We start from the raw sequence: 288,358 nt of genomic DNA on the forward strand, positions 1-288,358 counted from the left end.
TTATGAATTGACTTCAGAATCCACCTAGTATCACTTCCTCCATACTCTATTGGCCAAAACAGCCACAAGCTCATCCAGATTCGAGGGGAAGGGGACCCCACCATCAATGGGAAAAATAACAAAGGATGTGGGGGCCAAGTTTAAAACACACATCTTAAAAGACCTTTTCACACAGCCAACACAGTATACCACATACAAACACACATCTACATTCAGATACATTTTTAAAACAAAAGTAGAACCACATTGTGTATTAAATATAACTTTATGTAAAAAGGAAATGAAAATTTTATTGAGACGATTATTGATTGTCAAGAACTTTTAAATTCCAAGTTCTATACAAAGATCTTAAAATGATCACAAAAGTACATTTTAGAGTTTCTTAAAAGTTAATCCAGTCAGGGAGTGCTTGATGGCGTAGTCAGTTAAGTGACTGATTCTTGGTTTTGACTCAGGTTGTGATCCCAGGGTCATGATCTCAGGGTCCTAAGATCAAGCTCCATCTGGCCTTGGTCTCCACACTCAGCATGGAGTTGGCTTAGGTTTCTCTTTCCCTCTGCCCCTACCCCCCATCGGGCACGTGTGCTCTCTCTTTCTCTGTCTCTCAAATACATAAATAAACCTTTTTTTAAAAAAAAGGTTAATTCAGTCAGAAAAATAAAATTTTAGAAAAACAATATCCATCAAGAGTTTAAAATATATAGGTCTAAATAGTGATAGTATTTCTAGTTTCAAAGCTATTATTTAGGGTCACCTCGGTGGCTCAGTCAGTTGGGCATCTGCCTTTGGCTCAGGTCATGATCTCAGGGTCCTGGAATCGAGCCCCGCTTCAGGCTCCCTGCTCAGTGGGAAGCCTGCTTCTCCCTCTCTGACTTCCCCTGCTTGTGTTCACTCTCTCGCTGTCTCTTTCTCTGTCAAAAAATAAATAAAATTTTTTTTTAAAAAGCTATTATTTGGTTTATTTTTTTAAGATTATTTATTTATTTATTTAGAGAGAGTGAGAGCACAAGCAGGGGGAGGGGCAGAGGGAGAAGGAGAGAGACTCCCAAGGAGACTCCGTGCTGCACGAGGAGCCCAATGTGGGCCTGATCCCACGAACCCCAGATCAGGACTCCAGCCGAAATCAAGAGTCAGCTGCTCAACTGACTGAGCACCCAGGTGCCCTCAACATTTTATTTAAAGACAAATATAGGACTCTAAACCGAGCTTGTTTTTTTTTTTTTTAAAGCACTAAATAAGGTGTATTTCATCTCATAATTTTTAAAATAATGTGAATTCCATGTAAATCATGGTTTGACTCTTGTGATCACGGGGCTATGGAGAACATTCCTCCAGTGTTGCTATGCTTCAAACAATCGGGGCCCTAGTCACCAGTTGACTCTGATTAGGAGGTCTGGGCTGGGTCCTAAATTCTACATTTCTAACCAGCTCCTAGGAAAAGCTGCAGTTCCTCGGCAGGCCATTTTTTGAGCAGCAAAGGTTAGAATTGAAATACACTTTGCATAGACCCAAATTGAAATACACTTTGCATAGCTCCTATTCTTTAACTTTTTTTAATTATGAAAGAAATACATGTTCATGATATAAAATTTCTGTATTGCAGACGCACATAATCACCTTAATGACTACTATCCTTAAGAGAATGGAAAATAATAAAAACTAACATTTATTTGTTTGCTTATTTATGTGTTTGCTTATTGAGCTCTAAGTGATTTACATGCATTTTCAGGCATAACACTCAGACAATCATATGAGGGAAATGCTATTACTCTCCCCATTTTACGGATAAAGGAATGGAAGTACAGAAGGGTTAGCCTACTCACCATCACAGCTAGAAGATGCCAGAGGTAGGATTCAAACTAACCACCTTGACTCCAGAGCCTTCAATTTGAACCACAGGGCAAATCTGACTAGTCTGTTAATTTTCTTCTATGTGCACACTAACATTAATGAATTCTAATCATAATTTTAAAACAAATGTGAAATTTTTCCATGCATTTTATTTATTTATTTATTTATTTATTTATTTTGCATGAGAGTAGTTTATTTGGGGAAGAATTCCAGGAAACTGGAGTCAGGGGTTCGTCTAAGAATGAGATAAGGAAGGAGACAAAACCAATTCAATGGTGAGTTAGTGAGCTGGTTCCCACTCTGGGCACCTGGGGCTCAATCCCACTGGAGGCCCTCCACAGAATTGGAGTACATGCCAGAGAGGCCCCAGGCAACAGGAGGGGAAGAATCAGTGGGGCCAAGTGGAGGCACTCTCTGGCTGCACCTGCACATAGCTGGTGGTGGATAGTAAATTTTAAATTTTAAAATTTTTTTAATTAACATTTTTTTAATTTAAATTAAAAAAAAATTTTAAATTTATATTTTAAATTTTCAGGCATATAATTAAGATTTAAATTGAAATTAGTCTATGGATTAAAAAAGTAAGCCTCTGACTTCTTGGTCACCCAGTCCTCCTCCCCAGGGGCAATTTTCGTGTGTACTTTCGTGTGTATCCTTTCAGAGGTATGCCATGTATATGCAAACAAATACTTAGTTCTCCCCCTCTCTTGAAGTTCTATTGGACTGTGCTTTTAAGAATTTCTATCTAACCATCTTGATAATTATTTATGTATATGTTTAGAACTCTGTCTTCTGGGCGCCTGGGTGGCTCAATCATTAAGCATCTGCCTTTGGCTCAGGTCATGATCCCAGGGTCCTGGGATCGAGTCCTACATCAGGCTCCCTGCTCAGCAGGAAGCCTGCTTCTCCCTCTCCCACTCCCCCTGCTTGTGTTCCTGCTCTCGCTATCTCTCTCTCTGTCAAACAAATAAATAAAATCTTAAAAAAAAAAGAACTCTGTCTTCTTTGAAAGGACCACAGTATTTTATTTATGTCTGTACCATAATTCACTCAACCCCTCATTGATGATATTGGTATTTCCAGTATTTTTTTTAAAGTCAAGATGATTGAGGTTAACACATGCAATAGATTTCACCTTTCTATGTGTACAACACTATGAATTTTGGTAGATGCATAAAGTTCCGTCACTCCAGAAGCCTGAGTGTGCCTTTGTAGACAGTCCCCAGCATTCATCCCCAGCCCCTGGCAACCACTGATCTGTATTTTCCTTTTCCAAAATGTCATATAAATGGAATCAGATAGGATGTAGCCTTTTGGGTCTGGTTTCTTTCACTGAGCACAACACAGTTGAGATTTATCTTGTGTATATCAACAGCTGGTTCCTCTTATTACTGAGTTATATTCCGTTGTATGGATATACCACAGATTTTTATTCATTCACTGGTCATAAGACATTGGGTTGTTTCCAGTTTGGGGCAATTATGGATAAATCTGCTATTATTGCATGCCAGATTTTATGTAGACATAAGTTTTTATTTCTCTTCAGTAAACACCTGAAAGTGGGATTCCTGGGTTCTATGGTAACTTTACGTTCGACTTAATGAACGATTGCCAACCTGTTTTCCAAAGTGACTATACCACTTTGTTTCCTCACCAGCAATCATGCATGCTCGCCAGTATTTTGTATTTTCAGCTGTTTTTATCTTAGCCATTTTGATAGGCATGTATAGTTTGTCTACTATAAATAGTGCTGCAATGAATATCCTTATACACATAGCCTTTGTCATTAGTTTAAGTATATCTGTAAGATACATTCTTAAAACCAGAACTGTTGGGCCAAAGGGCGAGAAAGATGGATCCGAAAGTATCGTGCAGCCTTCTGGGAAAGTGGGGCCAACTAGGCATGGCGGTGCGTTTCCCCCCACCCTCATCAACACAGTGTCAATCTCGGTACATGTTTTTAAGTGGAATTTTACTTTAGACGATTGCTGTGCAAGTATCTACCTCATCAGTCGTCGGTGGGGACTTAATGTAAAGCTTTTAGGGTGGTGCTTCCTGCACGGAGGGTGGCAGAGGAGGTTAATTATTGGATGATCGTCATTGCCAATCAAACACATTATTATTTGCCTTGCTGAGTTCTTTGTATATTCTGGGGTGCTTTTCTGTGAAGATCTCAAATGTTCTATTTATGCTGGCCAGGAATTCAGGTACTGTGTTGTTGTTGTTTTTTTTTTCATTAGTAAACTTTATTTTTTAGAGCAGTTTTAGGTTCATCGCAAAATTGAGTGAAAAGTACAGACAGTTCCCGTGTAACCCCCACCCCCCATAATCTCCCCCACTATCAACATCCCCCACTGGAGTGGTACATTTCTTATGATTGATGAACCTACACTGATACATCATTATCACCCAGAGTTACATTAGGGTTCACTCTTGATGTTGTACATTCTATAGATTTTGACAAATGTGTAATGACATGTATGCCATTGTAGTGTTATATGGAATAGTTTCATTACCCTAAAGAATTCTCTATGTTCTGCTTATTTATCCCTCCCTTCCCCTTAACCCCTGTCAACCACTGATCTTTTTACTTTCTCCATAGTTTTGCCTTTTCCAGAATGTCATAGAGTTGGAATCATACAGCATGTAGGCTTTTCAGATTGGCTTCTTTCACTTAGTAATACGCATTTAAGTTTCCTCCGTGTCTTTTCATAGCTTGATAGCTCATTTCTTTTTAGCACTGAATAATATTCCATTGTCTGTATGTACCAGTTTATTGATCCACTCACCTGTTAAAGAACATCTCAGTTGCTTCCAACTTTCAGCAGTTACGAATAAAGCTGCTCTAAACATCCATGTGCAGATTTTTGTGTGGACATGTTTTCAGTTCATTTGGGTAAATACCAAGGAATGTGATTGCTGGATCTTATGGCAAGAGTATGTTTAGTTTTCTAAGAAACTGCCAAACTGTCTCCTAAAGTAGCTGTACTGTTTTTTTCATTCCCACGGGTTTTCTGTTCCTGTTGCTCCACATCCTTGCCAGCATTTGGTGCTGTCAGGGTTTTGGATTTTGGCCATCCTAATAGGTGTGTAGTTGTGAGATAATAGAAAAGATATATATTGGTCTCAGCCCCTGGTTCCGGGCACAGAGCTTTGAAAACTCTTGTGATTTCCTAAGTGATAAGAGCATAGGAGCATCTTTTGTTCTAATATTTGGTCTTTTACCCCCATTCCTGATACAAGCCTTCCAAATGCCTTGGCGTTTCCTGGGTGATAGGAGTGTCTTCTGTTTTAATGAGGCAACTCTTGGTGGGCTTCTGGAAGGGGGCTGGCCACCAGAAAGACCAAGCCATTATTAGAAGCTTGTGATTTTCTGCCCCACCCCCATTCTCCAGGGAGGAGAGAAGGGCTGGAAATGGAGTTAATGATCAATCATGCCTAGACGAGGAAGCCTCCATAAAAATCCCAGAAGTATGTGGTTCAAAGAGCTTCCAGGTTGGAGCACCCACATGGAGGTGTGGGGAGAGCAGTGCCCAGAGAGGACACGGACATTGCACTCCCCTTCCCACATACCTTGCCCTACGTATCTCTTCCGCCTGGATGCTCATCTGTATCCTTTATCATATCCTCTTACAACAAACTGGTAAGCAGTAAGTAAACTGTTTTCCTGAGTTCTGTGAGCTGCTCTAACAACCTAATTGAACCCAAAGAAGGAGTGGTGAGAGCCACCTGGGTGGCGCAGTCGGTTAAGTGTCTGGCTCTTGGTTTTGGCTCAGGTCCTGATCTCAGGGTCGTGAGATCGAGCCCCGGGTCAGGCTCCGTGCTCAGCAGGGAGTCTGCTTGAGTTTCTCTCTCCCTCTGCTCCTCCCTGCCCGCTCTCTCTCGTTCTCTCTCTTAAATAAATAAATAAATAGCAAAGAGGGAGTGGTGAGAACCTTCAATTTGTAGCCAATGGGTCAGAAGCATGGGTGATAACCTGGAGTTGTGATTGGCATCTGAAGTGGAGGGGACGGCAGTCTGTGGCATCTGATGCTGTCTCCAGGGACATAATGTCAGAACTGAGTTAAGTTGTAGGACTTCCAGCTGGACTATCACGGAGAATTGCTTGGTTGGGGAACCCCCCCCCCAACACACACATGGCTTCAGTGTTGTGAGTGTGGCCATAGTATGAGAGTAAAACAGACACATGGGAAGAGAGTTGTTTTTCCTACAGAGGAGTGATATCTCATTGTTTTAATTTACATTTCTCTGATGACATGATGTGGAGCATCTTTTCATAGACTTACTTCCATTAGTAGATCTTTGGTAGGGTGTCTGTTAAGGTCTTTGGCTCATTTTTATATTTTTTACTTTTTTTTTTAAGATTTTTATTTATTTTAGAGAGAGAGAGCATACATGTGTGAGTGGGGGGAGGGGCGGAGGGAGAGGGAGAGACAGAGAATCTTAAGCCAACTCCCCGATGAGCGCAGAGCCCAACGCCAGGCTTGATCCCACAACCCTGAGATCATGACCTGAGCCAAAACCAAGAGTCAGATACTTAACCAACTGAGCCACCCAGGAGCCCCTGGCCCATTTTTTAAAATCAGGCTGTTTGTTTTCATATTGTTGAGTTTTAAGAATTTTTTTGTATATTTTAGATAATAGCACTTCATCAGATGTGTCTTTTGCAAATATTTTCTCCCGGTCTATGGCTAGTCTTCTTATTTTCTTGACTCTTTTATTTTCTTTCTTTCTTTTTTTAATGTTTTATTTATTTATTTGTCAGAGAGAGAGCACAAGCAGAGAGAGCTGCAGGCAGAGGCAGAGGGAGAAGCAGGCTCCCCACTGAGCAGGGAGCCTGATGCGGGGCTCAATCCCAGGACCCTGGGATCATGACCTGAACCGAAGGCAGACGCTTAACGACTGAGCCACCCAGGCACCCCTACTTGATTATTTTTCATATAAGGCTCTATTCTGAGAGGGCTGCTTGCTTGGCACATACACTCTGGGCATAGGCTGGCCCTCTTGGGTTCAGATTACTCTCTTTAATAATACTTGTGGACATTTTTTACTTAGGGCTGGGAAAGATAAGAGGAAGATTAGTTGAGATAATTGAATCCATATTATGGAATAACCTATGTACAGATGTAGCTTAGGTATAATTATTCAGTATGTATAGAGTTATAATAATTTATAGATAAAACTAAATGTGACTCTGATTTTTCTATTTTCTACCTAGCACTTATATCCTGCTCAAACATGTATTTGCTCATTTATATAGCTCCCAATAATCTCAGCTTTTCCAATGAAATGTAAGTGCTAAGACTATAGGGAGCTGTTTTGTTCACCACCGTGAGCCTAAAGCAGCATCTGACACATAGGAGACTGTGTTCATATTTGATAAATAAATTTATGAATAAATTACGCTGGGGTCCTGTATCCTTCAGATATTGGTGAGACCTTAAAGCAGCTGTGGCTAAGGGAGATGTGTCTGCCTTGGTTCTGAGCCATTCTCTTGTCTGTCTTCAGATCTGCCTGTACCTGTCTTCAGATCTATCCTGCAACCAGTGATGATCACATTACTTCCTATTGTGAGAGCAGAAGCCCTCACTGCAGGGAAAATCCTTTGTTCCCATGTCTGAAATTGCTCAGAGTGCAGATTTAAAGTACACAGTATCAAAGAATGGATTTTTAAGGCTCTTGTTATAACATATGTGACTCTCTGCAAAATTCTTGCTACAGCTGCCAGGAAATGCCCTTGAATGTTGGCAACCGTCAATTGCCTTCTGCAAGGGCTGTGACAACTGAAAGAGTTTCAGCAGGAAGAGAACAACTTTCCGTCTTGGGCTGCCTGGAAAATTCCCCATCTGACTCCCTCCACACAAGAGACTTCCTTTCTGTTATCACCTTGGCTATCTCAATCATTACTGGCTGAATGAAGAATAAAACACAGTACCTTACTGGGGTTGTTATATATCTAGGCCAGGCATGCATATGGTGTATTAGGCATAGGAGAAGATACTCATGACATGCTAACAAATTAAGTCTCATTAATATTTAGGGTTAATAATTAGGAAGTGTGTATCTAAAAAATTACATTACACCAAAGAAGATATACAAATGGCCAATACGCACATGAAAAGATGGTCAACATCAGTAATCATTAGGAAAATGCAATCAAAATTACAAGGAGATGGGTGCCTGGGTGGCTCAGTCCACTGAGTGTCTGGCTTTTGGCTTCGGCTCAGGTCATGATCTCAGGGTCATGAGATCGAGCCCTGCGTTGAGCTCCGTGCTCAGTGGGGAGTCTGCTTGGAGTTCTCTCTCTCCCTCTGCCCCTCTCCGCCCTCTCTCTAAAATAAGTAAATGAATCTTAAAAAAAAACAAAACAACTACAAGGAGATACCACTTCACACTCATTAGGATGGCTGTTATAAATTTATTTTTAAATTTTTTTTAGGGAGGGGAATGGGGGCAGAAGGAGAGAGAGAGAGAATCTTAAGCAAGCTCCACTGTGCAGAGCCTAATGCAAGGCTCAATCTCATGACCCTAAGATCATGACTTGAGCTGAAATCAAGAGTTGGATACTTAACCAACTGAGCTACCTTGGCTCCCCTAAAATTTTTTTTGAGGAAGAAAATAATAAGTGCTAGCAAGGATGGTGAGAAATTGGAACACATATGCATTGTTGGTGGGAATGTAAAATTGTATGGCTGCTGTGGAAACCGGCATGGCAGCTCCTCAAAAAATGAAAAATACAATTACCATATAACCCAGGAACTACAATTCCGGGTATGTACCCCAGACAAGGGAAAGCAGGTACTCAAACGGATACTTGTACATCGATGTTTATAAAAGTACTATTCACAATAGCCAAAAGGTGGAATTAATTGACCCAAATGTCCATCAAGGGATGAATGGATAAACAAAATGTGGTATATATATACAATGGAATATTATTCAGCCGTAAAGAGGAAGGAAATTCTGACACATGTCCCCACATGGAAGACATTAGGCTAAGTGAAATAAGCCCGTCACAAAAGGAAAATACCATGTGATTCCACTTACAGTTTGTACCTAGAGTAGTCCAATTCATGGAGACAAAAAGTAGAGTCGTGGTTTCCAGGGGCTGGGAGAAGGGAAGAATGGGGAGTTGCTGCTTAGTGGGTGTAGTTTCAGTGGGATGATGAAGAAGTTTCAGAGTAAGATAGTGGTGAGGGCGCACAGCAACATCAATGTAGTTAATGTCGCTGAAGTGCACATTTAAAAATGCTTAAGATAGTCAATTTTATGTTAGGTACAGCTTACTACCAAAAAAACCCCCAAAATTTATATTATACACAGCTGAGTCTATCTCCAAATTAAAAATGTAAATGAGGAGTGCCTGGCTGGCTCAGCCGGGAAGGCATGCGACTCTTGGTCTTGAGTTTGAGCCCCACCTTGGATGCAGAGATTACTAAAGATAAATAAATAAATCAACTTTAAAAAACACCCATGACTATTTGGGGTGCCTGGCTGGCTCAGTCAGTAAAGCTTGCGACTCTTAATTTCAGGGTTGTGAGTTCAAACCCCACATTGGGTGCAGAGATTACTTAAAAATAAAATCTTCAAAAAATGTAGATGAGAAACAAGTAACAATGGTAGTAAACACCTCTAATATGCTTACCGTTTGTCAGGCACTTTGCTAAGTGCTTTGCAGATGGTCTTTTGCTGTCGCCAACAGCCAATAATGAGATGGGTTCCATTATCGTCTCTAATTTACAGCTAAGTAAATAGAAGTAGAGAGAGGTCGAAGAGCTAGCAAAGCATCATACGGCTAGTAAGCGGTGAAGCCAAATCCATCCCAGGCCCACCAGAGAGACTCCTCCTTAATGACTGTGGCACGCTGCCTCTCTACTCCTGTCATACCCTAATATGCGTGCTAAGCTAACACAAGGGGCCTCAGTGAGAAAACAGAGCCCTGCCCCATAAGGCAAGTGAAAACAGCTAGCTGAATGCGATGCAGCTTTTTCATTTCCTCATTTGACAAGCTATGACTTTTGAGAGGGCTTGGGGTCTTTGAGCAGTGAGGAAGATTATTCTAAACCATTCCTGTGATGGGACTCGCAGATTGTTAAATACTGATGTGCACCCCTCCTGGGGATCCTCTGGGATATGCTTCATTTTTAAATTACAACATGAGCATTTCATTTTGTATTGGCTGGTACACAGGAAATGGAGCAAGCAGAAGCCAGCTGATTTCCAGAGAGGCAGAAAGCTCAAAAATCACAACTGAAAGTCATTTTGTCCTTGGATTCTAGGGCATTCTTTCATGGAAGTACACAAAATCAGCACTGCTAGGCCATTCCAGTGCGTGCAGCTCTGGAGGACATGAGCTCCAGAAAGGAGAGCAGTAGGTGCTGGGAAATGTGCTGGAAACTGACCGTGAGGATCGCGGTCCTTGCTGTGCTTTGCTGTGATTTCAGAATCTCTCAACTTAGAGTAGCAAAATTGAGCCCAACTCTCATATTCGAAATTATCTTACCTTATAGAAACCATCACCTGTGAAACTCGTTGGGGTTTCATTGCAATAATAGCACTAATAGAAACTTACTAAGTGCCAGGCACTCTGCTAAGCACTTGAAATATCTTATCTCGTTGTCACCTCACCACCTTCTACGAGAGGTATTCTCACCTGCATTTTATGGGCCAGGAGGCCCAGAAAGGCGAGGCCTGCCCAAGTCCACACATCCACGAAGAGACAGCTCCAGGATGCAAACCAAGTCTCCTGAGTCTGTTGCTTGCCCTCTTACCTGCTTAGTTACGCTTTTTGTTTTACGATAAAATGCATTTCCATTGATTCTCTGATAGATGAAGAAAATAAGAAGTAGGATTTTTATTAAGTTGAAAGGGCTGTTTTGGCAGGTGAAAATAGTGAAATATTGGCAATTTCATGAATTCAGTCTAACAATTCATAACTGGTCAACTGATGAATTTTCTTTTTCGTATCTTAAAATGCTAATGGACAAATACACACAAAGCTATGAATTGCTGTTAAGTTTTGAAAACACAGGTGTCCCTTAATAGTTGCGTTGGAACCCGGGGACCAGCCTCCTCTGTATAGACCTTGTTACAAAAAAGGAAGTGTCCAGGGAAAGCAGGGCTACCAAGTAGACCTCCATTCTTTGTTGGCCACAGGTGGGCAGATAAAATATAGCCCTTTTGGGGAGGGGATGGGACCTGTCTTTGATGGGATGCTTCACGTTTTTAGTGTCTCTCCACTCCACATAGTAAATCCCTGCATGATTTAAAGTATTAAAGGTTGCTTCTGAATATCTCTTGATTTCATTATCCTATAGTGGTCATTATAAGGTAAATACACACACTGTGTGTGTGTATATGTACATATACATAGTTCACTTAATGTTGATTAAGAAAACCACTATTTCAAAACAGTATATTTCTCTTTTTTCCTTCTCACTGATACCAAAGTAGCCTAAAACAGGCCTTTACAATAATACAATAGGAGACCGAAGTTTTTTTAAAAGGAAAGAAATCCCGACACACGCTGTAACATGGATGAGACTTAGGGACATTATGCTAAAGTGAACCAGTCACAAAATAGTAAATAATGTATGATTTTACTGCTATGAGGTATCTAGAATAGTCGCACGCATAGAAAGCAGAATGGTGGTTGCCAGGGTCTTGGGGGAAGGGGAAATGGGTATTTATTGTTTATTGTTCAATTAGTGTAGAGTTTCAGTTTTGCAAGACACAGAAGTTCTGGAGATTGGTCACACGACAACATGAACATACTTAACACTATTAGACTGCACACTTAAAAATGGTTAAGATGGAAATTCTATGTTATGTGTATTTTACCACAGTGTTCAAAAAAGATCAAAGTTGTTTTGTTTTTTTTTTAAAGATTTTATTTATTTATTTGACAGAGAGAGAGACACAGTGAGAGAGGGAACATAAGCAGGGGGAGAGGGAGAGGGAGAAGCAGGCTTCCCGCTGAGCAGAGAGCCTGATGCGGGGCTCGATCCCAGAACCCTGGGATCATGACCTGAGCCGAAGGCAGACGCCTGACAACTGAGCCACCCAGGCGCCCCAAGATCAAAGTTTTTTAAAAAGTCCAGCTTTACCAAGATTTCTTATTAGTGTACGGGAAGGAGTGTGACTCGTCTAGGAAAATTATTTTATTTTTTTATTTTAATTTTGTTAGATAACACAGTGCAATATTGGCTTCTGAAAATTATTTTAGAGTAAAGGGGTGCCTGGATGGCTCCGTCAGTTAAGCGTCTGCCTTCAGCTCAGGTCATGATCTCAGGGTCCTGGGATGGAGCCCCACATCCAGCTCCCTGCTCAGTGGGGAGTCTACTTCTCCCTCTCCCTCTGCCCCTGCTCTTGTTCTCTCTGTCTCTCTAATAAATAAATAAAAAAAAAAGAATGCAAAAGTAAAGACAGCCATTAATTCCTCTTTTAAAAGTAGTCCTTGAAGGCTACAGGGCTCTCTGAATAGAAAAAGCTAGCTGACAACTTTTCATTTAATGCCAGATTGACTACATTTGACCTGCAAGCATCTACAGTTTGAATGCAGTAGTTGTATGTTCTTTCCAGAACAAACAAACATGAAGCTGTAAAAACATATTGACAGTGGTTTACTTTTATCAGTTTAATGGCCTAAGGCAGAGTTTCATGCTGTTAGATGGTTTTTAAAAGCACAGCAACTCTGAATGCAAGACTTTTTATCCTTCCCTGTATGCCCCCAAACCTTAATGAGTAGTTTCATGCAAATACAGACCAAATCTATATCTTACATTAGCTTTAATGCTGCTAACTGAAAGTGCACCAGAGATATTTGCTTTTTGTTTTGTTTTGTTTTGCTGTTGTTGAGGTGACAGGAAGTTACGGCTTTGTTCTTAAAATGGAGAAGAATCGAGAATTTTTCATGCAACTATTTGGCAACACTTAAGTCTCATTGCGAATACTGTGTAAATGGATGCTCAGTGAACAAAGGTGCAGGTGGGAAGGGTGAAAGCTTAAGGAAAGTCACAGGTATTTTACAAGAATAAGGTAATTATTATGTGTCAAAATTAAGGAGCTCAGAAAGTCAAATGCAATGGAAAAAAAAAAGCACAAACCTGGTATCCATAATTAAGAAGCTTCAAGATCAAAGAGTCTAAATAAGGTCTTAAAAGCCTTCAAGGTAAACTCCTTAGGTCAGGACTATGGAATACATACTTTGTTTGTTTGTTTTTTTTTTTTTTTCATTTATTTACTTGAGAGAGAGAGAGAGAGAGAGCATGAGATGGAGGGTCAGAGGGAGAAGCAGACTCCCCGCCGAGCAGGGAGCCCGATGCGGGACTCGATCCCGGGACTCCAGGATCATGACCTGAGCCGAAGGCAGTCGCTTAACCAACTGAGCCACCCAGGCGCCCTACATACTTTGTTTTTAATTGTTCTGTGTTTAATACCATGTATTTAATGTAAATACTGCATATTTATTATGGAGATGTCGCCTTAGAGGCAGGCAGACTGTCCGTGAAAATCATGAGGCAAATTTTCTACAGTTACCCTTTCGTGCCTTTGAAAGATTTCTATTTGTCCAGTTCTTTCCTTCTGTAAAATGTATTTAACATGGTTGTGACCTTGTCATTTTATTACTTCATTTTATTACTAGTCAATAACCATGAGTCATTAAAACTGTCGTCTCAATTGATCAGTTTTAAATAATGCTTCAGCCATGACTACTCATTATTGAGTTAGCTCCTAAATCATTTGAAGTTGTGATCAGCTCCTTATTTGAGGAGTCAAACAAACAGAGGTTATTTTTTCTCCTTGTAAGAAATCCAGAAGATTATGGCGACTGACATTGGCTGAGCAGCGTGAACTGTTGTCAGACTACTGTCTGGGTCTGTGGACCTCAGATTTTTGGTTCCACAACCTCTTCACTCTCTTAAAAATCGAGGGTCCCCAAAGAGCTTTTGTTTATGGGGGTTGTATCTACTGATATTTACCATGGAAAAGAACATATATTTAAAAAAATTATTTATTAACTCATTTGAAAATAGTGATAAGCCCATTACATGTTGATATGTTTTTATGAAAAATAACTATACTTTCAAAACAAAAAGAAAATCAGTGAGAAGATTAGCGTTTTGCAAATCTCTTCAATCTCTGGCTTAATGAAGAACAAGCCTCCAGTCTTCTTCTGCAGTCAATCTGTTGGGACATGGTCATTTGGTTGGAGTATACAGGGAAATCTGGTCTCCCACAGATAGGTGGTTGGGAAGGAGATGACCTTGAGAACTCCCTGAAAGGGCCTGAGGGACCTCGAGGTCCCTGGGCCACACTGGATTGGATAATTCTTTTTCTTCATGTTTGTTGACTCCTACTGAAAAGATGACTATGATACCTCTGATTGCTGCTTTCTTTTTTTTTTTTTAAGATTTTATTTATTTATTTGAGAGAGAGACAATGAGAGACAGAGAGCATGAGAGGGAGGAGGGTCAGAGGGAGAAGCAGACTCCCCGCCAAGCAGGGAGCCCGATGCGGGACTCGATCCCGGGACTCCAGGATCATGACCTGAGCCGAAGGCAGTCGCTTAACCGACTGAGCCACCCAGGCCCTGATTGCTGCTTTCAAAGCAGACCGAAGAGGGTAAAGTATAGGGCTTTCTCGTAAGGCATTTCTTTTCAGTAGATTTCCCCTCATCTCGCTAATCCTACCTGGGTAACAAACCATGAGACCAGTCATTAACCAAGGGGAGTGAAAAGATCATGAGTGATTTAGAACTTGGGCCACCCTAAGGCTGGGGTAGGATTTACCATTCCTGGGATTAAGAGATCTGCCTGTGTTTAGGGTTACCAGGTTTAGCAAATAAAAATACAGGTGGTCCAACTAAACTTGAATTTCAGAAGTCAGGGTGGCAGTTGGCTTCAGGAGAGCTGTGTCTATGAGGTGGGACTGGTGCTCGGGATGGCACGGGGGATGCAGAGAGCGGGAACCTGCTTGAGGAAGGAGCTCTTTTCTGGGCTCACACCACCCAGCCATGCAGAGAGAGCCGCTGTACGGAGGAAGACAGCAGCATGGTGAGGGCAGGGCAACTGAGCAGAAGCCAAGCGGAGACGCTGGTTTGGGCTGTACAGAATGTTTGAGGAGCCCTACAGGACCCCATTGCGAGGCTTGCCCCCAGTTTCTAAGTGCTGAAGAAGTCTTAGACGGAAGAAGGGAGGAAAAATAATGTCTCCCTGTCCACATACCTCCTTTCCAATCACTCTCCTTTCTAGCTCAGAAACATCTGTATTTGCATTATCTAATGTTGAATTTACATTCACAGTTCTGCAGACTTCAGAAACTGTCCTTTTTTTTTTAAATTGAAATTCGCAGTACTAATTCCTGTCTCAATAAGATTGTAAGTAAGCAACAAAACCAAATGAACTACAACACTTTTGGGGTTTTGTTTTCTTTTAAAGCAAACCCTTTCCCTAGGCAACAACCAAGTGACAAAATAAATTCTTTTAATACTATTTACTGATCAGCTTGCATAAATCATTACCAACTTAAAGAAACAGGGCAGGAAGCTATTGTAAGAAAGCTTTGATAGGAAAAGGAAAACAAAAATTATTCACCAGAGATTGCATTTTTCTGTGGAAATAAGATACCATCCATGACAAAGCATTAAATCTTTTTTTTTTCTTTTTTTACTAACTGCTCTGAGAGCCCAAAGACTCATTCATTTATTCACTCAATATTTACTGTGTCCTTCTCTATGCCAGGCCCTGTGCTGGTGGTGATACAAATGTGAATTAGACATGGTCTGATAGATAAAGAAATAACTAACAGCCACAAAAAGAAATAATTCTAAAAGATTAATAGATAAATAAATGAACGGAAGAAAACATTCATTTTTAGGCACCATATGAATGAAATGCTCTCTATCGAGGATCACATTTGATGGAAGGCATATGAGGTCGGCACTATCCTTATCTTCATTTGGTAGATGAGAACACTGAGCTCAGGGAAGCTGAAAGATTTGCCCAAGTTAAGTAAGTAGAGGAACTGGGATTCAAACCGGTGACCGTTAGCAGGTGAGGAAAGTGAGTAGATGATCCTCGAAAAGCAATTAGGTGTTTCCTGGTAGGAAAGATGGAGGGGATGGAGTGAGGATGGGACAGAACTGGAAAGAGAGAAGAATGGGCGAGGGGATGGGAGTGGGGAAACAGGGAGCAATTCCGAGGGAGCAGAGCCTGGCTGGGCATTTGGTGTGGGGAGTGGGAGAGAAGGTTACAGCAAAAGGCGCAGGGTTGGGACATGGGGGAGGGGAGGGGCTTGAATGTCTCACTGAGGAACGGCCGGTTTGTTTCCATCAAATGGCCTTAGGCAGGGGAGTGACAGACGCAGATTTGCATTTCAGAAAAATGACTCTGGCAACAGTTAGATTACAGAGAGGCAGGAAACGATTTGTCTCCCTGGCTCAGGAGAGCGGGAAAGTAATACCACTCCTGAGAATATAGCCTAGAGAGCCTCTCCAACATCTGCTCAGAGAGAACAGCGCTGCACTGTTTGCAGCAGAAAATTCCTAAACGTCCTTCAACAGAGAATAAATAAATAAATTGTGGGATAGTCACAGAATGTGTACCATATGGTAGTTAAAGTGAATGAATTAGGGCAACACGTGTCAACAGGAAGAAAACATAAAATTGAGTGTAAAAAGCGAGTTGCAGAGGGAATATATAGCAGGAGGTCCTTTTCGTAAAGTTTAAAAACCTACAAAGCAATGCGCTAAATTCTTTATCGATTCATAAAGATCTAGAGAAAGCACAAGATGCATTTGATAATAGCAAATTCATGACAGTGTGCTGGGGAAGGAGGGACTTGGGGATGGGGCAGGCTAATCAGGGTGGGCTTAAATATCTGTATCTATAGCCATATTTATAGCTGTATCTGTAGCTGGATATCTTCATTTCTTTAAACAAAATGGCAAATAGGACAGTGTTAAGATTTTGATAAAACTGGTAGAACACAGTTGTTTGTTCTCTGTACTCAGCTGCATATTTGACATATAACATTAAACAATTTAAGCTTGGATCCAAAAGAATACACCTTCTCCCACAAAGAGAAAGAAGAGAAATAGAAAGCAACAGGGTAGCCCAGGGAGAAGGAGCTGGGAGACCACTGCAATGTCCAGGCAAGAGGTGATGGGTCATGCAGTGACACAGTGGCAGTGAGAATGGAGAGGCCACCAGATGGAGGTGATTATTGGTTGTGGCCAGTGGGAGAGAGAGTCGAATCCAAGTGACTCCTAGCTTCTGGCTTGCATTACTGAGTGGGTGGTGGGGCCGATTGCCAAGGAAATGTAGAAGAAGCAACAGGTTTGTTTGGGGTGTGGTGTGTGGACATCTGTTTCAGGCAAGATCAATCAGAGCCTCTTCTTCCGGGAAGAAACGTCCAATATGCCATTTGATATTCAGGTCAGGAGTTCAAGGAAGGGTCTGTGATAGAAATATAAAATTGGTTATCATCAGCATTTGGGGGAAACCATGAGAATAAATAATGTGATTATAAGTTTTATCAGAGGACTAAATACAGATGTATAATATGGATAACACTGAAAATAAATTTTAAATGAAGATGAGTTCAGATATGAGAAGTATGATATATAAGTAAAATATGAATCCTGACTTTTACTCATAGTATTTCAAACTTTTTAAAAGAGTGTAGTAATCACGGGGCACCTGAGTGGCTCAGTCGGTTAAGTGTCTGCCTTCGGCTCAGGTCATGATCCCAGGATCCTGGGATCGAGCCCCGTGTGTCGGGCTCCCTGCTCAGTAGGGAGTCTGCTTCCCCCTCTCCCTCTCCTGCTACCCCTGCTTGTGCTCTCTCTCTGTCAAATAATTTTTTTTTAATTTTTTAAAAAAGAAAGTAGTAATCTGTCTTTGACAAATTACATGTCTAAGATCTGGAATATGTGTTGTCTTAACCCCTCATCACCGTGACGAGGAACTTAATAATGATCCTTGAAAAGTCTATGATCTCTTTGCTGGGTGGTTTGGAACCAGCAAAAAGGCATTGCTAAATTACCAATGGGAAACCGACCTGATGTTGGTAACCCAGCTAATGCTCAGAATCACCCAGAGAACCCGCAAAAGCAGCGCAGATTCCAGACCAATTGAACTAGAACCCCGGGGCTGAGGCCTGGGAATCAGCATTTCAAAAAACCCTACAGGTCAGGCTGGTCCTCAGCCAGGTTCAGGAGACAGAGTAACAGCTCCTGGACAGCTGTCATCGGATGTAGTGGGGATTGTCCACCTCCATTTGACTACTAATCCTCCCCTGGGACCTTGGGCAAGTGATTTAACCTCTTTATGTCTCAGTGGCCTCATCCCTATAATGGGGATCAAGAGAGCACCTACTCTTAGGGTAGTTGTAAGTAAATAAATTAATGTATGCCATGTACTTACAATACTGTCTGGAGTAATAGTGTAAACATGTAATAAAAGATAGTTTCTGTAATTATTATTTTTATTAACATATGTGACGAGGATACTGGGACACCATTTCTACTACTACTTTTGCTAACTAAATATTCTAATAATTTTTTTAAAAGGGAATAAAATTTTACACTTGAGTCCTTTGTACTGTCTTCACTTCCCCTATCTTCCCAGCCTCTTGAAGTAGTTACCTTGTCTCTTTTATTTCTCTGGCACAGGAAATTTATCCTGAAGCTATTGGAAACATGAAGGTGTATTTTATACATGAACTAGTCTGTGAGAGTTTTGGCATTCGAGAGAGGATTGATTTGTATTCAAATGGCTCTTATTATTATCCAGGTCCCTCAACAGACCCTGATGATATTTGGAGTTTCAGACAGTTTCAGAGGAAGTTTTTCCATGGTTAAGAAATTTACTGTAAAGCAAACTTAGTTTGTTAGACTTCACATCCATGCATGCCCTGAAGACCTAATTATAAGGACTCCCTAAGGTAGATGTATCATATTACACCCACTTTTTCAAAGGGAACACTCCTGAATTCTTGCAGTGTATATAGATTCCTAATGCAAACATGGTCATAAAGATGAAGAAAACCCCACATGTGTATTATAGACATACTCTTTACCAATCATCTTGCTAATCACCTCATACTAACCATGCAACTTGGGTGTATTTTATGAATATTGCATTGACTCATTTTTTTAAAAATTATATTTTTCAGTTGTACAACATTATAATTCAACATTTGTATATACTACAAAATGGTCACCCCCAAAAATCTACCTACCCTCCATCACCCTATAATTGACCCCTGTATCCCTTTGTCCAACCACCAATCTGTTCTCTGTATCAATGTGTTTGTTTTTGTTTTGTTTTGTTCATTCATTTTCGTTGTTTTTTAGATTCCACATGTGAATGAAATCATACAGTATTTGTGTTTCTCCTTCTGACGTTTTTCACTTAGCATACTACTCTCAAGCTCCACCCATGTTGTTGCAAATGGCAAGATCTCATTCTTTTTTATGCCCGAGTAGTATTTAGTATTCCACTGTGTGTGTGTGTGTGTGTGTTTAGTTTCCATATCTTGGCTATTGTAAATGATGTTGCAATGAACACAGGGGTGTATTTATCTTTTTGAATTCGTGTTTTCATATTCTTTGGATAAATCCTCAGTAGTGGAATAGCTGGATCATATAGTTCTGTTTTTAATTTTTTGAAGAATCTCCACACTGTTTTCCACAGTGACTGTACCAATTTACAATCCCACCAATAGTCTGCAAGTGTTTCTTTTTCTCTAAATCTTCTCCAACACTAGTTATTTCTTATCACCTTGATAAGAACCATTCTAATAGGTAAGAGGTGATATTTCATTGTGTTTTTTTTTTTTTTAGATTTTATTATTTTATTTGACAGAGAGAGAGAGAGTACAAGTAGGCAGAGAGGCAAGCAGAGAGGGAGAGGGAGAAGCAGGCTCCCCGCTGAGCAGGGAACCTAATGGGAGGCTCCATCCCAGCACCCTGGGATCATGACCTGAGCCGAAGTCAGATGCTTAACTGTCTGAGCCACCCAGGTGCCCCCTTCATTGTGGTTTTGATTTGCATTTCCTTAATCATCAGTGATGTTGAACATCTCTTCACATGCCTACTGGCCATCTGTATGTCTTCTTTTCTCCTTTTCTTTTTTGTTTTCTTTTGATTTGTTTTTGTCTTGTTTTGTTTTTCCCCATGCTCACCTGCAGCTTACTCACTGCTCTTATATGTCTTCTTTGGAAAAATATCTATTCAGATCTTCTGTCCATTTTTTAGTCAGTTGTTCGGTTTGGGTTGCTGTATTGATTCATTTTGATAGTATTCCTCTACATTGAAAGTTACTCAGTAGTTTTAATTTCCTGAGAAGTTAATAATTCTAATATTTTTGCCTATTAAGTGGTTAATTATTTCTAAGTCACTACTAAAGCATATTTAGAGAGCTAAGTAAAAATATAGCCAACTGAGAGAGGGCATGAAATGGTGCAACATTAAAATTTCAACACATGAAAAAAATGCTCACCATCACTGTCATTAGGGAAGTACAAATTAAAGCCATAAGGAAATACCACTAAACACCTGCTAGAATGACTAAAATCAGGAACACTGATAATACCAAGTGTTGACAAGGATGTGGAGAAACTGGAATTCATATACCATGGGAATGTGAAATGGTATAGCCACTTTGGAAGCAGCTTGACCATTTCTTTTTTTTTCTTTTTCTTCTTCTTTTTTTAGAGGGGTGGGGCAGAGAGGCAGAGGGAGAGGGAGAGAGAGAATCTTAAGCAGGGCTCAATCTCACAACCCGGAGGTCATAACCTGAGCCGATATCAGGAGTTGGACATTTATTTTTTTTAAAGATTTTATTTATTTATTTATTTATTTATTTATTTATTTATTTTATTTGTCAGAATGTGAGAGAGAGAGCACGCAAGCAGGGGGAGCGGCAGGCAGAGGGAGAAGCAGGCTCCTCGCTGAGGAAGGAGCCAGATGCGGGACTCAATCCCAGAACCCTGGGATCATGACCTGAGCTGAAGGGAGATGCTTAACCGACTGAGCCACCCAGGTGTCTCAAAAGTTGAACACTTAACTAAGCCACCCAGGCACCCTGCAGTTTGATCACTTCTTACAAACTTGAACATACACTACTATTTGACTCAGCAATCCCACTTTTAGGTATTTACCCAAGAGAAATGAAAATCTATGTTCCCACAAAAACTTTAATGCAAGTATTTATAGCAGCTTTATTCATAATTGTCCCAAGCTGGAAATGACTCAAATGTCCTCCAAAGGGTAGCTGGATAAGTACTTTGTGGCATATCCATATGTGGGAGGCTGAATAATGGCATGCCTGAGGATACCCATGTCCTAAAACCTGGAACCTCTGAATGTTACCTCATACACAAAAAGAGACCTGCAGATAGGATTAAGTGTCTTGAGATGGGGGATTCACGTGTGTCCTCACAAGAGAGAGGCAAAGGGAGATTCGACTCCAGATCGACATAAGAGGAAGCCCTGCAACCCTAAGGCTGGAGACTGGAGTGATGTGGCCATAGACCGAGCTTTGCTGGCAGCCACCTGGGCTGAAAGAGGCCAGGAAAGGCTTCTCCCCTGAAGCTTCCAAAGGCCATGTCACCCCCTTGATTTAGGCCCAGTGATACTGATTTTAGGCTACTGGCCTCCAGAGCTATGAGAGAGTACATTGTTTCAAGCCACCAAGTCTGTGGTAATTTGTTATAGCAGCCGTAAGAAACTGATACCCCATGCAATGGAATACTACTTAGTGATAACAAGGAATGAACTATTAATATACACAACAACGTGAATAAGTTTCAAATGCATTATGCTCAGTGGAAGAAACCACTCAGAAGGCTATATGATGTCATTTATATAATGTTTTCAAAAAGGCAACACTATAGGGGCACCTGGGTGGCTCAGTCCTTAAGCGTCTGCCTTCAGCTCAGGTCCTGACCCCAGGGTCCTGGGATCGAGCCCCGCATCAGGCACCCTGCTCGGCGGGAAGCCTGCTTCTCCCTCTCCCACTCCCCCTGCTTGTGTTCCCTCTCTCGCTGTGTCTCTCACTGTCAAATAAATAAATAAAATCTTAAAAAAAAAAAAAGGCAACACTATAGGGACTGAGCAAAGCTCAGTAGTTGTCAGGGGTGGGGAAGGGTTGGTTGTAAAGGGGCAGCATAAAGGAGTTTTTTGGGATTATGGAACTGCTCTGAATCTTGACTGTGGTGGTGGTTATGTACTCTATTTGTCAAAACTCCTAGAACTGTACACTAAAGAGAGTAAATTTTACTGTGTGTGAATTCTAAAATAAAATTTAAAAAAGAATTCAAGCTTTAGCAGCTGGGGAAAATGTCAAAGTGCTAATTTTAAAGATCACATAACACAAGTCCCTGCCCTAAGAGGCACTGGTTTTCAGTTCAGACCTCAATCAGAAAATTTCTCTTTCCACTAAAGGAGACGTTAACCCTTTGGTAGCTGGGAGTCTGAGAACACAGAAGAGCAGAACTGAGATCATCTTCTTCAGGTGACTGACGAGAGAATGCAGGGAATTCATTCTAGAGGGAAGAGAAAGCTCCTCACCTGGAGAATAGAGGGAAGCAGCATTCCTAGGTAATAGAGGTCTGCATTTGTGTGGCGTATTGGAGGGAACAAACTTCTTCAAGAGCTGTCCTTAAGGTGAATTTTAAATAACCACATAAAAGAAAGACTGAGTCTTTCTGCAAAAGGCCCAAGATATGAGAAAGTGACACCATACTGGTGGTCTGAGTGGGTCAAGACAGAAGAGGCACAGTAGAACTGGGGCAGCCCTGGGGTGCCTGGCGGGCTCAGTCAGTTAAGCGTCTGCCTTCAGCTCAGGTCATGATGCCAGGGTCCTGGGATCGAGTCCCGCATCAAGCTCCTTCCCCATCAGAGAGTCTGCTTCTCCCTCTGCCTCTGCTGCTCCCCCTGCTTGTGCTCTCTCTTTCTCTCTGTCTCTCTGACAAATAAGTAAAATCTTTAAAAAAATAAATGAATCTGAAGCTCCCTTTTAGGTATTGTTACCATACAGAGTTATTAATGAGAAGCAAGAAAATGTGGGAAGATGTTTACTAAAAATAATAATGTGAGTTTTGAAACATTGTAAATACTCCCTCTCTGTGGGGTCCAAAAACTTAAGCTGTATAAAATGCAGAATCTTGTTATTCAGTCATTGAAATGACTGTGGGCAAGCAATGCAGACAGAACAGGGCAGCAGAGAGGTCTAGGAGCACAACTGTGCCATTTCATTCTAACCTGGTTCCTGTTGAAGCTTGATATCACCTGGTGGCAGTTTATTGACATTGCTGGAAATAATTCTGGGGCCTGTGGCTGGCTGAGTCTTCTGGGACAGCAGCAAAGATTCCAGGAATCTCTGTTAGTTGGCAGTTATCTTGATGGCCTACTCTAGAGAGACCGAGCCAAGAATATACTGTACACCCAGGGACTCCTTTCAACCTCTGTATTTCTTAAGGCTGGAATTGTCTGCCATTTCCCTGCCTGACCTAGTCCTCATTTTTATATTTCTCTGCAGAAGATAAGAATTTTAACTGGCCCCAGTTTGAGAAACAAGGTTTGAAGGATTGTGGAAGCCAATTGACAATTGCATTATGTTTGAATTCATCTCGTTGCAGGATGTGTTATCACTGTTCTGTTTTGTTTTGTTTTACAGTAAATGGGATTAATTCATTATATTTGATAGCAACTAGAAAGCTGGCCAATTATCTGTTAAGCAAGTCCTAGTTGGTGAAGAAAAAAATGTTGTTATCTTAAAATGTGGTGAACGAAGCCTGCTTGCTTGCTTTCAGATCTGTTCCTCATACTTTTGCTCTACAGGCCTATTTCCTACGCCCTTGTATCAGTTAGAGTCTAGCTGAGTTTGGCCAGTGGGAGGCAGTATAATGATCCTCCAAAGATGTCCATTCCTTAATCCCCAGAGCCTGTGAAAATGTTAAAATGTGACATGGCAAAAGGGGCTTTGTAGATGTGATTAAGGTTATGGATCTGAGATGGGGAGATTGTCCTGGATTACCCAAGTGGACTCACTCTAATCATATGAGCCCTCAAAAAGAGAACCTTTTCTTACTGGGGATGGGAGAAATGAGTCAGAAGGGGAAGCCTGAGAGATTGAAGCATGAGAAAGACCTGATCTGCCATTGCTGGCTTCGAAGATAGAGGAAGAGGGCCACGACAAGGAATGTAGGCAGCCTCTAGAGGTTAAGAATCACCCCCGTTTGACACCCAGCAAGAAAACAGGGACATCAATCCTACACCTGCATGGAGTTGAATTTTGCCAACAATGTGAACGAGCATGGAAACAGATTCTTCTTCAAAACCTCCACAATCAACTGCAGCCCTGCGGACCCCTTGACTTCAGCCTTGTGAGACTAAACAGAAGACCCAGCTGAACCACACTTCCTTGGACTTCTGACCTACAGAACTGGGGCCCCTGGGTTCTGAAATATCAGTTCTTGATATTAGAGAACTAATGAAAAATGTCAACCTAATGAAAAATATCAAAGAAGAACTAAATAAATGGAGATATTTCATGTTTGTGGATAGGAAAACTCAATATTGTCAAGAGGTCAATTCTTCCCAACTTGATCCACAGATTCAATGCAATTCCAATAAAAATCCCAGCAAGTTATTCATGGATATAGACAAGCTAATCGTAAAGTTTATATGCAGAGACAAAAGGCCCGGAATAGACAACACAATATTGGAAGAGAACAAAGATGAAGGACTGAAACTGCCCAACTTCGAGATTTATGATAAAGCTATAGTAATCAAGACAGTATGTTGGTAAAAGAATAGACAGGTGAATGGAACAGAAGAGAGAGCCCAGTAATAGGACCATGTAAATATAATCAATTGACCTTTGCCAAAGGAACAAAGATAGTCTTTTCAACAAATGATGCTAGAACAGCTAGACATATACATGCAAAATAAAAAAAAGATCCTAGACAGAGACCTTATATCCTTTACAAAAATTAACACAAAATGGATCAGACCTATATGTAAAATGCAAAGCTCTGAAATTCCTGCAAGATAATATAGGAGGAAACCTAGATGATCTTAGGTCATGATACTTTTTAGATACAACACCAAAGTCATGATCCATGAAGGAAATAACAGATAAGCTGTACTTCATTAAAATTAGAAACTTCTGGGGCGCCTGGGTGGCTCAGTCGTTAAGCGTCTGCCTTCGGCTCAGGTCATGATCCCAGGGTCCTGGGATCGAGCCCCGCGTCGGGCTCCCTGCTCCGCGGGAAGCCTGCTTCTCCCTCTCCCACTCCCCCTGCTTGTGTTCCCTCTCTCGCTGTGTCTCTCTCTCTGTCAAATAAAAAAAAAAAATCTTTAAAAAAAAATTAAAAACTTCTGTTCAGTGAAAGACACTGTCAAAAGAATGAGAAAACAAGCCACAAACTAGGAGAAAATATTTTCAAAAGATACATGGACAAAGGACTGTTACTCGCAATATACGAAGAACTCTTAAAACTCAACAAGAAAACAAGCAATCCAATTTAAAAATGGGCAAAAGGTCTTAACAGACACCTCACCAAAGAAGATAGGCAGATGGTAACTAAGCACAAGAAAAGATGTTCAACATTGTATGTCATTAGAGAATTGGAAATTGAAATGAAATATGAATACATACCTATGACAATGGCCCAAATTCAAAACACTGACAACACTAAATGCTGGTGAGGATGTGGAGCGAAGGGAATTCCCATCCATTACTGGTAGGAATGCAAAATAATATAGACACTTTGGGAGACAGGTTGGCAGTTTCTTACAAAACTAAACATACTCTTTTACGATCCAACAATCTCACTCTTTGGTATTCACCCAAATGATTCGAACACATGTCTACACAAAAACCTGCACATGGGTGTTTATAGCAGTTTTATTCATAATTGCCCAAACTTGGAAGCCACCAAGGTAGACAAATAAACTGGTACACACAGACAATTGGATATTATTCAGCGTTGAAAAGAAATGAGTTGTCAAGCCATGAAGAGTGATGGAGGAAAATTGAATGCATATTACTAAGTGAAAGAAGACACTCTGAAAAGGCTACATCGTGTGTGATTCCAACTACATGACATTCTGGAGAAGACAAAACTATGGAGACGGTAAAATGATTAATGGTCACCAGGGATTAGGGGAGAGGGTGGGATAAATAGGCCAAGCACAGAGGATTTTTAGGGCAGTGAAACTATTTTGTATGATATCACAATGGTAGATACATGTCATCATACATTTGTCAAAACCCATAAAATGCACAACATCAAGAGTGAATGTAATGTAAACTAATATAATGTAAACTATAAACTTTGAGTGAAAATAATTTGTCAGTGTAGGTTCATCACTTGTAAAAAATGTACCACTGTGGTGAGGGTTTTTGAGAATGGGGGAGTTTGTGCATATGTGGGGGGGGCCGGAGGTTTATGGGAATTCTCTGTACTTTTGCTCAATTTTGTTGTGAACCTAAATAAAACTGCTCTAAAAAATAAAGTTTATTAATTTAAAAGATCCTCTATGCTATTTTAGTGAAGAATCAGAGTAGGTGCTCTCTTTGACAATTAGCTTTCTTGGCCAGTCTACCTGACACTCAGAGAAATTCATTCTGGAACCACACTGGTGTTTGACCTTATTTGACTGGATACCAGATCAAATGTCTTAAGTGGCATCTTTTTCATGCATTCTTGAGAAACGCATAAACTGAAAAATGATTTTTTTTGCCAAATCAAATAGATAATGTATCCAACACATACCCTTATCAATTTAACACAGGACGATTAATCCAACAATTCAACTTGTAATAATTTATTCTGAGAAAATAATCATTTAAAGAAATTCAACACAGGGCAACCCTCTTGGGTCCCCTCCCTCCTCGGGAGCTTTGTACTATCACTTTGCTATCGCTCAATAAACCTTGCTTTGCTGCCCACCACTCTGTCTGGTCTACTTCTTCATTCTTCGAAGCGGGGTGACCAAGAACGGCGGGCACCGACAGAGAGAAAATCCTGTAACACCCGTGCTTTAATAAAACTACCATTTTGCACCTAAATAAATAAATAATAAAGAAGTCCAACACAGCATTGTTTAGAATAGTAAAAATAAGATACAATTTAAATGCTTACCACCAGGCAATCGGTTATAAAAAACAAAGTGCACATATACTATCTAATAATGAAAAATGTTGATATTTATTGACAGGGAAAGAGGCCCACAGCATTTATTGTAAGAAAATAGCAGGTTATAAAACCATATGCATATCTGTGTGTGTTCCCACACAGTACCCCTAGGTGGTAGGTTTTGGAGTGTATCAATTTATTGCTTTTCAGCTTTGAATTCATACTTCATTCCCCATTCTGCAAAAATGGAGATGGGCCCCTATATATTTTTCCTTTGCCGGCTGATACATATGTTAAACTTTACCGCTACAGGGAGCTTTCATTGTAGAAGGAAGGGTTTCCTCCCTCCGTCCAGTGTACTGCTTTGAAAGGTTCCTGTCTCCAGAAACTTCCCCCAACAGACATACCAAACCTCTCCAGTGGTTTTGCAATAGAATGCTTCCAGGGAGACAACTCCCTGTGATTAGCTCTCCCCAGAGAGCAGATTTTGAGCAAGTTTGGACCACACAGCACACAGTAACTTCCCTGCTGACCTGTGGTCACACCCTGCCCAACAAACCCTCTCCTCAGCTCTTGGTGGGGAGGGTCCTTGGACCCTCTATCTCAGACCTCGAGGTTGTGGTTGCCCCTCATAACTGCTCTTCTTATATTCTTTAGAGCTCTCTTTGTTTCCTACCAGCTGACTCCTCATTACTCCAATCCCCTGCCGTAGTTAGTAATTCTTTATATTAAAACTTATCCTGCTCAAAAAACAAAACAAAACACAAAAAGCAAACCCTAGATAAAATTACCTATAACCGTACTCTTTCTGTGATAACTACCATTTACACCTTGATGTATATACTCTAAACCTTTTCTCTTGTATGAATGTGTATGCATGTATTACATGTGCATGTATATACATATAAAATACATATCTGTGTCTATATATAGTTTTTAAAACAAAAGGTAAAGCACATTATACAGGTTATTTTGTTATTTTCTGTGTCAGTATTGACAATGGCTCCATTGAGGTATATATATATACTTTAAATTGTTAAAATTTCCCCCTCGTCTGGGACATTTAGCCTCCTTTCCATCTTAAGTTATTATGAACAGTGCTGCAATGAACATCTTTGTGTCAGATATCTCTTGTTTATTCTACCAGATCCACTTTCTACTCTTCTCCATCCTTTTCTCAGCTCTGCTCTCCTTTAGGGAGAACATTAACTGGTTCCTCTGCCCTCTGGTTTCCAGTGAGGTCCCGCCAACATGAGCTCCTGTAGGAGATTGGAGACAAGGACAAGAGTGAGGTCAGGGTATTAATTCCTTGTTCCCTACTGTGAGGTCTCCTAGAGCTGGCTGAAGGTCACTGTTCTCAAGGTGGCCAATCCTCTCTTCCCAGTTCTCAGAACCAGTCCTTCCCTTGTCCTTTTTCCTCTGAACCTAGGGATGGTGACAGCTCTTCGCCTCCACAAGCCCTAGGTACCTGCACCATCCCCTGTTGTTTTCCTACAACTCCTCCATTTCTTTGTAAATGAACCCCACGTGAATTATCCTAGTTTGAGTGTGCCAGTTGTTCTCTTACTAATACAACCTTTAAACCTAAATCTTTGTGTATATCTTTAATTATATTCTTCAAGTAAATTTCTAGATGGAGAATTTGCGAGGACATTGAGTGTACCTGTTTGTTTTTTGTGTTTTGTTTTTTTTTTTAAGATTTTATTTATTTATTTGAGACAGAGAGCATGAGAGGGAGGAGGGTCAGAGGGAGAAGCAGACTCCCTGCCGAGCAGGGAACCCGATGCGGGACTCGATCCCGGGACTCCAGGATCATGACCTGAGCCGAAGGCAGTCGCCCAACCAACTGAGCCACCCAGGCGCCCCTGGTTGTTTTTTTTTTTTTTTCCTGCAAAAAACTTTATTGTTTCCATTTGGTGCATGGCTTGGGAGAGGGCTCCGGGGTGGTTAAAAAGCTGCCTCGTGGCTGCAGGGAGAGACTCAGGCAGAAGCCCTGGTGCCAGGGTTTGCCAGAGGGGCCCCTCAAAGGCTGCTGGGCTTCAGGGTTGTGCTTGAGGGTGAATCTTCGGATGAGATCCTCACCCAGCCCAGCCTGGGGGCAGCTAGTCTGAGGAGGTGAATCAGGTGGTCCCCATCTTCTTGATGTGCTTCACCGCCTCATCTAGGAAGTGGTTCTCCAGGAAGTCGCAGAGATGGAGGTCTGCGAGGGCAGAACCCAGGGCATGCAGATCCAGAAGGGCCTGGTTCTGGTTCTTCTCCAGAACCAGGGTGGCTTCTATGGCATCCAGGGCTTTACTCCACTCATCTTGGGAAGGTTTCTGGACAAGGACGAGGCTGCTGCACTGGTTTGGCATCTTCAAGAGATGTTCAGCACCCTCAAGCTTCTCCTCAGCCAGCTCGAGGAAGAAGGAGCCCACGTCTTCCAGAGCCACATTTTCACCATCAAAACAGGAGACCAGAGAGAGGTAGGTGTAGGAGGCCTGCAGATGCATGTTGACCAGGTGGTTGACGGCAGCCTCCACCTGGGTGGAATCATTCTGATGAATCTGGGAGCTCAGGGCTGATCCATAATAAGGAGCTAAGCTCAAAATAGGGTGTTGGCTGGTCCCAGAGGCAGAGGTTGGCCAAGAAGATGGCTCCCAAGGTTGTGACTGGAGGAAAAGTCGGAGGTTGGTCAGAGGTTGGTAGAGGAGGCATCCCTGGGTTGTTCCATCCAAACACTGTTGAAGCAAAAGACAGATCCATGGAACCTCCCGGCACACTGCCTGAGTAAACCTGTTTTTAAAATGTGTGAAACATGTTTTAGTGTTCAGTTTAGATGGAAGGTTTCTAATCTTGGTGATACAGGGGGTCACCCTCTAAAAAATATGTAATCTTAACTCTGGGTCCAACCAGATGAGAATATACATAAAGATTTAATAAGGATGAAGAAGTTGGTAGGGAATACAGCCCACCATTTAACCTGGTCCCTGAGAAGTTCTAGAGACCCCAAATCTTCCTGAGCTTTTTAATAAGCCCATTTTGTGAAGGAGTATTACTAGGATCCAGCTAGAAAGTGAACTAAAGAAAGAAATCCAATCAGTTGATATTGGTTTATTGAGTAGAATAAATAAGACTTCCACATGTCATTTGTTATCTTGGCTTCTGTGAGTTCATTCATCAAATTTCCAACACGGGTGACCAAAATTTGTCTTCATGTTTCAATGTGAGGCCCAATTCTCATGATGATGATTTCTTATACCTGAGCGTTTCTAAGATAATTTAAAACACATGTGGCAGATATGACTTATATAAACTCAGGAAGCACAAGAAATGTTGCACCTTTTCCAGGGTGAACCATATGAAACTGATGTTTCATAAGTTAAAAATTGTCAAATATCAGCAATTTCATATGCTTTACCGTAGTACTTTTCTCTAAATCCATTTAATTCTATTTTGCACCTTCATCTTGCCATATCGGCTAGAAAGATAACCTTAGCTGTTTGTAGGACTCCTCTACACCTACTCTTCATCTACCCCTGTCCTCTCTCCAACCTCCTCCCCTGCTTGAGAATATGTCAGAGTTTCTGGGTGAATAGGGAGTTGAGGGGGGAGGAGGAGAGCATCTGTTCAAGTCAGTGCTGTGTCTTCCATGTTCTCTGTCTGCCTCTGTTCTTCCTAGGCTATTCTGGGAGCATGGGAATCGAGAAGCTGCCTAAGAATCTGTCTGCCGAGGCAAACCGGTCAGCAGTTTCTTCTCTGAGGTCTTATTGTTCCCATAGTTGCACAGCTGTGAGTGCAAAGGGGTTTCCAGATGATCACACTGAGGCTTACCACAAAGGAAATGGATCACTGTCCCCAGTACCTGGAACATCATAGGTACTCAGTAAATATTTTTTTTTGTTTTTTTTTTAAAGATTTTATTTATTTATTTTGACAGAGAGAGACACAGCGAGAGAGGGAACACAAGCAGGGGGAATGGGAGAGGGAGAAGCAGGCTTCCCGCGGAGCAGGGAGCCCGATGCGGGGCTTGATCCTGGGACCCTGGGATCATGACCTGAGCCGAAGGCAGACGCTTAACGACTGAGCCACCCAGGCGCCCCGGTACTCAGTAAATATTGATTGAAGGAATAAATAAACGATCTGAAGTTGTCAGACTAAGCAGAGTGAGCAGAAAAATAGCAATAGCCAACACTTACAGGATTCTTAATGTGACAGGCGTTGTTCTAATCGCTTTACATAAATTGACTGTTCTTGCAATGACCCCAAGACTAAGGTAACTAAGCAGAACTAAAGGACCTGCTCAAGTTTGTGGCCCACCTCCGTAGTGTGACTCAAAAGCCTATCTGCTTAAGTTCTAGTGCATACTGCAGCCCATTCTAACTTTGGAGAGAAGGAGGTAGGCCTTCGATGTCCTTGGGTGTTCCAGTTGCTTCAACGCAGATTTTGCTAGGGACATTGCTCTCTGATGCTTAAGATCACTAACAAATCCCAGGCAACATCCGGCTGGCAGCAGCCCACTGGCATTCCCATCTGGCCCGCTCCGCAGGACTGGTCCTGTGAAAGCATCAGCTAACAGCAACAACCGCTGCGTGATGAATGGCTAGAAGTAGGGCAGCTAGAAGCGTGACGGGGACGAGGAATGCAATCAGGAAATGCTGACCTGGAACTTGGAGTGGGGTAAGTCGCGCCGTGATGGATGGAGGGCGGCAACTGCACGTACAGCTTGCTGGCACACATCGTCCAAGAAGCGCTGCTTAATTTGAATCGAAACAGGCAGCTTGAGAGGCAAGCAGTGACCAAAGCCACAAATCAAAATACAAACCTCTCATTAATCTTTCCAACCACACTCACACTTTTGGGTAGTATTGTTGTTCAGCATCACTCTTCAGTATGATAAAAACAACAACAACAACAACAAAAACCATGATGCAGGGCGATGCACCCAGGGCCATGCTCTGTGAGACTTCTGAGGCAGGAACAGGCAGAAGAGCCTTCGAGCTGAGAGCTAAAGGGCACGTCTGAGCCGATCTCCAAACAAAGGCTTCTGTTTAATTTTTGGCATGGCAGTTCTAGAATGTACTGAGGTGCTTGTGCACAAGAGCAAAGTATGGTCGGTTCCCTTTTTTTCACACATCAGTCAAGGGCTCCCTCTGTTATTTTTCCCCTTCCCCATTGTGGTCCTACCTCTTGTATCTCAGCCCAGGTCAGAGATCTGGGTGCCCCGGGTAGTGGGAGACTCCACCCAGCAGGAACATGATCACCCTGAGCAGTCAGTGTAATGTTGGGTCCATGCTGTGTGGGCTCCATGTTGTTCTGGAGACTTGCACCACTTATAAGGAAAAGACACTTCATGTGTCTGTGACTTTTCATTAAGTCCTCAAATGAGACTTAAAATGGGTGTTTAAAAATTAACCCCCTTTCGGGATGCCTGGGTGGCTCAGTTAAGCATCTGCCTTCAGCTCAGGTCATGATCCCGGGGTCTTGGGATCGAGCTCTGCATCGGGCTCCCTGCTCAGCAGGAAGTCTGCTTTTCCCTCTGCCTGCCACTCCTCCATGCTCGTGCTCTTGCTCTCTCTCTTTCAAATAAATAAAATCTTAAAAAAAAAAAAACCCTTTCAGATATATGGTTTGCAAATATTTTCTCCCATTCTGTAGGTTGCCTTTTTAGTCTATTGACTGCTTCCTTTGCTGTGCTGAAACTTTTCAGTTTGATGTAGTCCCACTTATCTATTTCTGCTTTTGTTGCCTATGCTTTTGGTATGATATCCAAGAAGTCCATTACCAAGACCAACATCAAGGAGCTTTTCCCCTTTGCTTTTTTCTAGAAGTTTTCTAGAAGTTCTCAAGTCTTAAATTTAAGTCTTTAACCCCCCCTTTTTGGGGGGAGAGTCTGTGGGGGTGGGGAAGAGGGGCAGAGGGAAAAGGGAGAATCTCAAGCAGAATCCACGCCCAGTGTGGAGCCCAACATGGAGCTTGATCTCGTGACCCTGAGATCATGACCTGAGCCAAAATCAAGAGTTGGACGCTTAACTGACCAAGACACCCAGGTGCCCCAAGTCTTTAACCCATTTTGAGTTGATTTTGTGTATGCTGTAAAGTAGGGATCCGATTTCATTTTTTTGCGTATGGATGTCCAATTTTCTCAGAACCATTTATTGAAAAGGTTGTCTTTTCTCTCTTGTGTATTCTCAGCATTGTTGTCAAAGATTATCTGATCATATGTGTGTGGGTTTGTTTTTGGGCTTTCTATTCCACTCCATTGGTCTATATGTCTGTCTTTATGCTAGTACTATACTGTTTTAATTACTGTAGCCTTGTAATATGTTTTGAAATCAGGAAGGGTTTTTTTTTTTTTAAAGATTTTATTTATTTATTTGGGAGACAGAGAGAGAGACCGCGCACAAGCAGGGGGAGGAGCAGAGAGAGAGGGATAAGCAGGCTTCCTGCTCAGCAGGGAGCCTGACGAGGGGCTCCATCCCAGGACCCTTGAGATCATGATCTGAGCTGAAGATAGCTGCTTAATTGACTGAGCCACCCAGGCACCCTGAAATCAGGACGTATTAATAACTTCATCTTTGTTCTTCTTTCTCAAGATTGCTTTGGCTATTTGGGGTCTTTTGTGGTTCCCTATGAATTTTAGGATTATTTTCTCTATTTCAGTAAAAAATGTCATTGAATTTTGATTGGGATAGCATTGACTCTGTAGATCTCTTAGGGTAGTACAAACTTTTTTTTTTTTTTTTAGTACAAACATGTTTAAAATATTAAGGCTTCTGACCATAGAACTCAAAAGTAAAAAAACATGAATAAACTACATTAAAAATGGGCAAAGACCTTAAACAGACATTTCTCCAAAGAAGATATCCAAATGGCCAACAGGTATATAAAGAGGTGCCCAGGGCTCCTGGCTGGCTCTGTGGGTAAAGTATGCAACTCTTGATCTCAGGGTCATGAGTTCAAACCCCAAGTTGGGTGTAGAGCTTACTTAAAGAAAAAAAAAAGATGCTTAACATCAGTAATTATTAGGGAAGTGCAAATCAAAACTAAAAGGAGATACCACTTCACATCCATCAATAGCTATAATAAAATAGATGTCTGTCTTTTTCTCTTAGAGTTGTAGGGATTCTTTACCTATTCCAGATACCAGTACTTCATTGGATATATGTATTGCAAATTTTTCTCCCAGTTCTACCCTGCATTTCATTCTTTTAATGGTGTTTTTTTGACTAAGAGAAGGTCTTAATTTTAATTAAGTATAATTTTTATTCTTTTGTTTTGTACTTTTTTCTTATATTTTATACCTCAAGTTTATGAAGATATTCTCCTACGTTTTCCTCTAAAAGCATTATTTTACTTTTCATATTTAGGGCTACAATCCATTTCAAATTAATTTTTGTGTGTCTAATGTGAAAGAGGCATCACATTCTCCTTGTCCAATTGATCCACTACTATTTACTGAAAGGACAGAATGCACAAAATTTAAACTATGGATATTATGTGAGGAATGGAAGGCAGCAATGTTCCTACACGAGAGAATGGAAGGCAGTGCTACAAGGAACAATATATTTAGGAATGAGTAAATAGGTCTGTTTGAGGTGGATATTGAACTTTAACATCCATAGTATTACCTATTAAAAATACTGATTCCCAGATATGCAACTCCCCCCCCACCTCCATTCAGATCAGGTCTGATGTGGATCACAAGTAATTTGTGGACTACACTTTGAGAAATGCTGGTAAAAGCATGCAGGTGCTGTATGTCTGTCTTTTTCAGATCATGCTGATATAATTTAAAAACCTTGTGGAGTTCCTGAGTGTCAATTTATAATCCATTCCATCATATAGACGTCAGACTCACAATTCTCTTTGGAATAAGCTTTCCTCTGTGTTGGACTCCCTGTAAAACTGCTGTGGGATAATGGCCTTAGATTCTTCTTAGAAGCCCCGTTGCTGAAACAGAGAAAGTCTGCAAGAATACTCTTAAAATCCTTAGAAGCCTTTCTGTCTGTCTGCAGGATCTATGAGGCACTGCCCTAAGTCTTCCTGACTTCTAAATAAAGGATCTTACAGCTCTATCCTAGATTTGGTCTCTGCTCTGGAGCCCTTGAGCATTGTTTGCCACTCACAGTACCCTCCTACAGCTTGATGAGACCAGATTAACTACAGGATTTATGAGAAGAAACCAGGAAAGAGTTGACAGATCATTCAAACCAGAAGCTGTTGTGTAAGGCTTCAGCTGCTGATTTGAACTCCTTTTATTTTTTTATTTTTTATTTTTATTTTTATTTTTAAAGATTTTATTTATTTATTTTGACAGAGAGAGACACAGCGAGAGAGGGAACACAAGCAGGGGGAGTGGGAGAGGGAGAAGCAGGCTCCCCGCCGAGCAGGGAGCCCGACGTGGGGCTCGATCCCAGGACCCTGGGATCATGACCTGAGCCGAAGGCAGACGCTTAACAACTGAGCCACCCAGGCGCCCCTTGAACTCCTTTTAATCAAAACTTTCTTTTCTTTTTTTTAAAAGATATTATTTATTTACTTAAGAGAGAGAAAGTGAGTGAGTGAGAGAGAGAGCATGCACATGAGTGGGGAGAGGGGCAGAGGGAGAAGCAGACTCCCCCCTGAGCAGAGAGCCTGATGCAGGACTTGATCCCAGGACCCTGGGATCATGACCTGAGCCGAAGGCAGACACTTAACCCACTGAGCCATCCAAGTACCCAAAACGTTTTTTTTTTTCTTTCAGAGATATCCATGATTTCTCTTTTCCCAATATTAAATAACTTTTGACAAAAGTATTTATAGAACTTCTTAGTGGGGCATTCTTAATGCTTGGATCTGGGCTTTTTACTAATCTTGACATTGTATCCTCTACTGTCAGGCTAGGAGCTGAAAGGAATTTGGTGTTGTTGACCCTCCTACTCCTGTCATCTTGGTTTTTTTCAATTTCCCACACCAGCGGGAATTCAGATCTCCCATAACAGTCCCAATGCACTCAAAGTGAGGAAATAAAGTAATAAAATAATGAATTTTAAAGTCAAAGAAGGAAAAATATGGTTTAAAAAAATCCTATTCTGTGGCTTTTAGCTGACAGTCGGAATCTCCTTTCTGGGTAATATCATAGCAAGTGGACTCTGATAAACCCTTGCATGAGTTTCAAAGCATGATGAATATTTCTTGGTCATTGTTTAAATTCAGTTTGTCGTTCCTGCAAATTCTGCTCTTCTTTATTGTTGTCATTGGAATATTAGAACTGATTCATAAGAACATAACACAAAACTAATGATCTATTTACCCCATTATTTGGTGGAGAGTAGCACCAATGGAGGTTTTGTGGGAGGGTATTGTTTTACCTTAGTTATTGCTGACCTGAATGAAATCCATCTTTTTTATTTATTTATTTTTTATTTATTTATTTGAGAGAGAGAGAATGAGAGAGAGCACATGAGAGGGGTTAGGGTCAGAGGGAGAAGCAGACTCCCTGCCGAGCAGGGAGCCCGATGTGGGACTCGATCCAGGGACTCCAGGATCATGACCTGAGCCGAAGGCAGTCGCTTAACGAACTGAGCCACCCAGGCGCCCTGAAATCCATCTTAATCTTGAGTTCTACTCTGTGATTGGTGCTATAAGCCAAGTCCATCTGCAAACAGATCTTTTGACAATCACTGATGTCATTACCCAGACACAATAGAAAATGAGGCCGATGTGCAGTCCTTAGAAGACCAGGGTCCCTTGTCAACAAACCCTCACTGAGTAGTGATTTTTGATGAGATGCTAAAGAACACTGAGCTTTTTCTAGGTTTTGAAAGTCAGAGCTCACAATCATTTTACATGCAAAAAAATAAATTACTCACTGGATTAAATGTACAAGTATAATTTTTGGTCACTTAAGGAAATGAATGCTTTGTGAACATGACAAATCATAAACTAAAACAAAAATAAGTTTAAATAACAGCGTTGTAAATGAACATGAAATACTGGGTTTGGATGAGATGATTTCTATGGTTTCTTCCATATCTAACATAAATTTTCCCTAGTGCTGAAAAAATTGGATTTATGAGAATTCACCAAAAAAGATAACATCCATGCCCTAGAAAACATGGGAAAATATGAGTGAAGATCATAACTGAGCTGAAGCATGTGACTTCCAAGGCTTTCTCTTCAACTTGCCAAGAAAACATATCTCTGTCCTCAAAGGCATGTAAGCCACTGAAGATAATTGTGAGAAGTGAGCGAAAGAAGGGGCAAGCCAATGTTACCATCAAACATTTCTCCCTAGGATGCAAAATAAGTTTGGGTGTCATTAAAGATATATTTTGGGGGCACCTGGCTGACTCAGTTAAGTGTCCAACTCTTGATCTCAGCTCAGGTCTTGATCTCAGGGCCATGAGTTCAAGCCCCACATTTGGCTCCATGCTGGGTACAGAGTCTATTTAAAAAAAAAAAAAAAAAAAGGGCGCCTGGGTGGCTCAGTCGGTTAGGCGACTGCCTTCGGCTCAGGTCATGATCCTGGAGTCCCATGTCGGGCTCCCTGCTCGGCAGGGAGTCTGCCTCTCTCTCTGACCCTCCCCCCTCTCATGTGCTCTCTCTCTCATTCTCTCTCTCAAATAAATAAATAAAATCTTTAAAAAAAAAAAGATCTATTTTGGGAGGGTAGTGATGGATTTAGCCTGATATAAACAAGATCCACCCTAAAGCAATTTTACTGAATGCCTACAATGTCTCAAGCAAGTTATTTGGGTAACCAACTGCCCCAGTTTGTCTAGGACTGCAGAGCTTTCTGGAATGGGAGAATTTGATAAAGTTGAGAAAACCTCAGGCTATTTTGTACAAGCTGGTTACAGTAGTTGTAAGAGAACTAAGCAGAGGCCAGATACCCTTGGTACAGATCCATCACACAGTCAGTAGAATATATCCCTCCTCTTGTTCAGGGGTTTGAGAAAACACAAAATGGCCCGATGGAAACCTCAATTTTCAGTTCAAACTGAACCATGTTATGTCTCCTGGGAGAAACCTTCCCCCTTTGGGAACTAAGACCTCTAAACCTGACGAGAGCAGAAGCAAAACTGTAAGTAGATGATGAGGTCTAATAACAAGAAAGGCTACTCTCCTGTCTTCCCCTTGGTTTCTGCACCTATATAATCTGTGGGGTAAAAAAAAAAAAAGGAGCCATACATCTTGGCAGCTGATTTGGAGCATATACTGCACTTTGTAGAAGAGCACCCTCATGTTGCAAGGCACTGTCTTTGTCTCTCATTTGTCACCAAAACAGGGTCTTTGACAGCCATTCCAACGATTCTATAATGTTAGCCACTTCTAGCAAATCCCTTGGGTCTTAGCCCATTGCCTCACTCTTTTTGCTGTGAAATGAGTTCTTTTGTCAGTACAATATTGTGTGGGATTCTGTGACAGTGAATAGGCATTCAGTAAATACACAGATGGTGGTGATGGCAGAAGCATTGCCTGCAGGGGAGGTAAATCCCCATCTAGAATGAGTGTCTATTCCAGTGAGGCCCTATCACTGCTCCCTTCATGGAAGGTGCTTAATAAAAATCAACCTGCTATCTGACGGCTGCTGTTCCATCCATGGTGTGGTGCTATGTACCAGGGTTCAGTGTAGTTTTCTGCTGGGTGGTAGGCTGGGCACTTAGCAGTGGTGGTAGCTAGATTAGTCTTGGTGAGAAGTCCACATGCTTGAACCCTTGCATAACCTCCATCCCTGCTTACTATGGCTGTTTTATTCACGAGCTCATTTAATAAATTGCAGGGTGACCAAGGGAAGAGGTTGGCATACCCATACTGGCTCTTCTTGCTCCCCTGATTATAGAGAATGGCAATCTTATACCCTAGATGAGCATTCACATGGAAAAGAAATGTCCTTACATTCTATGTCGATTATTAAGTGGACATATCCACATGCTTCTTTCCCAAAACTCCTTGTTATCAGTTCTTCAATCTTGCACCTTCTAGGTCACTAACCTCCAGCCCATGAATCTGTGTAGACCTAAATATATAAGCATCTCTCCTTTCAGGCAAAGTGCACACCAAATGGATGGCTTGACTTTCTGCCCACTGGGAAGATTTATCCTCCCTATTGTCCTTCAGGGCCACCCTTGAATGGGATTATGATTCTGCAGCAGTTGACTTTCAGCTGGTGCCCACATATTGTGTAGTTGCATCTCTAAACCAGGCTCAAATTTTTGCTTCCTTGATCAAGTGGAATGTCGTATGAGACCATAGGTGTGAGTGAAGGAGAAGTGGCTCCGGCGTAGATAGCATGTTTGTGTAACTCATTTGTGCTTTCAGAACCTGCTCAAGCTAGATCTTACATAAGCCATATCTTTTTGATGATGAACATCCTTTCCTACACCCAAAATGGGTTGATGGGTTGGATTACATCATTTATAATGGGCAGCTCAGGTCACCTGGTCACTTGGTGTAGTTTCATGGTCGGGTACTTGAACTCGATTAGGGCACAGTAGCATTCAGTATATCCCAAAACCTAGATGTCTGCACTCTGATTCTTCTACTGAGACTTGCTGGACGCCATATACAGTTTTCTCATCTCCTGTGGATACCTCCAGCATTATTGAATCTGCTGAGTCATAAGTTTCAAATTATGATAGGACACAAAAGCCCTGGACAGAGTTCTTTCTTGTTCTGGGCCCCACTCGAAGTTAGCAAACTAAATCACTCAGTAAATTAGTTAGAGTAGCAGACCCAAATGTGCTATCTATTGCCCTCAGAGTCCAAAGATACCCACGATGGTTACTTTTGGGTATCAACTTGACTAAGCCACAGTATCCAAATATTTGGTCAAATATTATTCTAGATGATTCTATGAAAATAGTTTTTAGATGGAATTAACATACAAATCAGGAGATTTAGGGTAAAGCTGATTATCCTTCCTAATGTGGCGAGCCTCACCTAATCAGTTGAAGGTTTTACTAGCGAAAGCCTGACCTCCCTGGAAGAAAAGAAATTCTGCCAGTAGACTGCCTTGGGACTTGAACTGCAACATTGGCTCTTCTCTGAGTCTCCATCCTGCCTGCCCACCTGTAAGATTTTGGACTTGCCAGTTTCCAGAATCACATGAGTTAAGGAATCACCAATTCCTTAAAACTCTCTCTCTTTCTCTCTCAATATATATTATAACCTATTGGTTCTATTTCTCTGGAGAATGTGGACTAATACAGTTGCCTTTTCCTTAGTGGTAGGGGTTGCAAAAATGCACCAACTTGGCCCTCGCTTGGGAACACAGATTATAATATAAGACAAGGGAGGAACTGCAAAGTGAGAGAATAAAGGGACAAGGCTGGGACCCTGAGGGACACCAACACAAAAGTGACAGAGAAGAGAAACTCAATAGGAGACTGAGAAGGAGCTTCAGGCTACAGAGAAGGAGAAGAGAAGACAGAAGAGCCATGGAGTTATGGTCCCTCTAGTCAAGGAAAGAGAAGCATTTCCAGAAGTAATCAGTGGTGTCAAGTGACAAAGAGGGGTTAGCAGTGGAGAGATCATTGATGACAAGTGTTTCAGAATCCAGCTGTGGTTGCAGGAGGAGTTTACGGTAGTACGAGGAATAAGTGAATGGGTAGTGAGAATACAGTCAAGTAAGTTGCCTCTTAATCAAGTAATCAACCAACCAATCAAAAACCTGGCTTTACAAGGGATGGGGTAGATGGGGTGGTCTAGAGTTTGAAGGACCTCCTCTTCTCACTCCATTTGAGTGAAGGGAGCCCTGAATGCATGAATGGCTGACAAGGGGGAAAGAGTGAAGATACAGACAGAAAGGGTATTGCTGATTAAGTGAGATCCCCGAGGAGGCTAGGAGGGCTGACATCCAGAGTTCTGTGTTATGAGAGTACATATCCAGAGGAATTATTTACAGCCGTCACAGAATGATGATTTGTAATGGAGTTTACAATATGTTTTCTTTGTCTCATAAATTTCCAAAACAAGGGTACCCGAGTGGCTCAGTCGGTTAAGCGTCTGCCTTCGGCTCAGGTCATGATCCCGGGGTCCTGGGATTGAGTCCCGCATTTTGCTTCCTGCTCAGTGAGGAGTCTGCTTCCCCCTTTCCCTCTGCCTCTCCCCCCTGAGCACAGGACACTTGGACACTTAACTGACTGTGCCACCCAGGTGCCCCTGGAGGACACAATTTTTTAGATGCACATTTTATATTTAAAAATCTAATGTGATGCTGATTTGGTTTGATTTGATCTGCCCTCCCCAGGTCACACTCTTAAGAATTATTTGGGCAGTAGTGGTGATGGTTTATGCTGAAATATCCATGTTCTCTTGCCTGACTCCTTAGGCCATGGTTCATCCCTGCAGCATGGCTGGTTAGGATGAAGCTTGTAGGCAATAGTGTGAAAGAGAGTTTTATTTTGTTTTGTTTTTATGTGACACTAAGCAGCCTGCATGTTGACCACATTTTTTTCTTTAGGCCTTATTGGATAGCTAATACTAATGAACAGATCTAACCTACTAAACAAATGACACCTGTCCTGTGAAGACTCAAGAATGAAGAACTAATCTTCTTCGACCCTGAGCATTATTTAGGTCTCTGATTAATAAAAGTGTAGCATCCACTATTAAAGAGTGCCATGAAAATGTTAAGAGAGGACCCCCAAACTGAGGCAAGAACTGGAAAGTAAGACCATGTAGTAGCTGGATTAGAGAAAGGAGAACATCATGAGGGTGATTTTCTTAAACTCCTCAAGTACTTATAAAGAAATGAGACCATCACAGAAGGTACAAGAAAAGGTTTAAAACCACACTGATTTTTGTCCTTACATTTTTCTGTTCTCTGCAAATTTTCTGTAACAACCATATGTTTCTTTTGGATTTTTTTCTTCAGCATTTTATTGAGGAAACATTGCAAACACACAGAAAAGTTGAAAAACAGTGTAGCATACACCTGCATGCCTACCTCTTAGACTCAACAGTTGTTGACATTTTCTCATATTTCCTTCATCCATATATAGTTTTGGGGAATCATTTGCAAGTATGTTATAGACATCATGATTTTTCACCTAAATACTTCAACAGGTGTTTCTGGAAAGGGATCAGACATAGTGACTTATTGCAACCCCATATATTGTTACACACGAGAAAATTAACAATAGTCCTCTAATATTATCCAATACTCAGTCCATATTCAGATAACCCCAAATTGTACCCCAAATGTCTTTCAATAATATTTTTTGCATGATGATCCAATCAAGGATAACTTATCACATTTCTTTGTTCTGTCTCTTTAATATGTAGCAGTCCTGCCAACTTCCTGAGTTAAAGTCAGAAAAAATAGATGATAAAAAACAGGACATTACCTAAAATTTTTGCATGTTACTTCATTTGGCATTTACAATCACACTTATGATAAAAATGTGCACAGATTTTTAAAAACGGAAGAAATTTAAAAATGTTACCTCTTCAGGTAGGTCTATAGGTAATAAATTTTTTTTATTTCTTTCTATTTATTTTTCTTTGCCAAGTGTATTTTAACAATGAACGTGTAATTAAAAAGGTGTCCAAGATGGAGGTTAGACTAACAGAAAGATTACACAGTGGCGGGGCGGGTGGGGGGGGGGGGCGGGCAGGGGACACTAAACATTTTAACACTGAAGTAGCTGTTTGAGGAAGGATGTTGAATCTTAGGTAATGTTTTTAGATATACGAATGATTTCTACCTATCTGGTAGGGGTAGGAGTGGTTTGGCCTGAGGTGACAGGAGAGATGTCAGCTCTCTCTTTTTTATGCTGTACAAGCAAAAGCAATTTATCCACTAGCCTGTTGGCATGTCAAGGGTAGAGTGGAAGAAGCTTGGATTTGGGAGTTTCAGATTCAGCTTTGCCACTAACTAGCCATTTGGCCTAGGCAGGTTACTTGACTTTCTGAGCCTACTTTCTCAACCATAAAATGGGCATAATTACATCTCACTCAACTGTTGTTAGAATTAGCAATTATAAGCAGTATATAAAAAGTACATGATATCATAGTTATAATTCAGATATAATTTAAACAATACCTTATTTAATATTTATATTGAGTAAGAACCTGTCATAAGGTGGTTAGTCTATAATAATAGTTATATTATTATTGCGTTTCAAAATATTTAAAAATACATGATCTCAGTGCACCTGGCTGGCTTGGTCAGTAGAGCATGTGACTCTTGATCTTGGGGTCGTGAGTTTAAGACCCAAGTTGGGTGTAGAGTTTACTTAAAAAAAAACCAACCCACATGATCTCATTTAATTCTCACACTAACTCTTAGAGCTAAGTACTCTTATCCTCTGTAATCAGGGAGGAAACGAAAACTCTGAGAGGTGAAGTGACTTGTCCTAAGTCACACAGTTAGAGAGCAAAACCAGGTTCTGTGACTGCAAATTCAATATTTAACAAAAATTCTTATAAGGAAGTATATAAAAACATGGAATCAACAATTAAAGAGGTTGGGGTGCCTGGGTGGCTCAGTCGTCAAGCGTCTGCCTTAGGCTCAGGTCAGGATCCCAGGGTCCTGGGATTGAGCCCCGCATCGGGCTCCCTGCTCGGTGGGAAGCCTGCTTCTCCCTCTCTCACTCCCCCTGTTTGTGTTCCCTCTCTCGCTCTCTCTCTCTCTGTCAAATAAATAAATAAAATCTTCAAAAAAAAAGAATTAAAGAGGCTTTAAATTTAAAGGTTGTTTCTTCCAGTTACTACATATACTTGGACACAGTGTACATTTTTCAATACTGAATTCTTTTTTCTTTCTTTTTTTAAAATTTAAATTCAATTAGCCAACACATGGTACATCACTGGTTTCAGATGTAGTGTTCAACAATTCATCAGTTGTGTATAACATCCAGTGCTCATATCATGTGTTGTCCTTAATGCCCATTACCCAATTATCCCATTTCCCCACCCAACTCCTCTTCAGCAACCCTCAGTTTGTTTCCCATAGTTAAGAGTCTCATGGTTTGTCTCCCTCTCTGATTTCTTCCCATTCAGTTTTCCCTCCCTTTCCTTATGGTCCTCTGCACTGTTTCTTATATTCCACATATGAGTGAAACCATATGATAATTGTCTTTCTCCAACTGACTTATTTTGCTTAGCATAATACCCTCCAGTTCTACCCATGTCGATGTAAATGTTAAATATTCATCTTTTCTGATGGCTGAGTAATATTCCATTGTATATATATCCCACATCTTCTTTATCCATTCTTCTGTCCATGGACATATCGTCTCCTTCCATAGTTTGGCTATTGTGGACACTGCTGTTATATACATTGGGGTGCAGGTGCCCCTTCGTTTCACTACATCCGTATCTTTGGGGTAAATACCCAGTAGTGCAATTGCTAGGTTGTAGGGTAGCTCTATTTTTAACTTCTTGAGGAACCTCTATACTGTTTTCCAGAGTGGCTGTACCAGCTTGCATTCCCACCAACAGTGTAAGAGGGCTCCCCTTTCGTCACATCCTTGCCAACATTTGTTGTTTCCTGTCTTGTTAATTTTAGCCGTTCTGACTGGTGTGAGGTGGTATCTCATTGTGGTTTTGATTTGAATTTCCCCGATGACAAGTGATGTTGAGCATTTTTCATGTGTCTGTTGGCCATTTGTATGTCTTCTTTGGAGAAATGTCTGTGTCTTCTGCCCATTTTTTGACTGGATTATTTTTTTTTTTTGGGTGTTGAGTTGGATAAGTTCTTTGTAGATCTTGAATACTAGCCCTTTACCTGATAATGTCATTTGCAAATATCTTCTCCCATTCTGTATGTTGCCTTTTAGTTTTGTTGACTATTTTGTGGTGCAGAAGATTTTATCTTGATGAAGTCCCAATAGTTCATTTTTGCTTTTGTTTCCTTTGCCTTTGGAGACGTGTCTAGCAAGAAGTTGCTGTGGCTGAGGCCGAAGAGGTTGCTGCCTGTGTTCTCCTCTAAGATTTTGATGGATTCCTGTCTCACATTTAGGTCGTTGATCCATTTTGAGTTTGTCTTTGTGCATGGTGTAAGAGAATGGTCCAGTTTCATTCTTCGGCATGTGGCTGTCCAATTTTCCCAGCACGATTTATTGAAGAGACTTTTCTTTTTCCATTTCAATATTGAATTCTGTTAGAGTTTACAGGATGGTGGCTGGTAGCGATTTTCATATTGCTGATTTAGTTGAATGTTATATGTGTGCTCATTATTTATGCTAATGACAGAAAAGATATCATGAGTAAGTGAAACCTATATATAAATGAAAACTTATGTTTTAAACGTTTGTGTATCTAAGGGTTTATACCTTGGGAGTTAATATAGTGCAGTGGGACATGCATGAGAATTGGAGTCTGGGTTTAGGTGCTGGTTTTTGAGTTCTGTGTCCTTGAGCTAGTTACTCAGTGTAAGCCTTGTACTATATTATAGGGTGGTTTTGGTAATTGTGTGAACTAGTATGCATTAAATACCTTCATAGTGATAGGCACAATCAATACTGGTTTGTCTTTCCTCATTTAATCCACCAGTTTTCAATCACTGGACAAGCCTTTGAAGATGCGAGACATGAAAGTGGTTTTAACATTAAATAACGCTACAAAGTAGATTTATGTCACTACCCATTCCTGCCCAAGTTTCCCTCAAAGTCCCCAGTGAAGTCTTGGGGTTATATGGGTAAAGTCGGAACTCCCTTCTGCTTATATGAGACTCTAATATTTCCTGCAGCTATTTAGAAGTGGAAGGAAGATTGTTCTGCTTATCTATTATTGATTAACAAACCACTTAAAAATCATAAAAATTATATGGGGTCAGAAATTCAATTGGGCCTTGGCTGGGTGGATTCTTCTCCTTCATGTGGTATTAAGTAGGGCCACTCGGTGCTATCTGGGGTTCTAGAAGCCTTCATTCATATATTTGGCACAGTGGTAGGTACAGTTAGAAAGCTAGGTCCAGGTGGGTCTCTATTCCTTCCCATGTAGTCTCAGGACCTCCCCACATGGTCTCTCCAGCAAGATAGTTGGACTTCTCACATAGTAGCTCAAGGCTCTAAGATCAATTGTTCCAAGGGACAGGAAGTGGAGCAGCCTGTCTCTTAGAGCCTGGGCCCAGAACTTGGGATATTTACTTCTAACATATCCTATTGGTCACAGCAGTCACAGATCCTGCCCAGGTCCAAGAGTAGGGGACACAGACCCTACCTCTCCATGCAAAGAGTGGCAATAATTTGTCACGAAAGCACTTGAATACCATATGCTTGAAGCGACTACATGTCAAAGAGGTACAATGCAGATTTCAAATAAGCACAGTTATGTGCCAGATACTTCATTGGAATAGCTGATTACTTGTAGATCTGCAGCTGCGGATGTTCCTATGTACTTAACACTTTTCATTACTTGGGAGGAGAAGGTATACCTGGAATCTGCCCTTTAGTTTTAGTTGTGTAAATTGCTTCATTATACTTTCATCTCTGCCATCCCTGATCTGGTGGAGTAGGAGATGTAATCTGTTATTCACATATTACTCAGATCTCTACATAACTCACCACTTCTGGGAAATCTTCCCTAGCCAAAACAGGAATAGCCAGCTTTCTCTCTCTGTGCTGGAGAGATGTGTACTGTCTTTAAAACTTTTCCAAAATTCAGAACAGAGAGAATTATTACTGGAAGGCACGCTCCAGTAAGTTGCACTTTGTTAAATTAAAAAAAAGATGAGTACTCTTTAAGTAATAGTGTTACACTTAACAATTTTCAATCAAATTTAATTTCTTAGTTGTTACAGTTAGAGATACCTCAGATGCTAATCCTTTTTAGCAGGTTAGTTGCTGTCTCAGTAGCTTTGGAAGGTAGTAAGCAGCAACCAAGATTAATTATATTTTAGGTTAATGTGTTAGTTATAGTTAATTATACCATACTATATTTCAAAACTTAGAGGATAGGTCTTAATTCCTAATAGGGCTTACCATGCATAACAATTCTAGTTAGTCTTTTCGTTAAGATGTGAATAAATAGGAAGCTTATAAAAATGAAGCAACTAACCACTTTCCTTTTAAAAAGTCAAAGTTCAATCACCCAGAAAAATCGAAATAGCTGATACATTTATGCTTCTTTGTTTCAAACTGTAGAACACAAAAATTAGCATGCTCTGACTGTAAAACTTAGTATATTTAGGGTAAACATGTCCCCAAACTCCACTGTCTTATGTACAAATGTACTTAAATACTACTCTCTCTAAAATGACACTGAAGTTTTACTGAAGTCAGGAAAATTATAGAAATTTTTATTCTAGCCTAAAACGTGCTTTAGTACTAACCAGAGGGAATTAGGTGGCTATTTGTAACCTAATCAAGAGTCCTTAAACTCCATTATACAAATGATGCACTTCCCCCTTTGTATTGGGTCTAATGGCTTCACTCTTCAATAAAGCTGGATCCTTTGGCACACACTCAGGAGACAGCCAGTGGTTTAGAGATCGATTGCTTTGGGGGCATTGGAGCAGCTGAGAGACTGAGTTACCCTACTGAAAAAGGAAAAAGAGGACACTTCTGGAGTTAAAATAAGACAGAATGCATCTTTGGAGGATATAGTGGCTGGAGACTGGCAGAATTCTCAACATCTCAGGCTAACACATACTTGTTCATTTTTCATTTGTATTTTGGAGGTGCTCTAGAAAGCTTAGGCAAAAATAACTAGAATTCAAATGTACAGTGCGTTTTTTAGCCAGCCCATATACAGGAAATTCTCTGTTGGTGTAGGAACTGTTCTGATGTTCATTCTTTAAAGATTGCTCCTATTCCCTCTTGGTCAGGATGTAGGGGGAGGAGTTAGTGAAGAGTCCCTTATTTTATTTATCTCGGTCCACACTCTAAAAGCATTTAAATCATTTTGAGTTCCCATAACGTTTCAAGAGAGATTGGGGTGTTTGTGTGTGTTCTGGGCAGTGCCTGGAATTTTGCAAGAGACTGATGAGCAGTAAGTAATGATAATCAGCACATCTCCTTTGCCAGAAGACCAGGGAAGATCGCTGCTATCCTCTCAGCAAAGAGCAAACTAATAAGCAGGGATTCGGGCCAACCTCTCCTTTCCGCTGCAGCTTCTTGTTATTTACTCCGGCTTAATGAATGGCCACCAGCTGTCAGACACAACAGCTTCATAATATTTGCACACAACTTGTTTGGGTCGGTTTTTAATTTCTCTCTCCGCTTGAAGCTGGGGTTACCCGAAGGAGAATTCAGAGAAACTCTGGAGACAGAGGAGCGGAAGATTTCGTTTTCCAGTGTTTTCTGGGAAGAAATTTGGGACAGACAGGGTGAAATCGGGTACCATTTGGTTAAGGTTTAAAAAAAAAAATCATCCAGTGTGGGGGGCCAGGTGGTTCTTCAGTGGGAGGGCCACGCAAGACGAAACCAGCTTTGGGGAAAGAAGGGAGAGGGAGAGAGAACGAGAGCAGGGCTAATGAATGAAGGGAATTCCGCTGAGCCGCCAAACCCTGTGCTCCCACCTCCCACCTCCCACCTAGCTGCGGGACGTTGCCTCGAGAGGAAAGCCTCGGAATCCCGAGCCAGCCCCACGCTGGGGCTTACGGGAGCCCGAGGACCCGCCCGCGGGGGAGCCGAGGCGGCGGGCGCCTGTCCCTTTAAGGGGCCGGTCCCCGGGCACCGCCGGCCCAGACGCCGGGACGTGCCGGGGGCCGCCCCGCCCCGAAGCCGCCCGTTTCCTGCCGGGCGGCGCGACGGCACCTGAGCAACTGCGGCGGCGGCGGCGGCGGCGGCGCCTCGGAGCGGGCGGCCCGGGCTGTAGTGCCCGTGCCGCCGCGTCTTCCCGGTCTCCTTCCCCGGCTGCGCTGGATAAGGGTGAGCAGCCTGCGCCGGGCCGGCCGCGGCGACCGCGGGGGGGGAGGACTGTGCCAGCCGCGGTGTCCCAGGGCGGGCGGGAGGGCCGCGCCGGACGGGGGGCGCGGCCCCGGGGCCCGGACACCGCCCGCTGCTTGTCGCCGCCCGCCGGCTAGGCCTCGGGCGCCGGGTCGCCACGGCAGGTCTCCCGCCTGAGCCGGGCCGCCACGCCGGGCGGGCTCCGAGGGGCGGCTTGGCCTCGCCGCGCCGCCCAGGGCCCGACCCGGGCTTCGCCGCGACGCCTGCGAGCGCGGCCGGGGAGTACCCTGGGGACGTCTCCCGGTGCGAGGTTGGCCGGAGAGGGCCCTGGGGTGACCGAGGCGCCTATTTTTAGCTGGGCCTGAGGGCCCCCAGGAGGAAGGCGGATTACCGCCTCCTCGGCCGATGGACAGAGGGAGCCCGTCTCCGGCGGCGTCCCTGGGCCGGAGCTGGGCCATGCTTACGCCATGCTGGAATTTCAGTTCTCGCTGTCCCTCCGGATACTTAGGGAACCGGCGCTGGCCCCCTTCCCAGTGCCCCCTCCTACCGCCGTGTGCGTGTTCCCGGGTCGCGGTGGGGGGCGGTTGGGGCTGGGAAAGCGGCGTGAGGGGAGTTTGGAAAAATGTGTGGACCGCCCTCGAGACGGGGGAAGTTATCCCTTCCTCTCCCCGAGGGGTGTGTCTTCCTTAGTGATTCCCCCTCCCCCCTTCGGTTCCCAACAATGAGATTTTTGGCGTTGGGGAGCTCGGCCGAAAACCAAACCGGCAGCCTAGAAAAGTCGTTCGGTAATCAGACACCTGGTGTGGGATGTGCAGCCCCGCACGTTTGTCGTGAGGGAGCATGTGTGCACGGGAGACGGGCAGCTCCCCACGCGGGGAGCGGCATCCTAACCTCGTCCAGCTGCAGCTTGATGAGGTGAAAGAGCGGGCTGTTTAATTTTAGCCATTCCTTCTCCCGGGAGGAAGGAGGAATCGAAATTCGTATTTGGGCCTGTATCAGAGGATTCCTTAACAGACATGTGAATATGCACTGCCCAAAGAGCTATCTGTTTAAAGTTGTGAGGTTTTTTGAGATGCTTTGTGGAAAGTCCTGAAAATTTTAGACACCCGTACCCTGCTATAGATAAATACCTTGGTGTGTACGAGACACTTTGAATTGCGTAGGAATTGATTTAAAGTTCGAGTTCTTGCTAAATTAGGTTGCACTTGTTCTCTCTACCTCGCCTAGCCAGCAACTGGCAACACTGTCTCCAGCTTGGCTAAAACGGTTGCTAACAAGACTGGGATGATCTTCCCAAGAACAACATTGAGTACTCTGGAGTTGATTTGTATTTGGGGTGGACGGGCATTGCTATATAGACTTTCATATTTACTGTGTTCTCTGATAAACAAGCTGCCCCCCTCTACCTTTAGCTTAGGATCTAACAAGAAATAGCTGGGCTTATTGTTTGTAGGTTCTAAGAAAAATTCATTCTCCTCTGTAACATTGAATTAGAAATGACTTTTCTAATTTTGCAGCATGAGCAGTCATAACAGTTACCTGTCAGGTATGCTTGGAGAATGAGGTGTTCTGTTTACCTTTCTGAGACTCATACTAAAACTTAAAATATAAGAAAGCCTAATGAAAAATTTTCTTAAATGTATTGCACTTTAAAGTTATAAAGGATATCGAGTATTACTTAACCTTGATGACTCAGGGTCAACATTTTTTTGTGGAGAACCATGAATTTATGATTTTGTTCCCAGTTTAGTTTTTTCTATATCATCCCTTAGCATCAGTGTCTCTTCTGCTTGATGATGCAAGTGTTTTCTTGGGTCTCACCCCAAGTCTCCTTCCAGTTTGTAGGCCTTAATCTACATTCAGTAGGGAAAATATTTTAATAATTAGATGTTAAATAGAAGTCAATATGGCTTTTCTAAAGGGCCTAAGAAGTGAAGGTTTTTTTGAGGCTTAACTTCTAAATGACTCATGTTAGATTGTTACTGTTATTGAAGTAAAAATTGAATTTTACTTGAAAAGATATGGAAGATGTATTTTTAATTGAATGTTTATTATAATTTTTGTATAGCAAAGAAAATTTTAATCTAAAAGATCTCATAATACTTTGTAAAAATTTAAATTGTTAGTAAATTTAATGTTTCCAGGGAAGATTTTGGGTTTTTTAGGGATCTGACCTCTAATATGTAATAAAGAAATGTAGAGAGATCATGCTTTGCAGGAACATTCAAATATTTGAGGATAACATCTTATAAGCTGCTTGTTCTTGTACTGTTTATGTTTTTAATTATTTTGAAGGTAAATCCAGAGTATACTTAGAGGTTAGAAGCAAGTAACTGGTTCTTTATAAATAACATTGATTACTCTTATGCATAAATAGAGTTGGGTTTTATTGCTTTCTCTTTCAGTTTTTGTGAACATGATTTTGGATGTTCTGATCTTAAAAATGTAGTTTATGTGCAAATCAAAGGGAAAACATTGGTTTAGATAAGAGTATAAGCTACTTTTTCTATAAACAGAATTAAACGGGAAAAATCTTAAGTACTATGAACTGAGGAGTTTGATTAACTTAACCTGCTGTATCTGAGCTCTAGAAAAAGAAAAGTAATGACAATTTATAATTGTTTGCATGCTAGGCTGTTCCCCACTTGCTGTTTAAATATTTTTTGGTGTTTGAAAGAGCAGTGCAAACCATTTAGGTCCCCCCCCCCTCCGCCCCTGCCCATAGTTTAGGTTTTAATGTTCAAAAGATAAAATAGGCAAAATGACTAGTTTTAGTAGAGACTCCAGTGGGAGAGTATTCCTAGGAATTTAAGAACTGTTCCACTCCTTTTGAAAAAGTTGTGATTTAGTATTTTACGTATCACTTTAACTACTACAAGTGGATTAAGAACTTTCAACTTAAATCTGGTTTCAGCAAAGTGATTTGTATACTAAGTAGAATTTAAATTAATTTGTTTATACTCCCCCCTCCTTCCAGGACATTGCTTTTTGGGTTTCACTCCTCACTAATTGCTTTGCTCTTTCTGTCTTATGATTCATCCTCTACTCTTGAAGTAGAAATGCTCAGTTCTTGGTTCACTTTTCTTTTTATACTCCCCTGGTGATCTCATCCAATGTCATAAATACCTATATGCTGATGGCTTCCATATTTATATCTCCAGCCCAGGCTTTCCTTCTGTACTCTATACAACCTGTTCTGCATTTCCACTTGTAGGTGAAGTAGTCATAGTGAACTTCCATTTTTCTCTTTAAAACTGCCTCAGGTGCAGTCTGCTCCATCTCATTTGATGGCAGCTCCATCCAACATTCAGGCAAAAGAAAAGTTGGAGTCATTCCTGACTTCTCTCTTTTTCTTTAACACTTGGCATTCTTGGCTCTATCTTATCTTGGAAATATATCCAGAATCAAGTCACTTCTTACCACCTGGATTGCTCGCTAGGTGGGCCCAAGCCATCTTATCTTTAGCATAGATTTCTGCAGTCAGCCTCCTGATTGGCCTTCCTGCTTCTTCCCTAGCTCCCTGTGGTCTTTTTCAACTCAGCAGACAGATCCTATCACTTCTCAAAACACTGTAATGACTTCTCTTGTGCAGAGTAAAGGCCAAAGTCCCTATGGCCTGCAGTGCCTTACAGAATCTGCTCTTCCCATTCTCCTTTAACTTGCAAGTTAGCTACTACTCTGCTCCCTGCTTATTACTCTCCAGCCCCACTTGCTGTCTGAAGGCCTTTAAATGACTGTTGTCCCTCCTTGGATCACATTTTCCCTAAGATATCAGCATGGCCAACTCTCTAGTCTCCTTCAAATCTTTGTCCTTCAAATGTTTTTCAAAAGGTCTGTCTTACTGCTTTATTTAAAGCTGCATTCCCTTGGGGCGCCTGGGTGGCTCAGTCGGTTAAGCGGCTGCCTTCCGCTCAGGTCATGATCTTGGGTCCTGGGATCAAGCCCCGCATCGGGCTCCCTGCTCAGCGGAGAGCCTGCTTCTCCCTTTCCCTCTGCCTGCTGCTCGGCCTACTTGTGCTCTCTCTCTCTCTCTCTCTGTCAAATAAATAAAATCTTTAAAAAAAAGTCCAACTCTTGGTTTTGGCTCGGGTCCTCATCTCAGGGTGGTGATGCTGCCCCTAGTGGGCTCCAAGCTTAGTTGGGGAGTCCGCCCGAGCTTCTCTCTCCCTCTCTCCCGCTCCCTTTCTCTCTCAAATAAATAAATAAATGAATCTTAAGAAAAACATAAAGCTGCACTCCCCTACTTAATGAGTCTTGTATCCTGCTCTGTTTTCTCCACGGCATTTGCCACCTTCCAACATAGTATATAATTTCCTTGTTGATAGTGTTCATTGTCTCTCCTCTCTGCCCCCAACACGCACTATAATGTGACCTCTGTGTAGGCAGGACTTTTTGTCTGTTTTGTTTATTGATGGATCCTAAGGGTCTCAGGCATGTATTCAATAAAGATTTATTAAATATCTGTTCATTATAAGTGAATTAAATCCTTATCCTGCAGTTTCTTACTGTCATGGATACCTCATTCTTGAACATACGGAGTTTTCAGTTTGCTTCTTTTCTAGGAACAGAGAACAGAAGAAAAGTTGCAGGAGGCCTTTGGGAACCCCTTGTTGGGAGGTAGTGATGTTAGAGTGTTGTGGAGATTTTCTGGACCTTCCCTGTGCGATTAGGACCATTGGTTAGGTAACTTAAAAAGTTGGTTAAAACAAGAACTCAAATATCTGTGTACCTTAAGTGTTTTGTTTTAACTTAAAACATTTATTTTTGTCTTGTCTTTTTATTTGGATCCATCTCTTGTCTTTGAGTAGGAGTTACTGATCTCTTTTCTATAAATTATACCCTAAAAACATTGCCTATGGTTTCTAGTATTGGTTTCCTTAAAACGGAATGAAAATATAGGCACTGGGAAACTTTCCAAGTTAAAAATCATTCTAGATTTTCCATTCATTCATTAAGGCCTTCCAAGGGATGTAACTTTGTTTTTATAGAAATAATAGCTTCTGTTATTATTCTCCTGTTTAATGAATTTATAGAAATAAATGAGTATATCAAAAAAAAAAAAAAGAAATAAATGAGTATATAGGAGAGTAGACTGCTCGCCAGAAACAGTTAGCTTTCTGTAGACACTAGCCCGTGTATTTTTACCAAGGGGAGAAATGTCATTTACTCCAGTGAGAGAGGTCCTTTAAGATAGCTTCCATATTGAATAGGTTTCATGGGGGCTATAGGATCCTAGCTGCCTACCATTACTGGAGGAAAATGTCCATTACCCACATTTCTTTATTTTGACTGGTTAGTAACAATTATGATTAGTTATCAGAACTTACATGATTTTCAGTAATTGTCTATCAAGAGACCTGATGTTACGCTGCATTCTCACTGGAAAATGTGGGACAGTTATTATTTATTTTTGCACCTGAGTCATTTAAGTCGCCAGGGAAACAGTCTGGCCTGGTGTAATAAGCTGGAAGTCAGCACTTAGGAGACCTACAGGTCTTAAACTTTAATAACTTAAAGATTTTATGCAAGTTTCTTTTTTCTCAGTACTTTATATAATGTATGGTGTAATAGAAAAAGCATAGTAGGGACTCTGAAGAGCTTAAGTTTGGTCTTGCTAGTTAGTACCACTTACTGTATGTGTGAACTTAACTATCTTACTTAACCTTAACCTGCCTAAGGCTCATTTGCCTTGCTTGAATTATCTTACTAGTTGCTACATAAGTGATAGCTAATTATTTGAGTGCTTATTTGCTGTAAGTCTCTGTAAACGCTTTTATGTACAGTACGATATTTAATCCTTTCAAACAGTTTTATGAGATAGGTACTATTTGGTGGAAACTAGGGAGACAGGTTAAATAATTTGTCAAAGAGCAGCAAGTAAGAGGAGGAACCTGAATGTGAACTGAGGCATTCTGACTCTAGAGTCCATCCTCACTCATCGAGCTGTTTTTTTAAGTATGCTTTCTATAAACAAATAAATAAATAAATAAAGGGGTGCCTGGATGGCCCAGTTGGTGGAGTGTGCCACTCTTGATCTTGGGGACATGAGTTCAAGCCCCATGTTGGGTGTAGAGATTACTTAAAAAAAAAAAAATAAAAATAAGGCACTGTCCATGTGCAATTTTCTATTAGGTGTTAGAAAGCTACATTAGGGCGCCTGGGTGGCTCAGTTGGTTAAGCGACTGCCTTCGGCTCAGGTCATGATCCTGGAGTCCCTGGATCGAGTCCCGCATCGGGCTCCCTGCTCGGCAGGGAGTCTGCTTCGTCCTCTGACCCTATCCCCTCTCATGTGTTCGCTCTCTCTCCTTCTCTCTCTCTCAAATAAATTAAATCTTAAAAAAAAAAAAAAAAAAGAAAGCTACATTAATGTTATACAGATTTTTTTCTCCCAGAGTTAGAGGATTGGCTCTTAACATTGGTGACTTAAATTTGAGAACTTGCAATTTTTTGAGTGGAGAAAATAGTAAAAGCAACTTAAAATCAAATGCTATAAAATGTTTTATGTAGGAAATAGGTAGACTATGATCTTTCTAGATCTTAAGAAGTTTTTTCAGTTTCAATTCCTGTAAATGTGTATTATGAGTTACTGCCATGTGATCTTGTAGGCATCGCTCAGTGGCTGTATCAGAAAGGCTAACCCTTATCACCCTGCCTAAAATACTCTATTCTTTGTCCTAGCCTTATTTTTCTTCATTGATCAGTTACTACTACCTATCATTATAGTATATGCTTCTTTATATTGCTTGATAGCTGCCTCACCTATAAGAATATATAAGCACTATGAAGTGGCAACTTTGTCTTATTTACCACTGAACTGTATCTCTGGTAGGTGGTGTTCATTTCAATGAATGAATGAGTTGCTTAACTGAACATGATTAGGACTCAACTGAGCCTTCTGCTTATCATTTGTGCCAGTCTTCTCTGTTAGCAAGGCTAGTTGATTTACATGAAATGCCATGTAAAATGAGACTTCCAGAATAAGGGTTTCAGGGTTACTCTTGGGAGCAGAATGGAAAGCTATTTAATACACGAATTTCGGAATTCGTGTATTAAATACACGAAAATTTATCTGTGCATAGTACCAGTTAACTTTGTTCATCAGTAGTGTAAGTGTACTGAGTAAAATGTGTACATAATTTAGTGATTACATGTGTTTAGATCTAGTCTTTGAAATAAACTTGAACAAGCTAAGCTGTACATTGAAAGCTCCCAAGTGTTCTGAATGCTGTGTTGCTGAACATTTAAAATATTTCCTTACATTTTTAATATCCACACACAGGTTGAATTCATTTATGTTGCTTCTGACCTATACTTACTTAGTTTATTGGAAAGTCATGTTTATTTGAAATTTGCTCTATAATTCTTTTATAGTTTTCATAACAATGTCTGAGGTTGACTGACGGTTACGATTTCTGTGATGCGAATTTCTCAAGCTTGTCATATCATTTGGTACTCTTCATTTCTGGGTACAGTTGCAGATACTCTGGTGTATAATACTTGTGGTTGGTACACTGTTCTGATGAATGGGAGTAATTTCTTAAATCACTTTCAGTTTGACCTAGATGTTAACTGTAATTTTAAGTTTAAATTGGATCCTTTGTAAAAGTGACTTAGTTCTTTTGTTCCTTTGGTGGTTGGGGGTGGGGGAGGGCCCAAAAAATTGCATTTAGTTTTAACCTGAACAAAGTCTTTCTGAACTTGAAATTTTTGGAGCACTTTTCAAGTAAAATACACATTTAAGATTAGCCTTGGAATTATGTAAAATATAACCCATGCATTTACCTTGTCTGATAGGGGTAGGGGAGAAAAGAAATACTTTATAAATATAAAATAAATGTAAAATGAGCAAGGCTGAATTCTTGTCTGTCTAGCATTATTTATCTGGCATAAATTGAATAATTATATTCCATATTCTTTCAGTTTTATTTAAGCAAAACGTCCCAGCAGCATTTAAAATAACATACTACTTTTTAAAAAGTTTTTATTTATTTATTTATTTAGTAATCTCTACACCCAACGTGGGGCTTGAACTCATAACCCCGAGATTAAAGAGTCAATCACTTCACCGACTGAGCCAGCCAGGTGCCCCTAAAATAACACACTACTTTTTGTGTAAGGAGTTTTAGTTATTACTTTGAGTTACTTTATCTGATTTCTTAAGGTAGCTTTGTGCTAGGTCAAGAAAATCCTGGGTATTTTTGGTAAAGGTTTTAGAAATTTCTTATTTTATATTTTGAAGTATTTGCTTTTATTTTTGGGGGGCAGAATTTGTTTCAAAGTATAACTTTCTAGAGGTATTCAGCACTGTCATAATTATATTGTATAAATTTAAGAAGCGGGGAGGTATATGCCTGTTTGCTCGTTAGTTCTAAATTTACGTTTACCTTTTTGTACTTGTCATCTTTTTATTTTATTGAAAGTTGAAACAAATATTGAGGGGCTCCTGGGTGGTTCAGTCAGTTGAGTGTCTGCCTTCAGCTCAGGTCATGATCCCAGGGTTCTGGTTTTGAGCCCCGTATCTGGCTCCCTGCTCAGCAAGGAGTCTGCTTCTTTCTACCCCCCTTCTCTACCACTCCCCCTACTTGTGCGGGCTCGCTCTCTCTCAAATAAAACAAATACTGAATGATTCATGTGTACAAGAGAATATAGAATGTGTCTGTACAATTTAAAGATTAAATATAAAAGAAATACCCTTGTACCAAATACCTGTGTACCTTTCATTCAACTTTATTTAAAATTTTTTTCTTTTAAAATTAAGTACATAAAAATAGTATATAAGATATATGTAAGATAAAGAGTAAGGATATAGTGAACAGCCTTGTACCTAATCCCCAGTTCAAGAACATTATCCTAACATTTAATTTCTTTATGTGCTCTTCCCCGCCAGAAGTAACCATTATATTTGCTTTTCTTGTAGTTTTGCCACATATATTTATATACCTAAAATATTTTTTCTGTTTGTTTTTGAACTTTCTGTTTTGTTTTTGAACTTTATAAGTGAGATCCTTCTGTATGAGTTTATTTGCAACTTTTTACCCTCAGCTTTATGGTCCTGATAGTCTTTCACCATGTTATATATAGCTCTAATTCATTCACTTTCACTGCTGAATGGAATTTCGTTGTATGAATATTTTTCACTTTATTACCTGTTCATAGGCATTTAGGTTATTTCTACTTTTCTTTTGCTATTATAAAAAATGATGGTGTGAGCACCCTGCATAGGTCTATTGGTACACTTGCATACATAAGTGTCTCCAGGATAGTGTTTTAAAAAACATTTTTGTTACTACTTACCGTAATAAATTTTACATTATGAGACTCACTACGTTATCAGATGTGCCACATCTATAACAAAAAAAATTTGTTAAAAAAAAAATACCTATGTGGTGCTAGTCCATTTCATTAAAAATAAGAATAGTGATTAAGACCCACTAAGTTGATTTTTGCTACCCACTAATGAGCTGAGATTCGCAGTTTGAGCATATTGTTTTGGAGCTCCTGTTCACACTAGGAGTGGGATTGCTGAATTGTAGGAGGGGTACATTTTCAGCTTTATTAGGTAGTGCCAAAACGTTTTCCAATGTAGTTGTACCAGTTTATTCCCCTCGTTAATATATACATGTGATGGCTCACATTCTTGCCTATACTTGATAAATGTCCACAGCTTGCTTTTATAGAGTCATAAGAAAATAATTATGTAAGAATGTTAAAGTATGGATAAAGTTTAAGGTATAGCTAACTTTGAAGTCTCCATTCATCCCATGTGACTTTATAAGAGATCTGTAAACATTTTAGTGATGCCAATGTTTGCATGTGGTTTCCTTAAGGACATTTGTTGTGAAGCAGGCTGGTTAATTACTTCCTTAAGTAGCAGCTCTTTGTGCTTGATATTTTGCAATTTCACCACAGTGCATTGTGTGGACAAACTTCTGTGTATCCCAACTAGTACTAAGAGAATACATACACTGTGAGGAATCTGATCTTCAAGTTAGGAAAATTCTTAGCTCTTTAAATATGACTTCTATTATTTTCATTTCTCTTTTGAAAGAGAAAGTTGGGGTCTTTGTATCTTAATTGTTCTTTCAGTTTTTTTCTCTATTTTTCTATGCCTCATACTAGATTTCAGTACTATGTAGCAGTTTACCAATACTATTCTACTCAGACTTTATTTTGTCTGTTGAGTGTACAGTTTTCATTTCTTAGATTTGGAGTTGCTTTTTCATATAGACCTATTTCAGTTCTTTCTTTTTTTGTTCTATAATCTTTTTGCTACTTTAAAAAAGGAAGTCTCTTATCTCTCTGACATCTTCAGTATGTTCAAATTTAAAAATCTTTGTGAAGACTATTTTGTAAAACTAATATCATTTGGTGTTAATTAAATTTTTTATTAGTGCTCCCCCCCCATCATTTCTTCCATTTTTGGTTTGTTAGGCTTATTTTGAGTGGAGATTTTTTAAAACTTTTTTCCATCAGTGCTAACCCCTTGTGCCCCTCGTTCAAGTTATTTAGTTTCTACCAGGCCCCACGGTGCCTCTAGACACAGTAAAAACAAATAAACAAACAAAAACCCCCAAAACACAAGGTGGGTAGGTGTTTTTAATATGCAGTCATGTGCTAAGGAGATGATTACTTATATTGCTCTTATTTTTTTTTAATTTAATTTTTTTAAAGATTTTATTTATTTGACAGAGACACAGTGAGGGAGGGAACACAAGCAGGGGGACTGGGAGAGGGAGAAGCAGGCTTCCCGCCGAGTGAGGCTTGATCCCAGGACCCTGGGATCATGACCTGAGCCGAAGGCAGACGCTTAACGACTGAGCCACCCAGGCGCCCCTATATATTGCTCTTATTAAAAGTAGAATGAAGTCTGAAAAATGATGGCTACTTATGGGGGAGAGAAGCATAGTGTAGAAAAAGCACAGGGTATAATCTGTGCTTTGAATTTTCCTTTTTGTGAAGACTTGACTTTGGAGCCATTTAAATATTTTACATAATTATTAAACAAAAATTTAAAAATCCCTAAGAATCAAAAGTAAAATGAAACCACTGAATTTTACTTGTATTCACTTGGTGGACACCAGCGTGACCTATGCCACGTGACTTTAAAACATGGTAGCTTGACTGTATATCCCAATTAGAATATACCCTAGGAAGAGAGTGGAGGAGGAATGGCAAAAAAGGAAAACAAATCTTCAACTATTATAATCATAATTTTGGTAGTAATGTGTACATTGTTATTCCAGTACTGAGTAATGTGTGCATTGCGGGCTAAATGAAATGAGTGATTACGTTGGTATTACTGAAAACTGAGATTTTTAGCATTGTTGAAAACTGATGTAGTGTTAAGGTCAGTGAAATTAAGTAAAAATCCCATAGTACTAAATTTGTATGAGTCATGCCATAATTTAGCTTATTTAAAATGTATGCATTTTCTAGCCCAAAAGACCTAGAAACAATGATCAACCCAGTAGCAAAAAAACACTCCTGGTGCCTATACTGTGGTCTTTAAATACCTTTCACAATAAAAGTAAGCTAGTGCTTAGAATGGGCATTTTCTAAGACAGGAATTGTATGAGACGAACCTACAAATTAATGATTAATTTCTGTGTTACAATATTACTGCAAGGTTAGAAACAACACACATTTATTATACTATGGTTTCTGTGGGTCAGGAGTTTGCTTAACTGGGTCCTCTGCTTAACTGGGTTTACAGTGTTTAACAGAGCTGCTATTACCGTGTTGACCAAGGCTGGGGCCCCATCTGAAGCTTAGCTGGGGGAAGAGCTGCTTACAAGTTCATGTGGTTGTTGGTAGCTTTCGGATCCTTGAAGGTTGCTCAAGTGAAAGCCTCAGTTTCTTGTGGTTGTTGTCTAGGACGCCCTTCTTACCTCCTTGCCATATGGCCCTCTCCATATGCAGCTTACAGCATGGCAGCTTGCTTCTTCAAAGCCATTAGGGAGAGAAAGCATGTCCTAGTAACATGGGTTACAGTCTTAGGTAATGTAACCATGTATATGTAATCACTTAGATCCTGTCACCTTTGCCCTACTTTATTGATTAGAAGCAAGTCACAGGTCTCACTCACACTTAATAGGAAGAGATTGCACAAGGGTGAGAACACCATGAGGCAGGGGCCAGGGGACCACTCTAGAGTCTGTTTGCCACAGCCTAGAACATTTCCGAAGTAATAGAGAGGCCCAAAACTATGAAGGTAGTGTCAAAACAACCCAGGAGCCATCCTGAATAATATCCCATTGGCCAAAAAGGGGGGAATTTGAACATCAATAGATAGTAATTAATGAATTGAGACCAATCAGATGTTTAACCTGTGAATTCAAGATACTAAAACATTAAAAAAAAAACCCACCCTTTAATTAGTTGCTGTTGGACCAGTTTATTATTTTGACAACTAGTGAATAAAGAAAAATAAACATTTGTCCTACTCATATGATTTGTGTCTCAGGGTAACCAAGTAGATCAGGAGAGAAATACCTGTAGATGTATTTTACCTAGTCAAGAAAGAATAATAGAATACCGCCATTTTGTATCTCTTAATAATGTCTAGGCAAAGATCACCAGTAGCTGCTATTGTCACTACAAAGGGGGAGACATCTGGACATTAGATACATACTTTTAGAAGTATGCCACGCTCTCTGTGCCATAGTCATAAGTCATAATCCTGAATCTGATGTAGCCTTTATTTTTTTTAAAGATCTTTTTATTTGAGATAGAGCAGAGAAGAGAAGGAGCAGAGAGAGAGAGAGAGAAACTTAATCAGACTCACGCTGAGCACAGAGCCTGATGCGGGGCTCGATCTCATGACCCTGAGATCAGGACTTGAGCTGAAGCCAAGAGTCGGTCACTTAACCAACTGCGCCACCCAAGTGCCCCCTGATGTAGCACCAATTTATAGGCAATAAAAGGACAAAAAACTTGTTAAATACTATGAAGATGCCATCAACAGAATTCATACTGGGAATCCCTACAGGACCAACTGGTTTTTCCAACCCCAAATTCTAAGAATGCTAAACTGAATAATAAAAAGAAACCAAGATGATAAATGAATCAGTCAACAAAGAATAACTGAAAAGATATTTACAAAGCAGTTGGATTGATGTGAATACTGGTTTCATACTTGATACTAAGGAGTTGTTAATTTAAAATTTGCTGTAAGACTGGATGTTTTGTCCTCTTTCCTCTCCAGGTTCAGAGCTTTTATAAAGCTGTAACTCTAGGTAATAGGTTTGCAGCCTGATTATTTTTCATCTCCTTTCTCTTCCTCTCCTCTCCTTCCCACTTTCTCCTCCTCCCTGTCCCCACAACCCGTGCAAATTCTATTCCCATTCCTACCCCTTGGTGTCAAGTAGTGAATCTGATTCAGTTCTGTTGCTGTTACCTGTAGGAGCTGAATTTCTGACTTTTTGTCTATTGTAGAGCCAGTATCTGGACATCTTCTCCATTCTTTCTTTCCTATACTGCATTTAGGTATTGGTTACTGTTTTGGATTTTTACTGTTTCTGACTCAGGTAGAGGTTATTTTAGTTTTGAGTTCAGCCATATCTTTGTTAATCTCTTTTTATGTTTTACCTATCATTTTAAATGTTTGGAATAGGGCGCCTGGGTGGCTCAGTTGGTTGAGCGGCTGCCTTCGGCTCAGGTCATGATCCTGGAGTCCCTGGATCGAGTCCCGCATCGGGCTCCCTGCTCGGCAGGGAGTCTGCTTCTCCCTCTGACCCTCCCCCCTCTCATGTGCTCTCTCTCATTCTCTCTCTCTCAAATAAATAAATAAAATCTTTAAAAAAAATAAATGTTTAGAATAGAACCATCTTTATTGGAAGTCTTCATCTTCATTTTTACCTATTATGATCCTAATTTGTTTTTTTGATGCTCAGTTCACAGTATCCTGACTGCTCTAGTTCTGTTATCTGTTCTCTTCCTTTGTGCAACTCTGCCTTTTTTTAATCTTGTTGGGTGTTTTTCAACTCTATAGAACAAATCTGATTTTAGTATTACACTAATTTGTTATGATTGCAATCAGTTAAAATCCATAAGCCTTGAAGTGTGTGATTCTTGTTCCTGCTAGTTGATATCACTCGTCCTATGCTGCTTTAGTCTATTTTGGAGTATAGGTATCCTTTGTTAGTCCGAGGCTCTATAATTTTTTCTTTTCAAGGTAGAACTGGTGGTATCCCTTGCTGTCTTAACTCTTGTTTGTTGCCTCAAACTCAGAATCAAATGTATGTATCCTTTAATGTCTTGAATTCATTCTTGAAAACCCTGCTGCTGATAAGTGAAAAGCCATTACATGAAAACATATTTCCATTAATTAAAAATTTTTTTAAAGATTTTATTTGAGAGAGAGAGCACAAGTGGTGGGCAGAGGCAGAGCCGGAGAGGGGTGTTGGGGAGAGGGAGAGCTGGGGAGAGTAGGAGCAGGAGAGGGAGAGCAGAGAGCCTATTGCAGGACTTGATCCCAGGACCCAGGATCATGACCTGAGCCGAAGGTAGACACTTAACCGACTGAGCCACCAAGGCGCCCCTCCATTAATTTTAATGGGAAATTATGCTGTTTTCTATTGCAACTGACCAACTTCACACATAAGAAAATAATTTAGCAATGAAGATGAGTGTATGTAAATGTAAAAAATTTGAAAATAAATATACTTTGAATGTAAAGTGTAATTGATAAAAAGTATTTGTACTTGCCAAAAGTGGAAGAGAAAACTTGGTGGTGGTGGTTGGTGGGGTGTTTACTCTTTGGAAAGTTTATTCTTTCTGTACCATTTTCTTCACTCATATCAGCCTTTTTGATGCTCAAGGTTATCTTGCATTTTTTTTTTTTTTAAGATTTTATTTATCTATTTGACAGAGACCGGAGAGAGGGAACACAAGCAACAGGCAGAGGGAGAGGGAGAAGCAGGCTTCCCGCTGAGCAGGGAGCCCTGTGCCGGGCTCGATCTCAGGACCCTGAGATCATGACCTGAGCCGAAGGCAGACACTTAACAAGGGTTATCTTGCATTTTATCTGCACTTAAAAGTCAAATTATGGCACAGATAAGCACCTTTGGGGGAAGAAAGGCCAAACTGAAGTCTTTTAAACTGTGGAAATAGAACACAGGCAGAAGAGACTGAAGAATTGTAGGAGATGATAGCTCTGCATTCCTCTTGGTATGTATACAAAGCAAAATGTTCTGGGTTCATCCAGTTGTGTGTACTACATGGATACCTATATATAACTGGAAACCATTATGTTGAATAAGTTTTTGAGTGTGTCTTTAGCTGAAATCATAATGTTAAAATTTCATTATAAAATATTTTGTGTGTGTTTTATTTATTTATTTTAAAGATTTTATTTATTTATTTGAGAGAGAGAGAGAGAGACAGCGAGAGAGAGAACACAAGCAGGGGGGAGAGGGAGAAGCAGGCTTCCCACGGAGCAGGGAGCCCGATGTGGGGCTCGATCCCAGGACCCTGAGATCATGACCTGAGCCGAAGGCAGACGCTTAATGACTGAGCCACCCAGGCGCCCCTTGTGTGTGTTTTAGGTGAACAATCACTAATACCAAAAAAAAAAAGAAAGAAAGAAAAACCATTGTTAGAAAAGGAACTGAAAGTGTTTGGTGGCAAAGGATAAAAAGTCTTTTTTTTTTTTTTAATTAAGATTTATTTATTTTAGAGAGAGAGCAAGCGAGTGGGGGGGGCGGGGGTGCAGAGGGGGAGAGAGACTCTCAAGCAGGCCCCCTGCTGAGCATGGAGCCTGATGCCGGCAGGACCATCCTCACCACGATGAGGTCATGACCTGAGCGGAAATCAAGAGTCAGACGCTTAACCAACTGAGCCACCCAGGCATCCCTAAAAATCTTTTATGAAATATTATTTAGTTGGTTTATCCTTTGTTTTCCTCTTTTGAGATTTTTTTTTTTTTTTTAAAGATTTTATTTATTTGACAGAGAGACGAGGAGAGAGGGAACACAAGCAGGAGGAGTAGGAGAGGGAGAAGCAGGCTTCCTGCCGAGCAGGGAGCCCGATGCGGGGCTCGATCCCAGGACCCCGGGACCATGACCCGAGCCGAAGGCAGACGCTTAACGACTGAGCCACCCGGGCGCCCCTCTTTTGAGATATTCTTATGTTCACATCATTATAAACTGGCAAGTCTTATTATCCAAGAAATTGATTATAATGTTAGTAAGTTCAGACAAAGAACAGACTCTTTTGACTCTTAAGACACTTTCTAAACCATTAATTGGCAACTTTGCGATATGATCATTTAACCTTTTAAGATTTAACTGATTTATACTACTATTCAGCCATGTTCAGTATTTACCTATTTTGTCTCCAAGGGTAGCTTGTCCACTTTATCAACTGTTCTGCTAAAATCAGACATTCTATAATGTGTATTGGGTTTTCCTGATTTAGTAAGCATTTTGTGTATATAAAAAAAAGGGGCATTGGAATGACTTGTTTATAGTGAATGACTTTTTATACATGTAAATTTTTTAGTGATATTGTCTGGATTTATCCACAATGAATTTACCAATTTTAGTTTCACTACTTCCTGCTATTTTCAGTACATGACAGCTTTTACTTTTTTTTTTTTTTTTTAACTCTTCAGGCATCTTCTAATAAAACAAATCTTTCATGGATCTTGAAATGTAGGATTGTGGCAGCTGTGTACTGTCTTTTGAAGGCAGTATCTATCTTTGCATGGTTGTTGTGTAAACATGGTTTCTAAGCACAGTCTACAGAACAGGATAGCCATAGGATAGGAGTCTCTTGTGGCTAGATTTTACTTTTTCCAGCATTATGGAGATGTAATTGACCTCATGTTATGTAAATTTAAGATGTACAGTGTAATGATTGGATATATGTATATTTTGTCAAATGGTTACCACAATAAGGTTAGTAAACATATCCATCACCTCATATAGTTTTTGTGTGTGTGTGTGATGAGAACTTTTAAGATTTACTGTGTTAGCAACTTTCAAGTATGTAATAGAGTATTGTTAACTCTCGTCACCATGTTGTATATTAGATCTCCAACTTGGAAGCTTCTACCCTTTGACCATCTTCACCAATTCTCCCGCCCTCTCTTTGTAAACACCAATCTACTTTCTGTGTCTTCGAGTTTGGATTTTTTTTTTTTTAAGATTCCACATATAGGTGAGATGTTAATAGTATTTGTCTTTCTTTGTCTCCCTTATTTCACTTAGCTTAATGCCCTCAAGGTCCATCCATGTTGTTGCAAATGGTAGGATTTCCTTATGTTTTATGGCTGAATAATATTCCTCTGTGTGTGTGTGTGTGTGTGTGTGTACATTTTCTTTATCCATTCATCTGTCAGCAGACATTTAGGTTGTGTCCATATCTTGGCTATTGTAAATAAAGCAGCAATGAACATGGCAGTGTAGATATCTCTTTGAGATAGTGATTTCATTTCCATTGGATATACACCCAGAGGTGTTCGAGGAACCTCTGTATTTTCCACAGTGGCTGTACCAGTTTACATTCCCACCAACAGTGCACCAAGTATTCTTTTCATGTCCTTGCCAGCACTTGTTATCTGGTCTTTTTGATAATAGCCATCCTGACAGGTGTAAGGTGATACACCATTGTGGTTTTGATTTTCATTTTCCTAATGAGTAGTGGTATTGAGCCACCTTTTCATGTATCTGTTGGCCATTTGTATCTTCTTTGGAAAAATGTCCATTCATATCCTTTGCCCATTTTTTAAATCATTTTTTTTGTCGTTGTTGTTTTGTTTTTTTGTTTTTTGTGCTATTGAGTTGTTATAAAATTTGGATATTAACCCCTTACTTGATATGTAGTTTACAAATATTTTTGTCCCTGTAGGTTGCTTTTACATTTTGCTGATGGTTTCTTTTGCTGTGCAGAAGTTTTTTAGTTTGATGTAGTCTTTGCGTTGGTTGCTTGTGCTTTTGGTGTCCTATCCAAATATCACTGTCAACACCAATGTCAAGGAGCTTTGTCCTTATGTTTTTTTCCTAGGAGTTTTACATTTAAATCTTTAATTCATTTTGAATTAATTTTTGTGAGTGTTGTAATATAGGGGTTCAGTTTCATTCTTTTACATGTGAATATTCAGTTTTCTCTGCACTATTTATTGAAGAGACCATCTTTTCACGATTAAATATTCTTAGTTCCCTTGTCAACTATTAGGTGACCAGATATGTGTGAGCTCATATCTGGACTCTTGATTCTGTTCCATTGCTTCATGTTTTTGTTTTTATTCTACTACCACACTGTTTTGATTACTGTAGCTTTGGAGTATAGTTTGAATTCAGGAAGTATGATGCCTCCAGCTTTGTTCTCTCTCAAGATTGCTTTGGCTATTTAGGGTCTTTTGTGGTTCCATATGAAATTTAGGATTGTTTTTTCTATTTTATAAGATGTGCCATTAGAATTTTGATAGAGATTGCATTTAATCTACAGCTGTAAGGCTTAGGGCAGTATGGACTTTTTTTTTTTTTATTTTTTAAAGATTTTATTTATTTGAGAGAGAGTGCACACATGTGCGCACAAGCAGGGAGAGCAGCAGGCAGAGGGAGAGGGAAAAGCAGGCTCCCTACTGAGCAAGGAGCCCTATGCAGTTTGATCCCAGGACCCTTAGGATCATGACCTGAGCTGAAGGCAGACACTTAACTAACCTACTGAGCCACCCAGGTGCCCCCAGTATGGACATTTTAACAAGATATCTTTGCGTTTATCTGTATCTTTTTAAATTCTTTCATTGTCTTACACCTTTCAGTGTACACATTTTTCAATTCCTGGTTATGTTTATTGAGTAGTGTTTCTGGTGCTATTATGAATGGGATTGTTTTCTTGTGGCTGTATTTTAGATTTCTGATATCTGATTTCTGATATCTGATCACCTTTTGAAGTTCTTAAATATTTCTCTTGTCTGGAAGGAAGTCTTGGTAATCACAATTTTGAAGGTTCACTGTATTCAAAGCTTCGATTATGTTAACTAGATAACTTAGAAAGCAACTTTGAGTGTGGAAATTCAGTTGGTGAAATCTCAGAGACTTGACTTTTTCTTGGAGATTGTTCTTAGTAAGGTAACTTTTCTCACTGTTTTTTGTGTAGGCTGTTTATTGGGAGTCAAAAGAATAGCATCAACAGCAAAACAAAACAAAACAAAACCCAAAAACAAAACTTGGGCTTTTTTTGGCTGTTGTAGGTTTAAATATTTGTTAAAATGTAAAAGTTGCACTTCCAGTTTATGGTAGTTTTAGCTGGACTTTTTAATTTTTAGCTTTCTGTTATATATTCCTTTGTAGCTTCAAGAACATTATAATGAAGTCCATATTGTCATTAAAGGTCCTTGATTTTTGTTTTTCAGAGTACTAGTGAACACAGGATTAATGTGTATTATATTTATGAAGGTTTATTTTGAAAGAAAATCCAAAGGGAGGGACTCATAAGGACTACCTGTATAAAATTATTTATGTTTTGAAATTATTTGTGTCATGAAGTAAACCTTTTCTTTCCAGATTTATGCTGGTTGCCTTTTAGTCATTTACTGTTTGACAGTGCTGTGCGTTGAGCACCATGTTGGGCTTATAAACAGTAGGTGGGAGAGAATGCACAGATCAGTAGGGATGTCACTCATTTGGTGTGTTAAACTTTCAATAGTATAAAGTAAACCTTGTAGTAAGTAAGTAGAAATCTTAAGTGAATGTTTTTTTAAACTGTAGTCCTCAAGGTACAATTTCAGAGAAAGGTGACTATATAAGATTGTGAATGTAAAAGCAAATGCTGCTTCAGTTCAGTGAATGGGAATGGGAAAATATTCTTAATTTTTTAAAGATTGTTTAACTTCAGTTTAGGTTAATAATTATGTAAGTGATGTTCCAGAAAAATATGAAAATGAAAACATATAAGTAGTTGCCTTGCCCTTTTTTAGTTCCATCAGTTTATATGTTTGCAGTTTGGATATGTGTAAGATTTTGCTATTCACAATTTTGCTGTTTGTGTAGACTTTATATCTTTACTTTCTCTTAAGCAGAAGAGGTAGGAATTTGTGGAGTGACATTAAAAAATTGAAATACAGCCTGTGGAAGTATAGAAATTGAAATGTAGACTGAAGAATAGATTATATTGTCTTAGAAAAAATAATCAGGCTTTTACTGTTTGGTGCACTTGGTTGTAAAATACTGTATAGTTTTGTTTTAATTTTATATGGTTTTGTATTTGGAAGCGCTGAACACTTTGAGGGGCCAGAAAGAGAAACTTGTTTGCTAGCATTTTCTCCCTGGCTTCCTAAGAAGTTTATTAGGAAAAAGGTCAGCTGTAATCCCTAATGTAATGAAAGAGTTTTGTAATATTCTCAATCATATTCTGATAGGAAATATCATTTTAAAAACTACATTTTGGATTATTAAATTTCATATCAAGTATTTTTAATTGTTTGCTAACATTAGCAGTCGGTTTTGTTTGTACACATAGCTGACAGTTTTTTCTACTCCTGAAAACTAGATATTCCATTGTTTAGCTGGATCTGGAATTTTGTGTTAATGGTAATTTTTTCTATGAAGATTTTAATCCATTATTCTTTGGCTTCTGTTGCTGAGTAATATGTAAGTCTAATTTAATTTCTTTATAGATTTAAGACCATTGCATCTTTTGTTATATTGTTTTCCTATGTCTATATTTAAATATGTTTATTCTGTTTAGATTTTATTGCCCTTCTAGAATTGGAAGGTTCTTATCTTTCAATAGTTTTTGAAAATTCTCAGTTATTATCTCATCAGATACTACATTCCTTGGTTCTTTTCTCTCCTTGAATTCCCGTTTGACCTTCTGGACCTTTTCTCATTCTTTCCTTCGTGTCTGTTAGTTTTTCTTTCATGTTTTCTCTAGTGTATTCTTTTGTGCTGCATTGTCAGTTTTGATCAAATCTTTCTGTTTTATAATTCTTTAGTTACCATTATCAGTCTATTTAGTTTTAAAAGTCTGTGTGTCTGTATGTGTATGTATGTAAGGATGCTAACAAACAATTTCTTCAGTTCTTTCTAATCTCTGTGGTCTTTGTTAGGAGTTTTTAATTCTTTTTCTTGTATGTGATTTCTTTTATGCTTCTACCAAGTGAATTTTTTTTTTTATACTTACATTATTCTATTTGGAATTCTTGGAGATATAATCCCTGTTTGTAAGTTCACCTTCAGCAGGAGTGTAAATACTGTACTGTTCAAGCTTGACTGGGTAGAAGGAATTTTTTTCCAGAGGATTTCAGGACGTTGGCACCATTTTTGTGTTATTTTTGATTGTGAAGGGGTGGGAGTGTGCTGGGCTGGCAGAGCCTGTGGATGCAAATCTCAGAACCCATGGTTATAAAATCTTTATGAACTTTGTTCGCTTTTGAATGGTAGGAAAAGTGGGACAAGCTTTCTCTTTTCCTTGTGTGAATATGGGAGTTTCTTCCTCTTAATTTAGCCTTTGCTGACTGTGGTACCCTTGAAAGTCTCAGTTTTAATACCTATCTCACTTCCACTTACCCAACTGCAGCTCAGTGTTTTCTGTCTTTGCCTCAAATGGCCATTAACACTTTCATTTCCTATTTGATTTTCCCCCTTCCTTAGGATTTCCCTTGAGTACCAGAAGAATTGCCTGTTTTAGAGCAAAACAATTTTTGTTATATTTAATTGGAAGAATTTTTGCTCATAATGCTAGACATGGATTCCTCAATTTGGTTTTTAAGTCAGAATTTAACTCAATTTAAAAACATAAATTATGTTATAAAAGTAATGTGTGCATGATGGGAAAATGTAAACATTCTGGAGGATAAAAAGCAAAAAGTTATCAAGAAAAGTACCCAGAAATTATCATAGAGTTAATGGTTTCTGATGTGTCTTAGGAGTTTTCTAAGCATGTATGAGCATGACTCTGTCAAGTAATTTTCTCTCTATACCACCTACAACTTACTTTGTGTGTTTGATTTATGTACAGTATTTCTTTTAATATCTTACCATATTACATGTGAAACTCTGCTACAGGCTTATTTAGTCATTTCCCTAATGCTGGACATACAGTTCTTTTTAGTTTTTACAGAGTTACATTGCTAAGTGAACACTCTTGGGTGTATCTTCGTACTTGTGTGATTGTATCTATAGAATATGGATATCTAGTAGTTTTTCTAGAGAAGGAATTTTCTCTGTCGAAGAGTATTCACTATTTTTATACTGTATGATTTTTCCAAATTTCTCTCTAAGGAGATTGCACTATTTATAATCAAATTAACACTAAATGAGAATACTGGTTTTCGTACTTCCTGGCCCATGCCTAATTTTTTTAGGCAGCTTTATCAAGGTATAACTCACACACAATAAACTGCAAATATTTAGTGTGTGCAATATGATAAATTTTGACGTGTACATTGCTGAAACCACTACAATCATAATGAACATACATGCATCACCTCCAAAATTTCCTTGTACCCCTTTGTGATTCCTCATTTTCACATTTTCCTGCCCTGCCAACTTAAGTAGAAATTTGCATTTCCTTAATGTGACTGAGGTTGCGTTTTTATTTTTATATTTATTTATTTTTAAAGGTTTTATTTATTTATTTGACAGAGACACAGCAAGAGAGGGAACGCAAGCAGGGGGAGTGGGAGAGGGAGAAGCAGGCTTCCCGCGGAGCAGGGAGCCCTATGCGGGGCTGGATCCCAGAACCCTGGGATCATGACCTGAGCCAAAGGCAGATGCCCAAGAACTGAGCCACCCAGACACCCCTGAGGTTGCATTTTTAAAAAACACATTTATTGTATATCTTTTTTCCCCTTGAGAACCCTCTAAACATGTCCTTTGGGTTTATCTTTTTCTCACATTTTAAGTGGTATCTGTAAGTGAAGGCAGTCAGACCTTGGTCATTTTTTGGGATTTAGTCACTTTTCTTTTGCTGTAAAAATCTTTAATGTTTCCTAGTCCGATTTCTCAGTCTCCTCCTTTATGGTGCTTGGTTTTACTTGAGACACAGAAAAGCCTTTTTCAAAACAGGATTATTTAATATTTTTGTTTGTGTATTTATGTATTTATAAAGATTTTATTTATTTATTTGACAGAGGCACAGTGAGAGAGGGAACACAAGCAGGGGTGGGAGTGGGAGAGGGAGAAGCAGGCTTCCCATGGAGCAGGGAGCCCGATGTGGGGCTCTATCCCAGGACCCTGGGATCATGACGGGAGCGGAAGGCAGATGCTTAACGACTGAGCCACCCAGGCACCCCCAAACAGAATTATTTTAAAATGCAAAGACACACACTTGTGTCTTCTAGTTCTTCATGGTTTAACTTTTTATCCTTTAAAACTTTGATCCATATATTATTGAGGTGTAGGGGCTTAGTTTCTCCTGAAAATGGCTGTCAGATTTGTCAGTACTGCTTATTAAATAACCTATATTTTCTGTGTATTGATTTGAAATGGCCCGTCGATTATATACTAAAGTTTTCATATGTATTTGGTCTGTTTCTTCTGTGTTTATTTGGCTGTTCTTGGGTAAGTTTTAAAAGTTCTTGTTTCCTAAGTGAAGCTTTTTCAATAGTTCCCTCAGTCTTTTTGGATAGTATTTGACATTCTTGTCTCATCATTTGCATTTCATGTTTGGTTTGTGAAATGATGTTTTTTAGTATTATGTCTTTCCTGGGAATAGGCAAGAATAAATATAACATTTTATCATTTTAGTATTTTCATTGTTGAGTGACCTAAAGAGATGAACATAACAGGCTGATAAAATAACTCTTAAGTGCAACTTTAACACTCTAGTCAGGCTTTTCTAAGGGATGACAGGTTTTGAAATAGGTTTTCTGTTTACTGGTAAATTGAATTGATACCAGACATCAGTTACTAGAACTACTTTTTGGTAGTGGGATTGGATGACCTATATGGTGAGGTTAGGCAGGAGTAGGACCATGGGAAGAAGTTATAGGGAGATAAGATTTTGGATCAAAACTAGGAAAAATGTTCTAGCAGCTTTCTAAAGCCATAAAAGGGGCTTATGGGAAGTGCTCATCCCAGGTTTTCAGAGACTCACTGACCATTCAGCTGGGTCCAGTCTTTGAATGGCTAACTAGATGGCCTTTTCTAACCCCAAAATCTTGTGAAAAAGTGAAGGTAGGTCAAGATTGTAGATGGTAGGGGAAGGAAGTCTTCTGTATATGGTATAGCTGTTTTACAGTTAAATTGTTGATATGAATTTTATGTCCTAATGTTAATTTTTGAGCAGTTTTGATGACTTATTGATTTGAAATACTGAGTATTTAGGGGCACCTGGGTGGCTCAGTTGGTTGAGTGTCTGACTCTCCATCTCAGCTCAAGGGGTTGTGAGTTCAAGCCCTGCATTGGGTTCCATGCTGGGCATGGAGCCTACTTGAAATACTGTGTATTTAAAGTGTGCTTTTGGTGTTAAAGTTTTTGATTTGTTTATCAAAAGTTAGATTTCTTTACAGAATAAACTTTTAACCAGATTACCACCTATGGAGGTGTTATGCAATGTTGTTTCCTAAGAAAATGGACTAGTTTGGGCTTGATAGTTAAGCAGAAGTCTGAAAGATACTGGTTTAACTTTCAGCACCTACCAGCTATGCAGACCCTTTTTAATTTCTTGAAGAAGCTGTTCAAACTGATTTATCTATTCTTGTATTAAAGAAAAAGAAGTAAGTTTGGCTAAATAAAATATAGAAGTTTCATCATATATTGTGACATGATACCTAATGGAGAAATTAAATTTTATTACTCATCTCTGGCATTAGTTGGATTTGTTTCAGATTGGAGTAGCAGTACTTTAGAATGGGTATTGCTTGAAATAAGAGGTGTGTTAATAAGGTCTAGGTTACAGAAATAACTGTGTGTTGCAGTTTAAAAGGAGAAATTGCACCCAGCTTTGAGATTTCAGTGTAGTCTGTAAAGTTAATTTTAGAAAAGCTGTTGTAAATGGAATTCCCATGTCAGGCAACTCTGTTTCATTTACTAGATTATCTTTTAGTTAAATCTTTGAATTTTTTTCCTCTTATTTTAAAAGATAAATTTATAGTTTTACTGTGGACTCTGGGGCCATTATGCTTTTGGTGTAGCAACTGACTAGACAATGGAAATTTAGATGAGTTTTTATATTTTGATGGCCGTTTCAGGAAATGGCTAATGGCTTCGGTTTTTCTCATTGGTGTCTTTTTCTTACTGATTTGTAGAATCAAGTTTTTAAAAAACTCTTACTACACATGTAATACACTTGTAAACTTTTAACCATGTACAACTCTACAAAATAAGGTCTTTTTTTTCTTGTTTTTTTTATACTTTATACATTTTCTTAATGTTTAAAACTTTAATCTGATGTCTTCATTTGTTGTAAATGATCCAGCCTTTCCTTTATTGACTTGAAATAACATATAGTAAACTAAATATTTATCTATTTGGTTCTGTTTTAGATTTTGAGTTCTATTATTGTCCTTTTATCTGTATCACACTGCAGTATATTGGTGCCTCCCTTTAATTGTTAGACTGTCTCCTATGTCATAGAATTCTGTGACTGTGTACATGGAGAGTTAGGAGAAGGGGGACTAGCTGTAGGAATGGTACTTGAGCTGGAAGAGTAGAACCACATGGAGACTCAGGTTTGGTTTTTATGCTCTGATTTATTGATACTGTGTGCTTAACTTCCTCAGCAAGATCATGAATTCATTTAAAGTCAGCAAATCAATTTGTGCAACACTGCTAAAACATCCTGCATTCTCCATTCACATTTTTAAATTTAACTGGACAATTATTTATTTATTTATTTTTTTTTAGAGAGTGAGCGAGAGAGAAACAGCATGAGAGGGGAGAGGGTCAGAGGGAGAAGCAGGCTCCCTGCTGAGCGGGGAGCCCGATGTGGGACTCGATCCCAGGACCCTGGGATCATGACCTGAGCCAAAGGCAGATGCTTAACCATCTGAGCCATGCAGGCGCCCTAACTGGACAATTTATAAAGAATAAAAAATGAACAATATAATTATAGTGTGTTCGATAGGACCTCCAATACCATCATTTTTACCCTTACTCTGGACTAATAATTGTTTACCATTAAGAAAATGGTAGCATTGAGGAAGAGAGTTTTCACAAACTTTTGTATCATATCTACCTCCTTGTGTGTGTCGGATCCTATATACTCTTCCTTCTGTTTTTACAGAGAAGTTTGTGCTTCCACCTAAGGCCACTCTCTCTACTTGTACACCAGATCCTATTCTTGCCCTTTGAAAACGTTGCCCTTCATTCTCCTGCATCATCAATTTTTCCCTTTCTACTGCATCACCTTTGTCAGCATATTAACATGCTGTAATTTCTTCTATTTTAAATATCACACTCTCAAGCTCATATTTCCTTCTAGCTTCCATTTCATTTTTCTCATCGCTTCATAGAAACTCCTCTGAAGAGTTGTTCACACTTGCTGGCATCCTTCTCACTTTTGGATTCATTTCAGTCAGGTTTTGATCACAACTACTCTGCTGCTTTAGCCAAAATCACCACTGATGTCTGTGTTGCTAAATCCAACAGTCACTTTCTAGTTTTCATTGTACTTTATTACCAACGCCATTTGATAAATTTGATCCATCTCTCCTCCTTCATACACTATACATTTAGCCACCAGGGTAGTATGCTCTTGATTTTCGTTAATTGGCTTTAGGTATAATTCATGCGCTGAATACTCCTAAATTTGTATCTCCAGCTTGCATGTCTCACCTGTCACTCACTCTTTTGTTTAACTGTCTCCTGGACATCTCCACCTGTTTAAAACCTGTCTCCTGATCTTCAACCCCAATCATGTCCTTTCCACATTTCCCTCATCTCAGTAAAGGGCAATTCTGTTGTTTTGGCGTAGTCTGAAATCTTTGGAGTTGACTTTGTCTTTGCTTGTTCTCTCACACCCCACATTTTAGTCCTCAGCAAATCATCTTGTCTCTGCCTTCAAAATGTATATAATTTGACAACTTCTTAATAGCCCCCATGCCACCAACTTGCTCTAATCAGTCATCTCTTGCTTCGGTTATTTCATTCATCTCTTAACAGTTTTCCCTGTTTTCAGCTTCCCCTACATCCTTTTCTACTCAGAACCTTCCACAAGTTTCCTATATAACTCAGAGTCCAAGCCATAGTCCTTACAGTTGCCTTTAAGAAACTACATGATCTGTTTCACTGCCCCTGCCACCTTCAAATGATCTCTTTAACTTCCATCTTCTACTTTTTATCTTGTTTATTATACTTGAATTACACTGTCCTTACTGTTCTTGCTCGAATATGCCATGTATTTTCCTGTCTCCTTTACTGTAAATTAATTGCTGGCTTGTCTTCCCTTTAGTATAATTAGATGGCCATAGAAGGGCAGGGATTGTGGCTTTTTTTTTTTTTTTTACCTTTTTTTTTTTTTAATTCAGAAAACCCTAGAAAACAGTGCTGACATATAATTGTTGCTAAGTAACTGTATGAATGAATGACAGCCTATTGTGGAAGACTGTAGTTAAAAAGATATTTTCATAGGTATGATTTGAACTGGGATTTGAAGGATAAGTGAAGATTTCATACAAAGGACAAGGCAAAGTTTTTTAGATTTGATAGTAGGGAGGAGGTGAAATAGAAATTTTTTTGAAAAATGACGTTTTGGTTTCTTGATTTAGAACCTGTGCTAGCTTCTGACTGCTGATTTCGTCTCAATTGACTGCTGATCTTCTCTAGCTGGTTGTGCTTTATAAATTCTTCAAAATCGTATCTAAAACTCCCAGACATGAATCTTGATCTTGGCAAGTGATTTTATCATTTATGGACTCTTCCAAGCTAGAAATGAAGAGTGTGTTAGTCTCCTCCCTCACTTTCACTGTGCTTTAAGAGTTGCTTTGTCCCTGTTAGTTGTTCCACTGAAGTGTCCCTGTCTGCATTGACTTAATTTGGCCTAGTGAAATAGTAGTTTTAATTGGCTTCCTTGTATCTATGTTTTATGTATCTGTTGGATTTAAAACTTTAATTATATTTTTATTTGTAGATGTTCTAGTTGATTCATATCTACCCAGTTACTTTTGATAGTTTCAGTTCTTTGCTTATTTTTCCAATTCCCTCTTATTTATGTGTGCATGTTATAATCTATTGGTTCCGGTATCTTAAATTTTTAGGGATCTAATTCCTTACTTTGTTTTGTTGCCTGTTGCTCATGGTGGCTTATCTTGTGTTCTGTCATTTTGGATTATGAACTCCTATCTGGATGACGGTCTTTGGGTATCTTGAGGAGCCTTGCTTGAGAGAGCATTCTACCAGAGAGGGTGTGCATTTACTTTTAGCCACAGGCACTGTGGGCACCACCATCTTGGGGCCACTTAATTTTTTTGGCTTGGTATTCCAAGATCACATGGGTTTTTTGGACCTTAAGAGCTTTGTAAGAAAAGACCCTGGAGCCAAGGCAGAATAGAGACCAAAAGTCAAGACTCTCAATTTCATTTTAGTGCTTTATTATACTGCTATTCATTGGTCTTAAAATTTATTTTGGCTTAGGATATATCTGGACTGTAACATGCATACTGTATTTGAAAGGTTAGCACCAACACAATGCCTACTCTTACATTTTAGCAAGAAGAATTCAGAAAATATTATAGATACTTCTGTTGTGGAATGGAAATCTGATTAAATGATACTTGTCCACCAATAATAGACTTTTTATCACTGTGCTTTCCATAAGCCATTTTTCATAAAAAGATTAACTTGTTTGTTATACTTGAATTTAAAAAATGTAAGATGTTATCATGGATTTCAAGGAAGGGAAACATGGTCTGAGTAGTGGCATGTTTGGAATGCAGACTATTTAGATTCAGTGCGATCAGGTTACAGATAGATCTCTTTTTTACTTATGAACAGTATTTTTACAAAGAACCTGTAATAAGAGCTTTCAGTTTAGGCTTCACAGCCACTTACAAAATTGTAGCTATGTTGTATATTGAATAAAGCTCCTTTAAGCTACTCTGTGTCTCTATATATTTTAAAGATGTGTTCATTTAGTTGTGCAGACAGTATTGATTTATATAGGAACTTTTATGAAATTTAGTATTCCTGGGTTGAAAACTACCTTTCCCTCTATTGCTTTTTTACAAATGTGCCTGTTTACTAGTATGTTTGGTGTACATCAGTGGAAAAAAAATTGACTTTCAGTTTGCTTGGATTTTAGCCTAAATTTTGTTACATTTTTCCTGATAGTTCTTTGAGTCATCCCAGTTAACATAACTTTATCAATTTTATCAACTTATCAACAGAAAAATTGATAAAATTAGGGTTGTTTTGGATGCTCTTTGCTTTAAATCTTTTTAGTTTAAAGAAAATGATGGCAGAAATGAGTAACTGAAATGCTATGGTAGGAAGAAAGTAGAATTTAAAATCTTTACTTGAAGTTCATTAGTATACTTATCAAATTGTTTTAGTTTTCCCTTCTTAGAACATGTAACCAATTCCTTTTTATTTGTGTTTACTTAAACCTTTAAGAGTGTAATGTGCATTCAGGATGGTTATTTAAATTTCTGTTTTAATGTAGCAGAATTTAAAAAGTTGAACAGTTATGCAGGTGTTAGAGGCAGTCGAAAATCCACATTTAACTTGACTGCTCCCAGATTTTAACTACTAATAGCCTGTTGTTGACTGGGAGTCTTCCTGATAACAGTTAACGTATTTCATGTAATATATGATTATATATTGTAGTCTTAATGTAAGCTAAAGAAAATATTAAGATAATCATAAGGAAGAGAAAATACATTTACAGCACTGTGTTATATTTATTGATAGTGAAAGTTTATGTATTGAAAAATTGCTTGTAAGTGTACCTACACAGTTGAAAACTGTGTTCGAGGGTCATCTGTACATTAAAAATATTTGTGATCTCTAAAAAATGATTCTCATTTTTCTGTATAATCTCAGGTTATATCTATATGTATATAATTGTGCTCAACATAAGTTTTAGCTTTTTGTTATTGTAATGTATTTTGCTGCATTACACTGTCTTAGTTATTTTAAATGGTGTGATTTTTTAAAAAAGATTTATTTTAGAGAGAGTGAGGGCAAGAACGCTAGGGGGAGGGGCAGAGGGAGAGGGAGAGTCTCAAGCAGACTCTGAGCTGAGCTTGGAGCCGGGCTCGATCTCACCACCCTGAGATCATGACCTGAGCAGAAACAAGAGTCTGATGCTCAATGGACTGTGCCACCCAGGCATCCCAAATGGTGTGATGTTTAAATGTGCGATGTTTCTGTAGATGTTCCACACTTAGATAATTTCATTGCTTTACCGTTATAAACAGTGAATCTATTATTTATATAGTTTTATCTTTTTTGATTAAGTTAAGCGGTTTGGTTGAAATTGTAATAATTGCTCCTAGATTTTATTTTTATATAATTTAAAATTTTAGGTTTTACATTATTAATATAAAAAGGTTGTTGGGTCTTCTGAGAATTTTTCAAGATTTAACTGAGTAAGCAGCTCAAGTTTTGCATGAACAAAATAAGTTATAAGAAGACCAGTAAGTGGAATCTTAAAATTATTTGATTAACATTCATAATACATACTCAGATGAAACACAGAGTCCTACGTACTCAGATGAAACAGAATTTTATATATTGTTTCTCCATTCTGTTAACTTTCTAAAAAAATTTTTAGGTCCTTTATTGGTACAGCTGGGATGAAAACTCTCATCTCTTTTTCTAGAGCAGGATTTTAAATGTGGGATTCATGTATACCCTTTAGGGAGTCCAGAAACCTTCTGTACACTTTAGCATGTTACACTTTTTTTTTTTTTTTTTAAGATTTTACTTACTTGTCAGAGAGAGAGAGAGCACAAGCAGGGGGAGCAGCAGGTGGAGGGGGAAGCAGGCCCCCCCCCGCGGAGCAAGGAGCCCCATGTGGCATTTGATCCCAGGACCCTGGGATCATGACCTGAGCCGAAGGCAGACGCTTAACCAACTGAGCCACCCAGGCGTCCCTACATTTTTGTTTTGAGGAAGTGGATTGGTCTTTGATCAGTTTTTTGAAGAATTTAAGTCTAAAAATATTAAAGCGACTGGTATGGAATATGGTTTGAGAATAGTTTGAGCTCCATTTCTTATTATCCCATGGATATCTCATTCCTGCTTTACTTGTCCACCACTGGCTGTTAATTACATTCAGATTGGAATCTGTTAAGGCTTAAGGTATGATTAGGTTCGAAGTTCATTAATATTACAAAGGGAATAATAGGGGAGAAATTATTAATGTTGGTAAATTTTGCTGTCATCTCAAAACCTGAGTTGCTACTTGTCTCTCCATGTTTTATCAACTCAACAAACATTACATTGAGTTGCATATTGTGGACTGAGAAAATTTTAGCAACTTGATTCCTATCATCCTGAGCTAAGTTAACTTTGTCTCAACTTCTCCTACCCCTTCCTTTTATTTTTCCATTGTCTTCCCCTGCCCCCACCTAAAATCTCTTCCTGCCTTTGCTCTTCTCTGTATTTTTCTGGATTTCATTCCCAGTGAAATGAAATTTTGGCTCTTTTCTGTCCTTAAATTACTTTTTTTTGTTTTAAGATTTATTTATTTGAAAGAGAGAATGTGTGGGTGCACGCACTTGAGGGAGGGTAGAGAGAGGGAGAGGATCTCATGCAGAGTCCCTGCTGAGCACAGACCCCTGTGCTGCTTGATCTCATGACCCTGAGATCATGACCTGAGCCAAATCCAAGAGGCACTCAACTGACTGAGTCACCCAGGCATCCCTCTCCTTATACTACTCTTCTACCTCTGTATATAATGTGAAGTTTCTTATTATTTTTATTTTTTATTAGTTTATGATTGATATTATAGTACTTACTTGCCATTTTTTATTTTATTTTTTTAAGATTTTATTTATTTATTTGACAGAGAAGGAACACAAGCAGGGGGAGTGGGAGAGGGAGAAGCAGCCTTCCCGCTGAGCAGGGAGCCCAATGCGGGGCTCGATCCCAGGGCGCTGGGATCATGACCTGAGCTGAAGGCAGACGCTTAACGACTGAGCCACCCAGGCGCCCCTGCCATTTTTTAAAATAAGCAAAGAATTAAACATTTTTATGAATTTCTTTTAAACAAAAAAGTATAAAACTAAAATAGTAAGGCAGGTTAGACTATACTCGTGATTCTGGCACAACTCTTTAAAAAATCGTCTTGATGTATCCTATTATACATAAAATGTCTTGGTCATACAAGTAAAATTATGATTTTGACTATTTAGCTTTATTGAATTTGACAAAAATCTTGTTTTAAGTATTTACAGTTTTAATGGCAATATTTTATTGAGTTGATATTTGCTAATTGAACCCATTCTGATGTTGGATGTTTTATGTCTCTCTCAGTTTTTCGTATTATGTGTAATGTTGCTATGAATATCTTTATATGTGCTTCTCCTTGCAAATGTCTTGGGTTAAAGAATCAGGATTATTGGATTAAAGAAAGGCAAGCATTTTCTTGACTTTAAATTTGTCTTGGTGTTCTGGTTAGGCTCCTGTAGATGTGGAAAGCAAGTTCAAGAGAAGGTGAATTGAATTGGGTGGAGGGAATCTACCGAAAATCCAAAAGTGGGAATCATGATTCTTCCAGGCTTATATGGGACCTGGAAAAGGAAATCAGAAAATCATCAGAACATTTGAGGAATGTGTGTTTCAGAGTTCTTGTGGTCTCATGGCTTCTCTTTTCCTTGAACGTTTGCTTCTTGCTCTGCTTGCTTTCCTTAGACCTAGGCTGCACATGGCTGCAGTTTGCTTTTCATCAAGGTCATTCTGACTTTGACTTGACCTTTTTTGTTTCAGCATCTATGGCTGCTGCTAAGTGCCTCTGCATCTTTTCTTCCCCAAATTAAAAATCGGAGTACTGACTTGTCCTTTTTCTCCTCTCAACTCCCCAGCTAAGTTGGACAGGCTATGTGTAGCCTATGGGTGGTAATGTTAAAACAAACAAAAAACCAAAAATAGAGCATGGTCGCTGCTCCTTGAAAGCATTTCTGGTTGACCAGTAACACTTAGAGACACAGTAAAATATTTCTAATCGATTAAAGACCTGGAGAGTTCATGAATTATCAGGGAAGAACAATTCTGTATAAAGTTTCTTTTAGTATTTTGTTAGCGTGTGATTCCTGTTCCCCTTCAACTTGTTAAAACCTTGTCTAAGTAAGTCTAGGGTTGTGTTAATACCATTAAAAATTGCTTATGGAAGTATGAAATGTTAAATGCTATTTTATTTGTTTGGATTTGGTTAGATTTGATTGTAGATTTGGTTGTAGATTTGATTTATTTATTTAACAGCACACAAACGGGGAGCGGCAGGCAGAGGGAGAAGCAGGCTTCCCACTAAGCAAGGAGCCCGATGCGGGACTCAATCCCAGGGCCCCGAGATCATGACCCGAGTCAAAGGCAGGCTCAGGCTTAACCAGCTGAGCTACCCACGCGTCCCTACAAATGCTGTTTTAATCATAAAGATCAAGAGTGTGCCTAATAAACAGTTTTGTTTTCAGGTTCCATTTCTGGCTATTTTCAGACTTCTGGTCATTGCTGGTGTAACTTGAAAAAAGTACCCACATTTTAAAATAAGATATAAGCAAACTGAAAGACAAACTAAATAATTTGCTTAAGTTTATTATGTTATCAATATAAGATTTCTAGGTCTGTCTGTCTTGGCAGTTAATAGAGACCACTGTGAATAGCTCTGTTTTGTCGTGGAAAATTGTGGAGTCCTATTAAAATGGTTCTGGTGAAGTCTTATATTCATGAAATTCAGATTTATTCAACTTTAAAGCTGATATTTTCTAAGGTCTCTAAAATCTTAGAATGATTCCTCTGTTTAGGTGGAATTTTGTTTCTCTAATCATTAACTGTTTTTGAGACTTCAGATGGATAATTCAAAAACTTAAAATTCTCAGATTCACTTATTTATACATTAAAAGTACAAAAGCTGAATTTAAGTAGCTTTATCTTAAGCATGTCCATGGGCTTAATATCATCTGCATTCAATACCTTGCCTTTTTCCACAATAAATTTGGTAAGAGTTACAAGATTATAAACCATATTTATGTGGCTTATACATATTCATAGGAATAAGGAGAGCTAGAGTCTAAACATCAGAATCATTCTTACTTTGAGGTTTAATTTTAGCTGTAACTACCCTTCAGATGAGGGATTGTAGTGTCTATATTCAAGGCAGATCTGGATAATCACAGCATACCTTTATTTTCTGTAACTTTTGGGTTAATCTAAAAGTAAGATTTACTCTATTGATGAGGCAAGTCCTCTTTTATCTTTTAGCATTTGGGAAAAATTAGGATGGCCAGCTTTGTTTTTGCAGTATATACTTTGTTTGCAGTAAGGAGTACCATGAAAAAAAATGGAGAAGATCATGTAATTTGTAATTTATATTGATACCAAATGATACAGCCTAACATTTTGATTTTGACTTTATTATATTTCTGTATTTGTGATGTATCCCATTACATCATGAGGCTGTTAGTCCCTGAAATGAAGGTGCTAGGAGTTTGTGAATGGGCTTAAGGCTCTAAATGAAGGAATGAACCACCTTCCCCCCCCCAATTAAAAGTATGATACTTTTAATGAATACCCAGTGTTTCGGTAATAGTTAATGCCTCTATTTCCACATACAGTTCTATTAATTAACGTGTAGTAAAAGGAAGAAAGCTAAATACTAATAAAATGTCAAAAGTTGATATTTGGGGGAAAAAAGTAATGGATGTCTAGGTCTTTTCCTCCCATGAGGATCTTTTTTTTTTTATTTACTTAAAAAAAATTTTTTTTTAAAGATTTTATTTATCCATTAGAGAGAGAGAGAGACAGTGAGAGAGGGAATACAAGCAGGCGGAGTGGGAGAGGGAGAAGCAGGCTTCCCGCTGAGCAGGGAGCCCGACGGGGGACTCCATCCCAGGACCCTGGGATCATGACCTGAGCCGAAGGCAGACACTTAACCCACTGAGCCACCCAGGCGTCCCCCTCCCATGAGGATCTTTTCACATGATTTAAAAATAGAAGGATGTGTTACACTCTTTTTAGTTATTGCCACACATTTTTCTTTCATAGTGTATTTGAATTATAGATGGCAAAATAATTGTGTGATTTAAGTGATTAACCTGCTTAGATTTGTACATCAAGTTAGATCTGAAATACTACTTGAAAGAGCAGAAATTTGCGTGTTTAATTTTACAATACTGACTCAAGGTTGTTTTCTCCCCCCCTCCCCCCCCATTTAGGTTTTATAGGATCACATTAACAAGAGCACCATGGAGTTTTATGAGTCAACGTATTTTATTGTCCTTATTCCTTCAGTAGTTATTACAGTAATTTTCCTCTTCTTCTGGCTTTTCATGAAAGAAACATTATATGATGAAGTTCTTGCAAAGCAGAAAAGAGAACAAAAGCTTATTCCTACCAAAACAGATAAAAAGAAGGCAGAAAAGAAAAAGAATAAAAAGAAAGAAATCCAGAATGGGAACCTCCATGAATCTGATTCTGAGAGTGTACCCCGGGACTTTAAATTATCTGATGCCTTGGCTGTAGAAGATGAGCAAGTTGTACCTGTTCCACTGAATGTGGTTGAAACTTCAAGTAGTGTCAGAGAAAGAAAGAAGAAAGAAAAGAAACACAAGCCTGTAGTAGAAGAACAGGTCACCAAAGAAAGTGATGTGTCAAAGATTCCAGGCAAAAAAGTAGAACCTGTCCCAGTTACTAAACAGCCCACCCCCCCCTCTGAAGCAGCTGCCTCAAAGAAGAAACCAGGACAGAAGAAGTCTAAAAATGGAAGCGGTATTGTAATCTATTCAACTATATTGTATGATTGTATTTTGCTTTAATAACTTTAGAGCTTGAAATTTAGATAGCTTGTTAGGTGTGTACACTGTATTAGAGACTAAGTTAGAAACCAAGAACATTGTCATTTCTACTGTATGTTTGCTTTCATTAACGTTAATTGCTGATAAAATAATTAGTATTGATCATAAAACAGCATTTAAAACTAAACTTTATATTAGAAATATAGAAAAGACATTAAATGGAAATATATAAAATCCATCTGTTTTACTAAAACCACTAAGGACGTGTAAATATCAGTAGTTAGAAACTTATTTCTTTTTTTTTTTTTTTAAAGATTTTATTTATTTATTTGCGAGAGAGAACGAGAGACAGAGAGCATGAGAGGGAGGAGGATCAGAGGGAGAAGCAGACTCCCTGCTGAGCAGGGAGCCCGATGCGGGACTCGATCCCGGGACTCCAGGATCATGACCTGAGCCGAAGGCAGTCGCTTAACCAACTGAGCCACCCAGGCGCCCTAGAAACTTATTTCAACCAATACTTTCTAATCAATGTGACAGGAATTAAAGATGAAAAGATAAATTAGATACTGTTTTTTGCCTTTGATTAATTTTGCAAACATTTATCATGTAGCTTTTTTTTTTTTTTACTAGGCATTATACTAGGTACTAGTACTACAGAGATGAACATAGTGCATTTTTAAGCTGTAGACACATGAACATAGTTTTCATAAAATGTCTATTGTAATATATATATATATATATATTTTAATTAAGTAGCCTCCATCCCCATCATGGGGCTTGAACTCAAGACCCTGAGGTCAAGAGTCGCAACTGAGCCACCAGGTGCCCCTCTTATAAAACGTTTAGAATAATGATCTTGGTATGTCTAAACCAGTGTAGTAGTTCTAAGGTGAATCACTTAGAGGACACAGTGCCTGAAATTAATCTTAGAGGCTACATAAATACTAGCTAGTTTTTTGGGTGGTAAGGGAGAGGGGTTAATAGATATAATGGAGGGATACCTGAGTGGCTCAGTGGGTTGAGCGTCCGACTCTTGATGTCAGCTCAGGTCTTGATCTCAGGGTTGTGAGTTTGAGTCCATGTTGGACTCCACGCTGGCTTTGGAGCCTACTTAAAAAACAAGACAAAGCAAACAGATGTAATGGAAAGCACATAAGAAGTGGTGTCATGATGTGTGAAACTGCAAACAGTTTGTGTGAAAGGACTTGTGTTTACCATTAAGTTGTTTGTGTGTCTTTTGGAGTGTTAAATTAGTTATATTGGATCTTAGATATTTGTTTGCCAGCTATGATCAAGGCATGGTACTAGAGAAATAAGAGTAAGCACCTCTGTTCTCCACCTTAGTGGTGGGGAGAAGGACATGTAAGCCAGTAGTAATAAAACGTAACTTGCATAAGAGATGTATGAAGTATAGAAGAAATGCAAGAAGCCTAAAGGACTACTACTTAGGGGACCAGGGATGAAGAGCTTTACAGGGAGGCAGTGGCTGAGGTCTTCCAGAATGAGTCACTTCACCCAAGCAACTAGTGGATCTCATTCCATATTGGCAGACTATCATGTGGAAAGGCACAAAGAAGAATATAGTGTATTGTTGAACCATGAAATGTGAGGTTGTGAGTGGTAGGACACAAAGATGAAAAGATATGCAGGGGCTAGATCATGATGGTTTTTGTGTATAGTGTTAAGGAGATGGGATTCTATAGCTTAGCCATTGTTGAAGATTTTCAAGCAGGTCAGTTTACATGGTCACATTTATATTTTTGAACCGGATCTTTGGCAGAACTTGAGGACAAGTTTTATAGGGCAATGTTTGATGTAGATAGACTAGTTAAGACGTTATTTTCCACAGTTAAATTGGAGGATTGATATGGTGGTGGCAGAAGAAATAAAAAATAGATTAGAAGTTTGCCTGGCTGGCTCAGTTGGTAGAGCATCCAACTCCTGATCTCAGAGTCCTGCATCCAGGCCCCACATTGGGCATGGAACCTACTTTGGAAAAAAAAAAGAAAGAAAAGAAGGTAGATTAGAGGTCTACAAAGTAAAAACGACATAACTAATCTTATTAGATAAGGTATGGTGGATTAGGAGAACGCAGGATCAAAGCTAATTACCAAGTTCTAAGTTTTTCAGGGTTGGCATACTAAAATCTTTGAGCCAAATCTGGCCTGCTTCCTGTTTTTTGTGGCCCATGAGTCAAGAATAGTTGTTACATTTTAAATGATTTGAAAAAAATTCAAAGAAGAATAATATTTTGCTAAATGTAGAAATTATATGAAATTCAAACCTCTTTGTCCATAAATAAAGTTTTTTTGAATGCAGCCACACTCATTCATTAACCTCTCTCTATGGCTGGCTTTCATACTGCAACAACAGATGAATAGTTTTGACAGAGTCTGTGTGGTCTGCAGAACCTAACCTATGTAATGTTTGGCCCTTTACAGAAAAAGTTTGCCAACTCCTGATTGGTAGATGGTTGGTAGCACTCAGATTGGGAATATTGGAGAGAGAGTGGATGTATATGGAGAGGAGAATGCATTCAGGTTGTTTCAGGTTCCTATGGGGCGCCACTTACATAGGGAGCAATTTAGGATGCAATAGGATATGTAAGCGCAGAGAGGTAAGGCTAGAATACAAATTCAGAAGCCTTAAGCATGACAGTAGTAATTGAAGTTATGGGTGTAAATAAGAGCATCCAAGGAAATCATTTAAATTAAAGACTCTACCCTGAGGAATGCCAGCATATGAGGTATTCTGTAGGAATAGCTCACAAAAGAGTCTGAAAAGGAATATTTCAAGTGTAAGAAAGAATTATGGGAGCTGATAGAGAATTTTCAATCTTATTTATTGTGGTAAAATAAACAATAACCACAATTTACCATTTTTAAGTGTATAGTTCTGTGGCATTAAGTACATTTACGTTCTCGTGCAACCATCAACACCAAGTTGTCTCAATAACTTTTTCATCTTTCCCAACAGAAACTCTGTACCCATTAACCAGTAATTCCCCTTTCCCCTCTCCCCCAGCCCCTGGCAACCACGATTCTGCTTTCTGTTTCTGTGAATTTGACTACTGTAGGTACTTCATATAAGTGAAATCATACATTATTTGTCCTTCTGTGACTGTCTTATTTCACTATGAAGAGGAGAGAATTTTAGGAGGTGGAGATCAGTAGTATGGAATGCAAAATAGAAGTTAAAGAAGAATTAAAGGATATTGGTAGAACATAGCATTTGGGACACTAGGTTGCTGTGTAAATCCTTTCATGAATATAATGGAGGAGATAAAAATCAGGTATCACTTAGTTGATGGTAGAAAAGGAAGTACAGATCATTCTTTTGTCAATATAAGAAGGAAATGGGTGTGGGAAGCTAGGAATTACAGTGGTGGGAAGGGTTTTATTTTTTAAGATGGTAGAGATTTGAAAATGCCCATAAGCTATGTAGATTAAGAGTAGCTGAGAAATGGGATGTAAAAGACGGAGCAAGTACTTAGAAATCTTGATGAAGTTAAAAACAGGTGTAACAGAGTAAGAAAGCTGGAATGGTGTTTTTAGAGAGTTTAAAAATTTGAAGGTAAAGCATTCTGGGAATTATTCATTAGTAATTGAATCTTCTGCTGTGTTTGCTATGATGACTTTTCGTTTATTTTCAATAAAGATGATCAGGATAAAAAGGTGGAAACTCTTCTGGCACCTTCAAAAAAGCAAGAATCATTACCCATCCATCAAGAGACTAAACAAGAAAGTGGATCAGGAAAGAAGAAAGTTTCTTCAAAGAAGCAAAAGGCAGAAAACGGTGAAATGTGTAGATACGTATTTTATAAATACTAATTCTAGAAACGTATTTTAAAAATACTAACACTAGGACAAGGGCCCTAGAGACCTCGTATGCTCTTTAATTCCCATCTTAATGTATACTATAACTATAACAACTGTTAATGCTAATGCAAGTCCAGGGATATCTTGAGCCTTGGGGTTTCGCAGTGCTTTGACAGATGGCCATGGTCTAAGTTTGTGATGAAGAAGTTTATCTGAAATTTAAAAAGGACAAAGCATTTATTAAACATTCTCATTCTTAACTGAGTTTTGGAAGTAATGTAAATAGCACACAAATTATAGAAGAAAAGTATTCCTGAAACATTTGTACTTTTAAATATCACTTAAAGATTTTGCTGGAGGACATTGGCTAGATCTGTCATTACCCTATATTCCCAATTATTTCCTCAGCATAGTTTGTATGTATATATCAGAAGCATCCAGTTAACAGTGATGGAGCAATTTTTATATGTTCAGAATTGTCTAGGGAAAGCATTTATGAAATGAATGTAGATTAAATGGTGATATTCAAATAATATTGGGCTGTGGTATCAACTAGTGCTAGAAAATAGTACAATTGGAAAGGGAAAAGATGAAATTCTGTTATTTGTATTAAAATTATGACATATCTAGGAACTAGGTATAGAAAAGTATTACCCACAAATATTTCATGATCTTAAATATTTATTAAAATTTTAAATAAAAAAACTATATATGCCCAAAAGTTTTTTTAAAAAAGAAGAGAGATTTCCATATGTGTGGAAATATGTGTGTGGAAATTTATGTCTCTAGTCAGCAGACATCAGACTTTAGTGTTCAAACTCTTAAAGTTCTTCCCATTAAAATTGGGAACAAAGTGTAAGGAGGCTTCCTACCTCCACTCTTAATGTTGTTTTGCAAATTTTAACCATTTTAGTAAGATGTGCCATGGAAATTACAGGCATAACTTTTAGAAATGAGATGATATCTGCAAGGAACAATGACTGATTTTTGTACCTGTAAAGTGACTCAATTAAAAAACTAGCATTTGCAGTAAGAATTCAGTAAAGTACCAGCATAAATACAGATTAATAGTTTTCCTTGGGCACCAATTAAATGTGAATGGATTTTTAGTTAAAACAGGAAGAAAATGACTAACTAAAATGTAAAGGATGTAGAAGAAATCTTCAGATACTATTAAAGAGGAGATAGGCCAACACACTTTTTGTTAAATGATGTACTGTAAAATACTATTGAACTCTGGTACTGCTTTAATTAGAGTGGTTTGACTTGTTAAGTGATAAAATAGGAATTTAAAGCCAAGTTGGTGTTAGATATTTGAAAATAACTGCATTTATCATTAAATTTCAATGTGTGTGCTTGTTATTAATTACTCCATTATATAAAGCCCTGAGTAATTATAATTTTGTTGAATTTAAATTGCAGTCTTGGTAGATGAACCCCTTATTCACGCAACTACTTATATTCCTTTGATGGATAATGCTGATTCAAATTCTGTGTTGGATAAGAGAGAGGTTATTGATCTAATTAAACCTGACCAAGTAGAAGGAATCCAGAAAACGGGGGCTAAAAAATTGAAGACTGAAACTGACAAAGGTAACACATGGCATGCAACCATTTGTTGTATTGAAGAAACACATTTTTGAGTTCTGGTGGAGTCAAGTAAATTTTGTCATAGAAACAATGAGTTGTAAAAGAATAATAGAATCTTTGTAGTGAAAGGCTTATTGGTAGTTTTCTAGTCCAGTCTGCTAAGTTCTGTAGAGCTGGACCCTTGAATTTGACTTGCCCGAGATCTCACAGTTATTTTGCTCTCTGGTGATTTTTCTTTTTTTTCTCTTCAACTCTTGTCTCTTGTGAGGTTTCTATGCTAATTCACAACCACCTTTTATTATTACCTTTTTTTTTTTTTTTAAGAGCAGCGGTAGCTTCACAGCATAATTGAGTGGAAAGTACAGAGAATTCCCATATACCCCTTGTCCTCATGCATGCACACATCTGATTTTTTTTTTTTTTAAAGATTTTATTTATTTGACAGCGAGAGAGACAGCGAGAGAGGGAACACAAGCAGGGGGAGTGGGAGAGGGAGAAGCAGGCTTCCCGCGGAGCAGGAAGCCCGATGCGGGGGCTCGATCCCAGGACCCTGGGATCATGACCTGAGCTGAAGGCAGATGCTTAACGACTGAGCCACCCAGGCGCCCCCACATCTGATTTTTTAAACTGACATGTTACTGAATTATTAGACTTCTTTGGGTCTAATGGATTGCAGTTACTTTTTTTTTTTTTAGGTTGCTGTGCTTTCTTTTTTTTTTTTTTATTCTTATGTTAATCCCCATACATTACATCATTAGTTTTAGATGTAGTGTTTCATGATTCATTGTTTGTGCATAACACTCAGTGCTCCATGCAGAATGTGCCCTCCTCAATACCCATTACCAGGCTAACCCATCCTCCCACCCCCCTCCCCTCTAGAACCCTTAGTTTATTTTTCAGAGTCCATCGTCTCTCATGGTTCGTCTACCCCTCCGATTTCCCCTGCTTCATTCTTCCCCTCCTGCTACCTTCTTCTTCTTCTTTTTTTTTTCTTAACATATATTGCATTATTTGTTTCAGAGGTACAGATCTGAGATTCAACAGTCTTGCACAATTCACAGCGCTTACCAGAGCACATACCCTCCCCAGTGTCTATCACCCAGTCACCCCATCCCTCCCACCCCACCCCCCACTCCAGCAACCCTCAGTTTGTTTCCTGCAATTAAGAATTCCTCATATCAGTGAGGTCATATGATGCAGTTACTTTTTAAGAAGAGGAAGTTTGTGCTTGATATTAAGAAGCCCCCCGGGGAAATTGGGTGAATTGGGATGCTTGATGCATAGATTTTTTTATTTTTATTTATTTTTTAGAAAAGATTTTATTTATTTATTTGAGAGAGAGACACACAGCGAGAGAGGGAACACAAGCAGGGGGAGTGGGAGAGGGAGAAGCAGGCCTCCTGCCGAGTAGGGAGCCCGATATGGGGCTCGATCCCAGGACTCTGAGATCATGACCTGAGCAGAAGGCAGACGCTTAACGACTGAGCCACCCAGGCACCCCGATGCATGGATTTTTTTTTTAAATGTCAAGATTGTTTGTATTTATTTGATATTTATAAAATCAGATTTCCTTTTTATAATTATCTTTGTGGTTATTTTTTCATCTGTAAAATTTGATTTATATATCATGAGTATTAAGGTTGAATGAGAAGATTTGTGACCATATCTGGTATAGATACTAGCATTCTAGACATTTGAATGTTTTTAAAGTGAGGGCATACTGGCACTTTAAAGTATTCCACAATTTGACCAAGTTTTTGTTAATGTAATTATTCCATAGTATATTAAAGATCATGAACACTTTTTTCTCTCTTGACTGGAACATTTTTATTGTTTGACCTGAAATGTAAATCTGTTTTCTCTTGGTTATTGACTTTTTGGGTCAAGAATTCTTGATGCTTACCTTTGCTGAAGTTATTACTTGTGTTTCTTAAATGCCAACTCTTTTTTTTTTTTTTTTTAAAGAAAATGCTGAAGTGAAATTTAAAGATTTTCTTCTGTCCTTGAAGACTATGATGTTTTCTGAAGATGAGGCCCTTTGTGTTGTAGACCTGCTAAAGGAGAAGTCTGGTGTGATACAGGATGCTTTAAAGAGGGTAAGCATATTTTTGATTATGGGCATATTTGGGAACAGTGATTAGAAGTTCATCAAACAAGGAGTGCCTGAGTGTCTCAGCTGGTTAGGTGTCCAACTCTTGATTTTGGCTCAGGTCATGATCTTGGGGTTGTAAGATCAAGCCACATGTCAGGCCCCGTGCTGGGCGTGGAGCTTGCTTGAGAATCTCTCTCTTCCTCTACCCCTCCTTCCCTGCCCGCACTCTCAAAAAAAAAGAAAAAAGTTCACTGAACAAGATTTTTGCTAGAGGAATAAAATCACATTACCATTATTCATACTCCAAAGCACATAGTCACATTTAATTCTGGAATGGCTTCAGAAGTTATTTCTTATATCCATACTAATCAATACACTTATTTAGTCAGGTGTCTGAGTCATCTGATATTTTGACAAAAGTGAAGTGCTTATGATAAGTAAGATGATTTATAGGACATTTGGCATTTAACCTTGCTTTGCTCTGCTTGAAAGTATTGAAGGCAAAGTCAGGTGATTTCTGGATAGACTATATGGAATGTTTCTGTGACTCAATATAGCACACTTCAAAGAACCTGGGAATCTGTGTGTGTGTGTGCGTGTGCGTGTGTGTGTATGTGAGAGAGAGAGAGAGATCATCCTTCTAAAATAAGTGATTTGTATGGTAGAGTTAACTGCTGTGACTGACTAAAATTTGTAAAAAAAAAAAAAAAACCCAAAACAAAACACCACCCCCTCCCCGCCAGAACAAAAGACAATCCATGGAGTTAAAATTTAATTTCTCATGGGTCATGCTCATGTATTATCATGTATACTATGTCATACTGGGAAAGGTGACAAGTTTTCAGATGTTACTTGTGTGCGATAAGATGACATGGTATCTGATATTCAATATTAGATGCTGGACTTAATTGTTATTATTCTAAACACACACATACACACACTAACACACACACACACCTAACCACTCACCTGCTTTAAAACCACAAGTGGCTTCCATTTTTTCTTCAGTCCAAGCCATCCCCCTCACCTGATTACCTCCAGTAGTCTCCTAGTTGATGTGTCTGTATCATTTCCTCATATAAGGCTAATTGAATTCCCAGTCTAAATTGTTCATCTGCTATTCTTTCTCCTAACTATGTGGACTTTCTTGTCATAGCATTTATCATAGCATATTAAGTCTGTCTATACTTCCGAGGATCTATTGACAATGTGTTTTACCACTCTGGCATTTTATAATGTAGTATGCTTGTTGGACGGTCTCCACATGGTGCCAGCAATGGCCCAGAGTAAACAAGGTATTCCAGGGTTAGTCAGGGTATGTGTCGTAACTGCGTGTGACTTTGGATACAAAATCAGATTATTCTGTTGCAAGAAGCTTTCTTGAAATTCTTAATTGAAGAATTTGCACTTTGGTTTACTTTAATTGGGTAAGTGTGTATCTTAAAAGTGTTCTTAGTTATTTGTGGGGATAAGGGAAAAGCCTCCAGTTGAAGTTACTATGCCTGATGTTTGAAATTACTGCTTTTTAAAATTGAAAATAATTGCTTTAAGTGTCCTCATCTGAGGATGTTGGTGGTGATTTATGCGGGCAAGAGTAATTATTTTATTGTCTGAGGGATAGCTTTGAACTCTAGAGACTAGGTGGTAAATGAACCTCCCCTTGACAGCTGTTTTAGGCAGGCCAAGGAGGAAGTCGGGTACTCTTAAAGATAGTGTTTTGAAATAGAGTATTTTGCAACTTCACATTTTTCTCCATCTTTGGAACTGAGCTTTCTTTTAAAATTTTATTGTTCTGGGTTTCTCATGGAGTGGTTCTGTTCTCATCTGCAGGGACTCAGTATCTTTGGTAGGTCCTCTGTATCTGCAAAAGTAAGTTTAGTTTCCCCTTTTCCTGTCATAGAAACTGTCTTGGTCAGACCTTTTAATAGATGGCAAGGTTCCAGGTATAAATAAATCCCCACACCTAATAAAGATTGCTCCAGGTAAGGGTGAAGATAAGTGCAGGAGCTCCAACATAGGATGGAGATACAGGAGTTAGAGGACTTGCTGACCAGTTAGATACGGTAGCTGAAGAAGAGTCTAGAATGAATGCTTGTTTTTGCTCTTGAGTAACTGGACAGATTGTGGTGACAGCGGTATTTATGAACACTTTGCTGAGGAGGAGAGAGTAGAGGATTGTGAAAATTTTTAGGAGGTTGTTTTAGGCATCCTTTGGATCATTTAAGTGGGTATATTCATTTCACAGTCGAATATATGTTTCTCTGGAGTTGAAAAAAGATCACTTAGGGTGTGACTTAGGAAAGTAATCTGCTATCACCAATACACATGGTAAATGTGTATTAGACCAGAGAGGATGTGGGGAGTGCTAAGAAAGTTCAAGAATGAGCCCTGAGAAACACCAACATTTAAAGGGCGGGGAAAGCCACCACAAAAGGATACTGAAGAGGAGGAGCAACACCAGGAGACAGTGGAATCACAGATGCTTAAGGAGGATAGAGAGTTCAGGGGTGAGGGGAAAAGGCAATAATGACATGCTTTAGAGAGATTAAGGAGGATTAGGATGGAAAAATTGGATTTGATATCCCCAGTGAAAGCAGTTTCATTGGAGTATTGGACTGTAAGTAAGTACTGAATAAATAGGAAAGGTGACCGTGTGTCCAGTTTGAATAACCTTAGATGGGAAGAGGAGAATAAACGCTAAAGGGGTTGCGTAGTTGAAGAGGAGATTTTATGTTGTGTGCATGTGTGCACGCATGTGCCTTTATCTTTAAACTACGAGCCATTTGTGTTTTATATTAGACCTAGGTTAATATACTGGGTTCTAGAGTCAGATTTCCTGGATTCAAATCTGAGTTCTGCCACATTGAGATTTATTTGGCCTTAGGTAAGTGACTTAACCCCAGTGCCTCAGTTTCCTTATTTCCCAAATGGGAGTGATAATCAGGTTTTGAAAGTTAAATGAAATAATATACAGTAGGTGCTCAGAGTTCCTAGCATAGAGTAATTGCTCAAAAATGTTAACTGTTAATGTAATTATTAGTAAGAATGATATTTTAGTTGATTATTAATTTCTTAGTGTTGGCCTTTAAATACACTTGCCTCAATTATATGATTTTTTTTCAACTTTATTAACTCTTGACTCTATGCTATATAACAAGAGGAAGTCTGCCTACTTAAATTTTTTCCTACACTTTCTCCTTTTTGCCTCTCAGCTTTTGTTAATTATAGCGTTTATTTATCAGATACTTAGAATATTTAATATTTTGTGACTGTAATTTTCATGTTTGTTTTAGTCATAATTTTATGGGTTAATGGTGGGTTTAAAGCTTGATAACCGTTCTTTTGCCATAGTCTCTGTATTCATCTCTTGGTTGGCTAAAGTTATTTTTCCTGGAATTTCTTCAAGAAGGGCTCATAGGAACTATATTTCCTTAAAATGCTTTTTTGTTATTATATTTGAATGATAATTTGGTGGGGTATAATATTTCTGGGTTTCACTTTCTTGAGAATTTTTCATGCTTGCTTTACCATTCCCTACTCATATAGCTGGATAGAGGTCTGAGACCATACTGAATTTTGCACTCTTCTCATGTATTTTTGTCAGACTATGCTCTCAGAATAAAAACATCTTTTGGGCAATCTACCCAAGTATTTATTATTTATTGGACTTTTCCAGTGTCCACCCTACTGTACAAACATCAAGGGATTCAGCTTCTTTTAAGTTCAGTAAATTTAATATGGTTTTGGCCTTGACTCCTGTGTCCTCCCTCAGTATTTCTTTGGATAAAGCATGTCTTTTCAATCATGAGATTTGTCCTTTAGCATAATTGAAATAATGGGTATCGATTACACATATACTAAATCTTTGCCTATTGTCTTTATCTTTCACATTTTAATCCTAAAAAAAAAAAAAAACTTTTGGTTTATTTCTCTTTCTTAATTACTTTTCTCCATCCTGGACTCTCTGTCTCTTACTGTAGTTCAGCAGTGTGTCTTTTTCTGTTCTCTGCTTCTAACTGGATTGTATTTCTGAGGTGGTGTTACTTTTACTTCCACTTCGGGTTTTGCCAGCTCATATTTCATCTCCTTCTCTGGTCTTTTCTTTGAGCTTATCTTTTCTCGTGAGCTCTGTTCTTTGCTCTTGTTTTTCCAGAAATGACTGCTGTAAGATTTTTAAAAGTCATGGCGATATTTTTTAACACAGTTTTGTCTGTTGTTTTACAATCCTTTTTTGGTGATTTTTTTTTCACTTGTCATTTATTTTTGTTATTTTCCTTCCTTTTTTCATGTGTCTTGCATAGACCCTGTTTTCTTTTCTTTTTTTTTTTCCCAAAGATTTTATTTATTTATTTGACAGAGAGTTCAGAGGGAGAAGCAGGCCCCCTGCTGAGCAGGGAGCCCATTGTGGGGCTGGATCCCCGGACCCTGGGATCATGACCTGAGCTAAAGACAGATGCTTACCCGATTGAGCCACCTAGGCACCATGACCCTGTTTTCTCTTTAATCAGCACTCTTTTAGCGAGGGCGTTCCTCTTAGATCAACTCTGTGCCTGGAGATTGATAATGACAGGACCAAGGCTAACTGCTGTTTTCCTCAAGCTGTGTGTGAGAAGTTCTTTTAGCCTTTCCATCTTCCCAGATAAAAGACTTCACTCTTATGGGGCACCTGGGTGGCTCAGTCGGTTAAATGCCTGCCTTCGACTCAGGTCATGATCCCAGGGTCCTGGGATCAAGTCCTGCATCGGGCTCCCTGTTCAGTGGGGACTCTGCTTCTCCCTCTCCCTCTGCTGCTTCCCTTGCTTATGCTCTCTCGCTCTCTCTTTCTGCCAAATAAATAAATAAAATCTTAAAAAAAAAAAAAAAGACTTCACTATGGAGTCTCACTATAGAGAATTTCTCTCGACTCTTCCTAACTAGCTGCTCTCTTTGTAAAGTTTGTATGATTTCTTCTTTCTTGCTTCTTGAGCTTTCCTTCCAAGAAGATTCCTACCTTCTTTGTTCCTGATGTCAAGTGGAAGATTGTTGGATTTTCCTTTCAGGATATGCCGGTTAATTTCAGAGAACTAGGCACTGGGGTACTTCTGTAGTCTAATATATTTTGACAGGGTTGTCAAGCACTTGTATTTGATCTCCACTACTTTTGGCAGTCTTTTCTGATGTTATGTTTTGATATTACAGATGATTGTTTCATTTTGGTTGTTTGCATTTTGGCTTCATATTCCTCTTTTGATCTTTTTAGGAGGAGGAGGAGGAGATTGCTATCTTGACTCTGGGTTTAAAACTGGAGTCTTAGAATTCTTTGTAAAAAATTTATTTATTGGTTGATATGTGTCCTATTGTATGCATCAGAATATAGAAAGATACAGTGACTTTCATGAATGATATTTCATTGACTAGTACTTGGCCATGATTCTACTTTATATATAATTGTGAACTCTGCATTGGTAAGAACACTTGATATTAGATATTTCATTTTCATAATTTTCATTAGCTCATTTAACTCTTACTAATTCTGTATTGATTTCCCAATTGTAGTCAAGTAAAGGAGAATTGACTGCAGTTGTACATCAACTTCAAGAAAAAGACAAGTTACTTGCTGCTGTGAAGGAAGATGCTGCTGCTATTAAGGATCGGTGTAAGCAGTTAACTCAGGTGAAGACATTCTTGTATTTAAGGGATATATGTTCTGAATCAGAAGCAGTGAAGGATTTCAGAAATTGTCTGTAATTATAGATTTAATTATTTGTATAGCAAATTTATACCCAGTAAAAGTCACTTTCTTATAGAATTGTGTTGGTGGTGTCTCACTTTTTCATGTTATAGCCTACAAATGAATTACAGTTGAATTTAAAATAACAGTGCTCCTAAATATATTAATTTCAAATAACAGAAGCATTTGGGCATTGGGGGCATGTTTCACTTGGATCTGACCTAGAATTAGTCTCTAAGGAAGCACAGAACTAGGTGTGATCTTGTTTAAATCCAATAAGATAAATGTGGAACTCTAATAGGTAATTTTATTTATAAAGGGTCTTGTGATATTTATAATTTTTAATCAATGAAGTTCTTCAGACCCCGGAAATTTTACTCTGAGAGGTAAAAACAAACAAAAAACCTTTAAAAAATTATGTAAAAATCATGTTAAATGATAAAAATTTCTAATTAGAAAATAAATCAGTCCTGGGGATATAATGTACAGCCTGGTAACTATAGTTAGTAATACTGTGTTATATATTTGAAAGTTGCTAAGAAAGTATATCTTAAAAGTTCTCATCATGAGAAAAAAAAATTGTAACTATAGTGGTGATGTTAACTAGACTTATTACGGTGATCATTTTGCAATATATATAAATATCGAGCCATGTTGTATACCTTAAACTTATATAATGTTCTATGTCAATTATATCTCCAAAAAAATTATGTAGACTGAGAACGTAATTGAAATTCTATGGAAAATGTGGTCTTATTCTTCTTGGGGTACTGTTTCTCCTTTTAGGAATTAAATACAGTAAATGAGGTTTTTTATCATTCATGAAGCTACTTGATGACATTGTGAGGATGGCCTCATTTGAATATAAAACCTTTTATGTGAATTTGAAGTAAAAAGTTAATGGAAAAACTTGGTCAGATTAAGATTAATCAAAGTTGTTACTAAAATAAGCATGTTGCCTTATGTGGCTATGGTTTTCTGACTATCATTTTAAAAATTAAAAAGGTATCCACTTCATAGTAATTCATTGAGCTATATACTTAAGATGTGTGTACTTCTTCCTAAGTGTATTATATACATCAGTATAACACTTTGCAGATGGACGTAAACTCTTCTGGGAGGAAACCATCAAGTACATAAAAGTTATAAATTTTGAGGGTGCCTCGGTGGCTCATTCAGTTAAGCATCCAACTCTTGATTTTGGCTCAGGTCATGATCTCAGAGTTGTGAGATTGAGTGTTGTGTCCCACGCTGGACGTGGAGCCTACTTAAGATTCTCTTTCTCCCTCTTGCTCTGTCCCATTCCCACCCCCCAGCCCCCGCATGTGTGCATATACTCACTTAAAAAAAAAGTTTTAAGTTTTTTGTGTCTTAGATGAGGGGGTATAAACTGATCATGCCTGCAGATAACTTTAAAGTTGGTTGGCTCTCTTTTACTTCGATAATATTTGCTCTAGGAGTTCGTGATAGTTGCAATATAAAATGAAATCACCCTTTTAAGATTTGACTTGGGAAAATAATAAAACTTGGAGTTCTGATTTTTTACTTTCCCTTATTCCAGTCTTCCATTCTGCTATGAACATGTCTTTTTCTTTTCTCTCAGGGAAGAGACTTCTTTTTTTCTCCGCTAGGTTATTTTTTTAGGCCTTTTCTAAACCCTAAAAGCTAGTACCTGCAAATAATAGAAAACTAATTGTTTTGCCTTAAAACTATTCTTTCTTATACTCAAGTTAGACTGTAGGATTTATTCTAGGTTCAGCTCTTTAACTCAGACCAGAAAGTGCATTTGGAATAAGAATAAAGAGAACAGCAAAGTGTTTATGAAAGTAATTGGTACAGGTGGATGCAGGTAAGATGCAGAGACAATTTCTTTTTTAAACCTTTGACCTCAAGCATGTACTTATTTCAGAATTCATGATTGTCTTGTATCATTTTTACTGATGCTAAAAATGTTTATTATAATCTTATGGTACTTATTTTTTTTAGTAGGTTTTCATAATTTTTTTTTTCTGGTTTATTCTAGGAAATGATGTCAGAGAAAGAAAGAAGCAATGTGGTTATAGCAAGGATGAAAGATCGGATTGGAACATTAGAAAAGGAACATAATGTATTTCAAAACAAAATGCATGTTAGTTATCAAGAGACTCAGCAGATGCAGATGAAGGTATCTTTTCATTTTTTGAAAACAAAATGAAACTTTGCATTCATTAATTAGCAGACTTTAAGTGCCTAATATGTGTAAGGCTGTGTGCTGGGCGATGGTACATTGGCTAAACTGGCTCCCTGTCTGTAAGTGAGCACCTTTTCGAGCGGGGGGATGAGGCAGAGGCTAGAAGCTGACAAGTAAATACTCCATTACAATATAGTAGTCCTGCCTTATCCCCATTTCACTTTCGGTGGTTTCAGTTACCCATGGTCAACCATGGCCTGGAAGCAGATGATTCTTCTGACATATTGTCAGAAGGTCAGCAGTAGCCTAACACTGTGTCACAGTGCCTATGTCATTACCTCCCATCTCATCACGTAGGCATTTATTATCTCGCATCATCACGAGAAGGGTGAATTCAGTACAATATGTTTTGAGAGAGAGAAATCACTTCATGTAACTTTGATGACAGTATATTGTTATAGTTCTATTTTTAGTTATTAATCTCTTAACTGTGCCTAATTTATAAATTAAACTTTGTGATATGTATGTATGTACGTATGTATAGGGAAAAGACATAGTATACCCATGGTTTAGTGCTCTGCAGTTTCAGGCATCTACTTGGGGGTCTTTGGAAGGTATTACCTGTGGGTAAGGGGGGGGATTACTGTAGAGGTAAGCAGTGGGTGCTTCGGAACCATTGGGTTGGGGAGTAGGGAAGATGAGGATTATAGGGAAGTCTTGTTAGAAATGATATGCAAACTGTGTTGAATGTTTTAAAACAATTAGGCATTATCAGATAAGAGAGTGAAGAAATGGGTACTGGGTTATTACTTGGTGTGATTCCTTAGTCCCATCCCTAGAGGTGATTATTGTTCATTGGGTCTATTTTGGGGCCCAGGATGTAGCTTTTTAATGGGTGCATCCCAGGTGTTTCTGATAGAGATTGCTTAGTGATAATAGTTCATGAGAAATGCAGTAGGAGTTGTGTTTGGAAATCAGGGCTAGAATGAGGAAAAGATCTAGAGATGTAAATAGAGGCCCTGTCTTAAAGGGCCTTATATACCTGAAGACTGGGGAGCCAGTCTTCATTAAAGGAGTTAAGCAACTCAGCAGTGTGATTATATTAGTATTTTTAGTTATTACTCTGGTAGCAGTGTGGAGAGTGGAACAAGATAATTACAAGGCTTTTGCAGGAATCCATGTCCTAGAACAAGGGCCTAAAATCAGATGTTGACAGTGAGGGGTTGAGTTTGAGTGATCCAGAAGAAAGAGTTAGTAGATGGGGGGTTGGTGATGGAGTGGAGGAGAGAGCAAGAGAGAGCTGATAATGAAGGATGACTTCTAAGGTTTTGGCCTAAGTGACCGTCTCTTGGCTTACTTTTACCTCTCTTCTTTGAGCGTTTCAGAAGGTTCAGTTCTTACTGTCTTTTCTACATACTGCTTGTTTCCATGATTCCAGTTAAGTCTGAACCAGTGGTTGGTTGGTTTGTTCTTTCTCTAAGATTGAAATACCATTTTTATCATTGATGAAGAACATGGTTTGGGTCGGCTTACCTAGTGGGGTCTAATATTCCCCCTATTTGAGCTTTCTGGGCCAGTGATTTTTTTTTTTTTTTTTTTTTTTTTATGTTAGTCACCATACGTTACATCATTGGTTTTTGATGTAGTGTTCCATGATTCCTTGTTTGCGTATAACACCCAGTGCTCCATTCAGTACGTGCCCTCCTTAGTACCCATCACTGGGCTAACCCATTCCCCTCCCCCCTCCCCTCTAAAACCCTCAGTTTGTTCCTCAGAGTCCGTAGTCTCTCATGGCTCGTCTCCCCCTCCCCTTTCCCCCCTTCATTTTTCCCTTCCTACTATCTTCTTCTTCTTCTTCTTCTTTTTTTTTTTTTTTAACATATAATGTATTATTTGTTTCAGGGGTGCAGGTCTGTGATTCATCAGTCTTATATAATTCACAGCGCTCACCATAGCACATACCCTCCCCAATGTTCATCACCCAGCCACCCCATCCCTCCCACCCCCCACCACTCCAGCAACCCTCAGTTTGTTTCCTGAGAGTATCAGTGAGATCATATGATACTTGTCTTCCTCTGATTGATTTATTTCGCTTAGCATAATACCCTCTAGTTCCATCCACATCGTTGCAAATGGCAAGAGTTCGGTTTTTTTTTTTTTTTTGATGGCTGCATAATATTCCATTGTGTGTGTGTGTGTGTGTGTGTGTATATACCACATCTTCTTTATCCATTCATCAGTTGATGGACATCTAGGCACTTTCCATAGTTTGGCTATTGTGGACATTGCTGCTATAAACATCGGGGTGCGCGTACCCCTTCGGATCCCTACATTTGTATCTTTGGGGTAAATACCCAGTAGTGCAATTGCTGGATCATATGGTAGCTCTATTTTCAACTTTTTGAGGAACCTCCATACTGTTTTCCAGAGTGGCTGCACCAGCTTGCATTCCCACCAACAGTGTAGGAGGGTTCCCCTTTCTCCGCATCCTTGCCAACATCTGTCGTTTCCTGACTTGTTACTTTTAGCCATTCTGACTGGTGTGAGGTGGTATCTCACTGAGGTTTTGGTTTGGATTTCCCTGATGCCGAGTGATGTTGAGCACTTTTTCATGTGTCTGTTGGCCATTTGGATGTCTTCTTTGGAAAAATGTCTGTTCATGTCTTCTTAGGCCAGTGATTTTTTGAATTATTTCCATTGCTAGCTGATGCTTCAATTTGGAAGTTCTCGTCATCACCTCTAATTTAACATATGTCTAAAATCAAACTCTTGCTTTTGATTAAGTTCTTATTTTCCAACATCTGAGGCATTATTATCCTTATGCTTGAATACTTCGCCTTCTCTCTCTTGCTCGGTTTACAGTTTTTTTCTGAAATCTTTAAGATACTTTATTTCAAGGTACTCTTGCATTCAGTTCTTAGACATCACCTCAGTTTATTATTTCATACTGGCATAATTATAGTGGCTTTTCAGTCTCTCATTTCCATTCTACCATGTAAATAGTATCAGATATTTGTTTCTAAGATATTATTTTGATCACATTGCTAGTCTCATGCTGAAAAATTTTAAATTCTTCTTCACTGCTATCAAAGTCCCAGTGTTTTCCACAGAAAAACACTAATAGCAAAGAAGAAGTGAATGAATCTGTTGTCAGGTTCTTACAGTTTCCACTGCTTTGTGCTTTCATTTGACCCAGTCCTCTATCTTTCTAACCCCCAGCCATTTGATATATTTTTTTCCCATTAGTAAATGGGTTATTGAAGAACTGATTTTCCTAGTCTCAAGTGATTTTTTTCTTTTCCTTAATTGCTACTTATATTAATTTGGAAATTAGTCAAGTATTTGTAGTACTCTTATTAAGGGTGGAAGGTGATTTATTTTTTCTTTTAGAGAAGCCAGGATATAGGTTCTATGTGATTTGTTCTCTGAAAAATAGATATATATACTTTAATTTCTCTCAGTTAAATAGTTTTCTTAAAATTATTAAGATTATTCCACATTCTAAAATGAGACCTATCCTTATGGGAATATGAGATTCAGTATTCTTTCTCTTGGTTCTGTAATTCTGAGATAAGAAATAATTTTAGTGAGTAGATTTTTGCGTGATGAATTTGCCATCTATTTGGTTATAGCTCAGTTTGTAACTTAATATAAATGTGTTAAACATATTTTCAGTTTTTAAACTTTGATTACAAATCTTTCATTGAAAACTGCTGACATGAAATTGATACAGAATCAAGATAGGGTTATTCTGTAGGAGTCTGTTGGGTAGGAGGGAAATTCTAAGTCTTTTATTTCTAAAACAGCATTTCTGTTTGTATTTATTTTACATTTCCAGTATGGTAGCCGCTAGCATCCACTTGCATTCTTGAATGTTGTGGCAGCTTGTATTTACTTTGCATTCACCACAATAAAAATGTAATTCATCCTTTAAATTTGTTTATATTTATTTGAGAAAGATGGTCCAGACTTCATTCTTTTGATTCTTTTTACATTCTCATTATAATAAAGTTTCTTTTAAGTTCATTTTGGCAGTCTTTGTTTCTAAAAATCTTATGTTTGTAAAATACTTTTAGTTCCAGCAAGTTCGTGAGCAGATGGAAGCAGAGATAGCTCACTTGAAGCAGGAGAATGGCATACTGAGAGATGCTGTCAGCAACACTACAAACCAGCTAGAAAGCAAGTATGTTTCCAAATGCTTTATTTTTAATTGAATGGCAGAATATTTTCATTGAATGGCGGAATATTTTCTTGGACCATCAAAATGGTGTTTGATAGTGTTTGGTTAGACTTCTGTGTTTTACGTTTGTTTCTAAAATGAATTTTCAAAAACAATTTTCTTGCTATGTGAAGAACCTCTTCAGCTAAACTCTGTGATAAATATTAGTGCTAGCAGTGCAACACTGTCTACACATTTATGAAACTGAATATTTAAGTTTTAAAACATCTATCCCCTTTAACAGTAGTTCTTAAACTTCATTATTCTGAAGAGCATCTGGCATTTCATTAAAAAAGCATATTCTTGAGTCCTACCCATAAAAGATTATGATTCAGTGGCTTTGAGGTGGAGCCCAGGAATCTGCATATTAAGACATATTCCTTGTGATGGTGATGAAATTGGCTCTGGGCTTTCCTTTGAGAAACTGCCTTAGAGAAGTGTTAGTCGCATGCTTACAAGAATAAGCACTCTGATTTTAATAGATTTTCAGAACACCAGTTTGAGGGTGACACTGTTGACTTATGCTCATGAGTATGTAGCCATCCATTTTTCTTGATTATGGTGATTTTAGAATTTGTGTAATTGTTACCAGAATGATTCAGAGATTATAGTCAACCAGACTTCATTATTAGTAGTCACTTAAAACATTCTCTTTTCACTTGGCTGTAAGTGGAATTACTCAGAAAAACAAATATCAAATATGTTTTGTTTATTCTTTTTATGTGTTTGTAATAATAGGAGGTTCCTAATCCAGTTACTGTTTTCAGGCAGTCTGCTGAACTAAATAAACTACGCCAGGATTATGCTAGGTTGGTTAATGAGCTAACTGAGAAAACAGGAAAGCTACAGCAAGAGGAAGTCCAAAAGAAGAATGCTGAACAAGCAGTTACTCAGTTGAAGGTGATCTATTCCCATCTTTATTTATCATTTCATAAATAATGTAGATATTATTTTTTTTATTTATCTTTATCATTTCATAAATAATGTAGATATTCAGTTCAGGGACCTAAATATGTATGTAGGTTTGAGAAAGGTAGTTTGAGGCTTAAAGGAATCTGTAGTCTAAGTGTTTTGCCTGTGTAGAAGCATGTGCAGTAATGAGAGAATTGAATATAGGCTTGAATCTGAAGTTAAAGACTGAAGATAGGAAAAATAAAATTTGCTGATGGACAGATACAAACAGAATTTCTTCTTTGGGCAGTTAGGGTTCACATGTGTGAGGCAAAAATCAAGTGGTAAAAATTACCTTTAATATTATTTATCATCCATAACTTGGATTTTTCAGTAAGTTCACTAGAGCATATTTTTCTTCCAGCATTGGAATAGATGATTTTCCTTTGCTTTAGCACAAGACCAAGAAATGCTCCAGTAGCTTTCACTTGAGCCGTAGTATTAAAAAAATCACAGTTTCTTTAGATACCAGAATGGTACTTAGTACCATGAGAAGCTCCTGCTGAGAAGTGATGCATGTGGGGTTGCTCAGGCTACAGAGGAATAGATTTGTTTCTTTTGCACCTTATAGCATATGCACATTGAGTAGAATGGTGAATAGAATTGTACTTTCCTCCTTTTACTGGGGAGAGGATTTATTGAACATATAGTTCAATTTGTGTAAGTCCAGTGTATTAGATTCCTTCCTGGGTCATTGGTAGAATCATACCTAATACCAGTTCCAGAGTGGTAGGGGTTAAAAGGACTTTGAGAATAATTGAATGTGGAAAATAGTGCAGTTTGTTTTCTTGAAGTTTTTATGGGTCCCTGTGGGAGATTGATATAATTGTCCTTTTATTCAAAATTTGTCTTGCTGGTGTGTTTACTGCTGGCACTTATAAATATGGAAGTTCCATATGGATATGGATAAGCAGATAAATGATACTAAAGACCATAGTCATCATTGAAGTGTTGTGCTCTATCTCAAAATTTGAATTTTAGGTTCCTACTGGGGTTTAGCAGTAAAGATACCATCCTGTCTTTTGAAAGCCTATCAGCTGAAGAAAATAAAAATGGGAAACAGATCATAGCTAATAGGTCAGATATATACATAGTAGTAGCTATAGTGATCTACCTGCACAAATATTTGGTTTTTGTAAATCCTGCATTTTGGAGGGTAGAATGACTGTGGCTGATATCTTTGTATAAGTCTGGGCATATCTGCATATTTTATTAATGTAGGAGACTGATGGAATAAGCAGTTTTATGACAAGAGTAAAGACGATGCCTTTTTTTTTTTTTGAAATCCTGTGACTGTGCTGACTTAACCTTTTTCCAGGTTCAGCTACAAGAAGCTGAGAGAAGGTGGGAAGAAGTCCAGAGCTATATCAGGAAGAGAACAGCAGAGCATGAGGCAGCACAGCAAGGTAAGGGGAGAGGTATTCATGTAAATTTAGTATATAGTCCTGGGTTAAATTTTCTCCCCTCTCTATATACGAAGAAAGTATGATTTGACCTTTTTGTTAAGGCCAATAAAAATAGCTTTTGCACTTTCGGAGTACCTTTATTTTTTTAAGATTTCTTAGAATTTCTAAAATAAATTCTCTACTAGCTTTATCCTGAAGCATTAAGTTGCAGATAAAATTATAGTTTATAATAGGGTAATAGGAACCTAGTTTGTGTGTTTTCGTTTCTGTAGTTATTTCCTTTGGTTCCTTGATTACCTCTTTATTTTTTGTTTGTAAGGAAGCACTCACTTTCTGTATTGTGAAGAGAAAGTAAGAGCATTACCATTTCAAATAGTTGACTTAAAACAGTCTACTTAAATGCTAAGTTTCATTACTTATTCTTAATTTGATGACTCCATCTGGGAGATAATGGAGCTTGTATTGTGTGTTATTTGTCTCCATTACTCCTTTTCTCCTGTAGGAGTCAGTGTAGTAAATTATAGTTCCAAACAGTAGGATAGATCATACAATTTTGGCTTTTTAGATCTTTGGTTTCCTCTGATTCCCCATGCCTACCGTCCCTCCATTCCCGTATTTCCCTTTGGTTCCATATTTAAATATACGCAAGATACTTAAAGGCCTTTTTCTTTATACATAAAGTTTATGTCTATGTTAAGATACATTAGCTTATTTTTTAAAGTTATATTTTTTATTTCATCAATGAAGCACATATGAATTTTGACAAAAGAATTGAGCTATAAACTATATTTCTCTATAAACTATGTAACTCTAAACCATAAAACCTCACTCTCACCAGAAGCAGTCATTTTTGCTTTTGGTATTCTCCATCATATTTCTAAATACACATACTATTTGTACACATACTGCTATCTCTTAATAGGTATCTGTTGACTTTTATTTTGGGGAAATGAGGTTTTAACTCCCACACCATTCCTCCCACCTTCCCCTCATTCTACCAATATGGTTACACATACTTCTTGATCATGTCAGTATTTGTTGTTGACATGATTATGACAGTGTAACTCAGTCCTGAGCCAAGAGAAATATTAAAACTGCAGTTGTTCTCATGAATAATGTTGTTTAATTTCTTGAGCTAATTATTGCTTTATGTTTTTAAGTTGTTTGATCCTTATTTTATGATTTAAAATTTTACCTATGGTTAAACTCTAACCCTCTCTCCTCTGCCCACCTCTCAACATATGAGGTAGTGGAGAGTCTTTTCAGTTTTTCCTTCTGGAGTCCTTCGTCTTCCTGTTCCAAGACTTGTGTGTTTTCTAGGTTGGCTCCATAGCTGTCTTCCTGAGACTGTGTTCTGGATACTGTCACCACCAACTTTCTTGCTTTCCTCCCTCGTTTAATCGCGTATCTTTTAGTTCCATGAGAGTATGCCTTTAAGTACATTGGTTAAGGCTTTGCATATCTGAAAAGGTTTTTATTTTTTCTACCTTCATGCTTGATTGGTAGTTTGTTTGGATGGAGAGTTCTAGGTTGTAAATAATTTTTCCCACAGAAGTTTGAAGGCATTAATTCAGTGTTTTAACTTTCACTATTGCTGGTAAAGAAATAATTATGCTCTTCTGAGTTCTAATCCTGGATATGACCATTATGTTTAATTATAAGGAGTTCTTTTTTGAGTTGTGTTTCATTCTGTTAATCGTGTCTTGTTATGGCAGTAACATCTTAAAATATGCACACACACGCATTTTCTCTTTTTCCCTATATTTGCCTCTCTTCCTTGGTGGTAGTGGTGGTGGACTTGTTTATTTTATGGGGCCAAGAGGTAACTCTTATGATACCTAGTATCTCCATTTCCCGAGCCTTTCCAGATTTCCTGAACACCTTCCCCTTCCAAGTTAGTGATTATCTCTCCATTCATTTTATCTTAATTTCTGGATTTGGAGTTAATTTGATTGCATCAAAGATAGTTTGTGTTTGTTTCTCATTTTCTTTGTTGTTTTGGGGTCATTGCTAAGAAGAGAAGCAGACAGAAAAGTTGTACTTCGTTCTACACCAGGACATTGTCAGCCATCAACATCTTTCTCTGTTTTCCAAGTAGGAAAGTATAGGGAATTTATAAGAGATTCACTTGATAACTTACTAAAGTGTCTTTGGGGAAATAAAGAATGCTTTCAAGAAATGATACAATAGTTTTAAACATTCATGTGCCATTCACTTAACACATTTTTGAGTATGTACTGTGTACCAACCCTTGGACACTGCTCTGGATATAGAGAAAAGGCAGTTCTGTTTTCAGAAAGCTTACATCCTGAGGAGAGATTCAAGGAATTTTTTTCTGGAGGAGATGATACCTGTGCTAAAGATGAGTGGTAGTAACCAGGCAAAGGAAGAGAACTTTGTAAAATACTATGTTTTGTTACAGATTTACAGAGCAAATTTGTGGCCAAAGAAAATGAAGTACAGAGTCTGCATAGTAAGCTCACAGATACCTTGGTATCAAAACAACAGTTGGAGCAAAGACTAATGCAGTTAATGGAATCAGAGCAAAAAAGGGTGACCAAAGAAGAGTCTTTACAAATGCAAGTTCAGGTATCTAATTCTCTCTCTCTTTTTAAAAAATAAAGGTAGGCAGTGGCTGGATGTGTCTCTGTAGAAGAGAACGGATAGTCTACCTTATCCTAATTGTGTAGTGGTGATGAATAATTATAACTTAATTTTTGAGCAGTTGTCACAGTATGGTGTGTTTGAATATGTGCTTAAAGATGTCCTCCCAGTCTTAAATTCTTTGTGTTAGATTCGGGGCAACACAACTTATTCTTAATTTTTACCTTCTACAGCAACTCTCAAAATAGAGTCCTTTAGTCATTGCTGTTTAAATTATGGCTTTGGAATCTAAGAATGCCTTTTTAAAGATAAACAAGTTTGTACCTCATTTTGTTCATGTACATTTTGGCATATTTGTTAACAGCACACTTTTCCCCCCTCTCCTTTTTGGTTGTTACTTATGAAAGGATATTTTGGAGCAGAACGAGGCTTTGAAAGCTCAAATTCAACAATTCCATTCCCAGATAGCAGCCCAGGTAATTGTGCTTTCATATTGCTTGTCATTTCTAATGTATATTATAATAATATAATATGAAATATATAAATTTAATAATGACATTATATAATAAATAATTCTTAGCCATTAAATTAATCACCTGAATGCCTGTTGAGTGCCAAGCACTGGATTAGTAGTTGGGAAACTAGTCCATGAATATACAGTGATGATTCTGATAGCTAAGCACTCTGATAATTATGTATAGTGCTGTGGGAAAACACCAAGAAAAAAAGCCAAATCCAACTAATGGAGAGTTTCTACCATAGAAGGAAGAAATGTGCATAGTCTTGACACAGAACAGAAAAAATGGCCAAATGGTGTTAGGAATAGTGGTTTATGTATTAAAAATGCTTACTAAATACTGACTAACCATAAGGGAAAACTATATACACTCAGGTGGTAGCAGTATGTTAATAATGTAATACTATATGTTAATACATAATCTCAGATTATGTAGGCAAAAAGATCATTTTAAAACTTCTGTTCAGTGAGTGGGGATACCTTCCAGAGTTTTGCAAGTTGTATTGTTAGACTTGTTATTCTTTGGCAACATTGCTTTGTAACATAGATATAAAGTGTATATATCTATAATACAACATTAAGAAAAAAGAAAAAAAACTTGTAAGTACTTACTTCTGTGATATACATACTGTTCATTTCAATTTCAGCTCCTCAACTTTAAAATTCTAAAAATTGTAGAAAAAGTACTAGCTTTTTCTATGTTAAAAAGTAATTTTAACATTAAAAACTTGTTTTTGAGGTTCAGGCAATTTCAAACTCCCGAAACTATGAGATTGCACATATTTTTTTCTAGTTGTTTTCTTTGTAGAAACTATAGTCTAAAAGGAATTGGGTAAGAATTTTTTACTATAGAAGAGTCCGTTTATATGTCAGGGTACATATATATATATAAATTATCAACTCCAAGTGAATTGGAATATTAAGTTAGCTGAGAAGGTAGCTCTAGAAGATTTACCAGGAATTAAATACTTAGAGAATGCTATAAGTATGTTTTTGAAAAGTAAAGATGAGCATGGTTATTACCAAATGACTTAATTGTTATCTTAACTATGAACTGTATCATTTTATTATTGGAAGTTGTTACTAAGATAAAGATGAAACATGGCCTTTGTAGGTGTTTTTCCTGTATATTTGGTACTTGTCAGTTATATAATTTCCAGGCCTGGCAATTTGTTTTCATTTGAACTGTCTTATGCTATGTAATTCCTAATACTGGTTGTTGGTGATCAAAGTTGCTTTCAGAATAATAGCTACTATTTACTGAACACTCATCATGGGCCAGATACTGCCTTGACAACTTGATATACATTAATTTCTTCATGGGCCAGATACTGCCTTGACAACTTGATATACATTAATTTCTTTTAATTTTTAAAGCTCTGTTTGATTATTGTCCAACTTTTAGACTTCTTCTTAAATGCTTTTATGTTGACACTGTTTTTCTTTCTTAGACCTCTGCTTCAGTTCTAGCAGAAGAGTTACATAAAGTGTAAGCCTGCCTTTCTACACTTCTCTTATAATTGCTTAGTCACCACTAAATGATACCTGTTCCATCAACACTTATGATTTATTTTATATTCTGACTTGTTCAGAAAATACTCTTAACTAGATCTGGAGCAATTTTTGCTCTCCTCCCTCCCTCAGTGAGTTGAGTTCCTAAACATTGCACATTTTGTGTTTTTATGTCTTCATCATAAAAAGAGTTGGGGAGCCTTTTTGTATTGGCAAGAGAGAATTGTGGTTTGAGATTAATGGAAGTAAGTTAGTTTTTGTGCCTAGTAAGTAGTTGTACCTATTCTGTATTTCAACTGTATGGTGGTATACCCAAAACAAGGTTGTGTTTTTAGTATATTTTTTAATTTGCATAGATAGGGCTCACTTGAGTTCAGAAGACCTAAAGTCTGGCTTTGGCATTACCAGGTTTGCGAGCTTAAAATAATTACTTCTTTTTACCTCAAATTTTAAAAAAGGGGTATGTATCTTAGGGAGTGGTAGTAATGTATGTGATAGATATTACTAAACTAAAAGGAGCTACAGAAATGGAGGGTGCAGATGCATGAGAAACTACTTAAGTAAGCATGAGCATATTTAAGGCTTTTAATCCTTTGATTTGTGACTTGACTTCAAAATGTTTATATGTAAAAATGTATTTCCTGTTAAAGGATTGCTGAAAAGGATAAGCAGATAAAACAGACTGAAGATTCTTTAGCAAATGAACATGATCATTTAACAAGTAAAGAGGAAGAACTTAAGGTACAGTAATCCTGATAAATGGCAACAGTATTTTATAAGCATTGAATTACCCTGATATGGTAATCAGTATGACCATCTGTGAAGAATGGAAAATACTCTAAAGTCATTTGAAAAGTGTCTACTCTTTATTAAACTACAAAATCCTCTTTAGCCTTCCAAGAGGAGAAGTTCAGAGGGCTTTTCTCACATGATGTAATTCACAGTAATTTGGGAAATATGCTCAATAACAGGAATTGATGATTTCCTTTTCCTATTTAAGAAATTATGATTTGAGGCCTTTGCTTTGAGACCTTTACTTAGGTAGAAGAGATGCTTTACCAATTTTAAAGTCAGTTATGTTAAATATTTTTAATATTTCCTTCTTATTCTAGGATATACAGAATATGAATTTCTTATTAAAAGCCGAAGTGCAAAAGTTACAGGCCCTGGCAAATGAACAGGTAGATCTTTATTGCTGTTGAGCATTTACTTCAGAATTTGACCTTGTCTATACTTACTATTGCAAGCCCTAATTTCATTCATATACATAGTAAATATAATGGTTACTTGTGTTTGGCTGCATGGCATATTGTTGAAAGCCTCTTCTATTTGACCGTGACACTCAAAACCCACCTACATAGTACTGTTTTCATGTTGAAACTCATGTTTGATCAAATGAATTGATCACATTTAAGATCTCAGAAGAATCCATGAAAACATTGTTAATGTGCTGATTTGTTTTAGCTTTCTGCTATTTAATCAAAAAAGGATATACTTTTATTTGGATAAAATTTGACCAGTGAGAAGTCCAAAATACTGGACAGCAAAATGTATTACAGAAATGTGTAGATATTGCTTTAACTTTTACTTCAAATATATGGAAATACAGCTTTTTGGTATATAAAAATAAGGGAAAGAATAGTTTGGAGTGCTTCCTAAGAAATGGTTTAATTCTCATCCCATTCCAAACACAGGCTGCTGCTGCACATGAACTGGAAAAGATGCAAAAAAGGTGAGTAAAGCGTTGCTGTACATGTACATTTATATTCAAGTATAATTGCAGAAGTTACTGGTACTCATAACTGATAGTTGTGCATATAATTTATGTAAACCTTTGAATGTATGAATTATTTTGATTGATTTTTTTTTTCTCATAGTATTCATGTTAAGGATGATCAAATAAGATTGCTTGAAGAACAGCTGCAGTGTGAAATTTCAAACAAAATGGAAGACTTTAAGGTTTGTGATTAAGCTGGTCAACTGAGCTTAGAACAACCTTCTATAGTTCTCAGTTGAAGTGAGTCTAGAAATACTAGTTTTTTTATATGAAATCACCCTGAAGCAATGTTTCTGTAGTTTATTTGGGCTTATACAGACAGTGAATGTTATCATACACTTTTTGCCTAGATTATCTTATCTGTTCTTATAATAGACTTTTGATATTTGTTTTGCTTCAGTCTTTGCTGTAGTTTCCAGTTGGTAGTTTGTGATGGTTTTAACTGCCTCCATTGTCGGTGCAGTGCTAGCTTCTGGTCACGACCTCTCAGCTTGAGTATTGGAAAGCAATCTTATTGCTGGGGTGCCTCTCATCATGTGTATGAGATTTGCATTCTTCTTCTTCCTTTTTTTTGCTTTTATTTAATAAGAATCCTGTAAATATTCACTTAAGAAAGGAGAATTTCCCGGAATCCATTGGCACAAGCGGTTTCAGTTCTTTGAAATACATGTGAAACACTGTTTTGGGATAAAGCACATGACTGAATTGGGGGGCTTAGTCGAAACTTGTTTTAGAGGTCATTGTACATGTAGTTTATACTAGTACTGTATTTCTATATTTTGGAAATATATTCACTGAAAATGAAAAATGAAACCACATGAGATTTGCATTGTTATATCAGTATATAATTCACCTGTCACTTTAAGAATACTTGAAGGGATAATATGGGTTTGAATTGGGGGGAATTGATTTTTTTTAACCTATTCAAATGATTGCTTTGTTATCTTTTCTTAATAAAACAGTAAATTGAGATTTCTTTTTTCAGATTCTAAATGACCAAAACAAAGCATTACAATTAGAAGTTCAGAAGCTACAAACTCTTGTTTCTGAACAGGTAAGGCTTTTCTTGAATTACAAGGCAGAAATATCTAATATTAAAAAGATCTGGTTCTTCTTAAATATTAACCAACTCGTTCATTTTGAGGAGTTTTGCTCAAGTATGGATGTATCTTTTCATTGCATTTCTGTTCATCTTGTGCTTATCAAGTGTCTAAGGAAAATATTTTTTCTTCCCTGAGGGGAAGCGAATGCTCACTGCCTTTTTATAAGCACTTTAAAAAAAGTGCAATAGAATACATAAAAAGCATTTAAGTCATTTTGATACATTTGGCTCTCAGGATAAAAATCTTTCACTTTTGGAGCCTTTTTTCTAAGGCAACATGGTTTCTTAAAAAAGAGTGGGTTTGAAACCTGCTACCAGCACTTAAAAGCGTAGTGATGTTGATCAAATTGCTTAACCTTTCTGAGACCTTTCATTCCAAATCTTTCACACTGAGATTTTATTTACATCATAAGCTTGTTAGATTTAAATGGGGAAGTTTTTGTGTAGTGCTTAGCCTGGTGATTGGCATTAAGCAGGCATCTTAAACCTTAATTGCTTTCCCTTGGAATATTTATTTTTTCATCTCCTCTCTACCTCCTGCTGCCATCAGACTCTTCTATATTTATAGCAAGCCATCAAAACTATAGCAGCCTTAGTAAGCATGGCTTCATAAACTAGAGCCCCAGGCAGTGTCCATCCTGTAGCTGTTCCTAAGAGTTGACTTCAGACTTTTCTCCTACAGAGCTCTTCAGATTGCAGTGTTTAAAAATATTCTAGAAACTCTTGATATTAGATGACACATTAAAATAGAAGCTTTGAATGTTTTTCTAATAGTGTTAAATTTGGTAGCTTGTATTAGAAACTGAAATGTAAGTTCTGCAAATGATAGCACTTCCTTTCACAGATGCATGCTTTCTTTTTTATTTTAAAATTCACATTGTGCAGGTATTGAATTGGTGTAAGGTAGCTGTGCCAAACACTGGAAGTATTTGTTAACATCTGTTTAAGAAATAATCTACTTATTCTCCTCCCCCTCTTGAATATGTTAGTAAGTGCCTTGAGTATTCTTTATCACTTTGTATATAGTTTACCCTTGCAAACAAAAGGCAGTAGAGGAGATAATGGTAAACTGATGATATTTAGTGCAGTGCAGGGACATGGCTTCATGCCACTGTAATCCTAAAATAATTTTTTAAGTCTTATTCTTAAATCTTATTCTTGTTTCTCATTGTTGTGGTATAGCTTATAAAATACATTTCATCAATTGTAAGAATTCTTCCCCTCAATTTATCATCTCTGAAGTCTGGCTGTATCTTACAGTCTCTGGTTACAGTTTAGCTGGCAGCGTTTAAAATTTTAGTAGCTACATAAAATACCAGGTGTGAGATGCAACATTAATGACTTGGAAGAGGTAAAATGTGATCGATGATTTTTGGTTGTTTTACTTCTTACCCAAAAAAGCAGAATGTTGAGTTGTGAGTTGGTTATAGAGATTCTGGAACACTTATTTCAGTGTATAAGGTTTTAAATACTTCCTTAAATTAACTTCACGGGAGGTAAAACAAATGCCTAGAAATGTATGACTCTGTCCTGGAATTCCACTATTAAAGGTGCTGGTAACTATTACATGTAAAAAAAAAAACAACAGGAATCTTTACAAATCTTTTAACTTTTAGAATCTTTTAATCTTTTAGTTCTGTACTAAAAATGTATTCTCCATCATTAGACAAGAACAAAACCACTAGCCTTATATTTTTCTTTTCCTTAAAGAGAATATGATGACTTAAGAATTGCCATTCTAATATCTTACGTAAAATTCCCTGTATGTGTGGAAGTTAATATTAAAAAAGAAAACCCCCTAATTTCTACCTTAACTGAATCAGCCTTCTATCTACTACTAAGGTTTCCATGTACTTTTAGATATTCTGTTAAAATAACAACTTTTTTCATGAGATAGGTTTTGTTTTAATGAAGAATAGTTTTAGGAAGTTAAATGAACAGTCCACAAAACAAAATTTTATAGCCACATTTTAAAAATTTATTTCAAAGAATTTGATTAGGGAAAACTTACTTTGTGGTACTAATTTAAGATTTGCTCTTTGGTAATTAGAATTTTTCTTGTTCTTAAAGCTCTCTCTTTTAAAAATAGTTTAGAAAGCATGTAACTATGATGGTGTATTTTGGTTATAGTTGTGACTTAGCTCTCGGCAGACCAAAGAACCATCTCTTTGGCTTCTTCTCTGGTCATTTTTATTGCTATTACTAGTGAAAGAAGAGATGAAGATTAGTATAATCTTAATTTCTTCGATTTCCACCTTTCTTTAACCCCTTCCTATCCAGCAGTCAGAATTCTAAGTGACAGTTGAGAGATAAACAGTTTAGTTACATTAAAAAAAAAAAAAAAATCAGTCTTTCTGCTCCATGGATTTTTATCTGGGAGGAAAAGATTGAGCTTATTGAAACAAATCAGTGATGGTGCCAAGTTGTTGTTTCTTTAGGTGTAGGAGGCAGAAAGACAACAAATACCAGGTAAGATAACCTGTTTAGACATTAAAGAAGGGAAGGCTCCATGTGGATATAAGCCTGTATGATAATCCCAGTGATGCAAATAAATCAGTTACTAGGATCTCATTTATTCAAAATAAAATAAAACTTCTGGGGAGGCAGGGTTCTGAGTTATCCTTTTTTTTTTTTTTTAATAGCAAAGGAGCAGCATTTTTATTCTTTAGTAGATTTTTATTAAGTAAAAACTATAGGAGTAGGAAATTTTTTCTCTTTGCCCTGTTGCCTGTTTGTGTTTTATTGCAAAAGAATTTATTATTTATTTATTATTGTATAAAATGTAGTTTTGGAAATCGTCTGGGGAGAACAAAATTGGATTGGGTTAGGCCAATAATATATAAAGTAAAAAGGTTGTATGGATGCTAAGCTGGTCACTTTTTCTGCAATTGAATATTTGATAAGGTGATGAGCAACAGTACATGTTAAACTGTAGCTTTGTTAAAGGAAATTAATTTCATTACATGTTTACATGTTTATGAATTGAGTATATGCTAGATGTTGTGCTCCATGCTGAAGCTACAGAGATGAATGAGATTTGGTTCCTGCCTTCAGGAATATGGCTTTTAGTGTGGAGATAGATATATAATACAGAAAAGTATGATGAATAAAATTTTTGAACTGTGGTACAGGATTAGAGGAAGAGATAATGAATTCTATCTGAAGGACAGTGAGGGTGAAGAGGTACCACAGAGAAGGGCCTGCCAAACTTGCCCAACAGCTGAAGGGAAATCCAGGCTGAGGGAATACAGTGTTAAAAGTCATGGCGATGTGTGGCCAAAATGGTGTATTCAGAGTTAACTGGCATGTTGTAGAAGTGCAAAGTATGCAGTGTAAGGAGTAGAGAAAGATTGGCTAAGGCCCGATTATGAAGGACTTTTGTATGCTGTGTACGGACCATGAACTTGATTTAGCATGTTGGTAAATCCCTGAAAGATACTGCAAGGATGAATAAGTATTTTGTCAGCATTTTAGATCACTCTGGTAACAATGAGGTATTTGAATTTGTGTGGGGGACAAGTGTGTAGGACTAAAGGTATAATACAATAAGTGATTAAGGTGCAAATAACTTGGACTTAATAGTGTTGTCTTTTTTTAATTGAGATGTAATTGACATAAAACATTAGTTTGAGATGGGCTTATGTGTAGATAATGTGAAAACTCACAACAATAAGTCTGGTTAATAGTTAACATTCATCACCATACACAGTCACAAATTTTTTGTTAAATCTTTTTTTTTTTTTTTAAGAGAGAGTGTGTGTGTTAGCTGGGTGGGAGTGGGGAGAGGTGGTGGGGGAGGGGCAGAGGGAGAGGGAGAGTCCCAAGCAGGCTCCACACCCAACGTGAAGCCGCGATGCAGGGCTCAATCTCTTGACCGAGATCATGATCTCCTCTGGAATCAGGAGTCCAGTGCTTAACTGACTGAGCCACCCAACTGCACCTGTTCAATCTTATATGAGATGGCCATCATCAAAAATAAAGATGGACAAAAACCCATCTTGGTGAAAGATTTGTAAACTTGTTGCATGATTTATTTTCATAGTTTATAAACCTGACTTAATATACTTTTGACAGCTCCGTCTCCTTTCTGGTGATAGGGAAATTTTTCCCATTGGGAAGTTCTTCCTGTATCCCTCACAAAATATTCCTTATAGGCAATAGGCAGAGAGAAGAATAGTGCGGTACTGTGATATTTGAGATGAATGAAGCCGAGGGCCTAACCTAAGGCATTGAAGAAAAGGGGGTTAATTTTGGAAATATGTAAGAAGTGTGGAGTCTTAGGACTTGGATTTGGCAATGGAAAAATTAACAGTATTTGTGAAAATGGTTATAATAAAATTGGGGGAAAAGTAAGAAACTAGCAAAATTAGGAGAGTACAGGTAGGGAATGGGATGGGCAGAAAAAATGTTCAAAGCAAAACACCCGAAGCCTGTTTTGGTAGGCTGCTTAGCTGCCCAAAGGCTTGGGAATGCTAAGGAGGAAGCCCCTCTTCTGGATACAAAATAAATTATAGCAGTGGGGACTTTTGTGTTTCTGGGGAGATGCTAGAAGGGAAGTGGTTAAAAGTGGGGGTCAGCTTACATGTCATGTTTTAATGCCTTACAAAGAGAATATATTCATGTGTTGCTCCTGCAATTTATAATCAATTTTAAAACATTCTATATATTGGTCTAGGTGGTGGTCACATAATACCTACATGTTAAAAATTAATTGATTTGTATACAGGAGTTTTGTACTTGCCCATATAAATATTACACCTTAGTTTTTAAAAAGTCAAAAAATCAATTTAGAAGAAGAAAGAACAAAGTCTCCTTCCTCATCTTCAAGGCTTTAGAGCCTTGGATTTTTCATATTTGAAGAACAGAATTGACATAGAATTAAGGCAAATTCTCTTCTTTATTCTTTTTTTTTTCTTTTTAAAGATTTTATTTATTTGAGAGAGAGAGAGAGCGAGAGCAGGAACACAAGCAGGGGGAGTGAGAGAGGGAGAAGCAGGCTTCCCACCAAGCAGGGAGCCCGATGTGGGACTCGATCCCAGGACCCTGGGATCATGACCTGAGCCGAAGGCAGACGCTTAATGACTGAGCTACCCAGGCGCCCTGCCCTCTCTTCTTTATTCTTTCTTTTTTTTTTTTAGATTTTTTATTTATTTATTTGACAGAGAGAGCGAGAGAGCACAAGCAGGGGCAACAGCAGAGGGAGAGGGAGAAGCAGGCTTCCCGCCAAGCAGGGAGCCTGATGCGGGGCTTGATCCCAGGACCCTGGGATCATGACCTGAGCTGAAGGCAGAAGCTTAACCATCTGAGCAACCCAGGCACCCCTCTTCTTTATTCTTAAGATTTTCTTTTATGGCAATTAAAAACTAACTCATTTTGCTAGCTCATAGTATACTTTATCTTTTTCTGTATCTTTTGTGTAGCTGCTTCTCTTCTGTCTTGTGTTTTCGGGATTAAATAATTCTTTAATTATTAGCAGTCTTCAAGTGTAGATCACCTTCCTAAATTTTGGATCTAATTTAAACAATTTTCATAGAATTATATTTTTAAACTAGTTTTGCCTCATGCAAACTTAGTAAAATTAAACTTTTTCCTTTTTTTGGGTGATTTTTATTTTAGCCTAATAAAGATGTTGTGGAACAAATGGAAAAATGGTAAGAGTTTAAGTTTTTCTTATTATATTTTAATGACTCATTTCTACCAAATTTGAGGTAACAGAATTATTAACTATATTAACCTAGATTCTTAAAGTGCTCTTTGTACTTCATAATGGAAGAAGGTGGTATGCTGTTGATTGGTTTGATTTGGGATTACATTAGGTTTGTGGTGTTGGTGTGGCAATGATTTTATTTATTTAGGCTAGCCTAAATAAGCATGTATTACTTGAACACATTTTACTTATTGGTAAAGAAGTACATTTAGACCATGATCAAAGATTCTCAGAAACCTTCCTAGAATTAAGTTTATAAGAAATGAGGGACACAGGAGTTGATTGATAGAAAATATTTAGCAGTGATAGCATTTACCTTGAAAAATAGTTAATATGTTTTAAATTTATGATTTCAGTATTCAAGAAAAAGATGAGAAGTTGAAGACTGTAGAAGAACTACTTGAAACTGGACTTATTCAAGTGGCCACAAAAGAGGAGGAACTGAATGTAAAACATTTTTGTACATTTGTTTTCCTTGTGGTTTGTCAGTGAACATGAAGGGGATTACTGTAATTTAAGATTTTTCCCATAACTTTTAAAACTTAATATTATTTATCCACATTTAATGAATATATGATACCCCTTTTCCATTAAATTTAACATTTTATTAGGAATACAAAAATGCATAGTTGATTGTAGCATTCACTATCTTAATGAAATAGACACTTTTTTTTTGGTTTGTAATTTATGCTTCCACACCTCCACCATGCCCAAATGATAACTAACAGACTTCATAAGTTCATGAAATAGTATTGGAGGCCAGGGAAAGGAGAGACTCCAGTTTTGTTTTGTGATTATCATTAGTCCTAACTAACTTGATTAGAACAGGGTTGCTGGAAGAAATGTTTAAAGATGTCTTTGAGTTTAGGGGGAGAAATGACTTTACAAGTGGTATACTATGTGCTCTTGAGGTTGTGGAAACATAAGTAGAAATACTTGTGGGGATAAATGAATTAAATGGCTATCTCTAGAAGTTACAGAATTGTAGGCATGTGACAAGGGCCTTCCAGAGAGGGAAAGAAGCAGCTAAAGAAAAATGAGAAATTAGGATATTTTGAAGATAGCTAATTTTTTAGAAAGTAAAAGTGTGTTATGCTTCTGTATCTTTGAAAAAGGCATTAAGAACAGAAAATTCATCTCTGACGAAAGAAGTTCAAGACTTAAAGGCTAAGCAAAATGATCAGGTAATGTATTCAGTAGATCCTGCAACTGTTCTCTTTTAAACAATGCACAGACCTGTTATGTTCATATAGAGCAGGTCTGTTGTTTATTCCTCCTTTCACCAATGTGGAATTTGTCAATCATAGTTTTAATCTGTGAATGATTAGGGACTTGATTAACAGTACTAGAAGCTGCAATTTATTGAATAATAGCTGTATGCCAGGCCCTGGGTAGAGTACTTTAGATAGGATGTCATTGCTGCTTACTGAAGTGATAAAAGTTCTGAGTGTACAAATATAAAGAAAGACTCTAAATAGCAGTAGAAGAAGCTGTCTGAAATAGGCAATTTCCTAGTTGTATTTTCTTCTTATCTGGTTAGAATTTTTAATTGTAACATATATCTGTTGATTTTTCTTTGGCCTACACTTAACCATCAGTAGCCTTAAAGCTACTTTCAGAGTGCTTTTAATTTTCATAATTATAACATTAAAAAAAAAAAACCTAGAAAGAATCAATTCCTGGGTTTACTGTTCTCATTTGGATTTTGATATAGTGGAAAATTTAAGGATAATATACTTTTCTATTTCTGAATTCATTTATATTTTGAGCAAATTACTAAGTAGGATACTTTCCTATTTCCAGGTTTCTTTTGCATCTCTAGTTGAAGAACTTAAGAAAGTGTAAGTGATGACATTTTTAAACTGGTCTTTCTCTTTTGGTCCATTTTCTTAGTGCTCATAAATCTTGTTTTGTGCAATTTAAACAGCTGTATGTTAGTTTAACCTTCACTCTAGAATTTTTTACTGATGTATTAAGGGAATTTAGCTGTGCTTTCCTTTTTTTTTTTTTTTTTTTTAAAGATTTTATTTATTTTTTAGAGAGCGAGCGAGAGAGAAACAGCATGAGAGGGGAGAGGGTCAGAGGGAGAAGCAGGCTCCCCGCTGAGCCGGGAGCCTGATGTGGGACTCGATCCCAGGACCCTGGGATCATGACCTGAGCCGAAGGCAGACGCTTAACCATCTGAGCCACCCAGGCGCCCTAGCTGTGCTTTCCTAGGGCAGTGTGATTGCTAAAACATCTATTTCTATAATTGATTCCATTCATTTTCTTAACTTATGGCATCAAATTGTTAATTTTCTGTTTCTTCAGTAAGAACTATTAAAAAAAACAACTAGGTTATACTGGATATAGAGAGCATGTATCCTCTTCTTGAACACTGTAAATTTGATGCCATATTGTGTATACGTTCTGCCACTGCTTTCAGAACTCTGGAAGCCAGTATTGTTGAGAGAAACTTGATTCTTCCCAGTGTTCTTCAGGGTGCAAGTCTTATTAACATTCTTGTGCACTTTCAAAGCAGGTCACCTGCTTCTCTTTGTGTGTATCAGCTTTAGCCATCTGGTATTTACTGATTAATTCTCATGTAGGAATACTCCCCCCCCCCTTTTTTTTAAAAGAGGGGGTGGGCAGGGGCAAAGGGAGAGAGAGGGAGAATCTTAAGCAGCCTCCACACTTAGTGCTGAGCCTGACGCCGGGCTTGATCTCAGCACACTGAGATCATGACCCAAGCGAAAATGGAGAGCAGTATGTATGCTTAACCGACTGAGCCACCCAGGCACCCCTCTAGGAAGACTTCAAGTATTTTTTCCCTTCTTATCTGCAAGATACGTTGCCGTTTTACTTAAAATGGGAAGAGTTGATTTGGATGACCCCTGTTGGCGCTGTTTTTTTATGTCTTGGTGGATCTTGATGATTTCTATTAAAGTTCAGTACTGCATTTCTTCATCTAAGGATTCATGAAAAGGATGGAAAGATCAAGTCTGTGGAAGAGCTTCTGGAAGCAGAAGTTCTCAAAGTTGCTAATAAGGAGAAAACTATTCAGGTATTGGGAGAGAGAAAACTGTGTGTTGGGGTTTTTTTTTTTCTTTTTTGTTTATCAACTTTAGTGAATATCATTTAATTTCATGTGTTTGTCTGTACATTGCATTTTACGTCAATTTCTGTGTTTCCATTGTCCAATCTTGTCTGTTTTGTCATTGTCAAGGATTTGAAACAGGAAATAGAGGCTCTAAAAGAAGAAATAGGAAATACCCAGCTTGAAAAGGCTCAACAGGTAAAAATCCCAGAGCCATAGCATGACAGATTTCTTAGTGTATGTGTATTTATGAGCTATTTGGTTTTTTCTTGTTACTCAGAAAAAATTTTTAGTAGTATGCTGTAAGTATTTTGGGTTATGTACTTTTATTTATTTATTTATTTATTTATTTTTGCTTGATTTGAGAAAGTGTTCTTGATATTTTATTCAATATATTTTTTTACTTTTAAAGATTCTTTTCTAGAAAGTTTTCTGTATTAATGTTTCATTTTAGTTTGCCAACTTAAACACAAAACAGTTTGGTAAATCTTTTTTAACCTTTTTTTTTTAATTGCATGGATTAAAATGTTTTGTTATAGAATATGTATTGCTCAACCTTTGTTTAGAGAACAAAGTACAGAGTTTGTTGGGGGATTTCAGAGGTAGCTGAGATTACTGGACACAGATGGGTTTTGGTGAATTTAATCTGATAAAGCTTCACTGAAAAAGGAGTGAGATTGCATGGAAGTGAGGATTCATCCATTCATCCAACAGAGTTATTCAACAGTATTTCCTGAGTTCGTTCTACTTGTGAAAGCACTGTGTTAATGATTTAAGATCATGTGTTGAAAGAAACAGGGTATGATAAAAAGATCACAGTTCTCTAATATAGACTGAGAGGTTAGGAAAATCTCTTGAGGAACTGACATTTAAGCCAAAATCTGAAGGAACTATGAGAAGACAGTGGGGGATAAAAGTTGCTGTTGAATTACTGTGTATGATTTAAAAAAAAAAAAAAAAAGGGAGCACAATGTTGAGTACTGTTGAGTAGATAGATGGCTTTGAAGACTGGAAAGAAGAGCTCTGATACAGTAGAGAGGTATATGTACAGTTAATACTCTAATTTTCACAACTTTAGAATTACCACATTATTTAGACTTATATTTTTATTTTGTTACTCTTACTGTCATTTGAATCAAGAAAGGCAAAATCCAAACACCTCTCATTTTGGCATGAATAATTCAGCTAGGATCTTTGTAATTTGAAGTGTACACATTTTAAAGTTTATCATAAAACTAAAGGTCAATTGAATGAATTATAAATTGCTTTTTTTCCTGCTTTTTTCTTTGTATTTCAGTTATCTATTACTTCTCAAATTCAGGAGCTTCAGAACTTGTAAGTACCATTTCTCTCATTTCCCTTTAATATCTTTTTTCCACAAGTTAAATACAAGTATGTACAAGTCAAATACAAATCAAATACAATTATAATGAAAATCATAGCTTCTTTTTATTTAATTTCAAGTAGTATTTTTAGGAATATGAAATTATATCTCAAAAAGTTATGGTCTTAAGTTTTTCATTAGGATTTAACTTAAGCTTTTTGATGGGAATGGGGATAGAGTAGAAAGTCTTATTTTTCATAATTTATAATCTGAATATGACCTCAGACTGAGATGTTGCTCTTTGCCCATTTTAATAGCCACTGTGAAACTGACTATATATTTCATAGCCAAACCAGAGGTAATAAGCTATCTAAATTTGCTGGTATTGATTTAAACAGGATGATATGGGGTGAGAGTAGGGCTACCCTAATTTATTCAATATCTGGATCTACAGTGATAGATGGAACTTTTTTCTTTAATCATCCTATACCTTTTTTTTTTTTTTTTTTTAAGATTTTATTTGAGAAAGAGCACACAGAGAGAAAGAGAGAAAACACAAGATGAGCAGGGGGAGGGGCAGAGGAAGAGAGAGAAGCAGGCTCCCGGTGGGGCTAGATCCCAGGACCCTGGGATCATGACCTGAGCTGAAGGCAGGCGCTTATCTGACTGAGCCACCCAGGCACCCTAATCGTCCTATACTTCTTAATTTATTTATTATCTGCAAAATCTTGTATGCTTTTATACTTAAAATACTTGTTTTTTAGTTTATTTTATGTCAGTTTGGGCTGTAAGTACAACCTAAAATCTACTTCTCCAGTCGCCAGTAATTTTGTTTTGTATAGTTCTGTAATATTTTCACTGATAGTTCTTACTAACTTATTTTCAGATTAAAAGGAAAGGAGGAACAGTTGAATACCATGAAGACTGTTTTAGAAGAGAAGGAGAAAGACCTAGCTAATCGAGGGAAATGGTTACAGGTGAGAAGTTAAAAACAAAAGTAAACACCTTTTTTATACTTGAATATCAATTCAATTCATACCAATTCTTTTTCAGGATCTTCAAGAAGAAAACAAATCTTTAAAAGCTCATGTTCAGGAGGTAGCACAGCGTAACTTGAAAGAGGTATAGTATAAACAGATTACCAGCATATTACATAAAAAATGAGGGGTCTCTTTTTTACCATGCTAGAAAATAAAGAAGTTAGTATCTTCTCTGAGTTTACTTGCCATAAAAATTATTGTACCATAGTTGTGTTGTTGATAAAATAATTTGAATTTTATCTTTGTCAAGTCTTTTGCCTGATTTGTCAACCTAAGCCTAAAAGCATTTCCTGTCCTTTTTGAGATTGACTCTTAAGTATGTGTTTAATTGGTATATTAATCTGTAATCCTTTAAGAAGTGGATATAAAAAATAGTTAAAGTTCATTCTATCTTTGTTTTATAAATGGCCTAATTTTAACATATAATTATGTTTTTATTTATTTTTGTTTTTATTTTATTGGTGTTTTGTATATAGAATACGTACTTTGTAGTACCTGATCTTTTTGATGTTAGAATTAAAAATGTGAATCTGTTTCTTAGGCATGTTCTGCATCACGATTTGAAGAACTTGAGACTGTGTAAGTATAATTTTAGCTAGCATTTTAAAGAGGAACTTCTCATTATTTTGCAGAATGTACTTGAATATCATGATGAGTTTCTTTTTAGTCATTTCTTGTTAAATTAGGAATTAAAGTCCAGAGGCAAATAAGCTAATAAGTCTCTTTTGGTATAATAAAACAGAGTCTCTTTCAGTGCTTTCAGATACCTGGGGACTTTATCCTTTCCAAGCCCTTCAAACCCATCGACCAGAAGATAATCATAGTTAAAACCTTGATGAAGATTATTGAATCTCTAAGAAAGTAACTTGATTATTGAGGAGAGTAATATCTGTTGTCATACCAGTTACTGTGCTAAAGAGTAAAAATATTGAGTCTGATCAGCATAGGAGGTATCGGTCTTAATAGATGTTCATCCTAGAAAATTTTTGTCTTAAAAAGTCTGTTCTCTTAATTTAAGCTAACTAAATCAGTTCACAGTGGTGAGAAGGATACCTGGACTTCATCTGTTTGGCATGCTATAGAATTATTTTTAAGAGATTCTGCTGTGATGCCATCAATTTTTATGGATGTTTAAGAAGTAGCGCTTTGAAACGGGGTCTTTAAAAGTAAGACATTGAGGATATTAGGTCATTGTCTTTATGAAGACAAAGGAGATGTCTCTATTCTTGACACTAAAATTCTCATTTGTACAGCTAATTGTTTATCATGGGGGCATTGTATAATTATCAAGGTACTTTTGTTTCATTTGCTAATAGCTTAGAGACACAATTTCTGGCCCATTTGTAATAGGTATATAATTCATTAAAGTATGTGATTTTAGATCTATTTCTGCATCACAGTTTTCTTTTTTGAAAAAGTTAATAGGGGCCCCTGGGTGGCGCAATGGATTAAGTGTCTGCCTTCAACTCAGGTCGTGACCTCAGGCTCCTGGGGTGGGCCCTGTGGCAAGCTCCCTGCTCAGCAGGGAGTTGGCTTGACCCTCTCCTTCTGTCTCTCCCTGCCTGCTTGTGTGCTCTCTGTATCAAATAAATAAAATCTTTTGAAAAAAAAATAAATAAAAGAATTTGGTGGGGGGAGCAATTTTAGGTTTACAGAAAATTGAGAGAAAAGTACGGAGTTCCTATTTTCCCCCACCCCCACCCTGTTTCTCTTGTTATATCTTGCATTAGTGTGGTACCTTTATTACAATTGAACCAGTGTCTAAATATTGTTAGTAACTAAAGTCTGTAGTTTCCATTAGGGTTCACTCTTCTGTGGGTTTTGAGGAATGTATAAAAACATGTATCCATCATTACAGTATCATACAAAATAGTTTCACTGTCCTAAAAATCTCCTGGCTCTACCTATTCATCCCTTCCTTCTTCCAGCCGCCACCCTTACCACCCCCAATCTCTGGCTGCCACTGATCTCCATAATTACTGTCTCCATAATTTTGTCTTTTCCAGAGTGTCATATAGTTGAAGTCCTACAGAATATAGGTTTTCAGAATGGCTTCTTTCACTTAACAATATGTATTTAAGTTTTGCTGGGGTCCCCCCCCCCAACTTGTGTGTGTGTGTGTGTGTGTGTGTATGTTTCTTTGTCATTTTTCATATAGACCTATAAACATTTTGAAGTTCTTTCTACATTAAGGTGGGATAAAAATAACTTCCAATTCAGCAAAGATACTGAGTATATCTGTTTTGTGCCCTGTGGCACAGCAATACTGAAATGGCTAATGCCCTGAGGAAATAGATAAACAGATCATTTTAATAATGTTGAGTGTTATGCTAAAGGTCTGTTTAGGATGACAAGGGCATTGCGATTCACATGAGGTAGGTAGATAAAGACTTAAATCTGTGTTGGGTAGGGAGAACTAGATTAAATTATATGTAGCATCGCTTTACAAAGGCTTGGGCATATTGTAAGTTCCTGGGTCAACTAATTATGGCTTTATTTTTTTTATTTTAGATTTTAGATTTTCTTCCTAGATAAAGCCATAGTTGCTTAAGAAATGTTAACTATGAAATAAACTGCAGAAGTTTTATGATGTACTTTGAGTTGAGTGATTCTGGAAATAATGTTTTTTTAAAACAAATTTATAAGTTGGTGTAATCTGGGAAAAAAGAGCTGTTAGACATTGTTTCTGTTATCTTTTTTTCCTTAGGGGTGATATTGAAGTCTGGTTGTCCTTTTTATGTGTATAACTAAATATAAGGTCTTTATAAAAATTCTAGGTTGCAAGAAAAGGAAAATGAAATGAAGAGAATAGAAACTATACTAAAAGAGAAGGAGAGTGATCTTTCTAGCAAAACAAAGCTGTTACAGGTGAATATATTTAGTTAAAATTAATTATTGTGTGAATTATTGTCTTTGCATATTTTAAACAATTTTAACTACCACAAAAGAAAATAGGATAGAGACTCTTTCCTCCCAGCCAGATACTGGGTCTCATTCTTCAGAAAACTATCAATTATTTGTGTATCTTTTGAGGAAAGTGCCCATTCATAAAATATGTTGTGTGTACTTGTTTTAAACACACTGTATTTAACTATATGCACGTTTGTATTTGCTTTTTCTCCCTCAATTATTAATGTTTTTTAGATCTTTCCACATAAGCACATTTCTGTCTTCAACTTTTAATGGCTTTGTGGTATTCTGTTGTAGCATCTACCATCATTTATATTAACCAATCCTGGTTTATGGATGCCTAGATTATTTAGAGTTGTGCTTCCTATTACAACAGTGAATATCCTGGTGTGTGCATTTTCAGTACTTTTGCTAGTATATCTATATTTAAAATTCCAGGAAGTGAAATTTTGGGTCAAAGTTTTATGCAGTTTCTTTTTCTTTTTGAAAAGAGGTAGTTAAAATTGAAAATCCATATCTCCTCATCTCCATGTTGTTAATATTGAAAATACTTACAGAACATTAATTTGAAATGATAGCAAAATTTAGATGGCTGCATTGTCTCCAACCACTCTTGCTCACATTTCTGGCTCCAAGTGTTAGTTCTGTTACGTTCTCTTTCTCTGCCAAGTGGATTCATTTTTAATATTGTTAGATAATGTCAAATCACCCTCCAAAAGTGTTTTAACAAATTTACACCCGTAGAGGGCCATTTCCTTTTTATTCTCTCCCAACACTGACAAAGATGAAAACATTTGGTATTATGATTGAAAGATGGTTGGATTGTTTTAATTTGCATTGATTGTGAGAGAAGTTAAGTACTTCATTTGTCTATTAATTGGCCTTTAATTTTTCCCACATTTTTCTTCTGGGTTGACTTTTTCTTACCAAATTATAATTTTTTTTTTTTTACGTAATAAGAGAAATTAACTTTTTGTCACATAAGAAGTGATTTGTTTTCTTAAATTTTTCTTATTTCATTTGTGTTTTTCCTCCCTGCTTTTGGAAGTTTGAAACTTTTATGTATTCAGATATAAGTAATTTCCTGAGAAGTCTTGGAATGAAAGGTATCTCTTACTCTATGATTATAAAAATATTTTCACGTTTTGATATGTTTATAATTTGCTTTTTTTTTGTTTGATATCTTATTCATATGTAATTTAGTAAGTTATGAGAATAACATTTTAACCTTGAGAAAAAAAAAGGTGAGCCACATTATTAAAGAATCCATTACTGCTTTACTGCAGTGGTTCTACTGTCCAGGGGACAGTGTCTGGAGACATTTGGTTGTCACGGCAGGTGGAGGGGTGCTAGTGCATATAGAGGTTGGAGGCCATCGATACTGCTAAACATGCTAGAGTGTACAGGACAGTCCTGTTAACAGAGAAATATTCAGCCCAAAATGTCACTTAGAACTTGCCCTGCTGAGCTGAAACCTTACCTTATACTATTAATTCTTAGAGGTATTTGGATTTGTTTCTGGATCCTGTTTTCTTCCATTGAGACATACTCGCAGATTGGTACTGAATAATTTTTTCTAATTTATTTATTTATTTGTTTATATATATTTAACATATAATGTATTATTTGTTTCAGGGGTACAGGTCTGTGATTCATCAGTCTTACACAATTCACAGTGCTCACCATAGCACATACCCTCCCCAATGTCCATCACCCAGCCACCCCATCCCTCCCACCTCCCTCCACTCCAGCAACCCTCAGTTTGTTTCCTAAGATTAAGAGTGTCTTATGGTTTGTCTCCCTCTCTGGTTTCATCTTGTTTGATTTTTCCTTCCCTTCCCCTACGATCCTCTGTCTTGTTTCTCAAATTCCTCATATCAGTGAGATGATAGGATAATTGTCTTTCTCTGACTGACTTATTTTGCTTAGCATAATACTCTCTAGTTCCATCTACCTCTCGTTGCAAATGACAAGATTAATTTATTCTAATTTTATACTGTATTTTAAAATAGGGCTTATTACTTTTAAAATGATCACTTTAAAAAAACTATTTTAGAATTTCCCTGGTTTGTATGCTCTATTTTGAAAGGTTATATGGAAAATAATCTCTGTGCAGATATTCATGTTTAATTTTTTAAATAGGAAGTACAGGATGAAAACAAATTGTTCAAATCTGAAATCGAGCAACTTAAGCAACAGAACTACCAACAGGTAGGTACTATTAGGTAGCTTGCCTTTCATTTATGTCGTAAAAAGTTATATAACCCATGACTGTAAGTATTCTTAACCATTTTGCCTTTTTATGGAGACTAAAGTATCTTGTTTTATTTGTAAGTGTTTAGAAGATGTCCTTAAAAAAAAAAAAGAAGCAATTTGCTATACCATATCCAAGATAAAGTAATCTATAATTTATAAGATATATGCAAATAATATTACTGTCTATATTCCAGCTCTTTTTTTTTTTAATTTATTTTTTTTAAATTTTTTTTTTCCCAGCTCTTTTATATATCTGTGTTTTCACATCCTCCAGAATGCTTTTCTTATTAGCAAGTTAGTTAAAATCCTATAGAGGTCAGTTTAAATGTAGGTGTATACCGTATTTCCCACCACCCCCCCGCTCAAATTTAGTAATTGGAGAGAAACTAGGAAATGTGTAATGTTATGAATAATAGTTGACCACTATTTAAAATACTTTTTCAAGGTATAATTCTGCTTGGTAAAAATAAAATAGAAATGTGTAATTTTTTTTTTAAGATGTTACCAAAATACAGGTTGATTTTTCTGAACATATGTAAGCTAGAGAGTATTATGAGGGGCCAAAGAATGTGTTCTTCTCAACAAGATGATTATAGTATAGTAGTTCACTTTGGGAGATTGTAGGCATTAAGGAATGTAAATACTGTATGTGAAGGTCTGTGTACTTACACGTATTATGTAAAATTTGTTTACATGCAAGTTAACTTTTCTTAGTTTTTCTTTTGATTTCATCTTACAGTATTTTTTTGGCTTTTGGAAGCTTAATATAGTCAAATAAGAATTGTACAGTAGGAAGATTTAGGGCATTAACTCAGTGCTTTACACATAGTAGGAAATTGATAAATACTTGTTAAATGAAGAGATTATGTAGTGGCAAGGAAGATTTGACTTAGTACTCAGTATGTTTTATAAATTTATACATATTTTTATTAAAATTACTTGGTGACAGGCATACAGAATATGTAGTATTTTTACCTTTGTTAATTTATATCTGAGGAAGAGCTTAATTTTTTGTAGTCTTTTAGAAATAACTTTGTTTTGAAATTACATTTAACTCTTTTAATAGGCATCATCTTTTCCCCCACATGAAGAACTATTACAAGTGTAAGTAATAATTTTGTTTCACAGTTTGAAAAGTGGTAATCGTTTTTATGTGCTAACCAGTTCTCAGATAAGAATTTAATGTAACTTCTAATGGCATCTAATTTTTCTAATTCTATATGGATATCTTGAACTATAGGTCACTAGCATTTAGCTGTGCCCTTGGCCAAACTGCTGTACATTTTTATGGTATTTGGAGTTTGTTGAGGGAGATCTTGAGGTTTTTAGGACTTTAGAAAACATCTAATAAAGTTAAAATATATATTTAAGGCTTTACTTATTTACCTTAAATTATCTTAGTTACCCTTCTGGTATCATTGTGGAATTGAATGATGCAAGTAAGTTTCTGCTTCTGCATTAAAAAACAGATCTCATTCTTTATAGTTGCTTGCTTTTTTAAAAAGTTTTTGTCTTTTTTTTTTGTTTAAGAGAGAGCTGAGAAACAGGATAGGGACAGAGGGAGAGGGAGCAGGAATCCCAAGCAGTCTCCATGTCCAGCCCCCCCATGCACAATCTCACAGCCCTGAGATCGTGACCTCAGCTGAAATCAAGAGTCAGGCACTTAACTGACTGAGCCAACCAGGCGCTCCTGTGATCGCTTTCTTTTAAAGAGACTTTTCTATTTTTTGGTGCACATTTATTTATTTTAGAGAAAGCTCGAAAAGGAGGAGGGGCATAGGAGAAAAGCAGAGACTCCCTGCTGAGCAGGGAGCCTGACGCGGGTCTCGATCTCATGACCCTGAGATCATGACCGGGGCCGAAACCCAGAGTTGGATGCTTAACGGACTGAGTCACCCAGGTGCCCCTTAAGGAGACTTTTTTTTTACTGAAGCATTTTTCTTTCATTGTTGGCTTGTATTTTTCTCTAAGAGGGTATATTTAAGGTCATTTCAGCTAAGTTGGTTATGTTTGAGCATTCTAGATGTCAACCACATTAAGTGTATTAGGTGATAAAAAGTATTCTTTTATCTTGACTCATTTACAAGGTTGTTGGTTTACTAGTTTAGAATTATTTACTGGTAAATTGAGTCTGGAGTTTGTACAGAGCAAAGGTCAGCAAACTTTTTCTGTAAATGGCCTGTAGTGAATATTTTAGGTTTTGTAGGCCAGAGAGTTCTGTTTTGTCTCCCCCCCCCCCCCCGCCTTTTTCTCCCCCAATTCTTTAAAAGCATAAAATCAGCTCTTGGCTCAAGGGCCAGACCAAAAAAGACTGTGGTTTGGGCCCAGAGCCCTAATTTGCCAACCTCTTATATATAGAGCCTTATTCTTGAGAGCTATTTGTAATTTAACTTTCTACCCAACCTGCTCTCAACTATAACAGAATTGAATTGTGAATCTTTGCCATTGCTTTCTGCATTTCTGGGAATTAACTAATGCATTAGAATTAGAAAAACCTGAATCCTGAGGATGTTATGAAAATGATACCTACCTCACATTAATATCATACTTTTGTTGTGGGTTAGCCATTTAAAGAAAGTCATAACTGATTTCATTACCTTTTGGGAAAAATATTGAAGGGAATGTGTCTACATCAGTTTTCACTCTTCTGAAAGTAGCTACTTCCCTGCCACAGATAAAAATAGAAACAACTATAACTGCAGCAGTTCATATATTCATGAAGTGCTTCTTAAGGGGATGATTTTTCTTGAGCACAAATATCAGCATGCCATATTGTAAAAGTCATTTTTGAAAATAAGAATGCATCACAAATAGGTTTTCTATGGTGACAATTAATAGCTAAGCTTAAAAGAGTTTGCCTTTTAAGTTAATACATTTTGCAAAGCATCATCTACTTGCTGTTTTTATTTTGTAGTAATAAATACTATGTTCACTGTTTACCTAAAATGTTGCTATGTGTATTCATGTTCTGGTTTAGAATTTCAGAAAGAGAGAAAGAAATAACTGTTCTTCAGAATGAGTTAGATTCTTTGAAGGAGGCTGTTGAACACCAGAGGAAGAAAAACAATGTAAGCACATCTTTGTCAGAATAAAGCTTTTCTTTTTATTACTTCACTGAAATGAAGTATGCTTCATCATTTTCTAAAAATTTACTTCTACTGTAGTTTTCTTAATATTTGTAAGAAAGTACTATTTTGTGTGTACCTTTTTTTGGGAGGATTATTAGAGTAATTTTATTGGAGAACAGATATTTTAATGAATAAATGAAAAGACTAATTTGTATACTTCTAATTATCATTTTAGATATTGAAAGTATAATTATTACAGCTTCAGATTTTTTATTTTTTTAAAATACAACTGACTTTCTGTTGAACTTTTATTTGAAAAAATTATTTTTTCATTTCAGTATTTTAAAATCAATGGCATCTCCTTTTCATTTGACTGGGCTAGCCTTTTTGTAAATTAAAAGTAACCCGGTATTGAAACCTAGTATTTTTAGTAATTAGTTTTTTTTTTTCTTAAAGATTTTTTTATTTATTTGAGAGAGAGAATGAGAGAGAGCACATGAGAGGGGGGAGGGTCAGAGGGAGAAGCAGACTCCCTGCCGAGCAGGGAGCCCGATGCGGGACTCGATCCCGGGACTCCAGGATCATGACCTGAGCCGAAGGCAGTCGCTTAACCAACTGAGCCACCCAGGCGCCCCAGTAATTAGTTTTTTTAGAGCCTTCTGGAACCTCCTCTTTTAAACTAACAGATGGTTTAAATTTTTGGTAATTAGCGCTTAGGGGCCTCAGAACATTTATACTAGAATGGGAAGGGATAGCGCCCTAAGAAATTCAAGTCCTAATACTTTTACTGAATAGACAAATAGTGAATTTAGGTGATTTCCTCAAATTCTCTCTGACCAGAAGGTGATACCTGTAAGTAGAATCCAAACATTCTTGTTAGAGAAGGAATTTTTGCACACAAAAGTATGATTGCTAAGACTTGAGCAAGGTAAAAATGTTAGTGAAATCTCTTAAGGGTATATTGGTAGGAAATTGGTACGTGTTTTCTAATGCAAGTTTAATTTTTCAAGGTTTGCATTAATTTGTTAATTTAACAAGTTGACATGTACTTGCACCCCTGAGTTTGTCAAAATTAGGTATGTGAATTGCCCTTTGTATGTTTGTGTAACATTCCTAACAGCATCGCTTGGCACAAAACCTGAGGCGAACCTGCGGACATGTTCAGTGTGTTTTATCACTCGGATTCTGAGATGAGGAGGCCACAGTGAAACGAGTCTAACGCTGCAGCACTGCTGCAGGCACTGGGGCGTGTGAGAAGAGCCAGCCGATTGCGGCGTCGGTCCATGCTAGTTCGGCCCCTACCCTGGCTGTGTATATTTGGCCACATTTCTTAACCTACCGCAGCTGTGGTTTCCCCATCTATAAAATGGGAGTAAACACCTCTTAGGGTTGTTAGGAAGATTAATGAGAATTTATGGGAAGCACCAAGTTCAGTGTTGGGCACATAAGTAAGCATTCAGAAGATGGTGATTATTGGCTTTTTATTTGTTTTTAATCTACTCTTTAGGTTTCTAAATCTGAAGAAAGACTGAAATATAGCAGATTGTCCTTCCTGGTATTTGCTACTGAAATGCTGTTAAAATAGATCTTTCAGTTTCCCATGACTTCTGTTTCTCTTCCAAGAGAATGTGGTTTTTAGCCTTCCAGCCTCCCTGTTTTCAGCCTCGATCAAGTAGCTCATATATTCATATCAGGTTGCTTTATGGCATACACATTTGACCATGCCGAAAGAGATGGGCAGGCACAGGGAGTGACTCTGTTATTCCTAGGTAGACTGGAAATGTGTTAATTCCATAAAACCTGTGTAGAGGAAAAAATGTTGGAAAGTCTGAGTGATAATGGGCCCTGATTAAGAATCACATGTAAAGCTTTTTGCAGTACTTGTGTATTTGCCCTGTCCGTAACCCCTTAATATTTGGTGTACCTGAAATCATATTTTTATCTTGGTTTGTGTTTACTTTTGAATGCTTTCTTCTTTGTCACATGTGCACAGTAATTACTCTATAGCTGGCATATATGGTGTGTATACTAAAACATGGGAAGTGGGCATCTTTATTTTCTCATTCAGACTTCTAAACATTGCTTTTTATTTTTTTGCTAATATACATATTTCCCATTGAAATAATTTTGCAGTAACCAGCATTTAAATGCAGTGCAAAATACTGATGAAGTAAAAAAGCAAAAATCTTTCAATAATGGATAAACTGAAATCATTCTTTCTAAAAATGATTAGGACCTTCGGGAGAAAAACTGGGAAGCAATGGAAGCATTGGCATCAACTGAAAAAATGCTGCAGGACAAAGTGAACAAGACTTCCAAGGTTGTAATGCTAACTCCTAGAAGCAATCCACTGAACAGAGAAAATCTGCAGCTTGTCTTAAAATCAGACTAAAGCATTTAATTTTACTGCAATTTAAATATAAAACCTCCTTATCATCCACATTTATCATCTCTGTCATCTCTGCTTTTTTCATCTACTCTTGAAGCTTTAATTTTGAACATGCAGTTTGTTATGATTACCTGATTGTTTGAGCTTTGGTGATTACTGCTTTACACTGAAGAATCTCAGGAGACCTATGCTACCCGAGTAAGCTCTTGTCACTGTACGCCTCGTGGGTTGGTTAAGGGCACTTTGGTAAAAACCTTGGCCCCCCCCAAATCTAACTGAATTAACAAACGCATTTGAATACATAGATGTACACGAACTCCCTTAGGTTCTTTGGGGCATACCAAGATGACTCACACAAGGTAGAAAATGATCAAAGTGTTAAGTACAGGGAAGGGAAGGGATCAATTCTGGGTGCTTCCTTAGAAGAGGTGGAGTAAAAATTAAACTTTAGGTTTTGAAGTGGCTATACAGTAATGAGGCATGTGTTATGTTTAGTATGGAATATTAATAGAAGGGATAATTCTCTTGACCTGAGTATTGAGTATGTAAAGTACTCCTGAAACATATATATAGCTCCCTCTGTCTTCAAAACAATAAAAGCTGTTCTCCATGAGTTCAAGTTGTTCCATGGGTTCGAAGACTCTAATGACTTATAATTGAGAAGAGTTGTTTTTAAAGATGGAGACAAATGAATGTGCTGGTTCAGTCAAGCATTTTGAAAATTTCTACCAAGAATAAATGTGAACAGGAGTATTGAATTTTGTAGATGGGTTAATAAAGTTAATTATGTGATTTAGTTGAGCATTCTGTAAGTATTTTTTGGACCACGGTAATCTGTTGAATTTTAAATGTAGGTCTTAATGACATTTGAAGGACTTTTTTTTTTTTTTTTAAGTAGAATAGTTTCTGTAAGGTTTTTAAATTTTTTTTATTTATTTTTTTAATGAAGATTTTTATTTATTTATTTGACAGAGAGAGAGAGTACAAGTAGGCAGAGAGGCAGGTAGAGGGAGAGGGAGAAGCAGGCTCCCCACTGAGCAGGGAGCCCGATGCGGGACTTGATCCCAGGACCCTGGGATCATGACCTGAGCCGAAGGCAGATGCTTAACCGACTGAGCCACCCAGGCGCCCCTCTGTAAGGTTTTTTTAATCAAATAAATGATTGTCATTATTTTTCCTCTAGTGTAATAGATTTGTATTTACTTCTGTACCTATTCACCTGCCTTAATTTTCGCTAAAACCTAAATTTGAGACAGGTGGCAGATACTGGGGACTAGAGAAATCTAGGCCAGGGAAAAGAATAAGTGAGGCCAGGTGGGTAGGACATTATTGTTTTATTGTGAGTGGTTGCCGTCAGTTCCGTTAGCAGAGGGGTTCTGGTGTAGTTTCTGGTTGTTTCTGTTACCTTATTTTTCACTGTTAACACCTGTCTTTGTAGCTTTTATTTTGTTCACGAGACTGCATTAAATGCAAATCCCTTACTTAATATCATGCCATTCCGGCAAGAAATTATGGGCAACTGTTCTAGGCATTCTTGCAAATTGTTTCCAAAAGAGAACTAGAATTTATCCATGTTTCATCATATGCTTGGCGATGAGTATAAAAATTGACCCTTATTTCAAAACTCAACACCAAGTGCCTCGTGGCTTCTTGCATAGCTAATGATCTAGAGAGAACAGAATTTATAGTCTTTCTCTATTTTAATGGAATTTAGACTGTTTTCAGATAGGCTAGGGGTAAAGTGATGTTGATAGACTCAGAACCATAAGTTATGCTGGGAGGAAAAAGAACTATGTAGAACTCCTTTAGTGTTTTAGATGATAGAAATAAGTAACAGTAACTTTATCTAAAATGTAAGAGAGGATGATACACTGCTTTTTCAAGATTATCTTTAAAGTAGTAAGTACTCTTGAGGAGCTACTATAAATGATAGGTTCACATGAAAGATACTTCATAAATATTACACTTAGATAAAAATAGCAATTTTTAATATTAGATCTTTCCCAGGTATTAAAGTGGAATGGAAAGTGCGATCCACAACCAAACTACCAAAGTAGATGGCAACTTTTTAGCAAAATTAGTACAAATCAAAATTAACTTCTCATTTTTCTGCCTCTTGTTATAAATTAGGCACATTTCTTTTACTTAGATTCTTTTTCCCTTGGAAAGTTTTCCAAAAAACTTCGTTGCACAGTGCTCTCTCCCTGTTTTTCTTTAGTGATTGTTCTACCACTTCTATGGTCAGATGATAAAAATGACCTCTTAATTGTGAATTAATTCTGAATTAGCAGTAAATCATTTTCCTTGAATGAATGTATCTTATGCAGTTAGGTGTATTTCTGAAAAATAGTGGACTTTATTGAATCACTGAAAACACTCCATTAAAACATCTAGTAAAATACTGCCACTAATCTTGAATAAAGTTAAGTTTTTTGTGTGTGTTCAGAATGTGATTAATCTCTAGCTTTTTATTGGGTAATTTTAGATTTTCATGTTTAGATTTTCTAAATTGATGTGTATACATCTTAAATCAGTAATGGATTTCAAAGGTCACATTTAAATGGTGTGGGGTAGATAAGGTTGAGATGTTGCTAGCTCGCTTGCCTTCTTGTCACCTGTTGAACTTCACAAGTGTTTTTTTCTTGGCTTGGTTTAGATGTGCATTTTTTGGGTGTCGTTTTTTTTTTTAATTTTGTAGAGGTAGTTGGACTATTAGATTTTTATTTTGCGTGTGATCAAGTCATTACCCTAATTTTGACAAACCATGATTTTGAGTTAATAATTGATATCCATTATAGTTGGTTTTAAAATCACCAAATTTAGACGTGCATTTGTAATACCTTTAAATTTACAGCTGACAAGAGTCCCTGTGTCAGAATTAGTCTTCTTGATGCTTGGTATTGGGGAATTAATTGCCATCAGTTTTTCCTCTTTCTTTCCTGTTTTTCTCATATGTACCACCCATCAAATTTTGATGGCCTTTTTTTTTCCTTTGTAATGTCACTTGACCTTGAAGCTGGAAATGTGAAAGTTGCCATTTTAATCCCATGGTGTTACAGTCCATCAGTGATGCATTTTTTTTTTATAGAGAGAGATTTGCCAGCCAGTAAGCCTCAGTTACGTTGCCCAGGTAGATTTTTTTTTTTTGCATGTAGTTTAAGTTTTAGCTTAGGAGGTGTATTTTTAATTTTTTTGTTCTTGTTTGTTTTTTGCATTGTTTCTAGAAGGGCAAATCACTTGATTTCTAACAGCAAGGAAAATGTCCGTATTATCAGATACTACGTTGGTTTAACTTGAAACGTTATTTAGGATGCTTTAGAGATTTTGCAGATTTTTTCTTATGGAAGCATTTTAACATTTTCAAAATAAATTTTAGCATTTGTCAGTATTAAGATGAATTTTTAAAGTACTGTGACTTTTTTCTCCCTTAGAGCTTAAAAGACTTTTTTTTTTAATTCTATAATCTTGTAAGTTTGACTTGGTTCATCTTCTGCTTTAGGAAAGACAACAGCATGTGGAAGCAATTGAATTAGAAGCTAAAGAAGTTCTCAAAAAATTATTTCCAAAGGTGTCTGTTCCTCCGAATTTGGTAAGATTGATTATTTCTCCAAACAAGTCCTCTTTACCGTTACTTAAGGAAGTTGTGAATAAGCAGCATTTGCATTCTACACTTGGTTTAGAAGTACATCTATTCCTTAATCTTTTCTGTTGTTAATATGGGGTGCTTTTGAGTAGGTAAGATAAATAACCTGGTGCAAAACTCATTTCTGTTTATTCAACTGATACTTTTGTTGTATGCTGTAAATTTTACATAATATAAATATATTTATATTTACATAACAATTTACATAATATAAATATAAAATTATTTAGAGGATTGTAAACATTTGGGAAAGAAATATTAATGTTTAATAGGCCAGTTGTGTTTTTAATAGCTTTATTCAAAACAGCGTAATTTTGTTATTTTAATTTCATGTATTTATATATTTATTTTTAAGTGGGCTCCACACTGGGGATGGAGCCCAACATGGGGATCAAACTCAGTGATGGTGAGATCAAGACCTGAGCTGAGGTCAAGAGTTGGACACTTAACTGACTGAGCCACCCAGGCGCCCCAAATAGAGCTTAATTTTATTTTATTTTATTTTTATTTATTTATTTTTATTTTTATTTTTTTAAAGATTTTATTTATTTGAGAGAGAGAATGAGAGACAGAGAGCACAAGAGGGAAGAGGGTCAGAGGGAGAAGCAGACTCCCCACTGAGCAGGGAGCCCGACGTGGGACTCGATCCCGGGACTCCAGGATCATGACCTGAGCCGAAGGCAGTTGCCTAACCAACTGAGCCACCCAGGCGCCCCCCAAATAGAGCTTAATTTTAAATGATTGCATCTAGTTTTAGGAACATTTCATTTTTTAATTAAATGTGTTTAATACTTTGAACCAGGCTTCTTTCATTTCAAAGCTCAAGATTTTGGTCACCTGTTAACTTCTTTAAGGAAAGCCTTGAAGATAATACAGAACAGCTTGCTTTACTTCGGGTTAAGTGAGAGAAAAGTTGCTTTGATTCAGAGAATTACTACAGTGAATATTTGAGAGCAGAGAAAGCCAGTGAGAGTGCATGTAGTTTGCTAAAATGGTGTTGTAGGGTCTTTCTTTAAAATTTTATTTATTTATTTTTTATTTTATTTTATTTTATTTTTAAAGATTTTATTTATTTATTTGAGACAGAGAGAATGAGAGACAGAGAGCATGAGAGGGAGGAGGGTCAGAGGGAGAAGCAGACTCCCTGCCGAGCAGGGAGCCCGATGCGGGACTCGATCCCGGGACTCCAGGATCATGACCTGAGCCGAAGGCAGTCGCTTAACCAACTGAGCCACCCAGGCGCCCTTAAAATTTTATTTTAATGGTAAATTGTATAAACACTCAGAAGTAGAGAGAATAGTATAATGAGCCTGCAGTACACAGTCTTGTTTTACCACTTCCTAGATTATTTTGAAGGAAGTCAAACATCAGAGCGTTTCATCCGTAATTATTTTAGTATGTATTTCTAAAAGATAAGGATTCCTTTTAAAATTACATTAAAAATCCTTAATTTCATACATTTTGTCAATGCATTTCTCCCTTTTGTCATATAAATTTTCAGTTTTAATGAAATAACCACATACTATAGTTTGTTGTTATCAGGACCTAAGTAAGGTCAATGTGTGATTGGTTTAAGCGGTCTCTTAGATCCTTTTGATTCCATGGATCCCTCCTGTATGTCAGCAACATCCCCCTCTCCACCCCCTTTTTTTTTTTGGAGAGGGAGAGAATGAATTTAAACAGGCTCCATACCCAGCGCAGAGCCCAATGTGATGCTCAATCTCATGACCCTGATGACATGACCTGAGTTGAAATCAAGTCAGATGCTTAACCAACTGTGCCACCCAGCCTCCCCCCCCCCCTTTTTTTTTTAACCTAATGGTTTCATAAGAAATTTCCCAGTCTGGATTTAACTAACTGCATCCCTGTAGTGTCAGTGTGTTCTCTGTACCTTTTATATCCCATAAATTGGTAGTCAGTAGAGGCCTGATGAGATTCAGGTTCAGTACTTTAGAGGTAGGATAGAGTGGGGCAAGACTTCTTCATGGCGGTGTTGTGCACTTCTATCATGAGGTCTATAAATGTCTGCTTTTCTTTCTTTGGCCCACTGGAACTTATTTAGGCTGGCTATCAAATTCTTTTTGACACAGCACTGCTAAACTCTCACAGCTTCTTTGCTTTGTGGTATAACAAGATGTTTTTGATTTATCATTTACATTTTCTGCTCCAAACTTAGAATCAGCTGTTTCTCCAAGGAGCTCTCGGCCATTCTTTCTATGGGTGCTAGGTGTGTGGTATAAGTAAATTTAATAGTCTGTTTTATGTGTAATCTGAGTTTAGCTGTTGCTCTTAGATTGTATCTACATACAGTCTACATTTAACTTGTACAAGGAGCAACAATTCTTTAGTTTCCTTTGTAACTGTTGCGGATACATTCAGGTTTGATCACTATAGTAAATGTCTACCTCTGTGGGTTCAACTGATGAGACAACTTGTACTGGACAGACTTAAGGATACACTGTTAGTTCTAGTGCTGGTCTTACATGAAGCCTAGAAAAAGGGGTTGCTACTTATTTCATATTTTTTCTTTTGTGGCCATGACCTGTTTTTATTTCTTTATTCCTACTTTATAATTTTATTAATGGAAATAAAATTGGGGGATTTATTTATTTGGCAGTATTGAGCCGAGAGAGTTAGTGATTATAATATCTATTCTTTACAGATTGTGTAAAATCTGGGCACCTGGGTGGCTCAGTTGTTAAGCGTTTGTCTTTGGCTCAGGACCCTGGGATCGAGCCCTACATCGGGCTCCCTGCTGCTTCTCCCTCTCCCACTCCCCTTGCTTGTGTTCCCTCTCTCTCTGTCAAATAAATATATATATATAAAAAAAAAATTGTGTAAAATCACCAGCATGAAAAATTCTTCTTAATGTAATAGACTCATTCTTAACGGCAATATTACCCTCAACAGCCATATAGTTTTTGGCACTATAAATATTTATAAATCACCATAAGACTTGGCTGATGATATTTGGCTTTTTTTCATCCACTTGTTAAAAGTTGAATATTTCTGCAGGTAGTCTGTTATTTGAGAAGTATATTAACTCTACTAAAGTGAACATTTATAGATTTTTGAAAATGTGAAGAATAGCATAATTTATTTAATTTACGATGATAAAACAATGTTAAGTTTGTTTGGGCGCCTGGGTGGCTCAGTTGGTTAAGCGACTGCCTTCGGCTCAGGTCATGATTCTGGAGTCCCGGGATTGCATCCCACATCAGGCTCCCTGCTCGGCGGGGAGTCTGCTTCTCCCTCTGACCCTCCCCCCCTCATGCTCTCTCTCTCTCATTCTCTTTCTCTCTCTCAAATAAATAAATAAAATCTTAAAAAAAAATGTTAAGTTTGTTTTTAAGTTAATATAGTCAGTAGATATAAAAGGAATTTTGCACATGAAGTAAAATCTTTTTACTGTTTTCTTTTGCTTTTCTGCTAAGCAAATCAGTATAGGAGAGATCTAAACTATATGACCTAGAGGAATGTTTCCAAACTTTAGGCAACTAAATCATCTTTTCAGCTGACTTTTAACTTTTATTGAATTCCAGTATTTGAAGCTAAGTAGAATTTTAATGGTATACGTTTAGTCTTGGATCAAATTTATAATATGAGAATGTAATTTTTTGGGGTGCCTGGGTGGTGCAGTCGTTAGGTGTCTGACTCTTGGTTTTGGCTCAGTCAGGATCTCAGGGACGTGAGAACAAGCACTGCATTGGGCTCTGCACTGAGTGTGGAGTCTGCTTAAGAATCTCTTCCTCTGCTCCCCACACCCCACGTGCTTGCTCACTCTCTCAAAAATAAATTAATTAATTAAAAAAAAATAGGCTTTTTTGACCACTTGGTACTATGGGGTCTTGTACTTTGGGGTGATCTCAGCATCCAGCTGTATTTATTTTTTATTCTTACTTGATGGAGTATAGAGAATCCTGATTCAGCCATATACTTAAAGCTTTAAGTTTGAACAGTTAATAGAAATTTCATGTGTTCTTTTTTCTTGGAGTAAACTAAACCAAGGAGTTTAAATCAAATTTCCTCTTATTCTCTTTTAAGTATCTAACAAATACTCTTATCAGAGTTTAAAATTTGGACAAGGAGCATCAAAAATGTAGCATAATTTATTCTAAAATCTAGAATGACTAAGACCAAAATATATATATATGTATGCCTTGTGTTTGCATCAGCTAACCTGTCAGCACAAATAGTTTTTGTTGGTTTTATTTATTTATTTATTAAGATTTTATTTATTTGAGAGAGATAGCAAGAGAGAGCACGAGCAGGGGTAGGTGTGAGGAGAGGGAGAAGCAGACTCCCTGCCAAGCAGAGAGCCTGACGTGGGGCTCAATCCCAGGACCCCGGGATCATGACCTGAGCCAAAGGCAGATGCTTAACTGAGCCACCCAGGTGCCCCTTTGTTGGTTTTAAATAAGTAAATGTTTATATATTCTTACCACTTCTCATTATGGTTTTAAAAACACTTCATTATGTGTATTTATTTCGAAGTATTTTCAGAATCCCTGGAACACCTTCATAGTGTTTGAAATCCTCTGAATAAAGTATTTTCATTTGAACTTTATTAGTTTATGAACTCAGAATACTTAGTTTTTTTGTTTTGTTTTGTTTTTTTAAAGATTTTTTATTTATTTATCTGAGAGAGAGAATGGGAGACAGAGAGCATGAGAGGGGGAGGGTCAGAGGGAGAAGCAGACTCCCTGACGAGCAGGGAGCCCGATGCGGGACTCGATCCTGGGACTCCAGGATCATGACCTGAGCCGAAGGCAGTTGCTTAACCAACTGAGCCACCCAGGCGCCCCAGAATACTTAGTTTTTGAGAAATGGTTTACCTGAGTAAAGTTTTGAAAGTAATTTATTTTCAGTTTTCTCTGTTTTAAAGATTGAATGTACTCGTCCTGGCACTAGTAAGTGGTAGAGGCTGGAATTAAGTGAGTCCAGATCTCTATATACATAAAGTCCAGAGTTCAATTGCAGATATCCTTGGTCAAGGTAAATAAGATGTGATTTTGGTGGTAATACAGAGGTATATTTTCAGTGTTTATTTTCAAGGCTGGGGTAGGTACAATTTATGCAGCAGTTATGTTCTTTGAAATTTCCAGAAAGGTGGTGTTTGTCTGTAGGCTTTTTTCATAGTCATCTAATTTGGTGGTTTCAAATGTTTTACTTATTTCATTTAGATATTTTTGGAAATTGGTTATTTTGACTTTTCTTTTTTACAGAGTTATAGTGAATGGTTGCGTGGATTTGAAAAGAAGGCAAAAGAATGTGTGGCTGAAACTTCAGGTTCAGAGGAGGTTAAGGTTAGTTCAAGAAATGAAGTATCTGTGTTGTAACCAGACATGGAAGAAAGAAGTAAATCAGAATTGTCTTTAAGAGCTTGGAAAGATAAAGTACATATTATGAATAGAATCATAATGACCTTTTGAGAAAGTGTAAGAAGGTGATTTCATTTTGTATAAATTTTGATAGAAATGCTACAAGTCTTCATTGCATTTGATAAGTATACAAAGCTGATGTTTGCTGTTTCTTTAACTCTGTATCGTAATCATTTCTAAAACTGTATATTTAACTATCTCTTACTCTCTTTTTAGCCTGGGTTTAAAAAGTAAAGATCAGTTGAGGTAGGTAGGTAGAAACTGACTGGTTTGCTAAAGTATCCCCAGATACCTCATTAAGAGTGTTCAGAATCTAGATGTGTTTTTATCTTTGCTAAAATTTGGAAGATTTTTTTGTACCTCAAGTGGCATGAATAAAATCCTCTTTTCCATATGTGAGTAGCATAGGTGTTGTGACTTGACTTCACGTGTGGTTCTGCTTTGATTTTACCATCCTGCTAAAGAGTGATAAGCCTACTATAAATTGTGTAATATATTTTGTAGTAATCAGACTCAGGAAGTTTTATTAGTAAAGACTGAATGACCAAAAAGGTTGTTGAACTTGATTGCTGCTTAAGAAGGTTGAAATGTAGGGTCTCACCCTAAAACAGTTAGAAACCACTTGTCATAATATAACATTAAATGTTGCAACAAATTTGAAGCACAGAAAACTGGTAAAACCAGAGAATTTTTCTTTATCTCACTCTCTGTAGGTTCTAGAGCACAAGTTGAAAGAAGCTGATGAAATGCACACATTGTTACAGCTCGAGTGTGAAAAATATAAATCCGTCCTAGCAGAAACAGTAGGAAATGATTTTTAATCTATATTTTGGTTTTATTTTTAAATTATTAACTTATTCCTTAGTGGCTTAAATAGTTTATCTTGTCATTAGAACATGAATTTTTCAAAACAACTATACTTTTGCCCGTAGGAAGGAATTTTACAGAAGCTACAGAGAAGTGTGGAACAAGAAGAAAATAAATGGAAAGTTAAAGTTGATGAATCACAGAAGACTATTAAACAGGTATCTAAAAAAGCATAGAGCAAGTAGTTCTCAAGCGTGTGGGCCCTGGATCCAGCAGCATCAGGAACCTGGAAACTTGTTAGAAATGCTCGTTCTTGGGCCCCACCCAAGATTTTCTGAATCTGAAACTCTGTGGGGACAGCAGTCTGTGTTTTAAAGAGCTTCCACAACTGATTCTAATGCCCACCCAAGTTTGAGAATCAGTAGTTTAGGGTGTGATTTAAGGTAGTGATCTAGAATGTAAAATGCTTTGGAAGTTGTAGAACTACTGTGCGATAAAATAAGGCAAAGAATTTGGGGTTCATAGCAAGCTTTGCAATGTTGATATGTGACCCATGATATAGTATTCAAGAAAAAGTTAGTGAGTCCTTCTGTTCATGTGATCTGAATGTTCTTGGGCAGTCCTAATTTTTCTCCCATTTACTTGGCTGTGGTAAAGAGTGTCATCTGTGTGGTAGTCATCTTTGTATGGTGACAAATGGTAACTAGACTTACTGTGGGGATCATTTTGTAATGTATGAAAGTGTGGAATCACTATAATGTACGCCTAAAACTAACAGGATATGATATGCCAATTATACTTTAATAAAAATATATTACAATAAAGGGAAAGTAAAGAGTGTCCTCTGTTGCTCACTTGTTTTCCTGGGCCAACCTGTGCAGAATTTAGCATTGCTGGTGGTATTCTATGTTAATGCATTTGGGGATTAAATATAGCCAGTTACTAGTTGGTTGTTAAGAAAAAAAAAATAAGCACTTCTAGCTGGGCCTTAATATCATGCCAATGGGATAGGTTTTGACGACAATTTAAATCAAGTTAAATGTCTTGCTTTCATTTTCAGGGTCTTTTGAAACTCAGTGTGGCTTTAAAATGAGATGCATTTCAAAACCTCTGAAGAGTGATTAAAATTCTACAAGATAGAAGCTCTGTATTCTTGATTTACTTGGTCATATAATTGTTTCACATTTCAGATGCAGTTGTCATTCACATCTTCAGAACAAGAGCTAGAGCGATTAAGAAGAGAAAATAAAGACATTGAAAATGTATGTTATTTCATCGCCTGACTTACAACCTGTGGACTCATTTTTAGCATTAAGCGTTGTCTTAAGATCTGTGTTTTAAGATTTCTTTAATGATGTAGTTGTTACGCTTTTAAGAATATCTTGGGTAGTGTTTGAGATGATACTGTGTTATATTTGTAAGTGTAATAACTTTCCATTGTGGGGGAGCATCATGAAAGGAATTCTTAAATTTAACTTTTCTTTGTTGCATTGCTAGCTGAGAAGAGAACGAGAGCATTTGGAAATGGAACTAGAGAAGGCAGAAATTGAACGATCTACCTATGTTACAGAAGTCAGAGAGGTACTTAGAATTTTTTTGACTTTGCTTCTCAGTTTAAATTAAGTTTATAGTAATGATAAAATATTTCAGTGTAAGTTGTTTGTGGCAGAGCCTCCAAGTAGCGTACAAAACATGGGATATCATAAGGAGATCAATCTTAAACTCTAAACTTCATTGCAGCTGAAAGATCTGTTGACTGAATTGCAGAAAAAACTTGATGATTCATATTCTGAAGCAGTAAGACAGAATGAAGAGCTAAATTTGGTAAGAAGCTTGTTCTCCACTGGGTATCAAGTAGGCTCTGAAAACACTTGTGTTGACATGTGGAGAAACCATCCAAACTTTTTCTCCTTGCTAACATCTTTAGCTTGGCATTTTTGTAAGTTTAAGATAATCTTCATATTCTGATGACTCCTAAGATGATCTTTCTTTTCTTGACTCCTAAGATGATCCTTCTTTTCTTAGCTCCTAACAATGGCATGTTTGGCTTGCAACTCTTTTCCAGAAAGAAATTCATGCTTTATAAAACCTAATTCCTTGGACAGTATTATTTTTAGTGAATAAAGAAGTGAAACAAATAGATAAAGATAGCCTAAATTGTGAAGATTCTCTTCTCAGAGTTATGATAGTTAACTGGACCTCTTATTTTCTAACCTGGAAGGAGATGATTGAAGGTTGAAGATACGTATTCTTCATTCAAGGGCAATAATTCATTCCAGCTTCTTAATTTAACTGGTCTTTCTATAGATTATAGATAACAAAAAGCTTGTGAAATTCTCATCAGCATAACATTTAGAGCATAGTAATTCTAAAACTTAACGATAAGGTTAGCTAAATGCCTTACAATGACATAGAGTACCCTGTATTCCCATTCTTAAAATTTCTGGAAATTTACACTCCTTCTGGCAAGCTTAGCTGTTAGATAAATATGACTAGCTCATTGTATGTTTCAAACAATCATTTTGTCTTTCTATGACTGAAAAATTGTTACAACACATGACTAAATTGAAAGTATCTGAATAAACTCTAGGAAGATTGTAGTTAGTTTTCTCCTTACCCCAAGTTAACCCTGCCTAGTTTGGAACTTTCTTAGTACTGCTGTGTGTACTAAGAAAGAAAACTTCTTAACTCGTTCATTTGTGGTTGGTCTTCTGTATTATGGCAGTGATTTATGGGAATGAGGGCTCTTTGAAAAGTACACATAGAGCCCCCCCTCTTTATTTTTGAAATAAAATTTTGGTTTTACTTATCTTCATTTTATTTAATTGAATCATTGCCACTGCAACGTGTGACTAGTTTTATACATATGCTTGCTTATATATTGCACACATCAGGACTGTGATTAGGCCATAACTACAAGCTATAAGCCTCACCCTATAATGTGTTTTTAAAAAGTCATTTTTAACTCCGTTTGTTGGAGATAATACTTTTAACTTTGGTGCTTGGTCAAAGCTGACCCCAGCAGTAGCATCAAACCCATAGGATTATGGTTGACTTCAGCCTAATGTTCTCTTTGTATTTTTGCCTCTTTACTTCTGTTAAGGGGCCATTTTAAATGGTACTTGTTTCTTATTTTTGCCTTGAATTTGTAATCTTTATTTTAGTCTTTCTGCTTGTTTGCTCAGGATAACTGTTGCCACATTTTAAGATAAAATAATTTTGTTTGCTTATACATACATTGTATGTTTGGGGGTCAAAGGAATAATTATCTGATGTACTAAATAGAGTTAAGTGAAAGAGCAAAAACTGAAGCATTTGGGTATTTAGAGAGTTCTCCAAATAAAATTTCCAAATGGAATGTCCCTCACTAATTCCTTCTCCAGTTTGAAAGGTTAGTATCTTATATTTCTCCCTTTTGGATCTCCAGAAACTGGGATGGTATGCCTGTCGGTGTGAGGCAAAATCAATTAACTTGATGAATTTAATAAAGTTATTATCATTGTAGTCCATTTCCCTCATTCATATTTAATTGGAGCATTTATCATGAGAAGAGGCATTATATATTGGCACTAGAGTTTATAGAACTTTATAACTGTTTGGACAAATTGGTTCTTGAGAATTGTTATCTTAAGACATTGCTTTAACAAAACATGATAAAATAAAATTAAAAAAAAAAAAACATCGCATATTGTATAATTAGGCCCTTATGGTCTTGCACTGATCTCTTTAGTGATGTTTTAAAGGATGATCAACATTTAAATTTTTGAAGTTTTCATTTTACTGGATTTGTAATCTTCCATTCAATGTCTTTTAAAATATTACACAATTGACTCTTTTTTTTTAAAGATTTTTACTTATTTATTTGAGAGAGAGAATGAGATAGAGAGAGCATGAGAGGGGGGAAGGTCAGAGGGAGAAGCAGACCCCCTGCTGAGCAGGGAGCCCGATGTGGGACTCGATCCCGGGACTCCGGGATCATGACCTGAGCCGAAGGCAGTCGCTTAACCAACTGAGCCACCCAGGCGCCCACACAATTGACTCTTAACTGTATAGGTCAGAAGGCCTTAAAAAATTAATGAGTAAAATTTCTGGCTACTTGCCTTTTAATTTAATTTAAATATGGATGAAGTACTTTATGAATAGTAATACTTTTAAAAGGCACTTTACTGGAATGTGATGGTTTTATTTTTACATTTACAGTTTTCTCCTCTGAACCCTAGTTTGTTTCTGTAGCTTTTCTTATATTTAGCTTTCCAGATGGGAACCTCCACTGCTTAGCTTTTCTATACATCTGGTGCAGCATATTGGCTAATCCACTGTGCATAATAACTGTTAGCAATCCCATTCTTTCTCATTCATTCTTCTAGAGGTCTCAGCACAATCAAAGAAGGATGCAAATTAAGTTAATTGTGGTGTTCCTTTATTTTTACAGTTAAAGACACAGTTAAATGAAACACTCACAAAGCTTAGAACTGAACAAAGTGAAAGACAGAAGGTAGCTGGTGACTTGCATAAGGTAAGACACTGCTTGTCTTGAAGATGCCATATCATCATGCTATGTTGTGCCTTGAATCTTAAGTAAACATACTGCTAATTCTGGATTTGGTTTTTTTGCATATTAACGTGTTTATAAATTTAAACTGTTTTACAGTTGCATTTTTGGAACTAAACTTTTTGGCTTGTTTTTCGATTGTTCTTAATTTGCTTCATTATTTCAATACATTTATATAAGTAATTGCTTTATAAAGTATAGATTAAGTTTTAAATGCAATTGAAGGTACTCTTTTTTAAAAATTTGGTTACATCCATGTATTGTTTTGTTGGGATTTTCTTATGTAGTTGCTTACAAAGTATGTTTCTTTTGATTTTTACAGATTCAAAATGTGTAGACCTCTGATGTTTCAGAAATTTGTTCCTTTCTTTCTTTGTGGAAATACACTTTCTTAATCTCATATATAAATAGGGAGCTTTTAAGATTACATTTCTTACTCTCTACATTAGGATGGCAAGTTATTTGTAATTCTGTTTTTAGATAGTTTTAATAGTGCAAGTCACATGCTTATCAAAGCTGCTTTAGAGCTATGATTGTGTTTGTGGGAGTCATTAGCAAAACAAATATGTCACTTTTTTAAAAGTTGGAAGAAATATTTTTGTTTTGTATGATACAGCTTCTAATTGTTATGTAAAAGTCTAGGAATCCATTAAGAGTACACTTAGCATGATGAAAAAATAAGTGTAGGAGTCCAGAATTGCTTCAAATTATTTTGGCGTTACTGTTACCAGTAGATAAAATGTGAACTCAGGATGTTTGTTTCAGAAGTAGGTTCATGATACATTGTCAAGGATGAGCAATCTGACTTACTTTGATATAGGTGATTTTAATTTTTGACCTCTTGATCACAATATAAAACATGCATTTTTAGCCTAGCAGTTTCGTGTCTCAGGTATTAAGGATATTAAACAGGTGCTCAAAGATATGGATGTGCCGTGTTATTTATGATTGCTAATACAACAGTGGAAGACAGTAACTGCCCCTTATCTGTAGACCAGAAATACTGTGCAACACTTGATTAGAAATGTACATAAATAATTATTGATATAAAAAGTTAACAAAATACTTCGTAAAACAAGCAAGTATAAAATAGCAGGTATGTTAAAAGCCCATTTATATGAAATTTTCTGCCCAGATTTTTTGTTAGCACTTGTATGTATACAGGAGGGATCTGGACAAGTGGGTCAGAGCAAAGCCACTATTTAGGATTTGTGGGACATACATGGTTTCTCTCACATACCCTTCTTTGTATGTTTAACACAACCCTTTAAAAATGTAAAAACCACTCTTAGCTTGTGAGCTATACAAAAACAGGCTGTGGACAGATTTGGCTGATGCATGATCTAGACTAATGTTAACCTAAATATCAACTGTGGCTATTTCTTCTTTTAATTTCTTTATACATTTTTCTCTGTTGTTTGAACTTTTTAAAACAGCATATGTTTTTATAATCTGGTGAAGGAGGAAACTTTTAATTTTGGAGGAAAAAACTGAATAGATTAGCTTTCCATTGTATTTTGAGATGAGCTTTAATCTTGTAAAAAATATGTTAAGAAAATCACTTTTTTTTTTCTCATAATACTCCATTGTAGTATTTAGAGGCTACCATGTTGCTTTTCCTTACAGGCTCAAAAGTCACTGGATCTTATCCAGTCAAAAATAGTAAAAGCTGCTGGAGACACTACTGTTATTGAGAATAGTGATGTTTCCCCAGAAATGGTATGCATTTTCTTTTACCCCAGATCTCCAGGCTAATTACCTTGTAAATTACATGAAGAATAAAAATGTGCTAGATCTGTTTCTGACTAAAAAAAACGCCTTTGTAATGTACTTCCATCAGTTATGTTGCATTCTTACTGAAGGTCATCTTTTCTTCCAGATATTTTATCTCTGAAATGCACTGTTTTTATTAATGTTTGTTTTCACTTGAGCTTGTAAGACAGTACATTAATTGTAATGTTTGTGTTGGAAGTATTATGGTATACTGCTGAAGAATGTGGACTTTGTTAGATTGCCTGTGCTTGAATCCTGACTCTGCTACTTAGTAGCTGTGTGACTTTGGACAACTTTCCTTAGCCTCTGTGTGCTTTGGTTGCCCCATCTGTGAAAGGCAATGATAATAGTACCAATCCTGTGAGGATTGTTGACGGGAATAAATGAAATGCGTTACTATCTAAAACACTTAGAATAGTGCGTAGCACTTAAAACAGTGCTGCCTAGCATTTAGGGCTCAATATATGTGAGCTTACTTTTACTGTTATAAATGTGCTGTCCTTTGGTGTCTGGCAGATTTTTTTTTTCTGAAAGGAGAAATGGATTTACAACTACTAAACAGGCTCTAGATTTTTGCCTTTGTTGGCCTAGTGACATAACATAGCTTTCTTTGGTGCAACCTAATTTGCATCACTAGATAGCAAACACTGTTTCTGTATGTGGTTTTTGTTAATTTTTATGTCATTTTCAAGATTTTTCATGTTTGTATTTAAAACAATAAAATATTTTCTGTTTTAGGTTGCAAATGCCTTTTCCTTATGTTTGGAGTTTTTTAAATCACTTTCCTCTTCTTTTTAGGAGTCTTCTGAGAAGGAGACAATGTCTGTAAGTCTAAATCAGACTGTCACCCAGTTACAGCAGTTGCTTCAGGCAGTAAACCAACAGCTCACAAAGGAGAAAGAACACTACCAGGTATTAGGTAAGAATAACTGAAGTACTGTTGTCTGTTTATGGCTAGTTGACAGAGTGTGTGTGAGTGTATTTGTAGTGGGGGTTTACCAGGACTACGGGAGCTCCCGTTGCCTTCCTGGAAGTAGTCTCTCTTTCTTTCTCTCAACACCTGCAGATGACAGCTTTAGCTTTCTTGGAGTTTTATTTCCATTTCTTCCACATTTTGGTCTTGCAGCTTGGAGGGGGGAAAACCTTTTGTTTTTGCTTCCTTTGATCTTCTTAAAAAACAGACTCTCTTACGACTTGTTTACCTAGGTTTTGTTGCATAATATGGGCAACTACTTCTTTAGTTGATCCTGATCTTAGTTCTGGTAAAGTGTCTGTGTGATTTTTTTTTTTTCTTTTCCTTAATGACTTGGTAAAATAAAGTGACTGTAATATTTTTACTGATAGTAGATGCTGAATTGAAAATCAAGTCATCACAATTTCTTTAAATTGAAACTGAGTTTTTACTTAAGTCTGCTTATAAGGTAATCAAAGAAATCCCATTTTTTAACTCCTAAAGTGAGTCTTAATTGAAGATAAATAAACCTGTTTATCATTAACCAAACCATATTATGAAATTTTATTGCCCTCCAGATATATTAGGTGTCCTGGAAAAGTTGGATGGATCACCACATTTTGGTTATAGGGGCATTCTGTCTCACTTTATAGAATGATTGTCATCTGGTCTGCCTTAGCATAAACTCTCCTTTAAAATGCTATTCAGGTCAGTTAGCTCCACAAGATTTCGTAGACAAACCCAGCTCATTCTTTTAACCTGTCCGCAAAAATAATTATACCTTAATCTTTTATCCTTGGTAAGCTAACCTCTCCATTGCCTATAGTTAAACTTCTGCCACATTACTTCCCTTCTCTAAATTAGAAAATAATCTGCTTCCTGCGTCACTGGTAACTCTCTTTCCCATGTCTTCAGCCTTATTCTCTTCCCTGCACATGCTCCTTCTGTTCAGTCTTGAAAACCTGCTCTAATGTCTTATTTTAACCTTCCTTCAGGTTACCACCTTAATTTTTTTTTTTTAAAGATTTTATTTATTTTGACAGAGATAGCGAGAGAGGGAACACAAGCGGGGGTGGGGGTGGGGAATGGAAGAGGGAGAAGCAGGCTTCCCGATGAGCAGAGAGCCCGATGCGGGGCTCGATCCCAGGACCCTGGGATCATGACCTGAGCTGAAGGCAGACGCTTAATGACTGAGCCACCCAGGCGCCCCCCACCTTAATTTTTTTTACATCACTGTTTAACAGAGATTCTTAAAATAAGAAACTATTCTCATAATATCTACTTCTTTAATTGCTATTAACAGCTCCATGTACTCTAGAATGCCATTCCAATGAAAACTTCTTTGCTGAGGTCATTAGTGATTTCCTGATACGGAAAGTATAAGAAAGTATAAATTTCCAATATAAGAGACTGAAAGTAGTTATGAAATATGCTAAATAGGCTGAAGTCAGTCCATAGGCCTTGGTGTGATAAGAAAAGGGCTTCATGGGGCGCCTGGGTGGCTCAGTTGTTAAGCATCTGCCTTCGGCTCAGGTCATGATCTCAGGGTCCTGGGATCGAGCCCCGCATCGGGCTCCCTGCTCAGCGGGGAGCCTGCTCCCTCTCCCGTTCCCCCTGCTTGTGTTCCCTCTCTCGCTGTCTCTCTCTGTATAAAAAAAAAAAAAAAAAGAAAAGGGCTTCATTTCTGAGAGCCTAAAAAATTGTAAGATTACTTATTACCCTGTGCCTTTCAACCTTGTCGGTATTATCTCTCCAGCATCTCAGAGGTGTTCTTTAATATTTCTTTTTCTTCCCAAACACGTGGTATGCTTATATTAAGTCTTAGGAACCTATTTCCACATTGGTCATTTTCCTATTAAATTTGAGACTTATACTGATTGTTGGCAGTATAACACTTTTATTTTTCAGATTTTTTCTTCCTGATTTATGAAATTGTAGCAACTTGTTAAATATGTATATCCTGGCAACACAGCTAAAACTGAACTGTTGTTTGGCAGGCAGCTCCCCTAAGTGATAACTCTTTGGTCAGCTAATGAATGTAAGTCCAAGTTTGGCAGGTGAAAAGGTGGTTGAGCATCAGCAGTGCAATGTGAAGGGCAGAATGGGTTGGATAGAATGGATTGTATGAAGACAGGGTCTGCTAGGCACTTGAGAATTCTTCCTTCTATAGGTTCTACCCAGCATTGGCAGTGGTAACCCCTCCCTACAGATTCCTTGGTTCCCACAGCCTTCTTTGTTTTTTTTTTTAAAGATTTTATTTATTTATTTGACAGAGAAAGACACAGCGAGGGAGGGAACACAAACGGGGAGTGGGAGAGGGAGAAGCAGACTCCCTGCCGAGCAGGGAGCCCGATGCGGGACTCGATCCCGGGACTCCAGGATCATGACCTGAGCCGAAGGCAGTCGCTTAACCAACTGAGCCACCCAGGCGCCCTTTTTTTTTTTAAGATTTTATTTATTTATTTGAGAGAGAGCATGAGAGGAGAGGGTCAGAAGGAGAAGCAGACTCCCCTCTGAGCAGGGAGCCCGATGTGGGACTTGATCCAGGGACTCCGGGATCATGACCTGAGCCGAAGGCAGTCGCTTAACCAACTGAGCCACCCAGGCGCCCCCACAGCCTGCTTTGTACCCTTTAAATGTTTATTACCCAGTTTTGAACTTCAGCCATCATTTTTGCTCGATATATTCTCCCTCTTGTGAATTATTCATTTATTTATTTATTTCCTTTTAGGGGGGTGGGATGGTGGGAAGGGACAGAGGGGGAGGGAGAGCAAGAATCTTAAGCAGGCTCAATGCCCAGTGCAGAACCTGACACAGGGCTCCATCTCACAACCCTGAGATCACGACCTGAGCTGAATTCAAGAGTCTGACATTCAACCACCTGAGTCAACCAGGCACTCCTCTTGTGAATTCTTTTTTTTTTTTTTTTTAAAGATTTTATTTATTTATTCATGAGAGACAGAGAGAGAGACAGAGACAGAGGCAGAGGGAGAAGCAGGCTCCCCGTGGAGCAGGGAGCCCGATGTGGGACTCGACCCCAGGACCCTGGGATCATGACCTGAGCCGAAGGCAGACGCTTAACCGACTGAGCCACCCAGGCGTCCCTCTTGTGAATTCTTTTAAAACTAGCACTGTATTGGATGAGAAAAACAAAAAACAAAAAAAACCTACTACTGCCTAATGATTAAATTGAAAATATAGCTTGTTTAATCATCGAAATATAGGTAATAGGCTAATATATCTGATGTCAGGAAACTTACTTCTTTTTAGTATATACCACAAGTACATATGAATTGTTTAAAATAATGCTATACGTATTTGATAAGGGAAAAACAGTTTTTAAAAGGCAAAATGGGATGATGATATGCAGTTATTTAGTGTTCTAAATCCTAATATTCATTACTTAGCATTTCTCTGAGCTGTAGGGGTATGTGTATTGATCTTATATCCTTAATTTGTAAGACCTTAACCTTTCTTTTCTTTTGGAAGTCTTCCTATTTCCTATCCCTCCACCCCCAAAAAAGAAGATTGTCACCTCTTCCCTTCCTTTGTATGAATTAAGATACTTTTTTCTTTTTTTTTAAGCTTTGGACTAACAACACTAGTACTTGATAGTATGCTTTTTTTTGTTCCCACATATCTATTTTTCCTTATGTTTCTTTCATATTTGCTTGTCTTCTGAGTTTTCAAACTGTATGTCTGACCATATCAGAAGATTTCATTACTCCAGTCTGTTTGGGCTGCTATAACAAAAATGCCATAGACTGGGTGGCTTAAATAACCTTTATTTCTGACAGTCCGTGCATGGCAGAAGGGGCAAGGGAGCTCTCTGGGGTCCCTTTTAGAAGGACACTAGTCCCATTCATGATGGTGGGGTCTTTCAAAGGCCCCACTTCCAAATGCCATCACATTGGGGGGTTAGAATTTCAGTATATGAATTGGGGGGTGGGCACAAACATTCAGACCATAACACTCAGGTTCTCTTCCCTTGGAACCAGTTTATGGAATCCTGTGGAGGGAAGAGATTTATTTTAACAGCACTTATGAGTATCCTGCTAAGGTTGAGCAGGCTTCTGACTTGTGGTCATTTGCTTAATCTTCACAACAACCCAGGGCATTGGGTAGGTAGGTGGTATTATTTGTTTTTTTATTCCATTTTACAACAGACCCACAGAGGTTCTATAGTTTGCCCAAGGTCATGCAACTAGTAACTGGGTGAGCTGGGATTTAAATTGTGGTGGTCTTTGCCCAATGCATACACTCTTAATCAGTACTTTTCTTCTCTAATTCAGGCATTCTGTGCCCTGACCTCTTTTTCTTGCTGCTTTTTTTCCCTCCTCATTCTGTCTAATCCTTTGTTGCCAGCCTCTTATAGTTTGTGTTTTCAATTCTGACTTTGTCCTAAAGTTGGTATTTTGTCAGTAGTGAGTTGGAGAGGCTCTTAATGTTATCCAGAAAAAATTGAGGTGAGGTTTTGTGTATGTGTTTTGTATGTATTTGCTCCCCTATTCCACGTGACCAATAGATTTTTTTACGATGTTGTTGTCTCGTTTCTGAAAGAAGGATGTTCTTTTATAGTGGTATTGAAGTATAAGGATTAGTGTTCCAGATAAAAACTAGCTTTTATTTCTACACTTTACACTTGGCTATCACGTAGCTCAGGCTTTCATTTTCGGTGGTGTGTTTACATAGCACTCAATAGCGTCCTGTACCAGTGGGCTGTGTACACTTTCTGATCCACTGTTAGTCTTGTTCTTAATTAGAGAACACGATAGCCAGTGATAACTTTGCTTTTTCACTTTCTCTTTCTTTTCCCCTTGACTTTTTATTTTGAAAAAGTTCACACACAAAGAAAAGTTGAAAGAATAGTGCAACACTCGCACATCCTTCACCTGCTTCATCTCTTTCCATGTATCTACGTATTTGGTTAATGTCAAACCGTTTGAAAGTGACTTTCAGATACGACATTTTATCCTTAAGCACTTGGGAATGCATCTCTGAAGAACAAAAGCATTCTCTTACAAATCCATAGAACCACTATCACATCTAAACAAAACCAGTAGTTACATAAAATTATCCATTATTAAACCCGTGTTCAAGTTCCCCAGGTATACCGCAAGTATTTTTTAGCTATTTTTCCCAAACCAGGATCCAGTCAGAATTTATATGTTGCATTTGGTTAAGTCTTTTTAGTCTCTCTAATGACTTTTGAAGTTTAATTTCTTATAGTCATTTTATCTGACTTGGAAAGCTTCCCATGACCTCAGAAAATTTCTGTCTGAAACTTTATTCATGGGGGAGAGTTGTAAATTTCAGTGCTACCCACTTTATTAGCTTTATATTTTCTTGAGAAGAACTAATAAAAATGGATTCCCAATGTTCTCATATTTTCTAATAGTATTTTTAAATCCTCACATTATTCTGTTTGGTTTGAGGTTTTCACTCATATTTTTAAATCCACCTCAAAAGCTTCTGAATCCTATGATTTCTCTCGTTTTTGATTACCATTAGTATAATTGCCTTGATCCTAGTTGAAAGAGCCATGCTAGATCAAATAGAATATGTATTTTTGGTGTTTGACAAATGTCTTCTGATTGCCTTTTGTTTCTTGTTTTAAAATGAATTTCTTTCTTTCTGATCTTTTACAGAGTGAAGTAACTGGGAAACTGTTCATTCAAGGATAACAGAAGGCATTGTATTATATTTTGCCAAATTAAAGCCTTATTTATGTTTTCACCCTTTCTACTTTGTCAGAAACACTGAACAGAGTTTTGTCTTTTCTAATCCTTGTTAGACTACTGATTTAAAGAGAAAAAAAAAGCCAACTCTGTAGACACCTTCAGAGTTTAGTTTTATAATAAAAACTGTTTGAATAATTAGACCTTTACATTCCTGAAGATAAAATAAACATGTAATCTTTTATCTTATTTTGCTCAATAAAATTGTTCAGAAGATCAAAAGTGGGTAAAGACAATATAAAATTTAACATTTTAATACTGATGTTGTACACTGTTTTACTTAACATTTTGGGGAGTAACTGCCTCTGACTTCAAGAAAACACTTTTTTGTTGCTAATGTAATCCGTTTTTTGTAATGGCGTCAGCAAATAAAGGGATGCTTATTATTCAAACTTGCTCTAATTTTCATTGTGCTTTAACAGATCTCATTAGTCGTATAGAGCAACATAATTTAGAACAGTTATTAATTGCAACTCTTGGACAAGATAAGATAGGTATTGTTGCTCATGCGACTTCTGTAAGGGGAGTTCTGGGTCTTCTGCGTGGCTCCGTGTGGTGTGAACTTTGTCCAGCAGTGCTGTGTGCCACAGAAAGGAGGAGGCAAGAATTTAGCATTCAGACCCACTGCTCCAGCTTCAGGTGGAAGAGCTCTGCTTTTACACTTACTGTTCATAACCAATGATAGGGGACTTTTTAGTGTCCTTGTCAGGCACTGTGTTACACAGCACGTTATTTTTTGTTGAAGAAAGTTTTTTTCTTCATTTTATTTTATTTTTAGTTTTTTAGTTTTATTTTACTATGTTATGTTAATCACCATACATTGCATCATTAGTTTTTATTTTTTTATTTTATTTATTTATTTATTTATTTTTATCCCCTTACATTACATCATTAGTTCTAGATGAAGTGTTCCATGATTCATTGTTTGTGCATAACACCCAGTGCTCCATGCAGAATGTGCCCTCCTCAATACCCACCACCAGGCTAACCCATCCTCCCACCCCCCTCCCCTCTAGAACCCTCAGTTTGTTTCTCAGAGTCCATCGTCTCTCATGGTTCGTCCACCCCTCCGATTTCCCCCGCTTCATTCTTCCCCTCCCGCTACCTTCTTCTTCTTTTTTTTTTCTTAACATATATTGCATTAGTTGTTTCAGAGGTACAGATCTGAGATTCAACAGTCTTGCACAATTCACAGTGCTTACCAGAGCACATACCCTCCCCAGTATCTATCACCCAGTCACCCCATCCCTCCCACCCCACCCCCCACTCCCAACAACACTCAGTTTGTTTCCTGCGATTAAGAATTCCTCATATCAGTGAGATCATATGATACATGTCTTTCTCTGTTTGACTTATTTCACTCAGCATAATCCCCTCCAGTTCCATCCACGTCGTTGCAAATGGCAAGATCTCATTCCTTTTGCATCATTAGTTTTTGATGTAGTGTTCCATGATTCATTGTTTGCGTGTAACACCAGCGCTCCATGCAGAACGTGCCCTCTTTAATACCCATCACCAGGCTAACCCATCCTCCCACCCCCCTCCCCTCTAGAACCCTCAGTTTGTTTCTCAGAGTCCATAGTCTCTCATGGTTCGTCTCCCCCTCCAATTTCCCCCCCTTCATTTTTCCCTTCCTACTATCTAATTCTTTTTTTTTTTTTTTAAACATATAATGTATTATTTGTTTCAGGGGTACAGGTCTGTGATTCATCAGTCTTATCCAATTCACAGCGCTCACCATAGCACATACCCTCCCCAATGTTTATTACCCAGCCACCCCATCCCTCCCACCCCCCACCACTCTAGCAACCCTCAGATTGTTTCCTGAGATTAAGAATTCCTTTTAATTAAATAATTTGATGCAAGCACTGAACCTTGCAGATGCTAACTAACCGCTGAAAGCTATCTTGTGCCATTGAGAGTAAAAGTGCCTGTGAGGCCATAGTGTGGTCTCCTTGCTATTTCAGTAATGCTTCTGCTTAAAATAGCTCTTTTCTCTTGGATATCAGTCCTGGCTTGCTTCTTCACCATCTTGAAATCTGTTTGAATGTCCCCTTTCTCATCAGGTCTTTCTTGACCATCCAGTATCCCCCTCTGCCTCCCTATCCACCTACCTATTTTTGTTATAATGTCTATAGCCTCCAGTATATACTTGGTCATACCTTTTCCTCCCACCAGAAAGTAGCTCCATGAGGGCAGGAATCCTCTCCTCTATTCTTTGCTTTTTCCCCAGCCCTGAGCAAGTGCCTGACACTTGTGCTCAGGTACTGAAATGAATGAATGGATAAAATTCATTTTTGTAGTTTGAGAATTATCTGAAGTGTGGTGCCTTTTCATATCATCCCGTGTACACCAGATAGTATTTCTTTCTTTCTTTATTATTTTTTAAAGATTTTATTTATTTGACAGAGAGAGACAGTGAGAGCGGGAACACAAGCAGGGGGAGTGGGAGAGGGAGAAGCAGGTTTCCCGCGGAGTAGGGAGCCCGACGCGGGGCTCGATCCCAGGACCCCGGGATCATGACCTGAGCCGAAGGCAGACACTTAACCTGAGCCACCCAGGCGCCCCCACCAGATAGTATTTCTAAAGTATGTAGAGATAAACTGAAGAGGCTGCTCATGGACAGTGAGGACTGGCTGAGGATTTGCACTACCCCAGGCCTTGCTGCTTTCAGCAAACCACTGGAAAACTGATCTGAAGGCCAGATACCATATCATCATTATCATCATCATCATCTCTCAATTTTTTTCCTTGACTATTGTCTATAAAGATACCCATGTCTCTGCCATCTTAAAAAAGCAAACCGAAATCCCACCTTTCTTTTGCCATTCTCTTTCATAGCTTAGTTCCTCAGAAGAAATGTGTAATCGTATTATTTTTCAACCTCTTCGTATGTTTGAATTTTCAAAAAATTAAAATAATTTTTAAATAAGTTAAGGATTCAGTCCCATCTCTTATTGTGTCCCCTCCCTCAACATCCCAACCAAATACACATTCATCTTCTTGCTTCTGATGTGGCAGGGAGTTCACAACATGGCCTATTCCAATTTGGGACCGTTTTATAATTGTCTCTTCCATCCTCAACTGTCCACCTTTCCCCAGTGTGTTATAAGCAGATCGCTGAGAGAGGAAAGGAGCATCCAGAGAGAGTCCTGTGTCCTCTGTCTCTAGTGACTCCCTACGCCACTACTGGAGCCAGTTGAGGTGGGAAGCCCTAAGAAAATTACTCAGGTGGAGGAGAACCAACAGGAAGGGGAGAATGACCAATGCACAATGTTCACAAAGTCATGCATGTGTTGTAGCAAGATCTATTCTAATGGATTTCAGCGTAACAGTGCCAAACGCTCACTGATGGGGTTTCAGACTCCATGTGGCAATTAATCTGTAATTACAACATGTTGAGTTTTGCTCTTGTGTCTGAGAATATCCACAGTGGTCTGAAATGGATGCTGCTCTGTTTTCCAATGATGTATCTGTGTACAGGGGCCAGATTTTCTTCATACACTTCAACCCAGACAGCACACGACAGCAGATTGCATGCAGAAGCAGGTGGCTTCCATTAGGCCAGATAGTAAAGAAATTTGCAAACATGTAAAGTAATGCCAGTTTTCTCACTACATCCTTTTGGTTGGTTTTATTTTGGAAAATGAAGTTACATTATCATGAAAACATGTTCATTATGTTATTTTAAGAAATGAACATTTAAAATTTTTCTTGGTTTCAATTTCTACTGCACTGAATATTATAGAAATAACAAAAAAGCTTTTGAAAGTGTAAAGGATTTCTGAGACCAAAAATTTTAGAGCTGCTGCTCTTAGCGTGTTGTTTTTTTCCCCCAACGCTGGGCAACTCTGTAAGCACTTTCTTACTATATTTTGTTTTATATTTAATTCCTTTATTAATTAAAAATGATAAAAACATTTTCAGTCTTTTTATTTTGTTGCACTTTGCCAACTTCTTGTTCCTAAAATTTATTTTCAATTCTTGTTTTCTAACTCATTTTAGACTGTAAGTTCTCTGTACTTCTTTGCATCCCACAGATTTTGATATGTGGGGATTTTGTTGTCTTTCAGTTCTTAATTTTTAAAAATCGTATTTTAAACATACAGAAAATCATGGAAAATAATGGAAAAAAACCTATGTATCCTCTCAATATCAAATATTAACCTTTTGTCCTACTTGAGGTTTTTTTAAATAAAACATAAGGAACAGTTTAAATAGCTTGTGTACCCCTCCTTGGTCCCATTTCCCTCCCTCCAGAGGTAGCCACTGCACCAAAGGGGATGCTTATCATTTAATTTCATGGTGTTATGCAATTAACATATATAAGTGTATCCAGAAATAATATGAATTTCACATTTTTGAACTTTATAATCATTCTATTTGATTTGCTCAATATTAGCTTTAAAATTTATACATGGAGATTTTCTTCATTTTTAACTATGGATATGCCACAAGTTACTTGGTATATTCCTCTAAGAGACAATTAATGAAAATTTTATGTAAATTTATTTTTATTTCCTTTAAGAGATTATTGGAGTGTGTATTTTTCACATCATGGATTTCTTTTTTTCTTTTGAGAGAGAGAAAGCAAGGAGGGGCAGAGGGGGAGAGAGAATCTCAAGCAGGCTCCGTGCCCATGCAGAGCCCAATGTGGGGCTTGACCTCACGACCCCAAGATCACGATCTGACCAGAAATCAAGAGTCAAGGATGCTTAACTGACTGAGCCATCCAGGTGGCCAACATCATGGATTTTTTAAGTATTGTTTCCTAATACTGCATTTGGTCTGTGAGTATGACTTGTATGACACCAATTTCCTGAATTTGTGGAAACGTTAGAAGAAAGAAATTAAAAACAAAAACAAAAAGTCATTTAGCTTTAGTTTAGAATAAAAGAGGATTTATCAGCAAGAATGCTAAGCTTTGGCAGGAAATGATTTCATTAAATGAAGTAATTCGAAATCTCAAATTACTTTACCAGGCTAGTTCTTATCCTCTTCAGTTAGAAAATGAGAAAGAATTGGGTAATATTTATTTTCTGGTGATCTCAGGAACACAGGAAACAGAGTCAAAGAGGTGGGTAAGGTCTTATTTACATTTATGCATTCTCTTGCTATGAAGAATCAAGAAGTCATGAGTTTTTGAATTAAGAGCAGGTTCTTCCTGAGCTATTCAGTACAGAGTTCTTGGGATTTCATTCATTGCCAAAATACAGAGTTTCTGTTTATTCATTTCAAAATATCTAAAACATGGTATTGTATTCCATAGATAATAGTTGTAGGAAATGGAAATTCGTTCTTACTTACGTTGATGGATTGTGTTGATAACCATATGGTTGATAACCATATCTCCATATCTAAATTGTGCAGGCTTTTCAGCCCTGGGCATCTAGTTTTTCTCCTTGCTAGCTGTGCAAGTAATAAAACAATATGGCTCTAGTAAATTCCAACAAATGCAATAGTGAATTTTCTTCCAGTTCCTTGGTTGCCAGTGGTCAATATTTTTAAATATTCCAAGCAAGTGAAGAGAATGGATATTTTCTTTCTTTTTTTTTTTTTAAGATTTTATTTATTTATTAGACAGAGACACAGCGAGAACACAAGCAGGGGGAGTGGGAGAGGGAGAAGCAGACTCCCCGCTGAGCAGGGAGCCCGACGTGGGGCTTGATCCCAGGACCCTGGGATCACGACCTGAGCTGAAGGTAGACGCTTAACAACTGAGCCACTCAGGCGCCCCAGAGAATGGATATTTTCTATTTGTTAAATTCAAATTGTTGATTGATACATTCCTACCATGTTTCTAGTTTATTAGGTCTGAGATGGGCTCAAGAATTTGCAGTTTGGAATGAATTTCAAGTGATGCTGATGTGGGTTTGGTGACCACACTTGGAAATCATGCATTATGGTTTTTAATTTTCTTTTGCAGTTTCTTGTCAAAAGAGTTCTTGTTTTTTAACACTGCTAAATATTATTAATTATTTTTATATCCTTTCTATAATTTCTACAAATTTGGGGAGGTGGAGAGAGATTGCAGCATGTCAGCCTACTACATTGAAAACAGAATTCTCCCAAAACTTAAAAACGATGTAAAGTGATAATTGGTGGTTTTCTTGGTGTTTCTTGATATTTCCAGGTTATGCCACACAAGGAGTATTTTTTTGAAAAGTTTATCTGGTGAATTTCTCTATCCCCACTACTCCAAACCTGAATGTGCATGAATGTTATTCTTCATATTGACTGTTAGGATTTTTCTCTCCTTAAAGGAAGAATCAGTTGGAATAAAGATTTAGACCTTGACTCCTGTAGAGTTGATTATGGCTCTATAATAAATTACCACAAACTTAGAGGCTTCAAACAATACAAACTTAACTGTCTTACAGTACTGGAGGCTAGAAGCACCAAATCAATTTCAGTGGACGAAAGGTGTCAGCAGGGTTGGTTCCTTCTGGAGGCTGTCGAGGAGAATCTGTTCCCTTGCCTTTTCTGGCTTCTGGGGGCCTCCTGCATTCCTTGGCTGGTGAGCAGCCCTTGCTTTTATCATTCCAAACACTTGCTTCTCTTGTCACATCTAATTCCTCCTTTGGTCTTCTTGCCTTCCTCCTATGGGGCCCCTTGTGAGTATATTGAAGGCCCACCTGGATAATCCAGGATCATCTTCCCATCTCAAAATCCTAATCCCAACTGCAGGCGCCCCTTGCCATGTAATATCACATAGTCACAGGTTCTGGGGATTAGGATGTGGCTGTCTTGGGGGGAGGGGCATTATTCAAATGACTGCAACTCCAAAGACTTCATCTCTTCCACACCTATGACCAAACCTTGAACCTTGTAATTATTCTCCAGTATCCTATCCTCTGATACAATCCCAAATCATTCTAGATCTCTTGGCCTCTAAATGCCACTGTTTCTGTTCATTTGCCCTTAGGGAGGCCTTAGCCCCTTGACAACATTTGAAAAAAAGTTGCAATGCCTATTGACTTTATCCCTTTCTCTATGGTCCATCATCTCTCCAGTTCTTTTGTGATAAACTAAGTTCCATTACCCCTGTCCCTCACACACGCCTAGCAAAGAGCTCCAAATCTGAAAAAAGTGGAAGCAAATGTGTGAAGTGGTGAGATTCCGAAATCTGCAGGACTGAAAATGGAAGATGGGGGAAATGGTGCTACTGCTTTTAATTTCCATGTCCACTCTGATGTCATAAAAGGGTTCAGAGTTAGCAACAAGTTAAGAGGATTTTTCAGAGATTGCTGTACTTGTGCTGTGAGTCACACCTCCACCAAGGGTAGAAATAGATGGTGGGCGGAGGGGCTCCTTCATTTTCAGTCAAGAGGGAAGGCTTTCAATGGGCCTGTCTATAGAGCTTGTAATGCATCCTCTGCATTTGTAAAAGAGTGGACTGGGGAATGGACTCCTGGAAAATCTAAAGGCCAAAAGGTGGTTGCGTTGATGGCAGGTTAGAGGAGAGGTGGTTACGCTGAATGGCTCGCATTACCCACATTTTTCAGAATGAAAGATTTATGTGGATAACTGCGATGGGCCAGACAGGAGGCACAGGAGGGAGAGAGCCAGTGGATTCTGTCCAGAAAGTCTTGGATTCTGTCCAGAGGGACCATCGGAAGGAGGAAAAGACCTCAGCAGACAAAAGCTAAAGGTACCACCAGCTGCCTACGAGTTGAGGAAGAAGTAAGCAGCAAGTTGGAATAGAGATGCTCTTGCCCTCAATGCAAGTGCAGGTGAGAGATCTCCATGGCTGGGAATGCAGGATCAGGTTGATGGAGTCACACGAAAGACCTCACATCCCAGATTCAGTGCTTGGAGGAGAGCTGTGCAGAAGCATACTGGGTGGGCAAGAAATCATCTTAGTGTAGCCACTGGGGCTTCTTTGTTCCCACAGCATGTTACAGCCTCATAGCATGGTCCCACATACAGCACAGCTATTTACCCCTGAGTTGTGGTGGGGAAAGTGAGATGCCATGTGTGCAGTGCTCTGGGTGGTGTTAATCTTTCTCCCTCCCATGGTGAACTAGATCAGCCTCATATAGTAAACACTTGCAAGGGGCTGGCACATGCACTGAGGTGTGTCTGAGGCAGGGGAACTGGGTCCTTGTTGCCTGGAAAGCAATTTAGATCCTTTGAGCACCACCTCTCAGCCTTATTGGTTTGTTTTATTCTAATTTTGGTTCCGGTGTTAGGATTTTCTACAAATCTCAACAGGAGGTAGCTTCTTGGTATTGGACCATATCAAGTTTAAGCCATTCCTTCTTGGCTTCACTTCTCAGGTGTTTTTTTTTTGTTTGCTTGTTTGCTTTTTGGCTAGGAATAAAGGCACTTCCTGTGAATATGGGTATGCTACAATATGTTTATGGCAGATGTGTGACTTTTATTCATTCAACAAGTTTTTATTCTAAGTCTTCTAGAAGGTCTGGGGCTGGGACACAGCAGAGAACAAGAGATTTGGTGGTGTCTTCACAGAGCTCAAGGGGCCCCACAGGGTTACAAATCATGGAAACTCCTGTGGGAGGTCCACTGAGCCAAGTCAGGGATGGCTCTCAGGAGAACATAACATCTAAACTAAGGGCTGAAGTGGGAGGCACAGGCAAAGAAGGGAATGTAGAGTGGGGGGTGGCAGAGTGGGAGGAGAGGCTGAAGCAGGAGGTACAGGAGATGGTGACGGATAATGTTAGGTGTGTTTCCACCTTCATCTAAGTAATTCTGTCCTGTTGTTGAGCAGGTACATGATAATGATGATAAGACAGTTCTGTCCATAAAGTTTCACTCTTAGAGCGTTTCTGAACGAGAACCAGCACATCCATCATGGCACTCATTATTGGAATGTGAATTAGGAATCAAGACTCAGCTTAAACATACCTTAGTTCGGGCTCCTATAACAAAATGCCATGCACTGGGTGGCTTGAAGACAGAAATTTATTTCTCGTAGTTCTAGAGGTTGGAAGTTGGAGATCAGCATGCCAGCATGGTGGAGTGAGAGCTTCCCGGTCACAGATTCCTTATTGTGTCCCCACATGGTGGAAGTGACGGGCAAGGGAGCTCTCTGGGGCCTCTTTCATAAGGCATCAATCCCATTCATGATGGCTCCTTCCTTATAGCCTAGTTACCTCCTACAGGTCCCACCTCCTAATACCATCACCTGGGGGTGAGATTTCAACTTATGAATTTTGCGAGGACACATTCAGACCATAGCAAGCATAATCTCTACTCTGAAACTTTTCTGAGCACATGTGGCCTGTCCACTTAACAGCTACACCCAACCTCCTCTCCTTTGCTGCCTCCCACTATAGAGGCTGAAAGGCCAAATACTCACTTTTCCAGCTTCCCTTGCAGCTAAGGGTGGTGATGTAACCCAGATCTGGGCTGTGAACCCTAAGTAGAAGTCTATAGGAGGGGCTTCTAGGAAAGCAAAATCTCACTTGAGTCAAAAAGAAGAAAGAAAAGGAACACGTGAGCTGATCTAGCCCTTTTGCCTTTTCTCTTTAACCTGCCTTGAACACGGACACAATGGCTGGAGATGCAGCAGTCATCTTGTGGCATGTAGGACAAACCAAAGAAATAGCGGAAAAAGAAACCCCCAAATCTTTGAAATTGACCTACTCCTGTAACTTCTCACCTCCAGACTTCTGAGTATGTTTAAAACAACAACAACAGGGGCGCCTGGGTGGCTCAGTCGTTAAGCGTCTGCCTTCGGTTCAGGTCATGGTCCCAGGGTCCTGGGATTGAGCCCTGCATTGGGCTCCCTGCTCAGCGGGAAACCTGCTTCTCCCTCTCCCTCTCCCACTGCTTGTGTTCCTGCTCTCGCTGTGTCTCTCTCTGTCAAATAAATAAATAAAATCTTAAAAAACAACAACAACAACAACAAAACATCAACTATGTTCAAACCACTATAGTGATTTGCAGCAAAAATCAATCGTAATTGTTACACAATGCTGGGTAGAACCTAGTAGTCCTTCCTCTGAATTTCCGCCTTACCTGTTGTACAGTCTTCCTTTCCATTATCCCTGAGTATTATTTTTGGTTTGTCTGACTTTCCCAATACTGAGATGTCCTTGGGGTCAGGGACTATCTTACCGTTTGGATGACCCCAAAACTATTACAGTGCCTGGCACATGATAGCTGCTTAGGACTATTTTGTCAAATGAGTGAAGGACCGAATGAGCGATGTGGCCATGTGGGGATGGTGTGGGCAAGGAGACCTACATTAGTGGTGGTGAGGCCAGTGGAGAGGTTGGAGCAGTAAGAATCCAGGCAAGAGGCAACGAGACCCCGAGCTAAAGCAGGATGATGCAGATGAGAGAGAGGACGGAGTCAGGGCTTACCCAGGAGGCAGAAGGGACAGGACCTGGTTAGGGCTTGGGGAAGAGGAAGGGCTCTAAGATGGCTGAGAGCTCTTCAGTGCCCGTTGGGTTTGGGTTACTCAGACATGTGGGTGCCTTAGTCATCTCGTCTGAAAAATAGGGATAATAGGAATGCACATGTGGGTTTGTTGTAGGAGGCAAATGACAGCGTGTGTAAACTGCTTGTAACAGTGCCTGGCACATTGTAAGTGTGCGATACATGTTATCAGTTGTCACCATCGTGACAGGAGAGCAAGAAAGCAGGCAGGGTGTTGAAAGAGAGGAGGGTGAGGACGAGCAGGAAGGGTGGGGGTTCAGGAGGAATGAGGAGGAGGACCCAAGTAGCTAGCAGTGACTTTAAGATGTTCAGCAGCTTCTTGGTCTCAGCCGCTGGAAAGAAAGACTTTATTTAAAGCGGGACTGAAAGTCATTTAATGAGCTCAAGAGGAATGGGATTAGGTAGAGCCTGCTTTTATTCAAGACTTTTGTCAACTGGTTATGCTGCTTTGATTATTGTTTTAAACATGTCCCAGAGGGCCTGGAGTAAGAAATGAAGAGTGGAGGATGCTCATGTTTAATGTGAAGAGTTGTAAGCTATTCTGGGGCACAGTCGGAATCTCGGGAGGGTCGTGCCTAACAGATTTTTGAAACAATTAATGAAGCCTAAGAGCAAGAATAACATAAGAGGCACAGTGCGAGGGCCATTAGCCTCGAGGCAGTGGAGGACCCTGTGTGATCAGGCAGGGCAAAATGGCGGGAGAGCAACCATGCTCTCGCTGATGGGACCAGGGGCCTTTGATTAGGTTACAAGGGAACAATGACAAAAGCCCCACTTACTGCATGCCTAAGAGGGTCCAGTATTTTACATGTTCCTCTAATCCTCTTGATTTCCCTGCAAGAGTGAGTTGTTATTATTATGCCCATTTTAAGAAGGAGAAAACTGAGGATTGATGAGATTAAAGAACATTTCCAAGATCCACTAACCAGGAAGAGGTAGAACCAGGATTGAAACCAGGTCTGGCCAAGATTTGGCCATTTCCTTTTCACTGTGTTGGAGCTCGTGACACTGCTGCTCAGGAATTTTATGGGAGGAGTTCTTGCCTCTGTATTACAGGAGGTGCTTTTCATCTCATACTCAATCTGGAAGTTTACTTCTTGAAAGAGCAGAGTATAAACACTCTATCATGTCCCAATCATGGACAATACGTGTAAATTGAATACTTCAGTTCAATCTAACAGACTTTTGTTGTGTGTAAATAGATGGTTTCTGATTTCCAAGTGACCCTGGCTCCTGGGGGTGGGTCTGCAGAGTGGGTCTTCGGTTTGTTACAGTTCTGTCCGCCCTTGGTGTGGGCTTGCAGGGCCGTCCCGAAGCTTTGAAGGAGTTGAGACCATGATGGAGTTTCCTGCTGGCCCCTTTAGGCACTAGAGTATAAGATCGCTAACCTCACTGCAGAGAAGCTTGCATGGGTTTGGTTGTGTGGCTGATGTCTCGAGTCCCAGAGCATGGTTTTTTGAAAGTATCTTCCTACTGTGCTGTAAAAGGAATTATTCCAGTCCTCTGCATGCTGGAGGTGGCAAGGGTGGTGTTTTCTTTAGCAGGAGGAAGGAAGCATCAGGATAAAAGCATTTCTGTAGTCCCTGCTTTCCCATTTTTCTTTCTCCCCAACTTATTACCTCCTAAGACCGCAAAGAGACCTGGCAAGTCTTGACCTCGTCATGGAGTAGAGACAGAAGTTGACCCTTGTTAGGAGGGCTGCCTGGGTGACTCCAATGGTGTCAAAGGGGTTTGCTCAGGAACAAACTGTTTTTCATCCTGACATCTGCTCATTTCAGGTGCTGGACCTATTTTTGGTAGCCAACTATAGGAATTACTCCACACCATCCCCAAATAGATCTCATTAGCCTATAATTGCTCCGAACATCTGTGGGCTTATGTGTGTGCACATACATTTTATAAGCTTACTCAAATAACAAGTCTGATTTAGAGTCTTTTTTTCCCCTCAAGATTTTATTTATTTATTTATTTATTTATTTATTTATTTATTTATTTATTTATTTATTTATTTATTTGAGAGAGAGAAGGAGCAGGGGGAGAGGGACAAGCAGACTCCACGCTGAGCATGGAGCCCAACCTGGGGCTTGATCTCACAACCCTGAGATCACAACCTGAGCCGAAACCAAGAGTCCATTGCTTACCTGACTGTGCCACCCAGGTGCCCCTGATTTAGAGTCTTAAAGACTCTATGTATTTTTCTGTACTTCCTCATGATCACTGGCTCCTCTTTCCCCACCAGGGTATAAAGTCTTTGAGTAAGAGAATCCATTCTGAACAAAGCCCGGTCTGAACATGCTTTTCTGGTTGTGCTCAGGTGCCCAGGTACCTGGGGGTGGACAGAGACACTCTCATAGGAGTCGAGGGAACAGCAGGAAAGAGTGCGCTGTGGGTTTGCACGTGGCTCTAGACCTGAGACCAAAGGTGAGGGATGGCAGACGGGGACTCCTGTAAAGCCAACATTCTTCTTTAGAAGTAAAGTGTGTAACAGGTGATAAGCCAGGCCCAAAGGAGAGAAGTCACTGGAAGATGAGGATACTGGAACGAAAGAAAGTATATTTAAGCACTTACTAGCAACGTGTTTTTCAGTTAAGGAAGAAGTGCCTCCGAGCAGGTCCGGAAACCATAGTGGATTTCTAAGGAAGTGGAAACCGCTCCTCCAAGATGCCCTTAGCAGCAGCTGAAGCATTTGCACGGGCCTTCGCTCGCCTCGGGCGCAACGCACAAGCCGGGACAAACAGGACTCAGCGGTCCTTACTGCAGCTCCGTGAGACAGGCAGTCTCAATCCCGTGTCACACACCCAGCCACGGAGACACAGCACCTAAGCCCCCGGCTGGAAACCACAAAGGGATGCAAGGAAGGTTTGCCTCTAAACCCCCAGCTTGTTCTCTTTCCCCAGTTTTGATGACTAAGCTCGGAAGCAGTGTCAGCATGAGGCAGTTCGGCGGTAGAGCATGCACCCTGCTTATTTCACAGGGCTGTGGTCAGGATACAGAGCTTACACGTGTGAAAGCATTTTGAGGACCGTGCGATGCTATCCGAGTAAAAAGAAGCATGATTACTGTGATCATTGGGTCATTTCATTTTCCAACTCTGTCGATGGGTTCTTAGTGTACATCACGTATGCAGTCACTAGGGGGAGGCAACAGACAATGCATATAAGCGGACTTCGTCTTGGAAGCAAAGTGGATCTTGTAAGTGATGCTCAGGGGTTTAAGATAGAAAAGCAAAGGTTTTGCTGGCAGCCATTCTCATCAAGGTTTGATCTTGTGTTTTTGTTGAAGTGTTTCCACAAAGGCATCCTAAACTCCTATGAATGGTTTTGAATAGTGGATATTGCCCCCCAAAATGAATGGACGATATTAAAGGTGAAGAATTGACTCTTTCTCTTTGTTCTCTGACTTCTTGCCTTCTGTCTCCTTTGTGATCATTTTTTTGTGGAGGTTCAGCTTCTCCTTCTTTCTCTCCACTTCATTTCACCACAGTAAGGTACATTCTTGACCCTTCCTATCCCTTTAATAGTGTTCTTCTGAGCTGGCCTCTTTGACTATTGTATATAGACCATTTGATGGCTATTTCTATGTCATTGTCATCTGCATTTTTCTCTTTGATGTGTTCTCTTTCCATTTTTCTAGAATTCAACTCCCTTCTGCTAGGTGGAAAAAAATGTTGGACTAGGAGTTCAAGCCCGGTGAATACCCCTTACTCGCTAGTTGACCTTGAGACATAGTGGAATCCCACTGAGCCTTTGATTCAGGGGAAATTACAATTTCCATGTTTGCCATCCAGGCAAAGCACTATTTATTTTGTAACCCATATTAATCTGGCTCTTGTCTCTGCTGTGTATGCAGAATTATCCAAATAGTCCACCTACTCTCCTACTTGAAGTATTTCTGGGAGTCAGTCCCCGGGTACTCCTGAAGAAGCCCACCTGCAGTGTCTATTCTGTTTCATCAGATGATCTCTCAGCCAGAGTAGATTCTTCTGTGGCTTCCCTGGCACCAACAGAGCTGCATGGGGCTCTGTTGCTAAAGGGAAGAGTGGCTCTCTTACTTTTGTGTTACTACCTGTTAGAAGGGTCCCAAAGCAGTATTGTTAAAGCTTCCATGGAGAGTCGCCTCTCTCTCACATTCAGGACTAGCTGGAGGTGGATTCATATAATAGCCCCCACACTTTTATCTCGAGACCCTCTATCTCCTTTAACAACCAAGGACCAATCACTTGTGCTGAACTCCTTCCCCGTAGAATGTTTCCCACCTTTTTCCTCCCCTCTGAAAACAGGTTGTCAGGCATAATACAGTTTTTGAACATATTAGAGGACAAATCTTGAGTTCTTCCCACAAGACTATGTCCCATGCATATAGACTATTGTTAGACTGGTTCCTATGGCTACTGAGCATGTCTGGACCCCTATAGTGGACAACGGGAAGCTCTGGCTGAAGATAAGATCTCTGTTTTAGTTGAAACCATAAGTATCCTCTTGTCCAGTCCTTCATGGTTCTTCTTCCTTCGTCCACATTTCCCTTAATCTTTTTCTTTCATTTTATTTTTTTAAATTATTTTTTTAAAGATTTTATTTATTTACTTATTTGACAGGGGGCGGGCAGAGAGAGCACAAGCAGGGAAAGCAGCAGACAGAGAGAGAAGCAAGGCTCCCAGCTGAGCAGGGAACTTGACGCAGCACTTGATCCCAGGACCCTGGGATCATGACCTGAGCCGAAGGCAGATGTTTAACCCACTGAGCCACCCAAGACCCCCATTTTTCTTTCATTTTAAATACTGCTCTTGTGTGTTCACAGAAAAGCTGAAGGGGACATGTCAAAAGAACACATAATTTGTTTAAAGGGGTTTCCCTAACCAAATTTGGACCAACTTGAGTATCAAAATTAATATTGACAGTAATGGATAGTAACATATTGCATTAACAAAAGAATCTACCAGTCTACATTTATACTAAATAAGAGAGGGGTGAAGGAAAAGCCTTTCTTTGTAGAAGAATGCCAGTTAATAAATCCAGAGGAATGACAGAATTACAAAGCCATCATTTTTCAACCACCATTATCATAATTAATTCAGGTAAGGATTACTAATGGATGCTAGAGCCATTGGGTGAGGGATATTCTTACAGTCTCAAAGCATCATCCCTTACATCACTTACTAATTACAAAGCGAAAAAGGCACTTTTATGATGGAGAAATCTGGCAGACACCACCTTAACTAAGTGATCAAACAACACCAATAATGGACAAACCAACCTCATGGCCTCTGATGTGACACATGAAGATACAGTATCACCCCCATGGGATTCTTGCCAAAAATGTTGAGCCTGAATCTAATCAAGAAGAAAGAGTCAAACACCCAAATCAGGGAGCTATCCCAGAGTAAAGGAAATTAACAAGACATTTTAACTAATGCGATGTATGGAGGCGTCTGCGTGGTGCAGTCAGTTAAGCACCTGACTTGCTTTTCCACTCAGGTCGTGATCTCAAGGTCATGAGATGGAGCCCCACGTAGGACTCTACATTTAGCCTGGAGTCTCCCTGAGAATCTTTCTCTCTCTCCCTCTGCTCCTCACCTCGCGTGTGCATGCTCTCTCCCTCTCTCTAAAATTAAATCTTAAAAAAAAAATAAATGCATGGGACGCCTGGGTGGCTCAGTCGGTTAAGTGTCTGCCTTTGGCTCAGGTCATGATCCCAGGGTCCTGGGATGGAGTCCTGTATGGGGCTCCTTGCTCAGCAGGGAGCCTGCTTCTCCCTCTGCCTGCCACTCCTCTGCTTGTGCTCTCTGTCTTTCTGACAAACAAATAAATAAAATTAAAAAAAAAATGCAATGTATGATCCTTGATTGGATCCTGAATATTGGGGAAAAATCAGACTTTAAAGGACAGCATTAGGATAATTGAGGAAATCTGAATATGGCTTGTAATAGTATTATGTCAATGTTAGAAATTATAATTTGTATAATAGTGGAAAAGTTAAAATTAAATTAGAAATAAAATAACATTCGTCATTGGGACATCTGGGTGGCTTAGTTGGTTGGGTATCCAACTCTTGGTTTCAGCTCAGGTCATGATCTCAGGGTTGTGAGAGATCCAGCCCCACCCAGGTCGGGCTCTGTGTTTAGCCCAGAGTCTGCTTGAGATTCTTTCTTTCTTTCTCTCTCCCTCTGTCCCTCTCCCCACTCTTGCTCTCTCTCTCTCTCCCTCCCTCTCTAAAATAAATAAATAAATCTTAAAAAAAATAATATTTATGCATTTGTGTCTCAGAAAAATAATCTCTATTTTTTTTTTTTAAGTCTCCAAATTTTATAGGCTGGTAAATATTCCTGTGATATTTACTTGTTCCTTTTCTGATCTTCTCTCTCAATTTTCTTTGCTTTATTTTTTGGTTACAAGGATCTCACAAAGAAGAGGGAAAATCATCAAGAAATGGCAATTTGAAGGGCAACCTGTGTTATTAGCTGGTGTTTCCCTTTGAGACGATTGTGGGAGAGCCACAGCCTTTGAAGGCAGAGGCCATTTCTGTTTTTGTTGGACAAGTGCTTTTATAGTACTGGTTTGGGGTAAGACATTTTTACTTCCTTTGGATTCCAAAAGGCTGCTTATTTAAAAAACCCAGCATTTTATTTCTTTGCTCTTTCAAGCTCAATACCCAGGGCAGACTCCTGGAACAATGGAGGCTCAATAAATGGGTCCTATGGATCGCATAGCTCCTTGGGCTCTTCCGTGGGCAGTGAAACCTGTAGTTCCTTGCCAAGAGGAGAAATGCTGTTGCTATTTAAAAATTACCATTATTATTGTTATTACTGTTATTATTGAGTTCCAAAAGTCAAAAAACCTGGAGGAGGATAAGGTTGACTTCATAAACAATAGGATTGGAAAAAATAAGTAAGGACAGTCTTTCTTGACAAATGCAAACTTTTTATTGGCTTTGGAGAAATTTCTTTGGTTTTATTTTTTGAATTAGCAAATAAATTGAATTTGATGTTAGGAATATTTCAGTGAAAGGATCATATCATGAGAGCCCAGCAGCAGAGGAGAGATGTTGATAGAAACTCCAGATAAGTCTAAGTGACCCCTGTGTTCTCTGTCCTTGAAGACCACAGAGGTGGAGAAGTCGCAAGTGATGGGGGGATAGCCAGGGGGCCCTGAGGCAGCCTGGTGGGACCCTGGTATCCCATCTTAGTGCAATGAGAATACCCAAAGGTCCTATGCCCCCTAAAGGGGCAAGGAGGGGCTGAGAGAGGTCCAGACTGATGAAGACACGGTGTGCATTGACATTGATTTAAATTTGACAAGATTAAGTTTACTGCCTTCAGGAAAATGGGGGCTCAGATACCAAAAATGCTTTATATAAAATTAATGTTATATCCTGACAGTCTAAGTCAAGGCCATGAAATTTGAATGGCTATATTTATTTTGTTGGGTTTAGCTGGGGCCTGAACAAATGAGCAGGCATTGTTCTGGTGTTACCAAGAGTGGACTGCGTCTGAATTTTCTTTGCCCGCTTTGTTCTGGATTAAAAGGTTTCCCAGGACTATGAAGCCAGACTCCTTATTTTAGCCCAGTTCTCCTGGCCCATCTGGGATTCCTGAAACAGAAGGGCTCTGAGTGGTTTGCAGTGGATCTTCTTCCACATTTCCAGAGCTCACTCCCTATTCTCAGTCTGTGCCCCGTGGCCTGAGATGATGAATAGGACTGTAAAGGTCCTGGGGACACGGGGCTCCAAAGATGCTCACAGTAGAAGACCATCTGCAGTCCTGAAGAAGCAGGAGGTTCTCTTCCATCCCACACAGCAGGAGCATTTGCTGCAGTTTTTCTTTCAGCAGTGCAAATAACTTTCCTGGCTGGTGGGGGTGGTTAGATGTGAGCGTTGGGCAGAGGAGTTGCAGTGAGCATGGTGCACCGTGGGGGAAAGGGGAAGCATGCCGCACCTGGGGCGGGGGAAGGCAGCATGGAGCGCGGGGGAGGTAGGGTGGGCACAGGCCATGGCTCCCCCCCCCACACCCTGTACAATCTCTCTCTGCAGGATGAAAGGCTGTGTTGGGAGGCGGCAGCTCAGAAAAGCCACTAGCTCCGAGCTGCTGGGGACCTTTAGGTAGTTGTGAAGGAATCACACGGGTGAGTGAGACTTGCTACTAAAGCTGCAGATTTCCACATAACTTCCTTGGGTCCCCACAAGTCTCACTCCTGCTGTGTGGGATGGAAGAGAACCTCCTGTTTAGAATCGCAGGAAACTGCGATTCTGTTTGTGTTCTGAAGCTTGGGGTTTTACATCTGGAGTAATGAACTGCCTGTCCATTACCCAAGAGACTCACTGTTGTAAGGAACAGAATGCCCCGTTTGGGGAAGAGAAAATAGGATGCCTCCTACATCCTCAGAAGAGTGTCGGCCAGTACTAAATGGCTCAAGGATGGTCATGGAGTGGGGAGCTGGCTTTTGGGGAGCAGCTGTCTGAGGAGGAACTTGTCTATTTTTAAGGACTTACTCCAGCTCCTCTTCCTCAGCACTCTGGGCCCCCCAGCACTCCTGATGAAGACAGGTGATCCTGCCTCCCTGGCTCACCTTTTAATGGAGGGAGCAGCCATTTTGCAGCCAGCCACCTACTCTAGAAAGGGTACTGGGCAGGACACAAACCAGCTGCAGTTTCTTTACCTGGAAAAATGGGAATGGGATGAAGCTGAGTAAAGGAGGACAGCACATGGCAAAAGAGGTAAAAGATGCAGCTTATTATAAAGGACATTCACATGACAATGCAAATACAATAAAGCAAGAAGTCAGGAGGAATAAACAAGTTTGTAAATGATGGGATCAAATGTAGTCACAATTTACCTCCCAACTTTTTGGCAGCTAGGGCAAAAAAAAATGAAGTATAATAACGGGCAAGAGAATTTCTATTTATTAATAATAATAGCTAATATTTCTTTTTTTTTTTTTAAAGATTTTTATTTATTTATTTGAGAGAGAGAGAGAATGAGAGACAGAGAGCATGAGAGGGAGGAGGGTCAGAGGGAGAAGCAGACTCCCCGCCAAGCAGGGAGCCCGATGCGGGACTCGATCCCGGGACTCCAGGATCATGACCTGAGCCGAAGGCAGTTGCTTAACCAACTGAGCCACCCAGGCGCCCCAATAGCTAATATTTCTTGACTTTTAGGTGCTGTTTAGACACTTGCCAGAGAATGTCTTATTTCTCCTCACGACAGGTCTATGAAGAGATTCTATTTTTTTTTTTTTAAGATTTTATTTACGGGGCATCTGGGTGGCTCAGATGGTTAAGCATCTGCCTTCGGCTCAGGTCATGATCTCCAGGTCCTGGGATTGAGCCCCATTCTGTCGGGTTCCCTGCTCAGTGAGGAGTCTACTTCTCTCTCTCTCCCTCCCTCTGTCTCCCCCCCCCCCCCCACACACTCGTGCTTCTTTCTCGCACTCTCTCTCAAATAAATAGATAAACAATTTTTTTAGGGGCAGAGGGAGAAGGATAAGCAGCCTCCATACTGAGCACAGAGCCCAATATGGGGCTCGATCCCAGGACCCTGAGATCGTGACATGAGCTGAAATCAAGAGTTGGACACTTAACCAACTGAGCCACCCAGGCGCCCCTGAAGAGGTTCTAATTTTATGCCCATTTTTTATACAAGAGAACACAGAGAGAGAGAGAGAGAGATGTTACATAAGTGGGAAGTGGTGGCCCCAGGTACATTAGGCTGACACCAGAGCCCAACATAAAACCCTTGGCCTAATGCTATGCTGCCTGCCTCAATATATGGAAAAGCGCATGCATACTTCTTTCTGGCTTCTAATGTGCATCATCCAACCAAGAGCTAGAGAGGAGGCCCAATGGGCCCAAACTGATTTAATTTGGTCAACATTATGTTTGTGGCTGGAAAGTGGAAAGCCTGTCTCAGAGAGCAGGTGCAACAAAGCATTGGATGTCTTCCATTCCTGAAGGTCACTTAGAGAGGTGGAGGGGCAGGGAGCTCCTTGCCTCACCTATGGCTCTAGGGGAGTCTCACTGTGAGAAACCTGTGGTCACTAGAGACACATATTTCAGGTCCCTTTCTGTTGGCTCTCACACAACCTCCAGATTTTGCCAATTGCAGCTGTGCTGAAAATTAGGAGCAAAGACTAATGACTTCCTTTAACTACATATCATGTCATTTTATCTGACACATCTCAGGGTGCCCCCTTATTCTCTTGGCCTCACCTGCCTCATAGACACAGCTGTTTCCTCCCTCTCAGCTGTTGCGGTGGGGATCGACTCTGGCAAGGCTCTGGTGTGGTTCTGATGCCCAGAGTTTCTGTCTCCTTCCAGCACTTCTGGATGTGAATAAGCATCATGCCATGGGTGTGTGTGTGTGTGTGTAGGGGGCGGTTCCTAGCTTTCTCAGGGGTAGGGGCCATTTAGTGCAACTCAGAAAGGCAGGGAAATTAAATGGGCCACATTTTGGCCAGTGAGACTGGAGATGGGTAAATTCCCTCTCCATTCTTCCCTGTGATGGACAGCCCTGTGGTATGTATTTTTTTCTCTTTATAGCCTGGAGATGTCGTGTGTGGCCAAGTAGGTACACTCATTGGACAATGGCTGTCTCTTTTTAAGACTTGTCAGGAAGCAGTGGACAGCACGGTAAGACATGAGCTTGCATTTACTTTCCATCCTTCCCTAACTAACCTTCCTTTCCCTTCACTTTATCGCCCTGGCACTGAACTTCCCAGCTAAAGTATTAGCCTTTAATCCTTGCCTAAGGAATCTAGGCTAAGAGTAGTCGGACATGGGCTTTGGAGTTCAAAGTGAAGTTCCTTCTGAATTTTTCATCTAGGCCACTGTCCTATGCCATTCAGTTTTAAGGGAAGGGACTCTGTCCATGGACCAGAAAGTACAGGAAGCAGAACCCGGCAGCTATGTGGGAGATGTGGGCTCTGATCAGGGAGACTGATCTCCAATGTCTCCATGGCAAGTCTGGGATGGGGAATTCAGAATCAGAGGACTACGACCTCTCCCACCATCTTTCATTTCCTTGCTGTTTACCTGGACCTGCCTTGATAAGGCTGAATCTTCTCTCTTTCATCTATGCAATGGTAGGTATGCTTTCAGCCTTTAAATCTATTGTACTTAGATGATCCAAATTCCTCTGATTGAGCCTGATATCATTCCTTCCTAATAAACGAAATGATGGCTCAGCCCCCAAAGACTGCAAATCTCTGTTGTGAATTAATGATACGAGCAAGTTAACTATTATAACTTTCCATTCTAATCACTTGGAATGAATTCCTTTGCTCTGATGTGACTGCCAGATTCCTGTGGGACTCTTCACAGATGAATTCTAGACAACTGAGCAACTTGTTGGCAAACAAAGAAATAAGAACTGGAACTTTTTTCTCTACAGGGACTAAGAAAATGCTGACAGAAGTCCTGGTGTCCTCTGACAATGCCACCTCCTTTAGCTAGTCACTTGGTCATCTGTTGGCCCTGGCTGTAGGGGAGTCTCACTGTGAGAAACCATGTGCTCACTAGAGACACATATTTCAGATCCCTTTCTATTGGCTCTCACACAACAATGACATAACCTAAGATTTCATGAGGTGATGAATCTCTAAAAATCCAATTTAGGCCTTTAGGGTTTATGAAATGTCTCCAAATTCTTCTGTAGATATCATAATGAAAATATCAGATCAAAGCCACCCCATAGCAAAGCTGCTGAACCTCCATTCCAAGCTAATGACGGGGGGCTGCCTTGGTAATGTCAGTATGAAAGAAGCTGCCTTATTTGAGAAGAGAAAGTATTAGTTCATGACTTCAGAGTTCCTTAGGCTGGGTCAGATTGTAGATAAGATGTAGGAAGGTCTTTGAGGGGCTGGGAAAGCAACCCAGCAGTGTATAATCCACAGCTTTGTCCTTTTCCAGCTCAAAATCCTCAGCCCTGATGCAGAGAGGTACACTGTGACGTCTATGCCCCTCAGACTGAGACTGTCAGTGCTTGGAGGAAAAGTCATTTAAAGTGATCCACCCTGGGCTTCTCAAGAAGTTCCATTTGGGTTTCTTGGGGCTCTGGCCTCAGAAGCAGCAGTTACCTAGGCCTGCTCTGAAAGGAGCTCGTCAGTTTCGGGGACAACCAGGATGAAAACAGTCTGATGCATTTGGAGTCAAAGACTTTTTGCTATAGGGTTCTTTTGGGATCATAGACCTGTACACAGAGATCATTTCCCAGTGTTTTCTTGGTCATATCTTTGGTGCCAGAGTGTCTGACTGTTGTTTTGTCTGGAGATGCCTCCAGAATTGACTACAGACAATTCAGACTGGGGTCTGGTTTCCCTTGCTCTGTAGACTCAGCAGGACTGTCAGCTGATAGGCTGTCACAAGCCTTTTGAATGCAGACACAGCCACTACTCAAGTTCTTTGGTCTCTCAACTTCCTTCAGTCTGTGCCAAGCTTTTAATAGCTGGGCTGAACCATTTCTATAAAGATGGCTGGGTAAATTTCTATGAAACAAGGTGACAAGATCGCATTTCCATGGTGGCATCATTCTGTTTTACTACTTGTTTTGTTCATATCTCTTCTCCTTCCTCTAATATCTTTTTTCCCCCTTTTTTTAAAGGTTAATCAAGTAGGGGCCCCATTAGGCTGTTGAGGCACTCAGGGTTGCTGATTCCTCCTGGAGTGCTGAGGGGTAACTAATGTTCACAGATGAGAAAGGAAAATACCTTACTCTGAAAACCCAGAACACTGCTATATACACAGAGCTGCTTCTCTTTTGGGGGGGTGGGGTCGGGGAAGGTTCTGGCATTCTCTTTAGTTCTCTTAACACTGTGGGGCTCTCAGTGTCAGAGAAGATACTCAAAGGGGAAGGTCACCTGATTTAGGCCAAACTTGTCCTCCCTCCCGCCACCAGTACTGGGGGAGAGGGGCAATGACATCTCTACTTGACACCCTCCCCTTGGCACTGGTATGTGGATCCCCTTAACGGTTAGGCCCCGGGGACAGTCCAAGGCCTTGACTTCCAAACTCCTCATTTGGGGGGAGGGGTTTCAGATAAAGAAGTCAGAGCTGTAAGATGTCCTGGCAGCTGCCCCCAGCCAGCAGGGGGCAAGGCAGGGGGCTACAGGCGGTGGGTTGGCACGGTGGAGGGGACAGCTTGGTCAGGCTTCCTGGAGACCCCCCAAACCCCACGAGAAGGGTCTCACTTCCCACAGCTCCCCTAAAGGCAATGGTTAAGTATGCGGTGGGTGGGGGAGGCACCAAGTAGGTGTAGAGACACCCCCCACCCTGCTCAGCTCCTGGGCCTAGCACAACACTGGGCACAGAGTAGATGCTCAATAAATGTGTTTTGAATGAATGGATAATTGTGACAAAGAGGGTGTGAGGGACAAAGGACAGGGCCTGGGGCCCCTTGGCCTAGCCTGTTTCATTCAGAAAATAGTTTAAAAAATGTAAAAATCCTTTCCCTCCCTCTCTCCAATTTATGGGCCCAGGAAAGAGGTGAAAGAAGGATGTATCTACCTCAACCCTTCCCTTGTCCCTTTCCCTAGAAATCTACGTACACATATATATTTATATAGCACCACAAACGGGTCCTACCGGTCCCGCGCTGTCTGGACGGAAGACGTGGGAGGCGGGCGCGTGGTCCCGCAGGTCCCGCGGGTCCGCTACTGAGTCTGCGCACTTGGCGAACGGGCACGCGCTCGAACAGCTCGCCCATTGGCTGCAGGAACTCACGCACGTGGGGTCGCCGCAGCCCGTGGGCCAGGTGCCCGCCCTGCGGTCGCGCCGGGGATGCGGAAGCCGGCCTTGTTCACGGCCGGAAGGGGCTGCGTGCCCGGGGCTCATCCCGGGTGACGATCACGCAGATCTTCCGCGTCCCGGGCCTCGGCCCCAGGGTGCAGGTACTGGACTGGGGTCCTGGGGACAGCGCCGTTCTCCTCCACCAGCAGGGGCATTGCGCTGTGGGCAGAAGAGCAGAAAAGCCGGGGGAGGATGGCCTGGCTCTGGGGCTTCTGACAAGTGGCTGACTCTCGGTCACCTTTGCCCTGTAAAGGGCCGCACCTCCTCCTTGCTGATCTGAATAATGGTGGCGGAGCTGTTTATGGGGCCGGTACGGTCCGTTCTGGCTGGGCTCCGGCCGGGGCATTCGGCTTCCCCTCCCTCTGGGCTAGGGTCAGAATTGGGGCGTGGAGCCAGGTGTTGAGGAGGAGTGGGAGGGAGGGGCACGGAGGAAACACCGTTACCACGTGGACTTTGCTTCCTGGGAGGCAGGTACAAACATGGAACCTCCATAGCTGCTTCTCTTTGATGGGGCACACTAGATACGGACTTTTTCTGATAATGTGGGCATCTCCTAGAACAGCGGTTTCCACACTTTTTAAAGAAGCAGACCCTTTCTCACGTGGAAAACTATAGCCCCACTGTATGAAACAAATAAAGCAGAGGCCTTGGTTGTGGAGGTGGGATAGATGCTCCACCCTCTTGACTTTCTCTTTCTCTTTCCTGTCTTGGCGACAGTCTATGAGCCGTTCCGGGAAACCCTGGCACTTTGTGGAACAGTAAAAACCTACCATGCTCGCAGGAAGTGTGAGCTGATATATTTGGTATTTATTGGCAAGATCATGATACTGTTAAAGAATATATGTATCGGTTTGACAAAAGCAGTTTTGAATATTGGGGATACAGTGCTGTAACTCCTATACAAGGCCATTTGAGAGAGTTAGTTTCTGCCCAGAGGGAAGTAACAACTTAAGTTCTAAAACAGACACATAGTTATGTGTATGGTGGTGATGTCAAGTTCCCATTTCCAACATGGCCACCATAACTTAGCCCAGAAAACCCCAAAGATATGAGGAAGACCCTTATAGTCTTGAGAGCTATAGTCTTCTCAACATTTAAGCGGGAGAGTTCCTTCCACCATTTCTGAATCAAGGCCCCTGGACAGTCAGAAAGCCAAAGGGCTTCCTTTTGGGTTATCTTGACTCTGTTGGTGCAGTGAAGTTGGTCTGTTCCATTTGACTTGAAAGTTACTGATAACAAATTGATAACTTTGGTGACTATTACATAATTGTTTTAGGGTATACAAGTTTGGATTGATTCTACCTCACCCATAAATTTTCAATGCCATTATGTTTCTGATCCCCATTGCTGGAGCATACCATGGACCGTTCACCAACTTGCTGGGGCTGAGCCTTTCTCAACAGGCACAGTTGAGGAGGTGTGGACAGCAGGTGGAAGTGTGTGATCTGAGGGTTGTTGACTGACAAGGTCTTATATGTGACACTAACCTACCTTGGCAAACTGGTGTTACCCTTGCGGCTTCCACTTAGCAATAGTGATTATACATTGGGATCACAGAAATTCTTAGTTGCAGCCCACTTTGTCATGTGAAAGAAAAAGGGAACAAGGGCTTGAAAATAGCTTATGGGCTTAGTCTGATAAATCATATCCCATTAATTTCCAAATATTTCTGAGAAATCAGGAAGGGGAACCTAGTAAGTTCTATTAGTTCATGACTAAGTGATTACTGATTGGTTATGCATTTTAAAACACACAAAGAATTACATTTAATGTTGTCTTCATCTGGAGAAAGATTTGTTTTGTTTGACAGAACATGACATCTTGGGGTTAGTATAGACCACTTGGTCCTCCCTGAAAATTCATAGATATGGAATTTTAAAATTTTCTTTCGGTGAGCATTAAAATAACAGGTGCTAAATTCTCTCTCCAATTTTTTGGTCCCATAGCATGGAAGTAGTAACTTTCAGGCCTGATGGAGCTTGTCTGCTCCATCCACGGGGTCTCCCCTTCTCCCTGGAGATAAGCATGAGTTCTCTCTCCTGCCTCTATCTTATGACATTTCCTTAAAACACTTTGTTCCATAAACTCTCTTCCTTGGCTTATAAAAAGACAGTGGTGCAATGAGGTTCAATATTCAGAATCTGGCACACATATTTTGTGTTAAGGGGCTGACAGATTTGAAATGAATTTCATATTTCATTTATGATGGGGATGTTGTTGACTAACACAGGAAGAGCATTAATTTGAGTTTTCTTCAGTTGGTGATGATGAATTGCCATTCATGCATTTAGTAATTATCAGTTCATCACCTTCTCTATGCTCTGATCTGCCCCTTTTCTTCTGCTCTTTCTTTATATGTTCAAGAACTTATCTGTTGGTTAATTGTCTGGTACTAAGGAGATGCTGAGTATAAACATGGATAAGAGTAAAACAGTATGTCTGAATGAACCTACAGTTCTTAGCACAGCCTTTGAACTGATGGAGCAATTCCATCAGCCACCATTACCTTTTTCTGGTAAGCAGGATTTCAAAAATAATGACTCTGTAGTGAAGAAGCTAAGAATATGGGTTTCAGAAAAAGATTGTCTGGGCTTGACTCCTGAATATGCCACTTACTGTTCAGGATACCTAGGCAAGATACCTCATTTCATGGTGCCTCAGTTCCCTGCAAAATGGGGTGATATTACTTACCTACCTTATAGTGTGAAGATTAAATGAGATAATCCTCTTAAAAGTTTATAGAAAAGGACCTGGCACAGGGTAAATTCTTAGTAAATGTTAGCCATTATTGTGGTTACTATAATTGTAATCATTTTTTTATTTCTTTAATTTTCTTTAGTTATTATGTGAAATATAGTTGTGAAGCATAGTCATGATATATGAATAGTGAAAATAATCTTTTGATTTTACCTGGTCCTTGTCTAAAAGTTTGCTGCCAAAGATATTGGCGTGCAGTATATTGTTCTCCCCTCTGGCCCTGACGCACAAAAGGTAGGGGATAGCATTGAGATAATAAGATTGTACTGGAAGTCAGGAGACACACAGTTGGATGTTAACACTTTCTTTCTTTCTTTTTTTTTTGTTAAATCTTTTTTTTTTTAGAGATTTTATTTATTTGACAGAGAGAGACACAGCGAGAGAGGGAACACAAGCAGGGGGAGAGGGAGAGGGAGAAGCAGGCTTCCCACAGAGCAGGGAGCCTGATGTGGGGCTCGATCCCAGGACCCCTCGATCCCAGGACCCTGGGATTGTGACCTGAGCCGAAGGCAGATGCTTAATGACTGAGCCACCCAGGCGCCCCGGATGTTAACATTTTCTTAACTGTAGAACAACTTTGGCTCAATTCTTCAATCACCTTCAGGTCACCTTTCCCATGTACAAAACTGAACTGTTAGGAACCACAGTAGGTGGCAGTGAAAGCCTTGAGATCTATATGTATATACACACACACACACATATATATATATAGTGGTTTAATTTATATTTTAAAGAATTTTGTATATAATGTGCAAATGAGCAAAAGCACACATCTGTGTGCACTCACTGGGCTCATTGGAAGTCTTTTAAAATAGTAAAAAACAAAAGCCTACCATTTACTGAGCCCCAAGTGTGTGCTAGTTCTATTTGTTTATTATCTCATTTACTCTTTTTATTTTATTCTTATGTTAATCCCCATACATTACATCATTAGTTTTAGAGGTAGTGTTCCATGATTCATTGTTTGTGCATAACACCCAGTGCTCCATGCAGAATGTGCCCTCCTCAATACCCACCACCAGGCTAACCCATCCTCCCACCCCCTCCCCTCTAGAACCCTCAGTTTGTTTTTCAGAGTCCATCGTCTCTCATGGTTTGTCTACCCCTCCGATTTCCCCCGCTTCATTCTTCCCCTCCCGCTACCTTCTTCTTCTTCTTTTTTTTTTCTTAACATATATTGCATTATTTGTTTCAGAGGTACAGATCTGAGATTCAACAGTCTTGCACAATTCATAGCGCTTACCAGAGCACCATACCCTCCCCAGTGTCTATCACCCAGTCACCCCATCCCTCCCACCCCACCCCCCACTCCAACAGCACTCAGTTTGTTTCCTGCAATTAAGAATTCCTCATATCAGTGAGGTCATATGATACATGTCTTTCTCTGTTTGACTTATTTCGCTCAACATAATACCCTCCAGTTCCATCCATGTTGTTGCAAATGGCAAGATTTTATTCCTTTTGATGGCTGCATAATATTCCATGGTATATATATATCACATCTTCTTTATCCATTCATCTGTCGATGGACATCTTGGCTCTTTCCACAGTCTGGCTATTGTGGACATTGCTGCTATAAACATCGGGGTGCACGTACCCTTTCGGATCCCTACTTTTGTATCTTTGGGGTAAATACCCAGTAGTGCAATTGCTGGGCCATAGGGTAGCTCTATTTTCAACTTTTTGAGGAACCTCCATACTGTTTTCCAGAGTGGCTGCACCAGCTTGCATTCCCACCAACAGTGTAGGAGGGTTCCCCTTTCTCCGCATCCCCGCCAACATCTGTCGTTTCCTGACTTGTTAATTTTAGCCATTCTGACTGGTGTGAGGTGGTATCTCATTGAGGTTTTGATTTGGATTTCCCTGATGCCGAGTGATATTGAGCACTTTTTCATGTGTCTGTTGGTCATTTGGATGTCTTCTTTGGAAAAATGTCTGTTCATGTCTTCTGCCCATTTCTTGATTGGATCATTTGTTCTTTGGGTGTTGAGTTTGATGAGTTCTTTATAGATTTTGGATACTAGCCCTTTATCTGATATGTCATTTGTAAATATCTTCTCCCATTCTGTCGGTTGTCTTTTGGTTTTGTTGACTGTTTCCTTTGCTTTGCAGAAGCTTTTTATCTTGATGAAGTCCCAATAGTTCATTTTTGCCCTTGCTTCCCTTGCCTTTGGCGATGTTTCTAGGAAGAATTTGCTGCGGCTGATGTCAAAGAGGTTGCTGCCTGTGTTCTCCTTTAGGATTTTGATGGACTCCTGTCTCACATTGAGGTCTTTCAACCATTTGGAGTCTATTTTTGTGTGTGGTGTAAGGAAATGGTCCAGTTTCATTCTTCTGCATGTGGCTATCCAATTTTTCCAACACCATTTGTTGAAGAGACTGTCTTTTTTCCATTGGACATTCTTTCCTGCTTTGTCAAAGATGAGTTGACCATAGAGTTGAGGGTCCATTTCTGGGCTCTCCTGTTCCATTGATCTATGTGTCTGTTTTTGTGCCAGTACCATACTGTCTTGATGATGACAGCTTTGTAATAGAGCTGGAAGTCCGGAATTGTGATGCTGCCGGCTTTGCTTTTCTTTTTCAACATTCCTCTGGCTATGTGGGGTCTTTTCTGGTTCCATACAAATTTTAGGATTATTTGTTCCATTTCTTTGAAAAAAGTGGATGGTATTTTGATGGGGATTGCATTGAATGTGTAGATTGCTCTAGGTAGCATTGACATCTTCACAATATTTGTTCTTCCAATCCATGAGCATGGAACGTTTTTCCATTTCTTTGTGTCTTCCTCAATTTCTTTCATGAGTATTTTATAGTTTTCTGAGTACAGATCCTTTGTCTCTTTGGTTAGATTTATTCCTAGGTATCTTATGGTTTTGGGTGCAATTGTAAATGGGATCGACTCCTTAATTTCTCTTTCTTCTGTCTTGTTGTTGGTGTATAGGAATGCCACTGACTTCTGTGCATTGATTTTATATCCTGCCACTTTACTGAATTCCTGTATGAGTTCTAGCAGTTTTGGGGTGGAGTCTTTTGGTTTTTTTTCCACATAAAGTATCATATCATCTGCAAAGAGTGAGAGTTTGACTTCTTCTTTGCTGATTTGGATGCCTTTTATTTCTTTTTGTTGTCTGATTGCTGTGACTAGGACTTCCAATACTATGTTGAATAGCACTGGTGATAGTGGACATCCCTGCCGCGTTCCTGACCTTAGGGGGAAAGCTCTCAGTTTTTCCCCATTGAGAATGATATTCGCTGTAGGTTTTTCATAGATGGCTTTTATGATATTGAGGTATGTACCCTCTATGCCTATACTCTGAAGAGTTTTGATCAAGAAAGGATGCTGTACTTTGTCAAAAGCTTTTTCTGCATCTATTGAGAGGATCATATGGTTCTTGTTCTTTCTTTTGTTAATGTATTGTATCACATTGATTGATTTGCAGATGTTGAACCAACCTTGCAGCCCAGGGATAAATCCCACTTGGTCGTGGTGAATAATCCTTTTAATGTACTGTTGGATCCTATTGGCTAGTATTTTGGTGAGAATTTTTGCATCCATGTTCATCAGGGATATTAGTCTGTAATTCTCCTTTTTGATGGGGTCTTTGTCTGGTTTTGGGATCAAGGTAATGCTGGCCTCATAAAATGAGTTTGGAAGTTTTCCTTCCATTTCTATTTTTTGGAACAGTTTCAGAAGAATAGGTATTAATTCTTCTTTAAATGTTTGGTAGAATTCCCCTGGGAAGCCATCTGACCCTGGGCTTTTGTTTTTTGGGAGATTTTTGATGACTGCTTCAATTTCCTTAGTGGTTATAGGTCTGTTCAGGTTTTCTATTTCTTCCTGGTTCAGTTTTGGTAGTTGATACGTCTCTAGGAATGCATCCATTTCTTCCAGGTTATCTAATTTGCTGGCATAGAGTTGCTCATAATATGTTCTTATAATTGTTTGTATTTCTTTGGTGTTGGTTGTGATCTCTCCTCTTTCATTCATGATTTTGTTGATTTGGGTCATTTCTCTTTTCTTTTTGGTAAGTCTGGCCAGGGGTTTATCAATCTTGTTAATTCTTTCAAAGAACCAGTTCCTAGTTTCGTTGCTCTGTTCTACTGTTCTTTTGGTTTCTATTTCATTGATTTCTGCTCTGATCTTTATTATTTCTCTTCTCCTGCTGGGTTTAGGCTTTATTTGCTGTTCTTTCTCCAGCTCCTTTAGGTGTAGGGTTAGGTTGTGTACTTGAGACCTTTCTTGTTTCTTGAGAAAGGCTTGTATTGCTATATACTTTCCTCTTAGGACTGCCTTTGCTGCATCCCAAAGATTTTGAATAGTTGTGTTTTCATTTTCATTGGTTCCATGTATTTTTTTAATTCTTCTTTAATTTCCTGGTTGACCCATTCATTCTTCAGTAGGATGCTCTTTAGCCTCCATGTATTTGAGTTCTTTCCGACTTTCCTCTTGTGATTGAGTTCTAGTTTCAAAGCATTGTGGTCTGAAAATAGGCAGGGAATGATCCCAATCTTTTGGCACCAGTTGAGACCTGATTTATGACCTAGGATGTGATCTATTCTGGAGAATGTTCCATGGGGACTAGAGAAGAATGTGTATTCCGTTGCTTTGGGATGGAATGTTCTGAATATGTCTGTGAAGTCCATTTGGTCCAGTGTGTCATTTAAAGTCTTTATTTCCTTGTTGATCTTTTGCGTAGATGATCTGTCCATTTCAGTGAGGGGGGTGTTAAAGTCCCCCACTATTATTGTATTGTTGTCGATGTGTTTCTTTGCTTTTGTTATTAATTGCCTTATATAATTGGCTGCTCCCATGTTAGGGGCATAGATATTTACAATTGTTAGATCTTCTTGTTGGATAGACCCTTTAAGTAGGATATAATGTCCTTCCTCATCTCTTATTACAGTCTTTGGTTTAAAATCTAATTTGTCTGATATAAAGATTGCCACCCCAGCTTTCTTTTGGTGTCCATTAGCATGGTAAATGGTTTTCCACCCCCTCACTTTCAAACTGGGGGTGTCTTTGGTTCTAAAATTAATCTCTTGCAGACAGCATATCGATGGGTCTTGTTTTTTAATCCAGTCTGATAGCCTGTGTCTTTTAATTGGGGCATTTAGCCCATTTACATTCAGGGTAACTATTGAAAGATAGGAATTTAGTGCCATTGTATTGCCTGTAAGGTGACTGTTACCGTATATTGTCTGTGTTCCTTTCTGGTCTATGTTGCTTTTAGGCTCTCTCTTTGCTTAGAGGACCCCTTTCAAGATTTCTTGTAGGGCTGGTTTTGTGTTTGCAAATTCCTTTAGTTTTTGTTTGTCCTGGAAGCTTTTTATCTCTCCTTCAATTTTCAATGACAGCCTAGCTGGATATAGTATTCTTGGCTGCATATTTTTCTCATTTAGTGCTCTGAATATATCCTGCCAGTCCTTTCTGGCCTGCCAGGTCTCTGTGGATAGGTCTGTTGCCAATCTAATGTTTCTACCCTTGTAGGTTACATCTCTCTTCTCCCGAGCTGCTTTCAGGATTTTCTCTTTGTCTATGAGACTCGTAAGTTTTACTATTAGATGTCGGGGTGTTGACCTATTTTTATTCATTTTGAGGGGGGTTCTCTGTGCCTCCTGGATTTTCATGCCTGTTTCCTTCCCCAAATTAGGGAAGTTCTCTGCTATAATTTGCTCCATTATACCTTCTGCCACTCTCTCTCTTTCTTCTTCTGGGATCCCAATTATTCTAATGTTGTTTCGTCTTACGGTATCGCTTATCTCTCGAATTCTGCCCTCGTGATCCAGTAGTTGTTTATCTCTCTTTTTCTCAGCTTCTTTATTTTCCATCATTTGGTCTTCTATATCACTGATTCTCTCTTCTGCCTCATTTATCCTAGCAGTTAGTGCCCCCGTATTTGATTGCACCTCATTAATAGCCTTTTTGATATCTACTTGGTTAGATTTTAGCTCTTTTACTTCTCCAGAAAGGGTTTCTCTAATAACTTCCATATTTTTTTCAAGCCCAGCTAGTATCTTTAAAGTGATGATTCTGATCTCTAGATCTGACATCATACTAATGTCCGTATTGAGTAGGTCCCTGGCAGTCGGCTACCTCTTGTTCTTTTTGTTGAGGTGATTTTTTCCGTTTGTCATTTTGTGCAGAGGAGAATAGATTAATGAGAGAACAAAATGCTAGCAGATCATTTACTCTTTTTTTAAACTTTTTTTATTGTTATGTTAATCACCATACATTATGTCATGAATTTTTGATGTAGTGTTCCATGATTCATTATTTGTACATAACACCCAGTGCTCCATGCTATCTCATTTACTCTTGACAGCAACTTCATGATAAGTTGTATTATTCCCATTTTTCAGATAAGGAATCTCCAAGAGTTTAAGTGATGTGTTCAAGTTCACTTGGTTAATGAGAAGCAGGGAGGGATTCAAAGCTAGACCTGTCTTAAGCTTTGCCTCTGTGGTAGTGATCAGTGCTCTTTACTTCCAGGCCAGAACGTTTTATTGCTGATGCAAGAGTCTCCTTCTGAAAGGCAATTGGCTCTTCTGTCCACCTGTGTCCTTGGGTTACTCTGATGAGCAGAATGCCCTGGCAGCCTGAGATGGACATGTGGTTTGAGCATGAAATGAACCTTCGTGGTTTTTAGTCGTTAAGATTTTGGGGTCCTTTGTTACTGCAGCATAACCTGTCATATCTTGACTAGACTAACACATCCTCCAATAAGACGATTAACACTGATAGCTAAATTATCTCTGTAATTTTCCTGTTTGTCAGGTAGAGGCAGCAGGCTGAATCATGTTTGGGAGAAATAATGATCAAATGTTTTTCAGTGCCAATGAGATAGGTCATGGGTTGAAAGAGTCTCTTATAATTTTTTCAGTATTTTCTTTCCCCTCTCCTGCCATTTTTTCTCTGCTTTCTCCTCCTTTCATTCCTTGCCCTGGGCCTCCTTTTAATCTCTATACAACTTGAATGCCTGCTGCCTAGTACCACTCAAATATTTTTTTGAAATAGGAAGGAAAATTCAGAATCCAGGAAAACAAAATGTTGAATTCCAAATTCTCTTCCCTTTGTTGACAGTTTGGTTAAAAAGATAATGTTTAAGGAGTTTACTTTACTTTTCACCAAACAAAGCAATCATAGAACTCAATTTCTTAGTTTTCACATATCTTCAAGGTTCTTTTCACCCCCATTTCTCTGGGTACTGCATCTATGTAGCTTGAGGAGGAATCTTGGCTAGCACACTTTTGCAGGAAGATTGAATTTCTGGCTAAGCCCATCTCTCTCTGTCACCCAGTTATCATCAATAAATATTTATTGGCCAGCAACCTCCAGTGGAGCCCTGGGTAGTAGGCCTCTGTGAGTCCCAGCTGATCATTATTAATTCAATGAATGTAGTTGTAAATTGGCCAAGAACACACAATGGAAGCGATTACAAGTGCTCTTGTCCATGTGGGCTCACTCCATTGAAAGATGTTTTAGATCTGCTTTTGCCTCCTTCCAAGAAAATACGAGATGCAATTTGCTTCAAACTCCTTTAGTTTCTTGCCCAAATATTAAACAAGAATAAGGCAGGTTGGGAGAGGCATCTCTGGAATGTGTTGTTCTAAATGATTTGGAGGATTGCAGGGTCACTTTTTGAGCTAATGTGAATTGGCAGGCAAAATGCTTTCCACTGAGATGAATTATGGGCTCAGGGTCACCTGGTTTTTTATCCGAGTTAGAGGAGTCAGAAGTAGATAGAAATGAAATGACCCATTATCAAATAATCAATGAAAAAGCTACAGTCCTGCAATGTTTCTGGATCAATATACAAGTTACCTTTCAGAGAGATGAATTATTCTTGAGTAGTTCAGAGCAGAACAGAGCTCACTTCCAGCCAGACTCCCCAAATGCATTATGTGTGAAAGCAGAGAAAGAAAACATTAACCTACCAGAGACAAGAAAGAGGGATGCTCTCCAGGCAGGAGCCTTTCCTAAACAGTGCCCAGTGAGGGTATTCTTGGGAACATGGTTTGGCAAACATTGATCCAGAGGCACAAGCTGCTGCAGGTTAAGGGGACAGTGTAGATGAAGGTCTGGGGAAAGGGCGTGTTCCTACCCTGAGCACAGGAGGATAAATTGGCAAAGACATTTCCAAGAGGCAGTTTTGCAGTATCTATCAGGATTTAAATTTCTATACTTTTTTTTTTAATTCGTATTTTTTTTTAAAGATTTTATTTATTTATTTAACAGAGAGAGACAGCGAGAGAGGGAACACAAGCAGGGGGAGTGGGAGAGGGAGAAGCAGGCTTCCGGCTGAGCAGGGAGCCCGATGTGGGGCTCGATCCCAGGACCCTGGGACCATGACCTGAGCCGAAGGTAGACGCTTAACGAATGAGCCACCCAGGTGCCCCAATTTCTATACTCTTTGGCCTAGCAATCCAATTCTTAGAATTTACCCTACAAATATCGTGACATATGTATAAGGAGATTTCTTTTTTGTGATGGTAAACACATAACACAGCTTGAAAATGTCCATCAAAAAGGGGAATGGGGATTAAGTCAATTGTAATTTATCAATACTGTTGAATATTATCAGCCATTAAAAAATGAGGTAAATATATTTGTTCTGACATATGACCTTGGGGAAGTTATGAAACCTCTTACTGCTTGAGGTATCTTATTTGTAAAATGAGTATAGTATTTAATAAAAGTTGAGTGACAGACTAAAGGACTATTTGTGTGTGTATGTATGTTGTACAGGTACAATTTTCAATTTTTTTAAAAGGCTTTATTTATTTGTCAGAGAGAGAGCGAGCTCGCTCGGGCACAAGCAGGGGGAGTGGCAGGCAGAGGGAGAAGCAGGCTTCCCGCTGAGCAAGGAGCCTAATTCAGGACCCTGGGATCATGACCTGAGCTGAAGGCAGACAGAACCGACTGAGCTACCCAGGTGTCCCCAATTTTTTTATTTTTGGAAGGACTAAAATTTATAAAAGTAAATGAGAAACCCAGTAGATAGAGCTAAGTCTAGAATCCCTAGATCCTCATCTGGGAGTCGGGGTGGAAGATGGAGAGACGAAGGATGAAGGAAAGTAATCTTCATTGAAAACACACAGTATGCTGGGCTATCTGCTATGTACTTTATATAATTGTATTATTTAGTTTTCAAAACCATCTTTAGTAGGCTCTATGATTTTCATCTTACAGATGAGAACAATAAGACTCCAAGAAAACTTACTGAGGTCATATAGTTGGGAGCGGCAGAACTAGGCTTCCAGTCTAGGTCTAATGTCAAAGTCATGCTTCCCATCCTCGCCTTTCATGCTGAGATCATGTCTTACCCCTGAATATTTGATGTTCCGTGTAAGGTTTCACTCTATAATGCTTGTTATATTTAATAAAATATTTGCGAAAAAAGCTTGAGGATACTGACATAGATCACCCTCGCTTTTTATTCTTTAATATGTAGGAATAATTATTATGATACTTTCTTTAGTGTGTAAGGTTTTCTGTAATTATCTTACCTTTATCAGTCACTATAGGCTAAGTTGTGCTGCAGTAATAAACAATTCCAAAAATCTCAGAGGACTCCTCTTCTGTTACATGTACTTTGTAGATTGACTGCCACTCTGCTCCATGTTCCTTCATTTCAGGGTGTAGGCTGAAGAAGCAGCCCTTTGCTGGGACATCGTGAGTGGGATGGGAGAGGACACGGATGGAGGAGTCACGCAATAGCCCGTAAAGCTTCGGCACAGAAGCAGCGCATGTCGCCTCCACTCGCATTTCACTGGCCAAAGTGGGTCAGGTGGCCAGATGGAAACACAGTCGCGTGGGAAGAGTATAATCTTCTGTGTTGGGAGACCCACTGAGGAGTAGCAGGTAAGAGGGGCAGCAGACATTTTGAAGAGTAGTGCAATATGCCTCCTTACCCTAGGCAAGATAAAATTTAAGCCCCTTAAAATAGACACGTTTATCTCCTTCTGTTTAGTTTACATATATAGGATGGAACTTTTACTCTTCTAAGTCTTGTGCTTTTTTTTTTTTTTTTTTTTTTTTACTAGAAAGTAAATTTAACTTAATTTCACTTTTATGGGAGTCAGTCTGATCCCAAATCAGCAGTTCTCAAAATATGTGGAGGGAACTCTGGTAGCCCCTGAGACACTGTGAGGACAAAACTGTCTTAATAGTAATACCAAGTTGTTACCTCCGTTCTCACTCTCATTCTCTCATGAGTGTGCGCTGGGGCTTTCCAGATGCTACATGACATGTAATATTGGAACAGACTGAATAGAGGGGCAGATATGAGAATCCAGCTATCTACTATGAAACCAGGCATTAAAGAGATTAGCAAAAAATGTAAAACAATATCACTCTTCTTACAGATGTTTTTGTTTTGGAAAATATAGTTGTGCTTTATAAAAATGTTGTAATAAGTTTTATCTTGATAAGATTAGCAAATATGTATTTAAAAATTTCACCTTTAATTTCTAATATAGCAAATGTCAGTACTCATAACACATCTAAACAATAGCTCTTTGTGGGTATTTAATAACTTTGATCAGAATGTTAAGAAGGAGTTCTGAGGACAAAATGTTTGAGAACTTCTGTCCTAAAATGATGTGACAGGCCCTGCCTGTCTCAATGAGAGTATTAGTGGAAGGATCATTAAACACAGCTCAAGTTTCCTTCGCTATACTGAAGATAGTGTGGAGCCCAGTGGATTCCTATAAATACTGTTATTTTTCATAATCATCACCAGTGTTCCATATCTTGTACCTCCTGAAGGGGAGAGATGATTAGTTTGTTAAAGAAGGTTGGTTGCATGAATTATTTCCAGCCTTGAAGAAGTTCACAGCTTGATGTTACACCAGTAATGAATAAGAAAAATGGCAGTACATAACCCTGAAAAGAAATATGCGGCTTTCTGATAAGAGGCACTTGTAATTTAACGTTGTCTTGGAACTTTATCTTCATGTCTCACTAGCTTCAATACAGAAGAACTGAAAGCAAACCACACATTTACCCTGATGAATAATAATAACGAAGACTACTTTGTGGAGAGCCTTTATTCAGGTTCTGTAGTGTTTCTCATGTACGAACTAATTAAGCTTACTTTCACATTTGTGACCAAGCTCAGCAAGTTTTTTTTTTTTTTATCTTCCCCCTACTTTTGCCTTTGCAGTATGCCAGTGCCCTTCTCCCCAAAGAGGTATCTCCCAATAAAAGGACAGAATCTTTTATCTCTTTTGCAGAATTCTTGTCAGATAACCTTGTTCTGAACATTAGTTCTCTAAGGATAGTTCTGAAGGGGCATCTGGACATGCATGCTTGTGTGTGTGTGCATACGTGTGCATGTGTGTGTTTTGGTATTTCATGCCAGAAAGAACTTTTCTTCTTCTGAGAAGCTGATAGTGCTATTTACCAAACAGTGAGAAGTATGTAACATGCTGCATTTCATTTTTTGCCTTGGCTTCCTGGAAGCTCAGTCCTCACATATTTACTTTCGGTGATTTTTAATTCTTTTTTATTGCAAGTTACTTCCATTTTGGAAGCAGGCCCAAGATGTAATATTAATAAACGAACAGCAACAGTAAGCCAGTTAGATGCGGGACAGCCTTCAAATAAAGATAGAATCAGTAGCTATTGCATTTGAAAGGCTTAGCTAGGACAGGAATTCGTTCTTGAGGACCATGTATCTGCCACTGTTACTTGAAATCCCCTCCATCAGGGTCCCTCCTTTTAGGTAAGATATTTGGTCTTTTGAAAGCTGCTAAGTTACAATGAAAACATGCTATTGGGAAGAGTCCAACCTCAACCCATCGGCCTTTATTGAGGTCATGGCAAGGCTGTGTTTATCTGCCTGGTCTGGCTGAGAGCATAGTCCTGACGAGATGGGACAGGAGCTCGGAATTACTGCAAAGGACTGGCGGGTCATGTGGGGCTCTCAGGCATCCCAAGAAAACATAAAGAACTGGTACTGGGGCTTACGGACTGGGGAAAGGTTGGGCTCACCACATGGAAAGGAAATGAGTATCACTGTTTACCATTTCACTGTTGTACTGATTAAGAAAGAGGCTATGGCAGGTTTGGAAGGAGGGAGAGAGACCGGAGGAAGCCTTGGTCATGTAAGAGTCTAGTTGTCATTCTGCTGGTTCCACAGAGGGGTCTGGTACAGCAATGGTTGACACTTGTAAAACTCACCTTTGTCCTCTTGTCTAATTGCAGTTAACCACCAGGCTATTGCTAGACAATAGTAGAGACATGGATAACTTTCATTCTTCTGGATTTTAACAAGTGTTTCTATAGTTATTCACCTTTAAGTGTTAAGCTGCTTCTTTTGAGATCTACGTAGTTACTTATCCTTCCCTAAATATACATTAGTTATTATGTTACAGATATAACCACATATTCCTATATCCGTATTGTCCTACCTTATTAAGAGTTTTTATGAGGAACGAGTATTAAATTTTACTAAATTCCTTTATTAGGTATGTATTTATATGATTGCTTGGTTTTTTTCCTTTGATCTATTAAGGTAGGGACTTATACGAATAGATTTCTTAATATTGAATTATTTTTGTATTCTTAGAATAGAAATTCCCTGAGGTATTGCTCTTTCAAGGTATTGCTGGCTTCTCCTTGTTAAGGTTTGTTAGCTTTTGAAGCCACTAGTATTTGGACTTTTTGAAAAGAATTGAAAATCTCTCCTTCTTTCTCTAGGCCATGGAACAGGTTCGGGTGATCTTGGAATTAGTAGTTCCTTGAAAATTTAAGAGAATTCATCCCTGGACCGGTCAAGGCCAGCTGTTTTTCTCAAGGGCAGCTATTTGCAATTTTTATAATTGCTATCAAACTTACCTTTTTTTCTTATATCACTTCTTTGGTGAATTTTGATAAACTTTTTCCTAGAAAATGTTTCATTTCACCCAGGTTTTCAAATTTACTAACATAGAGCTGTACATCATTCTTCTATTATTGCTTTATACAACATTATTTTTTTAATATTCCATCATGTGGATGGAATATAATTCATGTAACTAGTTCCTATTATTGGACATTGAAGTTGTTTCTGAATATCTTCTATTTTAAATAATGGCCTGAGAAAAAAACTTGTAGGTTCATCTTTGCACACATTTTACTAGTAGTTTTAAGGTAGTTGACTGATCAGTGAAACCAGTTTTTCTTCTTGAGTTCTGCGTCAACTCTGCCTTCCTCCCCCATCTGGTTGAGAGGAGTATAAGAAAGAGTTTGAATTCACATCTCACCCCTGCCACTTAATAAATGGGGACCTTAGGGAATTAATCTCTCTGCACCTTAGTTTTCTCTTAGGGAGAGTGTAGATAATGGTAGTAACTTCAGTACTCAGTACAAGGACTGGAAACCCAAGTATTTTAAGGAGAAAGGAATTTAATACAGGGGGTTATCTACTTGTGCAATTGTTGGCAAAGTTGGAGGAGCAGTCACTCATCTGGACCTCCTAGAATGACTCCCCATCCCAGAACTGACCCACCAGGGGAGCCGATCCCTCTGAAGCCACCGTGGGAACTGTTGAGTTCAGGAACAAACTGCTGAGGTGTCATGTTGCCACTGCTTCTGCTTCAGGTGCCCAGGAAGCTGGAAGAAGGACTATAATGCTGCTGCAGAAAAATCTCACATTTCCACCGCGCAGCTTGCCAGAATGAAACTTCCAAAGGGGGCAGGAAGCAGCCTCTGCCTCATTTCTGCCTTCCCAAACTCATGCAAATCCTTACAATCAGTGAGACCTAATTTACATGCAAAACTGAGAGAGCTCCGCAGGAATCTGAGCAACAGTTTCCAGCTTTGCAGCCTAGAGGTTGAGCAAGCCAGTCCATAGCCAAACACCCTGCATGAGATTGTTGTGAAGATTAAATAAAAATAATTTATGCAGGTGCCTGGTACAGAGTGTAATGCAATCAGTATGGTTATTTATTATTGTTTATTAAGAGCAAATCGTGTGCGGAGATTGCACTCATTTACTAGGGATGGGAAAACTAATATAATGTTTCTTTGCTGTCCTCAGAATATTCCCAGTAAAAATAGGAAGTAGATACTAAAGAAAAAATTATATCACAACAAACAAAAGTGCTATGAGAAAGTAAGGGACAGGGTAACTGGTGGCGGTGTGTGTTACTTCATTTGTTCATTCACTAAAAAATAGATTTACCAACCCAACTCATTATATGGACTAGGCCTAGTGCTGCTAGGGGCTGGGATGCAGAAGTGAGCCAGACAGGGTGTTGTCCTTGCTCTGTGGGGGGGGTGTGTGGGGGGGGGGCAGTGGGGATTGGTGGGAGAGTCAGAGGGAAAGGCTTTACAGAGGAGGTGACATCTGGGCTGGATCTTGATGGATGAAGAAGATTTTCAGCAGAGAAGGGAAAGAAGACAAGAACAGAATCATAGAAGCAAGATTTATAAAGGACTTTAGGCATCAGCCTAGGGCAGTGTTTCCCAAAGTGTGTTCCACAGACTACCAATCACCAGAGTGATTCCCTGAAGGGATAGTTCCAGGGTCAGGCACCATTTAGAGATCATGAGAACTATGAACACATTAAAATATTGAGAAGGTTTACAGTCTAGTATCATTAAGTCTGTTTAACTCAGTATTTCTTAAATTTTTGAGCATGTAAAGCTTTGATGTAATATCTTTTAGCAAAGGACCCACTTTGGGAAACATAGTCCCAAGGTAAGCAACCACTTTATTCCATGGATGGCAAGATGAGGTACAGAGAGGTTAAGGGTCACATAGCTACCTTATAGGTTCTAAGGAGCCAGGGACCATGTTATTCTCCAGCACTTTTATTTCCCCAGCAATTAACCCAGTACCTGGCACAGAATAGATGTGAAAAAAATATTTGGGATGAAACATTGGTGAATCAATGATATAAACTAGAAGAGAACTCAGAAACCTCAACATTCAGATTTATGTTTTTACTAATATATACCTTTCAGCTAATGGGAAACATTTCCAGAAAGACACAGGGAGAAATTCCCCCCACCAGGGTTATGTAGAGACTTTTCCCTTTCAGGTAGGGTTGCCAGGTAAATGCAGGACGCATGTAATATTTGGGACATGCTTACACCAAAAAATTATTCATCGTCTCTCTGAAATTCAAATTTAACTGGGTGTCCTATATTTTTATTTGCTAAATCTGGCAACCCTACTCTTAGGGGAACAATATGGAAACCTTTCTACTTGCTAAATGTTGCTTGCTAACACCTTGAAAAGTGATTCATATACAGAGGTATATTTTACTTTCCAGTATATCACAGGGTTGATCCCTTTTAAGTGGGTCTAAGAAGATAAACCAATTTTGTACAATTTCGTTTCTTTCAAGTTCCTGCTGAGAGGGAAAGCTTTTGTGTAAACAGGGAAGTGGCAAAAATATTTATCTCATCAGCCTGGGCCCCCGCACATGGGAGGGAGCACCCAGAGAATTCTTCCAGCCAGGACACTGCCGCCCCCTTTTATGATCCAGCCAACAGGCGAAGCTTGGGGACAGAGTTGGAAAGATGCATGTGAAGAAACGGGGAAGACAAACTTCTAAATAATGAGGCTCTTCAGACAGAACACTTGCTATTCGACACCCCAATCCAGGTTTATGTTTCCAAAAGGTGATACATTTAGCCATAAAATTTCTGGAGCTTGGACTAGGTGATTCCTTCATTTTGTGCAGTGCAGACCTGGATGTAGATCACAAATTATAATGCTTTTAAAAGCACTCTTGTTCTCCATTCATCTTTGTCCCTGCCCCACAAAGATGCACTGAGACCTGTCATGAACCATCTGTTACTACTTTGCCAGGAGGATCCTGACCTTAAGACAGTTAAACAATTAAAAAGAGCACTAAAAAAACCCCCAAGAAAACAAAAACCCCAAACCCTTCCTGAAACATTCCCTGCTCTTTATACTATGAGTGGCTTAGGCTGTTCACTTTGCTTTCATCCTCAGCTTGGTGTGAATTATATGTGCTTTTGTAAACCCCAACTTAAAACCCTGTATGTCTTTAGATAGCTTTTTACACTGCACTCCTTAATGTGGGTCATTTCTCATGATACACTGCAGTGATTCTACTTCTGCAGAGAAGGGTAAGGACTTGGTTAAAGTGTTGATTAATTGCACTTTTCATTCATTGGTTTGCTCATTTTACAAACATTTAAAAAAATGCATACTGTCCAGGAACTGTGTGCATGGCACCGGAGAAACAGATAAAGCACAGCCCGTGTCCTCAAGGAACTGGCAGGCTAAACAAATATTTGCAATTCAGCGTGAGAAGTCAGTAGAGGTGCTGCTAAGAGGGGCTGGCTGAATGATCAACTTCGCCTGTGGGAGGTGGAAGGGGAAGGGAGAGCTGCACAGAGGAGATTTAGGAGCTCACTCCTGAGGAATAAATAGGCATTTTCTAAGTGCCGAGAAGGCAGAATGGGAACAGCATGTGCAAAGGCAAGGAAATATGAAGTGTTAGAACTTGTTCAGTGAGAGGCCTCTACAGCTAAAGCTGACCCATTGGGATCCGGGAAGAATATAGCATAACTTCTTACCTTTATTTTTATGTAAAAGTAAACTTCACTAATATTAAGTGTATGACTTACAGTTGGGCATATGTAATTTATCAAAAAGTGTGTTTGGCTGGTTGCAAGCTCAAAAACACTTTACCAAAAGGGGGCGCTCACGATCATACTAATTTGGCTACCACTACTGGAGTGGTAGAGCTAGGGATTCAGTTCCTGGCCCCCAGCTCAGGCTGCAGCAGTGCCAACAGGAGTCTAGATAATCATGTTTCCTTTAGTCCAGAGTACCTCAAAGTATGGTCAATGGAGACAGAATGCCTAGAGTGCTTGCTAAAGAAAGCAAATTCTCAGGCCTCTCCCAGGTCAATAGAATCAGCATCTTTCAGCAATAGGACCCAGGAATTTATAGTTGTAACAGCTCCCCAGGTGATGCTTAATGTCTTAGTCGACTCAAGCTGCCATAATAAAATGCCGCGGACTGGATGGTTTAAACAACAGAAATTTATTTTCTCACAGCTTTGGAGTCTGGAAATACCATGGTTAAAGTTCCATTTGGTTCAGTCTCTGGTGCGGGTTCTCTTCCTGGCTTGCAGATGGCCACCTCGTCCATGTGTCCTCACATGGTGCAGAGAAAGCGCTGGTGTTTCCTCCTCTTTATATAAGGGCACCGGGTCTATTGCATCAGGGCTCCACCCTTATGATCCCATTTAAGCTTAATTACCTCCTTAAAGTCACATAGGGGGTTAGGGCTTCAGCATATGAATTTTGGGGGGACATAGTTCAGTCCATAGCTCCTATGTTCACTGAAGTTTGAGGACCACTGCTCTAATCTAACCAGTAAGAAGCAGCACTGTCAGGGATAGCTTCTGATGTAGGCCTATTTATTCCTTAGTCTGGACACAAAGGAAGAGCCAGAGAATTTGGAATTTTCAGCATCCCTATTGCCTTACAGACTAATGCTATTCAGTAAAAATGTATTGGGGGGTGACAAATGCAAATCACATTTATAATTAATAGTTTTTTAGAAGCCACATTGAAACAAAAAGCAAAAAAAGGGTGAAAATAATTTTAATAATTTAGTTTAATATATCCAAAATATTATCAATCCAACATAAAATCAATATAAAAGGTTATTAAGATACTTTACAATTTTTTTTTGTATTAAATCTTTGAAATCCTACATGTATTATTTTACACTTACTGCACATCTGATTTCAAATTAGCCAGATTTCAGATGCTCAGGGGCTACATGTGGCTAGCGGCTACCATATTGAACAATCTGTGCTAGATTATTATAGCCTTCAATTCAGGGCTTGAGGAGGCAAAGCAGACAAGGTGTGTTATGAACATGCTGTGCAAGTAACAGCATTTCTAAGAAAGGCTTTATGATTATGATTAGTCCTGAAATGTTTCTGTGAACATGACTCCCCTCTAACCAGCAGCTTAAGATGTCAGGTTTAAGCAGAGAACAGAAACTGAAGGCTCATCCTAGCAGTTGAAGAAATTGTCACCACTCAGTGTTTTGTTTACCATTTACATAAGAAATCACAGTCTGCCAGAGCTGTGTGATGACTGAGCCAGGCTGACCAGATGATAGTTTGCCCTTACATGAAAACTGAGCTGCATTTGATTTATCATCCTCGGTTGTCACTTCTCACCTCCACCGAACCTTTCCTGAGACCACTGTTGATGTCACTTCAAAGGATCAGACCTGGATTTCATCTGTGAAGAGTGTATTAATCCTAAAACAGCCTCCTTCAGACAAAGAAGCATCTGTAGTTAGTGTTGGGGGTGGGGAGAGCATATGGAGAAAGTTCCTTGAACTTTATATCATGAAGGAAGCATTGGGCAAATTGTGAGGTTAACTTTATCCACATCCCACAAGACCAAGAGGCTCCGGCGCTATAACCATGTTACTGGTGCTGGGTTGTGTCTTGGGACCCACTAGAGTCCAGATGCTTCCAGTTACTTTAAAGACAACAAATACTTGTCTTGTTGGAGGAAATTGGGGCTGTTTGGCTGGAAAAGAGAAAGTTTGGTGGGAGAGGGCAGATATTTGACAGCTTTGGGAAAAGGAATTACTCATTCTGTATAGTTGAAAAGGGCAGAGTTAGAACACAGTTTTAGCTCAGACTAAAGACATATTTAATGAGATTGTGGCATCATTAATAAGACACAGACATCAGACTGTTTCCCTATGGAAACATTTATTGAGTACCTATTTTGGGTCAAGCACTGTCACTTATATTATTTCATTTAAATTTCACAGCATTCCTGCAAGGTAAGTCTTACTAGCTTGTTCTAAACGTGGTGTCTCCCTGCCGCAAGGCCTGATGACAGCAGCTGGGGGTGAGGAAGCCATTCGCCCTGTTGCTGGGACCTGCTGAGTACTCAGCTTTCCCAGCAGGCTCTGTGCCCCAGACAGGAAATCAAATGTAAATGTCATTTGCTTTCTGTGCTGGATGGGAAAAGAGAAAATGTGTGTGTTCTGTACAGCGGAACTTGAATTTAACATGAGAGAAACACTAAAACAACTAGCACAAAGTTGCAGAAGGTTTTTATTTAAACCAGTACTTCCCATTCTCACTAATAATGTATGTCATGTCAGAGTCTAAATTCTCTTCTCTATGTGCATTTTAAACTTTTTTCTAGCCTGTACAAATTGCATGTCCATAATCACTTTTTTTTTTTTCGATTTGTATTTATTTATTTGACAGAGAGACAGCGAGAGAGGGAACACAAGCAGGGGGTGTGGGAGAGGGAGAAGCAGGCTTCCCGCGGAGCAGGGAGCCCAATGTGGGGCTCGATCCCAGGACCCTGGGATCATGACCTGAGCCGAAGGCAGATGCTTAACGACTGAGCCACCCAGGCACCCCTCCATAATCACTTTTTTTGTTGAGATATATCATGTAGTGTCCATGAAAGAATATGTTCACAATGCAGTTCTAAAATGGGTGTTGGTTTTTCTTTTGTCCTACAGGCAGAATGGGTTGAGGCTAGAGCTGCCTCCTAGCTCTTGTGGCAGGAAGTGGACACAGATATCTGTATGTGATACAAACATATAAAATATTAAATGGCTAATATTAACAAGTGCTTATTATGTGGCAGGCATTGTTCTAAGGGCTATGGGTCTCAACTCATTGTTTCTGACTTATTTCCCATAACGTAGATACTGTTAGAACCCCCACTTTATAGAAGAGGAAACTGAAGCACAGAGAGGTACATCACTTGCCCAGGGTCACAAAGGTAGTAAGTGGTAGTCAAGATTCAAACCAGGTATTCTAACTCAAGACACCATAAACACAAGAGCTATCTTGTCTCTTGGTGTGGCATAGCATAATTTTTCTCCTACTCTAGCAGAGAACGAGCACACTCATAAGGCCCTAATAGAGACTAGACTTGCATAGTCCAATGTGGTCACCACACATGACTAATGAGTGCTTGAAATGAGGCCAGTCCAAACTGTGATGTGCTATAAGAATAAAATGCATATTGGATTTTGAGGACTTCATATGAGAAAAAGAATGAGGGGTGCCTGGGTGGCTTAGTCGGTTAAGCATCGGACTCTTGATTTCCCCTCAGGTCATGATCTCAGGGCGCTGGGCATGGAGCCTGCTTGGGAGTTTCTCTCTACTGCTCCCTCTGCCCCTCCTCCCTCTCTCTCTCTATCTTAAAAAAAAAAAAAGAATGCAAAACATCTCTTTTGTAATTATTTCATATTGATTAAATATTGAAATAATTCAGGAATATTGGGCTAAATAAAATCTATTAAAATTAATTTCACCCATTTGTTTTAACTTTTTAAAGTATGGCTTCTAGAAAATTTAACACATATGACTTGCCTTTGTGACTAACATTTCTATTGGACAGCACTGGCCTTGACATTTGCTTATTCACTTGTTCACTCCTTCGTTCCTATGTCTTGGTACCCAGGAGGCACGAAGGATGGAATCTAGCAGTCAACAAGACAGACTTGGCATCTGTTCTCATGTCGCTCAGTACCCTGGAGAGGCTGGTGGGTTGGGGGTGGGAATGGACTCTAAGAAGTAATTACCTAAGGAGTTAATTAGTTACCATCATTACTATTAAATAGGAGAAGGAGTTTGCTATGAAAGAATACGCTATGGGCACCTAACCCTTGGGTGCCACGCAATAAATGTTACTCATTCAGTAAATATTTGTTGAGTGAAAGATTGAATCTGGGGGATTAAGGAGGCTTCCCCGAGGAAATAACTTCCAGAGAGAGTTCCAAGGAATGAGGAGAGAAGAGAGATACTGGGAGCTTCTGCTGTGAGCACAGGCCCTGCGGGGCTGGGTGGCTTTGGCTGATTCTCCCCTTAAAACAGGAACAGACGACTCTGGGCTGCTTTGATGGCACAGCTGTGCCCACGCATTTTGTGGGGTGCGCAGACATGTGGGGGAACTGTGCTCTGCCCTGGAGGCATTTCAGGGAGCTGGGCAGGACGGGGGCACCCTTGCCTCCCCCCAGCCGCAGGCAATGCTCAGCACCCCCAGCTCCAGGACCTCAGTTTCCTCACGTGGTGATGGCTGCCGGGGCTTCCTCTCCTGCTCCTCTGTGCCCCCACCACTAGTTTTGCCTCAGCAGCATTTCCCTTCATTGCACGATTTTATTTTGTTGTTGTCGCTGCCCAGTATAAATGAGACCTCGAGGAGGGAGAATGACTTTTAAATCTTTTGTGACCCTGGAGTACAAAATGTTCCCAATTTCTTCCCCTGAGCAGTTTGCATTTCTGTAGCAAGCAACAGAAGAGTGCTTATTCTTGTTGCTAACAGTGTAGCTTCCAGGAGAGGAGAGGGGAGGGGGTGAACCTGCCCTCTGGGTGCCCAGGCTGGGTGGCTGTAGCCTGCCCCAAGGAGGAGAGAGCGGGGAGCAGGGCTGGGGGCAGCGGGCGGCTTTGGGCCGCTTGCGAGGAAGGCTGGGCACTTGCCCTTGGGCTTCAGGTTGTGTGGAACCTCACGCCTGTGCAGTCTCTGGGGAGTTGATTCTTGGACGAGTCTCCTTCAGTTTTCTGTGCACCTGATCCCAGGTTGCCAAGTTACCCAATGAGCCAGAAAACAATAAAACCACCATAAACCCAGCTGGGGGTGGTTTTGTTGGGTTCTGAGCCTGTATATCTTGCCTGGATCTTATATTGGGCTTGAACACAAAGAGGGCTATCCCAGGGTGGGTAACGGTTTCAACAGGGAAATTACGCCTAGTGCCCTGAACACACTGGGCACCCGACAAATATTTGTTAAACCAACAAATAAGAATTTGCAGGAAGGAATACCATTTTAGTTAATTTGCTACACATGTACTATCTGGGCGGGAGGTCAAGCCAGCCAAGTATTATGATGTGGTTTGGTAAACATTGTGTAGCTTTATTCTCATTGTCATGAAAACCCAACTGAGTCTCAGTTGGGCTCGTTTCTGAAGTCTCTTCCTGCTCAGATCCTGTGATTCTTTGAAGGATGCTTGGGCCAGGGACAGGCTTCAGATCTGTAGGAGGCTTATCGTCAGGCTTTCTATCTAGCGGTGGCAACTGCTTCTTTGCTGCAGGGTGTTTCAACTTCACTACTGTCTTTGGGGCTGGATGATTCTTTGTAGTGGGGGCCACCCTGCATGTTGTAGGATGTTTAGCAGCATCACTGGCCCCCTACATTTCCCCATCTGACCCAAGTGAGGAAAAGCACGCCGCTTCCCGACATTCTCCAGTGCCGCCTGGGAGGCGAAGCTGCCCCTTCCTGAGAACCCCTGTTCTGTAGGAATGAAGGAGACAGCACTGCAGACGGGGTGAAAAAGCCCATTATGCAAAAAGCAGTTTCTGCTGGAATCTCTCCTACAGCATGCAGGTTTGTGCATCTATTTTCCCAAACCATTTTTTTCAGCACACATTAAAACTGACCTTTCTTGGTGCTCCCTGCTTGCGGTGGGTGGAGGGGCGGAGGGCCCCTGAAACACAGCGAGGCTCTAGGGGTGAAAACTCAGCATGGGCGATGTCTGCCCGCTGTGTCATCCTTCTGTCCATCCTTCCTCCTCTATTCCTTGTGTACGGTAGTGGTTCTAGACCCTGAATGTACTCTAGAATCATCTGGGAGGCTTCTCCAAAAATAACATGCCTGGCTCCCTGGCCAGGATTCGGACTGGACATCGGTTATCAGCTGTGAAGCTGGGGCTGGGAGCCTTTGGTGTGGCAAAGAGCGTGGGCCTTGGGACATGCTGGGCTTTAGTCTCAGTGGGCCAGACTTCTCTGAGTTTATTGTTCAGGAAACGGAATAATTATAGCTTTCCTGTGTGGTGATAAGTAAATGATGTAACGTTCGAAGGAATGCACCTTATTGTGAGGTGTGTATGAAGTGCTCAATAAATGCCCTTGCCTTCCTGGCCTGTTTTTCCTGATCTACTTCGTCTCTGCCTGTCTTTTTCCCACTGGGCCCCGGGCAGTCTCAGGCCAGTCTGGTATCTCCGTGTGGCCGATGTTGTGAGGTTGTCTCTCACACAACTCACAGTGGAGCCACGCAAGCTCCCTGGCACCTGGAAAGCGGCAGTTTCTGCACATTTCTGAGGCACTAGGCCATGGCAGGGCTCAGAGGGCTCTGCCGGTGTATTCCTGGAGAAGTGATCAGGGGAGTCAGCAGTGAACTGCCAGGTGGGACCAAGGAAGCACATTTCTGTCCAGGAGTGTGTCTTGATCACAGTGTATTTTTGTTTGTTTTTGAACGGGGAGGCGGATGGCTGCGGCGGGGCCTGTGCACTCAGGAGTCTGAGTCAGCAGAAGCTGCTGTGAGGAGAGGTGCCATTTATTCTTTCATTCATTTACCCGTTTAAGTCATTGCCTTTTTAAAGGCCCCTGGAATTGGAACAGCACCTGTGTTATGTTGACCTGGAAGGTGATAAATACCCTTGGGAAGAGTGTTCTTGTGTATGTCTGTTGGCCCTCCTGGAGGCTACTGACCAGCCATAATGTTTAATCAAGAGCCGGGGGTCCCTGGGAACCTATCTATGCCTGGGCTTTAGAAAACCCCACCATTTTATCAGGCAGAAATTAGTAGCCACAGATGTATTAGCTGGGAGTTGAAGTAGGCTTGTAAAGAAGTACAAAAGTTATACCCTCACCAAATTATTTCCCCCATTAATTCTCTTCCCTTGGAATGCACTGCTTATAAAAATATGAGAAGAATGTTTTTCAGTGGTTTGCCTGAAAAAGCTAACTCTGGGCAGGTGCTTTGTAACCAGAAGCTCTGGGTAGATTGTTTGACCCTGCCTAAGAAACCCACTATGGACATGTCACTAGACCATGGTTCTCAACCAGGGGTGACTTTGTCGCTCAGGCAACATTTGGAGATGCCTGGAAACACTTTTGGTTGTCACAATTAGGGGAGGATGCTACTGGCACCTAGAGACCAGAGGCCATGGATGCTGCTGCTAACCATCCTGTAAGGCACAGGACAGGCCTGTCCAACAAAGAACTACCTAGTCCAGAATGTCAGCAGCGTCAGAGTTGAGGAACCCCATGTTAGACACACCGGTGTCTAGGGCGGGCTCTGTGCTGGCGCTGGCTTGTGAGCCACAGGCGCCTCTGCCCGCCCAGAGTCCGGCTCTCACCTGCTCAGACAGCTTGCTCGGCTTGCTGATGGTCCTCGTTAGATCTGGGCGCACTGTGGCCAAACCGTGGTGGTGACAACCGTATGCACAACTCTTTTGTTAATTCCTACTCTGTGCCTTCACCGACATTATCTTCCTGAATTCTCACAGCGGTCCCGGATCACAGAGAGGAGGGTACAGAACCTCAGACAACTGAAATTGCCCGGCCAAGGCCACACGACTAAGTAAAGGAGTCAGGGTTTATACCCAGGTCTTTTCCCTCCAGAGCTTGGGTCCCTTGTTCCTGAGAAAACCAAGGGGAATGGCAGTGGCTAAGCCATTCTTTTCCTCTTTCATTCAGCTTGGAGATAGATTTTGCCCAACAGTTGGTTTTCCCTTCCTTTAGGTAACCTGTAGTTGGACTAAATTTTCACCTTTGTAACTTTTTAACTCCCTTGATTCCTTATTTATGAGTAGTGATTTTGGCCAGTACCCTTACCGAAGTAACAGCAATATCATGTCACACAATGGGTAGGGTGACTTGCTTGAATTTCTCAATATGGAGGCTAGCTAAGGGAAGTGGGCTGCAGTGTTCCTTGGCTTTCTCTGGATACCTCCAGATGTTCCTCATCCGGCCAGGATGACACTGCTCCTGTGTACATCAGTTGTGAGGAGGCAGAAGCTCAGTGACCCCCGCCGCAGGCTGCCCATGTCCAGTGTCTGGGAAGATTTGTCACCCACACAGCCATTGTGACTCTGAGACCCCTCTGAGCAGCTATGGGGAGGTCGCCTGGGGCCCTGGGTACATGGGTAGCCAGGCCATATACTTGATTCTAAGATAGGTTCCAGCAAGTAGGCTTGTCACACTGCCTCTTTGGGACTCAGCTTCTGTATCTGAAAATGAGGAGACGTGCTCTTTGCCACTCTGTGCTTTTCTATCTCTGTAATCTTATAGTTCAAGGCAGAGAGAAGTTTGAGTTCCAATGTAAGGAGTAGGGCTGGAGGGAAAAAGTCCAGAGAAATTTTTATTTGCCAAATCAGAAGGGAGGAAGAAACTTCAGACTAGGGCTCCCATGATTTGACTTTAAGTAAGCTTCTGACCTCTGCAACTTCCCACTTTTGTTATTTTGTTTTCTCTTTATTGATTAGCAGAAAACCCTGAAAGTGGAGTGTAAACAGAGAGGAAAGAGGCAGACTGTTTCTGGAACTCTCAAAGACACTATCCCTTAGATCTGACTTCATGCTCGCCCGTCCCCAGAGTAGCTCTCTTCTGGAGAAGGCCTGCGGAAACTTTCTCTGGTTCTTCGGGCTAAATACCCCTGAGTAAAAGCTCTCTCTTCCTCCTCCTCCACCTTCTGCCCAAAGACTTTGGTCTGGCCCCCAATATCTCCTCCACAGAGAAGGAGAATCTGCCCCTATTCACAGGCCCTGTCACACAGGCAAGCATGACACGGCCCTGTATTGCCTGGATCCCGCTGACAGTTTGGGGGCTATCCCTCATGTAGAGGGAGGTCCTTAGGGTAGATTGTCCAGTGAGCGAGGCCTGTTAGATTCCCTCTCTGGGGAAACTTTGAATTAGGAGTCATAGGGGAACAGGGAACATTCAGCTAAAAGATCCTGAGCATAAAGGTTAACAGTCTGTTTTCCAGGTGAAGAAATTGAAAGATGGAAGATGCTCAGTGAGGGTTAAGATTTGCATTCATGGTAGAACCTGGGAAGTCTGGGTGTGCTATTTCCTGCCTTGATCATCTGCTGTTCTGGCTGCTTTGGGGTAGACAAAACAAGTTAGGCCCCTGCCCTGGCAATTTATGCTATGAGGCACAGCTATTAGAAGAGGCTCCAGCAGTATTTGTTTTCTGACTTGCTCTTTGCTTGGAAGTCTCCTACTACAAGTGGGAATTTGGATTTCATAAAGAACAGTGCAAGTGTAAAATCCACTCTTTAAAGCCCAGCTTGGAGCAGGCCTTAGGCAAGGTTGTAATGGCTGTGAAGTTGCTTTCTAGTTCCACGAAGGCCTTTTTTTCTCTGTTCTTCCATCTATTCCCCTAGCTCCACAGCTACTTTTTACAAAATTTCCCAAAGTAGGAAAGGAAAAAATGACTGTTAACATATTACTAAGTGAAAGAAGTCAGTCTGAGAAGGCTATAGGCTATCTGATCAACTCTGTGATGTTCTGGAAAAGGTACAACTATGGAGATAGAAAAAGATCGGTGGCTGGGAGGGGTTGGGGGCAGAGGGGAGAGATGAATAGGCAGAGCACAGAGGATTCTCTGTGTGATACTGTAACGATGGATGTATGTCCTTATACGTTTGTCCAAACCCATAGGAGGTATAACCCCAAGAGTGAACCCCAAGTAAACCATGTACTTTGGATGGTAACAATGTATCCATGTAGGTTCATGGGTTGTAACAAATGTTCTACTCTGTGAAGGAATATGGGTCATGTGTGGGGGTAGAGGGTTACGGGAAATCTCTGGGCCTTCCTCTCAATTTTGCTGTGAACTTTAAACTGCTTAAAAAAAAAAAAAGTCTTAAAAAAAATAGTCCAAACACAACAAAAACAAAAAATGACTGTTAAGAGAGAGTGTTCCTTATATTCCTAGATAATTTTACCTTTTGAAGACCTATACATACCCTTTAAACCAAAAAAAGAGTTGCAAATTGTGTATCAGAAAAAACTGCATCACAATAAAAAGTAGTTAATAGTCAGCAGCTTCTCTGTACCTGGCAGCTGTGGTCGACATTGTTGCTTCCTAACTCTCAGTCATTCCACACCGTGTTCTCCTACTTGCTAGCAGAGGCTTGGTGTCCAGTTGCCCCCCCCCCCCGCCCCCACCCCACCGACTCCCTGCCCATGTGCCTCCAGGAAGGTGACTGTACCTCAGTATCAGGAGGTGTGTGTTCCATAGGTCTAAGCTAATCATGCTACCTGGATTCTTGTTGCCAGGAATTCTTTTAGATATGGGAATGCAATGCAGACCTGGTCAGTGAGACAGAAGGGGGCTCTTAGGAAAGGTTTCTTCCTTGTTGTAAAGACTTTTTCAGGCCAGATCCGCCATTCCACTCTTCTGCTGGTCATTGTTGCATGAGGTAGTGTTGTTTGGAGCGTCTTCTGCCATGTTGCATCCAGTGGGAGACACATTGCTGATGGCACAGCAGAACTAAGGGGAGTGTGAATCCTTGATGATACAAAAAACTGCTCAACCAGGGACACCTGGGTGGCTCAGTCGGTTAAGCGTCTGCCTTCGGCTCAAGTCATGATCCCGGGGTCCTGGGATCAAGTCATTGGGCTCCCTGCTTCGGGGGATCCTGCTTCTCCCTCTCCCACTCCCCCTGCTTGTGTGTGCACTTTCTCTTTGTCAAATAAATAAATAAATAAAATCTTAAAAAAAAAACCCAAAACACCAAAAAACTGCTCAACCTTGGAACAGCCCATTTCTGAACTTAATATAATTCCTTATTGTTTTATCATTATACTTTTATTTGGGTCTTCTTAGTTATTTAAAGCTGAAAGCATCCTAATGGATGCTGTGCTAAATGCTTTGTGGTCTAAATGCGTCATCTCAAATGATTCTCACAACTTTATATTGATGAGAAAATGGTGGCTTAGAGAGTTAAATAGCTTTTTCCAAATGACACAAGCAGCAACTGGGACCTCATACCTAGACACCTGCTTTCAAAGAGCCTGGCTCTCACCCATTATGGTAAAAAAACTGTCTCTTGCTTCTGCCTTCCTCTGGGACCTTAAGTCAGTGTCTCAAACTTGCTGAGTTTCAAGTTTCTCATCTGTGAAGAAAGACAGTACTGGACGGCGTCAGATGTCTTCCCCAACTCTAAAATTGTAGGAATACAATTCCAAATCTAAAATTCTTGGTCCCCAGTCTAGGTGCCATTGTGTAAGAATGGAGGTGGGAAAGTCCAACTCTGGATAACATAAGCAGAAAAGAAGTTTGTTGTGACATATCGGGTGGATTACAGTCAAAGTCATGTGCTTGGAATAGCCTGATGAGGAAGTCGCTGTCACCCCTAAGGCTGCCCACTGGTTCTACAGCCAGCACCAGTGCTACCACCTTGTTGGACACAGGAGGTCCTTGCTGGTGGTCTCAGAATGAGTCTTAGACTGTTCTTAATTCTTCACTTGCTCCAGGGTAAAAATTGCAGATGGTGGCATTTAGGTCATATGGACTTAAATTGTATGTCCTGGTTGCCAGGGGCTGGGATCCAAGCTCAGGTGGGGTTCCCCCAGAAGCAACCCCCAAACAAGGCTTTAACGGTACAAGTGGTTTGTTTGGGAGAGTGGTCCAAGGAAACACTGGTAGGTGAGTGGGAAAGTCAGGCAGGGAAGAGAATGCATCAGTAAAGGTTCTGTTACCAAGCAAGTTACCCCTGTGGACAATTCGAGCTTAATCCCATTGGGGAGTTCTGGGAGACAGTACAGACCATGCGCCTCAAAGTTGTCCCACTGATGGACAAAGGAGCTAGGGTATTTTCCCATCAGCTCTTGCTGGTCATTGGTTGCGGGCTGCTGCAGGGTAGGAGGTGCACTGCACATTCCCTGGCACTCCCCGCTTGTCCTGTGTCCTGCATGAGCAAAGCAGGGGTCAGAGAAAGCCCTCAGGCAGTGAGCCTGAGGAGCTGGCAGTTGGAATCTGATGGTGCACGAATGCCTGACATTTGCTGACTCTCACCAACATTTCCACAAACATAGGAAGGAAGTTCAGAAGCCAGGCAACCCGCACAGTCAGTGTCTGTCTTGGGGTCCTCGTGAAATCACGTCAGATAGGCAGCCACACCGCGCGCGCGTGTGTGGGGCCCACACAGACTGGGTCCTCCGGGCGCTGCCAGCCACCGAGGCCAGGCGCACTTGTTAGAAATGTGGCCCGTGCAGGCTGTGGTGTCCCACGGCTCCCCACTTGTCATTTCATCGCTTACGTCACCGTAAGCTTTTCGAGGGGAGATACCATCTTTGACAGTTTTTACTCTCCTGTCTCTTACCAGTCGCATTCTTTACAATGCGAGGCACATAGCAGCCACTAATATGTTTAAAAATTAAATTCAAGGTTTTTATAAATACTATTATTTGTAGTCTGTGTAGACTGATGGAAAACTAGAATCGTAACTATGTGGAAGGACCCTGTGAGTCCCGTAGAACACACCTTTTCTACGCCGGAACCCCTATGTAGCATTCCTGTCACGACGGATAGTCATGCTCTCATCCTGGCTTCCAGGGGCCGGTTTTGGTGGCGTGGGGGAGTGTGGCTCTACAGTCAGCCTGCCTGCTTTCGAATCGTGGCTGAGCCTTTTACTCCATATGTGGCCTTGGCCAAATTAGGTAATGTTGTGGAGCCTTAGTTTTCTTATCTACACAACGGGAATAATGGTAATGTCTCCTTCCTTAGGGTTGGAAAGGTTAATTGGAAAAAATGGATATAAATATCAATACATACGCACGTAACGTGTATACACATATATTGTATATCTATATCTGTACTTAGTAGATAATGTTATTTAGCCCAGAGTCAGCAAGTAGCAAACACCGCGTTGGGGCAGCTCTTACTGCTATTCCAGAAACGGGTTATTCAGTCTCCTTGAAGATGGACTTCTTCATTTGGGAGCAGCTGCTATTGTTAGCAAGTACTTCAATATATCAAGTCCAGATCTTTTGTTCTCTAACTTCCACACAAAGGTTCAATATTGAAACTAAATTATAAATTCCCTTCTCCCAAAGGAGTGATTTTTAAACATGCATTCATCTTGTTTTGCCTTCTCAAACTAGAGAGAATTCTTTTTCATTTGCATGATTCGCTGTCAAATAAGAGAAGTGCATTATCACTCCTAAGTCAGTGTTTCCCAAAATGTCTTCTGAAAACTCTACTCTCCAGAGGAAAAAGCCTCTCCTCAAGTCACAATGCCCATTTGTACATTAAAGCCTCTCAGAAGTCCCACAATAAATCCTTCCCCAAATTAAGTTGGCATGGAATCTTTTTGTCATGTCACATTTATTTATTATCCCTGCAATATCCTGGCTCAGATTTTGATTTGTTTGACCTCTTTTCTACAAGGTTTTTGGTATTGGGTATCAACCAATACTACAGATATAGAAGATAAGTGCTTCATTTTCACACACAAAAAATTGAATAACATTTTGCAGTCGAAAACTTCTTTTCCCACCTCTTCCTTTTGCTCTTTTCAGAAGGACATTGTTCACTGTCTGCAAAACTGGGAAGACAGGAGGGGAAAGCAGAAGAGCCTGCTCTCTCTGCACCTGCTCTCCCCTCTCCTCTCACCAGTAAAGTTGCTCCTGCTTCTTGAAGATCAGCTGCTCCCACCACAGCAGCAGATCAAGGAAGAGTTCTGCACAGAGAAAACTTGCTGCCCTTTTATTCCCACTGTCCTTGGTGGGGAGGGGTTCCCCCTAGTGAGCATGAAAAATTAAACCTGAAAAGGGGGGCATATTTTCACTAGAACATATTCTTCAAACTCATCCTAATGCTCCTAAAAACTGGCTCTGAGGAATATCTGCTCCATTCATGAAATGAGTGAGTAGGCTCCTCACCCAAAGCTGAAGTTGAGAAAAAGGTCATTTCATGATTTGAATGACAATGGCTCTTCCTTATTGTCTCTGCCTCATAAAGGCAGGTAACACTCCTTTTGCAGGTAGGCTCTATAATTAGGTTTGGGGGACAGTGCCTGGGAGAAGCACCGAGCCACAGAATCTCAGCACTGGATCGTCAAGCCCAGACTTTCCACTTTATAAATGAAAGAGTTATGGTCCGGAGAGGTTAGATGTTTTAACGTAAGTCACACGGTAGAGATAGCTTCTTCCTCCTGCTCTAATGATACCTTTTTTTTTTTTTTTTTTTTTGGCTTTCCTTTCTGCTCTTTCGTGTGTGTGGATTGTGGGGAGGAGAGGGGGCATATGGCTTCACAAATATGATTTTTACCTTTCCCATTTGCAGCCAAGAAGTATATTGCTGGGTTTAAGGTCTTTCTCACTCATTCAATAAATATTTATTTAAGTGCTTACTGGGTGTCAGGCATTGTGCTAGGACATTCTTCCACTGTGTCTGTTAAACAAACATGATTTATTTCCTTCTGAAGCAGGTAGAATGAGGCCCTAGGCCAGTTGCTGTATGCACCCCAAAATGCTATTTTGTATTTTCTGGTTCCTGGCAGCAGACACTTTGGCTCCCATCACTGAAGAACCGCACTGATGTTTCCAGTCCCTTGGTTTCCCTTGAACCGATTCAGTTCATGTCTGAGACCTCAGGCTTGGAGTTTTACAGAGTGGCCTGCAGGGTTTCTCCTTGACGGGGACAAGGAGTGCTCCTCTTCCTTGAGGACTGGGGGAGTGTGGGTCTGAAGGTGGTGTCCTTGTGCCAGCCCCTTGTCTCCACAGTGTGAGGGACCTGGCTCAGCTGAATGGGGGTGTCCTCCAGATCTGTCCAGACTCCCAGATGTGAGCAGACTGATGCCAGGAGGAGGGCAAGGGAAGGAAGGTGCGTGCTCTGGCTTGTGGGTGGTCAGTACCCTGGGTTTGGGTCCTGCCCTGAGGTGTTCAGACTTAGATTCAACAGTTATTTCCTGAGTGCCTTCTCTAGTGCCAGTCACAAGTCTAGGTGCTTGCATACATCTGTAAATAAAACAGGCAGAGGTCCCTGCCCTTGTGGAATGTTCATATGAACATGGAATGTACATATGAGTGTGGAACGTTCACATGAGCGTGGGATATACACATGAATGTGGACTGTACACACGAATGTAGGATATTCACATGAATGTGGAAGGTACACATACATGTGGAATGTTCAGATGAGCGTGAATGTGCATATGGCAGCTTGCTGTGGATTCATTGATACGATAACTCAGTCCAGAGAAAGAATGAGGCACAGGACAGGCCCCTGAGGCTGCTTACCAGAATGGCGTAAGGGGGAGGCAATGCGGGTTTCCAAAGGAATACTTTATTCACCTCCCGAGTTTTGCTGGGTCCTGACCTGCAGTGCTCTCAACATTAAGCAGGACTTGCCAGTGTCTCTCCTTTTAATTGAGAACGCTCATCTCCTGACAATCTTGGGTAGTAGCAGGAGGGAACACCAGCCCACAGCACCTTACCTTCGTCATTCCGCCTATCCAGGGGGCTTTTTGGTGACTGGGGTCAATGTGTCAAACTTGTTTCTGCCATCAATATGAGGAAAAGAGTCTGGAAGGATGCTCCTATAACTTTCTAGAACTTGGAAATATTAAAACGCCAACATTTCTCTGCCTAATCAAGTCGAAAGACTGAAGAAGAAGCTGTTCCATTAGAGCCAAGATTTTTAAAGTGTGATCTTTGGACCAGCACCCTCAGGATCACCCAGTGTGTTAGTTATATATTGTTGCATAACAGATTACCTTCAAACTTAGTGGTTTAAAACAGCAAGTGTGTGTGCTCGCTTCGGCAGCACATATACTGAAACAGCAAGTGTGTATTATCCCACTCTCCGTGGATCAGGAATCTGGGTGTGGCTTAACTGGGAGCCCCAGGCTCAAGATCTCTCGTGAGGTTGCAGCAAAGCTGTCAGCAGGGCCTGTAGTCTGATCTGAAGGCTTGTCTCAGTTTGGGCGGAAACCCACTTCCACAACTTAACTCATGTGCTTGGGCCTCAGACTTTGTCCACATGAGCCTCCTAAAACTAGGACTTTTCATAACATGACAGCTGGCTTCCCCCAGGGCAAGCAGTCCAACAGAGAGTGAGAAATCACCCAAGAGGGAAACCTTTGTAAAACGTGAACTTGGAATTGACATCCCGTCACTTCTGCCATATTCTGTGTTTAGAAATGAATCAGTAAGTTCAGCTTACGCTGAGAGGAGGGTGTGAAGCAGGGCGTGACTCCCAGGAGGTAAGGATGATTGCATGCCATCGGAGAGGCTGTCTGCCACCCCCGGGCACATGTAGAAAAGCAAATTGTCAGGCCCCGTCCCAGACCTACTGAATCAGAATCTCTGAGTGTGGGGCCCAAGAGTATGTGTCCTAATGAGCCTCCCGGGAGATTCTGATACATGCTAAGGTGGTAATAGTTGTCTGAGAGTGCTGGTTATTCAGTTCTCACTAGGACTTATCCTTTGGAGAATGAGCAGCTCCCAAATTTCGCAACCAAAGAAAAAGAGGGCTGTATTTGGAAAGTTGATTTCAACTGGGTATATAGGCTTATTTCAAGTTAGAATAAAGTAGTAACTGTAGAAAAGGGGCTGGGCAAGTAACATGAGTTAAGGGGCAGGATGAATGCAATAGGGACTGGTGAGGACTAGGGAAAAATGGAAAGTGAAGGCCCCATTTATAGGGGGCAGCCACTCTGTTCTCACTTGTGGCCAAATTGGTAATTGTTGCTACATCTTCACACTTTTAAAGAAAATACCGAAATCTAGACTTTTAACTGAACTTTCCCATTTACAAAATACTGGTAACTAATTTAGAAAATTTAAAGGCACTTTGTTGGCCCATTGAAACATGCGCACACACACACACACGCACACACACACACGTGGGCAAAGTGCCTCTGGCAGAGGATCTGTAAGAGATACAGCCTGGAGATTGTACACTTGTCCTGAGCAACATTTCTCCTTATTGGTTTAGCTTGAGGGCCATATCAAGAAGAAATAGAACAAGGGCAGGAAGACATTGGGTATTTATGGAATGTTATAGGGTAAAATAGTTCTGAAAAAATAATACAAACTTTCAAAAAAAGAGTTTATTTATTTATTTAAGAGACAGGAAGGGAATGAGTGGAAAGAAGGGCAGAGGGATTCTCAAGCAGACTCTGCTCTGATCTTGGAACCTGACATGGGGCTCGATCTCATGACCCTGAGATCATGACCTGAGCTAAAATCAAATCAAGAGTTGGATGCTTAACCAACTGAGCCACCCAGGTGCCCCAAAATAATGTAAACTTTTATCCTTACTTTTTCAGTCACAAATACAGAAATGTCACTTATGTGAATACTGACCTTTCAGGAAATGATGGAACTAAGTTTTGATGAGCTTTACATTAAAGAGCAAAGAAATGGCCGTGTCTCCTCAGCTGGCTGTTTGAGGGCCAGGGTGCTTTCCTGTTTTAAAGAGGAGGAAGTAGACATTCATTGAGGTTCCTTTACAAACTGAAATCCCAAAGAAATCCTGTTCTTGAACCGAGACAGTACTAAAAATACCTGTGCTTGCATCCAGGTTAATCTACATGAGAAAAAGAGAAATAATTATGTTAACGGTAAAGTCAGCAAAGCAAGAGATATTTAGGTTAGACACAAGGAAGTACTTAGAGAATAAGAAGACTTAAAGGCACTGGAACAACAGAGAGAAGCTCAAAGTTTGTTTGCTATTCCAGAGTTTCTAAAAGGAAGACTTAAAAGCTTCCTGCCTGATCTGCTCTGTAAGCGGTCCTGTTCAGAGGGGCGGGTGAAGGAGGCACCGTTTGGACCCTTTTTTATCCTGTGATTTCTTTTGGGACCCAGCGAACAAAGGACCCCCAATCTACTAACTCACCCAAATGATTTACCAGCTTTGCCTTCCCCTAGGAGGTAAACAGGCAATAAAATAAATGAAATTCCTATTCTTTCTTACTTGACTCCCATAAATCATCCTTCACTCTGGATGAGCACTTATCTCTAAGGCATCACACAATATTTAAAATGCCATCTCCTTTAGTATGAATGAAATAGAAGGAATGAGCAAAAATCCCAGTGATGATATATCTTCCTGCAAGGACAATTCCACGGCAATAACTATTAAATTTCAGAAAAATGGGAGCTCTTCTGTGTGTGTGTATGTGTGAGGGGCAGTGAGGATTCTTCGGGGGGCTTCTCAGTTTTCTCCATTCTGTTCCAAACCTTTCCTAGGATTAGATTCACTTTTGGAACTTTAGGTCCTCACAGAGCAATGCATAGATGAAATCATATGGGATATTACTTTCCATATTTGGTTACTTATAAAGTCTATCTCGAACTAAAAGCTTATTATGCCAAAATAGGGGGCTTTTGTGTGGTGCTGGTGAGCAGGCGGGTGCTAGCCTGTCACCATGACAACAGGCATTTGCATTAGAGCAGGCTCCTCAGACCACCTTACAATCACCCAGAGGGACCCCTTTGAAGCCCTTGTAATCTTTTCCCTAAGCGTGATCGTTAACATCTTCTGAACATAATCATTAACCATGTTCCGTAACAGATAATTACCTACTGTAGTTAGGATTTTCTATTCCTGAGTGCTCTGTGGGATTCACAGAGTGCATGACCCACTCTACTGTTACTTTACCGAACCAAGTAAAATAAAGCAATTTGGCTTCTTGAAACCTGGGAAAGTTTTATTTCACACAAAAATATTGTGTTGACCTGGACATCATGTGTATCTGTCACGTGCACCAGGGTGTTCTTCATCCCTGTCCTTGCATACCCCTTGCAGGCAACTTCCAAAATGCCAAGGGCTCCCTTCTGTCTGTGTCAGCTCTTTCCCCCTTGATGTCTGCTCACTTATGGAATTTCTAGTGTCAATTTATTTTTATTTCAGATTTATTGCACTCACTTGCCAGAATATATGGGGATTTTTTTCTGTTTATAGAAGTTTTTCCTATAGATTTCTCTTTATACCTAACGTTATTCCTTAAGACTCCCAAGGCTTGTGTCATGACCCAGGGGAGTCATATTTCTCTCTTGGCCCTGGTTTGCCCAGGAAAGTCTCTTGCACAGGAGAAAGCCTCCAATTTCAGGTTTCCTGACTCCATTTTATCTTTGGGGGAACACTCAAAACTTCAGGGGAGCTAGATGGAATGGATGTTAGAAAGAGAGCATGTGAGAGAAAAAGGAAAGAAAAAAGAAAACCCCAAGCCACTAACATCCTTCCAAGGCAGTGATTAAAGCACTGCACTCCAGTGCCCCCGGTGGCTCAGTCGGTTACGCGTCTGCCTTCAGCTCAGGTCAGGATCCCAGGGTCCCGGGATGGAGCCCCACGTCCGGCTCTCTGCTCGGCGGGGAGCCTGCTTCTCCTTCTCCTTCTGCCTGCTGCTTCCCCTGCTTGTGCTCTCTCTCTCTCTTTCTGTCAAGTAAGTAAATAAAATCTTAAAAAAAAAAGAAAGCACTGCACTATATTACCCTATACAAATAGGATGTGGAATCATTATGATGATTAAGAGTGCTTAGGTGTTGTATTTTTTCTACCTCTTTTTAAGAGAGGGAGAGAGAGAGAGAGGCAGAGGGGCAGAGGGAGAGGGAGAGAGAATCTTAAGCAGGCTCCACGCCCAGCACAGAGCCCGACATGGGGCTTGATCTCACAACCCTGAGATCATGACCTGAGCTGAAATCAAGAGTCGACACTTAACCAACTGAGTCATCCAGGCGCCCCAAGTGTGCTTAGGTGTTTTAAATGGTACCTTGCTGGGTACCTGGATTCTAAAGGTGAAACAATAACCTTTAGTAACCTAGGCCATCTCTTGTGGAATATGTTGGAACATGAAGAAGAATGTGAATCATACAACATGTTTACTTCCTGCCCTGATGATCTTTCTTTGCTGATAAAATGGACTAAAATGCGCTTTTAGAGTTATATTGGTGCCATATCGTCTGAACTCCAAATCAGGACCCATGGCAAAGCCATCATACTGTGTGAGTGGTGGAATCAGTATCTCCAAAGTCATGTGACTGAAGGAAGTGGTCAGAACTCTACTCTGAAAGGGACGAAGGCCCAGAAGAGGCTGCAGAAGGTCATTCTGCTGGAGGAGGGGGTATGGGGTATCTCGGGGAGAGGCCCTCTCGTGCTGAATACATATATAATGTATACACATGTATCGTGTATGTATATATGCGTGGATGGGCATGTGCATATGTGTATACTATATATATATCGAATTTTTAAAAAATGAGCCACTCAGGTCTTTAAAACAGCAGCTGGCTAGACCACCTCTATCTCTTCTATTTGCTTTTGGCTTCAAGTAACTTGATTCCTACAGCATTACAGCTCCCCTTTCTCTACCCTTCCTCTCAAAAGCCTAGAAAATTGGGCCAATCCCCTATTTGTATGGCACTCCAGGCAAAGCTTCTATCATAATGAGCTCCCTTGTGATGCAGAAACCAATAAACCTCTGCCATGAACACCCAGTAGTGACCAAATTACACATTTCTCTCAACTGAGTATTGCTTTATTTAATATGTTCATACCTTTCTAATGGTAGGTATAAAATTGTCATGTGTATGGGAAAAACATATTTGCCTGTGTGTGTGTGTGTAAGCTTCTCTAACACTATCACAAGTAAAGGTTCTTCTGGGATGAGGCATTGAGACTGGAGGCACTGAGACACCATCCAGTCATGTTTCTGAAGGCTGAAGGCAGAGGAAATTCTTAACATACAGAATACAATTACCCAGTTGGAAGGTAGCCAAGGTGCTGGAGTTAAGATATCTTGTTCTTATAACACAGCGGGGTATTTCAAGAACCTCCTTGTCATAACCAATTGCCAGAGATGAATGTGCTGGGGCGGGAAGACATCAGCTGGTAGTTTGGCCAGTCCATTGTTTTGCATTAATTTGACTTTTTTTTGGGGGGCGGGGAGCAGAACCCAGGTGGTGATGAACTCATTTAGATTCTCTCTGCCTGCCACATGTCAGTTCAGAAATACCCCAATGCAGGATGGCATTACTTACGTGCTATGGGATCCAGGCCAACCAGTTGGATCGAGTGAATGTGGGTAAGCTGTATTCGTTGGCAAAATTAATAAACAGTCCCTGTGACTGGAGCCAGTCAGAAGGCAGCTTATTCACCACAGTTCAGGGCCCCTGGGATGAACCGGTCTAGTCCTTGATTGGCGTCAATCACACAAGAGGTCTGCTGTGTGCACCAATCAGTGTGTTGGGGTCGCAGGGGTGCTGTCACAGCTCTGCACTGATATCCATCAGAGCATCTGATTAAATCTGCATTCATCACAGGGCCCAGGGCAAGTGCAGCCAGTGCCCTTGGAGATTGCCAGGAGGATCCAGGGTGTTGCTTTAGAGAAACAAATGTATTTCTGTCATTGCTGAAAGTAATTACTTGGTGACAGCATTCTAGTAGATTGCTGTTATCTTTTAATTAATGAGCAGGAATAAATTGACCAAACCATGTGTACAAGCTATTCAGATATGGGAGCAGGTAGAAAGAGAGACGAAGTAACACACACATAGGTTTTTCAGTTATTAAGACTCGACATTATTGACTTCTGTCTGTCTGATCATTCCCTGTGCCTCTCCCTTTACGTGTACACTCTCCCCTGATGCATGTTGTTTCCAGCCTGAGGATTTCACACTTGATATCCTCTGCCCGGAGTGCTTTGGCCCCCCAGAGGTTTGCATGCCTGGATCTTTCTTGTCATTCACATCTCTTCCGCAGAGAGACCTCTGATCCCACATCGTGTTGCCCCCGTTCCTTCACTCCGCATCACATCCTCCTGTTGTGTTTCCTTCAGCACATTTATTGCCATCTGAAATGCTTGTTGAATAGGTTATTTGTCTGTAACATGGCCCCACTGAGTTCACCACTGTATCCCCAGGCTCTAGCACAGAGTCTGGTGCACACTGGGTCCTTAAACATTGTTGAGTGCATTAGTTTCTCTGTGTCCTGTAATGTTTTTTGACTAAGTCAGTGGACATGTGGTTCCGAGGAAAGAAAGAACACTTCATCAGAGGGCTTGACTGCTTTAACTCTAGACTCAGCCCCTACACTACAGGATGGCTCTGAGGAAGTCACTCAACTTTTGGGGGCTAATTGACTACGTCGAGGCACCTCAGCTCGAAGACAATGTTTCCAGATGTTGGTTTTTGGTTGAGAGGGGAGCAAGTTGGGTAATGGGTATTTTCTGTTTTAGTCATTAGAGTTTTAACCTTGAAGGGGATGGAGTAGGCCATGCCCTGGAAGCTTATCTTGAGATGGTAAGAAGTACCTATTAGGGTACCAGCCCGCAACTCATTTAATAGCATCCATACTATTTAGCAGATACCCAGTCAAGATTCCCATACGGGAGATTGGTTTTCTCTCTTTGGCAACCTGTGGCCCAATGAGTACTTTACAGGCCAGTAAAATTTAGATTATTAGTAAATGTAAAAACTAACACGCATGTAGAGTAGTTTCTGCTAGATCCCCCAGTGTCCGCTTCCCCTCAGGGAGCTTGTGAAGGGAGCGGAGGAAAGCTGTATGGAGAAGCTGAGCTGTGAGAAGGAGCTGCAAGGGCCATAGGGCTCCTCTCCCTCTGGGGTGGGGGGTGCACAGAAGCCCACTCTTGGATCCTGTGCTGGTGACAGCCTTCACCCCTTATTCTCCGCAAACATCTTCACGCGCAGGACACCTGGAAAGCAGATACATGAGGTTGGATGGCCACGTCATTCCCAGCTTTAAAAAGAACTGCACCTTAATCAGTTTTAAAGGACCCAGGCGATTTGAAAAGCAGCAAAATACAAGTGGCAGAGTGCTGGTGTGGGAGCACAGATAATAATCCCAAGGTTGGAGACAGAACGCGATCTTTTGAAAGAAACAAAAAATGAGGCTGTTAAACCCAAAACAAGAACAGGAAGCTCAGCCCCACATAAATTCTTCGGAGAAAATAAGATGTGAAATGCAATAGAAGTTTTGGAGCAATAGTTTTGTTTCAATAGATATGACTTGTTCTGATGCAATTTTCTGATATCATAGCCTGTTTCTTGGGCAGCAACTCTACATCCTGCCCTACCACATAAACACACTAAAGGAGTATGTTCTGTTTTTCTCCCGAAAAAGAAAACATGAAAAAAGTAACTCTTCAGAGGTGCTTTCTATTCCAAGAAAACTCTGCCGCCAGTGAAGAATTTTCCTGGGTGCTATTGAAAAATACAGTTATCTTATTCCAATCAGCTAACGTTCCTCAAGAAAGTATTTTATTGGAAGGAGAACACAATACTTAAAAAAAAATGTTTTGGATTTTAAAAATGGATCCCTTTGACACTTCAACTATTATTGGGTAAGGGCAGGGTTTGACATTGATTCCTGTCCAAATAGGAGTTACATTTAAATGGTCTGAGGTAGACAACAACCAAACAAATGATGAGCACTTTGAAGGAAAATGAAGCAGGTAGAAGGAGAGAAAGGAGAGAGATTACCTTTTCTGAGAAACTGATTGGGGGGGGGGGTCTCCTCTCAGAGTGGGTGGTATTTGAGCAGATCTACATGATGTGAGGGAGCAAGTCATATAAGTATTTGGGAGAAGAGCATTCTAGGCTTCAGGCAACAAGACCAGCCTTGTCGGAACAGAAAGAGTAGAAGGGAGAATGAGGTTGGGACAAATAGTCAAGCCATGGTGAGGACTTCACATTTTACTTCCATGTTGACTACTTTGGAGGACTCTGAGCAGAGAAGTAACAGGGTCTGGCCTAAGTTTTAAAATAATGACTCTGAGTACTATGTGGAGAATAAAGGGTACTTAGAGTGGAATCAGGGACACTATCCAAGAATGTATTAGTTCAGGCAAGATAGTGGCTTGAAATAGGATGTTAGAGGTGAGTTAGTGAGAAATGATTATATTTGGAACATATATTTAAAATAAAGGTAACAGGATTTATTGATAGATTATTTGTGTGGGATGAGGGAAAGACAGGACCTAATAATGAGTCTAAAATCCTTAGAAACTGTAGGAATGGCGGGAAGGTTTTTCATTTCCAATGCACTGGATAAATACTGACAGAAGTGCAGGCAATGAGAATGTAGGTCTGGGCACCCAGCATAGGTACAGTGTGGAGTGTGGCCAGGAAAGTTCACTGCTTTCCCTTCACGTGCTAGTTCATTGCCTTTTTGGCTTTGGCTGAGCCTATCTTTCTGACTTTGTGAGATTTTTTTGGTTTGGTTTGGTTTTTTTGGACAGGGGTGTGGTGGGGTAGAATTTAGTTTTTTGTTTTTTAACTGAAATATAATTGACAGTAACATTGTGTAAGAGATCAGAGATCAGAGATGGGAAAGGGACCGCCTTAATCAAATGTGCCTCATGGGTCATGCTATGTTAGAGCTGAGAAGGAACTCAGAAGCTATTCAGTCCAATCCTTTAATTAGATTATGGGGAGGAGAAGACTTAAGTAGAATTCTAGATACAGATTTACGTATACATTTGCAGTCAAATGCTCTGCCACTGAGCTGTACCCCCAGATTTACGTATACATTTGAAGACTTATTTAACCACTCTAGGCAAACTGTGTGACTGGCCTCTTAATTTGCTATTTCTGCTGGGTCCATGTCTGAATGAAGGGAAATTAGACCCTTATGGTATACATCCTTTGTCATTTCCTGTCAGTCCTTCATTAATTAGAAAAATTTTCACTGAGTACCTGTCACACATCTGGAACTGTTCTCAGCTGAGCATACAGCAGTTAACAAGATGGACATATAAAGGGAAGAGACAAAAAAATAGTCAAGTGCATTATTTAGAAATTGGTATAGGTTTATAAAGGAAACACAAGAAGGATGCTATAAACTAGTGAAAAACAGAGGGAGCTACTTTAGCTAAGAAGATCAAGGAAGAAGTCTCAGAAGAATGGAATAATTCAAAGAATTTAGCTCAAGGAAGTCCGAGAAAATTCCAGCAGGCCTAGTTCAGCTACTGCCCCTAAGGATAGTGCAGGTCTGGACATTTGAGATGATCCTATAGCTGTTCTTCTTGTCGGACTACCTGCAGCTTAAGGATTCCCTCACCTGCTGGGAGCTAACCAACTCTACAAGCCCAATTTATGGAGACCATAATCAAGAATGGCCCAAGAGCCAGCTGACTATTTGGGGGATGTGTGTTCAGATTCCGGGTTGTGTCTCGTACAGCTCCAGGGTCACCATTCACACAGACTGAATTGAACAGAGCTGTATGTGGTGGCTTTGACCAAGACAAGGATTTAAACTGGTTTTCTCCTTTATTTTTATTTATTGTTTTTTAAAGATTTTATTTGTTTGACAGAGAGAGAGCACAAGTAGGCAGAGCGGCAGGCAGAGGGAGAGGGAGAAGCAGGCTCCCGCAGAGCAGGGAGCCCGACGTGGGGCTTGATCCCAGGACCTTGGGATCATGACCTGAGCCGAAGGTAGATGCTTAACTGACTGAGCCACCCAGGCGCCCCTGGTTTTCCCCTTTAATTTATTATACAAGATGGTCTGGGTCTGCCCAGGGAAATAATGGTAGGGGAGGAAGATTGAAGAAGACAGTAGATTCAGTTTAGTCCACTTAGTGCCTGCCCCCCAGATAAACTCCATGGTGGTGGTCTGAACATTCCAGTTTTGTGAACTTTAGCCCTGTCTGTTTTCAAACAGAATCATCACTGCAGAACATGGAGTCCAAAAGCCTTGAGGGGCTCCTAACTAGTTCTTTGTTCTAGGAAAAAAGTCCAGAAGCTTAATACTGTTGACAAAACTTCCAAATATAATGAATCACTTGGAAAGCTCAGGTATCATCAGCACCACCCTCCCACCCCCACCTAGTGATACTATATATTTATTTCACTTGCCTTTTTCTGTCCTCTCTCATCCCCCAAATTTAAGCTACCTGAGAACAGAATCTTTGATTCATTCATGCCTCCCAGAGCCCCCAGAACAGCACTGCCTTACATGTAGTTGGTGTTCAATAACTACTTATTCTGTCAGTTAACGTGGAAATTCGCAGAGGTTATGTGATCATGAGTCAGGGCTTTTTCATCTGGGGCCTCCCAGAAAGGGTTCTAGTCCTCCAGCGGAATAATCCTATCTCTGGGAGCTGGGAACCATCTGGAGGCTCTCAGCTGGGGAAGATGGAAAATCCACCATCAGGGTTAAGGTAGGCTGGAACCAGGATGCCCCTATAACTCATATCTCAGTGACATCCCCAAGCCCTTTGCCTGAGTAGGGGTGGTAGTTAGGGATTGGGGGCTTCTTGGGAGCTCTCTTCACTCTCAGTGGCTGTGGGCTGAGCACTGCACCAGCACTATTCATCCATCAGGCTCAGGATTCTCTCCCAGAATTTGTATTTAAAGGGAACCCTACTTTCCCTTGCTTTTCCTTTTCAGCCTTTGAATCAAAAGGAAAACCTATTTTATTCTAAATCAAGAATGTACTTAGTGACCTTTCCCAAATAGAAGCAAGGTGCCCACAGCCCACAATTTTAATTTAAATCAATTCCTTTCCTAGCATGAAAAACAAACACAAATAACTTTCCAGGAAGGACTTGGGGGTACTTTCAGTGTTCAGTAGTTGATCTTTTACAAAGGTAAACAGGAACTTACCTTGCTGGTTTCTGAGAAGTTTGTGGGGGGGATGTGTACCAAGCTTCAGCAAAACACCGTTGTGAGGCCGAGTGCCAAGTTCTTTGCGTGAAGGGCAAATCCGTGTTGGTGTAGGGTTGCGGCCACATATGGTGCAGATGCTTGCTGTTTGGAAAGAACTGCAGTGCAATTAAAAGACTTTGAGACTTGGCAATATTGTTAATTCCTTTGCCATTTTATATGAGCAGGAGGATTAATTAGCATTGGCTTTATAGAGTTATATCTAAATGCATATGTTTTGGGTTAGATATTTCTTTTTACTAGATTAGTCAGACTTGTTCCCAACTGTGAAGGCTGCCTCATGGGATTCATTCGTGCCTGCCTGAATGCTTCTTGTTTGCTGGAGTGTGCTATCCAGGGCTGACACCAGAACCGTTTATAGTGAGGCTGACTCTGTCCTTACCTTGCAAAATTACTTTTGATGAAGAAATCAGAAGGCAAGTGGGTAGGGATTTTAGAATACAGGGGCAGACTCAGTCACAGAATACCTTTTGTTTTTGTTCATTTCTGCAAATGACTTTTTTAAGCAGTCTAATTTTCCCAATTGCATTTCCTTGATATTTCTTTGTTTTCACACTTCTGTAGGAGAGAGAAAAAGAGACAAAACTCTTTGCAGCAGGGACATCTTCTAATGAGGCTTAGAATAGCCCTCCAGGGGCGCCTGGGTGGCTTAGTCATTAAGTGTCTGCCTTCGGCTCGGGTCATGATCCCAGGGTCCTGGGATCGAGCCCCACATTGGGCTCCCTGCTCCGCGGGAGGCCTGCTTCTCCCTCTCCCACTCCCCCTGCTTGTGTTCCCTCTCTCACTGTGTCTCTCTCTGTCAAATAAATAAATAAAATCTTTAAAAAAAAAAAAAAAAAAGAATAGCCCTCCAGAGCTACTTACTCAGACCTCTTCAGTGTTCAAATTTGAGCCCAGGAGGTTCCCAGTTCGTCTGTCAATTAAGCCATAATTAGTAGAATAGTTTTTCATGGATGCTTTGGTGACCTTGGAAACATAGGATATTCCAGAAATAGATGTATTCATGATTCTCTTTCTTATTGCTCATGGTAATGAGGGTAGTTTACTCACCTCCCAGCACTGGGCCTAACATGTTGGAGGTGTACAGTAAATGTTCGTTGAATGAATAGATGTTTGGCTTGGTGCTTGGAACCTTGTCTGGGGGCAGTGACTGTCAATTTAGCCTGCATGAGGTTCACCAAGACAGCTTATTAACAGAGTCATTCCAGGCACCAGCCTCAAGTTATGATTTGGAAGTCAGAGGAAGCCTGCAAAATTCCCACCTCCTAATGGATTTGGATGGAGGTTACCTTTGGACTTCACCCACTGGGGAAAGAAACTGCTGTGCGGGATATGGCATTTCAGAGCTGTAGAGGAAACGTTTCTTCCGATCAGCTTAGCCTCCTTCCCGTTTCCATCTGTGCTCATAGCCTCCTCTGAGGATCCTCCATGATGACTCCCTTTCTCTCGAGCTGTGGCTCGGACAGTCTGTCTATGTGCCACTTCCTAGTCTCCCACTTCCTGACCATTGCCGAGTCCACTCTGCTGCAGATCAGATTCTTGCTGTTCCTCGGGAGCTACCTGAGAACAGCATCATTGGATCACACCCATTTTTGTTTTACTTTGGGATTGTACAAATTTACTGGTGGCCAGGGTGCCTTGTGCTTATTAGTCTGGTTTAGGTCACCTTTCTAGGCACCGGGGCTGTGTGTTTACACAAGACATTGAATGAAGGTAGTCATATGTGCTTAGGTGTATAAATGAGATGATGAATTTAAATTTCTTAGCACAGCTCAGGGTATATAACATATACTCCATATATTGTAGATGTTTTTCCCTCCATGAATTATAAACTCCTTGAGGGGCATTCCAGGGACACAAACTAGAATCAAACTAGATTACCCAAGGGATGAAGCCAGAGCTGATATTCACCTGAAAGTTGGACATTAGTCTGACATAGTCATAAAATAAATAAATAGCAAAACCCCAGGGATGCATCAAGTGGGCAGTTTTTAGCAACAACGGATGCTGTCTACTGAGAGGGGTGTTGGTAAAGTGATAGAGGAAGTAACTATGCACAAAAGCCTCCTAAGTAGACTCAGCAGGACAATGTCAGCTTCACACTCAAAAGCGAGGGATGTTCCTCACCTTCTCCTGGCCACTGTAGGAGCAAAGAAGGCATTCTGTAGCAGGCCGACTTTGTTGGATCTCATTAAATGAGAGTTATACTTCCTATAATAGCATAAATGTGTGCGCTAGTGAATAGGAGCGGAAGTAGCAGCACAATAAAGATGTAGCCACCGAAGAATACATTTTAAAATCTCAAATGTTGGCCACAGCAGACAGAGACTGAGAATTCTCTCTAGTTTTCCCAGCTCTGATTCTCTCGCTCCTTAGGACACTCAGTGTGCACAGCCTGAAGAGAAGTCATGGGATGTCCTTTCAAAGCCTGTGGAATACGTGATGTTAGGGCATATTGGGTAGTCTGCCTTAGTCCGCAGATCGCCAGTCAACTAGGCTAAGAGTGGCTGAAGGCAAAGGAGAACTTACTCTTAACAAGGAGTTGGTGGTTTGCAGTTTTAGAGTTTGTTCAGCAGATCAATCCTCTGGTTGGTGATTCTTCAATTCTTTTGGCCTTTTTGTTGAGATCACAAGGTGGTCATCACAGTTCTGAGGTTTTGTTCCATACAACAGGGTTACCAAGAGGGAAGAAAAGGGTATTTTCTCTCTCTTTCCCCCTTCCCTTGTCCATCTGTCTCCTCTTCCAACGTCTCTCTCACCTTTTCTCTTTCTCCTCCTTTTCCCCCATTTTGCCCTCCTCTCTTCCCTGTCTCCTTCTCCTTTCTCCCTCTCTCCCTCTTCCATCTAGGATAAAAATCTCTCAGAAGCTTCCAAAAGGTTTACCGTACCTCTCTTTGGTGAGAACCAAGTCATGTGCTCACCTCAGACCAGTCACTAGCCAGTGCCTAGAGGGTTACCATTTTGGTTTAGACCTATCATGGCTTCTTTCCTGGGTCTAGAGAGGGGCTCCCTTTTCTGAGCCTGTAGCTTCGTGTATGCTATCAAGACTCAACGTGCCAAGAAAGAAAGAGGAATGACTGTCTGATAGGCAGCTGTAATAGGTTTCTAAAGCTGTTATAACAAAGTATCACAAACTGGGTGACTTAAATAATCGAAAATTATTGTCTTGCAATTCTGGAGACTAGAAGTCTGAGATCAAGGTGTTGGTAGGGTTGGTCTGAGGTCTGTGAGGAAGAATCTGTTCCATGCCTTTCCCATAGCTTCTGGTAGTTTGTTAGCAATCGTAGGCATTCCTCAGCTTGTAAGAGCATCATCCCAATCTCTGCTTTCATATCCACATCCTGTTTTCCTTGTGCGAGTCTTTGTCCAAATTTCCCCTTTTTATAAGGACACTAGTCATAGTGGATTAGGGGCCCACCCTACTTCAATATGGCCTCATCTTAATTAATTACATTTATGATGACCCTATTCCGAAATAAGGTCACTTTCTGACATGCTAAGGTCTAGGACTTCAGCATATGAATTTTGGTGGGGGGGGTGGGGGTGGGGGACACAATTCAACCCATAACAGCAGTCAGTAGTGTCTGCCATGTGAGGTAAAGTGGCTGGGTTGACCTGAACATGATGGCCTCAGCTACCCTATTTTCTTGTTTGCATTTAGCATTTAATTCTAAAGAGTCTAAAGAGAACTTTTATTCTTCCAATGTTAGAAAATAATAATAATAATCTAAGAAAAGCAAGTGAGAAAAAAGGGCACAAACTAGAAACTTCCAAGAACATAAAAAGTTAAAAAATCATCACTGTCATTATCATCATCAGTCCACCCATTTTTGCGTCTGCCTACTTCCTCACTATAAATAGCAGTAGAAAACCATGGCCACTCAACTGGCAAATACTGGGAAAGCTCTCAGATAGAAATTTAAGAAGCAATAACACTGTATAGTTACTAAACTCCATACTCATGAGGATCATTAAGTAACTCTAATCATTTATGAAATTTAGTCTAGTGGAGTCATAAAATTGATTTTTCAAACATTTATATTCATTATTTAAACATTTTTTCCTAGACTTGGCCATAGAGAACACATAGAAAAGTCCGTTTACTCATTTTAGACGTTTTGGGACTATGTATATGTCAAAGTTTATAAATATTTAAAATACCTTTTAGAGCTATAAATGTTATGTAACATTCTTCTCTTAAAGTAACTGAGTCTATCTATTCCAACTTTTTATTTAAATGGAAAGTATACTTCCAAGAAGATGAGCATGACATTTTCTGCCTAACATGTTTTTTAAAAAGTCATTAATAGGTGTCATATAAAGATCATAAAGCATCCTGTGACAGAATTATTTTGAAGTTATTGTAATAAATTTTTTGGTCAACACTGCTGTTCTGTGGTGCTTTCTGATGGGTGCTCCTGACAGGGAGAAAGAGGCACCTGACACGTGGCTCATGTCTGTCCCGATAAGAGAAGACGTGTGTTGGGTCGGAGGAAGCTGGCTCTACTGAGTTGTGGGCTATTGTATAAGGGGAGAGGCCCAATTCACGCAGTGCTCTGCCCTCCACATCATGAATTTGAGCTTCACTTGAAGCCGTGGGCTGTGCTCCACCCAGTGCATGGTCTTTCTCTGTCTTCAGTGATGTTATGCAAATGAGGTCTCTACTGAGCAAAACTGTCGTAGGTGACTGACACCTGTTCTTTGGCTGGGCCACCAAGAAAGGGTCTGTACTTCGGCAAGAATATATTTTCTCAAGCCCTTCCCCAGGGAGGGCAGACCTGCTAAAATTTTTCCATGGGCTATGCCCAGGCCCTCTGCTGGACTGCAGAGCCTGGGAAATCTGTCCTGAGCTCCCCTCTTCCCAGCAGTCTGCCCTCTGATGCATTTAAGGGTCAACAGTTGCTTTAATTGTCCTGCTTCCACTGTCCATCTCTCTACCCGCCACATGAGCATGGAGAGCATCCATTTGAGTGAGGCTATGACTTTGTTAAAAATTAAGGTGAAATCCAGGGGCACCTGGGTGGCTCAGTCGGTAAGCGTGTGCCTTCGGCTCAGGTCATGATCCCAGGGTCCTGGGATCGAGCCCTGCATCGGGCTCCCTACTCTGTGGGAAGCCTGCTTCTCCCTCTCCCCCTGCTTGTGTTCCCTCTCTCGCTGTGTCTCTCTCTGTCAAATAAATAAAATCTTTAAAAATAAATAAAATCTTAAAAAAAATTAAGGTGAAATCCACTTTAAGGTGAACAATTCAGTGGCATTTATACATTCATATCGTACAACCATTACTTCTGTCGAGTCTCAGAACATTTTCATCACCCAAACAGAAACCTCCTTACCTTTTATCCAGCAGTCACTCCTCATTCTCCCTTCTGCCCCTCACCTCCCAGCCCCTGGCAACCACTAATCTGGTTTCTGTGTCTATGGATTTACCTATTCTGGACATCTCAGATAAAAGGAATCATAAAATATGTAGCCCTTTGTGTTTGGCTTCTTAGCGTAAATTTTTTTCAAGATTCATCCATATTGTAGTGTGTATCACTTCCTTCCTTTTTAATAACCAGATATTCCACTATATGGATATGCTATATGTTGTTTATCCATTCATCTGTTGGTGAACATTTATTTGGTTATTTCTCCTTTTGGCTATTGCTATGACTTTTTTTTTTTTTTTTTAGGGCTGTGTCTTCCCCTTGTAGGCAGAGAACTATAGGCTAAAATCCTCAACCATGGACTCATAAGAGTCTTGAAAAGGTGGCATGCACAGTTTCTGGACTCTGGGGTTCTAGCTTCAGCGGCTCCAGAAAGTATTTCCCAGTCTTTCTTAAAAGACTTTCTGACCCCATCAGCCACCTGCTTGGGACCAAGAGCCCTGGCCACGCTTTCTTCTTTGCATCAGTACCATGTGTACGTCTGCTGGATGAGTTTGTCTCCACTTCCTTCCATAGTGATGCAGTATCCCTCTTGCAGGTGGCCTTTCCTGTCCTATAAGCTTGCCCTTGGCTTTTGTTCATTGCTCTTGGATTTCTCCAGGGACTCAGAGCTTCTCATACTCTAGGCCCAGAACGAGGATTTGGAGGTTAGGATTTAAGCCCAGTGAAATGGCTAGCTCTCTTTAGCATTTAAGTTTCCCAGACTTGAAAGCAGGGCCCATGGGAATGTTAAACTGTCTCAGTGGTTTTAAAAATGCCATGTGTTAAAAAGATTATGTGCAAAATGGAAGGCCTAGGTGAATGTGATTTTTAAAAACCTCAGCTGTTGGGCCCCCTGTGGCTAAGGGCAATAACAAACTGCCGCCCTGCTGGGCTTTGAATGACAGGCCATAATTCTCCGTGGCCCTTCTGCTGACTCCACAAGCCATTTGAGCCCAGTTTTAAGTTTTATAATGTCACCAGGACCCCCATTGGTGTTATAGCCCATGTCTGCCTGAGAATTCTCTTCTGTCAGTTACAGGGAGTGTGCTCCTTTAAGGCTGTTCCCTGGATGGCCAGTGTTCAGAGCTAACACGTGTTTTGGCTTACTTTCCATGTCGAGACAGTTTAGAATTGCCCAGAACTGACCCTACACATTTACAAAGCCTCAATATGCTGACATGATTAAGTGATAATTCTTTAAACGTGGGGAATGTTTTTCTACCACGAAGCCCAGACGGGCCTTGATGACATATGGGAAAACCACTGCCATCTGCATCACGTCTCTGGGGGCCTCTTGTTGCCCACGTCATGGACACCCCCTCTAGGTTGTATTTGTAGCATTGTAAGAGTAAGAAGATGACATCACAAAGGAAAAATTTTAGCTCCATTGTGGATGAAAGAAAGTTTACCTTACCACTCCCTCCCTAAACAAGCCTAATGAAAAACCTATAAAGCTTTCCTGTCACCAGGAGGCTCGATCCACCTGTTTATTCAGGCTTTTCCTGAAGCTGGGATGACTACTGACATGGTTGGGTGTGATGGAAGGGCCTAATGGGTGACGTCTGGGCCACTGTGTTTTAAGACAATATCCTTTAGCTCAGAGCTGTGGAGAGGAAGGAATGTTTTCATCTCAAAGCTTTGTGCAGCTTTATGAGAAAAGGAAGTTGGAAATCTTCTGACTGCCAAACCACTATGCAGGCACAGGACCGAAGGCGGCACTCTGTTTCCTCCGCTCCCTCCTGCCCACCTCTCCCCTTCAGTACGGCCCCAATTTATTTATAAGCAAAACCCAGAAGAAATTCTTTCCCACCACTTCCCTCTACATCGTTACCAGGACACTTTCCAGAAAGAACTCGAGGGCCAGCTCCGAGAATTCCAGGGCCAGCTCCGAGAATTCCAGGGCAACATGCTTTACGGGGCCTTGTGACCTGTAGGGGAAGAAACTTTGGGCCTTGTGCCCATAGGCTGCTGGTAAAAAAGGTTAGCTATTATTGCAAACAGGGCGGGGGACCCCGTCAATAAACAAGAGGAAGTAAGATTTGTGACAACTTTTTTGACTTGATTAAATGGGGAGATCTCTACTGGGAAATTGTATACTCACGTGGGGCTCGCCCTAACTCCATAGTCCCAGCATTGTCCTCTCCTCCCCCTTGCCCCTTTCCTACAGGTGCCTTTCCTTCCGGAATGATTGGCCCAGTGTTGTCCAGCAAGCTCATACCCCAGTGATCTCTTCTGGGCAAAAGTAGTCAGTTAGAAATGTTTCTTTGTGAAATGTGATCTGAGTTCCTGAGGTCCTTAGGCTTGGCGCAGGGAGCAAGGTTGGTGGGAAGGGATCCAGTGCCTGGCGAGCCCCTTCCTGCCTTGCTGCAGGCCTTCCACTGGGCCATTATGCAGGCTGACTTAATCTGTCCTCCCTGCCATCCTGTGAAGGAGGAGTTATTATCATCTTTTCTAGATGAGGAGACACAGTCTGAGAGAAGTTAAGTTTATTTGCTCCTTGCTGCTCTTTGACGGATTTGAGGTAGTTAACAAAAGCACTTGCAAGTCAAAAGGAAAACAATAAAGACTTGATGCAGAGAGGTGGAATGAAGGCAATGTATGGAAGGAATGATAAGCCACCCAGAAACACACACCACACAAGTAGAGTGGTTAGAAGTGGCCATAAATTTAGCTCAGGGTTTCCTAGAAGCCAAGACAGATGGAATAACAATTTATAGTTAGAAAAGTTAAACAACTTACGTAATTGGTAGAGGAGCCAGGATTTGAACCTAGTTTTGTTGGATGCCAAAGTTCATTCATTCATTCGTTCATTTACAGGATGGGACTTGTGCTGTGGTCTTGAATGGTGGCTAAGGCCCAAGTCTATAACAAGAAGCTAAGCAACAGGTCCTGAAGATTTGGGCCAGACACTCCGTGCCAGGCTTAACAAGAAGCTGCAGGATGGGGCCTGCCAGAGCCCACCCCCTTCCCACCAGCCCCTCCCCAGGCTCTGTCCTCCCACCAGCCCCTCTCCAGGCCAGGCCAGGAGGAGGACTGGGAGAGTGGTCTTCCTAGCACTCAGGCCCTATGTGTGGTCAGGGGCTGGTATCTCACCATGGGGAAGGGGGGCTTTTACTTCTTCAGTGTGCAAAGACTGGGGACCCATGGACAGGGAAACTAGCTGCTGGAGGTTTGCTGAGCTGCAGAACCCACAGGTTTACCCTGTGCCATTAGCAGAATTCAGAATGTTGAAGGAGGTCTTGGAAAGGCCAACCTGGATCCCCTGAAGTTGAGCAAGTGTGGATATAAAGACTGGTTCACACATGGGCCTAGATAGTTGTGAAGATGGAAGACACACTGGAGTTGCTGGTGCCAGTGAGAGTGTGGGATTGTGGGGCAGTGTCCCTGGGAAGAGGAGGAGCATCTCCCACCCGATCTTGTTCTCCACAGCGCTTGCAGGGTAGTAAAAGTATCCTTACAGCTTTAATTCTTCGTTCCTTCTTAAAAGAGTGACGTGGGCAGGTGAAAACAAAAGCTACAAAACAAAAAACGTTTAATTTAGAGACTTTAAGCAAATTACTGACATCTGCTGTATCCTCATTTTTGCTGTCTATAAAATGGGCACAGGACTTGCCACCTCCTCCTCCCACCAAGATTTTGTGAGGCTTCCCTGAGACCAGCACAGGATGCGTCTCAGGCCTGGCTCACACAGGACACTCAAAACATGGTGTGGAATCTGTTTCCTGTGATCTTTCTTCCATAATTTCTCTCACCTCCTTTCTCTGAGTCTGTTCTGTCCTGAGGAATCCCTAGGATATCCTGTTCCTGTGGATTAGAGCCGTCTCTCTTTGGGCTATTGATTATAGAATCTTCAGGAGAATTGTAAAAACAGAGATTTCTTGAGCCCATTCAAGGCGCTTCTCACTCAATAGCCTAGTGTGACGGTAGGAATCAGAAGCTTTAAAAGCTCCTCAGGTGATTCTGATTCATCGCCAGGTGTGAGCACTCCCTGTCTCAGGCTCTCCTTGAAAATTCTGATTGTTACCGCCTTTCGTATAGTTTGACTGGGGTGCCACCTCTCTTTGTTCAAATATCACTTCTTTGTTTCTACAAAATGTGTGAAGTTCCCATGAGGTTCTCACCTTTGCCTGAAAGGCAAAGTTACCTCAAAAGATGGGTGCAGAGAGCCCTGACTAACTGCTAACACTCCATCTCAGGCTGGCTTATCAGATTAGCCCCTGTCAACCTCACAGGTCCCTGAGGAATGGGACTGGCATAGAGTCCTTCTGATGAGCAATAGGATGAGGGGGTTCCAAGCCTGGGAATCCTGTTTAGGAGGCCAGAACGTGGCCCTGAGAAGCCAGGGGACAGCCAACAAGATGTGGTACCTTGAGGAAGTGAAAAGGGAATGGAGCAGGAACACGGTCGCCCCTCACTTAATAAATATTTACATCATTCCTTTTTTTAAACTTTTTATTTTGATATAATTTCAGGCTTACAAAAGAAGTTGACAAAATAGTACAAAGATTCCCTACACCCTTCACTCAGCATCTTCAAATATTAACCTCTTAAAAACTATAGTCAAATGATCAAGACCAGGACATTGACACTGATATGATACTATTATTGCTACAGATTAATTCTGTAGAATTATATTCAAATTCAATTTCAAATTAAATCATTCAGACTTCTCTGTCCCATGGCTGCCGTTTCTCTGGTCTAGGATCCAATCCAGGATCCCATAGCATAGTTAGTTGTATTTCCTTAGCCTCCTTGAACACAGAACAGTTCCTCAGTCTGTCTGTCTTTCATGAATGAGGCTTTTGAAGAGTGCAAAAAAAAAAAAAAAAAGTTGTTTTGTAGAATGTCCACCAGTTTGGTTTTGTCTGGTCTGGTGTTTCCTCATGATTAAATTCAGGTTATTAATTTTGGCAAGAATACCACAAGAGATGATGTTGTTCCCTTCTCAGGGCATGATAGGAGGTGGTATGAGATTTTTTTTTTTTTTCCCCAGAAAAGCATGTTAGAAGAAAATACACCTATTTTAGCAGTTAACAATCTATTTTAGCAATGACAAAGAAGAGATGAATCTCCATCTTAAACCAGAGCTATATGGGACCCTGCTCTGCTATCCTGCACCACCTCTTAAGCTGAGGGCTCATCGTTCTCCTTCTAGACACTTCCTTCCTCCAGCTTGTTCACCTGTTGTGTGAGGCCTTCTCTTAGGGAGGCAAAATACTTTGTACAATCTCCTATGAAAATAGGTCCGAAAGTAATAAAGATGTAGCTACTGCCTTTAGTTGAGCATAGTTTTCTTTTGGAAGAAAATTGGATGTAATAAAAAGAATTGAAAAAACTAATGATGTACTGTATGGTGATTAACATAACAAAATAAAAAAATGTTAAAAAAAATAAAAAGAATTGAATGTAGTTGGAGAAACAGAGATATTTATGCTTGTATGTGTGCAAGATTTGCCAGTAAGGAAAAAACTAAACAAACTGCAGAAAATATAATTGTTGGTACCAAATTAGCTCATGTTCCGAGGGGGTAGGAGAGAAATATTTCAAAATACTATAGGGAGAGAAGAAGCTGAGTGGAAATGTGAGTGCAGGAACGAGAGCCAGGATATGTTTTTGCCTCTCCTGCATAGTTAGAGGTCATATAATTATAGGATGACCTTTGCAATATCCAGAATGTGCTTGTGTTACATGGATGCATATATATTTTAAAAGGTTTATTCATTGATTTGAGAGAGCGAGCATGAGTGGGGGTTGGGACAGAGGGAGAGGGCATCTCCACCAGTCTCCATACCCAGCACGGAGCCCCACATGGGGTTTGATTGCATGACTTTGGCTAAGATCATTACCTGAGCTGAAGCCAAGAGTCAGATGCTTACCTGACTGAGCCACCCAAGCGCCCCTTCATGGATATATTTTTGCCTTGCTTGCGTCCTTTTGGAATAAATTAAGAGGTTTAACAGAGGTGAAGTATTAAGAACATCAGGTTGAACTTCAGTTTAGTACTTGCTTGTCCATTTGGTGATGCTGACCTAAGTGCAGAGGAAAAGTACCCAGAGAATAGGCCTTTATTCTTACACAGTAATGTCAATGACCTTATTTTTGGAGAAAATTATATTTGCTCAACTTAAGAGAATAAAGTAAAAGAGAAAAGGATGAAATATACAGAAAAAAGGAGGTAAAACATTTCTGGATCAAACACTTGTAGCATTTGGCATCTTTTAAGATCTCTTTTTATCCATATACTCACATCAGAGGTATGCTATCTTTTGAAGGTGAGATATTGCACATGTTGGTTTGTGTCCTGTTACTTTTTTAGTCTCTTTTTCTGCTTAAAATTATTAAATTCTTATTGTAAAAAAAGGTGCAAACACTTCAGGATATGTAAGGCAGGATGTGAAAGTCTCTCCAGTGAACACCATCTTAATAGTTTGGTGTACGTTCTCTCTGATTTTCTCTATACTGTCCTGGAACTTAATGTTTTCACTTAAAGTATCTTGGACTTGGTGACTTTCTAATGGATGTTGGTGGGGTCACGTAACCTTTTTGGTATTCAAAGTTTCTTTTCTTTGGATTATGGGGGTCAAAAATGTTCATTGATCACCTGTCTTGTAAATATTTCTCTCATTTCCCATCTTGTTCAGTATTTTGGGGACATCTGTCTCCACTGACTACCCCAACCTTCTTCAAAATTCTCCTGCTTTGGGGTGCCTGGGTGGCTCAGTTGGTTGAATGTCTGGCTTTGGCTCTGGTCATGATTCCAGGGTCCTGGGATCGAGCCCCTGTGCTGGGCTCCCTGCTCAGCAGGGAGTCTGCTTCTCCCTCTGCCTCTGCCCCTCCCTCTGCTCATGCTCTCTCTCTTTCTCTCTCTCTCTCTCAAATAAATAAATAAAATTAAAAAAAATTCTCCTTCGAAGAACTGCCCTCCCTCTTGCCACCTACCCAGCCATCTCCCCTCCATTCTGCACACATTCTCTTTGAACCAAAAGGTCCTTCCCTTTTTCTGATCTCTCATCCAGTGTCCCTCTCTGGCTGCTCAGCTTGCTTCTCACATTTTCTTTGCCCTCATTCTGTTTAGATCTTTCTTCCCTTCTCTGAATGTTCTAGAAGGATGGCTGCGCACCTCCTACAGTTCCAGCTCTTACATTGATCCCTAATGAGGAATCTGTTTGTATAGTTTCCAAGGGCTCTTGTAACAAAGCACCACAAACTGGGCAGTTTAAAACCACAGAAGCTTCCTTGTTAACTATTCTGGGGGCCAGAAGTCTGAAATCAAATGTCAGCAAGCTCATGCTTTCTCTGAAGGCTCCAGGGGAGAAATCCTTCCTTGCTTCTTCTGGCTTTTGGTGCTTGCTGGCAGTCCTTGATGTTTCTTGGTTTGTACCTGCATCACTCCTATTTCTGCCTCTGTCTTCACATGGTCTTCACCTCTTTATGTGTCGTGTCCAGATTTCCGTCTTTTTGTCAGGACACCAGACATTGGATTAGGGCCCACCTTAACCTTGTGTGACCTCACCTTAACTTGATAAATATATCTGCAAAGACTGTTTTCCCATATAGGGGAAGGGAGGGAAAACGGAATGGAAAGACATCAGAGAGACAAACCGTGAGAGACTCTTAAATATGGGAAACAAAGTGAGGGTTGCTAGAGGGGCGGGGGGGGTGGTGGGAGGATGGGGTGACTGGGTGATGGGCATTAAGGAGGGCATGTGGTGTGATGAGCACTGGGTGTTATATGCAACTGATGAATTACTGAACTCTACATCTGAAACTAGTGATGTACATATATATGTTGGCTAATTGAATTTAAATTAAAAAAAAAAAGACTGTATTTCGAAATAAGGTCCCATCCTGAGGTTCCAGGTGAATGTGAATTTTGGAGGGACACTGTTGAGCTTAGTACCCTGCTCTAGATCCATATTATTACTTCTCTTTTAGACATTTCCTTGTGGATATACCACTGAGTCTCCCACTAAACATATCAAAAAATGAGGTCATTATCTTACCAGTCCTCTGAGGAACCCTGGCAAGAAGTAGCTAAACAAATTCAAAGTTATCAAGAAAGACTCTTTGAAATTTAAATTTTACATGCAATTTTGAAGTATAAATGTACATTGTGTTTGGAGGATGGGCTTCTGCTAGTATGAAGCTATCACAACCTGTAAGACATTTGAGTAATATAATCTCATCCTCTTTAGTTTGTATTTTCCTGTATATTTCATTTTATATATGCATAAATATGTGTGTGTGTGTGTGTGTGTATGGTATGATGCATTGATATACTAGATCAAGTATATACTTTATAAGTAAATACATGCATATACCTGTATTAGGGTGTGTGCTCAGAGAGTTTTTCAGTGAATGGAGTGTGTGATCAAGAGTTTGGAGAACAGTGGTCTGCAGAGTCAGGTTCCTTTTCCTTAGCACTGCATACAAGGCCTTCACTTTACAGCCCCTACCTTTTTTTTTGAAGATTTTATTTTTTTTAGAGCAGTTTTAGGTTCACAGCAAAACTGAGAAGTAACAGATTTCCTCTCTACTCTGCCCCCATACATGCATAGCATCCCCTTACCAACATCCCACACCAGAATGGTACATTTGTTACAACTGATGAACCTACATTGACACATCTTAATCACCCAAAGTCCATAGTTTACCTTAGAGTTCACACTTGGTGGTGTACACCCTGTGGGTTGGGACAAATGTCTAATGGCATGTATCCACGGTTTTGGTGGTACAGAGTCATCTCACTGCCTTAAAATCCTCTGTGCTTCACTTAGTCATCCCTCACTCCTGCCAACCCCTGGCAACCACTACTCTTTTTACTGTCTCCATAGTTTTGCTTTTTCCAAAATGTCACAGAGTCAGAATCTTAAAGGCTGTAACCTTCAACCTTCATTTCAACCTTGTCTCCTGTCTCCTGTATCCCTCTATGCCAACGCAGCCTCTGCCCCGTGCATCCATTACACACTTCGTTCCTTGGCTCTGGCTGTCTTCTCCATTGTCAGTGCCTCTTCTCGTGGTCCACTCTCCTCTTCTGCAGCCCTTCTCTTCTCTCCAAGGTGGGGTCAATCCTCTCTCCTCCCTGAGTCTGTCTTTACTTTCAGGCGCTCTGTCATTCCCTCCTCTGCTCTCACACTGTGGTTTCTCACACTGCTGTTCAGCTTCTCTGTTAGGGTAGGTGTTGTTGTTGGCTTGTGTGTGTGTGTGTGTGTGTGTATGTCTTGACCCCATGCTAGCTGGGAAGCTCCTTGAGGATGGAGCCAGTCCTCACTCTTGGTCACCCTCATCTCCCCTTCTCTATTTCAATTAGACACTTAATATTTGTTCAATACATTTTTGCAGAATTGACTTGTTATTTAAAAGTTCTCAAGTTAGGGTGTCTGGGTGGCTCAGTCAGTTAAGCGTCTGCCTTCGGCTCAGGTCATGATCCCAGGGTCCTGGGATCGAGCCCCACATCAGGCTCCCTGCTCAGTGGGGAGCCTGCTTCTCCCTCTCCCTCTGCCTGCCACTCCCCCTGCTTATGCTCTCTCTCTCTCTGTCAAATAAATAAATAAAATCTTAAAAAAAATAAAAGTTCTCAAGTTAATGACATTCTGTATTTGAGCACGGCCTACATTTCCTCTACGAAGAAGGGAAATCATTAGTAAATGAGGACATGCTAAAATCCTGCAATCCCTCTCTTTCTCCCCAGAACTGTTAGTGGGTAAGTTTTCACAGTGATTGAACATGGCAGAAGAGCAGAGGACACAATCTCAGATGGGACAATGAAATAAAAATTGAATGTTTTCCATTCTGATTCTTTTGTTACAAAAACCGGGTTTTGTGAACAGTGTTTCCCTGTTTGCCAATAGCACTAGTCACTTCCCTTAACTAGAAAATAATTTTCTTTTCTTTTTTTCAGTTCTCTAAGACATATATGTTTCATCCATTTTTAGCTTTTTTTTTTTTTTGGCAAAAGAAAAACTTAAAAAAAAATTGGGTATGTATAAGTTGCAAATGTTAAATGCAAAAGGAATGAGCTTTTGTAGTTGCTAGAACCTCTGTACTCATCTCAGACATGGCTAGTGAGGTGAGCAGTGTGTGGCCACTGGTTATATGGCTTTCGTTTTTGTCTGCTTCAGTAGTTCTAAGGGCTGTCTAGAATGACATTTGTTATTTATACTTGGCCTGCACATAAGAACCAGACAAAAAGGTAATTTTCAGCCATATCTATGTTCAAGCAAGTGTCAGAACATGCATGTATATCATATAAAAATAATAAAATGGTAATACTCAGTTTTGGCTAGGTGGTGGAGCAAATTATGCTTTCATCTCCTGTTGGCAGGAATTTGGAATGGTATAATGTTTCTGGAAAGCAATTTGGAAAAATGGATCAAAGCCTCATAAAATGTGTGTATCCTTTGATCTAACAATTCCATTCTTAAAAATGTGTTCTAAAGATATCATTACAGTTTTGGACAAAGATTTAATACAGATATGTTCATTGCAGCATTGTTTATAATAGTGATAAAAATTTAGAAATGACCTGCATGTCCAATAGGAGGAAATTGGTAAAACAAAGTATGGCTTTTCCATATGATAAAATACTTAGAGGCCAGTACGAATTGCATTGTAGATGAATTTTTAAGATACAACATATTGCTAAGTAAATTAAGCAGGCTATAAACAGTATGTTCAGTTTGATTATAATTTGTTATTAAAAATAACAAATCCCTTGGATCCCTGGAAGCCAAGGGAAGGTAGAGCCACCCCATCAGCCAAGCAGAAGAAAGTCCTAAGAAATAAGATGTTTGTATTAAATCCCTGGAGTTCGCTATAGCAGCTAGCTTGCTCTAACCCACTGTCCTTGATTAGAAGAGTTTGAGCCCAGCCATTACTCTCATGGCAAAACAAAACAAAAAAACAAAACCATACTCCCCACACCAATACACAGCATCCTGCAAACTCTAAACAGCCCCAGAATTCAAGATTATTTCCATAATCACCTTCACCAATATTGCTTTGTTTCCAGGGATATATTGTATCTGTAACCTGCTACCCATAGGAGATGAGAGGAAGGGAACTTCTTGAGAAGAGATGAGGGGAAGGGAACTTCTTTGCTCTTCTGAGCTCTGGATTTCAGAGAGGAAGGGAGCCTGGCCTGGGGGAAGATGGAGTATCACAGAGTGAGTGAGAGTTGCTGTCTGCTGGTCCGCTCGCTACCCATGGTGGAAAAGATGCTCAGTAACCTGACGAGGGTGGTCACACGGGGGTCCAGCGTTACCACTGCTGCCAGGCAGTGTCCGGAACCCCACAGGGCATTAGGACAGCACCTGGGCCACAAATAGGCATTTAGTGAGAGAGAGGGAGAGACGTACAAATGTATTCTGGAGGCGACTCAGGGCCCTCCTCCAGCATCTGCAATCCCCCAAATCTGCTCTTTTTCACACATGTCAATTACAATATTCTAATATGATATTATTATTATTACTTTGGTACGATTCTCCCCACCATAATGTAAGCTCTATGAGGGCAGGGATTGTCTCTGTTTTGTGTCTGACATATAAGAAGCACTCAATAAATGAAGTAGAATTGAATTTAAAAAACACATTGATGCCAGAACCTCATGTTTTTTGCCTCCCTTCTATTGCCTAGTGGTATTTAAATAAAAACTGCATATGTTTGCCTTTCAGTTTAGTGGATTTCATCTGCTGAACTCCATGAACTTTAAAGAAGATCTGCCAATATTATACTAAGTGAAAGAAGCCAGACACAAAGGCCACACATTGTATGATTCCATTTATGTGAAATGTCCAGGATAGGCCAATCGGTAGAGACAGAAAGTAGACTAGTGGTTGCCAGGGGCTTCAGGGAGGAGGGAACAGGGAGTGAGTGCTAAGGGGTGTGGGATTTCTTTTTGAGGGTGGTAAGAATGTTCTGGAATCAGATAGTGGTTATAGTTGTACAACTTTGTGAATATGCTAAAACCCACAAAATTGTACATTTTAAAAGTGGTATGGGAATTATGTCTCAACAAAACTGTTATTCTAAAAATACAGATTTGTCATTAATTTCTCATGAGGCAGGGGTGGCTGTTTCTTTTATTGCAGTTCCACAGATAAATAAAAGGAGCCTTTTTAGCAGTGCAGTGTGGTACAAATGGTGGGGATTTTAGAGTCAGACACACCTAGATTTGTATCTGGCTCCTTGCCATGGTGTAACCTTAGGCAAGTTACTGTTCAGACCTCATTTCCCTTCTTGGAAACATGGGTATACTAATACCTGAGACATAGGACTGTGTGAAGGTCAACTGCATTAACCCATGAAAAATGCCCAGCCCCGGGCTTGACAGCCTGACAATGAGCTTAGTCCCTTTCCTTTCGCCTACTGCCGTGGAAGACCTGCACGGTGCCCAGGTGAGTGGCAGAGCAAGTAATCAGAATCTTTTTTTTTTTTTAAGTAATTAGAATCTGATTACTGAGGTAGGATACGTTTTGTTGCACCCGAAATGATGACTCTGCCTCTTGAAGCCCATTTGTCTGCAGTGGTTCAGCATTGTTGTGCGCATTATTTGCTGTGGAAAGTCACTGTCCCTTGGTCTCTTTTCTCATCCAATCCAGAACGAAAGTTCTACCAGTATCACTGAGCATACCCAGTGGGTCTTGTCACTGCTCTGGAGATTGGGGCCGTCCCTGTCCTTTCTGAGAAGGAAAGAGGTGGGCAGACAGAACTCATTCCACTGATTCTTGTTTGCTGAGTGGTTCTGCAGCATTTCCCCATCACACAGTGGTATGTTGGTAGTGTTCACAATCAGTTTTCCGGAACATAAAAGCGTCCTGATGTGTAGTGTGTGGCAGTTTCCATGGTGGAAATCCTTTCTCCGGGGCTCGCTTCAGCCTACCAAGGTGATATCACTGAATGTGGAATTGGGAAGAGACGCACCTGATCAGTCCACTCAAGCTGGGGCCATGGGCTCCAGCATATCACTGCCTTTATGGGGTAATTACACCCCCATGGCTCAGCAGAGCTTCAAGGCAACTTATCGACATGACCACTTAGGAAGGAAGGGGTTTCCTCGCACAGATTTTTACAGCATGACACTTCTCTTGTGCCTGCCTTCTGCCTCCTGAGCACTCAGCATAGACGGCACAAAGCTGTGAGCTTGGCGGTGAGGTCAGGAATCCGCACAGGCACTTCCTGGAGAGGGGGGTAGGTAGGGGTGGTTAAGAGTCCAAGCTAAGTCTGTTTGGAAGATGTATTTTTTGACCATATGTGAGGTCGTATTGGAGTCAGCACGTTGAGACCACTCAGAAAGCCTTATACACTGTCTCTTGTAACCTGCTGGAATTGAGTGCATGCATATTTGACAAGGTCAGAGTCACACAACTAATGTCTAGGGATTATTGGATGCATGTTAAGGAGAGAGGCAAAGGTGTCTGGCAAGTGGGCAGCCTTACAAACACAAGCGATGCAAACCAAACTAAGGAAACCCCCACTCCTCCAGGGGGCTGACCCATCTCCTATGGGTAGCAGGTTACAGATACAATATATCCCTGGAAACAAAGCAATATTGGTGAAGGTGATTATGGAAATAATCTTGAATTCTGGGGCTGTTTAGAGTTTGCAGGATGCTTTGTATTGGTGTGGGGAGTATGGTTTTGTTTTTTTGTTTTGTTTTGCCATGAGAGTAATGGCTGGGCTCAAACTCTTCTAATCAAGGACAGTGGGTTAGAGCAAGCTAGCTGCTATAGCGAACTCCAGGGATTTAATACAAACATCTTATTTCTTAGGACTTTCTTCTGCTTGGCTGATGGGGTGGCTCTACCTTCCCTTGGCTTCCAGGGATCCAGGTTGAAAGAGGCTCTGTTATCTTCAGTGCATGGCTCCCAGCATTTCCCTGCTATCAATAGCCAGCCAGTGAATGGGAGAAGGACCAAGAAATAGAGAAAACATGTTTGCTTTTCAACCACATCCATTCCACTTACATTCCTTGATGGTCCCCCTTTTGCATGAGAAATAATTTCTGGAACTAGGTGAGCATTTATTAAAGACCCTCTGCCTTTATGGAAAGATCTTCAATTTTTTAGATCAGTGAGTAGGCCCTGGCTGGGCTGCTACTTCCCAAGAACAACTGTGTACTATGAGGGGAGCAAAAGCTTTGGTGCGCAGCAAGCTGTGTTTGCCAGAGACAGGCATGCTTCTGTGGTCAGAATGGTGCTGACCAAGAGTGTCCTTTGGTTAAGAGTATCTTTACTCACAGATTGAGTGTGTTAGCATTTTTCTCATATGTTTCCTTTCGAGAGGAAACTTAAATTTAGTCAAAGCATGGTAGTTTGTTAAGCCAAGAATTGCATTTGGTCTGTGTTCCCCCAGTGGGACAGTTCTGGAAGGTGTGGCCTTTCAGCACTGGGGGAGCCATTAACTGAAGGCCCCCTGTCCTTTCTGCCTTAGCAACTTCTCTGCTTCTTAGATCCCTAGGCTCTTGTTAAATCCACTAATTTACTAATTCACTGCCCTGGAGATTTTAATTGAAGCCAGCATGAATAACAGTTTAGGTCTCATGGCAACAATTGGGGCAAATAAAGTAACCCCTTCCAACCACCAAAGCTACTTACTAAGGATTCAAGCCTTATCTATTTTTTCTCATGCCCAGAGATTTCTAGAAGATTTATTTCTCCAGGTTCATGCCTTAAGAGATAATGAACAGTAGATGAACACATTGAAAACTGGCTTTTTTGGCCAGAGGGAACATCTGTGCCTCAGTGCTTTGCATATATAGTGGAAAGAGGGCCACTTCATTTGTTTACATTTTGTAGGAAAGCAGATAGGTAATTTAGAATGGGACAGTCAGGGCACACATGACCCTTCAGCTGCCCCCAAAAAGGTCAGCAGCTCTGTATTCAAATGTGAAGAACAGTAACTTCACACCCAAAGGGCTATTTTGATGATGTTCTAAAATCCATTTGGTGAGATTTAATCTTTGTGGCTTGAGACAGTCTTTTAGGCTTCCCAAAGGGGATCATAGGTTAATGCTACCAAGTATTTCCAGGCAGCTAAGGTAGTGGGGGCTAAAAATGTTGAAGGTTTCTGTACTGGAAGTCTACTCTTCCTATCCCACTCTCTGTTGTCCTTCTGTGGCTTCTTCTTCTTGTTTTTGGTCTTTTTTTTTTTTCTTTCTTTCCATGTTGTCCTTGATATTTGTGATAGTTCATTTTATGTGTCAACTTGATTAGATCACAAGATACTCAGTTATCGGGTTAAACATTATTTCTGGATATGTCTGTGATGGTGTTTCTGACAGAGGTTAGCATCTGAATCAGTAGACTGAGTAAAGTAGATTGCCCTCCCCAATGTGGGTAGGCCTCATCTAGTCCATTGGGGGCTTACATAGAACAAAAAGATGGAGGAAGGTTAAACTGACACTGCCTGTCTGAGCTGGAACATCAGTCTTCTCCTGCTGTGGTACCCCTGGTTCTAAGGCCTTCAGGCTCTAACTGGAATCTACACTCTTACTTTCAACCATATGACTGGCTCTGCTGGGTCTCCAGCTTGCAGATGGCAGATCATGGGACTTCTTAGCCTCTATAATCACGTGAGCCAGCTCCATATAATAAATCTCTCTCTCTCCCTTCCTCCCTTTTTTTTTTTTCCCCATCCCTCCCTTTTTAAGTAGGCTCCACGCTGGGCATGGAGCCCAACATGGGGCTCGAACGCATAACCCTGAGATCAAGACCTGGGCTGAGATCAAGAGTCAGACACTTAACTGTCTGAGCCACCCAGGTACCCGAATAAATCTCTCTTTATATTTAATCTCCTATTGGTTCTGTTTCTCTGGGGAACCCATTCTAAGATAATATTTCACCTGTGTGAAGTCGATGGAAAAGTTTGACCCCCCAGACGATGAACCAGATCCCAGACACTGGACACTTCTAGAGTTAGCACTGGTTAAATGTGTCTACTTGCGGGTCTGGGGATAAGCCTCAGAGCTGGTTTTCTTCTACATGGGTTGAGATTAGAAATGTAATGACTTCCACAAGGGTATAGAAATGTGTATTTGCCTGCAGGGACTCCAAGTGGTCTGATCTTATGGGGTCTTCACTGATCAAATATATTTCTTGCCCTAGTTAGGTTGATAAAAATCCAGATTCTTATGTAGACTAGATTAAAAGATTCAGTCATGTTTATATTTATCTTTTCTGAGTGACAAATAGTCTACCTTTTAGTATTTCCCTTACTATAAAGGGTGACTGTTGGGAAAATCCTAGTTTGTCTAGGTATGGCAAATAGATACTTCACATGTGAGCGCCAGTAGATTGGTGGTGCCTGTCTGGAGAGTTATGCTGAGAAGAATTCTGATTCTGCATCCACTGTCAGTATGAACTACTTGCACAGTTGGTTAGCAGTGTCTGCCAGAAGAGCAGAAGTCAGAAGCAGGGACATGTTTGCCACATCCATTCGTTCAGCCACTAAATAAGGAGTGCTGGGTACACGCATGGCACTGTTCTAGGGCTGAGGGCATTTTGCTGCCTAGCCTCTATTGTAGGTACAGGGGCACTGTTGTAGGAGCTGACTCTTTGTTACCCTGACTGACTCATTATTTTACAGGTCTAGATAGGTCAAATGATTCATCTGAGGCCACAAAATTAGTTAGAAGAGTGTCAGCCAGAACATAAGACTCTTGGCTTCCTAAGTCTCCATCCTGTGACCCTCTCACCGTTACCTGGGTGAGCTGATTGTAAGCATTCTTTTTCTAGGCAACTTAATGGTTGTAGAAAAATTCTTGACTTTCTTGCATGTCTTTCATAAAGGGATGACCCTCAACTTGGGCTGCAGCCTAGGAGTAAGGAGACTTGTCCTTCTTTCTTGGAATCTTCCATGCTGAATCACCTGCCCTTTTTGAGAATGTAACAGAGGCAACAGTGCCTGTGGAAAATTCTTCTTTGTTGGCAAATATCAATGTAGTATTTAGTTAAAGCAGGATATTATCCAAAGACCCTATAGAGGTTACAGGGTGCCTGAGGGGGGTTGGGAGCTCCGTGGATCAAAGTATCAAATGGTAGTTGGGTGAATTTTTCCATGGCTAAATTCCAGGAAAATGATCTCTGATATGGTTCTGTTGTTCAAAGTCAGCCTGTTCCTGTCCAGGGCTTGTGAGAGTAGTCATGTCCAGATGGGTGGGTGGAGAGGCACTTGGGAGGAGAGATTATTTTTTCTCATTAGGATCCAGTTTATTTCACCAGTTCCTGAGCTCACTTTACCCTGTACTTAGGGAAAGGGTGTGTGCCTCCCCGCTACGATTTCAATCTGAACTTCAAACCTTTGCAAAACAGGCTACTCTATCTCTCTTCCTGCTTGGTCTTCATGGAAAACTGGTGAGATCTGACCTCCTCCCGAAGTGTTCAAAGCAAAGTGTCTACTCAGAACTCTGTGGGCTCTTACCACAATTCCAGGGAGGACAGAACTCAGGCCACTAGTGGAGAAGGCTTTGCTTGCCCATGAATCTTTCTTTCAAAGATATCATAGGCTGATTTATATAACCATGTCTCTTTAAGGGTTGTTGAAAGGATTTCTGGGAAGTTAAGACAAATCTGAAATGGGGCATTATTTTTAAGAAGCTCATTAGTGGTCATTAGAAAGCCTGAGGTAGCAGGATTTGTCTGGCCTGGCTTAGATCCCTTTGGCCCACCCTGAACATCACCCACAGACAGATCCTGTATGGGTCCAATGGCTTCCTGGACTCTCTGCCTGATAACATTCTGTGGCAGTGTTTTCTGGGCACAGGCTGGGGAGTTAACCCCCAGGAGCAACCCTCAGTCAGTAAGAGATAGGAGTTGGTGGGTAAATCCTCCAGCTTCTTCATCCCACAGTGATGAGTCCTAAGGTGGGTCTCTAAGAGGTCTCAATGGGACAGAGCCCCAGCTGTCTGCAGCCAGAAGTTTCTCATTTATACCCCTTAACTGGCTTGCTTCCCTTCACGGTCTCAGTTTCCAGCTTTGTCATCATGAGTTCTGGTCACCACTTGTACCCAAATCCTGGTGTCAGGCTTATGAGGAAACCCAAATAAGACCTGACAGACCTCTGTGTCTTTTCCTGCCTGAGCGGGAATATCTAGAAAGTAGAAGGGGTGGGGGGGTCTATAACTGGTTATTCTGGCCAAGATGAGAGAACTTCCTGAAGCCTTCTCTGCTCTCCTTTGTTGGCAGGTAGACCGATGTTTGTCCACCTGGGGGTTTAATCTTCTCCAGGGTGGGAGACAGAGCACCACAATGTAAACAAAGTAAGAATCACTTTGGGGAAATCGGATTGACCCGGAGACACAGTATTTGACTTGGCAGTAAAAAAGGTGCTAGATCTCAGGCCATGGAAATGACCCCACGCTGTTCATTGAAATACCAGGTAGTGTCTGTGGATCACAGCCTAAGAGCATCAGCTGCGTCTTGATAGGAGTTTCAAAGCGGCTGGTTGGTTTGGGAAGGGGAGGTGCTTGCAGTGCTAAGACTTGGGGTATGGTGGGGAGAGGGTGTGATAGAGATAATCTCTGGTGCAGACCAGGAGTACACAGTCCTTTTTCCTTGTGAAAATTGGTGTCTCCATTCCTTTTATGTAGCCAGATTAACCCAGGCAATGCCAAATCCCAGGGCACAGTGGCTTTGTTTCTCTAGTGCATAGAATGTTAATGATGTCAAAGGCTTGAGCCCATACTGAACTGGGGTCATAACCAAAGGAGACTGACCTCTCTCCTCTTCTTGTCCCATCTGAGATTAATGTGACTTATCAGATGTTTTTGCTTGCCTTATTTTTAGGTGGCACAGCTCAGAGGGAACTGTCCCTTGTCCCTTAGCCTCAGGCAAGGTCGTGAAACAGCCCTGGTTGGAGCATTAAGCTGCCCTGTCTATAGAGCATCGCTTTGACCTCTGGCCCCTGCTGCTTGGTAACCAGGATAGGGCCCGGCTCAGTTCTGTGGAGTTGGCAGGGACAGGAGGAGAAGAGGAAGGGGAAGGAAAGAGCCTTTCTGAAAGGAGTAGTTCTTATTTGGGAAATAGCAGGTGTTCCTTTCCTGGCCTGATTCCATGTGCTCTTCTGTGACCTTTCCTGCTCTGGAACACTGCCCTACAGTGCCTCCCCTCTGCTGCCCTTCTCTGTGGTCTGGACCCCTCTGCCTCCTTTCAGGGCCCCGCTAGGCTGGGAGGCTAGTGAATATTGGGAAGTGACCAGAGAGCTAATGGACCAACATGTTGCTAATGGTAATAGCTAACGCTTCTTGAGTGTCCACTCTGTGCCGGGCACTCTGCTAAGGACGGTATGAGGATTATCTTGTTGAATCCTTTAATAATCCCACAAATTAGGCACTGTGATTATCCCTGTTTTAAAATAAGAAACCAAGGCATAAAGAAGTTAAGTAATCTTCCCAAGGTCACACAATCAGTCAGTACTGGGGCCAGTACACAAACTCCGTGTTTTCAGCAAATATTTATTTAGCACCTACTGTGTACCAGGCCCTTATTCCAGGTGGACAAGACAGGCAACACCGTTGTGCCCCTTCTGCAAACTCTCAGTCATAGCGCCATGCAGAGAATTAAAATAAGCTGATATGGTAGAGCTTCTGGGTGGCCACTTCAACCTGGGAGGTCAGGGAAGCCTTCTTGGAGGAGGTGACATTTAAGCTGCTATCTGAAGGACAAGGAGCCAGACTCCAAAGATGATGGGGAAGAAAAGTCCTGCAGGTGAACAGCTGGGGCGACAAACCAGTCAAGGCAAGAATAGAAAGGAGAGGATGAGCCCGATTTCTGTGAGAGGAAGGGAGAGGCAGGAGGGCCCCTTCTGGAGCTTCCCAGTTGCCATTCTTCATTTGATCAGGTCTTTCAAAATTCAAAGGGGCTCTGTGGCTCCCCTGTGGGAATTTGGGGGCCAAAGGGCCTTTTCAGCTCGTGATACCGGCCATATGGGTCCCATGACTGGGACCAGGGTGGGAGCCCAGGGCACGCCCAGCTGCTCCCTGGCTTGCTGCACTCTGACCTCATGGCGGAAGCTGGCAGTGCTGTAGGCTGGGAGCCTCCCAGAGACGTGGTGGGAGGGCTTTGTGTCAGGTCGGTCCTATCTCCATCCCTGGCAGGACAAGGCCTGTGCAGCCACCTCTGGGCTTGGTGCCAGCACCTCTTATTGAAAAACAGCGGGACTGATTGCAATGATGTTTTGCAAAGGAAACAAGGGAGAGAATGTGACGTGGGCTGAGATTACAGCTCACAACATTTCAGGCCTGGGCCAGTTTCAATAGTGAAGGTTCAAACTCCTCCCAGAGAGTGTTACCAGGAAACCCCAGGGTATGAAACTGTCGTGCCAGATGTTCTAGTGAAAGGAAAACCTCCCTGAGCAAATAATAATAACAGAAGGGCAAATAACTCCTTCAGGTGAGAGAGCAGGAGTGAGCGAGAGAGCTCTGAGACTGTAACTGCATCTGGGTAGTTCTGGATGAATTCCGTTTGCCTTGGTGCTTTTCACTCTCTAACCCTTGTCCTCCCTGTGACCTTGGGACCAATCCTTCTGAACTGCTGAGGTACCAGTCATCAAGAGGCAAGCAGCTGGAGAGGGCATTTGCACCTGCAAGCAGCACCTTTCACCCATTAAGAAAATACTCCTGATGGCATGTGTAGAGTGCACGGCCAAGGCAAAACTCACTTCCTAGGTCCCGAGCTAGAATTCCGTGCTGTGGACGGTGGGGACGTGCGGCATGTTGAGTCATCAATACCTCAGGGTGCTTGGATGGAACACCTCTCCCAAAAGAGACAGACAGGGGTGAGTTATTTTGAAAAATAAATGCCCGAAGAAAAGCAAAGGACATACCTGGAGTGTAGGGGATATGAAGAGCTGTTAACCAAACCTCATTTGCCTTGGGCACTTTAGCAGTGGGTCCAGAAAAATGTTATGTTCACACCAGTCCCAGCGTAAGCCTGGATTTTCCTTTATGCTCAAGGAAGGCTTGATGTTCTGACAAAACTATTGCAATCTGGGCAGGAGTTAAGGTTTCAGTGGAATGGGCTCTCTTAGTCTTCGTGTTTCTGGTGATGGAAAGGACAGAGAATTTGTCACAGATTGGTATAGAGTCAAGTAGGGACTTCCTGCACAGTGGTGCAGGTTTTACCCTGCACAATGTTTGGTTTAAGTGGTGCATTTGGGGGCCAAAATCCAGCTAGCACTGTTAGCAAAGCTATTTGCCTGGTATGCAGCTGTGTCAGCCCAAAGAAGGGACACATTTTAAAAGCTGATTCTTCTAGCAGGATACCTGTTTCTAATTCCCAGAAGGGTGTCATTGTGTGAGTCTTTGTCATCAAAGAAAATGTTTCTCATATTTCCTTTTTGTATACTTTCTCTCTCCCTCTTCTTTTTCTCTCTCAGAACACTTCCCCATATGTCTTCTGGGAAATTGATAGGTGATATATAAAACAAGCGTTCAGTGGTAAAATAAGTTTGGGAAATGCTACAGATTTATTTGAATAGTAGGATTTCTTTTTTTTTTTTTTTTAGATTTCATTTATCTGAGGGAGAGAGTGAGCGAGTACAAATGCACGAGTGGGGGAGGGGCAGAGGGAGAGGGAGAAGCAGACTCCCCACTGAGCAGGGAGCTGGATGTGGGGCTTGATCCCAGGACCCCAGGGCCATGACCTGAGCCGAAGGCAGACACTCAACTGCCTGAGCCACCCAGGTGCCCCCCGAATAGTAGGATTTCTAACAGCATTTCATATGTGACCTGTATTATGATTCTCTGAGAGGTGGTTGTGGGGTGAGCAGAATTTCCCAAATGTTTATGGCCATGGAAGCATCTTGGGGGACTAATGTTCTGTGAACACATACAATACTGTTTTTTGTTTTGTTTTTGGTTTCAAGCTTTTATTTAAATTCTCGTTAGTTAACATATAGTATAATATTGGTTTCAGGAGTAGAATTTAGTGGATTCATCACTTACATATAACACCCACTGCTCATCACAACAAGTGCCCTCCTTAATACCCATCACCCATCTAGCCTATCCCCCTACCTGCCTCCCCTCCAGCAACCCTCAGTTTGTTCCCTGTGGTTAAGAGTCTTCATGGTTTGCCTCCTTCTCGTTTATCCCCCTTCCCCCATGTGTTCATCTGTTTTGTTTCTTAAATTCCCGTATGAATTAAATCATATGGTATTTGTCTTTCTCTGACTGCCTTATTTCGCTTAGCATAATACAACTTTAGCTCCATCCACATTGTTACAAATGGCAAGATTTCATTCTTTTTGATGGCTGAGTAATATTCCTCTGCGTGTGTGCGTGCACGTGTGTGCACGTGTATGTGTGTATACACATACATACACACCACGTCTTCCTTATCCATTCATCAGTCAGTGGACATTTGGGCTCTCTCTATAGTTTGGCTATTGCTGATAATGCTGTTATCAACGTTGGGGTGCATGTGCCTCTTTGAATCAGTGTTTTTGTATTCTTTGGGTAAATACCTAGTAGTGTGATTGCTTGATCATAACATAGTTCTTTTTTAACTTTTTGAGCAATCTCCACACTGTTTTCCAGAGTTGCTGCACCAGTTTGTATTCTCACACTTTAAGAGGATTCCCCTTTCTCCACATCCTCACCAACATCTGTTGTTTCTTAAGTTGTTAATTTTAGCCATTCTGACAGGTGTGAGGTGGTATCTCATCATGGTTTTGATTTGTAGTTCCCTGATATGAGTGTTGCTGAGCATCTTTTCATGTGTCTTTTGGCCATTTGGATATCTTCTTTGGAGAAATGCCTATGCATGTCTTCTGCCCATTTCTTAACTGGATTATTTGTTTCTTGGGTGTTGAGTTTGTTATGTTTTTATAGATTCTGGATACCAATCGTTTATCAGATAAGTCATTTGCAAATATCTTCTCCCATTCCAAAGGTTGCCTTTTAGTTTTGTTGATTGTTTCCTTTGCTCTGCAGAAGCTTTTTATCTTGATGAAATCCAAATTGTTCATTTTTGTTCTTGTCTCCCTTGCCTCCAGAGATGTGTCTGGTAAGAAGTTGCTACTGTCGAGGTTCTCCTTTAGGATTTTGATGGTTTCCTGACTCACATTTAGGTCTTTCATCCCTTTTAAATGTATTTTTGTGTATGGTGTAAGAAAGTGGTCCAACCTCATTCGACTGCATGTGGCTGTCCTGTTTTCCCAACAGCATTTGTTGAAGAGACTGTCTTTTTCCCATTGGATATTCTTTACTGCTTTGTCAAAGATTAGTTGACCATATAATTGTGCGACACATATAATACTATTTTAAATGATCCATACTGCATCCCTTAGATTTTCAGTTAGGAGAGGATTGCTCTGGAAGCATGCCATTGTTTGTTTTTTATCAATTGGGGGCCTAGGATAAATGTCAACCAACTGCCTTGACTCTCCAATGGAGTCATGGCCTCCTTGGTGAAGGAGACAGCATTCTTTTCTACAAGCACTGCTGAAATATTCGAGGGTGCACAAAGCGTTTAGCATGTGGGAGGGCATCTTCTTGGGTGGATGATTGGGGTTTAAAAGCCACTTATCCTTGTTATCCTCCATAGATGGGATTCTTCAAGCATCAACAATGAAATGGCTCCCTAGGGAGCCAACAATTTTTGGTGTTATCATTTCAAGAAAGAGAATAGGAAGAGGTAGTAGAAAAAGGAATTTATTCTTAAAAACCCACAAGTTTTAAGTTTGCTAGCAATAAGGAATCATCCAGAAAATATCTGATTACTTCTTTGATATGAGTCTTCCAAATATGGAGAAATGTCTACCCCCCACCCCCAAACAAGCAAATGAACAAACAAAAAGGATATTCTGTGCTTCTCTGTTGCTTTTCCATGTACCTCACTGGAGTCTCTGTAAGACCAAGAGAAGTTTATCAAGGACTAAAGAGTTTCTATTCAGACTGATGGACCATAGATTTCCTTGTGGCCCTAAGGGGTGAAAAGGGCCTGGCTCCCAAGTTGGTCCTGTCATCACTGGCACAGCTCTCTGCTCCACTGGCCACAGCTGGTTTAGAGCCAGCCTCAAGTCCAGCTCAGAGTGGAATTTGAGAATGTGTTTTGTAGGTACAGTTACTGCACCTAGAAAGCTGAAAAAGAGCAGGTTTTCCAGCAATCCATAGGTCAGGAAGGGTGCTGATATGCCTCCCGCTCACCCACATATTGGGGTCCCATGGATCATCCCTTCTAAATCTAGATAGACTTGTTATTTTATTTTGTTCATTCAACTTTGTGATTCATGCAAACCGGAAGCATCCTGACGTAGAAAATCACCGAAAATATAGCAACTACTACTGTTTTTGCTGAATGTATTATTTTGGTTTGTTCTGTATGGATCTGTAACTAGCCCCCAAATTTAAAGGACATTGCAGAATCATAATAATCAGGCACACCAGCGAGAGGTTATTTCTGCTTTTGTGCTTGGAGAAGGGAAGATTCCTTACACTGAGTGGAAAAACAGATGAATTCAAATGCAAATCCCCTTGCCTCCATGAGGGATTAGAGAAGGTGTACATTATAACAATTTGAATACCCATTTAAATTTGACTGTATTTGTCTTCCCAGATTTTACTCCTATCTATCCTCGTTGTGTTTGCCAGACAGATAATAAAGAACTTGGTGAGCTTTAAAAGTTATTTCCCTTTTTGTACCCTGAGCTGGCCTCATAGAAGAAGTTTCACAGGTTTATGAGTAGAATGACCATATGTTTTGGTTTGCCCAGACAGTCCTGGTGTATGTTGTTGATGGATTAATGATTGTTGATTATTTTTAGCCCCCACTTTCACTCTCCTAAGTGTCCTATTTGGATGATAAATTATATGGTTTGTCTACTCATGAGTGGGAGAAGTGGGTAGGTGGAAGAAATATTACAGTTGGTACATCTCCCCTTTTAAATCATTTTGGCGACCACCATCATTTAAATAATACACACATATTTATGTACACACATATACATTTATTTCTTGAGTCATTAACTTTAGGCAGTATGTATTAATTCCAGGCTGTGTAAAATGAGACAAATGGAACATCGTCCACATAATAGCGTTTCCTCCACTTCCATCACCCTTGCTCCCTCCTAGCTTTGGCCAATCATTATATTACTTTCACATTGTCAAGATTTACATTTGTTAGTTGCAAGTATATTCTGTTGTGTAACTTCAGTCAAGCTTTCTGCTTTGTCTGTAGGTAGTTCTAAAAGTTGAAACGCAGTGAACAACATTTACAATATCATAATTACATAACTCTTATTCCCAGTAGAACCAAGTAGCATGAATGAACCTTTAAAGAAGGATATCCATCCTATGCTATAATCAGGACAGTGTTTCAACTCAAGTGAATTGAGGGGGGGGATGCAGGGGTGGGGGAGGGAGAGGGAGAGAAGCAGATTTTCCACTGAGCACAGAGCCTGACGCAGGGCTTGATCTCAGGACCCTGAGATCATGACCTGAGCCCAAATCAAGTGTTGGATGCTTAACCAACTGAGCCACGAAGATGCCCCCAAAATATTTATTTTAATACTGATTTAGAAATACCTTTGAGTATTTATGAAAATGTTCATGTAGGATAATAGTCCTAAAAGTGTACCAAATGGTGTTCAGTCTTAATTTGAGAATCACTGGCTTAGCTGGTGGGAGGAATTGTGGCTGACTCAATTATTAGCAATTTCAGGGCTTTTTAAACAATTACAGTCATTGCTTCTCTTCCACCTGTATTTCCTTAAGTGACTGCCCAGAAGCATCTTTATGGTAGAGGTAGGGAGACAAGCCCTTCTGGGGAGGTGGGTCTCATGCCACCATGAGCTTCACCCTTGATTCACTGTGTGACCCTAGGTAGTAACCATAACTGCTCCTGCTGTCTCAAGGGCTTCCTATTGGCCAGGCACTGTGCCAAGCCCTCTACAAGCATATTCCTAATCACCTCTTATAACAGCTTCATGAGGACAGGACCATAATCACCCCCATCTTACTCAGAAAGGTATGCTGTGATGGTTTCACAACTCTGTGAACACATTAAAACCACTGAATTATACATTTTAAAAGGGGAGATTTTATGGTATGTGAATTATATCTCAATAAAGTGGTTATTAATTTTTTTTTTACCAACCTGAGGTGGAAGTAATTAAAATTATGAATGAGGTTGAGCATCTTTTCTTTTGCACAGCAGAAATTTTTGTTTTTCTTTTCATGTCTTTCATTCACTTAAAAATGGGGTTATTGGTCTTTTACTCACTGATTCATAAGAGGTCGTTTGATCTATCATATATGTTGCAAATATTCCATGTTGCTATTTGACTTTTGACTTTATTCATGTTCTTTTGTTGACCAGAAAATGCTAATTTTTATTGAGATAGATTTATCAATTTTTTCTTTATGTGTTTGGTGTTTTATGTTATGGTTATAAAGGCCATTTTAACCCTATCATTAGTTTCAAGATGATTTTTTTTAAAAAAAGCATCCATGCTTTCTTCTAGTATATTTATGATTTGTTTTAAAAATATTTAATGTTTTATCCATTTGGAATTGGAATAAAGTATAAAAATCTAGTCTGTTTTCTTCCAGATGGTTGGCCAACTGTCCCACCATCATATAATGATTAATATATCTTAGCTTCTTCTATGAGAAAGTCACTTCTATCATGTATTAAACTCCCATATGTGTTTGGTTCTATATACCCTTTATTCTGTTTCATTGATGTTTCTGTCAGTTCATTCATCAAACTCTTATTGTTGTAGCTTTATAATCAATTAAAAACATGGTAAAGTTCTTGTTCTGTTTGCTTTTATTTGGGAATTTTCATGGCTTGTTTCTTACATTTATTTTTTTAATAGGTGACGTTAGTTTAAAAGATCGAGTTCCAACAAAAAATTTGTTGTTTTTTAGTTTTATAGCATGAAATTTACACATTTAATTAGGGGCCTATTCCCTATATGGTTAAAGATGCCCTCTTTTTGGCTTCCCTCTACTTCTTGATACTCCTCTGTGTCTCCTTTACTCTTGTTTGATGGTCCCCAGAGTTGGGTTATTGGCTAGGAGGACTATAAAATTTATTGTTTAAACCAGGACACTTTTGAAATTAAACAGGTTGCTATGGATAATTATGCTAGGACAACAGGTGTAAACCAGGACTGTCCTGGGCAATCTGGGATATATGGTCTTCCTAGTCATTGGTCCCTTTCCAATTTATAATTTTTTCCCTTCTGTGATCTTACATATTGCCATTATATCAACTACAGTCCACATGTTAGTGATTCCCAGATTTGCATCCAACTTCTCTTGAATTCTTGATCCATATTTCCAGCCCTATGCCAGACATCTCATCCACATGCCCCACAGTCATCTCAAACTCAAGTTGGATTCAGCTTCCCTTTATAACTGGGTCCTCCTTGCTTGTTACCCAGTGAAGTCAGCCATCTAGTCTTTTGAGCTATAATCTGGAACTCATCCCTCTCCCATATTGCCCTCATTGGTTTCCAGGTCTTTTCAGTTCTATTACTGAAATAGTTTCTAAATCCAGTCCCACTTCTTACTGCCACTGTCTTTTCTTTATTAGGGTCCTTCCGAGTCTCTTTTCTGGATTATTACAGTGGCTTCCTTTCTGGTCATCCTGCCTCAAGGCTTTCCTTACTTCAGTCCAGCCTCCAGTCTCTTTTAGAGTGAAAACGTAAACCTGATCTTGTTATTCATCTGCTGAAAGATTTGTGCTGGCACCACCTTGCCAAACCCTTACCATGCTATGCAAGGCTGTCACAGCCGGGTTCTGTCCTCCTGTTTAAGTTCTCACCTCTCCTGATACAAATGCCCCTAGTTAGCCTGAAAGTCATTCCATCTTCCAACTCTGCACAGACTGAGCTCACTAAAATGCCCTTTCTGCTCTTTCTCTCTGTTGTTGTTGTTGTTTTTTTCCCCAAAACCAGCCGCCTCAGACACTGAGGTCAAGCCTTGCCTCCCTGATTCACCCTTTGCAGTGCTCCTGCAGCTCCCCCTTCACACTGTTTACCAACTCATCACCCAGTGATTGCCTCTCTGTGTACATGTCTCCCTCACTCTCTCTACTGGTCACTTTTTTTTTTTAATTAAAAAAAATTTTTTTATTTAAAAAAATTTTTTTATTTTATTATGTTATGTTAATCACCATACATTACATCATTAGTTTTTGACGTAGTGTTCCGTGATTCATTATTTGTGTATAACACCCAGTGCTCCATGCAGTACATGCCCCCTTTAATACCCATCACCAGGCTAACCCATCCCCCCACCCCCTTCCCTCTAGAACCCTCAGTTTGTTTCTCAGAGTCCATCGTCTCTCATGGTTCGTCTCCCCCTCCAATTTCCTACTGGTCACTTCTTATTTCCCCAGAGCCTGGTACTTAGCAGATGTTCAATAAATTTTTGTTGGCTAAACCCATGAAAGATACTGTGAGTGGTGGTTTGTGACTACTTGTGGTTACTTGCAAATTCCATCTGGAATGCAGCCCAGGGCAAGCTTGCTTATTTTTAATACTATAAATTACAACAATAAATTCAAATTATTAATAGTAGAAGTTATGGAGGACTTGCTTTATTTAGGTATTATTATAGGCCCTTCAAGAGGCATTTTCTCCTATAATCTTAAAAATAGCCTATCAAGATAAGTTTTTCTCTAGCCATTCTATGATTAAGGAAGCTAAGGTTTTTCTCTAGCTATTCTATGATTAAGGAAGCTATGGTTGAAAGCAGTTGAGTAGCTTTTCTTAAGAGCAGTAGCTAGTAGATGGGATTACAACCAGCTGTATTTGACTTCAGAATTCAGTCTTTTCTAAGTTCATTTGGAGGCAACTTTTCCCTCCTAATGATTTTTTTGGGATCACATTTCTTCCTCACCATCCCTGACCTCTTTATCTCTTTATCCAGAGGCTGGTTCTGAGCAGCCCACCATGAGGGCCTACCTACCCTCTTTGATTCATGACCCCCATCCCCCCACCCTGGGTAGTCCCCAGCACCCTCAAGCCATTAAAGAGTCACCTGTTAACTGATGCCCAAGGTGAGAATGAACTAATCTGAGCGCGAAATCTGTGTACCAATGGAAAGGTCTAGACAAGGCTCTCAGGTCTCCTGCTTTCCTCCCAAAGCACACAGAGGCATTTAACAGTGGCCTCCTGGGGACACCATTTTGTTTGTTGTTAGCACAGAGAGGGTGGGATGAATGACGGGAATTGGGGAGAAGGGTTTATGATTATAAGAGAGCTGCTGCTCAGAGAGATATTTGGGGTTGTAGGAGGCTCAGGCAGTATCAGAGGCTACCTGCTCTGGGCGGAGCAGGTTCAGTTCATAATCCTATTTAAATTTTAGTCCAAAAACTAATACATGCTAACTGTAGGAAACTTAAAAAATAAGGCGACAGTAAGGAAAAAAATACCACTTTTAATCCTTTTGTGGTGTATGTATCTTAAAACATTTTTCTTGTTTTTTTTAAAGACTTTTATTTATTTATTTGACACAGAGAGAGAGAGAGAGACAGCGAGAAAGGGAATGCAAGTAGGGGGAGTGGGAGAGGGAGGGAGAAGTAGGTCTCCTGCCGAGCAGGGAGCCCGACACAGGGCTCTATCCCAGGACCCCGGGACCATGACCTGAGCTGAAGGCAGATGCCTAATGACTGAGCCACCCAGGTGCCCCAAAACATTTTTCTATGCATACACCTCTCCCCTGCCCACTTTTCTTTTTATAGAAATAAGATCATACTCTGTATAAGTTATGTTATATATATTTCATATTATTGAACCATCTTCCTCCACACCATTTTGCATGCATTCATAGTGGTCATGTGAACAGTTATCCGATGTTGTTTTGGTGTGGCATCCCATGGTTTAGAAATGAATGGGCAAGATGGGGATGAGGAGGCAAATGGTGGCACCCAGGTTTAAATGGCTGACCTGAGACCACCTCACCAACCTATGACATCTGGCTCAGACACTATAAGTTAGGACCAGAAGGGACTTCAGCAGTGACTTCACTGGCCACCTCCTTTTACATTTGGGGGCACTGAACCAAAAAGGGGAGGTTCTTTTTTGTTTGTTTGTTTTTAAAGATTTATTTATTTTAGAGTGAGAAAGTGAGAATATAAGCAGGGGGAGGGGCAGAGGGAAAGGAAGAGAGAGAATCCCAAGCAGCCTTCATGCCCAGCAAGAGCCCAATGCCAGGCTCGAGCTCACGACCCTGAGATCATGACCTGAGCCGCAATCAAGAGTTGGACGCTCAACTGACTGAGCTACCCAGGCGCCTCTGTTTTTGTTTTTGTTTCAAAAAGTGCAGGTTTTTGCCCAAGGTCACTGAGGCTGACACTGGCAGGTCAAGCCCAGAACCCAGGGTTCCTGGTTCTTTGTCCAGAGCTTTTTCTGCTCTTCTACTAAATAGTCTCACATTCTTAGAAGAATGTGATGAATTTGGAAAAATTTTACTTACCATGCTCATGTAGAGGTTGAAAAGTGAGAGCTTTGGGGGAAGACAAAAGCAGAAATTATCTAGACAAGAGAAAAACAAAGTATGAGTGATCATGATCATCATTAAGCGTTTGAAGTAATAACATAAAGTGAGCATGACTTGTTAGGCATTCTAAAGGAAGAACTGGATCAAAGGATATATTTGCTTATTGTTGGCAAATGGGTTTTAAAGGGTTATAGCTGACAGTCACTATAGCTAACCATGTGTGAGGTCAGTGGATTTAAAGATCTTCAAGGTAAGTAATAGTCTCCCTATTTTTGGAATGTTAATAGAGGCCTAGAGATATCCAGTAACTTCCCCAAGATCACAGAGCTGATTGGCCACTTCTTTTTTTTTTTTTTTTTTTTTAAGATTTTATTTATTTGCGAGAGAGAGAATGAGAGACAGAGAGCATGAGAGGGAGGGGGGTCAGAGGGAGAAGCAGACTCCCCACTGAGCAGGGAGCCTGATGTGGGACTCGATCCCGGGACCCCAGGATCATGACCTGAGCCGAAGGCAGTTGCTTAACCAACTGAGCCACCCAGGTGCCCCAAGATTGGCCACTTCTAGGGGTAACTGGGTGCTCTTGCTCAGAAGCCCATCGGAGATATAGAACTATCTGCCTGGGGAAGGAAGGAGGAAGCATCGATCTGTTGACTTATTTCCCTGTGGTCAGGTGGTGCTCCATGGGTATTACTTCTCCTGCACTTCTGCTTGTTCCTGTGTGGGCCTGTGCTTCTGGTCGGACAAACCCCAGGGCAGGCTGTGAGGAGATTGTGTAGAGGTGCTCCTGTTGAGCAGTACCTGTGTGAGCCATCCAGAGCCCATGCAGAGCGGGTGGCAGCCGCTGTGGATGGATGAGAGGTGAGGAGGAGAAACTCTGGAGTTGTGTACAATGCGTATGCTATGTATTCAGACTAGAACTCAAACCTGCACAGGTGGAACATGCTGTGCAGCTGAGACTTCTTTTATCTGTGGAGGCCTTTCTGAAATATGGAACCTCAAAACTTAGACTCTTTCCCTAATGGCCCAGGGAGCAGGTTGCCATGACTGTTGCTGTTTGGATCAGGAGGCATCTCTAGACAATCACTGTGGCCAGGGAGGCATGGTCTGTAAAATGACAGATGCTGATGTTTAATCATATTTAGAGTTTAATGAAAGGTACTAAAGGTTCTGGGAAGTCAAACAGTAGATGTCCATTAAGACAGCAACTAATAATGCATTTATCAAAACTTCTTTGACCCAAAGTTCAAAGTGCTTTAATTTTTATTTAAATCTTGGTCTTTGCAGGAACTCATTGAGGTAGTTAGGTAAAAAATATTTCATACAGGAAATAAGGAAAAACAGCATCCCTTTGGAAGAAAGCCTCTAAAGCATTTGCATGGTTTCTCTTGTTTCTCCCCTCCATAAAGTGCACAGAAAGAATACCTTGAATATTGCATCCAGAAGGCTGGGCAGAGTTGGTTCTGTTCGAACCAAACTGGAATGGAATTTCAGAGACAGACTTAAGAATAACTTCTAATGGCTATATCCCACAATAGCTTTCCAAGATAGAGTCAATTCAGCATTCCAAGTGGGTATAAAGTTGGCTGAAACAGGAAGGGATTATTTCCCTGAATGGTTTTGGACAGTTTAACCAAAGGATGTGGGCCCCTGTCCATGAATTAAGTGTCAGAGTGTACCTGTCTGCATGTCTGAGACTTATGTCCCCACTACCTTTCTGTCCCTGGTACTCACAGCTTCTTTGGGTGAGTCCAGGGGCAGACTCAAAATCTTCTTGCCTGGTTTTAATTGGACTTTAATCTTATCCTTTGTTCTTGTGGATTTTTCTGAAGAAACCAAGAGAAGCAGGTGGCTTCATGTAGTGTAGTTGCCTTTGTTACGATGAAAGGCTGCAATTAAAACAAATTTGCAAACCTAGTTTTAAACTCAGGTCTACCTTTCTTAACCACATGCCAAGTCCTTTGTAAAAAAAGAAGAAGAAGAAGAAGATTTTTTCTTTTTCTTTCTTTCTTTCTTTCTTTCTTTCTTTCTTTCTTTCTTTCTTTCTTTCTTTTTTTTTTTTAGTAAAATCTGGTTAAGGAGGGACAGCTACACTCACATTTGTATTTTGGATAGAGTCATGTCATTTTCTCAAGTAAAAAGTACATTTGCTTTCAAGTTTTTCTTGTTTTTTGTTTTTTTTTCCCCTGGTGCTAGAGCTCTCAGGCTTCTGACTTAGATAAGTTCTTGATATTTCATCTAGTTGAACTGTGTGTTGGGGGCTAGATTTTCCTCTCCCCTCATCTCAGCATTTGCTTCTTAACTCCTTATTTTGCATCTTCATCTCCCTGGGTTTTTCTTTCTCCATTTAGTCCTTTCTCCAGAAATCTCCCTATAGAGCAGAAAGGAAAAGAGATGTTCTTGATTTGACTTTGGTGCTGGATGTGAAGGCAGAGGACAGAAGGTCCCACCTCTGAATAAAGAAATATTAAGGCAGGGGTGGTTGATGAGAAATCCTGAAACACTTGGGGTCATTTTTTGGCATTTTTCCCTAGAAGGGGATGAGAATCAATGTGTTGGAGCCAGCTCTAAATCCAAGTTCAGTGATCTCATTTTGGTAGCTAGAGATTAGCCATGAGGAAAGTCTGTACACCTCGGAGACTGACTCACATCACAGATCTTCCTGGAGAGCTGGTTGTTCACCCTTTCCCAGAGACTCATAGGTGTTACCACCAAGCGCCTGCATCATTACACTGGGAGGCCTGGATTATAATGTCTCTGTAATAGATTTTCTGTAAAACACTCGTTTGCTCCACTCCCCTTCCCCATATCAGATTCCACTGGGTGAGGTGTCAGAGGCTCTGTATCAGATGCTAGGGGAACGTGGGTCTGATCCAAGCTGTTCTGTCTGCCTGGAACTCTTCCCCCAGAGAGCAGCATGGCTCACATTCCTTCTCGTCCTCCAGTCTGAGTTTAAAACTCCCCATCTCAGTGAGGCCTTTTCTGACTGCCCATGTATCCCTGTGACCTGCTCACACCCCTGCCACTCTACTTCCTGTCCCACTCCATGCTTTACTTTCATTTGCCTTGTCCCTTATCATGGTCTAACATACTCCACACTTAGCTTATTGATCACGTTTATTGTGTGTCTCCCCTTCTGCAATGTGAGCTCCTCCACCTTAGAAATCTTTGTTTTGTTCCCTGGTATATCCCAAACACCTCGCATAGTGTCTGGCACATAGCAAGTGCTGAATAAATATTTGTTGAGTGAATCAAATGAACAAGCAATCCTTTGCTTGGTGGAAGGTATAAGGACGCAACGACTCCCTGGCCCATGGGTCCTTGCCCTACTCTGAAGGAGGCCTTTCTTGGGAGTCCCCTGGAGGGTGCGGACCAGAGGCCTCACAGCTGAACGTGGTTGCCCGAAGGATGACAGTGGAGACAGGTTACTGTCTGCTGCTGGCTCTGTCCCTGTATGGTTACCATCTTGATGTATTTGTGAAAGGCTTTTCAGCAAGAAATAAACCCAGAATAATGCAGCCAGGTGGAGGAAGAAGGGAAAAGGACAGACTCCCATGCTGGACAGACATCAGCCTCTCAATCTGCTCGCCTGGCTCGGTTGGACAGATCTCCTCTGGGCAGTGGTGCTGCTAGGGTATGTTTACGTGGTCCCGCAGCCCAAGGACAGACCACTAACCAGTGGGCTTGAGGACACCTCGGGGCTGAGTTTTTCTCTCCTCTTTTTGGACAAAAGGAATAGAGCAGTGGAATTCCTTTTCTTTCTTTCTTTCTTTTTTTTTTTCTTCTTCTTTGGTTTGGACAGAAGGTATGGAATGGCAACTCCAGTCTTCTAATCTGCAAAATAATGATATATTTGGTTTTATCTCATGAGATTTTCACTAGGCTCAAATGGGAAAATAAACAGTAAAGTCATATTTTAAAAGTACAAAGAAGTTTGCTGAAGTAAAAGGCATTGTATCGAGTGTAATAAATTCCTTATAAAAACCAACCACATTATGTAAACTTGAATTCATTTTTCCTTCCAGGAATTACCTTCATAGGGAAGGAAGGAGGGAGGGAAGAACGATGTGGAAAGAATGGAAGAAAGAGAATAACAAGGAACAGAATAGGCTGCCCCAGACGGAGTCTGTCCTTGTTAGTGTACAACATTAATGCATTTCCATGATTGAGATGAGGGTTGAAACTGCCCCTCAGGCTTGGCTAATGGCGTGGTTATGCCACAAAAAAGGCATTGCTCTCTGTGAATAAAATGCTACCCTTTTAAAGACAAGGGATTCTTACAGCACCAGGGAAGATCAGTTATTAATTGATATCTGGAAAATGAGATTCACCTCATGGGGGGAAATGATTGACTTCCAAAGAGCCGCATCTGCGATTGCAGGTAAAACCAGTGATTGCATAGCTTTATGTACAGTGGTCCCTCCTGTTCGTGGCTTACTTTCTGTGGTCTCAGTTACCTATGGTCAATTGTGGTCTAGAAACAGATGATCCTCCTTCTGACAGATCTTCAGGTCAGTAGTAGCCTATTACTACATCTCATCATGGAGGCATTTTATCATCTCACAACATCACAAGAAGGGTGAGTATGTATAATAAGATTTTTTTTTAAAGATTTTATTTATTTATTTGAGAGAGAGAGAATGAGAGAGAGAGAGAAAGCACATGAGAGGGGGAGGGTCAGAGGGAGAAGCAGACTCCCTGCCGAGCAGGGAGCCCGATGCGGGACTCGATCCCGGGACTCCAGGATCATGACCCGAGCCGAAGGCAGTCGCTTAACCGACTGAGCCACCCAGGCGCCCTATAATAAGATTTTTTGAGAGCCGCATTCACGTGACTTTTATTACAGTGTATTGCTATAATTGTTCTATTTTATTATTGTTAATCTTGTACTGTGCCGAATTTATAAATTAAACTCTATCATAGGTATTCTGTATAGGAAAAAAGGGTTCAGTAATATCCACTGTTTCAGCCATCCATTAGGGGTCTTGGAATATATCTCCCCCATGGATAGTGGGGGGCTCCTGTATCTGTGAAACACCGCTGACACCAAGTGCCCTGTTGTAGTATGGTTTTATAGAGAAAACTATAAAATAAGATGCCAAGGAGAATCAACATCCATCCATCTACCCATCCATCCATCCATAATGGTTAAGAGGAGGAACTGCATCCTGGGTGTGAATTTCACCTCTACTACTTAATAGCTGTATTATCTTAAACATGTTCCTTAACCTCTTCATGAAGTTTCTTCATCTATAAAATTGGAATAATATTAGTTCCTACCTTACAGCATTGGTCTGAGAATTTAGTGATTAATATATGTAAGGCTCTCAAATAGAGCCTGGCAGATAATAAGGATTCTATGTGTTAGCTATTATTCATTTAACCAATGTTTATAGAACCCCTAGTATGTACTGGGCACACTTTTCCCTGTCATTAAATATTCATCTGCAAGAACAGTGTCAATGGTTGCATACTATTCCGTGAAATATATATAGATTTATCTTTTTACAGTCATTCTTAAATTTAACCTGTGTCAGAATCACCTGAAGGGCTTGTTAAAGCAGATGACTGGACCTACCTCTAGAGTTTCTAAATGAGGAGGCCTGAGGCACATCCTAAGAATCTGCATTTGTAACAAGTTCCCAGGGGCTGCTGATGCTGCCCATTGGGAACGACACTTTAAAGGCCACTGCCTTAGTATATTTAACTAATTCAGTTAAACTTTCGAATATTTAGATAATTTCAGGAAACCTCTGGGCAACCAGAATTCCTACCAGTCACTGAGAGATAAGTGGGAGTTAGTTTATCACATAAATGAGGAACGTGATTTAGACAATGTCTGAGATCCCTACGTCAGATACTTAGGAAGCATTGCTTCCGATCCTCTTAGCCTCACCTGTGTCATATTCTGGCTACTGCCGTGGGGACCAGCTGAGTGAGAGCTCAGTGCAGCTTCGTGCATGTGCAGTGAGCTAGGCCTCACCTCAGGCACACCTCTTGCATCTCTCAACACTCACCCTAGGGCGTGGCTTGGGGTTCCTCAGATGTTTACTAGCCTTTCAGGTTGTACCACCCAAGGCAGTTTATGTTCTCCCGCCTCCCTTTCAGCTTGATAGACTCCATGATGCACCCTATACCCTTCTCCCAAGTGGTCCCTGGGACCACACTTTCCAGTCAAGTGCTGGCTCTTAAGGCTTTGTCTCAGGCTCTGCTTTGTGAAGAACCTGTGTTGGACAGTCCTTTTCAGTGTAAAGTTTAAGTTTTCTGACTGCTTTCCCCCATGATTGCTTAGTGGGAGAAAGGCAGAAAGCAAGAAGAGTTCTAAAATTGGATGGGTGGATAAGGTTTTAGGAAGTCTGAGAACTCTCTCAAATTGGATGCAAAATTGTGTGCGTGCTTGCATTTTTTTTTTTTTCCTGAGAGAAGTCCATTGCATTCAACAGATTGTCGAAGTAATCAGTAACATGCCATCTTCTTCTTTCTTTTTTTTTTTTTTAACATATAATCGGAGGGGGAGATGAACCATGAGAGACGATGGACTCTGAAAAACAAACTGAAGGTTCTAGAGGGGAGGGGGGTGGGAGGATGGGTTAGCATGGTGGTGGGTATTAAAGAGGGCACGTTCTGCATGGAGCACAGGGTATTATACGCAAACAATGAATCATGGAACACTACACCAAAAACTAATGATGTAATGTATGGTGATTAACATAACATAAAAAAAAAACAACAATCAGTAACGTGGAGGGAAGAAGGAGAAGGAAGGAAAGGAGAAATCTGGGTTCTAAGGTAGTGTTTCAGAGAATAGATAGAGAGGGGACACCTTGGCATAGATGCTGGTGGTGGCACCAGGGAGAGGGAAGAGTGGGAAAAAAAAAAGCAGTAGGAGTAGGTGGAAAACACATTTCTTTGATTTTGCCTCTGGACCTAGCCGGGAAGCCTCTAGCATTCACTGCAGGCTTTTACCCACTCTTCAGATAGCCGATGCTGACAAGTGGGATCTGAAGGAGATCAAGAAACAGAGGCTCAGTTACAGAGACAAGTGGGATCTCCTGGTTTGTCAAAGAAGGGGATTGACGTTAAGGATTTCTAAAGCACTTTTAACAAGAAAATACTTGCCTCCTCTGGTTCATGTCCTTGTGGTTTGATTTCTGGTGACTTTTCTCTTGGGAAGATGGAGCATTTTCGGTTTCGCCACAAGTGGAGGAACCCCAGCCCAGTCCTTGGTGAGGGCCCTACCTGTCTAGCCCTCACCACCTGAAGTGTCGCACTGGAATGAAAATTATGTTAATTGAATTTTGGGGCAGTGTGCCTTTGGAGCAAGCAACTAGAGAGTCAAAATCTAATCTACATACTGATAAGAGTTGAAAAATGATGTTTTCTAATGAACAAAATGCCTGCAACTGGTCTGGCTTAACATTAGCATGAAAGTGTCATCACATTGGCATACAGTTAGAATGCTGGGTAAATTTGCCTCTAAAAATTCACTGAAGCAGAGGTCTCTCTCCATTTTTGGTTTCTATGTACTTTATAGGTATTTTGGCAGGTCTGAAAGCAGAACTGGAATCTGATTAAAGACCAATGTTTGACCTTATTCTATTGGTTGGTTATATTTGTTTGATTGGTGAGAGCCCTGGAGGGTGAGAAGGGAAATCCGTAACTGGTCTGCAACATAGCAACTCATGGTGACATTGGCTGGAAGATCCTAGCTTAGGCAGGACTAAGTTTCTCCCCTCCTACCCCCTTGAAACGTGGGGTCCGAACAGCTCTGGGCTGACCAGACTTCTGCAAGCTTCACAGGACTGTTTAGAAATGAAGGTTTATTGGGGTGCCTGGGTGGCTCAGTAGTTAAGCATCTGCCTTTGGCTCGGGTCATGATCCCAGGGTCCTGGGATCGAGCCGCGCGTCAGGCTCCCTGCTCAGCGGGGGGCCTGCTTCTCCCTATTCCATTCCCCCTGCTTGTGTTCCCTCTCTCACTGTGTCTCTCTCTGTCAAATAAATGAATAAAATCTTAAAAAAAAAAAAAGAAATGAAGGTTTATTTTCATAATGCCGCCCATATGCTTTGATTGACTTCTGCCTACCACAAGTATTGACAGGTTCTTTTAGCCTCAGGTCTCTTTGGCCTTCCCAATTTTTCCCTCCATCTTCTGTTAAGATAGTGAGGTCATGATCAGCTGTGCATGTATGCATGTGTGTATGTGTGTAAGATTACTGTGAATTTGTACATGCATATTCATAGCAGCTCTATTCACACTAGTCCAAAGTGGAAACCACCCAAATGTCCATCAACAGATGAATGGATAAACAAATATGGTATATCCACATAATGGAATATCACTGAGCCATAAACTGCAATGAAATGCTGACATGCTACAACATGTATGAATCACAAAAACATTACGCTAAGTGAAAGAAGCCAGGCATAAAAGGACAAACACTTCATGATTCTATTTATATGAAGTATCCAGAATAGGTAAATCCATAGAGATAGAAGGCAGATTGGTGGTCGCTAGGAGTCAGGGAGGGAAAGGGGATGGAAGGATTTACTTAATGGGTATGGACTTTCCTTTCAGGCTGAGGAAAGGTTCTGGAACTTGATAGAGGTGGTACATACCTAACATTGTGAATTAAATGCCAATGTATTGTAAACTTTAAAATGGTTAATTTTATGTTCTGTGAATTTCACCTCAGTAACAATGAAAACCAGATTTCTCTGGATGTAATGAGGCTGGGTTAGAAGAGCAGGCTTCAGAACTATCGTAATCGTCCAGGTGAGAAATTCTGATAGCTTGGACCAAGGTGGTGCTTATGAAGGTAGAAAGGAACAGATGGATCCAAGAGATATTTAGAGGTAATTGTGAAAAACTAATGACCAACCATCACATTATAGGATCCCCTCTGTTGGTGTCAAAATAAAGGGAAACGGAAATGAAAGGAATTCTTCTCCAGGGGGTTCTAGCTAAATTTCTTACATTAGACACTTAGAACTCCTTGATTTTATAGGTACAAATACAGTAAAATAGGGGCGCCTGGGTGGCTCAGTTGGTTAAGCGACTGCCTTCGGCTCAGGTCATGATCCTGGAGTCCCGGGATCAAGTCCCACATCGGGCTCCCTGCTCAGCAGGGAGTCTGCTTCTCCCTCTGACCCTCCCCCCTCTCATGCTCTCTCTCTCTATCTCATTCTCTCTCTCAAATAAATAAATAAAATCTTTAAAAAAAATACAGTAAAATATTTCATATTGGCAGCCACTGTGCAGCTATGACATAGCAGAGAATTTTAGGTTTTGTGGGAGAAAATACTTGGGAGCTTGTGTATCGGTCATTTTTCTAGCATCTTATTGTGTCTGAGAAGCCTTTCTGGAAGTGAGGAGCAGATATGCCAGAGACACCATCCAGCCCTGGATGGTCACATCACACCCACAAGGAGGCTTTCAGCGTATGCTTTGATGTGCAGTTGGTATAGAGGAGTCAATAAGCTTATTGAAACCAGAGGGAAAATTCTGTGACATGTTTTCCCTGAGCATCCTCAAGAAAGGTCAAATTAAAGGAAATGGTTCAAACTGACCATATGTAATTAGACAAGGGGAATTCTCTGCCTCCCTCATCCCCATATTAAGCCTCTCTAAGATTAGCTTTGAGGATATATATTTAGTTTCCACAATAGTAGATACTAGTCTTAAGTATCTTCTGTTATTACTGTAAAAATAGATTAATGGGGCATTGACTGGCCATGGAATAGTCTAGCAGAGCCCATTAATCTGAACGCATCGAATCTGAAATTGTTCAGAAGTCGTGTTTCCCTTCCCTATCTTATCATCTTTCTCTGTAACAAAGATTATTATTTTAAAAAAATTTCCAAAGCAAGGAAGGTCCCAGTGGTTATTTTTATCATGAATTAATCTCCTTCCTGGGAGATTGAAGGCCCTCTGGGTGAGTCTGCTGCTAATACCATCCTGAGTGTACAATTATCTTCTAATAAGCATAGTCTCCCGTCATTGTTGCTTAATAGCTTAATTATATTACCTAGGACAAAAGCTGGCCCAGGCCTAGTTAAAGACAGTTCAGACAGTAAACCCTAGCTGGCCACCAGGAGCAGGACAACATTTATGGGAATGGAATGTTGAGTGGACATGTGTCTTGAGCCCTCTGTGTCTCTTTTGCTTGTAAAGCACTCTGCTCTTGGCCCAAGGACTGGCATTCCCAAGGGCACTGGCATCTGCCTCAGGTAGACTGAAAGGTAAATGGTGGAATGCTCCCGACTTCTGCCCTTACATGTATGTTAAATAGTGATATAAGGTGTGGTAATGGTCACACAGTAGAATGAACCAGAAAAACCAGCAGTGAAACCTAAATATATTTAAGAAAAAAGATGATAGGAGAGGGATCTTCAAAGTACAACTTCGGAAAATTTTGGAGAAAATATATTTTTTCTTTCTTTGAGTTTTTTAAATTACCAAAGTCATGCATAAATAAATAATAATTATAAAAATTTTACTTGCCACAGATGTAGTTAATTATTTGTATCCACTACCAACATAGCCATTATCCTTTACTCCCCCAACCCCTATGCCATCCCAATAACTCCACTAAGAATAGAATTCCTGAACAAAAATGAAATTGTTTATACCTTACTTAACATGCATTGAAGCAATTTGGGCCAGGTTTGAACTTACCACAAGCTGAATATTTTTTTCAAAAACTTCGTATTATTCCACCGTAAAGAACCCTTGGCTTAATGTTGGCATAGAATTGTATAAAACCTTGAAGCTTTCAAAAGAATAGTAATGTTATGAGAAATTCAATGTCATAGTTAGACCATTGAAGTGATTAAATGGAGAAAGGAATCTGACTCTTAGGTCAAAAAAGACACAATAGCATCCAGCCTGTGAGAACAAGAGCAAACCTTTGGGGTTATCAGCTCCCATTTTATAGATGGGGAAACTGGGGTCTTTCCAAGATAAATACTTTCCCAACATTGATACTCCTTCTGTACATTTATTATCCCTGATATTTAAAGTTCTTTTACCAGTCAAATTAATTTTCTTTTACCTTTATGATTGACTTGGGTTCATCACTCCTTTGACCTCAATACACTTAGCTAACTCATTCAACAATGAGAACCCATTGTTGCCAGGACCTGGGAGGACCAAGATGGGGAGCCGAGGTCTTACCCCTCAGGAGCCCACCAAGTACACGGTGATGGCATTAAGTCCCATAATACAGACAAAAACACATTCTTATTTTTATGCTTTGAGGTTTTTTTCCTGCCTTTGTCTTCCCACTCCTTTCTATTCCCTTTCATTACCTTTTATAGCATTAACTCTCTTTTCTGACTACTATTCCATGCTGATTTCTCCCCTCTGTGTTCTTGTTATGCTTATAATTAAGGTACTAAAATTTTAGAAGTTGATTCTTTAGCAGTCAGGGTAGGCAAAGTTACTTTTGAGAAACAACCTCCAAATATCTGTGGTTTCCCATAATAAAAATGTATTTCTCATTCGTACTAATCTCCCTTGTAGGTCACCAGGGAGCCTTTGTGGGATCTGGGCTGGTAGAGGCCCTATCTTGACATGCACTTCCATGATGAATGCCACATGGGAGGGAGGTTGGAGCTGAGTGCCACTAATTGAATGCCTTTGTGGGGAAAAAAAAAAAATGACGCCTATCACTTATTCACATCCCATTGCCCGAAACCAGTTACATGGCTACATCTCTTCAGGGGACGGAGAAGTGCAATGCTCCCTTGGAATGTATGGAAGGAGGAGAATCTGGATACTTTTGAACATATAAATGATTACCACAGTTTTAAAGTCCTTATTAGTATGCTAGTATTTCCAGTATGTTCATCTTAACTTTACCACATTATACGAATAAATGACTGCGACCTTCTTATTTTGTAAAACCATAGTGTCCACCAGAGGGCACAAAACCAGGCACTTAATACATTTATGTTTGACCTGAGATTTTGTGAAATCCTGTTTAATTAAGCCCAGTTTATGATTATCTTCAGATTCTGGCCTTATCATATGGATTAGAAGCTTTAGAGAAATCTAAGGCCTGGTTTGTGTTCCTTGCCAGCAGGGATCCAGGCAGGAAACTCACTGAGGCCTTTTCTAATTCCCGGACCTGTCTAAATATCCCCAGTGATTGTCAGTCACTTAACACTACTCCCAAACACAGTCGTTTTGAATGCTTAAAACAAACCAGGCAAAGTGACAACTCACATTTATAAGTATCAGAAGGAGGGCACATTCCAGATGATCTTTGAGATTCCTTCTGAGATTCTTTAAAGTTTCTTTCAAGGAAGATGGTAATGAGAAAGAGCCTGCACCTTTTATCATCATCATTATTATTTTTTATTTAAATTCAAGTTAGTTAACATACAGTGTATTATTAATTTCAGGGGTAGAATTTAGTGATTCATCAGTTGCAGACAACACCCAATGCTCATTATATCACGTGCCCTCCTTAATGCCCATCATCTACTTAGCCCATCCCCCTGCCCCCCTCCCCTCTAGCAACCCTCAGTTTGTTCCTATAGTTAAGAGTCTCTTGTGGTTTGCCTCCCTCTCTGTTTTTATCTTACTTTATTTTTCCTTCCCTTTCCCTATGTTCATCAGTTTGTTTCTTGTTCTTGTTTCTTAAATTCCACATATGAGTGAAATCTTATGGTATTTGTCTTTCTCTGACTGACTTCGCTTAGCATAATACCCTCTAGTTCCATCCACGTCATTGTAAATGGCAAGATTTTATTCTTTTTGATGGCTGAGTAATATTCCATTATCTATATCTATATCTATATCCCATCTTCTTTATCCATTCATCTGTTGATGGACATATCTGGGCTCTTTCCATATTTTGGCTATTGTGGACAATGATATCAACCTCAGATCACTATTTTTGTATTCTTTGGAAAAATACCTAGTAGTGCAATTGCTGGGTCATAGGGTAGTTATATTTTTAATTTTTTTGAAGAACCTCATACTATTTTCCAGAGTGTTTGTACCAGTTTGCATTCCCACCAACAGTGTAAGAGGGCTCCCTTTCTTCACATTCTTGCCAACATCTGTTGTTTCCTGTGTTGTTAATTTTAGCCATTCTCATCAGTGTGAGGTGGTATCTCATTGTGGTTTTGATTTGTATTTCCCTGATGCTAAGTGATGTTGAACATTTCTTCATGTGTCTGTTAGCATCTGTATGTCTTTGGAGAAATGTCTGTTCATGTCTTCTGCCATGTCTTGACTGAATTTTTTATTTTTGGGGTATTGCGTTTAATAAGTTCTTTATAGATTTTGGATCCTAGCTGGTTATCTGATACATCATTTGCAAATATCTTCTCCCATTCTGTAGGTTGCCTTTTAGTTTTATTGATTGTTTCCTTTGCTGTGCAAAAGCTTTTTATCTTGATGAAGTCCCAACAGTTCATTTTTGCCTTTGTTTCCCTTGCCTCTGGAGACGTGTCTAGCAGGAAGTCGCTGTGGCCAAAATCAAAGAGGTTGCTGCCTGTGTTCTCCTGTAGGATTTTTTTTTTTATTTTTTTTTTATTTTTTTTCTCCTGTAGGATTTTGATGGATTCCTGTCTCACATTTAGGTTTTTCATCCATTTTGAATTTATTTTTGTGTGTAGTCTAAGAAAGGGATCCAGTTTCATTCTTTTGCATGTTGCTGTCCATTTTTCCCAACACCATTTGTTGAAGAGACTATCTTTTTTTCCATTGGATATTCTTTCCTGCTTTGTCAAAGATTAGTTGACCATAGAGTTGAGGGTCCATTTCTGCGTTCTCTATTCTGTTCCATCGATCCATGTATCTGTTTTTGTGCCAGTACCATACAGTCTTGATGATTACAGCTTTGTAATACAGCTTGAAGTCTGCAATTCTGATGCCTCCAGCTTTGATTTTCTTTTTCAACATCACTTTGGATATGCAGGGTCTTTTCTGGTTCCATACAAGTTTTAGAATTGTTTGTTCTAGCTCTGTGAAAAATACTGATGTTATTTTGATAGGGATTGCACTGAATGTGTAGATAGCTTTGGCTACTATAGACATCTTAACAATATTTGTTCTTCTAATCTATGAGCATGGAATATTTTCCCATTTCTTTGTGTCTTCTTCTGTTTCTTTCATAAGTGTTCTATAGTTTTCAGAGTACAGGTCTTTTACCTTTTTGGTTAGGTTTATTCCTGGGTATCTTACGGTTTTTGGTGCAATCGTAAATGGGATCAATTCCTTGATTTCTCTTTCTGCGACTTCATTGTTGGTATATAGAAATGCAAGATTTCTGGGGTGCCTGGGTGGCTCAGTCGTTAAGCATCTGCCTTCGGCTCGGGTCATGATCCCAGGGTCCTGGGATCGAGCCCCGCATTGGGCTCCCTGCTCAGCGGGAAGACTGCTTCTCCCTCTCTCACTGCCCTTGTTTGTGTTCCTTCTCTCCTTGTGTCTCTGTCAAATAAATAAATAAAACCTTTTTTAAAAAATGTAAAAAAAAAAAAAAAGAAATGCAAGACTTCTGTGCATTGATTTATATCCTGTGACTTTGCTGAATTCCTGTATCAGTTCTAGCAGTTTTTTCGTGGAGTCTTTCAGGTTTTCTATATAGAGTATCATGTCATCTGAGAAGAGTGAAAGGTTGACTTCTTTACCGATTTGAATGCTTTTTATTTCTTTTTGTCCGATTGCTGAGGCTGGGACTTCTAGTACTATGTTGAACAGCAGTGGTGAGAGTGGACATCCCTGTTGTGTTCCTGACCTTAGGGAAGAAGAAGAGCCTGAACCTCTAAGCTTGCTAAACTACCCCTGAGCCCCAGAGCCCAGTTGGGCACTCAGCTTTATGATGAGTCTACATCTTGGGCTCTTGAGTCCCGTTAGGTCACCCAGTTCCTGACCTCTTACCTGTGATGCCTTCCAAACCTGGGTGTTTCAGACAGACTAATCATTCAGTGCTCTTTCAAACTGAGTTTTTAAAGGTTTTACTCAACATGTATTTTAAGGAGAGGCTGCATGGGGGAGAATAGAGAAGCAGGGTGGCTGATAGTAGTGCTCAGATTCCCATCTGGTGCCCTAAAAAATTCCGCTCTGGCCCTGGATCAGTTACCTATGACCAACTCTGTAACAAAAGACCCCATAATTAGTGACTTTAAAGTAAGAACCATTTATTATTTCCCAGGAGTCTGTGAGTTAGCTGGGCTCATTCACACATCTGTTCAGCTGGTGAGTCAAATGAAGACTGCCTGGTTTGGGATGGCTGCATTTGGGATAGCTGAGATCTCCCCTATGGGCTTGTCACATGCACTTGCCCCGTGCACTTGCCCCACATGCCTTCCTGGCAGGCTAGCCCAGGCATGTTCTCAGGCTAGCCTGCACATGTTCTCAGGACAATCACAGAGAAACAAGAGGACATAGAAATGCTCCAATATGTTGTAAAGCCTCTGTGTCAGGTTTGCTACTGTCCCATTGGCCAAAGGAAGACACATGGTTCAGCCCAGAATCACAGTGAAATTGGTCCTACAAAGCTACAGGGAGACCACTGATTGGGGATATTAATGCAACCAATCTACCACAGGCCCCAAACATGTATTTTCCATACTATAAAACCAACCCCCACAAATGATCAGGACCTACTAGCTCAGAAGCCAGTTTATTGTGGAAAGAAATTTATATGCTCTTGTTGCACATTCAGGAAACTACTAAGATTTCACTGTGGGTGACTGGAAGCCAGCTGGGAGAAGTAGGAGTCAAGGTGGGGAGTGGGACCACTGGACACTTACTTCATTTGTGTCTGAGACCCTGGCTCCTCTGAATTAATAGAGCATTCTTGATGAGTGATGAGGGATTGGTCATTATCATTATCATAGTCATGCCTTTGCATAGAGATGGCAAAACTGATGTCTTTACTTTTGCTAGGACTTAAATTTGCAAGGGAAGGGCAGGGAGTACAAAGTTTTCCATATTATGGCTTTATCCCTTAAGGAGATGCCCTCAGTTTCAGAGAACCAAATAATGTCCTCGATCAGAATCAAGAGCCACTAAAATGATGTAACACAAACAATTTTTTATCAAAGGCTGCAGAAACCAATTTATACGCTGTGCCTTTCTGACCCTCTCTACCTTTCTAACCACAGGAGATAAATGATAAATATTATTAAAATATTACACAGTTCCAGAGGGAGTCCAGAACCTCTTCAACACTGCATTTATATTATATTATAAAACTTCTCTTTAATTTGGCAGGAAAAGTTTTTTTTTTTTTTAAATAGATTTTGGAGTCTGCAAAGAAATACTTTATTTAAAGTGAGTTCCTTATCTCATCTGAACTGGGACCTGCCTGACAGCTAGGCATACCACATTAACTGAATCTCACATGCAATGCCAGGGGCAAGCAGGCTGTTGCTTAACAAGGATGCATAATAGCTCATTGCATTTTAGGCCATTGGTTTGTCACTGTGACAGTGCCAAGCAACGTTTTCAAAAGCAAAGCAGTGAGGCCAATTCTGATTCACTTACGAGCCTGAAACTCATTAAACAGCCTGCTCCCCAGGAATATGGTGTTCCCAAGAATTTTGGCTTGTACTGTAGTGTATCCTGTCCACTGCTAGACTTGACTGAAATGTGTGTCTGGAATATATTATGGATCCTTGATGTCAGTCATCAATTGTCATAATCCTCACATGCACTTGCTTAGTCTTTCCCCACATTCTGCATCAATAGCCTATAGAGACAAAGCCTGCATATGAGGAAGGCAGTGTTTAACCTCCCTAATTAATGGCTTTGGATGAAAGAACATCTCCAAGGTGCTCAGAAGGAAGAGATTCTAAGGAGATTTATGCATCTCTCTTTTAAGATGCTTTGCATGCTGTGTATAATTTGCAAGTACATAAGGAAGTGAATGCTCAGAATATAATATTCAGAGCTCATCTATTTATGTTTGTATTTATTAAGTTCTTTGTAAATCTCAATTTAGCAGATGTCTTCTGACTCAAAATAAAGCTCTTCATGAGGGAGTCAGTGTGGCTGTGCAACAAAAGTCACATTATCATTTGAGTACAAATATTTGCAAAATAGAACAAACTGGAAAATTGAAGGAAAAAATACCACTGGAATTTGTGACTCATTAAATTCTCATGTGCATGACATATTGTGAAAAACTTTGTTCAGTCCTTGGTTCAAAGGATTCTTTTCCTCCTCCCTTCTTGGCTTTTGACACTAATAAAAACTTCATGGGAGTGTGTGTGTGTGTGTGTGTGTGTATGCACTTATGTGTGCCACACGCCACTCTTTTCATACTAGAATATATTTCTAGAGGATGTTATACTGTGTGTCTGTTGCATTTCATGTTCCAGTGTCCAGAAAACACATGGAAAGTTCACTGGTCCATCAGCAGAGGTTTTCTCAGAAGGGGTATTACCATGGCTTGTGTGCATAATAGCCTGTCCCTCACCCATGGCCAAATCCTTATCCCTTCACAAGCTCCTATGTTTGTTTCTTGAGACATTTTTCTAGTCACCACCTCCTTTCTCTTTTCTGAACTTGCTCGTTCTGTCTTTCCCACTAAATGCCATTCCATTACTGCATGTGTAATGTCAGATTATCTCAGTTCTGGTTTTAGTTCAAGATGTTGATATTCAGATCTCTATCAGCTTCATGTTCTGTAACCTGTAAACAGTCTTGTCTCACATTTGCATTTATCTGAGGCTTGGGAGGTCTGGGCTTTTCCTGGAGGTAAATTTAAGCAGAAAGTGACACCAAGATGGAAATTATGTATCTCTCTAGGGCTCAGCCTTACAAAGCTAATTGTGTTTGCCCAAAATAAAAGTCCCTTACTAATATGTTGTGTTGTCTCCACCAAGGAAAGGATCCAGATAATTCTCAACTTGATTTATATTTTTGGCCTCTATTACCTCTAGAGTCAAGAATTCCATAAGTTTACGGCACATGGTATAAAGTAATACTTACTTTCACTTCCTCTAAGATATCATTCTTTAAGTGTTGGTTCTAGAATTCTGAGGCTCTGGACCTTGATGATTCCATCACCACTTTTCTGGATTTATAAGTATATGTGGGTTTCCTTCAGTATTTCCTTCCATCTTGGGCTTCTGGATTTGAGAATCTTATGTGTTATCATTATTTGACACTGTTTCTATTCATGGTTGCAGATGACTATGAAGACAGATGCCTGGCCAACAATTCTTCCTGTAAGGTATTTAGAAAAGAGCTGCTTTTATTTGTAGCTACCGTTAATAGTAAATGCCTCTGTTTGAGGTTCTATTTCCTCATCCACTATTTTCTCTGCATAACCCCCCACCCCCATGTCTCATGTCCAAATTTCCTATCCATTTAGGATCTTTCCCTTTGTCCTGAATGTTGGCACGTTATCTAATACTATATTTATCCTACTGAAGTATTTTTTAATGCACTGTCAATTGTTCTATCCCCATGGGCACATCTATGGGATTTACATCTTATGAATCTTCCAAGTAGATATGGGAAGTAAGCAGTTGGATATTGAGTTCTGGAGCTCAAAGGGGAAATCACAGGTAAATATAAAGTTGGAATCATCAACATTAGGTGGTATTGAAGCCATGGGAATGGATAAGATGGATAACATAGAAGGGGGGAGGGAAATATTGCTATAGTTCAGCTCAAAATAACATTTCAATTCTGCACGGCTGATGTTCTGCTCATCTTTTGACCCTTCTTATTTGTTCATATCTTTCCTTGCACAGCCTTTCATCTTCTGGTACCAAATTTCTTAGTCACTCTCAAATTTTGATTTTTAAGTTTGGTTGGTAGTTTTTCTTGATAATATGGTTAATTGAGAATGTTGTCCAGAAAGTCTTTCCTTCCTCCCTGGGAGTCAGTTAATAATGTGCCTTTCAAAGAGTCACTCTGGTCCCTCCCACTACTGCTTCTTTCCTTACCTGGTTCAGAAGACCTGAAGAGAGTTGAACAAGAGTTACCAGTATCTCAGGATTAGCTGAACTAATAAGGTCCTAGTAGGCAAATATTTCTCAGGACCATGGTCAGCAGCACACATGTCCTGATTGCCACTCTTCTCCCTAATTTTTAGTCCTTGCTATACCTGTGAGTCTCCATCTTCAGCTCCTGGTCTCGGTCATTGTTTCTGCCTTCCTAGGGCAAACAAGTATTGTCTCTGTGGATAAACCGTGTTTCTCAAAGTTTTCTACCCTGCTCTTATTCCACCATGATGCCTTCCTTCATCTGCATCAAAAGTCCAGGTGAAAGTTGAACATGAGTTACTCCTAACACAGTAATTTGTCAAATTGAGAAAACTTTATTAAAGGGCACATATGTAACCTCTATGATAAGTTCAAGTTCTAGCCAAGAGAAAGTAGTTCTTCTGTATCTCCCAGTAGGTCTTCAGTTTGCAGGAGAGAGAAATGGGCAAAGACTTGTAGAGAAGAATAGCCATTGAGATTGCCAGGGAGGGGGAAAAAAAAGCTTTTGGATCTCATTTTACCAAGCTATTTACCAAGGGAGAATCATATACCAACCACAAATGAAATATGAAAAGAACACTTAGGAGAGTTAAGAAACTTAAGAAGGAAAATGTGAGATCTGTAGCAGGTTCTGCAAACAGAAAGAGTTATTCTTAGCCTCACTCAGTTAGGGATGGAGCTTGATGTCATGCTGAGGTCCCTGAGAACATTTAGAATTCCTTGAGCATGAGCTGTGTGGTGCCTCAGAGGACGCCTTTAGCAATAGCTTCAGCTCTGAAGCCAGGGGAAGATGTCCAGCTGCTTTTAAGATTGTCCTAATGTGGGATGGTGTTTCAGCTTGGGTTTAGTGTTTGTGTTAAGAGAGATGCAGATTCTGCTAAGTGATTTCTAATTGTGTGCATGCTGTCATTGGTGTGCCTCTGGAGGCATTCTTGTGAGTTTACAGAAATTTCTTAATGACTCTCTAAGAGATTTGATGAGATTTATGAGTCAGAAGATTTGATTGTATGATAGCTTCTTGCTTTATTCCTACACCCTAAATTAGAATATATTCTGGCCTATTTTCAATACATTGCTAGTTTGTGTGTGTGGATCGTGTATGTGCATGCATGCGTGTGTGTGTGTGTAAATTTTTATGATAAAATAAGAATGCCTATTTTCAATATGATGGAAAAGGCCATCCGGGTCTCTGGGAAAAAGTAACTTAAATTCACTTAGTAAAAACAAATTCTTATCAGGGCTTAATTGTAGTTGAAGGGTGGAAAAGGATAAAAAGAAATCTTTGGAGTCAGCAGGATTGCCCAGCAAGCTTAAATTCATTGCCAGTATTAACTACCGAGATCTCATAGGATTTCATAGAAGTGACTGGTTCATGTAGCCCTGGATCCTGGCACTGTTCTCTTGGTGGCTTATGTCAGTTCCTGCTTGCAGCACTCCTGCTCAACTGGGGATCTGCAACTTTCATTCTGTGGGTGTAGTCCAGCCCTGTAATTGAACATAGCCAGTGAGAGTCAGCTTTGGAGTTCTATCACAGTGAAATTCCACCCATAGGTGATGCCTGGATTTAATCTGCTAACTGAAGGGATAATCCTTTACTAATCTAAAGGCACTAGGTGCCCGGGAAGCTGTAGCCTTTTTTCCTAGTTATCCTGTGTGGGGAAACTTGTGTCCTAGTTTCAAGTCTACCATGGTGGTCTCAGCATACCTCACAGCCAAGCCAGCCCAAGATATACCACCAACATATTTGAAATAGTATATTCTTACTCATAAGTTTTTCTGTATTGCTGATAGATTTCATTGGTAGGGTATGTTACAGGCTAAACTGTGGTCTCCTTGAAGTTTCCATAGACAGTTTAAGGTGGAGAGAAAAAATCCCTGGTAGCATTATGTTATTCACTCTCTTCTACATCACGAGCTTCACCTCCTTGGCTGACAGTTTCCATCAGCATATAAATATTCTCTAAGACCTCCCCTGTTGAAAAACTTTCCTTTGACCCCACTTATCTGCTCCCTTGAGTAGCTGAACTTTTGGAATGCATTACCTATACTCACTGTCTCTCTTTCTTTACTTCTTATCTGTGGGAACTCTAGACAAGTGTGTGTGTCAGCACTCCATTAAAACTGGTTTCCTTTCATTAAAACTGATTTAAAGAGCGTCAGTGTCTTCCGGTGTTACTAATCCAGAGGGCTGTTCTCTGCCCTCATCTGATATAGCCTTTGAGCAGCATCAGCCACTCTAGTTGTTAGTCGGTTGACCATCCTCCCCATCTATCAAGACTTTCAACTCTTGGCTTCCAAAGCACTGGACTCTCCCAGTTTTCCTCCAACATCCCTGGCTGTTCTTTCTCAGCCTCTTCTGCTGGTTACTCCTCCCCTACTTAATTTCCAAATGTTGGCACACCTTGGAGTTCAGTCCTGAGCTTTTTTTTTTTTTTCCTACTCACCCTTTTCCCCAAGGTTTTAATATATTCCCTGGTTAGGTCTGACTTAGACCTATGCCCTGTGCTCCTCACATATCCAGTTATCTGCCATTTTTTCCCATTAGAATGTCTGACTTCTTAAACTTAATGTGTTCAAAATGGAGGAGTTTCTCTGTCTCACAAACCTAATATTCCTCTAGTATTAACCCTCTTGGTAAATGGAACCACCACACTCTCAGTTGCTCAAGCCAAAAGTATAGGAGTTATGCTTGATTTTCCTCTTTCCTTCTGCTCTCCCCAGGTTAATCAGCAAATCTTGACTACATCCAAAATAGCTTTAAAATCTGTCTACTTCTTCTCATTTGCATTATGGCTACGTAGGTCTAAGTCATCATTATTTCACCATTTTGTTGAGTGAATGAATGATTGAATAAATGAATGAGTAATTGTCTCTGGAAATGATACTATTGTAGAGCCTTTTCAACATCACTTTACTTTTACTCTGCTCAACGATTTTTCTCCCACACCTGTCACTGATTTCCAAGCAAGAAAAAGCAAAGTATTAAGTGCCCAAGCATCACATTTTGTATAAAGCTTGAAAGCACTATATTTAGAAAAAGTTGGCAAACATAAGCTCTCAAGTCCAACTAAATTCTGGAGTAGTAAAAATACTTCTGAAGAAGTAAAAATAAGAAGAAATAAACCACTGATGCATGCAACAGCTGATTTGTTGAATAGAGTAGTAAAAATAATGGAGACAGTGGGCTGTAGTTGATATCTGGACGGTGAGTTTCTGACCATTTGTATTATAGATGTCTATTAATAAACAGGTAGTTCTTGGAGAACAAGACATAGCAAATAAAATTTAGTAGATTGAGGAAGACCGACTCTTTTGGCTAACCTGGATTCAGTCTCTTTATTATAAAGAATATTGATCATAAAATCTGATTTGATTTGGCAAGTCATATCATTAAGGAGTAGCCTTGTAAATGTCTCTAGACAGCCAATCTTACTTATGATAAATTAGACTCCTGCTGTAAGATTCTCTAGGGTAAACAAATACTGAGTAAGGTTTGTGATCAGCTTCCTTACTCTAGGCCAGTAAATGCAACTCAGTCAAGTGCATGTCCACATTATTATATTGTATCCAAATCTACATTTTGATTCTGGACCCTCACAGCACTGTCATTGTAATACAGTTATCGAACCCAAAGGAATTTGGTCAAAATGATGCTACCAATTTGACATTCTTCTGTTTTTAAAAAAATATTTCTTAAATTAATATATGGTAAAATTGACTTTTTTGTATGTATAGTTCTATGGATTTTTAACCCATGTAAAATGGGTACCCCCACAATCAGGGTACAGATGGTTGTACCACCCAAAAACATTCTGTTGTATTACTCCTTTTTAGTCACATCCTTCCCTTACCCCAACCCCTGAGAATCATTGATGCGTTCTCCATTATGATAGTTTTGTCTTTTTGAGAATGTCACATAAATGAAATTATACAGAACACAATCTTTTGACACTGGCTTCTTTTACTTAGCATAATGCCTTTGAGATTTGTCCAGTTTGTTGCATGCATCAGTGGTTTATTCCTTCTTATTGTTGACTGTATTCTATTTTATAGGTGTATCACATACTACTATTTTGCCAATTGCACTGGCTAAGTTTCCTGATGTTGAATAGAACTAGTGAAAGTGGACATCCTTGCCTTGTTCCCAGTATTAAGCATTCAGCTTACATCACTGAGTATGATGTTAGCTACAGGTTTTTTGCAGATGCCTTATACCAGGTTGAGGAAGTTCCCTTGTATTCCTACTTTGCTGAGAATTTTTATCATAATGGTTAATTTTTTCAAATGCTTTTCCTGTATCAATTGGTATGATCATGTGTTGTTTCTTCTTTGGGACGTTGACATGATGGATTACATGATTGAGTTTTAAACATGAACTAGCCTTACATTCCTTGGATAAATCCCCCTTGGTTGTGGTGTATTATTCTTTTTATGTATCACTGGATTCAATTTACTGATACTTTGCTGAGGAA

At 39.9% G+C, this 288,358-nt stretch overlaps 2 protein-coding genes and 1 long non-coding RNA gene across 9 annotated transcripts; 2 read left to right on the plus strand and 1 right to left on the minus strand.

Annotated features, from left to right (window-relative positions):
- Positions 1–29,126: 29,126 nt before the first annotated feature.
- LOC123862441 (ferritin light chain-like) lies at positions 29,127–29,501 on the minus strand. The gene has a single exon (XM_045901984.2). The coding sequence runs from the start codon at positions 29,496–29,498 to the stop codon at positions 29,127–29,129; it is 372 nt and encodes a 123-aa protein (XP_045757940.1). The 5' UTR covers positions 29,499–29,501.
- A 19,130-nt stretch (positions 29,502–48,631) lies between these two features.
- Positions 48,632–159,127, plus strand: KTN1 (kinectin 1). Of its 6 annotated transcripts, XM_045900920.3 has the most exons (44): positions 48,632–48,791; positions 84,073–84,625; positions 88,309–88,446; positions 89,892–90,062; positions 92,025–92,155; positions 97,687–97,803; positions 99,885–100,025; positions 104,108–104,214; positions 105,018–105,150; positions 106,520–106,607; positions 109,030–109,196; positions 109,619–109,687; positions 111,180–111,217; positions 111,891–111,981; positions 112,353–112,421; positions 112,935–112,972; positions 113,118–113,199; positions 114,003–114,071; positions 119,736–119,770; positions 120,183–120,273; positions 120,942–121,010; positions 121,630–121,667; positions 122,779–122,869; positions 123,032–123,100; positions 124,200–124,237; positions 125,113–125,203; positions 125,280–125,348; positions 125,808–125,845; positions 128,044–128,134; positions 130,319–130,387; positions 131,499–131,536; positions 133,410–133,500; positions 135,734–135,820; positions 139,389–139,478; positions 144,758–144,838; positions 145,627–145,716; positions 145,846–145,938; positions 146,911–146,982; positions 147,218–147,301; positions 147,461–147,544; positions 150,153–150,236; positions 151,899–151,991; positions 152,844–152,964; positions 158,646–159,127. In XM_045900920.3, the coding sequence occupies exons 2-44, from the start codon at positions 84,103–84,105 to the stop codon at positions 158,648–158,650; spliced, it is 4,074 nt and encodes a 1,357-aa protein (XP_045756876.1). In that variant the 5' UTR covers positions 48,632–48,791; positions 84,073–84,102; the 3' UTR covers positions 158,651–159,127. The 6 variants fall into 6 exon arrangements, with proteins under 6 accessions (XP_045756876.1, XP_064427162.1, XP_045756877.1 ...); XM_064571092.1 differs by lacking the exon at positions 151,899–151,991; XM_045900921.3 differs by lacking the exon at positions 147,461–147,544.
- A 12,404-nt stretch (positions 159,128–171,531) lies between these two features.
- Positions 171,532–199,630, plus strand: LOC135361483 (uncharacterized). Of its 2 annotated transcripts, XR_010404763.1 has the most exons (8): positions 171,532–172,334; positions 172,425–172,508; positions 175,535–175,701; positions 177,646–177,851; positions 179,673–179,762; positions 179,956–180,214; positions 195,309–195,534; positions 199,258–199,630. It is a non-coding gene; the product is annotated as an uncharacterized LOC135361483 (long non-coding RNA). The 2 variants fall into 2 exon arrangements; XR_010404764.1 differs by lacking the exon at positions 179,956–180,214 and having other exon boundaries at positions 171,535–172,334.
- Positions 199,631–288,358: the final 88,728 nt, after the last annotated feature.

Source organism: Mirounga angustirostris, unplaced genomic scaffold (assembly GCF_029215605.1).
Source record: "Mirounga angustirostris isolate CCGP_5_RB_7025 unplaced genomic scaffold, mMirAng1.0.hap1 SCAF_9, whole genome shotgun sequence".
Lineage (NCBI taxonomy): Eukaryota > Metazoa > Chordata > Mammalia > Carnivora > Phocidae > Mirounga > Mirounga angustirostris.

Coding starts and splice junctions, on each gene's coding strand:
- LOC123862441 (XM_045901984.2), bottom strand. CDS start 29,498: ATGCATCTGCAGGCCTCCTACACCTACCTCTCTCTGGTCTCCTGTTTT.
- KTN1 (XM_045900920.3), top strand. CDS start 84,103: ATGGAGTTTTATGAGTCAACGTATTTTATTGTCCTTATTCCTTCAGTA. Junction 147,545..150,152: donor AGAATGAAGAGCTAAATTTG/GTAAGAAGCTTG, acceptor TTATTTTTACAG/TTAAAGACACAGTTAAATGA. Junction 150,237..151,898: donor TAGCTGGTGACTTGCATAAG/GTAAGACACTGC, acceptor TTTTCCTTACAG/GCTCAAAAGTCACTGGATCT.